The sequence below is a fragment of the Anopheles funestus genome, chromosome 3RL (genome assembly GCF_943734845.2).
Source record: "Anopheles funestus chromosome 3RL, idAnoFuneDA-416_04, whole genome shotgun sequence".
Taxonomy (NCBI): Eukaryota; Metazoa; Arthropoda; class Insecta; order Diptera; family Culicidae; genus Anopheles; species Anopheles funestus.
The window spans coordinates 14,309,492-14,569,049 of record NC_064599.1 but is presented as its reverse complement, the minus strand read 5'-3'; the positions used below and the strand labels follow the sequence as shown (position 1 = coordinate 14,569,049).

At 42.6% G+C, this 259,558-nt stretch overlaps 33 protein-coding genes and 2 long non-coding RNA genes across 48 annotated transcripts; 18 read left to right on the top strand and 17 right to left on the bottom strand.

Moving 5' to 3' along the window:
- Window positions 1-2,986: 2,986 nt before the first annotated feature.
- Window positions 2,987-20,261, bottom strand: LOC125767131 (zinc finger protein 260-like). Its single transcript, XM_049433396.1, has 16 exons — window positions 19,351-20,261; window positions 16,676-16,828; window positions 15,948-16,086; window positions 15,780-15,857; window positions 15,480-15,563; window positions 14,945-15,028; window positions 14,496-14,579; window positions 14,155-14,238; window positions 13,538-13,621; window positions 12,636-12,719; window positions 12,455-12,538; window positions 11,907-11,990; window positions 11,387-11,470; window positions 10,898-10,981; window positions 10,340-10,550; window positions 2,987-10,250 (listed from the first exon to the last, which is right to left on the bottom strand). The coding sequence occupies exons 1-16, from the start codon at window positions 19,363-19,365 to the stop codon at window positions 9,428-9,430; spliced, it is 2,259 nt and encodes a 752-aa protein (XP_049289353.1). The 5' UTR covers window positions 19,366-20,261; the 3' UTR covers window positions 2,987-9,427.
- Window positions 20,262-20,720: 459 nt separating this feature from the next.
- On the top strand, window positions 20,721-21,581 carry LOC125767161 (protein FAM136A). Its single transcript, XM_049433469.1, has 3 exons — window positions 20,721-20,917; window positions 20,998-21,189; window positions 21,265-21,581. The coding sequence occupies exons 1-3, from the start codon at window positions 20,831-20,833 to the stop codon at window positions 21,412-21,414; spliced, it is 429 nt and encodes a 142-aa protein (XP_049289426.1). The 5' UTR covers window positions 20,721-20,830; the 3' UTR covers window positions 21,415-21,581.
- A 290-nt stretch (window positions 21,582-21,871) lies between these two features.
- LOC125767151 (retinol dehydrogenase 13-like) lies at window positions 21,872-23,380 on the top strand. The gene is made up of 3 exons (XM_049433452.1): window positions 21,872-22,060; window positions 22,135-22,398; window positions 22,478-23,380. Exons 1-3 carry the CDS (start codon window positions 21,984-21,986, stop codon window positions 23,127-23,129), a joined length of 993 nt encoding a protein of 330 aa, XP_049289409.1. The 5' UTR covers window positions 21,872-21,983; the 3' UTR covers window positions 23,130-23,380.
- Window positions 23,381-23,698: 318 nt separating this feature from the next.
- Window positions 23,699-26,218, bottom strand: LOC125767147 (dnaJ homolog subfamily A member 1-like). Its single transcript, XM_049433448.1, has one exon. The coding sequence runs from the start codon at window positions 26,011-26,013 to the stop codon at window positions 24,811-24,813; it is 1,203 nt and encodes a 400-aa protein (XP_049289405.1). The 5' UTR covers window positions 26,014-26,218; the 3' UTR covers window positions 23,699-24,810.
- Window positions 26,219-52,041: 25,823 nt separating this feature from the next.
- On the top strand, window positions 52,042-58,504 carry LOC125767149 (rhythmically expressed gene 5 protein). Its single transcript, XM_049433450.1, has 3 exons — window positions 52,042-52,874; window positions 54,448-54,628; window positions 55,676-58,504. The coding sequence occupies exons 1-3, from the start codon at window positions 52,758-52,760 to the stop codon at window positions 56,377-56,379; spliced, it is 1,002 nt and encodes a 333-aa protein (XP_049289407.1). The 5' UTR covers window positions 52,042-52,757; the 3' UTR covers window positions 56,380-58,504.
- Window positions 58,505-58,925: 421 nt separating this feature from the next.
- On the bottom strand, window positions 58,926-86,765 carry LOC125767145 (putative sodium-coupled neutral amino acid transporter 11). The gene is made up of 9 exons (XM_049433444.1): window positions 85,345-86,765; window positions 69,590-69,646; window positions 67,809-68,000; window positions 63,106-63,220; window positions 61,648-61,903; window positions 61,472-61,542; window positions 61,243-61,404; window positions 60,874-61,175; window positions 58,926-60,809 (listed from the first exon to the last, which is right to left on the bottom strand). Exons 1-9 carry the CDS (start codon window positions 85,402-85,404, stop codon window positions 60,525-60,527), a joined length of 1,500 nt encoding a protein of 499 aa, XP_049289401.1. The 5' UTR covers window positions 85,405-86,765; the 3' UTR covers window positions 58,926-60,524.
- Window positions 86,766-91,057: 4,292 nt separating this feature from the next.
- On the top strand, window positions 91,058-97,546 carry LOC125767138 (fatty acyl-CoA reductase wat-like). 2 transcript variants are annotated; one of them, XM_049433426.1, is made up of 8 exons: window positions 91,058-91,198; window positions 92,184-92,399; window positions 95,263-95,864; window positions 95,930-96,122; window positions 96,201-96,337; window positions 96,417-96,597; window positions 96,675-96,782; window positions 96,865-97,546. In XM_049433426.1, exons 2-8 carry the CDS (start codon window positions 92,233-92,235, stop codon window positions 97,112-97,114), a joined length of 1,638 nt encoding a protein of 545 aa, XP_049289383.1. In that variant the 5' UTR covers window positions 91,058-91,198; window positions 92,184-92,232; the 3' UTR covers window positions 97,115-97,546. The 2 variants fall into 2 exon arrangements, with proteins under 2 accessions (XP_049289383.1, XP_049289384.1); XM_049433427.1 differs by having other exon boundaries at window positions 91,059-91,198; window positions 96,222-96,337.
- A 551-nt stretch (window positions 97,547-98,097) lies between these two features.
- On the top strand, window positions 98,098-100,030 carry LOC125767144 (fatty acyl-CoA reductase wat-like). Its single transcript, XM_049433443.1, has 4 exons — window positions 98,098-98,334; window positions 98,404-98,743; window positions 98,807-99,065; window positions 99,145-100,030. Exons 1-4 carry the CDS (start codon window positions 98,213-98,215, stop codon window positions 99,966-99,968), a joined length of 1,545 nt encoding a protein of 514 aa, XP_049289400.1. The 5' UTR covers window positions 98,098-98,212; the 3' UTR covers window positions 99,969-100,030.
- An 827-nt stretch (window positions 100,031-100,857) lies between these two features.
- Window positions 100,858-102,968, top strand: LOC125767143 (fatty acyl-CoA reductase wat-like). The gene is made up of 4 exons (XM_049433442.1): window positions 100,858-101,137; window positions 101,201-101,540; window positions 101,611-101,869; window positions 101,931-102,968. Exons 1-4 carry the CDS (start codon window positions 101,013-101,015, stop codon window positions 102,764-102,766), a joined length of 1,560 nt encoding a protein of 519 aa, XP_049289399.1. The 5' UTR covers window positions 100,858-101,012; the 3' UTR covers window positions 102,767-102,968.
- A 14,212-nt stretch (window positions 102,969-117,180) lies between these two features.
- LOC125767146 (protein anachronism) lies at window positions 117,181-127,737 on the top strand. 2 transcript variants are annotated; one of them, XM_049433446.1, is made up of 6 exons: window positions 117,181-117,937; window positions 122,846-123,073; window positions 123,492-123,616; window positions 123,689-123,913; window positions 125,540-125,615; window positions 125,702-127,737. In XM_049433446.1, exons 1-6 carry the CDS (start codon window positions 117,627-117,629, stop codon window positions 126,147-126,149), a joined length of 1,413 nt encoding a protein of 470 aa, XP_049289403.1. In that variant the 5' UTR covers window positions 117,181-117,626; the 3' UTR covers window positions 126,150-127,737. The 2 variants fall into 2 exon arrangements, with proteins under 2 accessions (XP_049289403.1, XP_049289404.1); XM_049433447.1 differs by having other exon boundaries at window positions 117,182-117,937; window positions 123,689-123,897; window positions 125,702-125,845.
- A 1,935-nt stretch (window positions 127,738-129,672) lies between these two features.
- Window positions 129,673-132,754, top strand: LOC125767163 (solute carrier family 28 member 3-like). Its single transcript, XM_049433471.1, has 7 exons — window positions 129,673-129,860; window positions 129,921-129,974; window positions 130,301-130,517; window positions 130,606-130,783; window positions 130,851-131,630; window positions 131,703-132,030; window positions 132,111-132,754. The coding sequence occupies exons 1-7, from the start codon at window positions 129,819-129,821 to the stop codon at window positions 132,390-132,392; spliced, it is 1,881 nt and encodes a 626-aa protein (XP_049289428.1). The 5' UTR covers window positions 129,673-129,818; the 3' UTR covers window positions 132,393-132,754.
- A 475-nt stretch (window positions 132,755-133,229) lies between these two features.
- Window positions 133,230-135,725, top strand: LOC125767137 (solute carrier family 28 member 3-like). Its single transcript, XM_049433425.1, has 6 exons — window positions 133,230-133,578; window positions 133,657-133,810; window positions 133,890-134,841; window positions 134,908-135,235; window positions 135,302-135,482; window positions 135,560-135,725. Exons 1-6 carry the CDS (start codon window positions 133,504-133,506, stop codon window positions 135,637-135,639), a joined length of 1,770 nt encoding a protein of 589 aa, XP_049289382.1. The 5' UTR covers window positions 133,230-133,503; the 3' UTR covers window positions 135,640-135,725.
- On the bottom strand, window positions 135,711-137,525 carry LOC125767155 (ceramide-1-phosphate transfer protein). The gene is made up of 3 exons (XM_049433463.1): window positions 137,174-137,525; window positions 136,880-137,091; window positions 135,711-136,700 (listed from the first exon to the last, which is right to left on the bottom strand). Exons 1-3 carry the CDS (start codon window positions 137,287-137,289, stop codon window positions 136,405-136,407), a joined length of 624 nt encoding a protein of 207 aa, XP_049289420.1. The 5' UTR covers window positions 137,290-137,525; the 3' UTR covers window positions 135,711-136,404.
- Window positions 137,526-137,607: 82 nt separating this feature from the next.
- LOC125767157 (60S ribosomal protein L14) lies at window positions 137,608-139,317 on the top strand. The gene is made up of 4 exons (XM_049433465.1): window positions 137,608-137,690; window positions 138,043-138,144; window positions 138,441-138,635; window positions 138,915-139,317. Exons 1-4 carry the CDS (start codon window positions 137,688-137,690, stop codon window positions 139,167-139,169), a joined length of 555 nt encoding a protein of 184 aa, XP_049289422.1. The 5' UTR covers window positions 137,608-137,687; the 3' UTR covers window positions 139,170-139,317.
- An 89-nt stretch (window positions 139,318-139,406) lies between these two features.
- Window positions 139,407-141,902, bottom strand: LOC125767141 (cytochrome P450 302a1, mitochondrial). The gene is made up of 7 exons (XM_049433441.1): window positions 141,432-141,902; window positions 141,284-141,366; window positions 140,966-141,209; window positions 140,683-140,897; window positions 140,100-140,615; window positions 139,709-140,031; window positions 139,407-139,646 (listed from the first exon to the last, which is right to left on the bottom strand). Exons 1-7 carry the CDS (start codon window positions 141,503-141,505, stop codon window positions 139,530-139,532), a joined length of 1,572 nt encoding a protein of 523 aa, XP_049289398.1. The 5' UTR covers window positions 141,506-141,902; the 3' UTR covers window positions 139,407-139,529.
- A 2,429-nt stretch (window positions 141,903-144,331) lies between these two features.
- LOC125767136 (YLP motif-containing protein 1) lies at window positions 144,332-165,975 on the bottom strand. Of its 8 annotated transcripts, none has more exons than XM_049433416.1 (5): window positions 165,308-165,975; window positions 163,846-164,062; window positions 147,934-148,087; window positions 147,719-147,840; window positions 144,332-147,644 (listed from the first exon to the last, which is right to left on the bottom strand). In XM_049433416.1, exons 1-5 carry the CDS (start codon window positions 165,550-165,552, stop codon window positions 146,577-146,579), a joined length of 1,806 nt encoding a protein of 601 aa, XP_049289373.1. In that variant the 5' UTR covers window positions 165,553-165,975; the 3' UTR covers window positions 144,332-146,576. The 8 variants fall into 8 exon arrangements, with proteins under 8 accessions (XP_049289373.1, XP_049289374.1, XP_049289377.1 ...); XM_049433417.1 differs by having other exon boundaries at window positions 165,339-165,521; XM_049433420.1 differs by having other exon boundaries at window positions 163,846-164,356; window positions 165,484-165,495.
- Window positions 149,734-151,446, bottom strand: LOC125767153 (uncharacterized). Its single transcript, XM_049433460.1, has 2 exons — window positions 150,116-151,446; window positions 149,734-150,035 (listed from the first exon to the last, which is right to left on the bottom strand). The coding sequence occupies exons 1-2, from the start codon at window positions 150,705-150,707 to the stop codon at window positions 149,788-149,790; spliced, it is 840 nt and encodes a 279-aa protein (XP_049289417.1). The 5' UTR covers window positions 150,708-151,446; the 3' UTR covers window positions 149,734-149,787.
- Window positions 165,976-169,687: 3,712 nt separating the features above from the next.
- Window positions 169,688-178,836, bottom strand: LOC125772100 (protein lethal(3)malignant blood neoplasm 1). The gene is made up of 4 exons (XM_049443461.1): window positions 176,539-178,836; window positions 172,631-172,751; window positions 171,881-172,534; window positions 169,688-171,736 (listed from the first exon to the last, which is right to left on the bottom strand). The coding sequence occupies exons 1-4, from the start codon at window positions 176,554-176,556 to the stop codon at window positions 171,342-171,344; spliced, it is 1,188 nt and encodes a 395-aa protein (XP_049299418.1). The 5' UTR covers window positions 176,557-178,836; the 3' UTR covers window positions 169,688-171,341.
- Window positions 178,837-179,894: 1,058 nt separating this feature from the next.
- LOC125772102 (flexible cuticle protein 12-like) lies at window positions 179,895-181,453 on the bottom strand. Its single transcript, XM_049443463.1, has 2 exons — window positions 181,196-181,453; window positions 179,895-180,693 (listed from the first exon to the last, which is right to left on the bottom strand). The coding sequence occupies exons 1-2, from the start codon at window positions 181,321-181,323 to the stop codon at window positions 180,504-180,506; spliced, it is 318 nt and encodes a 105-aa protein (XP_049299420.1). The 5' UTR covers window positions 181,324-181,453; the 3' UTR covers window positions 179,895-180,503.
- Window positions 181,454-184,838: 3,385 nt separating this feature from the next.
- On the bottom strand, window positions 184,839-185,445 carry LOC125772101 (endocuticle structural glycoprotein SgAbd-5-like). Its single transcript, XM_049443462.1, has 2 exons — window positions 185,247-185,445; window positions 184,839-185,165 (listed from the first exon to the last, which is right to left on the bottom strand). The coding sequence occupies exons 1-2, from the start codon at window positions 185,360-185,362 to the stop codon at window positions 184,961-184,963; spliced, it is 321 nt and encodes a 106-aa protein (XP_049299419.1). The 5' UTR covers window positions 185,363-185,445; the 3' UTR covers window positions 184,839-184,960.
- A 5,845-nt stretch (window positions 185,446-191,290) lies between these two features.
- LOC125771596 (flexible cuticle protein 12-like) lies at window positions 191,291-192,056 on the bottom strand. Its single transcript, XM_049442366.1, has 2 exons — window positions 191,811-192,056; window positions 191,291-191,635 (listed from the first exon to the last, which is right to left on the bottom strand). The coding sequence occupies exons 1-2, from the start codon at window positions 191,933-191,935 to the stop codon at window positions 191,446-191,448; spliced, it is 315 nt and encodes a 104-aa protein (XP_049298323.1). The 5' UTR covers window positions 191,936-192,056; the 3' UTR covers window positions 191,291-191,445.
- A 1,761-nt stretch (window positions 192,057-193,817) lies between these two features.
- LOC125771594 (endocuticle structural glycoprotein ABD-5-like) lies at window positions 193,818-194,452 on the bottom strand. The gene has a single exon (XM_049442363.1). The coding sequence runs from the start codon at window positions 194,225-194,227 to the stop codon at window positions 193,898-193,900; it is 330 nt and encodes a 109-aa protein (XP_049298320.1). The 5' UTR covers window positions 194,228-194,452; the 3' UTR covers window positions 193,818-193,897.
- Window positions 194,453-194,873: 421 nt separating this feature from the next.
- On the bottom strand, window positions 194,874-195,577 carry LOC125771597 (flexible cuticle protein 12-like). The gene has a single exon (XM_049442367.1). The coding sequence runs from the start codon at window positions 195,264-195,266 to the stop codon at window positions 194,952-194,954; it is 315 nt and encodes a 104-aa protein (XP_049298324.1). The 5' UTR covers window positions 195,267-195,577; the 3' UTR covers window positions 194,874-194,951.
- Window positions 195,578-195,705: 128 nt separating this feature from the next.
- On the bottom strand, window positions 195,706-196,483 carry LOC125771595 (endocuticle structural glycoprotein SgAbd-5-like). The gene is made up of 3 exons (XM_049442364.1): window positions 196,372-196,483; window positions 196,177-196,301; window positions 195,706-196,115 (listed from the first exon to the last, which is right to left on the bottom strand). The coding sequence occupies exons 1-3, from the start codon at window positions 196,378-196,380 to the stop codon at window positions 195,929-195,931; spliced, it is 321 nt and encodes a 106-aa protein (XP_049298321.1). The 5' UTR covers window positions 196,381-196,483; the 3' UTR covers window positions 195,706-195,928.
- A 3,931-nt stretch (window positions 196,484-200,414) lies between these two features.
- Window positions 200,415-200,971, top strand: LOC125771598 (uncharacterized). The gene has a single exon (XM_049442368.1). The coding sequence runs from the start codon at window positions 200,553-200,555 to the stop codon at window positions 200,751-200,753; it is 201 nt and encodes a 66-aa protein (XP_049298325.1). The 5' UTR covers window positions 200,415-200,552; the 3' UTR covers window positions 200,754-200,971.
- Window positions 200,972-201,144: 173 nt separating this feature from the next.
- LOC125771592 (larval cuticle protein 65Ag1-like) lies at window positions 201,145-201,871 on the bottom strand. The gene is made up of 3 exons (XM_049442360.1): window positions 201,780-201,871; window positions 201,583-201,707; window positions 201,145-201,505 (listed from the first exon to the last, which is right to left on the bottom strand). Exons 1-3 carry the CDS (start codon window positions 201,786-201,788, stop codon window positions 201,256-201,258), a joined length of 384 nt encoding a protein of 127 aa, XP_049298317.1. The 5' UTR covers window positions 201,789-201,871; the 3' UTR covers window positions 201,145-201,255.
- Window positions 201,872-202,266: 395 nt separating this feature from the next.
- Window positions 202,267-202,809, bottom strand: LOC125772372 (larval cuticle protein 65Ag1-like). Its single transcript, XM_049444019.1, has 3 exons — window positions 202,801-202,809; window positions 202,616-202,743; window positions 202,267-202,545 (listed from the first exon to the last, which is right to left on the bottom strand). The coding sequence occupies exons 1-3, from the start codon at window positions 202,807-202,809 to the stop codon at window positions 202,278-202,280; spliced, it is 405 nt and encodes a 134-aa protein (XP_049299976.1). The 3' UTR covers window positions 202,267-202,277.
- Window positions 202,810-202,986: 177 nt separating this feature from the next.
- On the bottom strand, window positions 202,987-213,448 carry LOC125771591 (endocuticle structural glycoprotein ABD-5-like). Of its 3 annotated transcripts, none has more exons than XM_049442358.1 (3): window positions 213,340-213,448; window positions 213,148-213,272; window positions 202,987-203,420 (listed from the first exon to the last, which is right to left on the bottom strand). In XM_049442358.1, exons 1-3 carry the CDS (start codon window positions 213,349-213,351, stop codon window positions 203,159-203,161), a joined length of 399 nt encoding a protein of 132 aa, XP_049298315.1. In that variant the 5' UTR covers window positions 213,352-213,448; the 3' UTR covers window positions 202,987-203,158. The 3 variants fall into 3 exon arrangements, with proteins under 3 accessions (XP_049298315.1, XP_049298316.1, XP_049298313.1); XM_049442359.1 differs by lacking the exon at window positions 213,148-213,272 and adding an exon at window positions 203,485-203,609 and having other exon boundaries at window positions 213,340-213,447; XM_049442356.1 differs by lacking the exons at window positions 213,148-213,272; window positions 213,340-213,448 and adding exons at window positions 203,485-203,609; window positions 203,677-203,852.
- On the top strand, window positions 203,859-214,731 carry LOC125771593 (endocuticle structural glycoprotein ABD-5-like). Of its 2 annotated transcripts, none has more exons than XM_049442361.1 (2): window positions 203,859-204,220; window positions 213,937-214,731. In XM_049442361.1, exons 1-2 carry the CDS (start codon window positions 204,218-204,220, stop codon window positions 214,294-214,296), a joined length of 363 nt encoding a protein of 120 aa, XP_049298318.1. In that variant the 5' UTR covers window positions 203,859-204,217; the 3' UTR covers window positions 214,297-214,731. The 2 variants fall into 2 exon arrangements, with proteins under 2 accessions (XP_049298318.1, XP_049298319.1); XM_049442362.1 differs by lacking the exon at window positions 203,859-204,220 and adding an exon at window positions 213,596-213,878.
- Window positions 210,705-212,011, top strand: LOC125771590 (acanthoscurrin-2-like). 2 transcript variants are annotated; one of them, XM_049442355.1, is made up of 3 exons: window positions 210,705-210,915; window positions 210,985-211,228; window positions 211,319-212,011. In XM_049442355.1, the coding sequence occupies exons 1-3, from the start codon at window positions 210,913-210,915 to the stop codon at window positions 211,450-211,452; spliced, it is 381 nt and encodes a 126-aa protein (XP_049298312.1). In that variant the 5' UTR covers window positions 210,705-210,912; the 3' UTR covers window positions 211,453-212,011. The 2 variants fall into 2 exon arrangements, with proteins under 2 accessions (XP_049298312.1, XP_049298311.1); XM_049442354.1 differs by having other exon boundaries at window positions 210,706-210,915; window positions 210,985-212,011.
- Window positions 214,732-220,574: 5,843 nt separating the features above from the next.
- LOC125772371 (ctenidin-1-like) lies at window positions 220,575-221,079 on the top strand. The gene is made up of 3 exons (XM_049444018.1): window positions 220,575-220,612; window positions 220,657-221,026; window positions 221,071-221,079. Exons 1-3 carry the CDS (start codon window positions 220,575-220,577, stop codon window positions 221,077-221,079), a joined length of 417 nt encoding a protein of 138 aa, XP_049299975.1.
- Window positions 221,080-221,127: 48 nt separating this feature from the next.
- On the top strand, window positions 221,128-222,056 carry LOC125771599 (uncharacterized). Its single transcript, XR_007419328.1, has 3 exons — window positions 221,128-221,213; window positions 221,489-221,636; window positions 221,733-222,056. It is a non-coding gene; the product is annotated as an uncharacterized LOC125771599 (long non-coding RNA).
- A 3,129-nt stretch (window positions 222,057-225,185) lies between these two features.
- LOC125772370 (ctenidin-1-like) lies at window positions 225,186-230,593 on the top strand. Its single transcript, XM_049444017.1, has 2 exons — window positions 225,186-225,321; window positions 229,923-230,593. The coding sequence occupies exons 1-2, from the start codon at window positions 225,186-225,188 to the stop codon at window positions 230,591-230,593; spliced, it is 807 nt and encodes a 268-aa protein (XP_049299974.1).
- Window positions 229,752-251,246, top strand: LOC125772368 (uncharacterized). Its single transcript, XM_049444016.1, has 6 exons — window positions 229,752-229,784; window positions 238,222-239,269; window positions 248,721-249,137; window positions 249,168-249,707; window positions 249,768-249,917; window positions 249,948-251,246. The coding sequence occupies exons 1-6, from the start codon at window positions 229,782-229,784 to the stop codon at window positions 250,046-250,048; spliced, it is 2,259 nt and encodes a 752-aa protein (XP_049299973.1). The 5' UTR covers window positions 229,752-229,781; the 3' UTR covers window positions 250,049-251,246.
- Window positions 251,247-252,445: 1,199 nt separating this feature from the next.
- LOC125771600 (uncharacterized) lies at window positions 252,446-259,251 on the top strand. Its single transcript, XR_007419329.1, has 3 exons — window positions 252,446-252,665; window positions 258,137-258,391; window positions 258,460-259,251. It is a non-coding gene; the product is annotated as an uncharacterized LOC125771600 (long non-coding RNA).
- Window positions 259,252-259,558: the final 307 nt, after the last annotated feature.

The following is a 259,558-nucleotide window of genomic DNA, read 5'->3' as shown; positions in this document are numbered from 1 at the left end:
CAGAAACTGTCCTGTCAATTGCTTCAACTAAAAATCTTATTTTCGATGTTTGTGATTGAATGTGGTTTACTTACCTTACGGTAAACGGTACTTTGATAACTTTTTGGCTCAAAAAAAAATAACACATGCTTTTTTCTGGGCAAAAAGGCACATACACGTTTCAATGCGCTTTGACATATTTAAAACTACAATTGTGACATTTTTCACGCAATAACTCACTTTTTTACGAAAAAACAACATTTGCTTTTTTATGCAGAAAGGTGCACTACACACTTTAATGAGCTTTGGCATATTTAAAACACCACACTCGCCTACAATGGCCACATTTTTCACGTAATAAGGTTATCACGAACTCACGCCAATAAGCAATAACCTCACTTTTTTCACGAAAAAACATTTGCTTTTTTCTAAACAGAAATGCATATATACACTTCAATGAGCTTTGAAACATTTAAAACACGATACTCGCCTACAATGGCCACATTTTTCACTACACGCAACAAGCACCATTGAGAAATGAACATCACTTTTTGGCACCAAAAAAATCGCCATTTGCATTTTTTATTCACTGCACAAAGGCACAGACACACTTTTCAATGCGCTTAGGCGCTCTTAGGCCCAAAACACTCGCCACATTTTTCTAAACACTAATTCACGCCAATAAGCCATAAACTCATTGAAAAATGGACATCACTTTTTTTCACCAATAAACCAACACTTGCAATTTTTTTCTGTCCACAAAGGATGAGGAGCCACTTTCCGCAACATTTATCGAAAGTTTATTTTTAATTAATTCAAAATGATATTAATTATCCGATGCTAAAAAAACCAACACTACCTGTTTATTGCATGGTTTTATGATAAAACTCGTTGTCAAAATGCACTGCACAACACAAACACAAATAATTTGCAAGCTTAGTACACGCACTGATTTTAAACTTCCTTACACTCACACACGTACCCTGGAGTGAGAACGCTAGAACGTACATTGCCTGCGCATGTAAGCGAAAGATGGAAAAAAGGCTTGTTATCACGATCACCACGAACTACCCGATACCGTTAGATTCCGCATTGTTTCGGGGTGGCTTATTCAATCCCGAAAGAGGTTATAACGAGGCAAACACACACTACCTCAATACACCTGCTTCAATGACGTCTTTCACTTACAAAAGGAAACATCGGATGGAATTAAAATGCAATTAGCGATGAAAATTTTGCATTTTCTTCTGGAAGATAACACTGTTTGCGACTTTTGGGCCAATTTACTTTTACCCAGTGGCATTCTTCTTTCACTTACACTTACTAACAAGTAGCACGGCAGCATACGCTGACACAATCCAAGCCGACGCTGGCCACAATTTTAACACGTGCTAAACAAAAATCTTCACTGTTTAACATTACATCAACACACGAATTGACGTACTTACTATACATCAGGAAAGGATATTACTTTTTGGCAGCGAAAAAAACCAACTCTTGTTAAAACAATTCTTTATACAAAGCAAGGGTGCCGCTGTCCGCACATTACCGAATTACATTCCTAACTTAAATGTATCGCTGTCCGATCACTACTGATCACAATTTCTCCTTATGTCATGAGATAATCTCTCCTGCTTCATTATCACGACACACCTACACAACTATAATTGACGAAGCGGCCGCCCGATCGTATCTTTCGCACACACACTTCGCTTGTCCTTGACAGACGAATGAGGGAAAAGGCCTCGTAAAAAACCAATTCTTCGCTCCTCTTGATCAAATCCGTTCTTACGTTTATGGCATGGAAAATGGAGGCATATAGACGCTTTTTAATAACATAAAACAATATTTATTGTGATTAGTAGGAAAACGCTTTAAAGGGGCATTGGTTCGTTCATGTGGCGAATATTTAATTAGCAAAGGGAGGGGCTCCTTTCCCATACCACCGTGTTGGCGAATGTGACGTGGCTAGAAGAAAGGTTTTCTTCTGCTACCAACATTCATTCATTTTTCCGTTCTTCGAGGACCTCCTCACCGGCGGGGCCCTAGACGGCCACCTACTCCACCTACCGTTGGATCCACCGTTGGCTGCAAAGCACATGGAATTGAAAAGAGTTTGCAGTTGGGCTATTGTTTGTATCCGTTTAATAATAGTGATATTATGCAGCCGGCATGCTTGTAGATTAATGGCGATCAGTCATCGAACATGCCTTGACTTATCACTGAGTTATGGTGAGGTTGTCGGCGCCTGGAAAGTGATCCTCTCTAACTTACATTGTGCAGCGTTACGTTAGATAAAAGCAAATCGGCCCCGTTCAACAAACGTGCTGGCAGCATAATTAACAAGAATAATCAGCAAAAGCAAGTATTGTTTGTAAAAAGTCACTACTCAACAATGTGTCACAAGACCGAGGAGCACAACACATTTCAACATACTATAACAGTACGTGTTTGCGTATTCTTCAGAGGATTGTAATTGTATTGTAGATAGAAACGAACTATTTTAACTAAACATTATAGCGCATATGATAATTGCTGCTACGCATGCATATTTTTCCTCTAATACACTGTTGCCGTTTACATTGGAGGGTGCCGACTGTGGGAAAACTCAAAGCTCTCAGCAATATGAACAAATAGTAAACGAAGGCAAAAATACGGTGTTGCTAAAGCCAGCTGGCATTATGCTGTGGAACTGGGAAATTAAAAGCATATAAAAGAAAATAAATGAGTATTTTCATGTCAATGATGACAACACATTCGTAGCGGCACCGATGATTAGATGATCTTCACATTACTATTGATCGGAAAGGTTAGTGTGTACAAATGAAGTGAAAACCGAGTTCATCCGATACAGTGTGTAACATAAATGTATACCTTGTTATTCTTTTCGTTTGTTAATGTTTTTAAAATTGCATTTTTTTTTGTAAATTCACTTGAAACTACGATTGGACCCATGGTGTTTCTCAATATTTTCGATTTCACGGTTTAGTTGTTACAAAAAGGCATGTTCACTAATAGGTATTGTTTTCATTTTATTATTGATTGGTTGTGTCTATACAAATTATCTCATCTCGTAAATGTAACGTCTAACTCATAATCGTAATAATAGTAGGAAGGCGCGGCGGCACCGGCTCTCATCCCCACACAGCTCTCATAGTAATGAATAAAAGTATTTTTGCATTCTAAAAAAAAATCTACCCACGCGCTCTGCATTAATTGAAAAAATAATTTCACTGAAATCTGCAACTCTGGGATACAATTTTGTTTTTTGTTTGTTTGTTATCAACGTGTGTGAAACAGATCGAAATCATTTTGATTATCGTGGCAGAGAGCAACGCACATATCCATCATTCGTACTGGTTTACCTCCCATCCTGATGGTCGGAATTAATGAAAGCTTAACGGAGGATAACATGTTATGACCGTTTTCGAACTTTACGCTATTCCCTTTGCGCACGCGTAATAAATCAAATGTAGAACAACTCATCATACAATAACGCGAATACGTGAGGGTTATTGGATCCTTTACGTTGTCCAGGTTGCTTATCGCATCTTAATCGCGCAAGCCAATAATAGTAATAAGTCACAAACTTAACCTTAACTAACACACACACATGGAGAGGAACAGGCACAGTGAACGTACACACACAACACACACACTCACATAAGACACGCGTAAAACTATGCAGTGCAGTGTAAGTGGCGTTGTGTTTCGATTCATAGCTTGGGTTTTTACAAAACATTAACGTAAATAGCAAGTTTTAACACTAACAGAATAAGGATGCGAAACATTTGCGCGCAACTCAACCAACTTCTTTTCATTGGCTTCACTTTCCCATTTTTTTCCACCGCGTGTGTATGTGTGGTTGCTTAGTTGTTTGTGTTGTGTGCCATATAACTTCGTTTTTCCTAACATTTAGAGCATGTCCATTTCTCTTCTTTCAACAATCATAACAAACGCACCCCTCGTTCTGTACATCTTTCCACTGCAACCACATTTCCATTTCTTAACACAAACTATCATTGTATCCCTGTCCGTCGTCAGTATCACCACCTAAACTACTTTTACTGCAGCAGCTGTGCAATCTTGTATTCTTATCTTCTTATCTTGGATGTTAACGCATCAAACACTAGAACGCAATGAGAAATCAACCAGCATGTCCTTCGTCTTATCAAAGTGTACCACTGTGCTTTCGCTACCTTGGCGACAGATACTAAGAAGAGTAATAGCACACATATAAACAAAAGCGCATGCATTTCACCTCTCTCCGAGCGCTAGTAGAAGGTCTTTTAGTAATAGCAGTAACAGTTCTCTGTGTTTGAATTTCTTCTTTCCGCGATTGATGTGGCTCTGTCTTTACAGAGGACTTGGCTTGTATTCTACATGTCTCTAATTTTGCTTTGTTTGTTTGTATAATTTTTAATCTTTTTATGCTTTTCAGCATTTTGTTCTCACTACGAACAATGGTTTCTTTATGTCATTCAAACCGTGTTTATGAACAGAAGGACCTTACTAATTGTTGAGCGATTGATTGTATACTAACCATGCAGTAGTAGTACAGTAGTCTGTTTGTATTCGTTGACAGATGTTAGGGATTTGTGGCAAAAATGAAATAACTGTCTTTCTGGAAAATGGAAGCAAAGGGGCTCGAAGTAATCCTGATTTTTATCGACTCCATGAGAAAAACGAAACAAATCAGTACGTTCAATAGAAGGAACAGCCCACGTAATTTACACCCAATTAGTAAGGTCGCATACTGTCGTGTTTTCTCCCTCGCGCGTTTATGTATGATTTATCGTACATAACTATTGTTTTAAAAACGTCCTATCTGTTCTATTTATCTGTTGCACTATTCTCGCACGCACGATATCATACCAATGCTTTCTTATGAATTAGTTTTAAAGTTGGTTTACCGCCTCTGGCATCTGTTTAGAACAGTTAATTTTACTCTTTCATTGTTTATTACACTGTCTGTTACTTTGCTATGTCTTTCCACTATTCATACTTTTTTTTGTATGCTTTTTCAAGTAGTTCATACTCCTGTTTTACTATTTTGAAGCTACTTTACATTGAGTGTAGCTTTTTTATGTCTAAGTATGATTGTTACAATAGCTTGCAAATACAATCTACATAGCAGGGGAACGAACATGGTTGATAAAGTATCGGGAGTGGTGAGGATGTAACGCATAAGGGGGAGACACTTTTAAAAACCTACTCATCATTTTGAAGGTCATATATCGTAATGCTGCTCTGCTTTTGTTTTGCTTTTCTTTGTGATCATTTCTTCATTTGTAGTTAAAAACTAGTTTTGATTAGGGTCCAATTTCCTGCATGCACTCCTTAAATGTTTCCCTTGCTGTTGAATAAACACTAGCAGCTTTTTTTTCTCTTTCAAATGGTGTAGGAATGTGCGTTGCTTCAACGTTCTTCTTCATTTGACTCTACTTTCTTACTATACATACATTTTTTTTCGGCTTCATTTTTACAGCGCGCATGTTATTCCACCATTTGTTATTCTACTTCCAGGAGGTTTGGATCGAAAATATTCTTCTTGTTGATACTTGCGATGGCTAAGAGAACAGAATTTACCCTATGCGATTTAAAAAAATACTTTTTTTACATTCATCATGACCTTTTAAAACATAACCCCATTCATAGCAGTTGTGAGAAAATTATTTCATTTTCATTGATTCACAATAATCATTTTGCCAATTGTTTGTTAATGATTTATGAAAATCAGCTTTACACATTTATTCTTGGTTGTAATTCTTGTAATTGCCTTTTCCGATGACACATGACGAACAAATTAAGCGTCCTAGGTCATTTATTAAAATATTAATGTGCGGGGGAGAATTGATCATTGCAGGTAACAAGCTCAGTCAAGATTGACGTACGAAAAGGATTGCCGCTGCAGTTGTACATGTGAAGACATTAAACTCCAATTGATTATCTTCAACACAATCTGATAGCTTTGATATACCTGGTTGATTTTGGCTAAGTAATATAAAATAGAAGATTTCCAATGGAATATCACAGTCCACGTGCAAATCTCAGCATATAAAACTGAGTTGATGCATCAGAAAATACACACAAAACACAAAAAAAGCTTACAACCAGTTACTTACAAGTTTTTAATAAATTTCCTCATGGTCTCAGACGGGAAAGAAGATCCTAAAACCGCTAGGCAATGATATTTTATTCTTTCGGGAAATTGGTTGATTTGGCAAGTGATTGTACAACACACTCGGTTTGATTTCAAATCTCGGCTGAGGTGCGCACATGTAGCCAGTCGTTAGACTAGGAAGGCCAAGACAAAGGAAGGCCTACAAAGTTAGCTGCAGCGGCCAAAAATAAAATAAAAATGGATGTTCCACAAGCACTAGACCCAAGTAATGTGTCCAAAGAAGAGATCTTGTTTCTTTTGCCCCACACGCACTGTTTTTATAAAACAATAAAAACATAATTTCAAACGACAAGCGATTGTAGGAGTAATAAACACCGCATTAAGGATAAATTCTCCATTTCCATCATCTTGGAAGATACAAATATGCTTGGATTCTATGGAAGACATTAAGCGAAAAGATCATACGATACAACAGAAAACAAATACATCGACGATCTTCTAATGGCTGCGGACCGACTGTTAAAGCAAAGGCATACAACCAAGCAATTTGATCGCTATAGCTGGTCATGTGCGACAGAGGCGTACGTTTCGAGAAACTATCACACTACTGCGTTAAGATATGATCCTATCATTATGTTGCTACATACGTTCTTACAACATGTTTTACAATCTACAATCTACTTGCTATTGCTCTCCTCGTTCACAGACTTAATCTTTGCTTGACAAGTTCCATCGGAAATTGATGTTCTAACTTATGTTGCTCTCCTGAGTGTGTTTTCTCCGCTAATTACACAATACCCTAGTAGTATGTTCGTTTCATGTGTGTATGTGCGCGTGTGCGTGCGTGCCTTGTTCGGTTTCACTGTTTCCTGTACATGCTACACCTACAGGACGTAGCCTTGGCTGAGGAGGTTTTCTTTTCACTAACGACTAACTAGGGCAGCACACTATCTCTCGTATTTCTTCCTACATACGTGCAGTCTCCCCCAAAAGCAAAATCGTGTGTAGCATTGTCTCGGGTGGTGTATTCTTCTCACATATACGATGTGCTTCGCAGTGCTACCAACTAACAACCGAGACTAGCATCATTGAGGAGATGCCAATAATGGCGAAAAGGATGACAAATGTGGAACACCCACAACACCACAAAAGTGTTGACTTTTAATAGGTATTCGTAACACGCAAAGCGACCAATAGATACTCCCAGAAAAAATCACCACAATAAACACGGGAGTAAAACAGATATCAACTGCAAAGGTTTTCCTAATAATTATTGTAAATGTGCATCAGCATTAATCGGCATGTTGCTCCTACTCATCAAGCTGACAATTGGTATTTACGAGGTTCCGTATAATGCAGAATGCATGTCTTGAGAACCGAATTTTTTGCCCTTCGCTGGTTGAGTAGCTAGCTAGCTTTGCACTACAGCAAAATCAGATGCTTATCATTATCAACCCCTAGGCCAACTAATGTTATCACACATATCTTTCTTGTATTAAGTCTTCCTTTGAGCTAGTAGTTAGCTGCTCCTCAACGTATGCACACGTTGCATCACCATAACAATCCATTCTTCTCTCTAATTTGCCATTCAACCAAATACAACGGATATGGATTCGTAAAGCAAGAGAAAATAATTTTGTTAACCAGTTCCAACGAAACGATCGTAAGGTGGCTGATTCTAGGCCGAGGTAAAAATATGTTCACATTTCATATGGTAATATATATCACAACTGTTGTACGACATCCTCTCAGTCGTAGTACATAAAATATTGTATCTTGCTTGAATGTGTTTTCTCCTATTTTTCGAACCTAAATTCGTTTCATAAATTTTACAGCTCCACCCTGAGAGGATGATATAATGATGTTGAGAGTAGAACGAATGAAAAGGGCGAAAAACATTGTTTAAAAACTGTGGCACACCTCACTACTGATCTGCAGATCTTTTTAGCGAACATCCTTCACACACACACACACAACATCAGGTTCTATCACACTTTTTGTTTCATATTTCGTCTCTAATCTCTCTCTCTACCTCTCTTTCTCTGCTTCTTTTCTCCTGTCTATCTGGTCTCTTATTAACGAACGCTTGTGCAGTCTTTCCATCGTATTGAAGACCTCCCATCTACTCGCATCCTTTATATCACTGTTACGCGTCTATGGCGTCAAAACTACTTGCTACTTATTTGTAATTCACGGTTTGGGACCACCGCCACCACAGTCCTTGGTGTGCTCTTACAAAATACAAACACACACACACACATCTACGGGAGCCAGAGAGAAAAGCGTAACATGCAAGTTTAAAAAGCATGTTTTAAAACTATACACACAATTCGACATTCCGGAACCTTAACTGCTGCAATTTTCTGTTGTATGACTATATTACACGATACTACGTTAGCTAATATATATATGTGTGTGTCCATGTGCGCATATGTATACATATCCTTCAAAAGCCGATTTCATTTTGTTGCTCCACAATATTAAGAGTGTTGGATTTAGATTCCATTTCATTCTTTCCAACCCTACGCGTATTGGTACGCGTTCTGATCATACGAGGTTCGTGACTTAGTAAAATAATTTTGCATGCTACGACAGCGCACGGCAAAAGAAACCTATCTCTAAAACATTACCATGAATAATATGGTAAATTACAATTGTTAACTAATAACGATGATGTATAAAATTAAAACAGCACATCATTACCATCAATAATCTGATGGAATGCGGAAAGTGAGAGGGGCCCACGGGTATCCTTCCTCACTAGTTTCCGTTTGTCCCTCCTTGATTTCCTCCTGAGTATTAAAGAACGTCTTCTCTTGGAGTCCCGCTCCTATTGTATCGGCAATTTATGCTTTCCTTACGTGTGTGTGTTTTCCTACGGTAACTCTATCCAGAACAATTAATTCCTCAAAATATTGATTTGTAACGCTGACAAACAAACTGGGCAGAGAAGATATAATACAGCGTGAAATTCGCTTGTACAGTTTCTCAGTGTTACATATCTATGTTATTCTGAAGCGAGTTACCACACTGAGCTGCCAAAAACCCTTCTCTCGAGCAACTATATCGAGGCCATGCTCCGCGAGTGACCTTTTCCCTTACGGATAGTATTGAAAATCGAATGCAGACAGTTTACTTACCGCAAACAGCTTCACCACCAACACCACCGTTCTCTTCGTCCGGCTTTTCCGCTTTCACGACAAATGGTAGCATCATCGACGAGCTCGGTAGAAGGGACACACCGGCCGGCGCAGGGGTGGTTGCCGAATCAACGACAACCGACGCCGACGGCGGCCGTATCGTGGGTCCCTTGCAAGCGTTCCATTATGTGCTGTGATTGTTGTTGAACGGCGGAATGTGAAACAGCGGTGAAAGGATCTTGTGCGATATGTTCGGCAGGTGCGAGATGTGCGGATGGTGGAAGTTCACCTGATGGTGAAGGTCGCCGGACGCACCGTGATCCTGCGGATGAGGCAGGTGTGAACTAATCAGATGGTGCGATAGCTGCTGCTGTAGATGGATCGGAAGGTTGTGCTGCTGCTGCAGTATTAGATGCTGCTGGTGGCTACTGAGTGGTGAAAGTTGCTGCTGTTGTGGATGTCCCTGCTGTTGTTGCTGCTGGTGTGCCTGTTGTTGTTGCTGCTGCTGTTGCTGCTGTTGTTGCTGCTGTTGCTGCTGCTGTTGTTGTGCGTGAGCGGAAGGATGCTGAGGAAGACCGACACTTGGTGGGGAGTGTTGTTGTTGAGCGTGTGGATGGCCGGTCGGAATACCGGATAGTATTCCGTTTGTTGTCACATGCCCGTGATGCGAATGGGCCGTGGGTGCTAGGTTGTGCGGGGTTACGTTAGAACCAACCGACGAAGAGATGACTGAGGTAAGGATGGCTGACGGAATATGCATCGGAGTTGGTGGTTGCGATTGACTAACACTGATACCGTTTCCACCATTTGCTGCACCGCCATTGGTGGTGGAAATATGTTGCTGCATACCCGAATTCGAGCTACCGTCGATGTCTACCTCGCTCTTAATGTTTTCCAATTTGACACTGTGTTGCTGTACGCTGTTAATGCCACAGTGTCTGGTGTGGCGCTCAAACTCGATGATATCCTCAAACTGCATCTTGCACGTCTGGCAGCTGTAGAGAATGCTAAAAATAGCGTACAACAATTAGACTGTGCGAACATAAAACTTCCTACACATCTCCCACGTGACAAAATCGAGGAGGGCAATACTTACGCCATCACCTGACCGTTTTGTTGCTCCTGCTTAATCGCTTGCTTCTGATGGCTCAGCAAATGTTTCTTCAAATTTGAATACTGCGAATAGGACTTCGGACACAGCGGGCAGGTGTGTGGCCGTATGCCGAGATGTACCATTTCGTGCTTTTTCAGATTGGCATTTTGTGAGAAAGCCTTATCACAGCTTTTGCATTTGAATGGTTTTTCCCCTATTGGTGAAATATACAGAAAAAATATGTATTAACGAAAGCAACTAAAGACTATTAATTTAACAAAAATCTACTAAGCCAACTAACTAAAACGGATGAGCATAAAATCGAAAATTACCAAGGTGTGAATATGGAAGGTGGGAAGCTTTTTTAAATCGTATTCAAATTCAGTTAATCGAAACCATCGTTACACTATATAACATTTTTAATTGATGTCCTAACAAATTACGTTGATTGTTGGGTAAATTTGGCTAACTTGTTAATATAAATGAAACTAAAACAAATAAGGAAATTAAAAAAAATTAACGAACTGTCAGCGAATAGATAATAAAAACGTTATTAATTACCCGTATGGAGCATCTGATGCTTAACCATGTTTGCCTGTTGAGCAAATGCTTTATCGCAAGTTGGACATTTGTACGGTTTGATTCCTAACGCGGGTAGATCGTTAAAAGTGACAGATAGAACGGGATCGAGCACCATCAAGCAGCCGGATTCACGCGGTTACATCCAGAGAATGACCAACCAGCCGCGTGTACCAATTTGCAGCAACCGACCGAGAAATAGAAACACAAAATTAAAGCAAATCGTCGATACTTTTTGTTCCTATCGGTATTGTTCCTATCTGTGCCATTTATTTTTGTCCATGCAAAGCATGCTAGGGGGGAGAGGGGGGCTGCATAGACACGCTACAACAACACTACACAACATTAACAATCACGACAAGGAAGGTGTGTGTGTGTGTACACAACCGGATAAAACAAGGAAGGAGATAGCACATGTTGTTGGAGGAAGAGTAAAGAATGAAATAGAACTAAAAACAAAATGTTTATTACCGCTGTGGAGCATCTGATGTTTAACCATGTTGGCCTGCTGGGCAAAGGCTTTATCGCAAACCGAACATTTGTAAGGTTTTATTCCTGGACAGCGCGCAATTCGCAGAGGTTGTGTGGCACGACGGATCGCGTTTTGTTTATTCCATTCCGGAGTAGTACACAGGAAAAAGCGTGCGTATTTTTTATGTGTTTTTGATATCCAGTTGCATTTTGTTTTTGTATTTTTTTTTTTTTCAACAAACGCGATTGATCATAGAATGAAAATGAAAGAAAGGGAAATGAAACAACAATATCGGAAGCGTAGACGGAATTAAACGGCAGTAAAACAAAAAAAACTGCTCCAAGAAATTTGTCGGCTAGCAAGTGTGATACCATCAATGTAAAACGCGTTCATCGTCCTGCCGGAAATGTTCGGGCGGGCACGATGATGAACGGGAGATGCATTGACCATGGCAGGAGCTAGCACAACAATTGAGAGCAAACGAAAGATGGAAAAGAAAAGGAATATAAATGGTATTACCGGTATGAAGCATCTCGTGTTTAACCATGTTGGCCTGCTGTGCGAATGCCTTGCCACAGGTATTGCATTTGTACGGTTTTATACCTAGTAGACGAAAAGGAGCATTGGTTTGTGGTCGCTTTAGTGAACATTCACGTGTAAGCATTGTAAAAAAAATAGTAAATGGACATCATGGTTGCACTACAACATGCCAAAAGGCAAGAGAAGAGATTCATTTTGGAGATTATCTAGTAAAAAGTCTACAGCATTACTCTTAGCTGAACCAAATAGAACAACTTCCTGGCACCTTCGGTAACTGATTTTAGATACTCGTTCGTTTCAGTATGACCTAGCTACGTAAACATCGGCACCATTGTACCGAAGTGGAATTTAGAGAGATGGATGCAAATCTTCAATACGAAAATGCATGAAATAATGTCGTTCATTTCACAATCATTCCATAGCGCCTAATTCATCTTCCCTTCTACCGTATGATAGTTCTAGTGCAGCATGCATGTAAGGAATGGCAGTTGATCGTCTTAAATTTCAATAAAAACTCGATAGTTTACCGGTATGGAGCATCTGATGTTTGACCATATTGGCCTGCTGGGCAAACGCTTTGTCACATGTACCACACTTGTACGGTTTTAGGCCTAGGAAATAAAGATAGTAAAAGATAATGGAGGGTCCACTTAGCACGGCGCTAGACACTTAAACAAACTAACTGCATCAGCAATGCTCAACACTTACCCGTATGCAACATTTGATGTTTCATCATGTTTGCTTGCTGGGCAAATGCTTTGTCACAGGTGGGACACTTGTACGGTTTAATACCTGCAAAACAAATTAAAACCGTAGAGTATATGTTGTAATTTGCAAGCCATTTTGCGGAGCGCGCACTCGCAAAGCTTTGAAACGTTAAGGATAAAGGAATGATGGAGATGATGATGGTGATGAGTGAGATTAAAAACCTAGGAATCTAGTGTTTGCAGATAAAAACAGAACAAATGCATCCACATTTTCCTATGACATGGCCCAGCAGTTTGAAAACAAACAAAAAAAAACGCAAACGCTAACATAAAATCAGCAGTTTTTCTCAACACACACCCACACCTGTGTGGTTTGGCACAATATGTAATGCGATGGAGAAACAAATCGATAAGCTCAATATTTCATTACATCGGGTTTGTTAAACGCTATGTAACTATTTATTATTCTTGGCCCAAAACACAAATCAAGTATTCTCTATGTTATCTGACCGTACAAAGATTACCGTACTTATTATCGCTCACGTGTTCCTACAACATTAGCCTTTCCTGTTAATGCTCCAACTTTGTTTCGGAAAACATCATTTATCTCATTTTATCATTGTGGTCGGACCAAAAACCGAATTTTCTTGCAAAAATTCGATAGGTTGTAAAGATGTCTACTAATTATTTCTCTCTACCTGTTAAATCTATTGCATCTTCACGCAGTTCTTCCGAACTACGTTCACTTACGGTCGAAAGGATATTTATAAAAAAAAATAAAAAAAACTAACTAAATGTGACAGAGATGTTGTTAATGCTTATGTTATTTTGGCGAATCAGGTTCGCGCTCTTGTGTATCATCATCTATTACGGTATCGATGTAATAACACTCTAGGGAATTACCGGTATGAAGCATCTCGTGTTTAACCATGTTGGCCTGCTGAGCAAATGCCTTTCCACAAGTGGAACATTTGTACGGTTTTACGCCTATTGTGTAGTAGATCGCAGTTCGGAACAAAGTTTATATCCCGGCGATCGACGACGAGTAGCGCGCGTGCGATGAGAGGTACGATGAATGATAAATCGTAGATTATTTTTTTGTTTGATTTTTATATATATGCATATTTATCAGTTTGTGGTAGAGGTGTCGTTGCCGATTGTTTTATTTTTTTTGCGATTACACGAGTTTCCGCGATGGCGTAGAAGGCGAAGGGTAAGAGAAGACGCGCGCGCATATATGGCCAAGCGGTCGGAAAAGAGAAAAAAGAGAAAATATCCACCGATCAGTGATATGAAATTTATGTAAAACGAAAAGAAATAAACATAAAAAAACGAACAATAAAGGAAGTAAGTATTTAACATGAGGACAAACTTAAACAAAATAAAAAAAAACAAAACATGTAGAGCAATAGAAAAGGAAAGAACAAATGAAGCATTAAGGGATGTAACTATCAACTGATGGAATGATTTTGAGTATGAAAGGTCAGGGCAACTTAATAAGAAATTACTTTCAAACTTACCGGTGTGCAACATTTGATGTTTCACCATGTTAGCCTGTTGAGTGAAGGCCTTCTCACAAACAGGACATTTGTATGGTTTAAGACCTAGAATATGGATGAAAATAATGCATTAGTTAAAAAGGCATTACATTTAATAACTTAGCTATGACTAATAAAGCCCACATATTGTTCCTTTTGATGCACTAATACTTCAGTATGAACCAAACATGATGTCAGCAATGCATAATTGTGACGAAGCTGTGAAAAGTTCTCATCACGATAGTGCGTACGAGCTATGGATTAAATTGATCCATTGCTTAGGCGGGACATGGGCTAAATGTGTTGCTTATCACATTACTTACCGGTATGTAACATTTGATGCTTGATCATGTTGGCGTGTTGCGTAAATGCTTTTTCGCAAACGGGACACTTGTAAGGCTTCAAACCTGTAGGCCGAGAATCACATGTTGTACAGGCAAATAACATACGAAGGAATTGTAGTTGTTGAGTAGCAGAATATGTAAAAAGCGAGAGCAAATAATTTCAAATTATTAGAAGTGAACTAAAGATCTAGTCTAGCTGTATTTAAAGGATAACATCAAATAAAGAGGTAAAGAACAGGCAAATCATTCTTATAAACACATTGCACTTTTTTTGCAAGGTGATAACATCGGAAAGTTACAGGCTGTATTACTGATAGTGAATTTTTCAATATTAATCTCTACACATCTAACTAGCAAAGTGAACAAAAAAATTAGAACAATAACGTTAGCGAACAAATTACGGTAGGAAAAAAAATACACTGGCTAACCTGTATGAAGCATTTGATGTTTGACCATGTTTGCATGTTGCGAAAATGCTTTCTCGCACACGGGACATTTGTATGGTTTAAGTCCTGCAATTGAAGATGATTAAAGAAAGGATGTAGTACTGTGTAAATGAAAAGAAAAGCAAGCAAACTGTTGAGATCGTTTAAAATAAATTATGGATTGGAATGCGAACGAAATAAACCGTATGTATGCCCCTGTATGTTCGTACACTACGCATCAGAATGAACCAAACATAAAGTCATCAATGTAATTGTGACCAAACTGTGTAAAATAGTCATCATTGTAGTGCACGACCAGGAATCGATTACGTCTTTTCTTTTTCAACATAAAATCAATTGCCTATGCAGTATGCTAAATCCTTTTCTTTTTTTATGGAATAACAAAATAAACAAACCAATCAAACAAAAAGTTCTTAACAATACATCACAAGACTTAATTCGTTGCCATTTTAATCAAGTGAAGCGTTACGTCCTTCCCGATAAATTAATCCCATCCAATTACAATTCTTTTGCTTACCGGTATGTAGGAGTTGATGTTTTAGCATGTTAGCTTGCTGCGTGAAACATTTTTCACAAATTGGACACTTGAACGGCTTTAGTCCTGTGTGAAAGAAATAGAAAGTTTTAAATAAAATTTTTATATTTTTTTATTTTCTTAAATTGGTACAGTTCTATCAATACATTATGCATCAGAATGAACCAAAAATTGTCGTCAAAAAAAGTTTGCGAAAATGCTGTGAAAAGCTGTCATCATGCGTAACGCATTGTGTACAAAAGGTGCCAAAACAGTGTCCGTGTTTTGTATGAATATACTCACCATTGTGGACGAGATCATGTCGCTGAAGGTTGGCCAGCTGAGTGAAGCCTTTGTTGCATATCTGACACACGAAAGGACCTGTACGTGGATGGAGTTGGCGAGAAACATTCCAAACGGCTTGAATGGTGAAAATGTTATGAATAACTTCAAATGTCTAAATATACTTACGTTCACCGGTGTGCGCCTTGGTGTGCTTCCACATGGAACTATGGCTGGGAAATTCTTTACTACAAATCTCGCATTTAAACTTGTTCTCCGTCAAATGTTTGGTCCGGTGCTGTTCCATCTCTTCCATCGTATCAAAACGCTGAAGAAAAAGAATGAAAACTCGAATTTATTTTCATTCAACAGTTGTAAAAGTTTGTTTGTGTTGGTTTTTTGGGCACATCATGTTTAGGATGGAATTCTTTACGGGTATCTAAAGAAATGGAAAGGATTACATTTGTTGTGTTATTTCGATCATGCATCGATCGTGTGTGCTTTCGTTGTACCCAAGAACCAGTACGATACGAAAGTGGAAATGCAAAGAAACGCCGATGGATGAGCGTGTGAAAGAGAAGCGGTGGATCAGGAACAGGTTTTGTTATTTTTAAATCCCTTTCCCTGTATGTTTGCGTTTATCTTTTCCTCCAAAGTCAATACTTTCAGCGAAGGCAAGGAATAAAAGCAGGATGAGTGAATCAGTATACCAAGTTAATTTGCTCGCCAGGCCTAAACGTTTGGCTGAAAGTACAACATACGTATTGCGCCAACCCTCCCCTACTGTGATCATGCTTGTACAAGAAGCAATGCGGTCATCACACAACATGCAATTTTCTTTTGCGCCAATATGTTATAAAAACCCCCTCGCGGAAGTGCAAACAAAGGTCAGAAGGATTTGTTTTAGTTCAACCTACCTTCCGGCATTGTGGACACTTGATTTTGTTGAGATTGATTAGCGTATTGCCCAGGGACAGCGATACCACGAAATGCTTATTGTCTGCTAGCGGATCCTGCTGTAGCATTTCGGAACGAGTTAGCTCGATTACACCATCATCGAATTGGGTTTGCTAGAATAAAAAAAAGGAACGAACAAAATGAAAAAAATGACTTTACGAATCATTCAAAAATAAAAAATTAAAAAAAATATCTGTGCTGTACCATCCGAAGTACTCGCGTTACAAACATAAATGATTCTACTATTTGCGACTAACAAACTGTTCTTTTTTTGTAAATAATTTTGTATTCGAAGTAAACAAAAAAAAAATACATCACTCCCGCAATGAAAGGAGAATCCCGTGGAAGGCCATCCGAAAAGAAGGGAAAAGAATCCAACCAAAGGTAGTGTAGTGGTGACGAAAGCGAAAGCACAAAGCGAAGAGAAGATGAAAAAATGGAGAGAACGACCAATTTAGAACTGTTGGTGAAGAGTCAATACCGGATCACTCGTTTTGGGCAATGCAAAAGATGGAACGGAGAATGTAAAAAAAAACAGGATGACTTTTGGGAAGGCAAGATGCGTCTCGCGCGCGCGCCATTATGTGATGGTTGTCCGCCCGACTTGCTGGTGGTACTGGTGTTGGTGGAGAGGTATGTAGGTAATATTTATGATCGTGGGTAGTGGAATGCAGTGGAACGAAAAAAAAGCCACGACCCACGGGACGATAATAAATTTATCGTCCAAAATTTAACCACACCGGCACCGGCAACTATGGATTGTTGGACCAACTTGTGCGCTAGGCATACGCTTCTTCGAGGTGTCATCCCGTTGGTCCCTGGTTGACAGCGGCGACGATACACATCGAAGCTAGGTATCGTGATTGAATTAAACATGCCAATAGACCATATCACATCATTGTTGTACGTGTTTCTGAGATAGAAAAAAAAACAATCTTCGTTAAACCATCCGTACACATGCACTCGTGAACTTACAGTCAAAATTTGTCGCCCAGGAATCGGATGTAAATATTCAATAGTGGCTCACCTGCACTATGAGATGACATCTTTTGCTGCTGTTGCTATGCAATACTTGTGTTTCATTCGCACATTTTTGCCACACAAAATCGCCAATCGCGAATCAATCTTCAACGCTGTTCAGCATTAATACCCCGTGCGTACATTCATGTTTGTGTGTGTGCGTGTATGTGCGGTTGAGTCAAATCGCAGATTTTGGCGAACGACGAAATCCAGCTCTCTCTCTACCATTTCTCTATCCTCTTTGTTTCCTTTTTCGCAAAAATCTAGCTGGCCACGAAATCGATCACATTGCCAAAATTCGCGAATCGCTTACCCCCTTTTTTTCTCTCCCGCATACGAACTAGAGTGTGAAGGAAACGCGAAAAAAAAGAAATTAAAATGACCCGTAGAAAAGCAAAGAAAATCACTTTAAAAAAACGAATCCATGTCTTCCTTGGACAGAAGGCAGCAGCTCCCCCTTCTTCTCTATACCCACCGTGGGTCAAACCCGACCAGCAGCCGCCGTTAACTTGCAGAGTAGATGAAAGGAAGGAAAAAAAAGTATCCCTACCCGGTTCACCCGGATCGCTGCTGCTCCCGAGTAATGAAGGGCAAACGGGTTGCGATGACGATGGACGGTGGAAAGCGAGGAGAACTTTACAAGATGCACGGCGGCAGCACACAACACCACACACACCAAGCGGAAGCCGCTGGTCCGCAACGAACGGGCCAAATTTTGGCAATGTAAGGGAAGGCTTCGATTTTTTCTTTCCCGTGTTCCTCACCACTATATAGGCTCACTCTCAAAGAGCGTAATATTTGCAAGGGTTTTTTTTGTCTTCCTTTCCGTTCGCTGTTGCGCTACTGCGTTCGCGATTGACAGTAGGTGACACATCATGTGGGACTGAAAGCAACGATGCTCATTTTTTAGGTTACTTTGATTTGCTTATTGTTTACAAAATGCGATAATATCGTTTTGAAGAAAATAAATCGCGCACAATTGCAAAGGAATGATGATTTATCACCAATTTAGCAGGCCGGGGTTCGCAATGCTACGCACACGAAAAATCACATCACGTCCCATTTTCAGTGTGACCCACTACATTTCGCGAAACCACATTTTCTTGCACCCGCACGCTCCGCGTTTTTTTATGCAAGACTGTACGACTTCACGCATACCGGAGCAGCGAATGTGGCAGTGTTGTTCGCCGGCCAACTGACTGTACGAACACACACACACACCCATCCAATAGCGATGATTCTCGCTGTCGTAATCGCGACCGGCAGCCCCAACCGCACACGCACACGCATGGTACGGTGTCTGGTGGGGTTGCCCCGGAGCGAATGAAAACGGGAGCCGCAAAAAGAAAAAAAATCCAAATCGCAAAGCTTCACTGCCATCAAAATCGCGACAAACGCACGGCGGAACCGGATGAATGAATACCGAGAGACACACAGCCAGAGAGGGAGTGACAATTCTATTCGACACCATTGTGCTCATGTCTACACCGCAATGAAATGCATGCTTTTTTAACCTGTATTAGGGTTATGATTCCACAACTACCCGTGTTCAACAGTGGGGAGGCAAACGCATGACATACGCATATGGGGTCATAATTAGCACGAGGATACTCACCAGCGGATAGAACATGGTTTTACACTGCTCCTGCGACTGCTCCAGGTTGCCGCCGTAAGGACAGTAAGGGCAATATCACAGGTGCTGGCCACCGGCCGTAGAGCACTGGAGAGCACGACTGAACGGGACGGCGACGCACAACCCTCCACGTATAACCGACACACTCGCTCTGCAGCAGCACACGCGACACAAGGCTGATCCGGAAGCGCGCTGCTGATGCTGTTCCGCCGTCTCGCCGATCGAGTGTGTGCGTGCGTGCGTGTGTGAAACTATTGCGTCCTTTCTCAACGCACACCTCGCTCATACACCATGAAACATGTAGCTGATTTGACTCCTTGATATTATGACTATACACCTGCTACTCTATGTAAAAGTGGTGGCGGTGGGTCCACTCCGATAATGTCCACCTTATCTACGGGGAAATCGCTCCTTCCGTAATTTCTTGCACTGGTTCCTGCACCGCGTTTGCCACACACTGGCTTTAAGGGAAAGCTGATCGTTTCTTGCTGGTGGTGGTGGTGGTGGTCTCTCGTCTTATGGTCCCGTCACACCCGTCCCGGGGGTAGGTAAAAAGCGTATTCCTGCAAAGCGCCGGGTAGCGACACAGGGAGCTGGATGTAGATGGAACGCGGAGCGCCGCTTCTCTTATCCTGACGCGTAAATGGCAACTCGTTGTGTTTGGATGAAAAGAAGATTTTTTTTACTTCCCGCTGGGAAGTGGTTTTGGAACAGAAAAACTGAAAAACCCAAAAACCGAGACACCAACAAGGAAAAACGAGAGACTCTTGTGCCACTGCCTGTGCGTGTGCTTCTTTTCTTCTTCACGTTTAGCTCTCAACGTCGTGGTCGCCGCTGCTGCCGCTTTCCGAAACTTGTCGCCGACGTCGCTGAACGGTAGCTGTAGTGGTAAACCTCATTGAAAGCTTCCGTTGTGTGCGTGAGATCGTGCGGTTGACAATTGCGGCGAAATTTCGCCGCTGTCAAGCCGATCAAAAATCAACAAATAATTATTTGTTTCACATTCGTTTGATGAAAAATATGCTTTTAATTTTCATGTTGATTGAGCGCAAATATCAATCGCTTCTTTACAGGATTATGATGAGAACGCTCTGATTCGGATAACAATGGAAATAAAGGAAACGCTGCGTGTGACGTCAGAGGCGAAAATTGCTAGCCCACGTGGTGATTCAGAATGACAACCGGCAAAAAAAATTGTTCGGAAGCATCTTAACCAAATAATAAAGGGTTTATTCTTTTTAAAATGTTAAATTATGTTTTTCGTTCCCTATTCTTAAGGTTTTTCATAGATTTCGTTGATAAAAAATTCATCACAGGCTCGCGTGGTTATGTTTTCGCCTGTTTACATCGTGACGCAACATAAACGTCAAACGATAGGCGAGCAAAGAATTTACAACTGCTGCTGCGTAAAGTTTGTTGATAATTCGAAGCAGTACGGCATTTTAGCAAATAATCTAGCAAGATGATCGAACAACAGAAGCAGCGAATTGAGATGGAGATCACCAAACAGCTGGATGATCTTGATCGCAATGTCTTACGCAAAATGCAAGTAAATGTCTCGTTGGTTGCATGGAAAGGTTTCCTTACATTTGCCGAATAGATTTAACAGTGTTTTTTTCTCTCTCCAAGGCTGATATGCACCATTGTGCTAAAACATGTTGCATGGATACGTTGTCCTCAATGGATGCGGTGCAGCAGTGTGTCGAACGTTGCTCTACTCCTGCCCAACAAGCCCAGCAACATGTGGAAAAAGAGATTAACTCGTTCAACAGTCGCCTGCAGCGATGTGTAATGGATTGCAATGATACAATCAAAGACAAGGTACGGACTCCAATCAAGAGCACAATTAACTGAAGATCGTTTTGAAATTGGTGATTTCATATGCATTCTTTTCAGATGGGAGCGAATCCATCGGAAAGCGATATAGCTAAATACACAGCAGAGTTCGAGCGGTGTGCTATCAAATGCGTTGACAAACATGTAGCAATCTTACCAAATATGTTCGCCACCATGCGGAAAGTTCTGCAAAGCAGATCATCATCGTAAGCAGTGCTAATGAGTAGAGGATTATAACTATACCACCTGCATATGACTACGATTGTGCATTTAGATGGTACAGCAGATCAGGTGTAGCTAAAATGATACTAGCATTTGTACAGATTTAGTAAGAACTCAACAGTGTATTAATGGTAAATACATAGTGTTCAAACTGCGCTAGGATTGTTTATTTTATCGCTGTTTCATGATCATTCGCCAAGGCTAACAAAAATGCGTATCAGTCGATGTAGGAGTCGATGAAAGGGTAGTTTCAACGATTTATATGTGCTTTCATATTTTTACATTCGTTTGTTCGATTAACTTTTTTGTTTGTGTATCTTTCAGCTAACGAATATTTTCAAAATATCACCCGCGTGCTTTTTGACACATTCGTTTAGAATTGAACGAACAACCGTGGCTGGCAACACTGCCAACCAGCGAATGAACGAGATGTAAACAAAAATTATCGATTTTCAACCAACCATCGCCGACCATTTCCAGCATTTACGTGCGCTAAAATATGAATTAAAAATTGAACGAATATTTCTCGCAAGCGAGTTACAGCAAAAGCAAGAAAAATGTCGATATTTCGCAACAAATTAATTTTAGGTAGCAGTGCAATCGGCACTCTCTTGGGTGGCATCGTTTTGTTGAAGTAAGTATGACGATGGATAACTCCAACTGAAACTTGTCGCTATAATAAAATGCAACTTCCTAATTTCATCTTAGAGATCGTATGCAGGGTGCAGTATTCGATAAAAATGTACGAGCTGATGGGAAGGTAGTCATCATTACCGGAGCAAATACCGGTATCGGTAAGGAAACGGCCCATTATTTAGCTCGCCGTGGTGCCCATGTGTACATGGCGTGTCGGGATATGCAGAAATGTGAACAAGCACGGGAGGAAATTGTGCTGGATACGCGGAATCCACTCGTTTACTGTCGCGAGTGTGACCTGGCATCGATGCAATCGATCCGGCAGTTTGTGAAGCAGTAAGCTTGAATTTTAATGTGAAACGAAGCATGGTTATGTAACGGTATCTAATTAAATCGAAATTTCCTTCTATTGCAGATTCAAAGCAGAACAGCAACGCCTAGACATTCTCATCAACAATGCGGGAGTGATGCGTTGCCCACGCACGCTTACTAAAGAAGGCATTGAGTTGCAGCTTGGCGTTAATCATATGGGACATTTTTTGCTTACTAACTTGCTGCTGGATACGCTAAAGTTGAGTGCACCCAGTCGTATCGTGGTCGTATCTAGCCTGGCCCACACACGCGGTCAAATAACATTGGACGATTTGAACAGCACCAAGTCGTACGATGAAGCGAAGGCTTACGAGCAAAGCAAACTAGCGAACGTGCTGTTCATGCGCGAGCTGGCCCATCGTCTCGAAGGTACGGGTGTGACGGTGAACGCACTCCATCCGGGCATCGTCGATACGGAGCTGATGCGTCATATGGGCATTTTTAACAGTTGGTTTTCGGGACTGTTTGTACGACCGTTTGTGTGGCCCTTCTTGAAATCGCCGTTATACGGCGCACAGACAACATTATTTGCGGCTCTCGATCCGGATCTGGAAAAGGTTAGCGGACAGTACTTTAGCGACTGTGCACCAAAGGAAGTGGCCGAACAGGCAAAAGACGATCGTGTAGCGAAATGGTTGTGGGCCGTAAGTGAGAAGTGGACCGGCACACTGACGGGAACGGCTGCCGTTTCCTGACAGCGGATCCTTCGTATGAATAACAATAAGGATATTGTTATTTTTACGACAGACCAGCAAGCATCAACAGCTTCGCAAGCTAACCGATCAACCGAAGCGGTATCGGGATAGATCATACGGATAATCGTGGAATCGGATTTATGTAAGCTATATAGTGTAATCTAGTCGTCACTGTTCTGTTGGTACGGTTGCTGCTTCTGTCTTTAATTTACAATAAACAAAAATACACATAAAGTAGTATGCACAATTTAGCCAATATGGAGTGTTTAATCGATAGCATTCACATGTTTTGTGTTGCAAAACATCAAAATACATAATGAAAGTGAGGTTAACTTCCTGACTAAAATGGGCTGCACTTGGTTTGCTTCACATTCCGAAACCAGCATAATGGATGATAAACAAAAAGAGGAGAAAAAAAACCATTCATGACGACAGCAGGTGCAGTGATGCAATGTTATATCACCACAGGGCGAAAAAATGGCTTACCCGTAGCGCTGCGATAGCCCTGTTCCGTCATGCGAGCCAAACCAAACGATGACTAAGCAGTACGCAGAGACGTGTATGTGGGGTTTGTTTTTTTGCTACATGAAATTTTATTTCGTTCCGTTCATATGAAACACGTACAGGGGAATATTCGAATATGTACTATTTTACATACGCGCTCACTATCAGCTGCAAGGTAGAAACGAAAATACACTATTGTGAAACGTAAGTTTAGCCCGGGGTTAAAAAAACCACTTGAGGAAGGGGACAGCCTGTAGCAGGGATGAAGGAAGGTCAAGGTCGGATGGAGTATAAATAATCTCCGGGAATAGTAGTACCACTTTCGTTCCGTATCTTGCCCTACGCATCACATTACCGTTATACCATTTACCATTCGAATATTGTTACATGTCTTCTGTGTTCACATCATAGCCTGCCGAGAGTCGAGGAATGGGGTGTACTGAAAGGTGCAGTCAGTGGAGTAAAGCGAATATAAATGTGTCTATACTTGCGGATAAAAGTTAGTACACGGTACGGTGCATCTTGCTGATACAAAACGGGGCAATGTAGTCTTCCGCACGCGTTTCTTCTAAATATCCTCACGATTTGGCTTAAAGCGAAGCAATTCCCACCTTGACCATCCTTCTTCCCATTCATCTATCGTTGCCGCCATCCTTTCTCTAAATATCACCACTAGCGTTCTCCTCCTTCCGATCAATCCTTCCGCGCCTGGTTTGGTTCTCATTTGTTTGCAGTAAGTTCGCAGTTGGGTTTTTGTTTGGTTGAGTTATGTGTTACCTTTAATCCGGATAGATGTGCTAATAATTTATTGTAATGAATTCCGCGCAAGGAATACGAACACGAACGTGCCGTACACTTTTGCGTAGTTCCGTTGGTTTGGATGTGTGTTGTGACCTTTCTTGTCTCGGTACGTGTTATACAGCTACTGGACAGTAACTGACAATTTGTTCACCTTACTCCCATTATTTCAATTACGCGCTGTCCTGGTCGCCCGCACTCTTCCTTCGATTCGCTTCCGGATGCATCAGGATACACCGCTGGCAGCGTGCTTTGAAAACACACCGCGGGCGTTCGTACGCAGTACGGAAGCGCTGTATATGATGCAACACACCGCCACACTAACAACACCTAGAGCCACGACACGACGTTAAGGGAAGGGAAGTTCGAGGAGAGAAATTTAGCTCGTGGCACACTGCTGAATTCGTACGCCGGGGGTGCCACCGTCGTCCTCGTCCTCTTCATAAGCGTTCTTGTACTGGTTGCGAGACTCCTGTTCTGGATCCAGCTCAACCAGCTCGACCATTTCCACGTCCTGCGGGATCTCCTCGGCGGGTTTCGGGGGTAGGCATTTTTCCAGCAGCTTGGCTGCGTCGCCTGGCAGCGAGTCCGGAAACACGACACGGAACTGGATAATGAGCCGTCCCTTCTCGAACGGATTCTTCCACTGGGGCATACCCTCGTCCATGATGCACTTGTAGGCCGAATGCTTGATGACCTCCCCGGGCATTGAGGTGATGACGAGACTTCGCTTGTCCAGCGTAGTGATCACCTTCTGGAAGCCACACAACGCCTCCGCCAGTTCCAACCGCATCTCCATCAGCAAATCCTTGCCCGAACGCTTGTAGATCGGATGGTTCTTTTCTGCCAGCGTTATCACAATGTCGCCCGGCTGCAGACCAGGCTCCTGGTCACCCTCACCGCTGAATACGATCTTCTGTCCGTTGCGCATACCCTTCTCGATGTGCACGTCCAAGATTTTCTTGTCGCGCACCTTCTTCTGGCCGTCGCACTTTTTGCATTTATGTTTCTCGTCAAACACCTCGCCCTGTCCTTGGCAGGCACGGCACGGTGCTTTGTTATGCTGCATGAACCCGGGCATGATGTGGTGCACCTTGGTCACTATGCCAGTTCCCTGGCACGGCGCACACTTGTGCACGCTGCCCTTCTTACCGCCGATGCCATCGCACCCATCACAGATAACGCTCTTTTGCAGGGACAACTTCCGGGTGGCGCCGCTGTACAGCTCCTCGAGCGTCACGACCAACCGATGCACCAGGTCTTGTCCACGTTGCTCTCTTCGACTGCCCATACCACCGTTGATGAGCACGTCGAAAATGTCCATCGGGCTGTGGAAACCGCCCGCACCACCAGCACCACCCTGCTTGATGGCTGCCTCGCCACCCTCGTCATAGATGGCTTTCTTTTCCGGGTCCGAGAGCACCTCGTACGCCATCGAAATTTGCTTGAAGCGCTCACCCTCGTTCGGGTTTTTGTCCGGATGGTACTTCATCGCCAGCTTTCTGTACGCCTTTTTCAGATCCTCCGGGGAGCAACCAGGCTTCACGCCGAGCACATCGTAAAATCCCGTTTCCTTCACCATTGTTGAGTCACACTGTACTTGTGCTTCCTGTTCTGTTCGATGGCGACGTGCGTTTTTCGCTTTTCTCACTTCCGAGCGATTTTCACAATCGACTTGGTTGAAAACGAGGAACAAATTTCGCTAAAATGGCGGCGCACAAGAGTGATTTTTAGCACTGTGGTCGGAACAGGTCGGAACCGTCCAGAACAATTTGACAATGGATCTCTAGAAAATACGGCTAGAATTGTGACAGTTGATTTGCAGCGAGGCGAACACACTGTTTATAACTGAAGGTTCAGCGCTCGTAATGTTTTTTTGAAATGTCAGAAACTTTGTCCACACGTGTCCGATGGTGAGTGTTTATCTCTTTCTATCAATTTTCCTCTCTCGCTTCTTTTGTGTACCGTATGACTATGAACTAATTGTTGTAACTACAACGGCCAAAATAAACTACGGCATTACAATTTAAAATGAGCATGAAATAAAATTATTTTCCGTAAATAATGTAACTCTAATCGATTTAGATATTTTATTCGTTTAGGTAAACCATAACGTAGGCCGGTGGAGTATGTGGTAAACGGCGCCGGTTCCACGCGGCCTGAAAGGGTATCAAATCCCATCCAAACCTTCGCCCTCTTAGCATGTACTAACTATCCGGCTACGTGGTAAAAAATAAGACTAATCTAGCCAAAAATGGCAGACGTGAACTTAAAGGTCCTTAAGCCACAAAGAAGAATAAACCGTATAAACGATACAAAATACGATGAAAAATCATTTTTGGCGCTTTTTCGATTATCTAGTTTGTTATGAGAAAATCGATTTTAAAACCGACAATTTTTATTGAAATATATTAAGATAAATAAGTGTTCTAGTGCAATCTTAACAAACTGCCCACGTTGTGGTATGTTGAAGTATACCTCCTTGCTTATTCCCTGTTCTCGAATCGCTATTCGCCCCCTTACCACAAACCAGCATTCAGTACAGAACCGGTTTGCGCCTCACCAGCATGGCTTCTGTTTGTGTAGCCATGTGTGTGTGTGTGTATGCGGAGACGAGCGCGAGAAGAAGAATGCGACCTTACCAAGTTCGCGGATGCGACCGTTGAAAAGGTCACCAAGGACGTTCGAAATTCTGGTTTTCTGGCCTAGGCGATTTCAATCGGTCGTTAGATGGGAAACCGGATGATCCGGGTGGGGCAAACATTAGAAGAATATATATTTTTTTGGAATACACTATTAATAAGGAGACAACAGCCCATCGAAAAAAGGCCAGGGGTAGAGGAATATTTCTGATCCCTCCATGCCCCATCCGTAGACAGTTGAAGAGATCGGTAGAATTCGCTGTAGACGATGCCTTCTAATCAGCTATTGATCGACGGTGCTAACCGAGCTGAACTCGGACTGCGGACTGCCTGTAGAACAGGCTACGGAACGATTTTGCACGCTGCGGTTATCAATTTATTGTACTTCATTAGGCACCACATTTGTCATCGCATGTGCGCGTGTATATGGATTAGTCTCATCAATTGGTTTCATCGAAGCTGCCCTGGGTAGACAATATGTTTCCAGACCGCATTGGCAATCCGTTGTACCTTTTTAATTAGTTTAGCATGGCATTAAATACTCCACAAGTTGCGATGAGTAGTATGATGCTCGTGAAGTTAAATCGATGGCACCCTGCTCGTGGTATGGCTTCTCTCGCGATCATAAACAACACGATCCGATCGAATCAAAACGGATCGTCGCCAGCCTAGAAGACGATGATGATGAGCTTTTGGTCGGTGTGCACGGAATCGTACGCACAAACAAAAGCCTGACATTCACGTATCGAAGACCCGCGGCCGGGAAGGAAGAGAATGGTGCGAATGCGGGTGACAGACACAAAAATTTCGATCCGGGTTATGGCGCCAGACCTGATTCGGGTTTTGGCGACAGTCGCTAAAAAATGGAGACAAAAAAAACACACACACACACAACCACCCCACGATGCGATGCTCATGTCTAAGAGATGGAGAGGACACCGGGCGGGACCCGGACTGGAGCAAAACTGTTCTTCGCCACCAGGAGGATGCTGCCCGGTTTAATTGGAGATTCTACAGCGAGAGCTAGAAGCTGCGCAACACATGTGGTTAAGATTGACATTTTCAGCACAAATTAGTGTGATCGTGATGGAGCCTCTTCGATCGTACCAATAACCTATGCGACATGCGAATTGTGGCTCTAAAAATGTTGGTAGCATTTTTGGGTGAATATTATTTTCGATTGGCACGACCTTTTTGGGGGGGAAGGAATTTCTCACCTCGTCAGATCGGGATGCTGAACCGTGTAAGGGTCGGTGAGTGGTTGGGGGTCTATTATCACAAAACGGCTGAACGATCAGTTCGAAGATAGATTTCGAATGTTTATAGCCATGGTTAAGAACAAAACAGAAGCTAAAGGGAGCTGGATGCTAAACAGCTGGCGCCATTTTGCTCTCCTCCCCCCCTTCCGTTGGTGGGAGGGAAGATGGTCTGGGAATTTTTGCAATGTTCCCATAAAAAGCAAACAGCGATCGGAAAGCGCTGTGTTTATGACACGCTTAAGCTTACGTTAAGGTGCAATTAAAAGGAACACTGTGTGTTGAAATGGGAGTGAAAATTGTATACTAAAACACGTCTTGGCTATAATATAGCACACTAAACAGTTTTAAGAGAGAGAGAGAGAGAGAGAGAGAGAGAGAGAAAAAAGGCAAACATTCCTCCTAGTGTTCTTCACTTGCCCGCCGCTTTCTTGGCAATTTTTCGAAGCTTGACAGGGCAAAACAACCTAGGCTATATATTAGTGAACGGCCTTGATCGTTGGAATTTCTTTAGCTCTTCCACTCACGATGGCAAATCTTCGCTTCCACCCGTATCCACCGTTCCTCTTCGCGCGATTCGTGTTCGAACAATGAACCGGCACCAAAATGCTAAAAGTCGCATTTTAGATGTTAGGCTGCCATTTCCCCCCCGGGGGCCTTAGCAAGAGCCGAAACTATCGTGCAGCATCTGCACGATCATCTCTCGCGATTAAGGGGGTGGCTTTCCCTCGCAATGTGCCGATACGGTTTCGTCGCTTGTCTAGTGTCCACAGGACAGTAGAAAGAAGAAGCAACACACACACACACAAAGAATCGGACAACCGCACGTTAATAAAACAGAATGCCGGGCAGCCCCGAAAAAGTCCATGTGCCGTTTGGTTTTCGCCAATCGTGGAGATGTGTTTTTTTTTTTTTGGAGAGTTTTTGATGGAAAGAATTTCAAACTGGGGAGCTGGATGGGTAGACCCGCGTGTTGAATTAGTGATTACCATAAAAATTTTCTTGTTATTCAAATGAGCAGACTTGCATACACACATGCATATGTGTGGAGCCGTAATGGCAACACTGCGGATGATGATAAGCTGAACAGCGTCAGTATGGAGCCAGCGCTCAGTGGCCAGGACGGGATGTCAACATTTTTGGAATTCCTTCCTTCGCTGCCCGGCAACGTTCGAGAAAGGTTGGATGAATTATTCGGATTATACAATACTGCTTCGATAATGAACGATCGTCACAGGTGCGTTTTGTACGATCAGTACGATCTGTTGAATGTACTAAAACGCGCTAGTATATTGTAGGCTATCAGTTGCTGCACGATCCGGATGTTACTAGCAGCTGGAGCTGTAGCATTACGTATCTCTGTGTGAGTGTGTGTGTGTGTGTGTGGGTAGTGGCACGGTAAAATGTACGGGGAGCTTACATGTACCTACCACACTCAACGAGCAGCATTTAAAGTTCTAAGAAGCGCTAGACGTGTTGCCAGACACACCGATGTTTGATTGATTGTTGCATTCGCTGGAACGTGCTTAGCCTACGGTGTGGGAAATTTAGTAGCAGTGTTTGTAACTGTGGAGGTAGAGTACACACACGGTCTACGGTTGACCTATCTCAATTTGCGTAATATACTCCCACCTCCACCTAAAAATCTTTCCAGCTGTACTTAGATTTTAATTAACCACTAGCCGCCAATTTGCCGTGTAAAATGGAACTGGAACTGGTGATGATTCGAGATTTAGCTGTAGTCACCTGTAGGAAACTTCACGATTCCAGAGATGTCTCATGAGCTGCCTTACACGGATAATAATTTTCACGATGAGAAACCAGTCGGGAATATGAATGCTTTTTTTGAATAAAAAAAACATGATGTATTGAGCTTATGAGCAAATTGATCTTAATTGTAGGTTGACTTTCAGTAGTTGATTCTCAGGAGTAACATAAAAAGTTTCTACACCGACTCGTCAAACTCACGTTGCATTGAGCTCGTGCCAAAACCCTCTCCTATGGTGATTACTATTACCACTGAAAGATCACATCGTCCAGCGAGCGAATGGACTGGTTGAATTAGCCGATTTCCTAAAAGCATTACCACCTGACTTGCTAATGTAACGGAAGCAGTAAAACTTTACCATCAGGTAGCATCAATTTTTAGTGAGCAGGAGATATGTTAAAAATTCATTTTATTTAATGTGCTTCCATAACAAAACAACATTAGGCTACAGTTCCGGCACGGGGTCGAGCAGAACACAAGCACATTAGGAGTTGTTCTCCTTCTAGCGGCGGGTTCGATCGGTGAACACGATTAGCCACGATGAGATCGTCATTTTCTGCTGATTGCTGTCAAGTAAAGGGTTTACCTTGGGCAACTAAATCCGTGATGATTGAAGAGCGGTGTTACACGGATCCAGAATATCCGCTTCATTATAGATACTCACATGCTTATCAATGCACCTCGCAGATATATCTATATGTGATATCTATAAGTTTCCAAGAGAAGGTTACTGATATGTACAAGTCTTGTGATTTTTAAGTCCACAATAAAATAAATTAAAACATTTCCTATACATTCGACGTGAGGAACAAGTGAAGATCATTTTTCAAGCACGATCAAACCCTTAAGCCACATTTATTAAATGGCTTAATGTGATTTTAACCGTGGATTAAAGACAAACAATCATCCTGAAAGCTTCACATTAGTGGTAGCTAAACACTAAATTGTATCACAAATGGACCATTTGAAGTTAATGCTTTTTTTGTTGAGAAAAGTTATTTAATGAATGGGTTCCGTTTACTTCGTGTCAGATGAGATGGGATGGGTGTTTTTCGTTCGTAGAATTTTGTTATGATGGTACACTATCGAGCTTTAAATCTCGTAACTTATAGGTTTTATTTTGCGCCGTGTTCAAATTTAGGAAGGCGTGTTCCTTACAGGTAAGATGACGGATTCAAGCGTATCAGGAAGCGGTAGTTGGGGTGACCCTGCGAATACGGAAGTATTTACCAGAGCTGAACCGTGCATAGTAGAATTTTGTCTAATGGTTGTTGAAGAATGGAGAAAAATTGAGATTCGACGTGAGATATATAATCGTAATAAGTAATGGTTTCTTTTTTATTACAGTTCACACTGCAAAAGAAGTTGAATGAAGTTATTTGAAGGAACTCTTTATTAGATAAATATCAGCCCACTGATCTGGAGTTATCGTTCATTAGCATTAAGATTTAAAGCGAGCGTAGGGAAGCATCAATAATGTTGCTCACATTCGAAGATGGCGTCGTTGTTTGAAGAAGACAAGGTTGACCAACTAGATCAAGGTTTTGTATATTGACAACTGAAATGTTGATGGGGTATACATCCACTTTATCAGGTTCTCTTCCGTACAAGAGCTAAACGTGTGGCCTGTTGTGCTTTTGTCTTCTATCGTGCCTAGCTCAGCTCAGCAAACAGCTGTTTGTTAAAGGCAGAGCACCATAACCATATCGATGTCTTTTGAATATGTAGCCAAGCTTCCCCGCAAGGCCATTCCACACCATAGGCGAGATGCTTCGAAGAACAATCTATCGTTACTGTTTTTTGGGTGGAAATTTCCATCCGAAAAGAAACCTTATGTTGTGAGTTATGTTTTTTTGTTGTTGCGTCTTACCACTCCTGAGCATTTGTTTACAACTTTTACCGTTGAGGTTTAGCACGCTTGGAACGGAATCCCCGGAAGTTGTTGTCCTCCATGGTACCTCCATGGTTTCGGGCGTTCTTCCCCCAATCGGCAAAAGAAGGTGTGTAGTGATGGATGAAGATGTTCTTGAACTTCACAGTGACCGCATATATCATGGCTATCGTCTCCCAAAAACGGGGGGGAGTCTTTAATCGTGTCTTAAAGCGCAAACGAGCACACTTAAAGGTAGACAACTATACGCAATAGTGGCCGCATTACAATCGCCACTACGTTTAAGCGTAGTGCGATCGAAGATCACTTCACGCTTCTCGAACGTCCATCTGCACCAAAACAATCCGCCACACTGACGCCGGCGTGCCGGCATGCTTATCGATTGTCGCCATTGGCGTCTTCCTGCCCTCCAGGCGTGGATGTGGATCCGTTGCACGAGCTACTATAAAAATCCTAAACGAATTTATTAGCCAGATTAAGGAAGGAGAAGAACGGGCGAAAATATCTCCTTTCAGTCAACTATTAAAAACTATTCGAAATTTGCATAAATATTTGTACAAGCTCGTTTGCCCAGACGTCGTCGTCTTCGTTGTCGCCGACATCGATTGGACTGTCCTGAATCGTCTTGCACACGCTTCTTACACCGAATGGACCAGCTGCGATCTCTCTTTCGATGCGGGATGTTGTTGTTTTTTTTCCTTTCTTCATTTCGGCTTAGACGATAGCAAATCTTCCGCCCGGATTCTGGCGCACTGAACTGGACGCGTCTGTCGATCTGGTAGTGTGCGATTGATGGCGGATCAGTACCGGATCGGTTGTGACGTAGGCATGCAGACCGACCGGCACCAGGTTGGCATTCTCCTGCCTGTTTTGTGTACGAAAAGGCACGCGCTATCATTTTAACGCCTCGTCCCTTCCAGCTCCATCAGCTGGCCGGCGTTTTCCCAACGAACTGCTTTCCTTACATCGTCTGCAAGCCCCTGATTTGGGGGGGAAAGATTTGTTGTGTTGTTGTTTTTTTTTTACTTCTGTACAATCATCCATATGGCCTCGTTAGGTTGCGGGTGTGCCCGAAGACACCTTTGAAGGCCGCGTCTTTGAAGAGCGTCGATTTAGCGTAAATCAATCCGGCGTCGGGACGTCGTTTGGTGTGTTGCCGGCAATGCGACCAAAAAGCCCGGAGCTTTGCTCAGACACGACCTGGTTAACGGTTGATGTGTCCGCACGGTATTGCTTCTGATTGCTTTTCACCGTATGTTGATATGATATCATCTTAAACCAGGAATAAAACGTTTTGGTGGCGAAGAGGATCATAAAATTGGAATAAAGTTACTTCAAGCAGCACAACAACAAAAAAAAGCTTTTAACCATAGTCGGTAGAGCCGATCGCACGATCAAAGTAAGATTGGAACAGATTTCGTGGCGGTCCTTTTTTTTGAAGTTGTGAAGCTACCATTTTCTGACCAGTGGGCGATACGCTCGAAGGTGCGATCTTTTGCTACCGGGTGTTCCCGATCGATTGTTCGGGATTAAGTTTATTGCAGCATGGCCCGATATAATGCATCGAACCATCCCTCTAGCTGATGGAAGTGTGGTTTATGTTGGACCGGATCTTATAACTCGCAGTGGGAAGCAAGGAACTTCCAAGGTATTTTGAGGTTTACGGGAAACGGTTTTTGGGGATGAGTGTAAGCAATAAGCTGAAACTATTGTGGAACATACACACACACACACGGATTTGAGTATCAATAAAAGTTCGTTTCGTTTCACGGTGCTCCAAAATGCGTGAATTGTTCGCAGGTCTTGGAGTGGTTCGGGATGTTTACATTCAAACATCGACGAATTTTCATCCCACGCGTGAATTGAGCTTTTATTGATATCAGGGACCATTCTGGACGTTTTACGTGGCAAGACATGAAGGAAATGTATATGAGTTGGTAGAACAATGAGAGTGATTTTGAGTCAACGAACTTTAAGAAATTATTATGAGAGAGTATCAGAGTATGAATTAATGCCCTTAAGATTGTTCAGCGTGTAGCAACAATGTAGGGAAAAATGAAGATGTTTTCGTTAAGTAGCAATACCATTAGGAACTTCCTGTGTTGCATTGTCCTTCTGCTTGTCCAACGTCTAATCATCGGAAGGTGACCATCGTCATCAGATTGATTGGTAATTTCCTCCCTAAACTCATTGCGGCCCTTCCCGGTCGAAGGTTGACCAATTATGTTCATTAATGGTGTAATCTCCCAATTCCTTCACTGATTGCGGTTCTCTACTATCCGGCAAACTATCAAGAACACAGGATGTCCATGGCATTTTTTGTTTCTTTTCTGTAAGCTGTTCTGTGTTTCGGAAGGGTTTCAAGTTAACCTTCAAGAAGACAACCCTATGGTGGACTGTGAAACGTAACAATAGCACTGCACATTAAGTATCTTCTAACGTAATCGGTCGATTTCGAGCACAGTTTTGCTCGACCCGCGCGGACCTTGGTGGGGTGGTTTGATCTCGAATAGTTCGGTTGTAAGAAACGAACGGGCAAATTACCCGATATCGTGTCGATGTCAGCATTTTCACTTGCTTATCTCGCTTCGTACATGACGCAGTGAGCTACGCAATGTACCTAAGCATGGAAGCTTAGCGAGAAATCAATTGTGTCGATTGTGTTTGCAGATCTACCAGCAGATAGCCAGCAGTGCATTGCAAGGGAACATCGGCTGTAACATTGCCATTTATGAGTTACCGCTTCCGGGTGGTAGAATCTTGCTCCGAACGGCATTTTGCTGGCTTGGTGCTTGGAACGCTTCGATCCAAGATACGGGCCAGCTGGAGATGATGAGGAATAATTCAAACATTAATTACCAACCCACCAGTGCTAGATGTTTGCCGATTGTTGCTCCGGGCAAACGCCTGTAAGCCGAGAACCAGGAAGACATTATTAGACATCGCCTAGGCAATCTTTGAAGCTTGATCGAAAAAAAACGCGGTGGTTGCAGGAAAGTGGAGTGGATGGAAATCTTCTGCTATGTGGAGGTGTGATGATGCAGTCATTGCCGTTTGGAAAAAGGTTGAGAAAATCCTAACATTGCCCAGTTACTGCGCCACTGCACTGACAAGCACATCTGTTATAATCCGCACGATGTCGTATTTGCTCAACAATGATGGATATTGATTATGTATCAGATAACACCATTTTTTCAAACAAACAATGAAAACCTTTCATTAGAAAACAATTTCAATACGACGCATTTCAGATGCTTAAAACACTCCAAAGTGAAGATGCGAAGTACCAGATTATGGTTGTGTTTTGCTTTTGCGAAAATTGCACACCACACCAAAAGATCAAGCGAAGGAAGAGACAAAATCGCCGAAAATAACAACAACAAAAATGGTTTGCCCTCGAGCAAAGAATGTGCTGGAACACTTGGATGCTTGGGAACACTGGCAAAGTTTGGCTGGGCCCATTAATTTGGGAGTCTATTTTTAGCCAGCCAGATCCTGCTTGCATTCTACCTTTCCAAACGACATTCCACCAAAAATGGAATGGCAACAGCAAAACGGCAACACGCAACGGATGTACCGCACGATTACACAAACAGGGAACAAGTTTCGGGGGAAGTGCAGTTTCAAAAAAAAAAAATGCGCAAAAAGCTTTATGCACGGGTAATGAAATTCTGCCCCTCGGTGCGTTTATTTATCACCCGTGGGTTGGAAACAGGTTTGTTTTTCGGTGCATGGGATGGAGCATAACCGTTCCCGATGGAATGTACCGAAGAAATGGAAGCTGGCAAACGTAAACAAGCACCGAAAGCAGGGGACACAACGCCACAGGAAATGGCGTCGTAGACGATCTATTTTTAGCACAACCATTTTACCTTTGCCTTAACGTTTGCCTCTTCCAGACGGAGAGCACAAACCGCGATCAGGGAAATCTTCCTGTTTGTTATTTTCTTTCTCAATGCCTTAGTGGCTCCTTTTATGGTGTTGTAGGGATTTCTGTATCCGTGAACTGATTTTCCCGCTCAAAAAAAAAATCAAAACGAAACGGACAAAGAAAAAGGAATAAAAGTATTAAAAGTTAGGTTCGTCGCTTGTGGACCGCACAAGTCTTTCTGTACGCACACTAACTGATCATCTCGTTGCAGGCCGATTGTTCGCGCGTTTTTTTTTGGGTTCTTCAATAATCTTAATATCTTTTATACAAGCGATCGTTGAAATTTTTTTAACCCGAGAACGAGTGGGTCAGTCTGTTCTTCTTTACGGTGTAATTCTGACTGTGCTACATAGACGATGCAATTTTCCGTCTGCTCGAGAACGAATTGCCAAACATAAAAACGATACGAACATCCGGGCGAATGAACCGGATGTACGAAATGAACTTTAGAGAGAGAAAAAAGCCATTTCAGCCGAATAATGAAATTCTTTTGAAGAAATAACCTTTGTGAAGGTGCTGAAATAATTAAAAGTTTCTCGATACTCGATCAGTCAGAGTTACGTGTGAAGACAAAACGGAAGCAGAAGATGAATTTATTTAGTTTTTTATTTATTTTTGTTCTTAACACCTCGACAATGATCAGATGTGGATGGAATTAATCGTTTCCTCGGGTGACAATCGTCTGTTGATTGGTGAAACGAAGTGGACATTTGATAGCTAGCAAACGGGGCATGATTTCAGGAAGCGACAAGTTTGCAAAGACTGATGAAAATATTGCACTTTTTTGCACGTAATGATTGTAGTAAATTAAAGACGGGGCGTGGGATTGCGTTGGATTTGGAGGATGCAAAATTGGAATCTTATATTCGTTGGGAAAAAAAAGATGACTATCAAACGGCACTGCCGGAAGAAGGCTATCAGTTACAAAACCGTTCTTGGACGGGTTTCTCATTGAAAAGAAAAAAAAAACAACACCCTGAACGAATTGCAACAATATTAAAAATGACGCTACAATAAAACACCTAATGCTGTTTTGTTTACAAACGTGTGTTGTATTTATTTGCGTGTAAACAAATGCAGAAAAGACGACGATCCGTAAGCACCATCAGCGAACGAGGTGAGACAACATGAAATAAATAAATAAACATGCGAACAAAACAAAAAAAAACGAACTCTTCACTATCCAGAGCACTCACCCCGGGATCCGGTACGACCTTGGTTGGCCGTTGGCTGGAAGCTTCTCGACGCCCGATGGTCGATTTAATTTATGATTTCCCCCCGCCCCGCCCAAATGTGCCACCACATCCGGATCCGTGGCCCCGGGTGTGTCGAAGCATCCAGAAGGGAACCGCGAACTGTTTGGCGCATTCCAATAGCGCCCTGGATTGCACACGGTGAACGGGAGCATAGCAGTCTGAAGAAAGCAGCTGCCACGCTAACGATCAGGCGGAGGTGTAAACAAAAAAAAATACAAAGCCAAAACAAAATCAGCCCTCACCCGTTCAGGTTCAATGACGACGTAAGAAAACCCCAAAATTCCCCGGTTTCGATCGGAAAAGAGGTTCAAATAGCAAAACAGAACAGTTTAAAAAAATATGCTTGAATTTGTAAACGGTGACGGTGTGCTCGTCCTCCCTCGTGGTTCCCGCACAGCACAACGCAGAAGAGTGTGAAGAATGTTTTTCGCTCAAGCCCGTGCGATATTTTCCCGCAACAGGAGGGAAGTATTAAGGTGTGAAAGAAAGCAAGCAAAACGAAAGAACGCACCGGTACGCTGAGGGTTGACAAAAACCAAATAAACATAACCGGTACAAGGACGCCAGGCGAAGCGTCCGGTATGCCGTCGTCTCGGTTGCGTCTCGTTGGCGCCAAGAAATTTATAACATTCCCCAAAATTAACGTTATTAATATAATACGCTCTACAACCCCTCTCGGGGAGGGTGGTTGGTGGTAACGAGACAGGAAGTCGCAAAAATTTTAGCTAGGCGTCGTCGCTCGTCGTCATCATCGCCGTCGGTTGCGGACCAGGCGCGATCATCCTTTTTCCTTTGGCAAGCAACGGGTATCGTTATCGTATGGCCGGCTCGGTCCGGTTTCGGGCGGTTTTCGAAAATTGAACTTTGTTTTCAAATCGTATTAGCGCACCGGGCGTATGTTGCGTATGTTCACGTGTGCGTATTTTGTTTTTTTTCCACGCCGTGTGGTAGATATTGAGGGTGAGGCTTATCAAAGCTATTTTGGTTTCGATTCTGAAGCGAAACCGGTTCATCATCGGGTGAAGAAGTGCTTTTGGGCAATAGTGGCAGAAATGTGCCGAAATCGAGAGGAAAAAACATACCTCCAAAGCTCTTCCTACGGTATGCGTGAGGGAAGCAAGTGCGCCAAGGCATTAGAATTATAGATGTGTGATCGCATTTCGGTTTCCCTTCCGATGCCATTTGTGAGATTGGTTGCCCGCTGCGAAGGTTCGTCGCTTTCAAAACGAAAGACTTCAACGGCGGCCGGTCGGTTGGCGTCGCCTTTGTTTACCGTGATCGTGAAAAACTGGATAAATGAGGTTGGGATTTTTTGGTGGAAGCATGGTCCTCACACCTCTCCCTCCACCCTTCCCCACCGTTGGCATTTCGTGCGCTATGTTTTGATGGTTTGCGGTTTTGTTTACGAAACAAATGGCCAAAGCAGAAGGGAAACGAAACATTTGATAACCTTTTCCATTTCGGCATCCCAACAAAAAGGAAATTGCGTCTTTTATTCGCTTATTATAATTTCGGTACTTTGTGAATGTCAGCTGACAAACAAAACAAAAAAAAACTGCGCAAAAATGTCGGATGTAAACAACAACCTGCATGTTGTTGTGGCGATAATGCATAGCCAAATCAACACCATGATCGGGATGTTATGTAAAATTGTTTTTTTTCCTTCTGTTTCGGGGGTAGTTTCTTTGCTTATGCGAATACAAATTTGGTTGAGGAATGCATCTTTTTGCCACACTAGATGAAGGTGACGAATTTGCTATTAATGACTAGCTTACTATTAATCACGTGACCCACGAGCGCGGGTTAGCGATGCGTTAGATAATGGAAAAGGGGGCTGAAATTTACATGCCATGTAGCATCAATCGGGTAGTAACGTTTTTCTAATTAGTTGCGTCGCTATTGCCAGTGGAGTGTAGTGGTAGTGGAGTGATGTTACGGGTTGAACCTTGCGCTTTTTCCACTTTTTTTTATGAAGCTCCGAAAATTGTTTTAAGTGACTAATAATTTAAAAAAGATTAAACATTTTTTTGCAACGGAAAAAAAATATTTAAACAATAATCAATCGTGTGTTATCTAAGAGGTAAGAGGTTCTTAACCTTCAGCTTCTGAAGGTAATTTTCCTCATTTAAAGCTCGATAAAAATCATCACTTCTTGGTATCTCTGGCAACGCTATCAGCACAGTCCCTCGATCAGTCCAGTAGCAACTGGGTGCGTGTTACCATTGAAGCTCGTGTTACACTAAGCCGGGGAAGAGCACGGGAATACACCACGAGGGGCATTGTGTGCAAATGAAGCATCATCTATCTGCCCAGGCCCCCCTCCCTCCCACTAGTGGCCAGTTATCGAGTCTGCGCCCTGTTTGCAATCGTACCGCGGGAAACATCGCGGCAACCGAGTGGGAAAAACACGGTCGTATGATGTAGCCGTGAAGCGACACGGCTATTCCCAACACGGCACACGGCCGTCTTGATGTGGGCGCTACACACTGGCCACCGTTTCTGTTTGCTTAGAAGCTGTTGCAGCAATGCAGCGCGGCAGCCAGCTTCATCCAATACCAACCCGATGTGTACATAGTTTCATTCGATTCAATTAGCGATCGAGCGGCGTTACGGCGAATCCGTTGGCAATCCGTTGGCCCAAATTCCCGGCCAGCAGGCGCCCGTGCTGTATGCCCTCGTGGGCGCTTGGAAGCATAAACTCTGGCGAGCATCAACACCAACCAACACTAATAAAACGAATGCCCAGTGATCTTAGGGTGGTGGACCACCGTTGATGAGCCCCAAGAGTCCGGAGTGCGAAATCTAACGCTGCCAGCTGCACTCGATAAACTATGGGCGCTCGATGGCCGTATATGAAAGTGCGCCAAAAAAAAAGAACAACAAAAGAGCGCTTGAATGAAAAAAAAAAACATTTTATGGTCGATTTTGTGTAACATTGTACCTTGGGCACTCGAAAGGTGTTTGTTTTACTTGAGATTATTGTTGAGGGGTTTTTGTTGTTGTTGTTGTTTTGCTTTGAAACGTTGTTAATCGTGCGATGCAGCTTGTCTTGGCTGCGGCTTGCAAAATGCTTTGCTGCGTTGGAAGTGTGTTTCATCTGGTACCATTCCATTGTTATTGACCGAGCTGTACGACAAGTTGCAAATGGGCCACCGAATCGTGTTCTGATTGTTCCATGATACACAGTTTACGATACCGGCAATTCAGTGGTTTATCAGCTGAAGATGGTTTTCCCATTAAACCATTAATTGAGCATTTGAAACTGTGTCACTTCTTAGGTTTATTGTCTTATAATTTTTTTTTTGGGAAATATGATCAGTTTTATACAATCGAAACTGGATTAAACTTTGCAAGAGATTTTCATCATTTCAACTTTACTTTTACAACAATGAAACTTTTCACTTGAACACTTTGTGGTTCATATTGAATGAAGTGTTGTTGATTTCACGCCGAGTTTTTACCATAACTTAATCGATATACGGTTATCGTAAATCTAATTTATCATCAGTTTCATCTTCTTAACCTTCAAGCTAGGGGAGTAAAACTTTTTTTCCAATCGATTAGTCGCTGTGTCAGCCACACTGATTGTGGTTTTGCAGACGTTCCAAGCGAACACGGCCAGGGTAAGTCGTACAACCCCGGGTGTCCCGGTCATCTCGCACAGAATCCGGTCGTCCGTGAACTGTTCGTGGCACGGTGCATCGTGGTTGGTGCATGGTTTTCTGTGTCTGCGATCGACACATTTATCATGTGCCTTCATGTGCCAACGTCAGCCCGCACGTCGTTTGTAGAAGAGTTGCGGCGGTGAGCTGAACAAAACCCGTACAACGTGTGGCAAAAGGGGCAACCTTTACACCGGATGCCAAACGTCTGTGTGCGCGAAGGTAAACTTGGTCCATCGCGGGGAGAACCCCAACGAACGGGTGAAGCTTCCGAATGATGATCCTCACGATCGTACCGAACGGTTAGGAAATCGTGTGGAGGAAAGGCTACGGATTATCGATGATTGGTTCAAGTGCGTTTTGCGTTTGCAGGCCGTACTGGAAGAAGCATCTTCGTTTTCCACATCGACCGGCATCGTCTGCCCTGGGTGGAACTCGTTGTCATTGAAAACGGGGTTCGTCGCTATATGCCGCATCCCTTGTCGGGGACTTCCGGAACAAAAGTCTTGAGGGTGAAGGGGGTGGGGGGGGGGGGGGTAATAGTGAAGTTGGGGTTTTTTTTCTATCTTTCAGAAATATAGCTTTTCAATTCCAGGGAGTGTCAGCCCGGGTGAAAAAAAACGAGGGTTTCACCCTCTGCTTCATGTGTGGAAAAGTTAATGAAGATTAATGATGATACTGCAGCATGACTGTACCGAGTGTACAACACTAAGCATTTCGTTAGATCTTACGTGAGCGCTCAATTAGGGATACACGTGCAGATCGTTTCGAACGTCGTGTAACGTGTCTGGTGACGCGTACTACATAATACCGAACCGTGCTGGGTTGTTTCATCGATTCTTGCCTAATAAGGCAGCTTATACGAGGAAGCGATGAAGCGCAACACAGCGGCATTAATTCGGCAAACCGGTGCAGCGGTTGTCGGGATGAAGTTGAAGTTTGACGCAAAACGACCGCAACGAAACCATTTTCGATCGAATCATCGCGTTTTAGATTCGCTGACGTCTTGCGACAGAGAGTGATTGATTTAGAGCCCCAAAACTCTTGTTGCTGGGTCGGTCTTTTGTTCGTGTAACCGCTTTTTTATGCGATGAAGATGGAAACATTCCCCTTGGATGCTTCCTGTTATGACTATGTTAAGCAAGAGATGTGTAGGCATCGCAGAGGATAATGTTTTGACGCCATTCTTCTTGGAAAAAATATCAAAAGGCATATTAAGTGTTTGAGTGACTTTAAAGCTAAGCTTTATGACATTTGTTTGTGCAGCTACTTATGTATAAAGAACCATTAAAAACAAGCTTAAAAGTGTGCCCATTATGGACAAAATTCATTCTTATTAGGGTAGTTTCCGTGACACCCTGTTTGGAACAGTTTGATTAATGGTCGCCTGACATAAACGTTCAACAGCTCCGTCGTGGAGGAATTGTTTCCGCCAGCATTTCAACCAGCCAAGTTCAAGGCAGTCAGAATTGGGGCCAGCTTGTTTATGATCACATTCACACACGGGTGTAAACAACTTCCGAGTGAAATACCGTTCAGTGACTCAAATCAACTTTTACGCGCAGAATTTGGAACACCTCCGTAAAAGTAATCTTTACCAGAGTGTTGCCTCGAACATTGGTGAACGAAAGGCGAACACCAGTAAAATATGTATCATCACGTTCACGAGACAACGGCATTTGAACCAGCGTGTGTGTGTGGAGCGTTCACGGACGGACGGACGGACAGTCCATGGTCAAGGGTAAATATTTTTCCCAAAAACTCAACTGTTAACAGCATGGTGGCGAGTTTTTTTTTGCCATCATTATGAAGCGTGCCTTTCGGGATTCGTTGGCTCAACCTCACTGTCACTCTATCGCCTTTTTTTCTACCTATCCACCTTACAACTTATCACCTTACCTTTTAAGTTGACGTGTTGCTCGACCGATTATTGTGGTGCGGTTTATCAGTTTGAAATCAATTTTTTGCAAATGAAAGAACGTTCGGGATGAGCTGAACCCACTTGATCGGTTTTTTGTTGTTGCTTTTTCTCCGAAAAAAAAATCTCCAAAAACTATCAACTTCCCCCATAAAAAAAACGTAAACAAGCACATTTTCTTTACCCTCAAACTGTTAAAGTTTTTTGTTTTATCTTCCACTGTTTATTCTTCCCGTCTTTTATATTGATTTGTACGAACGATTGATCGAGTGGCCTTTAGAAGGTTATTTGATTCGCTTTTGTGCAAGTGTGTGTGTGCGCGCGTTTTTTTTCTCCACAGTTGCTTATTTTAGTGTTGCTGTTACGCTATTTACCATACCGCATGTTGTACGGGACGCGCTCCAAAAGCACAAATAAACATATTCCTTTTTACGACTAAACCGGCGCCACGAACCGTCGACAGCAATCGGCATCAAATTTTACTTTGTTTTTGTTTGTGTGTGTGTGTGTGTGATTTCTCCCAGTCACAGTCTTCCAGACCGGGAGTGCAGGATCTCCGTCTGTGCGGAATTGCCCATAACAGGCAATTCCCTTTCCATCTGTTCCCATCAATCGATGATCGACCGATTAATGTGCGAATGCTGGTGGATATTTGTGGAAGTGTGGAATCGTTTAAGACGGTATTAGAATGTCCCAGAAAAAGGACGGATTGGCTGTAGATGTTTTCACTCGGCTCTAATCATGCGAGCAGCTACAAAAGACTTGCGCGCTACGCACGCGACGAACCTTGTACCGACGGTCAGTAGCGACTGCTAGATCCGCGTTCCTATCATATAAATACACAGGCATCTTTTTTATGTTTTTTTCCCAATGAAGTGATGCTCGTTTTTGTTCTTGTATGTTTCATGCTTTGCCTGCCTGAATGTTGTTTTTTGCAGCTGCCGGGAGCATAGAATTGTGGGTCGTATTATTAGCAAAACGCATTCGCGACGGTTGATGACGATCGCACGGTGTGTCGGTTTGCTGATGATGATCTGCACGATGATACTGGCGACAGTGTAGACATTTGGTGGCTTGCCGACTGGCTGGCGTCAGTTTTTGCTGATTTGCATAATTTTTATAACATCCAACCCGAGCGCGAAAAACAAAACATAGCTTTTTTGGATCTAACAGCAGATGATAAAAGCACAACCACAAGCGCACATCGAAATCGATCTATCGGGAAACGGAGATCTGAGTGGTGGAAAAAAAAAACAAAACCAAACCGGATCGAAGCACATCCGTCGCCGAGTTGTGTGTGCGCGCGCGCGCCACTTCAGCGGCTCCAGGTTGGCGCCGTCCTCAGTACCGCTATCGTTTCGGCGACGCGTCACAAAAGATAAGAAATGATAATGATGTGCTGCTTTGTATGTGTGTGTGTGTGTACGAGTGTTTTGGTTTTTATTTCACAATTTCCCCACCGAATCCTATTCTGATCGTGTAAAGCTTCTAGCACTATTCGAGCAGATAGTTAGATATCACCTTCGATGCAGTGTGCTGTCTGTTTTGTTGTTTTCAGGTTCGTCAAATGTCAGCCAATGTGTGAACATGTTTTGGGAACTAGAGACATAGTTTTGAGGACGGTTCTTGAAAAAAACAAGCTATTAAAACAAACTCATGGTGGGTAAAGAAATTAAAATGATAGTTTTTACTTTTTTAAATATCATTTATAGAAAAATAATTGGTAAAAAGAAATTGTTGAAATTATCTAGCTAAATTGTCCCTGTTACAACCGGGATAAGGTTCCTTTTCAAGGTTGAGAGAAGGAAATATCTCCCAACCAATGTAATTTTGCATTCTTTGGATTAAGTCACAACTAAGCAATACATCCGTTCTCCGACATAATCCAGCATTTATTCGTATTCGGACTGTTCCCCCGTAAGCTCCAGCTCGAGGGTCAAGTCAAGTTGAGCATAAACTAGTTTCACTTTAGGTGAAAAAAACGTTTACTGTTTATATCATATCAGACTAAGAGAACATAAGGGTTAAGTAATAAGTTAAGTGCACTTATTTTAAATTTTAAAAGGATTTCACCTCCACTAGAACATATCCAATTGAAATATGCTTTTTAGAGCTTTTGATGATTGATAAACTATGAAAAACAAAGTTGTGAATAATCCCGTTTTTTCAGCAACAACAAAAGACTTGTGTGTTACAGACATGACGAACCTTCTGTTCAGTAGCTCAGTGCTAGATCCGTGTTACTATCATATTACATAATATAAATTAGTTCAGTTCGTACGTTCTTTCTGGAATCGGAATTATATTTCATCGGCCAGAAGAAATGACATCATCACCAAAGCCAACCAGTGCATCCAGCAAATGGCGCGATCGGTAGACAAAAAGCATATAGTGTTCCAGAACACTGGAAATGATTTTTGTTTTTGTTTTGGGGCGCATTCAATCTCCTCCTGGTCCGGGGCAGGGGGATATAAATTAAAATCAAACCCCCCCCCGTAACCGTGTACGCGTACGATGAAATGTGAAAACACTACTGCGTCTTCCAGACGGCTGGTCACTTGATCACATCACAGCACTCCGATTCCCGAAAGGTAAATGTTACTCCCGGTCTAGAGTGGACAAAGGAGTAAAAGAGAGTAAAAAAAAAAACGTTCACACTGTTCACCATACCATTTGTTCTGTTTCACTTAATGACCGGTCACGTTTGAGCAGAAGCTTTGAAAAACAGCGTTGAAGGAGAGGCGAATTACTATAATGACCATTCCGAAAATGTATCGGTCGAGTGTTCAACTGAAGATGCTTCTGCTGTTCTTCCGTCTTCCCCTATAGCACACCGCCCGGAAAAAGAGATTGTTAAGAGGTGCTCGAACACTAAAAGCAAGCGCGATGTTCAAATTAAATAGCAAAACGAAAAGCTAATCCTCTTGAATGTTGCGAAGCTAAAAGGCTAATTTTTTGGGGGTGAGTTTGAATGATGTGTGGCGTAGCCCTACGGATGCGCACACACATACATCGGGCGGATCAGATACGAAAAAATGGTAAACACAGTCGACCTTCGGCTCACCTGAAGCAGTTAGGGTCACCTGTGCCCAACCACCAGATTGGACGGTGATAGCAAAAACCATTCCAGCGTGTTGTTGAACAATCGACCAAGAAGAGAAAAAAAATGTTTTTATGCACGCTAAAGCTGAAATCGTCCGCCCGTCATGGCGGATCTAGAGTTCTAGTTCCGGGAGCAAACGTTCCGCTTCTCTTTGAATTCCATCATCGTAGTTTTCTTGTCCGTGAGTTTCATGTTTATTTAATTTGTTTCATTATTTCGCACCAATCTGGACGATGCGGCCAGTATTAGCCAAATTAGCGTGTCGAAGATTGTTTTTATTTATTCTAGAGCATTCGTTAGACAACGGTTCGAAGTGCGTGGCTGCAAGCGCCCAAAAAAAGGGGTACGTCGATTGGCACAAAGCCTCACATTCGCGAAGAAGTTCTTCGCCCAATTGAGTGCCATTCAATAAGCAATTGATGTATCGTTTTTGACACATTAGCTGAGGCGCGAGTTGAAACGCGCGTGAGCCAACGAGTTGCTGCTGAGACGAACCGTTGCCGCCTTCGGTGACCTTTTATGGTGCCGGGATGCAACCCACGTGGATGGTGCTTCCCGCATGTATGGGGAAGTGTATTCAAACCCGTTGAACGATGTATCACTTCGACTGATTGACACACTACCCCATGCGGTGAACATCCACTTAACGAACGTCATCGATGATCGTATAATTTGTTTGTTACGCACGATCGGCATGGTTTGTGGTTTGGTAAAAGCAACAGTTGTTGCTCGCTGCTGATCCCAAATATTTCCGTGACGGATTCGTATGCGCCTGAAGATTGTTTGTTTTTGCGTCACAGCACAACGTCTTGTTAGGGGTTAGGGGGAGAGTTTGCAGTTAGGCACCAAAAAAGGATCATTTGTCGCGAAACACAAGTGCGGATGAATCATCGGAAACTGAAATAGTTGTGATGCGAACGCTTGCCGTATATGGCCGGATGAAGACGTCGGTCGTTTGTTTACAACGACGGTACAATGGATGTGGTCGCTTAATGCTTGGTTTTTACCACGATGTTTAATAGTGCGCTTTGAATCACAGGGAAAAACAACCACAACAGTGACATTATGGATAAGAAATAGAAGGGGTTCGAAGTTGATATTGACCAAGTTCTCAGCCATTATCGAATTGGTAGAAGGCAAAATAGTATGAATCACATTTGTAGAAGCGATTATCGCAAGCTTAATATTGTAGTCCTGAAGATGTATGTTAAAGTTTAATTACTTCTTCCAAAGTACGGGATCGAGTACAATGATAGTGTGTATATTATACAGTTTGTGTGAACTTTAAGTTTTCAGATAGTTTTTTGAGTGCAGACCAAAGGTTTGAGTTTGTATTTGAAAGTCAATTCTATGTCCGTCAATCGATTTTTAATCACTTCTATAACTCCAATATTAACCTTGTGATCAGGTGTAATATAATTGTAGTATTCATCCAACAGATACTAGTGATGGGCGAGTCGATCCGAACCTACAGGGTCGCAGCCATCCATAAGCGACCCGATCCGGTTCGGGTCATCCTGTAGATACAAGTAGGTTCAGTAGGTGCAACGATTCGGGTAGGTGGAGACTCCGACCCGTGGAGTGCAGCGAGTTCGGGTCGGACATGAGTCGAAGTAGGTTCAGTAGGTGCTACAATTCCTGGTAGGTGCAAGCTAGTATAAGTGACTCCGACCCATGGGAGCAACGAGCTTGGATAGGAACTACAGAACCTGCTTATATCGAGTCAGCTCGAACACACTGCACCCACGGATTGGAGTCAATTCTGATTCTGCTGCACCCAATTCCGGTTCCATCACTAACACTAACAGATACCCAACGTTCCAAAGGGTTATATAGCCAAATGTCTCGGATATCTTAATATCTTTGTGATATCAACTGAAAACTAGTGGTGGGAACTCTGGAGTGGATTCATGAACCCACTCTGACTCCGATGTATAAAAACCAGAGTATACTCCGAAATAATTACTCCGTATTAATCCGGAAGTTACTCCGGTTTAATCCGGAGTAACTACAGAGTAATCCGGAGTAATTATTCCGGGGTTGATACCGGAATACTCCGGAGTTAACTCTGGTGCTGCATCCAACGGTAAATCCGGAGTAATGCAAGATTTTAACTACGGATTCAAGTTCGGTTAGTGTTAAGTCACACCTTGTCGTCAATAATGTCGGAGTTCCTCTGGAGTATACTCCGGAATGTCTCGGAGTCGCATTACTGCCACTTCGGTAAAATTGAAGTAAAATTAAAATTTACTACTAGATAGAAGATCACTACTGAAAACCCTTGTCAGCTAATATGATTCAGTAACTATCACTGTACAAAGAGTATGTTAACCCAGTAGAATAAATTAGACCAGTTCAATAAATTGAAGTTTGTTACAAATTATAACCCTTGCGTTAATCGATGATTGTGTGGTTAGTTAAAGATAGAACAAAAAAGTCATCGGTTTGTTACATTGGCGTGAGTTGATGAGTTACGGAATGTCGCTAATAGAGTGAAACACACTAATCGTAGATTCCCAATTGCCATAGGCGTGTCTAGAACAGATTTGTTTTTTCTCAGATCCTGAAGAACGGTCATTCCCATTGACGTGTTTTTTTTCTAGCTTCAAAAGCGTATGATGATCTAATAAAGCAAAAGCGTATTTTTGGTATCGTGTGGCACTAAACGAGAGAAGATAAGTAAAGCAAACCAAAGTACAAAACAATCTACACCAAAAAAACAACCTCGCAAAACAATACAGCACGGACACCTGTTTAGCGTGCTCAGTGTACCATGATAAGAACATTATTTTTAGCAAACCTTTTGTATCTTTTTTTTTTGCTGTAAACTTCATATCAATGCCTTAGTCCCCGATAGTGTAAATAAACGTATCGAATGTATGTATATGACACCGATTCAACGTATTGAAATGAACCTGTGAAAAATGTACAAAATAGCCTCCATGTTTATTTTTACACATACCAAAAAAAAAGAAATCCTATCACCTGGTGTAGTTTGTGCAGTGAGACAAAAAAATTGGTGCATTTAAACGTGAGCATTAAAGCGTGTGCGTGTGTGTGAGGGATAGCTCATTGTGTTAATTAATGCATTGGCTGGGTATGTTTCGACGAGCCGGTGTTTTTTTGTTGTTGCATTTTTATTAATCTGGACGGTTCGTATGGATGCATGCATTACGTGTTAATGGACCGTGTGCAACGGGTAGATTTGGTGCAAACCTTCTATGTCAGCCGTCAGCCTCATATCAAACCATGTTTCGAGGTAGTGCTGCAGACCGAATATCGTTTAGTTTTCATTTAGCTGTTACGCGATGGTGGATGGGTTTCGTTTTTTCGGTGGGGTGCTAGTTTGTACGAGCTCGTTTGCTATTTTAGTTCAATCGATGCCGAAGCAATAACGAAAACAAGAAATGTCTGGTACAAGGTTTTAGCTTTTTCGGTTGTTGAGGTGTTGAAATTTCTTTTATCGTGCCATGAAATAATTGCGTGAGAGGTACGTGATTGGAATGATGAATGAAAATAAACTAGTTAGTCGTTGCAAAATATAAAAAAAATCTGTAAATTTTAAATTTAGAGAATGCTTTTTTAATTATTAGATGTTTATTACAATATAAATTTAATAATAAATAAACTAACGTTTTGATTATTCCTACAAAAAAAAATTGTCGCACCACGATATCCATAATCGATGTGAAATGATTTCTACGATCACTTTTTGCAAATTAATTCCATACCAATTTGGCAAGCTACAACGGTTGGCTTGTTCTTTATGCTTGGACAACAAAAAATAATCTTACAAGCTCTTGTTTTTAAATTATTTTGCGTTTCGTTTCACCACGCTTCTTCAAACCTTTCAAGCGAGCAATGTGTGCGTGGGTAGTCCAATTAACATTCCTAGCCGAAGAAGCAGCCACAGAACGGTCCCAAAACGGCCACAATAAATCTTGACCGGCAGATCATGCCGGTGTGCAAATCTGGCAACCAATCAAAGTAATAAAGTTTGGCTGCCGTGCTGATGAAGCGCGGTGTACCCGGTTGTTTTTACCACGCTCTAGGGGCAAACGATGGTCAAGTTAAGCAGAAACCTGTAAATCTACATACATAACATGCGTGTTGTCACCTGTTTTTTTTCTCGGCAATTAAACATTGTAGCTCCGGTTCGGTAGCTTCCAGACTGAATGCAATGATGAAGAAGATCGTTTGCGTATGAAGCCATAAAGCTTTGTAATCGTTACTCTCAACGGTAAGTGGGCTTATCGTTATGAAAAAGCAAATAAAATTCTTTATTCCCACCAATAGCTGCTGACAGGGATGGGTTCTTCCCTTGTTGCAGCGTTGAGAGCTCTGCGGGCTCTTTTTTTAATGCTGACCTTTAACCCCTGCAACATCACTTTAAGCTGACAAGTGTCTGTCTTTTATTACATCCGCTACCTTCTTTCACGTGTGTTTGAAATCAAATGAACCACACACTTAAATCCACAAAACAAACACCGCTCATAAAATGATTTTACAATGTGAGCAATGAGCAATAGTTTTGGTACCGTCCATCCTGAGGGTGGTCCCAGTTCAGTTGAGTGGGACAGCTGTGTGCAAATGGAACGCTTTTTGAACAGCTAGTACGACAGGAATGCGTGCCGGAATACGTGCAAAGTGGCGCGTACACGAGTGTACTCGAGATGAAATAAAGATCGCACACGATCACTGTGTGTGGGGGATCGCTAAGCGACACGAGGCTACGGTATTTAATGGAGAAACTTTTTTTTTCGATGGGTTTTGAAACGTTTTGATATCATCGTTTCATAATTGAGTCATTTCAGTTGACAAAAGGTAAGTACCAGCACAGCTAGCAGTCATTTGCATTCCTTTGTGAATAATTTTCTTCATTTGAGCGAGTGAGGGGGTGGGGTTGGCTCGAGGAGAAGAGGTAGAAAAAAAACACCGAAAACTCGAAACCAAATAAACATATTCCCGATTCGAGCAAAACAAGTCATCCGTTTTTAGAGAATGTAAACAAAACCCACGCGTTGTTGCTTCTTTTGCAAATCAGGTAAACCACAAAAAATGGGTGTAAAGTAAATTGAGTGTAAAGCATTCTTTGGGGTATGTTGCTGATTTAAAAAACAGGTATTTACTCGTAATCAAATTATTTCGATGCTTTTATCCACCGGAATGCACAACTTGAAGCTGGTTGTAAATAATAATACCAATCGGGATGATTTTTCGCTACGGAAGTGATAAAAAAATGTTTACCATTTTAAAAATAACGTCTGCAATACGGTCCCACCCCGATGGTGTTCCACTTTCCTTGCAGCATCCTCACACACCGGATTCCGATGTTACGGTTGGAATAGTTTCGTAAAATTAGCAAGAAAACGTCAACAGGCAAATATCGCGAGCAGAAGGTCCGTATGGAGCGAATCCACAGAAAAAAAGGCTTTGAATAATTTTGGTTCCACTACGACGGCGTAAAAAAAAACAGAGAACGTAGCAAAAAGCACACGGCAGCACGAAAGAATTTGGCGAGAAGAAATTCAAGATAAAGCCCGTACAAACAAAGCTTTGCGAACAATGCTACGAATAAAAATAACGCACGTAGTTTTTCGATGGCAAATGGTACAAGAAGAAAAAAACAGAGAGACAAACAAATTAAACAAAACAACAGCAACAACAACAAAAAAGCAACAAAATACAGATAAAAATATAAATGAAACGTTTGTGGGGAAGATGAAAAACACGATCACCAAAAACCTTAGAAGACAGATGATAAACAAACGGAAGAGAAATAAATGATAAACAAGCGGGAAAAACGCTTACAACGGCAACGGAGTGAGGGGGTCGGGGGAAGAATTCGAGAAGGATGGGGAACGATATAACTATGCGGCAAGGGAAGGCCCGCGGATGATAGAAAAGAAGACGATCATGATCAGTGAGCGCGAGCTTGTGGATCGCAGTTGTTTACCAAAGAGCACAACAGCGAGATCCGCGACAGAGTGAGACGATGGTGGATTGTTTCGTGCAATGGCAGGAAAAGGATAGCACGACCACAAAACGGCCTGGTACGGTGGTAGTGTAAAAGGGTAAATCTGAGAGATACGCACGAAAGCATTGCGATTCGGCTGGCGTCGGTCTGTCGGTATATGACGTCATGATGTACGAAGCAACGCTCGGTATATAAAGTGAAGGCCGACCGAGGGAGCGCGTTTAATTCGTTTCTAAAACCTCAGCGGTGTAGACCGTGTCGTGTATCTCAACAGCAATATCCAGTGTCTTCAGACAAACGAGACCGATCGAAATAACTAAAGGAAAACAATAAAACAAAAAGTAACATTGGTGAAAAAAAATTAAATCATAAAACTATTACCTGGTGAAGCTAAAGCAAGAAAGTGAAACAGTTTTGAGGAAAAAAGTGCGATTCGCAAAGCGATGAAACAGTAAACCGATTGTCGAGTATTGTAAAGTGAGTGTACAGTGAGAACAAACAGTTCGTGTGTCAGCCGGAAGGAAAGCATTGGTGAATAAAATATATTAAAAAAAACACAGAAACCCAGTACGAAACAATCAAACGGGCGAAAGTGGTTGAGAGGCGAGAAGTAAAATTAGTACACGACGATCGACACGTGAGAAATAGTGGTTGCGGTGTATCGGGAAATAGAGGAAACACGTCCACCGAAACCTTAACCCGGGGCAAAACGTACAGCATAGACCGGAAGCAAACCTGTGACTAGTGGAGTGACTAGTTCCGTGTGGAAACATAACAAAAAAAAACTTCAATGCGCACGTAAGCAACGAACCTCCCACAGTACCGAGTGTGAGGCATCAGTAGGGGTTTCGGATCGAATTGCAGAAATTTTGGTGAAGAAAAAGGGTGACGTTTTGGAAAATAGCAAGCAGCAAAAAAAAAAATGGCACACGGAAGGAAGTTAAGCATTAGTGCGGCCGTAATGGTGGTATCGAGCCTGGTGACGGTTTGTTCCGGTTCGGCCATTCCGATGTGGGAGTTTCTCAGTCGCGGCGAAAAGGTAAGTGCTGCGCAATTAAACTTAAAGGGGAAAATTAGAAGGAAACGGTAGTTTTGAATGAATTTTTCTTTAAAAAAAAATAGTGCTTCTGTCGGTGAAAGTGCACTCGTTCCTTGACATTTAACACAACCCTTAGCTAGGGGTATGTGACCTCAGAAATCAATTTATCCATACCTTCACAATGATATGCTAGATGATCTCGTTGTAGTTCATTATCAAAAAGGTGCTTCTGAAACTTAATTAGCATACCGGTTCTAGGTAGGAAGGACTTCGAAATTGGCCTAGAATATGAATTTACATCACTTTGTTTGTCACACCACACACCCACGGAACCTTGCACTTTGTGTCATTTTTATTGCTGAGAGGTGACAAAATCGTTCATCGATAAAGGTCGGAATTCAGATGTCTACGGATCGTCTTCACGCTGACGAGTATGTGCGTGTGTGTGTGATCACCCCAAAAGCGGTCGTTGGACGGTTGCTTAGGCGTGGGGTGAAAACTCGTCCGACGGGTTCGCCCGCTGGACGTTGGCCAACGTCGGGCCCTAGGTCAGGGAGTGAACGAAACCGGATTCTCCCTCCGGGTTTCTGTTTGTGGTGCTATTCGGTTGGATGTGTGCCAGTGTCAAGGCAAGTCAAGGCCAACATTTTTGATTTTGTGTCGGGTCAGCGAAGGGAACTAGAGCACACTTCGTTTTCTAACTTCGATCCCGGAACACCCAGATTGGGTTTGTTTGATACGTCACTTGAGTTATCCTTTGACGTCAGGTTTTTTTCTGTTTGCACCGTGCGAGCATATTCATCTGAGACGCTTCATAGGAATCGTGTGACGCAGACGTATGGTTGCGTTTGTACTAGTGTACGGATCGTCGTAGCTATTGCAACGCGATTGCAATCAATCACAGGGAAGTTTGTAGCGTGCCGACGCGGACTAAGGCCGAACGTTTGCCTTCGCCGAGCTGGGAATATTCTTCCCCCGTTTGTTTGACGGTCAAAAGGGTGGGGGGACGGACTGAGTGCACACCGGATGGAGGTCGAGCGTAAAATTGCTCTCAATTATATTACATCAATGGAGCATAAATGTTCATTCAATACGTTAATAAGTATTATATTTTGAAGCAAACCACACTTTAATACATTTACGAGTTCAAGCACCTGCATTCATACTTTCTTTCTGTGGTGCTTTCGAAACGTGCTTCTGACCCGCGTAGCGTGCCTTCCTGCGATTCATTAGTGTGCCGCCGTGTTTAACAAAACCCAATTCGTGGCGTGAAGTATGCCATTCCAAACATCGTACCTTTCGTCACGCACCGCGTACAATCTTGCCATTTTTGTTGTTGTTTTTGTTGCTTGTAGCTGTTTTCGTTACTATGTTGATGTGTGCACCGATTGTTGTGCTGCAAGTCAGAAGCTATTTGCTAAACTTGCAAGGGCTACGAATCATCACATTCCACCCGTGCCGTGATTACGGTACTTTCACTTTTCGGGTGGTTAAATTTTCTTTATTTTCATTGTTTTTCTCTCCCTTTTTTTGTTCATTTGCATGGATCACCCAACACCCGACCCCCCGATAGATGTCACATCTGTACACGATGTTCGCCAAGCAGGTGTCGAGCTACTGCAAAAACTCGCAAGACATGCCAACGAACATGTGCAAACGGAATCTGCTGATGTACGGCATCAACAAGCTGCAGGATATGAACGAGTCACATCTCGACTCGATGGACCCGTACCAGCGTGGCGCTACCGATATAAGTAAGTGTTTGTTTCGGAATAGTTAAGCTTTTAAGTGTCGCCGAAGAAAGAAGAATGTTATCGCACCACCCAGGATCTTGGAACGTGTTCGTAAACTTAAACAAAAACGGTTTTTGTCATGAAACCCGGGCATTTTGTTTTGTGGTTTGTGACTTCCGTAAGCTGTAGACGGAAATGTAAATTAACTGTTGTGACTTTTATTGTGATACTAAGACACTTAGTTGTTCAGGTTCAATGTAAGCACGTACCGGTATGTCTAGAAAGTGTATAGAAGGAACATTATCTTGTTTACTATCAGTTAAATGAATCTACTGCACTGAACGCTTAATTTGTCCATTAGAACAAATAACTGATATTATTTACGACGTCGTGACTGCGCCTGAACCGTCCGATGCTGTTGTATCTGAACGCTTTTGATCATGGCCTACGATCTAGCCTTGATCGTGGGCATTGGATTTCTGCCAGCGCGCTACGACAATGTATGAAGATCGTAACAAGTGCCACTTGATTGTGAAGCCATCCCAGTGTGGACGGAAGTGTGTACGTACGGCGAAGTTCAACTCGCACTAGAGGATGCCGTGCCGTTTGATTGACAGACGGGGTAACCTTCGGAGACCTCGAAACGGATGCCTCGATAACCGTACGGCGAACCGTGCGGATGCTTTGCCCAGGAGGAAGCAGGAAGCAAACAATATCCATAAAGGTGACGCAAGCGCGCCTGGGATGCGATCGTGATCTTCGGTGTAGGTGTATCACGTGATCGACGATCGAGAAGATGCTGATTTATGATCGAAAAAAGAGAAAAAAGAATCGGACAGAAACTCGCAAGTTCACTGTAAAGTCCACGGTCTGTTTCTTAAGTTCAGAATAGTGTTGTTGGTGTTGGGGGAAAAAACAGAATCTTGCGGTCAAGGCGATACACAGACGGGCAAAGCGCTTTGCCTTTACACGTTAGAATGTCGTGCGAGTTTTGCAGAAATCTAATCTAATCCATTTTGCTCTGTTTCGTTTCGCTTTCCCCCCCCCTCTCACCTTTGTCCTTTCCAGTCTGGGACGCCATGATGGATGGTCACACGAAGAATGGCAAAAAGAAGACGCAAACGACGGCCGCACCAGCCTACATCATGAGCGAGCAGTTCGAGCACAATCCACTCTTCGACGATCCGGCACCGTCGGATGACGTGCGCAAGAGCGGTGGTAGCATCAGCAAGTATGGTATGGACTACGACTATGCAAATGGACCGACCGGGCAGGAGATGCACTACTCCGAACCGCAAAACCATCTGCCCCAGGAAGCGTCCACCAATGTGGACTACAGCTATCAGTATGAGCCGGCCGCTTCGACACACTTTAACAATCTCGCACCGTACGAGCAGACGAGCAACTACCTGACCGGCCCGATGGTGGTGCGTCTCCGGCCGGACGGTACACCGGTCGAGGAGGACAAGGTACAGTCGACACCGTCCGTACCGAAGGACGACGACATCAAGGAGATGACGCTCGGCAAGGAAAAGATGCCCAGCTTCCAGCAGATCTACGACAGTCTCAAGCAGAATGAGGAACATCATCTGCCGTCCACGGTAGCACCGACCAGCACTACGGCCGGCCCAACGACGGCCCCACCGAAGACGGTGGCCCCGCCAGCATTACCGGTGGTGGCACCCACACAGCAAGTGTTTGCCTACGTTCAGCGTCTGCCCAACTACCTCCGATCGTACCGTACCGCTTACCGGGTGTACAATGCGCACTAAGTCCGGCCGCGGGGGGGTGGGGGATCTTCTTCAAACGGTGTGGAACCGTGCGATCGAAAGCTGAATGTGATTTTAATTAATTAACTCAACCTAAACCGACCGAACCGAGACGTGGACCGAGCAAACAGGACAACCCCAAAAACAGACGCAGACACAAGACCGGACACAGGACGCATTATTCGCAACTAACGCTAACCGGTTCATTATAGTTTTTTTTTCTTCGAGCACAGATAACAAAAAAAAAAAGCTCATACAAACAAAGCAAAACAAAAAAACAAAATTCTTCAAACTAGATAGATCGACCTGCGGATGATTCTCCGAGCATCCCACCGCGTTTGACAATGTTGTTTTGTAGCATTATTTGCACAAAGCGGCTACCACTCTCGTGTGCTCTCGTGTGGGATGTGCCGGTTTGCAGCAGGGTTATATAAATGAGCAGTGAAAAACAGTAAGGCACGTCCGGTTGCTAGACATTCGCAGCAAACCATACCGTGGTACCGGGTCCGGGTGGTTGAAATTCTTTCAACGTATCGAAAAAAGGCGAAAAACTTCGTACCAGGCGAACTGCGATCTGCACACCCAAGGGGTGTATGTTGTTTGATCGAGAGTTTGTGACCAGTTTGGTTCGAAAGCTTTTTCCGTCCCGTTCGTTGCGATAGCATTATGCACGAGTTGTGAGCAAAGACATTGAATCAGCGCACACGGTTTCTGGACAGTAATTGTGTGGTTTTTAATATATTTATACAAAAAACACAAAAATCCCCATCGTCATTCATAGCGCGGGAGCACACTTCATTTCGTTTCGTATTAGTTTCGGTTTTTCATCGGTTAACATTTAAAAAAAAAAAACAAAAGCAGCAAAATAGTATGGCAAATATTGTGTGCTGTGACGAGGGAGAGACCGTAGGAAAAGCAAAAGAATACGATAGGAAAACAGAGACGGTGCGCGGTACGTAAAGCGTTTTTCTTTTTAACTAGCTCAGTCGATAATGGATTAATTTTATTATTATTTTTATTGGATATTTTAAGGGCGCGTCCGTGAGGAGGGTACGTTAAATTATTTCTCAATATATTTATGTGTGTATTGCGCACAGCATAGCCGGGAAGAGGGGGACGGGTGGGGTTTGTTTTCTATGCGAAAGATGGCATGGAAGACAACGAGAGAGACAACGGTGAGAAAGTGTAGTAGTACGGCAAGGAAAAGGGAAAGGAAACGGGGAAAACTACCCGAAGGTGTGTGCTGACGTGGGCAGAGTAAAGGCAAACAAAAAATTCGCAACACAAAAAGAAAATTACCTTTCCATTATAACGTCAAGCAAAGCAAAGGTGGCAAAAAATATGGGCGCAATTATGCACAAAACAAATTTTAATAACGATTTTGGATGAAATAGAACACACACAACTTGCATCCCTCGTGTGGTTGAGTGCCACAGATGCACTTTGGATGCGTTTATTTCACCCCAAAATTGAACGGTATTCCAAATAATTTGGAGCAAATTTTTTTTTTGTTTTTAAAAGTTTAATTTTAGTTATTGGATAGCAGTTAGTAGGATACGTTCGTTACGTGTGTTTCTCGGAGGACGGTTCGGAGGGCGCTTTGTGCAACAAAAAAGAAGTAGGCTGTAATAAGAAGTAGAAGAGGCAGTGAAAAAAAAAACATTTGAAATGATAACAGACATTTTCTCAATCGTTTCAAGATGCGGGTACGCATTAGGCGGCGTACATTCTAGTGGTAAGCTAACTGTGAAGCTACATCGATAGCCTTAATATCTGTCCAGCGATGATTGAATCAAATAATTGTGATGAAATATGGATTAGGGATCTTGTGCCGGGGGGGTTCTATTTTTCTGGTGCGAAAGATGTAAAAAAACCTCAACCTACGTGGGTCGGGGGGGAAGCGGTTTATATCTTTCGGCAGGCAAAAGCAGTTCCCCGGCAAACAGTGCAAGGAGTGAAGCATTATGTAAAGCAAACAGCAGACATGCTTCAGATGGTACATCTGTTTGAAGATACGTGTGATTAATTTTGTTGACGAATGTCGAACTCCAAAGGAATACCACGCATGATGTGTGTTTTGAGATGTATTTCAAAATGCCAAGTGAAATAAAATGAATCAAAACGATAACCCACGGTGAGATGTATGTTTTTTGTTTGCGAGCGAGAGGAAAGAAAATTAGTTACTTAACAGGTTTTGGCAAATTTGATTTCGTTTCATGAAATTTTGGGATAAAAGCCATGCGCTCAATGCTAGTGAAGTAATGCACCGAAAATTGAGCAGCATTACCTTGAGCTACATTCATGACCTATTTATCGTCGTAATGTGTCAAGAAATAGTGGATCAAAGTTTGGAACCATTTGGAGAGAAAGCTATCAGGGTGTGAATGGAGTTTCGGAACGTGCTGTGAATACTTGCCCGTGCGTGAGTTTGTACTTTGCATCACATTTCTCTTCGAGGTGGTGTCAAAAACAAACGTACTGTTAACGTACATTATGTAAAGATTTGTGGAGGTGATATTATAGTTGAATAACAGAATATTTCAAAATGATAGTTACCGATTGATCTATTTAGATTTTATTCAGTACATTTTCTAACACTCATAACATCAGCTCATAATATGGATTTCTAGTTTTGCTTGTGGTTTTTACTCTCTCTTTCTCTTCTAATAGAAAGTCCTTTTGTCCATTTTGATTTCATACTCCTCTAGATTGATTTGATAAATTTAGCTACTTAAAATATATCCTAATTCCTATATACTCTATGGCTGTTTAGTTGCACGTACTTGCGTGTTTGGTTTTTTGCAAATTGTAGCCAATTCTGACCATATTGGAGCGAAACAAAATTTGAATGTTAACGTTATTATAATAAAAATTATATTAAAAAATTGCTTTAAAATAGACTTATTTGTAACTCACAGTAATTTACAATCTAGGTGTAAAGAATTGATTTCAAGAATAAATTTTTGCTAAACTACAACGTTGCAACAATGCGAAAATGCTTTTTACCACAAGGGATAAAAACATGGTGTTGCGCCTAAAGTTATGCAATGACCGTACAGAGTAGTCTCACTTGTCGGTCACCGACGGTTTATATTTCGCTTTGAATAATAAAAATATATTTTAAGCATACGTTTTCTTCCATCTTTCAATTAAACATTTCGTACTTTTGTTTTCCATAACAATAGCTTTTGTGTTCTGCTTCTATTCTGCTAGTTAAATATTGGTACATCATGTTCACCCCTATTCTTCAACACCGCGACATCCAACTGGATCGATGTAAATTGGTTTACCGTCAATTAGCTTTTGGTTCAGTTTTGCACTAACAATTAGATGGTAGAGTTTTCTTATGGTTTATGATTATGTTTTTGATCTGTTCCCTAAAAGTTGCACACGATAGTTAATGACTCTGCTACACATTTGATACAGTATCGTACCGAGAGCCTGTTTGGATTCTATTACATTGGTTTATAGAAGATTCGTTCGAATCACGTCCATCCACCATCTGCATCTATTGGATGTTGCATATCATTGATTGATTCGAGTTGTTCTTTTGTTCAGCTGCTGTTGGGACATTTTTTAAATTGTAGTTTTCAAAGATTGTGTTGTAGCTAAAGTGTGTAAATAGTTGTTAAACTTGTAAACGGTTTACACCATAAAGATAATAGTCAACGTGTTGTGTTTTCTCGCCTTTTTCGTAAAACATTCGGATAGTGCAAGACATTTCTTGAAAATATCAATTTTTTTCTCTCTTTTAGTGGTGTAAATATAAACCAGCAGCATTTCATTCTCTAAACAAAGATAAATTACGCTAGAAAAAGTGTAAGAAAAAGCTTAGAAAAAGTCATCCTTTTTGTTTTGTGTCCTACAGGTACATAATACTGATGGTAGAAAGCACCAAAAGCCGCTGAAATGCTGCTTTAAATGCATCTTAATTTGAAGTGAAAAAAAATACGACAGATTGTAAAATATCTTTAATACAGCAAAACTTCGTATTCAAAAAACAGTCATTCCCTATGCTACTCTTTGGTTTTTGTTTTGTTCGGTATCATTCTTTGATTGTAATGTTTCCTCCTGTTTGTTGTAATGTTTCAAAGTGTGTTTTTTTTTTCTAGATCATTTTCTGTTTAAAAGTGCTCGGCTATGTCATTTTAAATTTTGTCCGTTGCGCAGTTCGGTTCCACGGTGGACGCAATGAAAGACGTTCCGTTCAGTGCGAGCTCATCATCCTTACAGTATCCCATAATGATGCCCGTTCGACAATCGCCGATTAAATTTGGCATCAAGATGGCCGCACCGGAAATTGTAACGATCGTTCCAAACAACACTAAACCGGCGGCGGGAAGTTTCTCCTGGCTAAACAACGAATGTGGGCTCAGCTGAATGTAAGCCAGCCCGGGAAGAATGTATGCTAGCGGGATGGCGGCAAGCAGACCCTAAAGTAGAAGTTGAAAATTGAAAAAAAAGCAATTGATAGTGATCGTTCACAATCATACTAACGTTAAGTTCCAGAACCGGTCCAAGACATTCCGTGTACGGTGATATGATGAATGCGGTAAACACGATCACCAGCGTAGTGATCATCGATTTACGATCATCTTCCTCACCGGTGACGTGACTAGGATCCTTATCCGTATCATACTCAATGACTTCGTGCGAATAGAAACGTTTGATCTGTGTACGAACGATTTCCCGCGATACAAAACATTCGATCGGAAAGGTGAGCAGAATCGAGATGGAAAAGAGCACACGGGCAAAGTTCATCAGATCATCATCCCAACAATAGTTCTCCAGTAGATCGCCTAAAAGAACTCAATGATTAGCAGCGCACTGGAAAAAAAACGACAATTCTGACAGCAACACCCATACCCTGTGAGAGAGCGCGAAAGGTGCAGTAGCCGGCGATACCGAACAGTGCCGCCACCAGCCAGGCAAACCCCACGGAAATGTGTGTCACCTTCTCCCAGCGTTCCATGGTAGCGTTCTGCATCGATTGGTACACAAGGAAGGTATTGTGGTGGCACATGAACGCTAGAAAAAAACATACATTGAAAAGCAGCTTGCAGCTTGGGACTCCCACCCAGGGACCAATACTTACCGAATGCCATTATGCCAACAGCCGGAATCAGATCACTATGTGCAAACCGCCACGATTCGGGTGTGTTCGGGCTTGGGAAGAGAGAGAGAGAGAAAAAACGATGGGCAGATAAAGCATCGGTGCTTATAGCATGGCGGCTGAATAGAAAGATCTTGCCGATGTTGACCACTACTTACACGACACCATAATCACCCGATAGAAGCCTGTAAACGACAGCCATCAGGATGAGCACCACACAGGCAAGGCTGAGAAAGCTTGCCTTCGCCAGACGGGACACGTTCTTGTACAGACAGAGCGGTATGATGACGAAAATGGTAACGACAAGCACCACACCGAACCGTACCATACCCATCGAGCTGCCCCAGGACGGTACGAACCGCACCAGCACCTTTGAAAGTGTATCGCCCACAACGACGTTGTACGATATCATGGCTGGGATGAAGGTCGAGTCGGTTTTTGGTGTCGTTACGATTGCATACACAAAGGCGCCATCGGTTCGGTTCGAGCAACAGATGGTTGAAAGTGGAATAAAATAAACGTTACAAACAAAGGATTTTCTAACGATTGTTATGTTTAGCGAGAGAAGAAGAGAGAGAGAGAGAGAGAGTGGGAAAGCAAGTCACTGCAAAATGGGCGAACGGGGGAAGGCTATTTGCACAAAGTTGCAAATGTCCCCGTTGAACGAACATTTCCATTTAATTTCTCGAGTGACTCTATCCATTTCGGTGCGTAGTATGGGCGACTTTGCTTGCACCAAAGTTACCCATTTGGTTGTTCCTTTGGGTTGTGCTTCTTTTTTTCATTAGCTCCCACTGATGATGTACACCCGGGAAGGTTTCCTATCCGGTAAAGGGAAAGTTTTAATTGAATAAGTCTTCCAATCGTAGAGGTGAGGCTATTTTCTTTTGCTAGAGTTGTAAGATTTTTATTAGATTATGTACACTAATTAGCTGCTTTATGCTGCTTTCTTACGATCGGAGCGTGATTCGCAGGTTAGTGCCAAGTATGCCAAGGTGAGATAAATAAGATGTCGATGCTCTTTTATCTTGCAAGACAAACTAACTGATGGAAATTAATAAAAAAAAAACATTTAGCTCGAGTCTTTCGAGCCGTAATGAAGCATCGGCAGTTAGGTTTTGTTGCATGGAAATAAATCAGCCAATAACTGTGTTGGAATGGTTCCACTAATGTTCTAGAAACGAAATTCACCTGTCTTCGGCTCCTCAGAAGCCAAGTCGAAGTGTTGTTAAGACACCAAAACCAAAACCGAACAAAGAACACATTTTCCTTTTTTGTACATATGCTGTGTTGTGTGGGCAAGGCACGGTGTGTCGGTTTTCTTTATTAGCACCCACGGTGGACGTGTGTACGTGGTTTGGGTTTTGTAGCTGTGATAGAACGCTCATGTGCAGGTATTTTTCCAAAGGGGGGAATGGCAGGCCCTCATGCAGTTTCGAAATAGGTTAAAAACGTGATTGCATTTTGACTCACTCATGTTCCTTTCCTCACTCTCTCTCCCTCTCACACACTCTTTTTCCGCACACCTTTATTTATGTTTTTCTAAAACATGTGCGAATTTTTGCTTTGGTGCTTCCAACACAACAGGTTTTCCCCTGTACGGTCGCTTAGCTCACCTAAAAAAGGATACATAAATTGCAGCAGCGATAGTAGATAGTATCCACCCTTGCCGTATGCCGCCTCCATCACACCAGGGTAGCTGAACCTTCCACTCAAATGACCGCATCGTACCTGGAACGTAGAACAAAGCGAGAGAGAGAGATAGAGAGAGAGAGAAAGAGAGAAAAAACAATATTAGAGTATATGAAGTAAAAAAAAATTGAAATAGAAACTGGAACATTCCAAAAAACGGTGCACGTTGTCGAAGGATCAACGAAAATGGTTCCAGGATGCCGTGCTGGGGTTGCATATTAGTGCGCACAAAACCCTCCGCTCGCAGTAGGACCACTTGGGGTTTATTTAAATTTGATGCCTCATGTAGAAGTGGATTAAGCGGGAATTGCGATGTTTGGTGGTATTTGTTGGAAATAACTGCACCAGGAAGGCAACGAGCAAACTTTTTTTTCGTTTCAATTTGGGATATTTTGTGAGGTTTGAAGAAATGGGATTTTGATAATAAAAAAAAAATAATTAGGTTTGATTTGTAAGTATTGTCAGCCATTTTTTAGTTTGAATAACCAGTCAGAGATATTAAAAGAAAATTATTAAAATGCCCATTACCCTCATTCATATTTAATATTTAATTACTAAAATTATACCTGTCTTTAATAAAGCTTAATTTAAACCGAAAAGCGAATAATGATGTCAAGCGAATCGTAAGCCCATTCCCATTGTGCGGTACAGCTTTATTAAAACAAGCTCGCCCTCGTTACCAATTATAAATAACGTTAAACGACTGAACGTGCATTAATTTTAATACTCGCCAAAAAAAACAATGGCGCGCTGTTCGAGATAATAGAGCAGCAAAAGGTGTACCACTCGGATAGGGCACCCACTTCCCGACCTGAACGATGCTATCGTTTAAACCTATTTCCAGCGAAATCTCGCACCATATCTGAACTATTAATCGTACCGTACCTTGGCAAAAATTCGGGACGAAAATGTGCAACAGGACCATCACCGCTCATACATTCGCTGGGTAAACCCTGGGCTCCGTAATAGTGCATTGTTGGGTGTGATGATTTCTCGTTCTCGAGCGCTGGCGTAAAGATCCTTGCTGCTTTAAGAACCAAACGGAACAGCACTCTGTTGATAGTAATAGTAAGTCTACCGTTCCCCAAAAAAAGACCTGTTCTTCGTCTTCCGTCGTGTGTGCTTTTTCACTTTGTAAACCAATAGCAAACCAAGGCACAAAGTGTGGGACTACGTAGGACGTGAGACGCGTTGGCGAAGAATAGAAACCACACAGACACAAAAAAGGAACACGATGTATGTAGGCAGTGCCACACAGCTGAAAAGCATGTTGAACACAGGGCCACGAAATAGTGATGCATCTTCACAAGCAACAGCAGCTGCAGACTGACACCACGTAGCTGTAGTGGGCTTTTATGAGTTCTGATTCGAAACGCTTCCCGCACACTCACTTCATAGATTATTCATTCAAAAAAGCAAAGCAAAAGGGAGAAAGAGTTTGACAGATGTGGGTGTGGAACGCTTTCTTTTGTGAAAGCCTTCGAAAGGCGTCGGTTTGCTTGTTGTTCTTTTATATTTTAAAGGTACCGGTATACACCGTTTCTTCGTCCGGCAAAACTTGAATTGGTTGCGTGAGTACCTTATAGTGGTTGAGGGCGGAAAAACTGGTTTTGGCACGCGATGCCGTACGCACGATAAACACATCCTTTAGCCGGGAAACGTAACAAATGCTTTCCCACAGGAAGAAGCATAACTGCGTTATGCTGGGTTTTCATTCATAATTGTGCGCCTCAGTCCAAACTTGCCAAACAAATACAATGAAGAAAGGCCTCAATTACAGAAGCCTTTTGTGTCTGGCATGCCTTTACTGGTTGCTGCATCTGGTACGTTCACGTTTGTGAAACATTGTTTCACATTTCTATAGCAGCAACAGCACCATTCACGTACTTGACGAATCGTCACTAATTTCTGCTTCGCACCGTAATGCGATTAAAAAGCAATCTTAACAAATGCAAACCGACGCCCACTTGCTAGCCGTTGCACGCGAAGGGAAAACTGGGCATGGGGTTCTGCCGAATTGTCCGCAAAATTAAACACGTCTCCGTTCGGGCTAGGGTGGCCACTTTGCTAATGGATTGCATAGCTTTCCTTCACGGTGGTTCCCTTTTGATCGTCTGTGCTTTGGTGTGTATGTGTGTGTGTGTGTCTGTTGGCACATACTCTCACGTAAGTGTGGGGGGCGAAGAACACTTCACTTGTATTGTCGTAAATCGGGTTGTCACGGTGTTCGTTCTATGGTTAATCTAGCCTGGTGAAGAAGTACAATCGTCTACTGTTACCATGGCATGTAGAATAAGCCGCTCAAAAACGAGAGAGAGAAGGAGAGAACAAACAAATAAAAGACACTCCCACCTCCCTCAACTTGAAATAAACTCGCAAATTACATTTTAAGCATCTTCAAGTTCATAATAAAATGCAATGTTCTTGGAGTTCTTGGTAAAGGAACAACACCCACTCTTTGTTCTTATCGTCTTAAGTGTACAAAACCGCGAGGGGGTGGGGGGGGCATCTGCAAACGCGGGATGTGTTCAAGGGGTCCACTTCAAACGGGAGCAAACTCACGGCAAAGCTTCGTAATCCCCACCAAAATGGGGTAAGTTTCCCTTGGCAAAAACAGAGGGGGGAAAACAATAGCTATCCATTGTGGCCCTGGCACAAGGATTTGCCATTCATTGTTTTCCCTGTTGTCAGTATCACCGTTTAGTGTTAAGGTTTTTTTTTTGGTTTTGCTTCGTCTTGCTTTTTGATACTGTCTGTAACATTTCTGTGCAAAAATTTGTTTTTTCTGCAAAAAAAAGTGTGAAGAAAAGTTTTTCACCTTACCCCTTTTTCAAACCGTACCGTAACGGGTTTCGATTGAAATTATCTCATTGTGCGGACTAACTTTGTACATCTTGGTCCGGGTTTGGGTTTAAAAATAGATGACTGCAGAAGTAGAAGAGGGAAAAAAACGATTCCTTTCTGCAAACCCATGCAGTCTCTCGGTCAACATGACGCGAAACATGAAGGTATTTTTTTTTTATTTTTTATGTTTTTTTATTCTGCAGATATGTACATCGGAATGGATGTGAATTGTGTCATTAGGAAATGAGATTTTTCAATCTTTTTGTACATTTGCTCAGTCCATCGTTTAGCCGACGGTTTGCAGACATGGTTAGAAACGTTGCAAGTGCGGCAACCATCTGCCAGCAATAGGGATGGAAAAGTGCAACACAGCTATTTATGTATGTGTCAGCTTCGTTCTTTGTATTTACTTGGAACCGTCTGTCGCAACCGTTCCTTTCTCGTTAGCGCCATTCGGTAACATTTTCTTCAATGGTTGGTTTATTTCTTACCACCCGGCACCCGGGTTTCGCTTATTCGCTGCTGAATAAATTATGCTAATATTTGCAGCACTGTTGCCAATTCGTGGTGTCATGGATGGTTTTTTATTTCTCTCTCTCTCTCTTCTTTCGGTTTCAAATTTTCCAGAAACGTATGAAAAAGTTTTTTTTCCGATGCGGGAGAATTAAGAAGGGATGTGGCGAAGTTTTGCACAGGTATAGTTCCGATGTGTTAATACGTGTTATGTGCGCAAGCTGTTGAAATAATGTTTTTGGAGGAGAAAAAAAATCGCATGATGATGAAGTAAATATTAAAGCTGTAAGATGTTCACATATTTATATTACACATTGTGCTGTTCGTGTCGAGAGCGAATCGTCTCTGCATATCGCAAAAAGCTTCTTTTCTTTACAAAAAATCTTAAAAAAAATCGTCTTTAAAAGACTTACATCATTATAATCTCTTCGCAATGGTACGTCTGTACGTTTGCAACGTAAGGCTGTGTTAATACCAATTTATTAAGAAAGCTCAAACGAGCCCAAGTTTTTTTTATTCTTCTACCACCTGAAACAAACCATGTTTAGTGTCGGTGCTAGACGGTTCATTTTCTTGATGTTATCAAAAGCAAAAGCAAAAAAAAACGAATCAGCACCTCGTTTGCACAATCTTTAGGTACGGTGCTGATAGGAAAACTTTCGAACCAAAGCTCGCACCGCGTTTTGTGGAAAACCAAAACGATGGCTTTTGTCCATTGTGTTCTCCGACCTTTCGTGCATCTCCGATGTGGGTTATGAATTTGTAAACATGCGACCCAATAACCATCAGTTTGGTTGAGCCTGATGGATAAGAATTGAATATATTCTCTCAACTTTTCACCGGCCATCACCGGTCGTTGCGGTATCACAGCAGGTGGTAACTGATGGAGAGAGGGAGTTGGCATTAAAATCAGCACCGTTATGAGTGTTTGTGGTGTATTTTATGATTTGGTGTTAGGACGAAGAGCTAAATGGTTGTTGAACAAATAAAAAAATAAGACCACAACGAAAACTAGGAGAATGCGGGTCTGAACGTATATTATTGAATGGTTGAACTCTCAAAGATAACGGATGGTGGTACTATTTCCACTGTTGGAAGGATGGTATATTCACAACATTAAATATGCTGGCGTAACGGTTGAGTTTTGATTATAATGGCTTTTCCCTTTATGCTTAAAAGGACACCGAAAACGATTCCTTCGGGACTTGATTTTTTCTACTACAACCAAAATAACGCACGAAGAAGTATGCATGCCCATTTCAAAACTTACCATTAATATCAACGAATAGTCCGTTATGACGGCTACAATTACAAGCAGGAAAAGTCCTAATCCAAATCCGGCCCGGTGCAATGCGTAGGGGATACCGATGACGCCGCTACCGACGATAGAATTGATGTAGTTGAAGGAAGCCTGCGGTAGCGATGATAAAGTCTCGGTAGCTTTACCTTGGTTTGCATCACGCTGTTACATTAGACCGACAAAACCGACCGGCAAAAAAAGAAAAGCAAAACACCATTAGGTACGCTAAACCGATGGCTAAATGAAAGCTATCCTTCCGGGGGCAGTTAATGAACGGTGAGGCGTAAATGAGATGAAACCGTACATTAATGAGCAATTACTTCAGTTAGCGGATGAGATTAGGAGATGGGAAAAAATACTAGCTGTTGTTGTAGAACGAAGCAAATATTTAATTTTAACAGTAAGATAAATAACCAAAACATGTTTTGCTAAATATTTCCTGTACAGCGATATTAAAATGAATGGTTTGAAAATGAACTGCTAAACGAAATTACTGTCAACTTTAACGAGCAGGCAAAATACGGTTTATTTAAAGAATGTTCAACTGAATACACGAACATGAGTGCAAAAATTGAAAACTAAATTTCATTCCACCTTGCAAGAAAAAAAACACCAACATTATTCTAATGAAGTCTCATGCTTCTCGACCCGTTTCCTGCATGGACAAATTATTTATTCATAACACTTCCGAAACGTTTCACCATCGTTCAAGTCAAGTTCCCCCGGGGGGCAATGAAATGATTGCTTGACATAAAAAAACGAAACCTGTAGCCCGTGCCACAGACCCGCCCAGACTCATTGCCGGTCGAGAAATTGGCTTGAACTCAATTAATGAAACGTCATGTGCATGCGGGAGACCTGCAATTCGTGACCGGGCTTGGTGTATGTATGTGGTACAGTCGGCAGAACAGGGCGAAAATAGCACAACAACAAAAAAATATCTTCAAATCACTGCTGATCTAACAAATGGCTAAAAATCGATCACACTTTCCGGTATACAGCGAATTTTATGGTTTGGCTTCGGCCAGTTAGCTCCGGTGGAAGCTGCAAAAGTGATGATAAGTTGACGATACAACAAATTGATAAACGTATCCTTCATCACCGTTCACTGCAAATGATTGGACCACTGGATGGAGTGGACCTTTAAAAGCCTGAGCTTCAGGCTCGAACAGTTTTGCACCGTACGTAAATAAATGTCCAACCGGAAGGAAATGAAAAAAAAAATAAGTTCAAGAGTTTCTTTTACCTTCGCCGAAGTGAAAAATGAAACATTGACCTTAAACAACCGTACTCCGATTGTCGTGTTCATCAGAAGTGTTTGTTGAGTGATGATTCGTAGGAAAAATGTTACTTTACTTGATATTTATATGGAAATGAACTGTTTAATGTGTAAACTCCGCTTACGGCGAAGCATTGGGAAAATCGGGGACTCGGACCGTTGAAGTTGAAAACTTCAGGAAATGGTTATTTGAGTACCTTGTTCGAAGAAATACCCATCGGAGGTAATAAAACAAAATTAGGGTTGTTGAATCGTTGCGCAACCGAGACATGGGAGATACGAAGAAGCAGGATTGCAAAAGTGAAAAATGGACGGTACGGATGTAACGTGTAATCAATCAACATTCAACTTTAAAATGAAATGCATGTTACTGGATGATGTGATTGAGTGTGAAGGAAAATATGACGAGAAGCACTTGACAAAAATTGTGAACGAAACTGGCGATCAAGAGAGGCACTTGTACCGTATTTACCTTCACCAATGAGTTGATGTCATCGAAAGCGTTCACTTCAGCCGAATCGTCGCTACCCTGGAAAGAGATTTGGATGTTTAAACTTGAGTGTTGAACGCAAAACGCAATGTTGAAAATTAAAGTGACGCAAGACGAGGAAAAGCGTTACAACTATCAACCACACGCTGAGTGCGGTTTTGATACGGATTGTATAATTTACTCGGTCCAGGGTACAAAACGGAACGTGTTGTTTGAAGTGGATCGAAATACAACATCGCAACAAAGTGCATGTATAGTAAGCAGAAAAACCAATTTCACAGCAAGCCGAATGAAAATATTCGCTGTACTCTTGCAGCTGTGTCACGGGGGGGTTTTATGTTTACCCCGATAGGGGTAAGGATCTGTTTTATTTTCCCATTTTCTGTACCTTTGGGGCCTTCAGAGTAAGAGTGTTGTGTTTGTGTGTACTGTTAACCTAGACCAAACACTTCAGCTAAGGATGATATAAACTGCCGCTGGGGTGTGTGTTTGAGAGATCGGGTTAAGAAGCTAGTTTTTCTGTAAATATCCCATACGTAGTACGTGCAACACCATGCGCCTCCATCGGTCGGCGGGTCAAGTACCGGGCGTCTCCATAAGCAGCGCGTGGGCTTTGAACCGCAGGGTAATCTTGGGACTCTCTGCAATCTTCGCACCCCGTAGTCATATTCAAATCCACCATAAACCATGCTACAGCACACTGCTATGAATATCAATGGTTTGACTGGCATAAGATTGGTACGGAAAGATTACCCGATATGGAAGAAGAAATATTGACGCCTGCAAGGCTTTTGTGCGAAAGAAATGGGTACCCATACAGTGATGCTTCTTCATGATGATGTATGTCAAAGTAATAACCTCTTGAAAGCACTTACGAAAAATAAACAAACGAAATGTTTAATTAAAAAAAATAATAGAATAATAAAATAATAATAAATAACATTTTTCATTATAAGCTTTCGTGTTTCTATTTTGTACGATGGTTTTATCACTGAAAATGTTTTTTGAGCGTGCCAAGCGTAACGAAATAAGATATATGTAATTGAAGATAAAATATTTGTAGAAAAAATTGTTCTATGCCTTAGGAAGCAAACCTAACCTTTCAGTCTAACGCTTCTTTCATAGTAGACGTAGTTAATGTCATCTAATCATATCAACTACTACATAAATTCTCAATATCTGGCAAGTACAATTCTTATGCATGTGAATTCCATCAGCTGCCGGAGTCTTTCAATCGGTGTTCATAACCTTTCGGTACAGGAAGAGAATTTCCGGTGTCCTCAAGTCTCAGACCACAGCTGATTGCCAGTTGCCACAAGACGTGCTTTGAATGTAGACGAGACAAAGCGTATCTGAATGTCTGACTACAGAAGCAAGCTTAAAGAAAAGCCTATTGTATGGGTGGCATTCTCTGTGCATGAGAATAACTAAAGATGGTTGAAATTCTTTCACACCCAGATAACGGTTTCTGGCTATGGTATCCGAGTTCATCTAACCCTCGAGCGATGCCAGTTGATCGTGACGTCATGGATAAACGACCCGTAAAAAAACCATTCGGAGTTTTCCTATACATCAACAGTGACACGGGAAGCTTGTTTTATGAGTTTTTTCTTCTTCTATTCTTTATGTTCTCGAATTGAACTCAGTTTAGCATGCAACCTTTTTGGTGAGGTTTAGAAATGATTTGATGAAGGAACGTTTGGCACACGATAAATGGGGAATGGAAGTTTAGAAGAAAAAAAAAACCCAGAGTCTACCAACGAAAGCGTAAAATGACATCCTTCGTTCGAGACGACAGGCCATCGTCATCAACATTAACAACGCCATCACACTGGGACGCTGTTATGTCGTCTGGATTGTGATCTTTTCGATAGCAAAAACAAAAACAGCAAACTTTTCTTCCATTGAAGAATCCAGAAAAATTGCTTTAAGGCTACAAAGTACATCACGATTGTGGCCAAAGCGTGGGTAGTTGTTGATGTCCAGTTGAACAGGAACTTGTACCATCGCTGTGTTTTCTGTTTGCCATAGCAAGAACATCCTTTTCCATTTCCTATCGTTCTCTGTTATGTGACGTGATTACTACGATATTATGATGCGTGAAAACGAAGCAAATGGTGGAGAAAAAAAAACACTCCTCACAAAGTACGGTACGGCACGACACCAAAGCAACGGTCATTTCCGGCGAGGTCGACTACCGGTCGGTACGAAGCAAAGGACTTTCAGAAGAAATACTACGCGGTTCACACAGTTGTCACCGGTACTATGGTTTCGAGTGTTGTGAACCAAAAAAAAAGCGATCATCTCTAAAGCCCCATCAGATAAGAATTGACATTTTAAACCTACCGGATCCGTGTTATTACATGTGTGTGGGTTCAATGTTTTTGTTGAGCCTTAGTCACTCTCTACAACGATAGTTGTTTTTTTTTGCACTGTTTTGGAACCCTTGTGTATCATAATCACGGTATACGGAATCATTTTCCACTTCACGAGAGCTTGTTTTAGGTCGTTTATTTTCAGTCAGTCAGTGCGTCTATTTCCGGGTGAAATGGGCGAAAACATTTGTATTAATAAAACATGCGAGTATATTTTGTGAGCGGCATGTGTATGTACTATCGTATGGCCAATCTTCTTGCCAGCATGAGGTCGTTTCCCTCTGGTTAAGATGAATGATGAAATATGTTTCGTAAGATTTATGGCGTATCTGATGGTGAAGCATTTTGATAGGCTGAAAGGGAATCAGATTAACGTTTCGTTTGGCTTTTAATCGTTTCTCTAGAAGCTGTTGGATTGATCAATGGCTAGCGTTATCAAATGATCGATTTTTATCCATTCAAAATGTAAGACTGGGATCAATAAATTCAGCAACGACCATTTGATATTCTTGAGCTATTGATTATGTATTTATAATTTCGGTAAAAAAAAAATGAACACTATAACTACTAAGCGTTTTAAGCGTTTTCTTCTGTTCCTGGTTACTTTTTAACACTTAAACTATCGAACCAGTCATTTTGACTAGAACGCTTCATTGTCATCACATTATTGTTTCGGGTTCTATACTAAGATCTCCAAAAAACAATAAAACATACTCTTACTCTTCGAAATTGTTGAAAAATTAACCACGAACAAAAAACGCTTAAAACACTTGATAGTTCTAGTGTTAAACAATTTCAAAGAGCTGAAATATATTGTACACTTTATTTACTGAGGGTTTTACTGTGTAATAGATCTTTAAAAATTATGCATTAAATGCTTGTGGATTGCTTAACCCCAAAAAATTATTCGTTGAAAATGAATCGTCAAATTGACTGGTTCGGTAGTTCTAGTGTTAACTACTTTAGCTACCATTCATAGAAATGAGAGGCGAATGCAAATAGGCTCGTAAAAAATAATTCAACTATTTATATAAAAGCTTTCATGAGAAACATAAAGCTAATACACATAACACAGAACCACGAAGAACGAAATGCTGAATGTTGGGTTTTCTGTTCCCGCTTTCCGACAACTTCATTATTTATATGCAAATGTGCGATTTTGCATTTCCTACCTGCTCAGTCAGTTAAAAGAGAAGATATGAAAAGACCAAACACGAAAGACAATGCGTGGTATGAGCACCATTCTGCAAGATGGTTTAAAATACATAAAATGAAGTTTCATACCTTTTTTTTACACTTCGCTTATGACCTTCGTCCAACAGGTCGATATGACAATTTTTCGGGTAGCAAATAGGCTACCTGCAGAACGGCTGATGCTACTATGCATCAGGTTTTCGGTAGCTGTTCGTTTGGTTTTTTTGTGTTCTTTCTGTTGCAAATGGCGTGAGAAAAACCAACATCACACCGTGCCCGTGTACCATATGACACCTTGGACAAATATTTGTATAACTTCTCATAAGTGCACACGAGCACCGAGACGTCGTGTGCATGGTACAGGTATGATGTCTTCTCTATCTCAGGGAAAATTCTTCTTGTGTACACGAACCGAATCGTATATAGTTTGCCGTGCATGTAAATCGTCCCCCAGATGACCTATCTACCAGTGAACCGTGCAAGGTACTCGGGAATGATGGATCAATTGATTGTGCAAAAGATGGAAGTACCTCGCGCAAGGATAAGGCTTCAGTCTGAAAGCAGCAGTTCGAAGCATTCGACAGCTCCGTCGCCGGATGGTGAGCAGTTATAGTTTTTCGGTGAGAAGATAGAAAGCTAGCTCGGGAGGATTCATATAATCCGCACCATGTTTTCCGGCAAGGATTCGCTTCTCAAGGTATTGCAATCAGTCAACTTCCCCACTTACGGGTGTACAATGGTGAAAATTTCCTGTCCGAATTCCCGTTCCCCTTGTGCTTGATTGCACAACCAATGTTTGTGGGAAGCGTTTCAGCCGGTTCCAGGGTCATCAAGTAGTTTATTCACGGCAGAATGAGCATTTCTGCAGGAAAGCATCTTGCACGTAGCGTAGCTGATCGTAAAGAATGGAAGGTCGCGTTTTGGTCGACTTCCGCCCTTCCACACGAGTGAACGATAGCAATAGTGGGGAATTTAATACTTCTTTCCCGGAACAATGTACCGTTTGTGCCGAATGCGAACCGGTTTCAGACGCGGTGCAAATGTCTTTTCGTTTTCTCACCATTTTCTTTTGCAAAAGTTGCACTCACACTGGTGCAGCTATATTGATCGATGTGCCTTTCTTGACGGGAGTCAAAATCGCATCGTTTCTCAATAAGTAGTTCGGGTTTTAGAATTGAATTTTGTATCTCTTCTTTGGAACTGATTCGTTCCCTGCCCAGGCAGGCTAATGGTGTTGGTAGGTGTGAAAATTGCAACCAGTTCGTTGATTGCAAAATCCATCAATCAGAATGGATTTGTTTTTTTTTTGGGTGGTTGAATATAAGAGATCCTATCAGTTTTATTGACTAGTTTCAAGTTTGTTGCTGGCTGTAGATGGATACACTGTGATAAACAGTGGCAGTAGTTGGGTCTGCAGTTGATTGCAACGTTGCATCACTGGACAGATAATGGGTATTTATGTTACATTTAATGAGTCTCGTTAACGTTAAAATCATCATAAACGGTTGGTATGTAATTAAACTAACTCTTTGATTATGATGGTACGTCCTAATGCTTCACACAGCAAAGCACACTGGCCAAACATTCGCATTCCTCGAAGTAGCTTCATTGTGCAGCATGTAATCACGTCCCGGGCCGCGAGCTACCGGCCAATAATGAAAACAGCAAAATAATATTTAAGCCCATGCTCAACCAAGGTACGGTCGGTCGGATGAACGATTATTTTCCCTTCAAACCCTGAAGCAGCCCGCTCCGTGGCGTGCGATTTAATTGCATTTTTGATATCGGCGTAATTAAATCGACTTGTTTATTGACGGACGGGACGATCCTTCGGGACAGCATTGGTTGCGATTTCGTGGAAATGGCGGCGCGGGTACGTAGCTTCGAGGCGGAGACGGAGAGTGAATTTATTGCTTTTAATCACCGGTCATCGTTTACGTTACCGTTGTCGTTGGGTTTGGGATTTATCCTTCACGAACCATTTATGTAGCGTAAACCATTCTGAAGTAGATAATACCTTTGGTTTCTTTTCGAAAAGGTAAAGGAAATCTTTATTCAATTAAATTTTTTTGTTGCGTTTTCGACCTTGTGCTTCTTTAAAAGTTGAAAGTATTGGAGAAATCAGTTAAAGAACTACGGCACTTCACAATCGATTGATTAATTATTTTAAATTTTCAAGCTATTAAGATGGAGGCGCCCGGTTGTGTATGTGGTACACGGTTCTACGCGTCATTACCGCTTATTAAATCCCATTCGGTACGTCTCACCGTAGCAAGGACTGACTATTCGGCTACGTGGTTAAAAAGAAGTCTAGTAAGCCAGAAATTGCCTGCATGATTTTAGTGGTCGTTAAGCCAAGAAAAGAGAAGATGGAGGCGCCTGGTGGTTTACTGATATCGATGAGGATACGATGACTATTGATAAATTCAGTTAAGAAAACCCATAAATTATAGGAAAAAACCTCTTTAAATTATGGTGTCAATGTTGTCAAGGTCTATTATTAAGAATACTTCAATATTAATTCGATTGTAACCGAATGATACCTCATTCAACCGGAGTAACACTTCATAATGCTCGTAATGATTAAAGAATCCTTCAAAGAATATGAGTTTTAACGTAACATCAGGAGCTCAAGAAAACGAATTAATTTGTCTTCCACACCACGTAATCGGGCACGTAATCCTATCGAACCAACTGGTGTTAGTGTAACCGTGTATCATTACCATTTTCACCCGAGACGAGAAGCAATACACCCGTTGACATGGTCAAAAATTAACCGTATACTGTTCAATCAACGACAAGCAGCCAAGAAATTGCCATTTCTTTCCAAAACGGTAACCTTAAGCGGCAACGTTGCGATCGGATTTCTTACCACGGTTTGGTGCTAAATATTTTATGCTTAAAGGCTAATATGGTATATTGGCGCACGGCGCACGAAACCGAACCTGAACATGAAATCGTTTGTTTCGTCGCAAAATGTCTTCCCTCACTCGTACAGGAAGGTATCTAATGAAACCATATCCAATAACATGTTGCTTTCAAGTTTCGTTATCCGGTAAGCTGTGGGCTAGCTAGTTTTCAGCAGCATCAGAATTCTACCAATTCTTCTTGCAACCATTGGGCTTAGCAGTGAGCGAAAGGATTTGCACCGAACACCTTCACGGTGCCAGTGGTAGTATTTCCGCTTCACTTTCCTTTTTGTCATCGGGGTTGGCGCGTATTTTTGTGCCCGAAACTCTGACACAGAGTGTGTTGAATTGGCTCCATCCGAAGTTGAGTTGAGGAGACGGAAGAACACGATACGTGGCCCCGGGTAAAACAGAGGGTGGGGGGAAGAAAATCCGAAAACTCAATTTGTATTCATTAGGCTACCGGTTCGGTTAGCCGGCATTTGCCAACGGAACGTCAGTCGACACGAAAACTGAATGAGTTAATTCATTTTATTTCGCCCCTGAAGCTCTACCGGGGGCTGCTAGGAGGCCGCTTCAAGATTTGAGATGTTGGTTTTACTCCTTTTTAGCAATAAGAAGCAACACTTTGCTGCGTTGATTTGTCTTTTCTTTTTTTTGTTTCATTTTATTTCTCGATCTAGAATCTTTTTTCTGGTTCTCGTCAGTCAGGAAGGCTTTTGTGAAAGATGTCATCTGTTTGGTAGCTTTAGCTCCATCTTTTTGTCCGGCAAACGGAATGTTAAAGGGAAAGGTTCGATTTTATTAGTACACGTTTCCTGCTGAACTGGGTAATATCCAGCAGACGATGCACATTTTCATAGTTCTTCCTGGTTGTGCGTAAAAAGATCAAATAACTGTTCAGAACGATAGTTGATTGGAAACAGTCTACCGAATGGATTAAATCGAATGAAATTGTGCGTGATGTATTGGTTTCATATTGGATAAAAAAGAAAAGGATATTTTCTTTTATGAAAGTGAAAATCCCACACAACCGGACAACCGGTTACGGCTCGGGGTCTGTTTGATTGAAACGTTCATAATTTCATCATCTCAAACACGCCGACATGAGCTTTCGTTTGCGTGTGGCTACTCAGCAAATAACGAAAGACGCTCGGACAGAAAAGCGTGCAAAACCTGCACGTCCCCATCTGTCGTCCCCATCTTCACCCTCCGACGGGGGTTAGAAAATGAAAGCGTGACGTTGCGAATGTGAAAAAGTCAAAGGTGGGTATGGAAAATGTTGAATGAAAACCATCATCACCTCACCTTGATCGCCGTGTTCGAATCGTTCAATGCATGTTGAAGAGCGCTTTATTGCGTTTTGCAGGTATCTTCGCTTCCAGCGTCCAACGCATTAAGCAGACGTTATTGGAATGTAATTTATACCGTACACGTTCGGGGTTGTGAAGAAAATAATACAAAAAAAAGCACACGACATACTCGCATACCGTACGAGAATTGTGCTGAAAACGGTTTCGGGGCTGAAACGGTACTGGAATGTGAAGAATTTTCCCGACTCCAAGTTTATCTTACCTTGTCTACGGGACGTTTCTCTTTCTCACATCCTACAAAAAAAACGCCACCTTGCAAATGGGGGAAAGCAAAAGCCGCCCCACCGGTGGTGGACGATTTTTCCACTCAATTAAATTATTGATTCTTGAACTTCAATTATGTGCCTGCGTCGTTTGCCGTCCGTTCCCGTCCGTTGCTTTTACGATGCTGTTAGATATTTGCTGCCACTGTGGTGTGAGAACTGTTGCCTATCCATTTGGGACATTCTTTTGCATCGTACCGTAGGCTACCAGGCATTATGCGAACGGCTAGTGAAATATTTTGGTGACTCCGTATGAATCGTGCAAAAACGGGGAAAATATGATAGAAATTGTTTCCCGGAATGTTTATTCAGCTTTCGAAACTCAAGGTAATTGTAATTGAAGTTTACCTGACTTTGCGCCGAAATGGTAATTTAACTTCCAAACTGTACGAGCTGGCAGAAAATATGGCACAGTTTATTATTTATTTATTGCAAGTTATTTATTATGCTTATTGATCGAAAATTCCTTGTGACTTTTGAATATTTATACATTAACTTAATGCTAAATGTCAGAAGAGAATTTTCTTGATAAAAAATATGTATTCAATGATTTATAAAACTATTTTTTTTTTCGTGTTAAGTACACGTTTTTAACGTGTTAAGTGCAGGGTTTTTAACACTAAAACAACTGGACCAGCCATTTTGAATGGAACGCTTCATTTTCAGCACATTAATTGTTGGAGTTAAACAATCCTAATTTAGCTGAAACATGAATTTTACATAAACAATAAAATATAATCCAACCGTTTGAAACTGTTTAAAACTTAATCAAGAACGAAAAACGCTTAAAACGCTTGGTAGTTCTAGTGTTAAATGCAGACAATTAGCTAAAGCGTTTTCACAAAATATAAAAAAATTGCTGTTAAGTAAACAACTGTAATGCATATGAATGAAAAATATCAATGATTTAACAATAATTGTAAGTAGTAAAATGTTTATTGATTTATTTAAATCTTAACTGAATATGTTGGATTACGAATTTTGATGTATTTTAATGTAGTTTGGTGTAGTGTTGTAATGGAAGATTGAATAAGAAAACGGTGAAATAATAAGTACTAATAATAATAAGTTCAACAAAAATAGTTTTATGGTTTTAAATTAAACTTCATATTAAAAGCCCCCGTGCTCATCCAATCACGGTGAGTATTCGTATCTTATGGGCAATTTATCACTACGAGAAAATAGCGAGCATCCTCCCACGTACGGCAAGGTTGTCGAATGACAACCTCTGCATCAACACTCGTGCGTATGATTTCGTTAATGTCAAACAAACGATTGCATACGTTCCTTCATCGCAACTCGTAGTCGTAGGTTTGATGTCACCGTTGGAAACGTAGGTAGCCTACCTTTATATTCGGCCCGCCTGTTAGCTAGTTTAACGATTCATTCTACCAAAATGGCAGACAATGGACGGCGGAAAAATCACTCTACCATCACTGTCAAATGGGCGCGAACGTTTCGGGGCCAGTAAAGTTTATTCTCAAAAAAAAAGAGATGAAAAAAAGAAAGCTTAACAGGTGCAAAGTGACGCTGGGAGCACAGGACATCAATTATTTAACGCGTAATCGTATCGGTTTTTCTCGGTAGCAAACTTTTGCCGTCTCGTTTTCAAAATTTGTTTCCAAAATGCTGTACGCTTTTGGTCTGTTCTAATATGCGGCCACTACCAAATCTCTCCAGTCCTGTGCGTTAGCATCGTGTGCGTGTGTGTCGGGAGTTTTCCTTTGTGCGAAGTCCACTTTTGCATTAGGCCACGTATAATTGACGATATGGGTAGCTTTTTCACGGGAAAAACGCACTGAGCGGAACGTTGGGCACACGCGTCCAAGACCACCAGAAATCCACTCCACGTGGAATGGAGATGACCATCGTTAACAACATGTTCCCTTTGTTTTTTTTTCTTCTTCATCACCTTTTCCAAACCACCTAGCACTACTGTTCGTTTATTTGTGCCTAGCAGCAGCAAAACGTGAGTGTTTTTCGCCCGCGGTCCAAACAGTGATTGGGCAAGGTTCAGTTGGGGGAAAAACAGCTCCCAGCCGTCCGGATATTTGGAGAAAGGTACCAGCCGGAACCAGCCGGAACGCAAGGTTTATTTTTATGCTGTTGTTTACAAATCGTTTTATGTGTACCTCGACAAATTGTCGACCACCGTCGATACACTCGAAGCGGACGCTCGCCAAGACTTTTGGGGCGAGATTTGAGAGGAATGGGGCACGTATTATTCGGTGATATAAAGCGTACGAAAGTTCTGTTGTGGGGGTTTTGAAGAGAGTTCTCGCACAGAGAAATGATTACGACTGGGGGTTCTCTTAATTGTAACGTTCAGATGTGAAGGTTCAGAGGGGAGAAGGATTATGTAAGTGGGCGTGTAAATTACCGGTTGCAAAACACGGCGGAACATCATTTCGCACTAAGTTCGACCGGAACCGATTGCTTACGGCAAGCGGAAATGGGGTTGAATAGCGATTTAGGTGCTAATCGGTGTTTAACCCTTCAAGGTACATGGGTCAGTGGTTCAGTGGAAAAATGTGAGCAAATATGGTTGGTTTTAAAAATATTTTATCATCAATTATCGTGCAGTACGGATGCAACAATAATGAGACAAATTTACACATCATCATGTTAAATTTAATCGCAATTATTGGATTTTTATTTTTAAATTTTGTTAACCTGAATTTTTGAACCATTTAGAAAGAAAAGTTCGTGTAAAAATAGAATAAAAAAAGAGACTTGGTTTATCCATATTGTTCTACGGCAATGTCTTACATGTCACATAAGAATCAATCATGTCAGAAAAAAACTCCCACAGCCCTGTGGACGTGTTGAAGGATAATGGTAAGGAAAGTGAAAGCTTCCGAAGAAAATTGAACGCCGGAAATGGTATAAATGCAGGTGTGATCGCAGAGGGTGTTACGCTTTCCATGCCAACTGACTGTTACCGTAGGCGTTGAACAGGACGGCATGGTTGGATATGATAGCAGCATCCGCTTGACAGCAGACAAATGGATGGATCGTATCGATAAAGCTCACCCCTCACGCCTTCAAGTGAGCCAACCGATGGATGAGAATGTCGAATCGGTAACAAAAGCGATGAAGGGATTTATTTCGGCAGGCTAAACTTTTTCTTTACCTTCATTGTGTTGTAGCATTAGAAAAAGCTTTAAGTCACCTTTTGATTTCCCAAGAGATTTAAAGCCGAACGAACCGTTTTATGTTTATAGGAAATGCTTTCTGTGCGTTAGTGCAATGGAAAAAAAATCTTTCACTTTTATGTATTATTTCAAGCGGAATTTTGAAGTTTAAAAAAGGAAGTTTGAGGATTAACTTTTATTAAGAAATCTTTTGTAAAATTTAATAAGCTAAAAAAACAAATCGCAAAACTATCCTTGCGGAAGAGATGTTGAGTATTTTTATGTACCGTATTCAATGAAATGTAAAAAATGAACCTTTTCCCAGCATGCTTCCAATGGCACCATATTACCGTGATCGATAATCGTTCTGCCATTTTGTTCAGCCGATGGTGTGAAATCCCCGAAATTCAATCCCCGACAGTGAAACCGATGAGTGATATCCTTTTCCGATTGCTTTCCAACATCATTTCCTTGGTGTCATTCTGGCAGATGGAAAACAAACCTTTCCACCGAAATGGGAATCAAAAGAAGTGTCCTGGAACATACTTTTGGATCTATCTAAAGTTTTGGAGCTAAAAGAGAAAATATCCGATTGAAAACAGAAAGAAAGTTTATTTTTAAAAAGAATAATCAAGCAAAAGAAATATTACCGTAAAGCGTGCTGCCATTATCGAATGACGAAAAGAAATATATTTTTGAATTTGAGGAAAAATCTCTAAGTGGAAATAAAAAAAAAAATGAATCGCGATAAAAATTTAAACCATGTTGAACCTTTTCCAATTTTAGTACCATTCTTATAGTAATATGTTTCCAAGCTTCACATTGACCTTCACATGGAGTATTTTACGAAAGTTGCGGAAAGAAATGAATGAATGAAAACCTTTTTTTTCTCTCTCTCCCTCGATTTTCGAACCATCTTCAGCATCAGCGACAGATGCGGACACGAGATTAAAGAAGATCTCCCGTGGGAAGCAGGTAAAGTGGCCACCGGTTTTGTTGCGGATGCCAATGATTTCAATTATGGATTATTTACTTTCACTTTGCATAGAAATGGCAGCATTAAGGTCAGGTTGATGTTTGCCTTTGGTTCGTTAGCTTCCTGCACATTTCCTGTTGCCATTTCGTTCGCTTATCGTCTTATCCTCACCGATCACTGTTTCCTTCCCTTGTTCGTGTTTCTCGTTGTTTTATGCTTATGCTTTCGCAACTGCATGCATTGAACGTTCACCGTAACGTCAGGAAAGATGAATAGAAATGGATGATACCCATGGGAAAGATAATGGAAATGGTCAGTGTTTGGTTCAGTGGCTTCATCTGCCCAAAAATGGTCCTTGTTGTCTTTTGAATGAGCGAATATTATCGAAACAATTTGAACCTATGTAAACGTGGCAATATGTTTTGTTTGGGTCGATCAATTATAGAGACAGTGAGTAGCAGTAATTAGCTTCCTTTTCATCTTTTCCTAATTGTGATAGTAATGGAAAAAGAAACGTTTAAAATTTGTTACATTTACATTTGTTTGTTACAACAATACATTTCAATTTAAAAGAAGTGTAAAATTGGTTTCCATTAGATGAAAAAAATAAATGCATATTGAAAACACCAAGTGTAGTACATAAAAAATAAAACACTTTTTCTTGTATGGCATGAAACATTAAAGACTCAAAGTAATTATAAAAAAACGTTTTAAAAAAGGGTTATTAATTACACAGCTTTAAAAGGTCACTCTTGGTCTGTGTTTATAAAATGTTTCACATGGGTTTTCATGCAAGCAAAACCTCATACGAAATGTCTGCGATATTTAACGACCTGTCTTTCACGGTTGCCCGTAATCTTGACGCATGCATCTCACGTGGCGCCGTAAATTGAAACCATTTAATTGAAGCATGTTTAATTTCAAACCCCCGCACGAATCGGAAAATGGTTTCGCATGGATGTTTTATTAATGTTTTTTTTTTGTTGTTACTTTCTTTGGAAGTAAAAGTAAATTCCAACTCAAATTAAAATCAGCACGGGTAAGCCCAGCGCTTTGTTTGAGTGAGTGTTTGGCTTACGTCAGTCAGAAGACTTTGATCTATCCGCTTTGCTTAACAGCTTTTTGTGTTTGTGGTGTTTATTGCGTAACTTGGAGGATTTAATTTCAGAACAGTCGTTAAGGGAAAATATTTATCTCTTTTAATACCTAATACTGTAGAGGTACTGAATGAAATGAAGATTCGATTACTTAAAGCATACGATTTCTAATATCTAAAAGAAACTTCTTGTCATAGTAAGTTGAGGAAATGGATACTGAACTAAAAATTCGATTAGAATTCAATTAAACTGTCATCTAAGTAATGTCTTTCAGCGGTATAACTCATCTTATGGTTTCAAACATCGATCGAACACTGTTCTATCGGTAACAATCAATGGCCATACCGTTAATTACAACTGCCCGTGAAAACTTGTTTCAAATCGATTAACTAGCACAAACTCCCAAATTTAGTAACTTGTCAAAGTTGTGCACAATTCTAATTACACCAACTTGTGGTCCAACAAACAACAGGAATGATGACGTCGTAAACAATTTATTGAAGCAATATCGTTCGTTGAACGCTGAGCAAAAACTTTTTTGTTGGCGGTTCAAACGCCCACAACCCAGTACCGTACCCATCCGGTGGTGGGAGATTGCTTACGTCAGAATTTGGGCACACGTGTGACAAGAGCACGTGTCTGGAAGGGAGATTGTTCCGTTCAGATGTTTTGATGCTTGTGGCAAAAAGCAGCAGTGACGATGCTTTACTACTCATCATACGGGAAGTGAAACCACGAAAGTAGCCTCGGCCATTAGTTTGCATACTTTATGGTGGTGGGTATTAGGCACCTAGCTTGGATGGTAAAGCAAAGCAGGATTAACATTTCTAGGAAATGCTTGCCAAACCGGGCTAAGACATCGTGTTGATAGCTGTTGAGAGGCATCACGGTACCATCATCAACTGCCTCAAATCGTAGCCCGCAATCATCCGGGGAATAAAAGGCGTTAAACTTGCTCCATTAGCGGTTGGTTTTGCGAAAGCACTCGCTCGTGAAACATCTTGGTTTATCGATCTGTAGCGTGCAAAGTTGTTTATTGTTTGATTTATGATCTCTCCGATAGAGATACAGGTAGTCGAGTTATCTAACGACAAGTACGCGGCGACAATAGGCTCGGGAAGTTGAACACTGACCAACACCAACACATCGAACATCGGGTTACAAAGCTTTTGCCACCCGAGGGTGGAAATAATTTAACTAAATTTATGAGATTCACTTTACACCGATGCCGATGCTTTCGTTTGAACTAATAACGGATGTTCTAAGTAAACTTGAAAAGTTCCCCTCTTGAAGTGAACTCTTCCCCGAAAGAGACGTCCACAAGATTCCGGCAAAGTTTAGGTAATGCATAAGATAGCATCATTGCGAGAAAACCAAAAAGATGATAAGATATCGGGTATCCTACAGCAATTTTCCTACACTTTCCCTTTATCTCCCAGACACAGGACGAGCTCCTGTCAAACTGTTTTGCATCGAAAACACGACCTTACTGGAACGCCGGAGTTGAAAGTGAAGTTTTTCGGCAAGCTCATTTTACTTTTCGCCCTAGGCGAAAATGCCAATATTTGTCCCACTCAGTAGTCAGGTTCCGGCCCGAGAAGGTAAAGGTCATGTGCAACTTAAAACGCGCAACGCGCTTCTTCATAATTGGAACAATGTCCCGGGCAATTGGGGTGGCAGTGGGGCCGGGTTTTTTGGTCGTTTTGCCCCCAAAAAGGCAAACGCTGCCACCACCGGGTTTCCACTGATGTGGTTAGTGTAAATTTTTGGCGTCCAGTCTCGCCAGTCAATTCCGGGCCGGCTCGGATGCGCACTTGATTTATCTTCAACTTTAGCTCCCAAATTGCCCTAATGAGCATTCACTGTGTCCAAAGTTGGTGGTGTACGGTAAACCCACAATTGGAAGCCTAGCCAGTCTGGGACGAAAACCCCCAACGCTAGCACCGTAACGGAAGGACTACGATACTTCTTGCGAGAGGGTAATCCATAAATTAGTATTCTATCATCCTTTTTTTTCGAGAGCAGTATGCAATGGGACGAAACGGTTTTGTGGCAAATAGAAGAGACGTCGTGGTGAATCGACTACCTCGGTTACGAGCATCGTACAGCTACGGTACGGTCTGTGTGTCTTTTCCATTTCAGTGGGATATATTGTTCCCGAACTCCTAAACGGTAGGCGCGCCGGTGAGGGTGAGCGTTTCATGGGAGGACCCACGGAAGCATGGCATTCGACCAACCGTAAATCTGAATGAGTATGAATTGGAAGATAAATTGGGAACGGTCGCAGCGATACTGAGGCAAAGTTATGAGCATTCGTTTGCCCGTTGTCGGAACCCGCAACGGAGCAAACACATTTTGCACCTGGCGGAGGTCGAATACTGTGGAGAAATGCTATTGAGACGTGCGTTCTATTTACTTGTCGTTGCAGCATGTAGCTGAACTCGGACACGGTGTTCTTCTTGGTAGGTGGTTCCATTGTTTCGTATGTTGTGAGCTGTTTCCGGAGCAAATAAACACGTCCAACGGGAGCGTTCCAACGGGAGCAGCACGCGGTGATATCCTTTTGCCCAAAAGGTCGATCGATGATGCACACAACACTAGCAGCACTTAATTATGATTGGTTTTAGCGTCCGTTTGGTTTGCTAATCACGCACCGCGCATCGGAAAATCGGACACATTACGGGTACGGTCACAAATAGTGCACGAACGCCCATACACGGATATGCCGCCATACACGCCCGCAACTTGCATTTCACACAGAACGCACTCACTTGCACATCTGGTCTGGTTACCGTCTGACAAAATTCGTCGCGCGGGAGGCAAATTATGGGGATGCTTTAGGTTTGGAGGGAAGCAGAGAGCTTTAAGGCTTATACAAAGCTGTCGCAACTGAAGCTATGAGTCGTTCGTTCGCTAAGAACGGCCCCAAGGGTCACATCAGGGTAGCAATCGTACCGATCCCTTTTGCCAAAGACAACCGAGCATAGCGACGTTAACTGGGGATTCCACGGCGACGTGACACTGACAACATAAATGAAGCAGGTAATGAGATGAACTGCTGTGTTATAATTTGTGATGGAATGTATTTACATTATCTTTTCTAGATCTTGCACGCACTTAGTAAATAGTAGTTGTTTCAATTGCTCATATAGTGTACCACCACTTCCATTCACACACACTGGACACAAACAAGCAAAAGCTGACAAATGGCTAAACCGAAACGCTTGGGTACGATGGATAGGTCAGGACACGACGTAGGTTGATGTCGAACGGCGTATACGTGCAGGACGAAGCGAACGTTCCCGAGAGCACACGTCCGCACGCGACGAGGCTTCACTGTAGTCTATCTGTCGGTATCTGTACGACCAAGTACCGTGAGACTAGCGTTCTACCATGGCGACGAGCGCGTCATCCGCGCTGGTACGCTCATCCTACGCTACAGGATTCACACACTCGCAGGTGTCGATGGATGCTAGTGGGCTTCTTTTTTACCCGGAGATGCAGAGAATGAGAGCCTTTGAGCAAAAGCTCTCAATCGTCGACGAACTATGATTGTTGTTATACTGCACGCTGCTTATGCTTCCACGCTTATGTGTTGCTGTTTCATAACCGTTGCCAATCCGTACCGGGCTTGGCGAGCAACAGGAATCAGAACATCAGCTTCTATTTACGGACGGCTGGACGATGCGATGGAAGGTGGAACTAGATAAACAGAGACAGCAATCGAGCGTGCGCAACAGTGTGCGGCCAGAGGAAGTTGTTTGATCTTGACATTCAAAATACATAGAAAACACATTGCAGCCAAGGGTGTCGAAGCCGTATTGGTTTGATGTCCAAAGAAACTGATTATACAAATTAAAATGTTTTTATATATACATAAGAAAACAAACGACTTTCTTCATTGATAAGTTTTTTAATTTGTTTAGAAACATTTTTGAGAAGTAGTTTGAGAATAAATCAAATAAATTTAAGCAGCATTAGAAGATGGTTTTTACTGATGAATAGTATTAATTAATTTAACAATATAGTAACTCGGCTAAATGCCGTAATAATTAAATATAAATTAATAAATAAACAATATCGTAATGCATTACGGTATTAAAGACACGTTTGTTACATGTCTGTTACATGGTATATAAACACATAGAAAATATGTTCTTTGGGTCGAGCAACAGCTAAAGCTTTTCCAAGCTTAGTGACGATGAGCTTAAAGTGAGCTTTTCTGAGCTTTCAGCCGCTAGCTTTGGTAGAGCTTGTGATTTATGTAGAGAAAAGCTTGATAAAATTGTGCGTATGTCAATGACCTGATTTGTTTATTTTTGTTATGTATTGAACACTTTTATGTGTAACATTAAAATAAATTATTATGTGAAATTTTACATATTTCATATCATTACATAGGACTATCAAAAACGAAAAGAAATACATCATTGTCATGTTTATTTTACAAAATAAAAAAAAAAAACATATAAAGAATAGACATCAATTACGATTCAATGTTACGAAATTAAACTAATTGCACTCTTGACCATTTTGCCGGAAAGCATATCAACGCGACGGCGGCTGAAGGTGCATCGAAGTGAAATTTGATCATAAAACGCACATGTTGGACAGCCTTCGTCTTCGTTTCATAATGTTGATAATTACCGACACCGTGCAGCATCCACATATTGAACCCGTCGCCTCGAACTGATCGAATTGGCCATCGCACAATTAGCCGTCCAGTTGATGGTCATGGTCAACTCTGGCAAACTTGGACGTGCTGCTGGTACGAAAAAGAAACACTTTACAGTGTACCGGTAAAGTGCTCGTATGTTTGTTTTCATCCGTACAAAGTTCACTCGCCACTCGCTTTGTACAGAACCCTTCTATTTGCACGTGGTTGAAGAAGAACGTTAGAACTGAAAGACGTAATTTTTTGTGCATTATTTTGTTTTTTTTTCTTGAGCATGAAGTTATTGACGGAACTTCAAGATGTCTAGGGTCTAACAACATCTGCCCACAACGTTCGGTATATACGCTTTCCAACGTAACACTTCAATTTGCCTGCGAAAACACCTACCTAGACGTATAGCTCAACCTGTACGCCAGAACGCTCCCCACACCTGGTACCAGCGGGGCTAAAAAAAAAAAAAGTTGACGAATTGTGTGCTGCTTATCGCATCGCCAGTCAGTGTATGGCAATGTAATTGCTCACATACATCGACTGCGGTAATTCATTGTCATCTATCGAATCTTGCCACAGCACGCAGACGTCATTGTGGTTTCTTCTATCACCGAGCGCGCTACAAAAAGAGCGTCCAAATAAATCGCAAAGCGTCTGCTTTTTCCCTGCCCGAAATGTTCACCATTTGCGATAAGTTTCGTTCCACCGTACCCCGGGTGCCCCAGAAGTGGTCACGATTTAACACGCGCTATTCAGACTTCAATTGCGTACTGCTGGTGAAGCGAATCCCCAGCGAAGGATTGGAAGTCTTTGCTTAAAGGCACTTTTTTTTTGTTTCTTCTTGAGACCACGGTAACAATTGCGCTCGAGGTACAAATTGTCTGTAAACGAACAAATTGATCGGTGGGTAAATAATAATCTTCAACGGGCGCGTCATCAGACGGTCGCAAACACGCAAAACCGAACGGATTGTTTTTATGGCGACCAGTAACATTAAGCATACATCCTGTGATGTGTTTTTGGTTTAGTCTTCAATATTTAAGAAAAAATTCGTTGAAAAGATTTTTTTTACCTTAATTTTATTCCAATAGTTTCTAGTGAAACTCACGACACTCGTAAGGTAGCACTAAATGGAGTGATTTAGGCGTATTCCGATTGTAAAACACTGTTACAGAAAACAGGAAGCATAACAATAACTATCCATTACAACGGTGTCTGGTTCGTAACGCAACTGTCTATGGTAAAGCAGTGCTACTGCTACTTTCAGGTCCGGTTTGGAACCGTGTCCTTGTCCTCGGTGTCAGATCCGTTGTTCTAGGCGTGCGTGTCCGTTCACAACAAACAGTAGACACTCGTTCTCTTCGACGGGTGATAGATTAACGGCGTTTGTTTGCTAATTAGTGATTAATTGCCTATGATCCTTCACTAACGGGTGGGACAGTATCTATCGAAGTACTAGACGTAGTGGTAGTAGACGTAATCGTACTATCAGCCACCGACTGATTGATGGGTGGATCATGTTTCAGGGTTTTGCTGAAGTAGCTAAGCAATCTTCAACCCCTGGTAAACTTCCTGATTTCTTAGGCAAATTGTTCAGAACCTGTATGCGTGATAGGTCTAACACGAACAGACGATAAGGTTCGACTGAGGATCATGACTTGGAGGTTCCGGCAAAGGTCTTCTAACCTCAATTAGTCGGTGTAAGGAGGTGTTCTAATTGTTTCAAGCTTCACCACCAGTTGCAAGATGCACTAGAGTGAGGTGCAATAATGCATATTATTGCATTCAAACACTAGTAAAGCAATACTAGGGGACGCGTGATGAATGATTCATGCACAGCCAATGCATCTCATTTTCAACCGAATGGGCCGATGGACTGAACGTTCTGGACGACACTCGTATTTGGTTTTTCATTCACCTCACCGTGTGAAATCGCTTACAGACAATTAATCACATCAGCACGAGCTTAACAGTTGTTTTTAATCGCATTTAAACGCCCACATCTTTGCGGCGTAGTCTCGGGATTTTGCGTGTGACTAAAGCCGTATGCGGTGGCATTCCATTACCAAATATGTGACGATGGTCTGTACGCTAAACAATACGCACCGTATAGCAGCATTGGAGGTTTGCAGCAGCACTTGTTTGCCGGTTAATCGTTGAGAGGAAATTTTGCAAACGGGAAACGTAAAATCCGATCCTATTCTTGTTGTCATTCGGCGGCTGAATTGAAAGCTGGAATTGTACGGACGTGCCTGGAAATGGTATTAACCTGCAGTGTGATGAGAATGGCGCTCATTCTCAAAAGAGGGAAACCCCCATATTCATGTACGATTGATTTGAAATATGAGAAGCATCATGCGTGTGGAAAAAACAATTTCTGCGGTAAGGATAAACCCGGATTTAGTATGTCTTTTTGAATTGTGTCACTAAATGTATTTTTAAACTAATGTGCAGTGAGGTGAATTGTATCTCTTGCAATAACAAAATCAACAACACCTTACAATGTTTAACACCGATCCAGATGGAACCGTGCACCGTCCGCGAGAAAATGGCATTTGAAACAGTGACACTTATTTGTTCCGCACATTACAAATCCTACTCGTTTCGTTCGATTTCTTCCGGGGTTGACTTGCCAAAGTAATTGAAGCACCTGTGTACTTACGGGTGTCCGGGCGCAACGTGTCGCGAAATCGCGTACAATCCAACCCCGTCATTTACGTCATTCACCGAGGGTTTGTCGGCGAATGTGTTCGCACTGTAGGGGGCAGGATCAACATGTGTCCGATCGCTTGCCTGGATACTGACGCAGGTATTGGTCAGCAAATTTTCTGGCTCCGTCGTTTGAAAGCCATTTCCTAATGGGCACTTCGGCCATCGGTTGCTGAAGTATGTATGCCGCTACTAGTAACGAATGTAAACACAAATCTGTCTTCATTCGCACTATCTTCTCATGGAAGAGGGAAGAGTGTTCGATCGGTAAAAAAATTAACAAATATTTTCTTGTTGTTATATACACGATCGCCATTACTTCCGGGGCAGGGAAGCGGATGGAGTTGAAGTGCAAAAAAAAAAAAAAAAAAAAAAATCATGGCGCTACATAAAGTGCCTGCCGCGGGCTTCATTGAACAACCGTACAAAAAAGTTCTTACCCATCCCAATAAAGCACCGGTTTCGGCAAATTCGTAAAACTCCAAGCTCAACACGATCGGCGATCATACACAACCGAATGTAATTGTGTGGAGCGATTGTTTGGTACGCACATCCCTCCATTCTAGCGAGTGCGGTATGTAAACATGGTGCGGTACACCGATACAAACGTGCGCGTGTGTGCGAAACTAACCTGCGCGTACCTACGACCATTAGGGGGTAGGTTGCAGGGGTGCGCGACAAAGGATCGGGCACTTGATTTCCGATGGAGTGGAAGTAGGAGCGTACTCAGGGTAGCTGACGGTGAAAAATGAAATTACCTCTCAGCTGTGGCCAGTTCAGTGTATCAGCTTGAGCCGTGCGGACGCAAATTTTCCCAGTGATCCTCACTGCACCGGTACACGCCTGCAGATACTTCTGATCGGTGCGTTAAGTCATCGATCGGCCACTGTAAACGGTAATAGTCTTTAACCGCCGTGGGGGTTGATTAAAGTCATACGCGTGATCGGTGCAATCGTGACTGTTATCGTGAATTATTCGTGCGGTTTGTTACAAAAGGTAGAGAAACAGCTTCAGTATGTGCGTTGAATAATTAAACGAAGCGAATATTATTGTTAGCAAGCAAACAGAGACTATGTTCAAAGTTTGTACTTAGAGCGGGTACATAAGAAAATAATTTTATTTTATTATGAAAAATAAAATTCATCCAATTAAGTGACGCAATCGCTACATCGTTAGGAAGGGTTATAGTGAAAGCCGTAGAGATCCCGTAAAGCTCATCGGGAGTGAGATGTTTATTCTATGATATAATAGTACCTTACGTTTTAAGTAAACGGTGGAACGGTTACCAAGGTATATGACATTCAAGAGCAGCAGCAGCTTCAAAGCAACAATCTGTTGAAATTATTTTACTGTTAATTGATGTACAATATTTTCTGAACCATACACGCCCTTTAACTGTTCCCTGTGTCTTTTGAATAACTTCCGATACAATCCGCGAACCAATAACCGATCCCAATGGGAGAAGAGCTCGTACGTGGCCGCGTGTGGTTTTAAACGGAACGTCGAAGAAAAGCGAAAGCGTCGTCAACAACATCTGGTGCATTTGCTTTTAATTGTCGAAGCTGTTTGCATTTCGAATAAGGCGAAAAAGCGTGGCGACTGTCCGTTAATCTATAATTAGACAGGCACAGTTAAAGAGTGTCTGTAGCTTGTGTGCGTGGGGTTGCTTTTTTGTTGTGTGTTTGCCAACGGACGTTGTGTTTTTGGGGTGAAAAGGGCGGGCATTTTGTCGTGAAGCTAAATAGGAATTGAAAGCGAATTTGAAATGACATTAACATGTTCGGCAGGCGAGCGACCTTTCGAACGAACGAGGCGGTTAGGAATGTTCCCGTTGCTGATAATGATTTTCTATTTCTTTGCTATCTTTCCTTGGTGTTTAGTGTAGTATTTGTACGATAGAGCGTAACAGGACGTACGACAATCGTCAGGATGGATCTCCGAGCAAATGAAGAGACCGGTCATAACAACGAGCTTACGATGACGGAGGAACGTAAGATAACGTCCACGCCAGTGATGGAATTCTACCGCGACAAGTGTGTCCTGATTACTGGAGGTACCGGCTTTATCGGTCGGCTATTGATCGAGAAGCTACTTAGGTAAGCGCAACTAGATCTGGAGCGACAGAGGTATAAATTCTGGATCATTGTAGACCGCCTTCAAGGCTTCCCTTGATGTGCGCAGCATTTCTCTCCCGCACGTTTGTGCTCCGTTAATTATTCACCTGCGTGGCGGAACGCCGAGCAAACGCGTTTGACAAAACGGGAAAGCCGATTTGCAATCGAAATGATCGCGGCTGTTGTTAAGCTTTCGAAGGGTGAGCCAAGGTGGAAGAGTGGCACGGTTTGACGTTTAATGGGCGGCTAGTGGGTTGATGCTAGTGGTTTGAAGCAGAGCAGACGTAATGCAATATCCCACCAGTAGCTGCTACCGGTATGCAGGTGTATGGATGCGATCGACGTCACTACGTTGTTGTTTACTACTTTCCTAGAAAAAGCGAATGTTTGTCGACGAAGGGACAGTCGCATAGAAAGTGAAGGTGGGGAATTGTGCTTCAATGAGTATTGAAATACATTTCTCATGGTAGAGATATATTGGAAAAGTACCAGGAAATACTTAATTTCCGTTGTTCTTAGATCTGAAAAAAGATCGAATTTAGCACAAACAGGTACGCGACATTCTGCCATCTAACGGCAATGCGTTAATTTTAACCAATTGTAAACAACTCTATCTGCATCGTGCGCTGAGAATCGGATGTAATAAGACAGTGCTAAATGGAAATGTAAATAGAGTTCCTGTCTCTATTGCTAACTAGCTTCGTATATGTAGATCCGTATCTCGGTGTGATCTCATGATCAGAAGACCACCTGGCAACTAGAAGGTAATGATTAGAAGCTTAAAATTCTATACCGACGAATATTCGAATAGCGAAAGTAAAAATTTGTGATTGAAAATGAATTCTCTCGAGGTACCCTGAGGTACTCAAGTACTAGATACTTCAATAAGAATATCGGATGTTGTAGTAGTGCTACTTTCGTGTAGATATCTTTTTCGTGAATTATTTTCCATAATTGGAGAATATTTTTGAACAGATTTGCGAGGAAGAAATTAGTTCAGCCTATGACTTTTCGTTCTCATATACGAAACACTTTATTGGACATTAGCTTTGATACATACATTTGCGAAATAAACGATTCTAAGCTTGTAGATATAACGCATTAGTTGCAAAATTAACGGAAAAAGATAATTATTTTCCCCTGTTGAATCCTGCAAAACTAGCGTCATTCAAAGTTTAAAAGTAAGCATAAAAAGAATCGGTCAATTTTGACCGTTCGAACTTGACACAACCTTGGTTAACTTATTTTTTATATCGTAAATCGAATGGATATTCTTTGCGAACCTTTTATAGGAATGATTCCAATTGAACTCCACGTCATCTACCTGTTCAACAGTTTTGGCATTATCACAGTGACACTTAACACGAAGTGTTGTAGACGGGCTTTGTTTGGTCTGTAGACTGGTAAAAGTATTTTTGTATCTCAACTTCTTTTACAATACTGACCTTGTCAGAGTTCATGCACAGTCAATAAAGTACCATCATGAATTGTGCTTCTGATCGGAAGAAGATTGTTGGATAATAAATATTGAGTTTTAACTGATCATGCGAACAATTGAGCTGGATAAGGATTTTGTGAGTCTTAATGGAATGTGTGCGTTCCATGTTGAGACGAAGACGAAGAATTAACAGGATAAATATTTCTGGATCCGAGTGTATATAATACAGCTAAGGCGAGGTTAGCTGTCATGCTGTGCACAGACTATAATGCCGATTAGGATAGAATGCCAATTAGCTAAGGTGTAAACAGGTTTTACTAGACTCGCTCAGCTGTATATTATCCAGAATGTTGCTTTACGCAATGCAAGTTGCGTTTCCTGCGTGTGTTCTTTGGTAACTATCGGGCTACTGTTGACATTTCTTGCACAAGATTGTAGAATCATTTGCACGGTAATGCGCAAATAATGAAGATAGTCTGATGCTACACTCATCGGAACGAGAGTACCGAGATTGGACTGGAAAAAGTAGAATAATTGTTGCTTCATAATCAATGTACAAAGTAATTCCATGAAGACACCGCATATAATGGAGTTGGTAGTTTTTGCTGTATTTCCACCTCATGATGAGCAAGAAATAATGATTATTTTGGTTTTCTTTCATTACCGCTAACCGGTTTATTTGGCAGCATCAACATTTCCTGTCGGCCAACCAAATGAAGGTTACCAATAAGATGATCATACAGTGTTACCTTTTGCTGGCCACATTATTAGGTTGCTATTGTTGTGAAGTTTAGCGAACGAATGACGAAATGTGTTGACGAGTGGAATGGAATGGAGAATAAAAAAAAACTCACTTCTAGACCGCGAAATTGTACGCGAAATAGGGTAAGAACACTAAACCGAACTGCTTACTCACGATATCGGGAAGTGTTGGCCGTGTTTTCTTTGGTCATTTGCACGACCTAGGGATGGCATGTTGGCCCGCACGAAGCTCATCGGTGGGTTAGCGATACGGTTTTCTTTTGGTAGTATGGAGTACGTTACCTGACCGAGAGACGTCGGCGAAGGCGAAGTTCAAGTGCGTAAAAGTCAAGTGGAACCGTAGTAATGACAATGTGTACTGTGCTTCAAGCTCGCCATGGGTTTCTAGAATTTGTCGCTTTGGGTTCTAATTTCGCATTAGAATTGATAATTTGATCTGGATAGTAGGAACCGGCCACGTACACGTCATGCAGGAATTTACATTCGCTGTACAGGGTTCTTTGCCTTAGTTGTGTCTTCAAACAGTTATGGGTGAAATTGAAATCTTCGCGCCGCTTGACGCGGTTTTGTGTTTATTTTTTGCTGCTCTATTGATCCATTGATGCTGATCCATTGATCGTAAAAATATCATCTTTACTTCGATAGAATTAATGTGCGACAGATTATCCTGCTATCGAGGCCTAAGAAAGGTAAAACGGCGCAGCAACGTTGTGACGATCTGTTTAGCAGCATCGTATTTATGAACCTCAAGAAAGACTGCCCAACGTTTATCGATCGCGTCAAGTTGGTCGATGCCGATCTGCAGCATCCTTCACTCGGTCTATCGGACGAATCGATCGAGTATATCGTCAACAATGCACAGATTGTGCTGCATGCCGCATCGGACGTTCGTTTCGACCAGGCCCTCAAGAAGGCGATCGAGGTGAACGTGCGTGGTACGCGCGATCTGCTTCGCATCGCAGAGAAGATCGTCAATCTGGAGCTGTTTGTGTACATCTCCACGGCGTACTCCAACTGTCCGCAGGATATGATCAAGGAACAGTTCTACACGCCACCGTCCGAGCCTGAGAAGATGATCCAGCTGGTGGAAGCGATGGACGAACGGTTCGAGGAGCACATGAACAAAACGGTGAACGATTTCATTCATCCTTGGCCGAACACGTACGTCTATACGAAGGCACTCACGGAGGATGTCGTACGGCAGTATGGTGAGCTATTGCCGATAGCCGTCGTTCGTCCATCAATTGGTAAGTATTCGAGTGTACGGAATATAAGAGGAAAGAATGCAATCGAATGTTTTCTTTTCTCACAGTGATTGCAACCAACGAGGAACCGATCGGTGGATGGACCGATAATATCTACGGCCTTAACGGTGTGATCGCTGGAGTCGCGCTTGGTATTATTCGCATTATGCATGTAGATGACAACAACAAGGCAGACATCATACCGGCGGACATTGTGGTGAACGCGGTGCTCGCTGCCGGATGGCAAACCTACGTAGAACGGTAAATTTTACACTTCCATACCGCAGCAGGCGGCACGGTAAAAGCACTGAAGTTTGTACGCTTTTTTTGACGAGGCAGTTTTATCTATCACCACCTTAGGAAAAGCGATCGGCCATTGCCGGAAGCCAAAACGAACGGTGAGCTCAAGGGTGTGGCTAAGCCGCGGACAAAAATTTACAACTGTGTCACCGGAAATGACAATCCCATCTCGTACCGTAAGTGTTCCGTTTTACCAATGTTCGGTAACGTGGTTCTGTGTATTTCGTTGCTCTAACAAGTATGTTCTACAAATAGAAACAATCTACAAGTACTCGATCGAGGTTGGTAAACATTGTCCGCCGAAGAAATCGCTGTGGATCGTGTGTCATAATACGACGACTAGCAAGTATATGTATGAATTCTACAAACTGTTATATCATCTGCTACCGGCGTTGCTGATTGATACTTACCTGCGAGTGATCAGACGTACACCAAGGTAAATAAACTGAGTGACTATTTTATGTGTTGCCTTATCGATTAATGTTTATCCTTATTTCCTTGACCGTATTTCAGAGTTATGGACCTTTATAAAAAGGTGCACAAATTCGCCACAGTTATCGCTTACTTTGCTAACGGTCGATGGACATTTGAGAATGAAAATATGAGATCTTTGAGAAATAAGTAAGTGTTAAACAATACCTCTTACCATTTGCGTAAAAAACCTGAATATTTAATTTATCAAAAATACTCCTTTTTTCGGCAGGTTATCACCCGATGATCAGATCATGTTTCCGTGCAACATTCAGAAGATCGAATGGGCCGACTACTTCTGGACGTACATTCACGGGCTTCGCAAGCACATCGCCAACGAACCATTGGAGAACCTGGACGAAGCGATCAAACGTCACAAGCAGATGCAAATAGTGCACTACTTCATCCTGGCTGCATACTACTCAGTGATGGCTTTACTCATTTACTACCTCTTCAAAGCAGTTGGCATGTTAGTGTTCTAATGTATCGGCTGCTGGTGGGTAACTTCCCGATACTCCCACACCATCCTACACGACAGAGAGTTCGATGGTTGTCTTAGGGTTTGATTCGTACATGCATACTAAAGTGGTCGACATTTCGAATGGCTTTGCTGGGAGGGTAGGGTATTTAAGTGTTAGATGAGCCATTTTAAAGAGCCGTATGTCTGCCTGTGTGTAACGTTCAATGTCTGTGCTGTACAAATCGAAGCGAACAATACGGTGTATTTGTTAACGTTTTTTCCTCCTTTGGCCATTCACTCATGGAGCAGACTAGGAGTCACTCATCAATGACATAAAATGGCATCTATCAGCGTAGCAATACTGTTGAATGTAATGTGTTTTATACTTATTTTCGTGTAAATAGAAGAGGAGAGTTAGGAAAATAAAGAGATACATCTTACGGTATTCGGAAAATTATGCGTCTTTTTCTTGAGTTTTCACAATACAGAATAATTGAATTGGTGCTGGAGTTTTCCTTAACTTGATAACGGGTGGCACGGGACATTGGAGAAATGATGTACTAATGGGTAGGTCTGCAGCAATAGAAAAGAGTACAATGCATCCGAAATGCTATTGAAAAACATATTTAAAATTTTTTGGCGATCAGTAGACGATCGCCGATATGCAACATCGCGAGTCACCCTGTGCTTCTTGCATGCCATGCGTAGGGTGAATGCGATTTTGCATACATCGAGGCGTTTAAGAAAACGGAATTCGGATTCGAAATAGAGTTTTTGTTAGCGCGCCCTTCTCGACCCATCGTTCGCGCCGGCGTGTGTTCTAGTGCTTGACAGACTTCACAGCCCTTCCTCACGCATGCTTAAGCAGTTTGTTCGGGAGACCTAATTAAAACGAACAAAACAAACACATAGCCGCACACCTTCAACGCGAAATGTACGTCACGGAGCTGTAACCTTTTTACAATTCGGCCGAGGTCTGTAATTAATTACGGTGAAAAACACTTCAAATTGTCCGCGTGCGTCCGAACCTCCATCAGTAATTGTTCGATAAGCGTGGCGACAAGTATCGGAACGTAGAGATCACTTCCGAGGACTTACGCAACTAATCACCGCCATCAGCATGAGCTTGCAAGAGTTCCAAGAAAACCATTCCCCTGTAAAGGAATTTTACGAGGGAAAAACGATTTTCCTCACCGGTGGAAGTGGATTTTTGGGAAAGCTGTTTATTGAAAAATGGATCAAGTATGTGTGGAGTGGTATCAAGTCCGTGTGTGTATCATTTTGCGATATATCATTTTGTCACTCCTGTAGATGTGGTGTGCGAGAGGTGCTTCTACTGATGCGCTCCAAAAAAGGCATTAGCCCAGAGGAACGTCTAAAAGCACTGCTGAAGAAGGAAGCAGTGTTTGTGAGCTACCAGCAGCAGCCAGAGCTCTACCTGTCAAAGTTGAAGGTAATCGATGGAGACATCAGCAAACCAGGGCTAGCGATCAGTAACGACGATATGGAATACGTGATCAAACACACCAACATCATTCTACATTCAGCAGCAGATGTACGTTTGAACGAATCGATGAAAGAATCCGTGGAGACGAACGTTCGCGGTACGGATCATTTGTTAAAGATCGCGGAAAGGTGTACGAATCTTGAGGTGGGTATTGAGTCTAGCTTCCATGGTAAGTGATCACTTAGCTTCGTGTGATTTATTGGGCAGGTTTTCGTGCATGTATCGAGTTCATTCTCGCAGTGCATTTATGAGACGGTGGAAGAAAAATTCTACACCCCCCGCATCGATCCGCTGGAAATGATCAAGTTGGTGGAAAATCAACCACGGCTGGAGGAGTTGGAAGCTATATCGAGAAAGATCGTTGAACCATGGCCGAACACGTACTCGTTCACGAAAGCTCTCGCCGAAGAAGTTGTGCGACGGTCCAGATCCAAGTTACCGGTTGCGATCGTACGTCCTTCAATTGGTAAGAAAAAAAAAATTGGGGAATACAATCTGTTCGTATGCATCCAATGATATTATGAGAAATTGTGTCATCTCACCAGTTACCTCAACGTACGCTGATCCGATACCAGGATGGACGGATAACTTTTACGGCTTCAACGGTGTAGTGAGCGGTGCCGGTACGGGTGTACTAAGAATCTTTCACATTCGCGACGAATATAAAGCCAACATTATTCCGGCGGATATAGTGATTAATGGTACGTTGGTAGCGGCATACTACGCGGCCAAACATCCCCAGGAAGAGAACGTGTTTAACTGCACTATGGATGAGAACCATACGACCTGGGGCGATATTCGGAACGATTGCCTTTCGCAGAAGGGCGTGGTGGCGGTGAAGAAGTCTCTCTGGATACCAACCTACAACACGACGCGATATTACTACGTGGCTAGCTTTTTGCAGATCTTCTATCACCTCATTCCGGCGGTATTTTTCGATCTGATAATGCGTCTCCGTGGAGAAAAGCCACAAGTCTTGCGTCTGTACAGGACGGTGCACCGGTTCGCCGACGTACTGCGGTTCTTCACGAACAATCAGTTCCGATTCGCCACCAGCCGTATGCGGCACGTGCTGGATGGGATGGAGATTGTCGATCGGTACCTTTTTCCGTGCGACATGAAATCGGTGGTTTGGAGCAAGTTCGGTGTAAATCACATCCGCGGGTGTCGGGTGTATTTACTAAATGAGTCCTGGGATACGAATACTGAAGCGCTTAAGATCCATAAACGACGTCAGCTGATACATTGGGCCATGCTGGGTGTGATCTACACGTTCTTTGTACTGGTCGCGCTAAGGTTACTCGAAGCAGCCGGTGTGCCAGATTTAAGAACCTTCTTGGGCTGCACGGAATTCGGTCCCATTTATTAAAATGAGTTGGATTGCCCTTGTGCTTACAAAGTAATAAATTTTCTCTAACTATCTTAATTAAATTGTGTTTTTTTCCCTTCACAATTCATTTCCTTACCGATTAGTTATGCGAATCACAGTGTTGTTAAACATGCTTTGTATTTTAGTTTTACTTTTAATGTTTATATTAAATGCGCAGAACGTTCGATTTGCAATGCACTGTACGGTTTCTTGAACCGGAAGGTTATTCTGCCATTGGACTTGATGCATGCTAATTAACGGGAAGGAACATCGGGTGCGTAAACGGCTGTTAGTGTTTTGACCCCCAAACTTTTGCTTAAAACGTAACAACATACGTACCGTGCTTCGTGTTTAGAATGGCCATGTGAAAGGTAATGTGGAGTATCGATGACATGGGGTTGTTTTGTATTATATAACTAACGTTTGCATCATATGTTTTGAAAAAGTACACACAGCAGCGCTTTACTACACTTGCTTCTGTTCGTGTGATTTTAAAATTACTCTTTGTTATGTAATGCAAGGTGGATTGAGAGATTTCTTTAACTATAACGTTTACAATTCATTTCAGCAAAATATAACTAATATAACTGTAACAGAGATTGCCTTTCAACAAAAAATTTTCTCAACTTTTATTGTAATTTAAAGAAAGTGAACTAAAATATTTATTGAAAATACCAGACGCATGGTAAAGAAGTAGAAAATATTGGTTTTTAATCCATAAATTTGCACGGAATAAATTGAAAGTAGTGCAAAACTACACATTTGTCACCTTACCACCAGCTTTAGCTTCATGGTGTTCGTAAACACACGTTTGTTCACCGTTTAACAATTCCAAATGAAGGAAAAAACAAAGAATGTTAATGAACTAAACTGCGGAAAAACGACGGTGGCTTATAATTAAACTTTAAACATTGGTCACAGTGCACTTTTGGTTGCAGTTGCAGTCTGCTCCAGCAATTCCGGTAGTTGCATTTAGTGCGCCCGAACGCAACAAAGCTTTGTGCGGTTCCGTCTCAAATCCGTGTGCTGTGCTGCCCGTCAACAATGGTGAGTTTGGAAGAGTTTCGTGCGTACCGTTCACCGCTGAAAGATTTCTACGCCGGAAAATATGTACTGCTTACCGGTGGTAGTGGATTTCTAGGGAAGCTTTTGATAGAGAAGCTAATCAAGTGAGTTGCTCGATGCACTAGGCGGTGGGCAATAATTTAACGTCCGCTGTTTGTTAACTTCAGATGCAACGTGGCGGAAATACTGTTAATTCTTCGCCGGAAGAAAGGGCTGAGTCCTGCCGACCGGTTGGAGCAACTGCTCGGCAAGGAACCGGTGTTCGTGAACTACGCGAAGGATCCGGAGCTGTATCTGTCGAAGATACGGCTAATCGAAGGTGACATCAGTGAGGTTGGAGTCGGTATCGGTAATGATGATCTCGAGTATATTTACGAGCGTACAAACATTATCGTTCACGCTGCTGCCGATGTACGGTTTGACGAATCGCTCAAAGAGTCGATTCAAACGAATGTGCGCGGCACGCAAGAGATGCTGATGATTGCCGAAAAGTGTCGAAATCTGGAGGTTAGTGGTAGGACTCCTTCAGCTTTAGACGGAAAAAATAAACCCTTCTGCCGTGTTGGTATCTCCTTAGATATTCACCTACATATCAACGGCCTTTTCGCACTGCGTGTTAGGCGTTATCGAGGAAAAGTTTTACGAACCTCCGCTGGATCCAACCGTTCTAATTAAAGTGGCGGAAAAAGAGGACGATTCCGATAACTTTGAGGTACTTTCTAAGAAGATCATCAAACCATGGCCGAATACGTATGCATTTACCAAATCTCTCTCGGAAGAGATAGTGCGGCGTTACAAAACCAAGCTTCCGGTAGCAATCATTAGGCCCTCTATTAGTAAGAGTTACGAGTTAAGAGGTGCAACCAGAGTTAGTGAAGAGCTGTAATTCTTTTTCAGTTACAACAACCATGGAAGATCCAATTCCCGGCTGGACGGATAACCTGTACGGTTTCAATGGAGTCGTTTGTGGCGCTGCAACCGGTGTGCTGCGAATATTTCACATCCACATGCACTATAAGGCCAGTATAGTGCCGGCAGATACAGTCGTCAACTCAACACTAGCCGTCACCTGGTATTCGGCCAACCACCGCGATGAGGAAAATGTGTTCAATTGTACTACCGACGATAATCCGGTCAGCTGGCATGAAACTCAGCTACAGCTGGAGGAATGGAAAGATCGTATCCCGTTCGATAAATCCCTATGGATTACGACCTACAACACGACACGCTTCAAGCTGGTGGCGGACATTTTGTCCATCTTCTATCACTTGATACCAGCGTTCTTTTTCGATGCCGCGCTGAAACTGCGCGGCCAAAAACCTCAGGTACTGAAACTTTACCGAAAGGTGCATCGATTCTCCGCGGTGTTGCGCTTCTTCACCAACAACGAGTGGTGCTTCCGTACTGGGCGTATGCGTCGCGTCCTGAACGCAATGGCGTCCGAGGATCAGCAGTTTTTTCCCTGCGATGCAAAAGCAATCCAGTGGAACGATTTTCTAGACCACCAGATAAAAGGGCTGCGGCTGTACCTGATGCGTGATCCGTGGAGTACCGTGGAGAAATCGCTAAGGCGCCACCGGCTGCGAATCTTTATACACTGGTGTTTGATTGGAGTTCTGTACGCCGGTTTGTTGTGCGTGGTCGTAAAATTGTTGCATGCATATGGGTTAATTGATTTTGAGGGTTTGCGGGAAAACAGTGTTGAGGAGTGTTTGGCAGAGGAAGTTGTTTGAAGAAACGAATGGTTGAGGTATTGTAGGATGATCAAAGATTTTAGTCATCAGGAGTAAATGATATAGGGTTATGTTTGCTGTAGTTAAGTTAATATCTACATCATCTACATGTGATAATTCGCACATTCGCACATCACTCCTATTATATCTGTGGTAAATGAAACAAAGCCTTTAATAAAACAACTAACTGAATCATTCTGTATTCTTTGGGGTTCATTTAGACCGGAATAATTTATTTACCCAAATTTCCTCGTCAGTAATGGTGCGAACATGGTTTGAAATTTATTTTAATGTATCATTCGTCATGTTATCGGGCCCTGAAAGATAAAACAACAGCTCAAGACGGCATCTGATTGCCGCAACATTTTAACAAGTATTACTTTTCTCGTTGTTTTTTTTTGCTTTTGCTTTTGTTTTGCGCTGACAACAAAATGACCGTAAAATTTGATGCCAGCCAAAGGGACTTTTCATTTCCGACTCCGGCGTGTTGGTCAAAATGCGTGAGTATGTTACTTAACAGTCGTTGCAGCAAGCAAGTAGCAAAAAGAGAGGAAAAGTTTCCCCGTAGCGAAATGCAGCTGAACACGACCGGGAACCGGCCCGTATGTATCAGGCCCAGTGCCCAAAACACAGTTGTCATTATCGCTTCTGTGCTCCGTACGCTTCTGTCTGGAGCACTTTTTTTTGGTTGGGGCAACATAAATGATATGTTTGGGTTTTATTTTTCACGGTCATAAAATGACGAATGACGCTGAGTGGACGGTGTGGGACGAAAATTATCCTTTTGCTGCGATGATATAAAATCTAAATCAACCACAGACAACCACTTCTCGGATTGGCCGAAGAGTACGTTAGTAGGAGTAAAGGAACAAAGGTAGGGGGGGGGGGAGGGGGGATTGGTGGACTTGGGGGGGTGGAACATTGTAAGAGGAAAAGCACGAGGAAGTTAATGATAGCTGTAATTGGCATACGGCGACGATAAACAGGTCGAAATTGTTAAACGTGGATTGAAGCAATTGAAGGTCAAGATCAGAACAGCCAACCATTGGAGGAAAAAAAAGTTGTTTCAAATGAATGATAAATAAAAAAACCGTTTTATAGAACAAACGAACAGAATAGAAAGAAAAAAAAAGCGAGAAAGAGTGGTATGTGTCATAAGGCAACAATTTAATGAGTTTTATTGAAGTATAAAAATTACGTGCAACGTTAGAAAAAAAATATTATTTTGTCGCGACAAGCTACACACTGGGGCAACAGCAAACCGTAGACGAGATGCAAAATCGTCTTCGTCGGTCTGCGCCTCCATTGCAAACCGCACCGGTAGGAAAAAAAGGTGTAACATTTCCGAGCGATGTAAAGAAGGCGAAAGGCGTTAGAAAAAGTTGCCAGACGCACGGACCGTAGTTGCCGTCCCCGAGCCGTGTACCCTGCGCTAGAACACAACCCGACGGTGTGGTGTTGGGTTTTGGGTCTGGGCTTCTGGGGTCTCAATGCGCAGAAGGTTAGATACGATGCGAAACCAGATCGCTGTTCGGTGGGCTCGCCGTCTCGCCGAACCATGTCTGGTTGTGTTCGTTCGGATGGGGGGAATTCTTCGGGGGGGGAGGGGATTGGTTTGTGCCGGCGGCTGACGGTGAGTGCACCGATGTCTGGACAGGTCTGGACAGTCTGGGCCCCGGTTCGAGCGTCGATTAATCAACGACAACCAAACCGTCTGGCTGTCTGGCAGACTTATTGGACTCGGCTGACGAGTTACGCGCGCGCACAACACATAGGCCCGAGCGACTCCAAACCGGGCCCGTAAGGAGTCGCTAAAAAGGGATGCACACGGAGAAGGGTGAGAACCGTGGTTATGCAAGCGAGACACTGTGCGCTGAGACACGCAGTCGCGGATGCACAATGCACACGAGGAAGAACGTGCGCTGGTCCGGAGTAAAGCGCTAATCAATGAGCCGCAAAGCAGCACCCACTGCACGGGCGCGGACGGTTCGGGTGGACGGAGGCGATCATGGCACAGCTTGCAGTAGAAGATGGAGATGCAACACACGACGGTCCGGGCGAAGGTTTTAAGTGATTTCGCACACCTCTCACAGCACAGACACTTGTGCACGTACGTGTCCCGGTATCTTTGCGAACCGCAAGGTTTTGTTTCGTATTTTATGTTATTCGTTATGCTGATGTTATCTGCCGTTGGTAAAATGGTCACTTTTTTTTTGGGGAGCACCTTAAGGGAATCTTATGCCGTAATCGCCACAGCCAGACCAGCCGTAAGTTGCAGACTGGTGGCACACTAAAAAAAAAAGCGTAACAAAACAATAAAATATGATTTTTATGCATCCATTCTAAGGACTCGCACGGATGGGAGTCGTTTTGCTCCCTTCAGGTTTTATGTTTGGTGGTGCGGTGGGCGTTTTTCTTAACCCCCAAAACCACCTTTCGAACGTTTGCGCACATAAAAGGCAACACACGCGAACCTGACTGCAATTGTGGCGAAATGATGATCGGCGAGAGCACACCGCGTACAGCTTCTGGTGCCTATACGCAGCGCAGAACGGCAGCTATCGTCTACCGATTCAGCTGCAACTTGTTCGCCGACGTACAATTCACAGTGTAACCGGAACACGGTCCACCGCAGTGGGCACCGGGAAGAGAATGGAAATTAATTTGTACGCCCAAAGTGGGCGTTCTGCTGCAGTTTTGATTTGTTGCAATTCGTTTTGTTGCGTGTTTTTTTGTTGTTTGTTTGTGGTTTTGTTATGGTCATCCCGGTACAGATATGTGCACACGCTAGTTTGGCTCACTTTTGTCTCTTGCATCTTCACCAGCATTCGTTTCGTTTCGTACATTTTAATGCTTTTCTTAGGGTGCATCTTTTATGCAACATATCGATGGTAGATGTTGCAGTGCAGTAGCTGCTTCGTCTGGCTGATAAATTTGTTTTGACTGGAGCACTACGCAAACGAGACATCAATTGCAATTGTTAATGTTAATGAGATTTTGTTTCTGCGCTGCTTTCGCGCTCGTCTGCCCCTTCCCGGTGTTTCTGGCAGCAGTTTTATTAGGAGCAGGTTTGATTGTCTGTACACGTAAGGTTTTTTTTTGGGATTTTATATACATACCTTCAAGGCTTTCAATTTGAAGCGTATTTAATAATTTAAATTTGAAAGACTAAAAATATTGTGGACTATCATGTGAACTTGTATAAAATGCCAAATATTCAATGAATTTTTATACATATTACTAATGATTTTTATCATTTTTAGCGCAAAGAGAATTATATTCAAATTTTGTTCTCTACTTTGAATGCTCCTATTCGGAGAATGCCAAACTTCGATCGAAATTGTTTAATTTATTTAAAAAATCTTTGATTTTAAACGAATACCGTTAATGTTTGAAAGATCCTTTATTATTTTTTTTGTTATGTTAGTAAAAATGGACTATTTAAATAGTAAAGCAATATTTTGTGAGTCATTTTCTCTCTCTCTCTTCTCGGCATATGGACCTCTAAGGTCATGCCGGCCTTTTCTGGCTTAATAGAATTATTTTTACCACTTAGCCGGATAGTGAGTCCTTGCTACGGAGGAACGGTCCGAATGGGATTTGATCCCCGGTAATGCCGCATGGACTGGCGCCTTTTATCACAAACACGGCCGAACCGCCGGTATTTTATAAGTAGAACAAAGAATAGCAATTTATTCGAAATGGTGCTTAGGAAGTAAAAAAATGGAAGTGAAATATATCTAAAAAAAATTATAGAACTGATTCAAACAAAATAAACCGCTTCAATCTCGATTGTAGAAAAGCTTTATACTACACATAGGAATGTAAGCCGAAGCATTGCAATTTGACGTTATCCTTCTTTTATGTTCGTCTAGTAGATCTTGCGTTCACTTTATTTCACTTGCCCAATGTAGGTCAAACTGATATCAACAATGTCTGTATCCGTTTTCCAGTATTCACGGTTCCGTAGTTATGTCACACGTCAATACGTACGCGCTGGTAGCCATCGCTACATCAGAATAGCATCTTTCCAACAAGAAGCAATCCAACGAAAGCCGCAAGCAAAGCAAGCAAGGGGAACACAAACGCTTTAGAGGACCAAACAGAACAAAACAACAGCAACAACAACAAAAAAACCCAGACCTAACCACTAAATCTCAACGTCGAAAAGACGTGGTTTGTGCTGTGGTTGCATCTCCGAAATTGGAACGATGCATCCACGCGTGCCCGCATGCTTCCCCAGAGTCGCCTATTGCCCTAGTGAGACCGAATTCTGCGGTACCCTCGATTCGCCCTATAAATCGGGTTCTAAGCCAACGGCGACAAACGGCAAACGGACGGTGGCGACAGCGTGGCAAACTTTGTCACAAAAGCAAACAGAGAATCGCGCGGTCGAGACGGTCGCAACAACGTGCCTGGGCGGTAGCGTGGAACTGGGCGGGTGACAACTTTAGAAGCAAAATCATTACCGTCTGTCTGGTGGCTGCATTAAAGATTGTGTGTGGCTGGATGCAGCTCGTGTATGGGAGCGCGAAAAAGGACATCGACGAACGCCGACACGCAAGCAATGAAAAATAAAAAAAAATAAAACTTCACCACCCCGATTGGGGCTGGGTGTAAGCGGGGAATGGAGCAGTAGCGATGAGAAGCTCCCCGAAGTGCGGGGCACTTCTTTTTGCAGCATATGAGCGTCTATGCATTCTAAATAAATTGACGGCTGGTTACGTCGCCGCAAATCGTGCTGTTCGTCGCAAACATTTACAACTTCCCCCCTTCTCCCGCCTGGTATCCCTTCCACCCCCCCCCCTCCGCTCGCACTATTCCCCTCTTATTCCAGTAGCATCGAAATCGCTTAGTCTCATTTCCTTATAAAATTTCAAACTGTGTCACTTTGCAACCTATAAAGCCAGCACCACTCCCGCGTCTTCGCACCGCCTAATGTAACCATCTACCAACGGGTGCAGGAACCGATTCGTTCGTGCGCCACACTATATGCCGGCAAGGAAAGATAATCCTGACACCGGTTGAAGCAGAGGGCGCGGGTTTCGCTTATCGTCTCGGAGGGATACGCTTTTGGTTGTTGTTTTGCATTAGCGAGCCGGCACATATTGCCGTCTACAATGCTACTGGGTCACGTTTGTAAGGCGAGTGGTTTGTTTGTGTGGTTTTCGTTTCACCCCGGCGTTGTTGCCTATCGAAGCCGATTGATGCATTTCAATACGCCAAAGTGTTTTCGATGGATATTCCGATGTATCTTTTGTTGAGGTTTAGAAAACCTTGGATTCTTTGGATTTTTGTTGAACTTATTGAACTATCAGGTTATTATTGAATTTTGAGGAGTAAGAGCATGTACTATTATATTGTAGAGTTTTGTTCTTTTTAAGATAATTTTCTTTGAACTATATGCTACTAAAATGTTGGACGATATAATCTTGAAGTTGTTAGTACTGTTAGAGTAAGTAATTGACCTACTTTTAAGTAGAAACTTCTGCTGATACTAACCAAACATTCTACGATTTTCACAGATTGCCGATCTCCGTAAAATGCAACGACGCTGGACAAAACACCAGGATATACTCCGTTACGGCTTTCATAATATATGGACGAGATCCTGTTACTGATCTCGTTACTGATGCACATTTATGCAATAGAGGTGACACACTGACGATCAGAATGGTCGTTGTCGAGGGTGGACCTTCTGTTTTTACTTCTGCATGTCTGAAAATTTTGCACTTCACTAGGTTGGAATTCTTAACGGAATGCAAATGTACCTTCTTGGGACAACGTTTGGAGCAAGTTGACGTACACACAGCTCCAGGGTGTCCGTAACTAGACGCAGAGTGGCACAGGAAAAGGGCGTCAAATGTTGCAATGGCGATCATACCTATTCTGGCCATTTTCTTCTCCTCAGACTTTCTTCTTCACATCCCACTTTTACACGTAGGGAGTGTCTACCTTACGAGCCCTTTTTTGTGATTCCACCGGCTGAGGAAGAATTTAGCACACACACACAGACACTCGGAGGTCGACCTGTCTGTGACCATCTTCGTAAGGTGAATATTTGCTTGCGGCAGCAGAGATAAGGTGCACTTTCCGGCTACAGACCAGGGCGTTGCGAAGAATGCAACACCCAGGCAGAAAGGAAGTAGTGCTGCACTTCCGAGACACATCGAAGACGATGCCGGGTTTTGTTGTCCAGTGTTACTTTACTGTGTGTGTGTGTGGTGGGTATATGTTTTTTCCATAAATGCTTTATTTGCTTACTCGTGCTGTCTGATCGTTTTCCCACCCCATTTGTTCGAATGCGTCCATTCAGAAGCGCAGCATAGGGCGCAGACGGTCTACGGTTGGATGATGCATTCGTGATTTAAATTTGCATTCAGTCGCTGGTGGATAAAAAGTGTGTTAGTAACATTTAGAAAGATGTCCCCTCGGGATTTTTTTGCCAACCCTTCGTTTGAAGGGGTATTTGTAATGTCGATCTCTTCTTCTGCTTGGTGTTTGATAAATTTAATTCACTTTATGTCAGTTGTTGTGTTGGGCGGTAGATTATGTAATCATATTACGTTTGCAGAGTAATAGGACACGGCTGTTGTGAACTGGAGTGTACCAACATTTGCGCGACGCAATACAATTTAGAACTCACAAATGACGTATCGCATTGCGGAAACGCTCGACTTTAGCGTGAAGGTACGTACGTACGTCTAGCCATTGGGAAGCATAGTCTTGGAAGAAATGGTAGAGTTGGCAGAATTCGGAACTGCACTCATGAACAAGCGCCAACAGGGTGCGGCGCCAGCAAGGAGAGTGTTTTCAAGGACGGTTCGAATGCGTTTGTAAAATGATTCTTTGTTGTTTCCGTTTATATGATCCTCATTCTTTATGATTGCTAAATACAGCATTATTTTTCTATTAATTAATTACTTTATTTAAGGGGCGGCCCGGTGGTGCATGTGAAAAACGGCGCCCGTCCACACGGCAGGGACCGGGTTCAAATCCCATCCGGACCGTCTCCCCGTACCATGGACTGACTATCCTGCTACGTGGTAAAATAAGTCTTGATACGGCCAGGCCGTTCTAACCGAGCAAAAAAAAAAAAAAATTACTTTATTTATTTATTTATTTCTTTTTTAATTCTAGAAGAATTTAAACTGAAAAAAATATGTTAAAAAAAATTTAAAAATTAAGAATTTTCACTAAATGTTCAGAAAACTGACGTCAAAAAAACTGTAATAAAGGCAAAAACGTGTAAAAATAGCCAAGGACTTTTAGTACAACAAATAAATAAGAAGAATAGTTCACGAAAGAATTCATGAAATATGAACTTTCTTTGAAAAGGCAAGGGCATGTAAACCGTTCTTCCAAAGTTACATATGAGATATTCAAAATTTAAGCATTAATTATGCAAAATTAGCCTTTTATAAGGTTTCAAAACAATCTCTTCCATTTGTATTTGTAATTTATGTGCCTTTGCACCATTTTTTTATCCTTTACCCAAATAAAGAAAACCCAACTCATCCTTTATATTAATGGCAGTTGCAAAACAACACATCATCACTTTTTGGCAATCAAAACTGTTCCTGTGTCTGTTTGATTTTTTTGCTTCTTTTCTTATCTTTTTATTTCCTTCTGCTGGTACATCGCCAGCCACAGTTCCGTCACATTACACCATATGTGGAGGAAATTTCCGGTTATTCATTACCTTGCACTTTGGCAATTTCGAATGCAAAGCTGCACCTTCCAGATGGACGGTGCAAAATGAAGCTGTCCAAAATCACTTTTTGGCAGTAAAATATCACCCATTTCCAATTACGCCCGGGCACGATGTGCAACGAAATGAATGAACACGTTTTGGGACGCTGTTACGGATGCAAACATGGGAAAAAAAATCCCTCCTTAAAAGGAAAATCGGACCAGATTGGTTAGCAGCTAACTGGGCAAGGTACGCAAAGTAACGAAAACGAAAAAAAAACACGAAATATGATGCTCAAAAACACTTGTCGTTTCACTTTCCATCTTTTTCCCGAACCGGGGGATCGTACTGGGAATGGGATGGTTCTGACTAATTATGTTAACTTTTGGCGATTTGCTCATCGTTGCTCCGGTTTTTTTTGTTTGTTATTTTCTTTAAGTGGATATGCATCTAGAGAAGGTTGAGTTGATTTTCCGGTTTTTAATGCCCTGACCTGTACGTCATCACATGTGTAATGTTTGCAGCCCGTTTCTGGGGGTTTTTTTTTGGTCATTCATGCACGATGTGCACGCTTTTTTTGGGAATTTGTTTTTGGGGTCTCGGCCACGGCCAGTAGCCGGCCGGATGCCAAAATTGGACACAATACCGGTAGGGCGAGTGCTCGTGCTGCGTATTGGCTACCGAACCAACCTGTTTCGTCATCAGCACGTTTGTTTTTTTTTTCTCTCTCTCTCTCGCTTTTGGCACCACACCAAACCCCATTTCGCCGAAGGTAATGAGCCACAGGGCACAGGTGTTGCGTCGTAGCACAGTTGAAGGACAAACGGTGAACCAGACGGCTGGTTAAAGCTGAACCGATGATCATGATGGTACCGCGTGTCGTAGCACTATATAATTGACTCATCCCATCGGTCGGGAGGGCTTTCTTTCCAGACAGCATACATTTTGCATCAAAACCAAGCACAGAAAACATGCGACGCATAGGTTAGGGTACATTAGCATACACACTACATTCCACCGAATAGCGCTACACGCTGTAATCGAGCTTTGTACCAAAAAGCTAAAACCAAACAAACAACATTATCCTTGCAAATGGTGGATCTACGATGTAGCTCAGGTGATCGCAGGATGAAATTCCACACCAGCAGGATGATTTGAATTACGAGGTCAAGTCACCTTTATCATCGCAGCCAGACAGCAGTTGGAGGTGATGTTTTTCTTTTCGCCTCCGCTTCCTTCAGCATCTCGATTGGAAAGTCAAATCCAAACGCTACGGTTATCCTTCATCCGACAAAAAAAAAACAAAAAATGGCTAGACAATCGTCTAATTTCAATGTTACACTCTAGTCAGACTAGAATGATAGATTGAAAGGTGGAAAATCCGCATGCTACAGACGAAAGTCATTATTCAACTACGGTATGTTGCGATTACCAAGTGACCATCTTTGTATAAAATTCGGTAGCAGAATATTCATCGATCGATCGCCGTCTAGACAGTTGGCAGTTGGTAGTAGAATTTTAATTCCGACAGCAGATCAGTAGTAAATTTTTTTCTCCCCTATCTATTCCTAAGTAGATTGTTGATTCCAAAATGGGAAGTTCAATGTGCAGAACAGCACATGTGTTTGTCTATTTAGAAAGTTTTTTTTTTCTTAGGTTCTGGATGCGACCGATCGATGCGCAGTACTTACATAATGTACGCGCTGTCTGTCAGGTTTACGATTGCGACGTAAAAGCATATTCAAGATGCGGAGGGTTGCATTTATTAAGTTAAAGTATGGTGGAGGTAATATTTTACCTTGAACCACAGATTCAAGACATTAAATGGTTTTAGTTGCATCCCTCGTTAGTGTCAAATTCGATACAAATTCAAACGTAGCCTAAATACTGATGAAGATAACCGACACGATACACCAGGAACCAAAGCTCCACTTACAGAACCGGAACACAAAGCGCCTAAGTTTACTCAAAATCCCTGCTAAGTTTGGAAGCGTGCCACAGACCGTAGAGTGTTCACACTTTCGGACGCAACATTGTAAGTTGCATCGTGTGGCATCCTGCCGCAAACGAGTATGTAATTGGACCGTTTCGCTAAGCGAGACGTACTTGTAACGATGCCTCACCCAGTTCCCATCCCATCCAAAAGCAGAATAGATCGTAGACATTTAATCCAATCAACGTGACCGAGACACACCGGGTCGGGCGGAATTGTTGAATGATTCTTCCAATCCTCCGGCACGGCACCCCGCACCAGCTCTGTTTACATTGATCAAGACATGCATGTCAAAGCTATTAATTGTGCGTGCGGTCCAAATCCGACGGATGTAATGGAGACGCTCGGTACTCCACGGCAACAACTTCGCTACCTGTTTGCGCGCTAGAAAATGTTGAACGCTATGGGCTAAGGGAGACGGAACATGCTGCGGTTATTCACACATTTTCTTCGTCTGCCGTTGTCGTTCCGTTGGGGTCGCGACACAGTGGGAGCTACTTTCTATCAACTGACGCGATTGCTTTGCCTTCTCATAAGCTAATGGAGCACGAAATTATACCAAATAACCCGGCCGGCTGTTTGGGGGGAGGAAGTAAGTCACGGAGCAGGATGAGCTGTTCGTTTGCGTCTGTTCTAAGATGAAATCTGTAAGATGAGGCGACTGGAAAGGCCTAGGTCGTTAGAAACAAATCGGGCAAACACACTAGAGACTGCGGTGCGGTGTAGCGTGCGTCTGAGCGTACCCAGAGCAAGGAACGGTGGCAGACACGGCACAGATCCGACCAGATGCCGATGTCCTATGATGATGGCCGTCTGATGGTAGGATGGTAGCACGTGGAACACGGCGGTGGGCCTTTGCGACGGGTGATAACTATGCAAATCGAGCGGCCAATTTCTATTAGTTCACTTCTCTAGTAGGCAGTGTCAGTGAACTTGTTGAACCGGGACGAGTTCATTGCTATCAACTTATTTTGACTGACTGATTTTATTTGCCTGTTTTGTGGTGTCTGTGTCCGTTTGAGACGCCGAAAATATGGCGTGTATCGTTTTGCTGGAATCTAGGATAAGGTTCAAAATCGTACGAAGATTTTTTGGTTTCGAAAGACTTCTTCTCCTTTGAAAGAAAAGCAATTTTTTATCTTACAAGTTCTTTAGAATTCCTCACAATATTTAACAGACTTGAGGATTTAAAAATTAAAAAATATATATATTTTTTCATAAAAATGCATCGAATAGACATCTGTTGCTTTTTTGTATTTATTGTTTGAGAAATTCAAACTTTAATTATAACATTTTTGTGTTTTGTTATTAAAACATTGATAGCTTTCTAAAGCTTGCCGAAAGTTGCTAGTGCATAACATAGTGCTTGCACTAGCAGCACATTTGTCAGCCATGAAATGATGTTTAATAGAAAAATATGCGCGGTCACTGCCACTTGGAACATACGGCACAACCAATTAGATCTGTTATGCTATGTCGCCGTGCCTATAGCGTGCCGTAGCTATTGTCGGCTAGGTCGGGGCAAACATCATAACATCATCTCCCCCATAGAACCGTCGCTAGACGAAGACGGACATAACTCTGGTGCGCAGCGAAAGCAGCGGAATAGGCGGAATAGAGGCTGAAGTGTGAAACTTCAATCCCAGCGAGTGACAAATGCCGTTGTCTAGGCGTCAGGGAACGTAGACAACCGCGCAGACATTGGTGATCAAATTGGAACTGGTGGTCGGCTCTAGGTTCTTGTCCCGCATTTCCCTGCACCGCTTGCCACTAACCGTTGCCGAACCTTTTGGTAACCTTGAAAAGGAGTCTGGCTGAGTGCTGGAGCAGTGGATCAACCGGGGTTCTTGCGGTACCACCAATACGCGATCTGTGTCCTACGCAACGAGACAGCGTTCGAGACGGATCTAGCCGGTCTAGGTATGGTAGACTAAGCCTGAAGCTGTAGTGTGTCTCGCAGACGCAAATAATAGACCTAGACGATCGCCGTAGACGAGGGTCAGTAAATCTTGTCTATTTTACTATTGGAACGGTTTTGGGGCCTGGGGTCATATTTTGACGCGGAACGATCGCCGCATGTGATCAAGAATGTCGTACGGTGAAATGAATACGTCGAGTCCCGTCCGGCACGCATGTTTCGTGCGCGGAACGAATGGAGTAGTAATCGTGGAGAAATTACTTGCACCGAAAGTGGGGGGATGCGTATCGCACCGTGGCAGACGCATTGGATCCAACCGTTTCTTATTCTTATGATACGGGCTTTTTTGGAGATGATTAAACAAATCAACGTGTGACTGTGCTGATTCGCGTTTTTTCTTTGGGCATCTTTCTAGCCCGGGTGTTTTGATTTGTGGACATTGAAAAATTGTGCGTATCTTGGGCCTGGTTCAATTTTGGTCGGGTTTTTGTGCGTTAAGTGCGCCTTCCGGTTAGTGTGTTAGGGGTATAATACTATCCAACCATCATGCGTTTCGTGCGTGCAAAAAACACCGGCGATCGGTAACGGTCAATTGAAATGGTAACGGGCCAGCCAGTTTGCAGGACGCTAGACGAAAAACATTGTAATCCACTAATCGGCGGCCGTCGAGCCGCCGGGCAGTATCGCAATTGGTTGCGACTAATGATGAAATATTTGCTATTTCCTGTTGTTGTTTGGTTCAGCGCCCACCGGCGGTGCCGGGCTGGGAAATGTTTGCCGCGAATGTCTTATCATTTGCTCCTAGACGTATCGCATAATCAGGGTGAGAATGGGCACCGCTGCCCGTACGGGATATGGACGTTTCGTCTAGGAGCAAGTGATGGTAACTGACCGGTAACCCGGAACGGAAAGGGGCCGCGCAAGTGATCACTAAATATTTTGCAGACGAATTAGGATTGCAAAGTGAGTCGGAACGTTCTCACGGGATGACAACTGTGCTCATGAATATGGCGGACGGGACCGGTGTCGTCGGCTCCTTGTTTATTGCGGCTTGGAATATATTTTCGTCTAAAGGCAGCACTGTAACTGCTTCACCGACTTTTCCGTCTGGGTCGTCTGGAACGGTCTGTCACGTGTCTTAAATCGCTCCAGCCAACGGAACGAGGTCGACGGTTTACTACATCCGATTGTTAATTTTCCTGTAGAACGTAGGAAAAACCATGAATCCAACGCATTATTATTAGAGCGTGCAGAATATTTTTTTCATGTGCGTAAATTTTTTTAATTTTTGATAATACGAAGTATGTTGGTTACACCGAACGATTGGTTGGTCGTTGACGCCTCCGCATAAGACGAAACCGTCCACGCCCCTATTTGTGGTTGCCATATTTTCTTCGCTTCTTTACAGTAGATATCATGACTGTGAGTCTGCTACTGTTTCGTTTTCAAAATATAATCACCGTTCGAAGCATAACGATTTCAACTCCGAATATTCCGAATATTTTATAATAGACGTACCAGGTCGTTATGTTCGCAACTTTAGTTGCAATAATTTTTTGTTACAATTTCTAATCCTTGAGGGTATAAGCTTTTTTTATCACATTGTCAAATCTTAAATTTTAGAAATTTAAAATTTGATCCTAAAGAAATTTAGGTGTTTAGAAATTTAGAAAGTTTTATCAATATAAATATTTTTTCGTGTATTATATCCAAATTTGTGAATATTTTAAAGATGGGTGGTATTATGTATCATTTAAAAACTGACTAGAAATTACAACGATAATCAAATTTTGTTAGCAATATATTATGAGCTGTAATCTATAAAAAAGAATATTAAATTCATAGCTTATACGAGGCCTTGTAAAGTAAATAACAATTACTGGATCACATCTTATATAGTATAAACTGAAACTTTCTGAAACAGGGACTGACTATGTGGCTATGCGATAGCGATAAGCTTGTTAAACTATTATACGACCTAACCAGGCTCATGGAGAGCCGAAAAAAAAACACTCAATGAATTCTTAAGTCAAGGAGAAAATTTTTCATATGTTTTCAGATTAAAAAGGCGGTGGCGAATTGTTTAAAATTGTACAAAAATTTCACCTCCATCGGTAAAAAGATAGTATTGCGCGGGAAGATAAATTTTTGAGCGCGATCTCAGCTGCACCAACTGTCATTTGCATCACTGTGCAACTAGTTTGAAAATTGGTTTTCTCTCCTCCTACCACGTGCACTTTGCAGGTTTTTCTTCGTTTTGCGATGGAGCATATTCTTCATTCCATCCCTGTTGCACTAACAGCTCCAACCGTGTTCATCTCGCTCACATCCCCAAGCGCAACATCTCGGTACAAGCCGCCCGGTATCGGTTTCGTTCTTGCTTGCTCTCACGCATTTTCCCATGCACCGGTTTCGATCGCACGCTCTGCTCCACTGTAACTGTAAGGGAGGCAGTTTTCCCGTGCGCTTTGCTGAGATTTTTTTTCACCTCACCCCCTCCCCTGCAAGAATGGATTTTTTACTTCTTCTTTCGTTCCTGTGGTAGTTCTTCCACATTTGCATATATACTTTGGTTCATTTTTCTGCACGCCGTTCTGCGATTACTTGCCTCGCTTTTCCTTGCTCCGAAACAATTCAGCCGAGCAAACGTATCCACAGACACTGTCCGTGGGCCGCGCGTTCTCGCTCGCTCGTTCGGCAAACGTTCGGCACGGTGAGCCTTCACGCACCGCTCCCAGACGTTCGGTCCTGGGTCTCGTTTGCTCGGATCGGCTCGAGCGAGCGCGGCCGTGCCGTATAAATAAAATACCTCCTTTGGCAGGAATCATTTGATCTTGACGAGCGCAAGTGTCCAGTTCAACGCGATAGAGCAACACCGGACGAAAAATAACCCCCCAAAAGGAACAACCGTCTTGGAAGGAAAAGGGCCAGTTTTTGTGCTGATAGTTTTGCACAAAATAAAGGGAAAATTTTTGCTACAAATTGAGTTTGTGATTTTTAAAAGTACAATTTCGTGCCAGGTAGCAGATTGGTGAAGGAAATAGTGTGCTCGCACGGGAAGTGTAATATTTGAACCGATCGCAAATGATCTTCTCCCGATCACTCCATCATACATTGCTAGGAGTTAGTATCGTTGAAAAGGACGGCTAATCATTGAAACGGCTAAGTGCCTGGTGAACAGAAAAAATTAGACATTTGAAAACAAAAAAAAAACAAAACATTCAAGTTAAAGTGTGTGAACAGCGATCCGCCAACAATGAAGACGGTCATACCCTTAGGTTTGCTGCTAGGTTTGCTGATGGTCCAACCGGCCCAAAGCGCACCCTTCAACCTGCGCGATACGGCAGACGAAGGCATCACCATGCCGGAATCGAAAATAATTGATCTGGAAAATCTGACCGAAAGTGAACGGGAATTCTTACGGGAGAACGTCAACATAACAGCAGTTAAGATACAGCAGCAGGCGCTCCGGGAGCAACAGAACATGAACCGTACCAGCGGTCCGATGGCCATCACCCAGAGCACCATCGACCGGAACGTTCCCGATCGGGTGAAAACCAGAAAAGAGTGAGTATTTGCACTGCACCCATAACGTCCACACATTGCTGCTTACTGTCGGTTGCATGCCACGAGCCGATCGTTTTCAGTGAAAATTAATTGCACGGTCTGTACGGTCTGTGATCGGTAAGCGAAAATTGCAATAGTTCCCGCGAACGTTCACGGCCCTATCTGCATGGGGGAAGAAAGTAAAATGACAAAGTGGGAAATAACTTCTACTATTAATAGGTCGACACGTTTTTCCGTCCCGACCTGCACGGCTTGTAATAATTCCTGTCACTTTTATTTCATCGGCCACCGCTGGCCGGCCGCTGCTTTGCCGGCGTGGCGTGGAAAGGTGGATCATTCACTGTTGCGACAGGACTGGTGTGAGAAGAAAACTGCACCGACACGAATCCAAACTGGGATGAGTTGTGGTGTTAAGGTGTGGTTTTTTTATTTAAAAGATTTTGCTGTTTTCAATAACCATTTCGCGTGAAGAGCATTGTTTGGCGCGTGTGTTTGCTGCTTTCCTCGACCCATCTTACCGGCGCTGCGTATCGGCGGCTTGTCGCATCGCGATAAATCGTTGCAAGGAAGCAAGGAAGTGACATTTTGCGGCATGATGAATTTCCCTTTGCGAACGGTGCAATCGTTGCGACCGTTGTCCGGTTGCGTTTTGGTTAATTTATGATGTGTGGACACTAGTCGCGGCAGAACGATACAGCGCGATTGCATTCTCACTGTCATATTTGTGTTGTGAGCTAATCGATCAAAAGAGAAATGTTTTGTTAGATTTTTGTTTTGTAAAGAAATCGTACGTTTTGTAGTGTAATATTTGTGCTATGATGCTGCATTCATGGTACTTCGGTGTATAATTTTCTTTTTGAAGAACCTTTACTTAGTTCGATTGTTTTTATCACGCCAACGTCATGAAGCAGCAAACAGTTTATAGATGTTACCATACACTGCGCGGCATTACAAGTCTTTTGAACGCTTCAATAAATGACTGCCAAGAATGATTATTTTCACAGGCAACGATACATTCCAACCATCCAAGTGTTTGGAACATTCCACACTGACAACGCAACGCTTCGCCGCGCGAAGAAGCACGGAACTATTCTGCCTTTTTATCGCTCGGTACAGTTCAGGCGCAGAACAAGCCCGTCAATCGTGTCCTCGACAGTAGTTTGAAAGCTACCAGGCGACCGCTCCGTCAATCACCTACGTCAGGACGGGTACCATCATCATCATCATCGTCCCCACAGATGGTGACGGGCTGTACACACGCCCCTATTTAACACAGCTGAACTCACAGCTGATGCGGGGGCCGAAATATTCTTAGAAACTACACAGAAACTGTTTCCCACGGCAACAGATTGAATAACGGTCCGGAAAGGCCGGAAAGGGAAGGAAAGAAGCGCGTCGCGGAGTCTGTAATATTCCGCCAGCACCATTAAAGCAAAGTGGTGAAAGTTGTTGAACGAAACCGAAACGTACGGGATGTATCATAGACATTTCCACGAAGAAACGACATGTATGTTTTTGGGTAGCTTCTTGCTCTTGCTGTCACCATCCATCCCGCCTATCGCCGGTACTAGACTGAATGGCGCACGTGGCGCATTGGCGTGTCGGTGCTGCTGTGTGATGATATATTACGCTTACGTACGTACGCACCTACGCGACGGTACGGTTAGTTTGTGGGAAAAGGTGTCCAGATCCGTACCACTACTACGGCCCGTATGATCCAGAACGGTTTGAGCGCTTCGTGTCTGAACGACACCCTGTCTACTGGGAGTTCACTCTCCCGCCATTGACGTCGGTTGTTTCGAGTGGCCTGGGTAATTCGTGCAGCATGCAACATTCACGGATATATATGGGTGCATCCAATTTCGCTTGCATCACATTTGTCTATGTATGGAGGTAGAGAGATTTTTATTCGACCCCGATGTGGTTCTCATCAAGAGGCCGCAGATTTGCATTTCCAAGCAGTACACTTGGCAACCGGTCAAGTACTGATACTGACCCATAAAAAGTTCATTGATGCCATGGGTCATTAGCATGGGTTGCCGTACCCGGGGACGAGTGGCCCCCGGGACAAGAGGCGCTAAGAAACTTTTCTTCACACGATAATAGAGGAGACTGGATTTTTCTTATATTGCCATTAGCTACTATCACTAGATATCCGCTCGCACCGAAGATCAAAAGAACTCTCTGTTTCATTTGGAGGTTCTGCTGGTGGGAAATATCTCAAAGTTCCAGTTTTATCCATCCAGACTTCTTCTCGTTACTCACCAAGCGAGGTCTGCTACATTCCATCCGTCTGGTATGTAACTTGGAGCACATTTAAAGCGGTTTAAAAAAAGATGGGAACTCCACTTGCATACGACTTTACGCCTGTAACGACCCCGACCTTGGGGGGGTCGTACGTATACGCATGGTGAGCTATGTCTTCTACCGCAACTCTACCCGCGGCTTGGGTAATGAAGAATGCGAGTGACATGTCAAGTGTCTGAAATCAGTGTCGAACTGCGGTAAGAGTGACTATCATCCCTCTCAACCGCTCGCTTGGCATGCTCTCTCTCTCTCTCTCCCTTTCTCTCTTTTTGCCGGGACATCCACAGTACACCAGACGGCATTCCAAAAGTAGTCGGCTTGTTGATTGCTCTCATGAATACCTCCTTCCCCAGACTCGCGACAGTAACCGGACGATCTTGCATAATAGGCCGACATAAAAAGCAGACATAATCGCATCCATATTGGTGTGTAGACATCCCAAGACAGAGTGCTGATGACTCAATGCACTACAATTGCACCGCACATTAAACAGATGCGATGCATTGGATGCTGCATGCGTAAGTTGCAGTTGAAGTGCAATTGTCTCTTTTTTTGTATATAAAATGCATTCGCTACGAAGGCTGATAGGTTGAACGCTGGGAATAGAATAAGAAATATAGCTCTATGAAGAAACGGGACAGAACTTCGCGTTTTTTTTGTGTGTGTGCAAATTCTAACTATGACGACGGCTTGTGTGCCGTATCGTGCTTCAGACTCGAACCATCATTTGACGGTTGGCCTTGTGACTCGTATCCTATTCATGGCAGATGTTGGCAAAAATATGTTTTCTCCGCTTCTTGGCGGAAGGTAAATTATGAAAATATGCCGCCGTCTGGAATGGAACGACGTATTTTCAAGGTTACACCATAATTCTTCACTGGGAGGGGAAAAAAAAACAAAATTCCAGCAGGGTGTGAAAAGCACAAAAATCTGGGTCTCCTTCTTGGGCATAAAGCAGATGCAAGCATTTAGCAACCATGCTACTGGTGTAATGTATTTTTTGTTTTAAATTATCTTTCAATATATTAACCTTATTTAGCAAGGTATGGAAATTGCTTTAAAGTTTTTTTTTTCCCGATTAAAGAAAAATAAATAAATTAGTACTGCGACACTAGACTGTTTTTCGTAAGTGCGCAACGACCTACGTATGCCGGTAGCCCAGTTTAGACCGGAATAAACAGCCACCAACGAAAGGGCCGCGTCCGGCTAAATAGCAGTGCAGGCCGAAGTCACAACAGCAAACCACAGGCCTGCACTAATATTGCAACAAGCGGGAGAAAAAAGAGCAGATTGAGGAGGGAATCAAAAAAAAAAAAATACACACTATCCGTCTAGACAGCCGGCAGACAGACAGGCTACCCCCGGGTTGTGCATGTATGCAAGGCCCCATGTGGCCCGTTTCTTTGCCTCTCTTTACTTTAAGCACGCACGGGAGGGTGGGACAGTCAAAGTGGAAGAGAGAGACGAAGGGAAGGGAAGGGAAGAGGAGAATAAGAAGGAGGTCCATTTCGCGGTCTACGTACGAGAGCCTATGGAATGTGTGTGCGAATGCAACTTCTACTTCTAGCAACCTCGGTTAGCAGCACTTTTGTTCGCACCACATTAAGGGGGTGGGGGGTGCCCCATTGACGGTAACATAATTTAATATGAACACACGTTTTGCAGCACGTTGACTGGCGTCTTCAGTGCCTGCATCACACGGGTCAGCATCCTGCTGCGTTTGCCGCCCGCCTGTAACAATGTTGACAGTGTACGAGCATCTTGCCGCAACTATCTTTTTCCATTTTTCCTTTTAACAAAGCATAAGTAGCATTCAAAAGTGCTTTCGAGTCGCTTTCTTTAGAAGAACGCAGCGGACGTGGTGGATAGAAACGATCGTACGTGTGCGGTGTGAAGGATAGTTTCCAGTAGCAAGATAGTTTTGCAACCTCTTCGCTTCACCGTCTGTCCGTGTTGAAAAGGCGGCACACACGGCTGTAACGTCTTCATCATCAGCACCGGTCGTCGGCATCGCCTTCGAACAGGCTTTCCCGTTCCATCGGAATGCATCACAGTTCCGACCGTAGGGTCCGTTACGCTCGTTTGCCAGATTGGCAGATTGTCGCGCGTGTTTTTCTCGCGTCGCGGATACGGCGCGGTTCGAGTGCACCGGCATCCGGTGGGTGTTCTTGATGCTTGGTGCTAGTGGTTGGATAATGTGGAGAGAGAGAGAGAGAGAGAGAGAAAGGACGGCTAGCCGTCTAGCCACTGTCTGCTAGCCGCAATAGTAACAGCAAACAACGGTGAACCATTGCAATGGCACGAAACGACAAGCAATTATAATAATAAATCTGCAAACGTTTTCACAAACGTGCATGAATGACGCGTGTGGACTGTCGCTAGTGGCAAACGGGATGCGTAAGATGGGGAAGACAATTATGTTCCCAGTTTTGTCGATTTATGTGACGACATGGACGACAAACCCATGTGTGTGTGTGTGTGTGTGTGTGTGTGTGTGTGTGCGACATGACCGATATGCCTAGACGGAGATAATTGATTTGTCAGAATAAATCACATTTCTTTCATTTTTATCTTTTATACACTATTTCTCACATCGTACAGATACGCAGAGCATATAATCGGTAACATCAAGCACAACATCGAAAGCAACCTGATGCGGAACGATACCGTGTCCCATCTGGCCGCCACGCACGAGATGGCCTTTTCCGCCGTCTGCGAGATGCCCAAAAACACCAACTCCAGCCAATGGAACGAAGACAACACCTGGAATCTATTTTTCCGTCTGCCTCACAATAAGCAGTATAATTCTGTCAGCTCGGCTGTTCTAAGGTATTGTACCATGACTTTTTTTTTCAAATATTGGGTGTGCAAATAAGTTTGATGCATTTTTTATTCCATAAAAAATTGAGATTGTATTGCCTAAACGAATTGTACAATTTTCCTTACATTCTGTCAAATTTTGAAGTCCATCTTACAAAACAAAGTTCTCATCACGAATTTCCCATTTCACGATTCTCCACTTTCATGGAGAAAAGAACAGACATCAGGAATACTTCTCTTCGTATTACAGAGTAGACAACAACGATAAAAATGCTCCAATATGACACATATGAGATCTAACTATCCTACCAGTAATATACCAGTGGCGTTAACTTATTTGTACACCTAATAAAATGTGCTCCATCTCTATCAGAACCTTATTTGAGATGCTTCTTCGTTTCCTATTTCCCCATTCCTATTCCCCAAGATTGTACATGAATGGAATCAATTCAACCGGTGCACGCAATCAACGAGAATCGGGCAATTGCAAGAATCCCTCGGAACAGATGATTCGCATAACGGTGTCGGTGTACTTCCGCAAGAATAGAAGAGGTGAGACACCGTCGAAAGATGCCAACGAAATGGTGATATGTGTCTAACAGCCGAATTCTTGCTCTCCTCTAGATAATGGAGCTCCTGAACGTAAGAAGCGTATCTGCAGTTGTACAACGATCACCCAATCGTACCGAGGCTGGATTACGATGGATACGTTGCTGGCGGTGAAGTTGTGGGATAAACCGAACCGTAACCTAGGCATTGCGATCGACGTCGAAGATCAGGAGGATCGACCAATGCGGGCGGCCGATTTCTTTCAGCCAGCCGATTGTTCGGAGGCAAGTAAAACCAACGGTAAGTGTGGCTTGGCTTGGCTTTCGCTTTAAGTACATTCCCATTCTACTGCAAACCACTGATAAAGGGCAGGTTTAGGTGTCTTCAAAGAATACTGAGCAGTGTGTACAGTTGTATGCAACTGAGCGCCAGCGCCATAGAGTCGAATTCCTTTTACGATACGAACAACAAACCTTTTCTACCTTCCTTTTTTTCAACATTGCACACCTTCGGAATGTAACGCAACGCTCGCACATTCCACTGGTGCATAATTCCCACGTTTGTTTACGCGTAGCAGTAGGATAAGAGCGCGCGCGCGCGCGCTCCATTGCTGTGGTTCAGAATCAACCGCAAGCCGGATGACAGACCACGCCATGCGTTGTCTGACCGGTGTAGAATAACGGCTTACGCAGGCAGGAACACTATCCGCTGTACGGTGTTGGCTGCGTAAACTGTCGATTAGGTGAATTTAGTCCGAACGCAACGATCTGATGTAGCGTGGCGGAGTCCGGCAACTGCCGAGTAACGTGGAACCATTCATTCATGACGGGTACAAGCGGTTTGAATTTGAGCCAACTGGGTAGACAGTGAACCTGGCAACATCCGCGTGCGCGTGAAAAATGAAGAACGACCGGAGATGTGTGTGTGTGTGTGGTAGTGTTTTCGCGTATTTTGGACCTTTCTGTCCCTTGGGTCAATGTGTGTTTTTTTTTGTTTTTGGCGCAAACAAGGTGAAATCGATACTATCCAGATGCCGTTCTGTGCGATGGCGAGTGAATTTCTGCAGACTGTACGTCTGTGCGTTCGGTTTACGGCTTTGTGGCGCGTACCGCATCCGATCGCGCTTAAGTTTGCTGTGCTGTGTGGGCAGTTTTTGTCCTTGCCAAATGGCACTGTCCTTATTGGCGAAGGCCACCATTTTTTTTTTCTACCATCAGCATTTACTAGCAAATGTCGAAATCGATTGTTTGTTTAAAAAAATCCGTAAGTCAAGAAGGGAAAAGTTTATGTTTATCATAAAAATTATAATAAAAAATTGTATTACCTTTAAAAAAAACATCAAAAAAGGATATGTCCCGATAAGATAAATGCAACAAAATGGTGTTTGGTATGTATTGGAATGGAAACAATTAATCTTACACCAACAACAACCCAATTTGACAAAAAAAAAAACAGTTTTGCTCAATGGAAAAGCAATGTTGCTGTTTGTGGCTTTGCAATTGTAACGTGCAGTGTGGTTGTAAATTGTTTTTTTTTATTTCCCTTGTTGTATGTTTGGTAAGAGCTTTAAACACGCGCTTGTTGTTTTAATGTTAATAATTTGAGTTTTTTTGTTTTTTGCAAACGAAATCCCTCAGTACTACAGTGCCCTTGCATGTTCTGTTTTTGCTGTGGAAAGCTTAATAAAAAATATATGTTTACATACATTGCAAATCGGTTTGAAAATTCAATTTAAAAAAAAGCAAAGCTTCATGAAACATTGTTTTGTTGCTGTTTGGTTTTATTTCAGAGCTAACGTTTTCGAATGTGTCGTTTGAGTGTGTAGTTTTTTCAATCCTGTTCTGTTTTGCATTTAAGTTACAGAAATAATCATTTGTAAGGTACTTATTTTCTCGCTGCTTTTTCCCCTCGCCTTTTCCACGACAGCTTCATCCATATTTCCATGGAGCTTTTTCGGAAGTTCACTCGCACGGACCGTTAATGAAATGGACGATGTGCCACAGTAAGTAAACGGGGCGCTCGAAGCCGTTTTTTTTTTCTTGTTTTATCCAAATCATCAGCCATCTGATGGGAAACTTTCACTTACAGCTACCCGCGAATAGATATCGTTTTCCAGCGAAATATGCATCACAACCATCGCCTGTACCGCCCGAAGTATCACTACGGGTATGGTGTGCGTCCTCATCTAGTGGCAAACGGTTCCACCAGTGGCAGCAGCAGCAGCACGAGAAATTCGTACGAACACGAGGACGTAGACAGTAGGGGCCACCAGACCGACGCCGGCATCCTTGTTTCGGCTACCAATCACCACAACTACAAGCGGGCGCACCATTTACAGCATATATTCCACAAGCATACCCACCATCAGCCCGTTGTGCAGCAACCGCTGGTTATTGGCCGGGCACAGATAAAGCGTCGCCATCTGAACCATCGCACCGCTGCCAGCAATGACGACAGTGAGGAAAACCAATCCGTCTCCTCGTCTGCAGCGCGCGATTCGACCGGTGTCTCATCGGGCGAGGATCGGCATCTATGATTCGATCATGTTGCATAATTATTTTCGCTAATAATAGTTTGTTCGCACCTCACGCTAGGTGATCGCATCAACCTCAACCTGCTAGCGATATAATGGTAATGTATTCTAACCGCTTAAACATCCTTCCGTTTGCGAACGCTTAGCTGTATGGATATTGATTTTGTAGTGTGTAAAGATACGGAGTACGGATGCTGCATAGGGCACCGTCGTAACATGCGCTTCCTGTTTTTGAGTTCCTTTTTTACATTTTCTTGTTCCTTAGCATTTGGTTGAGTTTGATAATGCATAAGAAAGCACAAATGAGCACAAGGAATCGGTTGATTCAGATCGGGTTCCGGTTAAACCTCACAGTCAAATTGCATCAAATTGCGACAGCGGGTGCTGTAGAGTTCCTGTGCTCCTTAGTACTGTACTTAAGTTGATTCGATGGTCGGTGAAAAACTGTTAAACGAGCCCGTGTTATAAGTAAATGTTATGCCCATCAAACAAGTGTTAGTGAGAGCGCACTTTGCGGGATGGAAGGCGAATTGAGAAGAAGCGAACACGTGTCGCTCAATAATGCGCGTATAGTTATGTAGCGATTAAGGATATATGTACGTTTTTGGGCGTGCCATTTGCACTCTATGTGTGCTAGGAATCGGTTGTTTTTTCCCTCTTTCTCTCTCTCCCTCTCTTTCACGGAACAGGTTCTTTAATAATTTTTCAAATGGTTAAGCTTTATACATAGCGATACGAATAAGTTAACACAACTATAGAGGAAGTGCCGAACTGATCATTACAAACAACCGACAATTACGAGCTGTTCGATGCGTACTGACTTCAAAGGTGCGCGTGTACCCTGGCCGAAAGGGAACAGTGCGCGCAGGACGAACAGGACGAAACATCGTGTACATATTCCTTTTCTTATCCTTTCTGTTTCACGGCTTTCTGTCACACTGTGTGTGAGATGAAGCACCAAACTTACTATCGTTGTATCTAGATGTATTATTTATTGCACTGATCAGCCCCGTTTCTGGGGGGAGGAAGGAAAGATGAAGAATGTTGGTTCCAATATTGCCATGCTGCTGCGTAGGTTGACCCCCTTCGTAAGCTACAATTCAGATCAGATTACTATTATTTACCATTTCGAAACTATTAAGCTATTCTTACGAATTCTTGCGAACTGTAATCACACTAAATAGGTTGAAGCACGCATGGTCACCATGCAAGCTGCCGGTCGAAACATCATACATACACTAGAATAGAATAGAATTGTAAATATCTAGGGAAGAGGATATACGTTTACTTGTCTGCTGTTAGCTTACCAGCAAGAGTGAAAATATTGTTATCGATTGTTTTGCTATCATTTTGCGGTGACACACACACAGTTCGGTACGCTAGTAGTGCATAGTGCAGCAATGCAGTAGACTAGACAAAAATGCCAATGGTGACGCGTAAGCGGTCGTGCTTAATGCGATAATAACACCGGGCAACGATGATTTTGAACTATTGAAAAATAAAACTAAATGTAGAGTAGTATTGTACGGCTAGTTAAGTATACAGGTGAAATAAATGATGAATAAAATGGCTTCATGAAAACACTAGCAAACACGTGGTGCGTGTGCGTTTAAATTGCGCGCTGCGTTTAAAAAATATTCGAGCAGTTTGAACATTTCGAGCAGCTTGTTTCTTGCGTGCAAGTCTACCAGTCAACGAACGAGGTAAAACAGGTTTTGCAGTTGCAGTTTAATTGCTGTTTCATACTATTGAAGCACTTTTTTAACTAACATTATTTATATAAATAGTATAATATTTTAAATAATTAAAAATATGTTAAAAAAATTATGCGTTTACAGGATGTTCATCTGCTCGGAAAAAGACACGTATGATTACGACTCTTTTACTGATTATCTATATCCGCTTTTGCTAATTCAACTTCTTATCATGGGAATGTATTCAAGAAGCGAAATCGGCATCGATAACGCACGATCGAAGGTCCTCCACTTCTAGCGATTGGTCTTTGATAATTGATTCAGACGTTCGTATGCATTCCTAAGCCCTGGGGGAGAGTTACTTGCATGGACGCAGAACAAAAGTAACGATTTCTGAGTGGTCATCGAAGATTACTTTCATGCCCACTAATGTCCCATGCCAGCTTCAGCGATGAAGATGAAGATACCAATGCCCCCAGACACTCTATCGCAGTGCCAGCGAAGATTGACCGAACCGAGATAGTAAACAATCTATATCACCTAACGAGCCCACAAGCACCCACCGCGTAGTAGCTCGCGTATCGAACCGATACGCAACAGGTGAAGTGATAAACGAATATTTGAAGCACCGCTACGATTGATTCGCTGTTCATTCGGATTGGAACAGGTAAGCGAACCGGACTGTCCAGCGCAGACAGTCAAATAAGTGTAGATTCGTGTAAAGCAAAGGAACTCTCACTCCCAGCTGCCCAGGTGAAGTGTGTAGATCAGGTGTTTGTGACCGAAACTTCCGAAACGCCAGAGTAGAAGATAATATAGATATAGCAAGCAAAGTGCGGTGGCAGTTAATTGTAGCTATCGTGCCGTGACGCAAACATCCGGAGAGAAGAAAGGTATGCAGCAAAGCGGCTGAGTGTGACCTTGCTAGCCTCCGCTGGGTGTTTGCTAACCAAACCGGGCTATTGGGTAGTGATTGTGTACAAGTGTTTTCGATAATGAATGAAAACATCTCTACCGGGTGCTGATTAATTGCACGATGAAAATGGACTGTTGTGGCTAGTCGGAACTACGTGAAAATGTTACCAGCGTGCTGAATATTGAACAGGTGGAAAATAGTAACACGTGACTGGGCAGGTTCCAATAACCTTCTCATTATGCGCCTTTCAACAAGGTTTCCATCATAAGGAGACAAACTTTTTTCCGATACATCACTGTCAGTTGCGACCGGTGGATGGCGTGATAATGCACAAGCGTGTGTTTCTAGTGATATGGTGTAAATAATTCCCCGTTTAGTCACGTCGCGGCTGGTGCCCTATCGATATAGTTTTTGGTCATACATATTTGCACGTGAGGCAATTAGTTCGATCACGCGGAGAACGCTAACTCGCGGGCAGCGAAAACAGCATGAATACATTACAGTTTGCACTCCCAGGAACCAGTTCCGATGAGACTCTCCCAAGGGAAGGAAGGCTTGACCGAATGTCACCTGGGTGTCTGGCTAGGTGGTAGCTTAATAAGTGGTAGAACTAGAACTGAAAGGTTGTGCAGCAAGAAAAACGAGTTTTTTTTGTGGTATGCGAAATCAGTGTGGTGAAAGCTGTGAATGGTAAACGTTCGCCACGCCATTTTGATGTATGGCGTCAATAAACAAGGTGGTAAAAAATGACTTTAAACAAAACACAAAAGGGGATGATATCAATGTGGACTTCTAATCAAACACTTAGCCCCCCCCGCAGCAGAACAATCAGTTGATGATTAGTGCAATATTTATTGTTCGCCGATAGCAATCGTAACATCCGGTTTGATAGTGAAACTGTGCTAAACAATTGCAGGATAACTGGACATCCGACACTTCGGAAAAGTTTCAACATGCGACAGCAACACGCACAGTGATGATCATTAAGGTGCACCTGAGGATCGTTTAGTACACAGAGACACATCGCTGAACGGCTGAAGATTGTTACATGCAACAAACAAGATGAGTGGCGTACAGAATGAAGCATTTTTAACCGAAATGCAGGTGAGTAACTTTGGATGTTTGTATCTCTGCATAATTGATTCCATCCTGATTCCTTCGTAGGACGGTACGACGCTTACAAAACGCAAATCGAACGGAGTCATGACAGTGGTGGAGGTATGTACCAACCTTCTGGAGACGCACACATTCCGGTGAAACAGCCGTGCAATCGTAAAGTAATAATTCTTACCCATCAACGTTTGCATTGCTGCTTCTTCTGCCGATGGTTATCTGCCAAACAAACGCACCAAAGGCGTGTGGCTCTAAAGAGATAACCTGCGGTCATTACTATCTGGTCTTTCCACAGGCATCATTAACCGCGTGTTATCTGAATGACATTCACTCCAATTAGTCGCATGTGACAGTATTTACACACCACGTTACGTTTTAGTTTTATGTTTTGTTTTTACCTTTTCTCGCCCCCCTTCCCCCCTCCTCGGCAGGGAGTACCATCAATATCGTACGACCACGATGAGACAGCTCCTGTCGATGGGCAGATGGCAAGAACTGGCCAGGGACAATCGACCGATAAACTTTACGACAGACTTGCCGGGGCCATTGAGCGTCACAGGAAACATATCGAGTTGGGCATCTATATTGTACTTAATGTCGTTGTGATAGTGTTCTTCGGTTTCGCTACCAATTACTACCTCGAGTACGGTACGTCAATACGGAGATGATGCACTCGGAGCGGTAGTATTAGTAATGGGATGGAGATAGATACGCTTTCCTTGTTTATCATTCGCAGAGGAAGATGATTGTGGTATGCAGTGGTGCGATGGTTACGGTATGCTGGTACTACTCGTCGGTTTCGTCTATTTGGGACTGCTGTACTATTACCTGATGAAACCATTGTTGGGACGTCACTTTAAACAGTACCTAGTTGAACCAGCTACTAGAATTATAACCCACATCTCTAAACCCTGGCAAGTTGTGCTGAAAGGCTCCACACCCTGACGACTTACTGATGCACTACTCTTGCGAATCTTCCAGGTATATTCGACTGGCAGCCGTATGTCTGGTGTTGGTTGGTTTTGGTTTGTTCGTGTACTTCGAAACCCGCAACCAAACCGAACGACTCATATCACTATCGGGCATGGCATTCCTGCTAGTGATCTCGTTCTTCCTATCGAAGCACCCGACCAGAATAAACTACCGGCCCGTCGTACTCGGTGTGATCTTTCAATTTCTGCTCGGACTGTTCTGTATCCGGTGGGAGGTGGGTCGTAGCATATTTACCTGCGTCGGCAATAAGGTAGCCACCTTCCTGAACTACACCCGCGCCGGTGCTTCGTTCGTGTACGGGATGGTTCTGGTCGGTGACGGTGAGAACGAGTACGCGATCTTTGCGTTCTCCGTACTGTCTGTGATATACTTCTTCAGCTTCTGCATCTCCATCCTGTACTATCTCGGCGCCATGCAGTGGGTAGTGCTGAAGCTCGGCTGGATACTACAATCGATCCTTGGTACGACCGTGTGCGAAAGTGTGATCGCCGCGGCTAACATTTTCCTGGGCATGAGTGAGTCACCGTTGCTGATTCGACCGTACCTGAAGGATCTAACATACTCGGAGATACACTCGATCATGACGTCCGGCTATGCGACCGTTTCGGGCACGGTACTGGCAGCATACATTTCCTTCGGTGCAAATCCGGCCCATTTAGTTACGGCCAGCGTAATGGCGGCACCGGGTGCACTTTGTTTCGCTAAAATGATCTACCCGGAAACGGAGGAAAGCAAAACGCGTTCGGATAATATACAGATGGAGGAAGCGTAAGTAGTTTGGGGCAGGTGTTTCTTTCTTTCAAAAAGGAATTGATTTTACACTCTTAATTGTTTCTCCAGAACTGATTCTTCCATGCTGGATGCGGCTAGTAATGGTGCCAGTGCAGCGACACCAATCGTCCTGGGCATTATAGCGAATCTGATAGCGTTCGTATCGTTTATTGCGTTCCTGAATGGATTGCTCGCATGGTTTGGATGGCGCGTTGGGTGGGAGGACGTTTCGTTGGAAAACATTTTCGGTGCCATATTTCGTCCACTCGCATTCGTGATGGGTGTTCCATGGGATGATAGCTACTACATCGGTAAGGTGATCGGTATCAAGATGATCGTGAACGAGTTCGTAGCATTTCAACGACTTGGAGATTTTATAACGGAGCAAGTGATTTCGGTAAGAGACCCATTCTTTGAGGAATGGAACAAAAAAGGAACATCGGCCATTAATAGTTTCTTTCTCTATCTCTATTACAGCCCCGATCGGCTGCGATCGCAACGTATGCAGTGTGTGGTTTTGCGAATCCTAGCTCCATGGGGATCATGATCGGTACGCTCAGTGCCATGGTGCCTAACAAGCGCAACGTCATTACATCGGTGGCGTTCCGTGCATTCTTGACAGGATCAATCGTATGTTTCATGACGGCCAGCATCGGTGGGCTGCTGATGGATGATACGATTTTTAACAACTTTGGCAAGATGGGTTCGCTTGACGAATCGATCGTGCTGAACAGGACGGTGCCAATTTTAACTCACTAGTGTCGATTAAGTTAGGTGGATCAGTGGATCACAAATAAAACAAAAATGTTTTGTCATTAATAAACCAAATGTTAGTAGCTGTCTTCAGTATTAAACATAGCTATGTTGTCTTACCTATCTTACTGTTTTAGTTACTTATCGCTTCAAGTTCTGGGCCCGCTACAAGAGTCCTCTAAACCATTCACGGTCGAGCTACAAATCCTTTCCATTCTTGAACATTAATAATTATATTTGCTTATTATTTATTTGTATTAGGAGCAATGTGCAATGATTGTAAGCACTATCAGAATTGCCCTAAACGATGGTACCCAATAACTAGACTTGCAAACAATAAACAAACTGACAAGATACTACCAATACAACGGTATCTGAAGCTCTGTATTTCCCCTATTATTCATATCGCGTGGTGTATATTTGCAGCACGTTTCTACCCTAGTGACGATGCTACTATCGTATTCCCGCCATAAGGGGGTTGCCGTGTCATGGACGTTAGGCGCTTTAAAAGCGCTTACCACCATCCGCGAGGCTTTCATTTGAACGAGAGTAGCTGTCGGTGAACGTTTACCGCACGAAAGGTGACGAAACGACGTTTGAGCAGCGAAACTTGTTTTAGTGATGCGTGATTCCCCAAAACCGTCATCCGGTAGACGGTATGGCAAGGTGAACTGGTAGCCGGTGTTTTTTTACAGCTTTATGCAGGTGAATTGTGGAGGGGAATAAAAGCTGTATTTGGCTGATCGTCATTGCGATCTGTGTTGTTGCCGAATGAAGTACGAAGCGGTGTTTGTTTGTATAAGGTCGGCGTAGCGGTGATCACACAACAAAATTGAAGAAAAATCACAGAAATAATTGTACTGCTAAAAGAAAACTAGAAATGTGTTTGTGTTAATATAATTACTTTAGTGAAAAAATCTAGTTTTGAAAAAAGTTTTTCCGTTCAGCTACCAAAATGAATTTACGTAAGCAGTAAAATTTCTATGAAAAGAAAACAGCAAACGAATCATTAGTTTGTTCAAGTGTTATCACAGTGCACGTGCTCAGACATAACGAATATGTGATGAATTAGATATTAGACACTTCTCAGAACTACCTTATCAGATTGAATTTCCTCATGGCGCTGAATGGAATATACACTTCACATGCGGGTGACGATCAACCGGCCCCAAGATACATTGGTGATTCGAAAGTAAGAACAACATTAAATAGCTTACCTGTTTACATAGAGAGCTTCCTATCTATAGCCTATCTAAACACATCTTCACAGGAAGAAATTGTACTTTCCACCCTTGGTTTGAATGATTCAGAACATCACGAGCAAGCAAAACAATCCAGCATAAAACGATACACTGGAATATGTATCGTAAATGGAAGTGTTGCCGTTTTTTTTGGATTTGCCACAAAACGTTTCATTCAGTATGGTAAGAAAAGTGTTTGAGCAGCTGTTTTTTTTTGCCTGTTGCGCCAAGCAGTCAGTAAAACCATCATTCAACATTCCAGAGCAAAACTGCCAAACAAATTGCGGCCTGCAGTGGTGTGACGGGTACGGTATGCTGTTGCTTCTGCTGGGATTCGTCTACCTGGGGTTGCTGTATTTCCTGCTGTTAAAACCCAGACTAGAACGATCGGTGTACAGGAAATTGGCACCGGTTGGATCGTATTTCCAACGGATGTTTCAAACGCGAACAACGAAACTGGCCGTAGGAGGGATTGTAATACTAGCGATTGCCATTTTTCTATACTTTGATACGCGCGGCGATACTATTCGCTTGATGCCACTGATTGGGATGGTTGCATTCCTGGCACTTTCCGTACTGATGTCTAAACACCCGAGGAAGATCAATTACCGGCCCGTGTGCACCGGTCTGCTGTTACAGGCCATTCTCGGTTTGGTTTGCATCCGTTGGGACGTGGGACGTAGCATATTCGCTTGCATCGGTGCCAAGGTGGACACCTTCCTGGGCTATTCGGCCGTCGGAGCCGCCTTTGTCTACAGTGATGCGCTGATCAAACAGTACGCGGTGTTTGCGTTCTCCGTACTGTCGGTGATATACTTCTTCAGCTTCTTCATCTCCATCCTGTACTATCTCGGCGCCATGCAGTGGATAGTGCTGAAGCTCGGTTGGATATTGCAATCCCTAATGGGTACTACGGTTTGCGAGGGAATTATGGCAGCGGCTAACATTTTCCTGGGCATGAGCGAAACGCCACTCATCATCAAACCGTACGTGAAGGATCTGACCCACTCGGAACTGCACTCCGTGATGGCGTCCGGGTTTGCGACCGTGTCCGGGACGGTACTGGCCGCATACATCTCGTTCGGTGCTAGCCCTGGACATCTGATTACGGCAAGCGTTATATCCGCACCGGCTGTACTTTGCGTGGCGAAGATCATCTATCCGGAGGTGGAAACTAGTAAAACGACGTCCGAAAACATTAGCATCGCAAAATCGTAAGCATCTTGAGAGTAAGCGTTAGAATTTTGACTTTGCAATTAACGTACGATCATCTTTTACAGTACCGATTCGTCTGTGATTGATGCCGCATGTAATGGTGCAAGTTCGGGCACCTCACTGATCCTCGGCATCATCGCCAACTTGATCGCGTTCGTGTCGTTTGTGGCATTTGTAAATGGGGTGCTGGCGTGGCTTGGTATGCTGGTCGGCGTGGACGGTTTATCGCTGGAATGGATTTGCGGACACATTTTCCGACCGCTCGCATTTGTTATGGGAGTGTCCTGGAAGGATAGTGAGCAAGTTGGTCAAGTAATCGGCATTAAAACGGTGATAAACGAGTTCGTCGCTTACCAGCGGCTTGGAGAGTTCATTCGTGAAGATATCATAACGGTACAAACAGCATGGCCGTTGTGGATGTTTATCGATAGTAACTTCCATTCTTTCTTTTGCTTACAGAAACGATCAGCCACGATCGCGACATATGCCATCTGTGGCTTTGCAAATCCCAGTTCGTTGGGTATTATGATAGGGGCGATGAGTGTTATGGCACCGGAACGGCGCGGCTCCATTACTGCCGTATCGTTCCGTTCATTTATTACCGGATCGATAGCATGCTTTATGACTGCGTGCATTGCAGGTAAGGGACTAATGCGCGTGTTTTTTCTTTGTAAATCTATACCTTTTTTGGTACAAAAACATTATTTTCCTTCCCAGGACTTTTGATCGACGATTTTCAAGGAATGGAAAATTCATCGTTGAACAACTCGACGCTATCGAATTCTTCCGCTGGATAAGACTGGCGCGTTGGAGAAAGTATTACATTATCTTAAAATAATTTAATAATATATTAATACAAAAAAACGAGTGTATTGTCACAACATGTTTATTCACGAGAAAGCTAAATCATTCTATTCTTCTCCATTCTGTCCGAAAATACATGAGCTGCATCGGGGTGACTAATACCAGTGGAATGTGTGGCGTGGGGAGGAGGGGTTGTTTGGTTTTTGTTTTGATTTCAATACGTATCACTTCTTGCCTATTTCGTACAGAAAATTGAGCAAGTTGTATTACAATTGTATACAGCTCACAGCGTTTGCAGCTGATCATGTATGCATCATGAGCTCATTGGTTTAAAATGAACCTTGCCAGTAAAACATTGAGCTTATACAGGTATAACACACGTAGCACCTTTCAACGGGAAATGGTTGAGATATGACCGACACTATGCTAAGCGAACACCATCTAACGCATCTCAAGATCAAGCCTGCTTGAACTTAATATCACTACTTGCGCCAAGCTGGTCTAATACTTCGCGTAATTTAAAACAAACTTCTAGGCGAAGTACAACTATAAACTCAAACCCCTATAATAATTAGCTATTTGGTTGTATCCCTTACATATTTCACTCACAATTCGCTCACGTCACGACATGGAACAAATAAAAAAATGTTAAAAAACACAAATTAAAAGCGATAACTCATAAGATACACTCTATAAGCGTAATTTTTAGCCAACGTTCGATCGTCTTTTTGTGTGGTGTGTTAAGCTATATATCCTCCTCACGGTAATCCATGGAGATCATACTTTGTGTAAAGCTCTTGTGTGCGATCGTATACGTTCCGGGTGACGGATAACATTTCTGGCAGCAGCTTCATCGCAATGGCCACATCCGCACAAACTTTGTCGAGCAGTTGGTCCCGCGTTGGAAGTGCATACATGGCTACGGTAGCTCCCTTTCTAATGAGCCACGGGTGAAATTGAGCAAGTGTGTCATTGTATGCGGCTTGGCAAACGCCATTCGTTTTCCCATCACCTTCTAGCTCGCCGAGACGTTTCAAAAACTCTTGTATAAAATCTGCAAATCGAAAGAACACCTGCATTATAGGCCCATTCATTTCGTATCAATCAATCGAACGTGCGCCACGTTGTACCGTTAAAAGATTGTTTGGAAGCGGACATGGTGGCGGAGTACGATAAGATAAAGTACAACATCGATGCACTTTGGCTGACGTATCAAAACAAGTTCCAACTTACCCAAACCTCGGTGAAGCCTTAGCAATGTTCGACTACCGGATACGTAATCTTTCTTATTGAGCAAATTTGACTCCTGCTCGTACTCCATCATGGTGCGGATGGTGAGAAAGCTGTCCGCATTTTCCTTCGACCGTAGCTTCTCTAGAATTTCCACCTTCTCCTTGACGTCACTGCTCACGAATCCGAACACCGTCCCCATCAGCTGGAAAAATCTGTAACCAACCGGGACGTCCCGGGAGATTTTGATAAGGTTCCGATTCAACAGGTACATACGATAAGAATGCTTCTTCTTACTTGTACAGTTCCTTGAATGCTTCCAGATATTGGTCCACGTAGACATCATCTTCTCCAACGAGACTTTCAGTGAACTTTGCGTGCACCTTTTGAAGATCAAATTTATCTACCGACATGATTGTTTAGCTGCACTGGACCACAGAGGCGGGGTATCAAAGGTAAAGTATAAAAAAAACGCGCACTACAAGCGATTCAGTTGGAAGATATGTTGCTTTATCGATAGAGTGCGTCCTATCCGCGCAGCTAGTCGATATTAAACGTAAAATTAAACACTACACAAAGAACAATCACAAGGTGTGTTTGTTGTTCTGTTTTTAAATGACAACACAGCTGTTCGATCTTCGGCAATCTTCGGTAAACATCGGAAACAAAAACATCGCAATCGCAGCGTGACACGCGAACCGGGTGTTATAAACCAGCAGCAAGAAAATTTCAACAGTCAAGATAACGCGATTTCCGGGATGGAGCTGTCATCGGCGTATTTGTCATCTGTCAGCTTTCTTTCCGGTCCAAGATGGTAAGCGGTGTTGTCGAAATTCTTTTACGCTCGTCTTAAAAATGTCGCTAAAATAGGTGAAGCTGTGTGGTGTAGCTAATGATTTTAGTGAAAGAGTGATGAGTACTTTCATTGCCACAATGGACATGCTCCTCGAAGGTTTGCCGATGAGAATTTTCATGAAATTCAGCGAAAGCGCTAGCCGTATGCCACATGTTTATGTGTTCGCGTTTGCGTTGTGGGTTGTGTTCACGGAAGGGCCAAAGTGCCGGATTCATTTCAGCAAACAAGCTTCACCTCGTTTTTGCGATTCCATAGCCGAGTGCAATTATGAAATGTGCCATCATTATAATTCATATCTTTCTTGTTACAGTCGTTCACCAGGTTTGTGGAGACGGGTCGCGTCGCCAAGTGCGCCGTCGGGAAATACAAGGGACGCCTTGTATGCATTGTCAATGTGATTGACCAGAATCGGGTAAGTTGACATCGCGCGCTTAATGTGCAACAGAAATGTGTTTCATTTCAGAGCAGTTTGGAACTCGACAAGAGTGTTTTGTTTACGATTTATTATACACAATCCGCCTCAATGATGAAGTTTTCTACGGAAAACAAGAAGTAAATTAGGAAGAGCCGTCTGAAACACATCTGAAGCTTTCTTCCATATTCTGAAGTCTTGTGCGATGAACTAGTTGCTAAATAGCCGATTGTACCCTACCGTAAGATCGATAATAACCCGAATATGTTGTGTGTGTGTGCACATTGTGATTTTAGGTACTGATTGATGGCCCCACCAGCGGTGTTCCCCGGCAACAGTACGCCGTCAACCATCTGCATCTGACGAAGTTCCGCGTTCGCTTCCCGCATACTGCTCGTACTCGTGTTGTGCGCGATGCCATCGAGAAGTTCGACCTCAAGAAGAAGTTCGAAGAAACCAGATGGAACGAACGTTCCGTTGCCAAGGGCAGGGTAAGTGTGCCTTTTTTCTCACAGTTGTGTCCAAGAAGTTGAGCAAGGTGTGCCTACCGCAAACGAAAAGAAATGGATTTGCTACCATTTCGTACGTGATGATAGATTTTAGTAAACATGTTTACTTGATAGGAAATGCCGGCTGATACAAATATGAAGCCAAACTAGTTCTGATAGGAAATGAAGTAGAAGTAGAAAAGAAGTCGTTTGCCTAAATGGCTCCAGCAAAAATGAATAATTGGTTTAATTATGCTTATGTTCTTTTCTATTTTCTTATAGCGCTACAACATGAACGATTTCGATCGCTTCAAGCTGCGTCTGGCTCGCCGTGAACGTAACCTCATTGTGAGTGCGCAGTACAAGAAGTTAAAGAAGGTTGTCGTTCGTAACGGTATGCTGTTCGGTAAGCCCCGAAAGGGTACGAAACCGCTGCCCCCGAAGCGCGAGAAGAAGCCTGAGGACGTCAAGAAGCCGAAGAAGAAGAAGAAGCTGCCCCCAGGCAAGAAGGCTGCGGCTCCGGCCAAGAAGAAGTGAGCGGTGGCAATAATATCTGCTTTGGGAGTGTATAATTATTAAAAGCCGTTCAGACAAAAAACAAACAATACAAGTCCAATCAATCCATCGTTAACATTCGCATGAAGAAGGAGACGAGGAACAGGAAGTAAAGAAAGATCACACAAAACTTTCGATTCTGTCTTAATTGACGATCGTTGCATGCAGGAAGGATATATGCCGCTTCCGGTCAATCGGTTTCGAACGAGATGGAAGCGAAGGAAGATTTTAGGAAGCTGTTTCTTTCTATAGAAATCAATCAATTTTACCCTTCATTTTGGTTTGCTGTTTGTTGATCATGTATTTGCAAATATTGGAATGGTCGTTCAGCTTGCTGTTATTCTACGTTGGTCTTGGTTTAAATCGTAACCGAATAGGTTGGTCTGGTTGATTGATAAGTTTCGTTTTCACATCCATCGGAATGGTCCCTGCCCACTCGATTTCGAAAGACCGAATAAGCTATAATTTGAAAGAAACAAATAATTAGAATGAGAACGATTAGCTTAGAACTGCAAACTTACCCTCAACAGCAGCACAAGCATACTCTGCTCGGCCAATCGGCGTGCAATACATGATCGCATACCGTGTCCAAACGGCAGTACTAAGTGAGGATGGACCGGCTCCTTTGTCTCGCGCATCCATCGTTCTGGTAGGAATTTTAGAGGCTCCCGGAAATAAGTCTCCTGGCGACAAGAGATCATGTTTTGCGTCACCACCACTGTTCCACGAGGAACTTGATAGCCGCCCAACACGTTGTCCCGATTGAGAATTCGTCCCACACCTATCGAGATGGGATTGAGACGTAGCGCTTCCTTCAATACCGCACGGCAATACGAAGCTTCCGCTGGAAAAATGTATAGTTGAAAAAGTAAATCACAACACATGAGCAAGTTGCACACGGGAAACACTTACATCCTAGCACAGCGGCTCCGATCCGGTTTACACGTGGGTCTGGCAGAATCTTCTTTGCCTCTTGGTACAATCGCTCTTGGGCGGTGTTACCGTGCAGCGCCAAATGGTACAGTGCAAAGGAAGTGGTATAGCTGGTCGTATGCACTCCGGCCAGAAGCAGATCGGACGCCATTCCAATGATGTCGTTCAGCTCCAGGCTAGGATTGCGAAGATATTCCTCCATTAGCGATTTCGAATGTTCTCCGCTTGCCAACCGTTGCTGATCTTCGTTGAAGTAGAGCAACTTCTGCGACACCAGCTCAACGGCGGTCTTTTCCATAAACTCTTGTGCTTTGCGCAACCGTCGGTAGGCGGGAGTTTCAAAGTATCGCCACAGCTGGAAGCCCTGATCGGTGGGCAATATGCAGGAGTTGGTCGTTTCGGCTGATTCCATTAACCGAGACGATAACGAATTGGGAAGCATCTGTTCATCGGAGAAACTGTCCAACCGTACGTCGAAGGCAAGCAAACAGATCACTGAAACAAGTATGTGATGATGTTATTTTGTAAACGCCCCACATAGATCTAATTATAATTTCTATACATTCCAGATTTAGTCGAGAAATCATTGGCATCAGGTCTTCAATAAGGAAGTTTGTAGTACTGGAGCTTTGCGGTTCCGACTCCAAATTCGGTTTCAGACGAGCAACGAACTCTTTCGTAATTTTGTCGGTAGAAGGAAGAAAGTTTCGCACATTTTGCGGAGAGCTGAGTCCTTTCTGAAGCTCTGATCGTATTTTCCACCATTCCAAGCCGTTTCTGCAAGTGAGTAAATGTAGAAATTAAGCGACGGAAAATGTTTACCATCAAAGAACATAGTTCCTTACGTTGGTAACAAACCAGCGGTACGGTAGACATTTGGACGATCTTTGCGATATTTTTCAAGCGCTGTATGGCTACGCCGCGATGGATACATTCCCGGCGTTCGATCGTCCAGTACGGTAGCTATATCATCCGGATCGTAAAGCCACACAATATCTTGCCCGGGAACCATTGTTTCTCGTACGATCCGGCCATATTGTCGATATTTGTCCTCACCGGAACGATGTAACTCATCGAAACTGTAACGCCCTTCGCCGTAAATACGAAAAGACGTGAAAAGGCTTTCGAATATGTGTGTTGAACTGCAAAAGAAATTATCATACCTATTCCTGGAATGTACTGGAAAAGATTTCCCAATCCCAATGGACCCTTTGGTCCGGGCATCTGTTCAAAAGTCTTAACAGTCCTGTGAATTAATTATTTGCGTAAGAAAATAACGAGATAAGCTGATTTTGGCGATGTGGAACATACCCTTTCGAAGTTTCATTGTTATTCGATGAGAAACTACGTAAATGACGGATAGGAACTTTTCTTGGAAAATTCATTGTAACACAAACTTTGTAATGTTTTACAGACTTTAAAACATTTGATTGATTGTTACCGATCTAGTGTAAAACAATCTAGACAGACGACCGGGTCACAGGTCCGTCTTACACGCAAGTTCTGACAACAATGATGCCGGTTACATTGATCAGCTTATGATCGCGAGCAGTGATCGGTTTATTTCACGCACACTTATAAAACTCCAAAATTATCCGCTTGTCACGGTAGATCAATGCTTTCTAATCGGCGAAGTATGTTGTAAGGTTAATGAAGAGCATAAAACAATTTGCATTAAGAAGCATAATAATTCCAAATGAAGTGATGCTTTTTCCTATTGTTGAAGTGCGTCGATGTGTTCCTGTAGTAAAACAAGTACGCGTTTTATTTGGCACTTATCACGCACACAACACTATTGGCTAGCGGTACATAACCGATAGGAATGCATAACAAGCATATGGTTGACCTTGAATAATAACATATGAGTCGAAAAATCTGTGCTGTGAGCGCGAGCAGTGATCGGTGAGCTGCACGAAAGAGAATGGGTAGACGATCGTACAATCATATGGTTGCATCCGCGTGTTATATTTTTTGCCCCGAAACTTTGATTAATTGTGCACAATATTAATATAGTTGAGTTGCTGCAGCATCACTATTCACACACATTTATGATTGTTACGAAGTGTTGCAGTTCAAATGACCGTAAACATATTACAATGATGCACTGTTACTGTTGAGCACATCTACTAAAACATATACACCTTGAAGATCAAAATTGACAAAATGAAATGTGAAAATAGTATGAGTCCATGTGTTTCAGAAAGGTACAAAAATCCGTTTAAAGTATCGTAAGTTCTGGTACTCCCCAACTGCAACTCGTTATAGTGGGAAAATATGCAATTATGTATGCTTGTTTGTTTTCTAAGTCCAATTAGTTTCAGCATTGAAATACGATATAACTGCTGCAATTGAGAGCGGTTTACATTTTTCTTCTTTACCTGTAGGATTTTATTATGTTCTCTCAATTTTAATTTCTTATTTTGTTACGTGGAACATCGTTTCGTGGACAATAATAATGAAAATAGTGTTTGAAACCAACGCTAGCACACAATTACCACAAACGGCCATCACTCGGAATTTCCATGGCAGTTGTTTCCGGTGCATTTACCTTTTCCTCTACCGCGTGACAGTCGACAGTGCAGAGTACTATCTGTGCCACTTCTCCTTGTTGCTCGGCTGATGGTACTACAACCGAATCTTCGTTCGGATTCCAAACCTGATCCTGCTCGAAACGTTTCAAATTGTAGTGCGATTCCTTGCGGCTATGTTTGAATTTGAGCGATCCTCGATTGAGAGGATTGGGTGGTGCGTGACCGGGTTTTGCCTTGAGCACGGGATAGGGTGCCATTGATTGTACCAGTATTACCTGCGAGTGAGTGGAAAGGACGCGGGGCTGTAGTTTGGATGACGATTTCGAGAACCTTAGATCGACAAATTGATCGTTGTTTCCATTTTCCACCCGAACCCGATGTTCTGCTGGAAGACAATCTGAAAGTACACCTGTCGGTTCCTCCGGTACTACCGGAGATAGTGGTGGTGGTGGTGGTGGAGGTGGCAGCGTGTCTGTAGTGCTTGGTACGGAAGGATATACCAGCTCGGGTAATCCTGGTAGTTGTTCGAAGTTACATTCACTACAGCCGGATGTAGCACCGGAAGATGGCTCGGAATCGGTGGACCAAGACTCAGAAGGTACTGGTGCTCCATCAAGCAAGACTCCAACCAGTTCGTTCAAGTTGTACAGCGAGCCTTGCGAAGGTTCAGCCGGAACGCCACCAACCAATGGAACTTGTTCATGATTGCAAAGGACGCCTGAGGGCTGGGGTTCAACTGGTGTTGGAAGGGGAGCTGGCGCAGATGGATACACCAGAGAAGGGAGAGGTGGAAGTTGCGTAAAGACACAATCAACATTTCCGGTCGAACAGGGTAAAACAGTCTGAGGATCTTCTTCGGATGGTGGCACTCCGTAAACTTCATGAGGAACTCCCGGTGTTGGTGGTGGTGGAGGTGGTGGTGGAGGCTCTGTGGTGGTTGTAGTGGTTGGAACAGGTGTCGTCGTGGTGGTGGTAGTAGTAGTTGTTGTTGGAGGAACCGTGGTCGGTGGTTCGTAGTGGGTTGGCGGATATACAGCCGGTGGGTATGGATAATCTGCTTGTCGTTTGACGATAGATTTACCCAGAAACCGTCTCAGCTGTGGATCTTGATTTCGGACGTACTCCAACTTCAGGTGTGCCTGCCGATTGTAATCGTGCTGTTCCTTGTCAGGTCCAAAGAAATGATCTCCTTTAAAGTCGAGCTTATCACCGGCTGCATTCTCGATGTGTGTGGTCACTGTGGCAGGATTCGTGTTCCCATAATTAACGATCGCTAGTTCCTCCACGGGGGAAGATTTCACGGGCGAAGTGTCTTCAGCGGCGACCAAAAACGTAATTAAAAGCGTCCCAAAAAGGAGCAATTCGGAAGTGGCAAGTAGCATCCTCTGGTGAAATGAGAACCAAAAGCTAGCGTATGGTGATATTCTTCCTAAGCTAGTAAATACTTACCATTAAGAGCACCATTTGTGCTTTCCGTCGGTGCTAACGATAGTGTCATAGTTTTATACTCTACCTCTAATCTGTTCGTTCGGGTGGGAGAATAGGGCAAGGTCACACCTGTCCCCTATGAAGGCCCATCCCACAGGAGATCAAACTGGAAATAGGCGCCTTAGGGCTTTCGGACAAAAGATAACCACAAAACATACACGGGTGCCACATGTTCTCATGTGTAGCGTGAAGTATTCGGTCAGACTGGACTTTATTGGAAACATGCTTTCCTGCACGCGCCACGCGGAAGCATTATGATTGCTCGATTGGAAGCATTTCCGCCGTAAATTCCAAACATGCGCTTCGGTTTACTTGCTTCATCTATAAATATATACGCGTATTAAAGCGTCCGTATCGTACTAGTCGGGCATAAAATTGGCTGTGTTTAACCGCTCGTACATTACCGCCCATGTTGTCTAGCGCCGTAACACCTACGACGGAACAGTGCGGCATTCTCCGTAACGGAAGTTCATTTCCCACGGGTTTTTGGTTTTAGGTGGCATGTAATTTTTTTTGCCTGCCCCTTGAAGCACCACTGTTTTGCGAGTAATTTTGCCCAAAACATATCAAACACGGTTGGGATGGGAAATGAATGTGTCCCACGCATCGTATCCACCTTTCATGAAAGCAAATTTGAAAGCGATCAAAAGCGAATGCGGGAAATGAAGATCTATTGACGGAGAAAAAGTGCATACGAGCAAGCGATTTCGATTTACCGATCGATGGTGAGTTTGTTAAAGCAAAGCGTATTGAATCACAGTGCATGGAGCTGCGATCGATTTTTGTTTGTATAAAAACACACACGATTTAATTGTCCCTTTTCGCTATACTACTCTGGAATACCTTACAGTGCTGCTTCCTGCTGATATGGCAATTAGTTTGTATTACTGTGTTTGCATTTTTTTGTGTGTAATTAGTTTAACCTGATGTTTAGCTCGGTTCTTCTACGGAGTCGGGCTAAATCGACGAGGAATTGAGTAGGGTAAGGACTGAGGGAAGTGGGAAGTACACGCGACACAACATAAGGGTATTACTTGGTCATAAGTTAAAGGCAATAGAAACAAAAATAAACCGCAGATTTGTGCTTATTTGCGAAGCTTAATAGTTAAAGCCTAAAACTATTCTTAAAATTATGGCAAATTGCAAAAACGCAGCTAATCAAACGGCTTCAAGAAAAGGAGGTAAGAGCTGCAGAACGGTAGAATCGTGATAAAAGACGACGACAGTACCAAGGTGTCTGTCAAGGAAATCTCCAAAAAAGTCTACTCCGAATGGGAGTTCAAATATATGATCCACTTTCCGTTCCTTTATCTTGTTAATGATACTCCCCATATTGGTTCATCGTTTAGTGTGCATTAAAAGGTTTTGAGGGAGTTTGTTTCCACAAGATGTAATAGAGTCATCAATTGAACATTAATCTTTCACTCGTCCCACACGTAGTTCCGTATGCTCTGGATATTTTGAGCTTATGAGAAGTCCACTTGAAGGACGACTAAATGTGTTTGTAGGTTAGGTTTGAAATTTCCATATTACTCAAATACCTCCAGCTTCATGGTGAATTTGATGACATTAATCAAGAAAAATTGGTTCGTGATACAATCAGCTTCCATTACAGCGGGTGAATATGTCACACATCCGTCACAGTACGTAACGAAACAGTGTACCACAATTCCTTCAAACGTGGTCGCACGTCGTCACGGTCGTTACACTCGCACTGAAACGCCAGTAACGAATCCATTTTAAAATGTACCACACCATTCGCGGTCTATTTCGCGTTTTTTTTTCTCCTATTCCTTAACGAATCGTCACCATCGATCATCGTAGCAGAACTATGATCACATTCTGCTACGAGGTAAGCATCCTCCAACCGAAGTTGATCGAGAGCGGCATGATTCATTTCGTATGGATTTAATTCCTAAATGTGTTCACCCTACGGCTTCGACGTACAACGAAACAGAAAGATAGTTCACATTGATTGAATGCACACGAAATGGTATTGTGTGAGGGGAGAAAGGAACTGTTTGGAACATCTGATTTGAAAAACCAATCAGCTAGCAGTAGCAGATTGAGAAAACACGAGGCCAACGATGTCCAGCTTCGCGGCGAAATGCCCCCTCTGGCTGGGACGGAAATTTAAATCCACTTATCCGTAAGGGAAACTTCGTTTGCATCTCATTACGTAGCGCGTTGTGGTTTGTCGTCGTCAGTTACCTTTTTCGATCAACAGTACTCCTGTTCGAGGAGTTGTGCTCTGCATGACTATGAAATCAATGTTAGGCTGCTCGGTCAATGAAGAGGACATCGGAAGATTCCTATCTTTAGTAGCTATGCAGAAGTCTAACGATCTGGTGAGGTGTTAACATGGGAAATAAATAATTAGGAAGCTGAATTAGCGGGGACGGATGGATGGGTGGATGGATGGGATGCTAACTCTACACTAGACTGGTCTTGGATCGTACGGTGTCGCATCGAATCCTACGAATCGATTGTTCTTCCGATGCACAAATCCCTTGTTCGGTCCGGTGTTGTAGTACACGACGCGCCGAATCCCGAACGGATCGATGTATCCGAACGATCCATCCCGGGTGTCACTGCCCGAGTTACGCTCCTCGTGGTACTGCCGGGGCAGATAGTACCGGAAGCCATCGTTCGTGACGGCAACACCATCGTATGGATGGCTTTCGCCGGCACGCCTGATGGGCAACTCTTGTCCATTCTCATCGTAATACCGTCGGACGTGATCGTACTGTGTTGGTGGATCGATCAGATCCCGGTTGAAGCTGGGATCGATAAGATTGTTTCCGGCATCGAGTGACTGCAGCTGTACCAGCGGTTTAAGATTAACCGACGCCGGTGTAGAACTCTCGACGTACGGACGGGAGGATGTAATCAGGATCGGTTCACTTGAAGGACGACGTCTTCGTTCCGCTGGATTGGGTCTTCTTCGTCGATGTGGTGGAGTGTAGGTTGTGGGTCTAATATATCCGTTAGGGTCCACCGCCACCGAAGGATTACTGTTGTAGATCACGAGCGGTGGTAGATGCGCTTCCGAGCCATCGTGCAATGGAGATGGAGTTGAGGATGGAGCGTATACAGCAATTGGTGTGGAGGAGAGTTCGTTGCCGATCAGAGGAGTGTAGGTAGTAGAGGGAACGTAGATATCTAGCGGTGGTGGTCTTGCCGATACGGACGGATAGTGTCTGTATGGAGGTGAGCTGGAACCTGTCGCTGGTAAGTACTTTTGGTCTGGTACTGATGGGGACGATGGATGATAGCCGGAACCGATCGGTTGTGAGTGGTGCCGGATGAAAACTGCATTCAGGGATGGAGTAGAGTGTACGGAAATTGGAGCTGGAGTGGAAGGAATAATTCCGATTGATTGAATGGAAGGTTGGTTTCGGTGCTGTGGTGGAGAAGATGGTGGCGCAGGTGGCTCGTAGGAAGGATCCGAAGGTACCAAAACACCGGAATCGGCGGGTTTGTTTTTGGCCACCTTAATAGCATCCTGTTACGGAGAGAAGAACGTCGGGAATATTGAAATTATAGTATGAATAATAGAGTACGTTACTCGCTACGCACTTGTATTGGGCGATCTTGTCCAACGTAGACTGTTTTCGACTTTAAGATTCGATAACCCTTGTGATCGGCGATATAGTCGTTCTGTCGCAAATAGCCGGAAGCATCAATCCATGCGTCGGTTCCTTAATTGAGTCAAGTGATCAAGTGGTAAATATTATAATACAACTCGTATATACCTAGTGTTTTGAGAATAAACTTTAAATCGACAAACTTACCGATCACCGTACCATCCTGTAATCGTTTCTCCTTACGAAATTGACCGTTATCTGTCTGGTAGCGGAAGTACCGTTCGGGACCTTCATCCGTCTGTATGTGGTACTGGTTGCTGTCTGGTGTACCCCAGGAGGCATTGGTACCGTCCAGGTAAACCTGCAAATATCAAAATAAAACAAACAAACAAATGATCAAATTTGAAAACAACCCCGTTAGAATGAAATATGTTCTCCAGCGGAAAGTTCCCGAACGGACACGGAACACACCATTGAACTGTTCTCCATTTGGGATAGGTCGTGGGTGTTTTCTTTTCAGGAGAAACCACCCCAACTTCAAGAATGAACGGGTTCAATGAATTGTTGACCGAATTTGGTGCTCTAATGTTGCCACCGGACATGACTATTTGATGGTTACTTTGGAGAAGGATCTCGAGTGATCCGACCTTCCTCCCATTCTTCATGGCGGCATTTCGATCGCAGTCAATCATGTGGCATTTTGGGAGTTCTTCACCCGTACGGCTGAGTAGTTCTTGACACGGCTTGGTAAAGGTGTCCGAGACTTGTTGTAGGTTGCGCCGTAAGCTGTTCACCCGAGCAGCGGGGTTAATTGCGTGGGGAACTCGCTCTAAAGCGATGGTTCTCGATACCTGGTGGGTGTTTCGACTGAATGTGGCGGCAAACACTGTCAGTGCAAAGTGTCGCCAGCAGTACTGAAAGGTTTCCCAGTGCGTACTCAAAACGAGCATGCGCTGGCCCACTCTACCTGGGCCATTCTGTGCCGAAGTGGACCAGATGGTTGGTCATCGTAAATCCCCCAATACACACAAGACAAGGATAGAAACGAACCATGATCTGCTGGAGTTTGTGACGGGTACGGGTTGTGTTAATGTACGATCTCGTTTTAGCGATCATAAAGTGATTGCGTATTTTGCAGGAAAAGAGGTGAGAGAAAAAAAAAGCAACAACCGCGCAAAACTATAACACCGTTGAGCCTCGTACTCGCGTGACCGTTTATGGAAGGTTGGCCCATGGCGTCAAATAAGCCTCCGGTTAAATAGTGCAGGTTTCGACGGAAGGTAGAGTGGCTGGAGTTTCTAGAATCGAAGTCTGGGATGAATATTTACGAATGGATGCAGTGTAGTGATGAAGTAATCACTGTATGTTTGTAGCGCTGGAGAAGCAGTCCATATGCCGTTTGTCATCTAATGGTTTTGCTCATTGCTGCCATCGGTGTTGGTAACATTTTTTGTGGCAATAGTCATCAGCAACTCCTTGGTCTTGACATTGAGAGCGTACAATGAGACGTACGAATTTGAATAAACGATCGCAGAACCGACCAATGGAATATTTTGTTGTTGCAATTTGTTAACATTGAGGTTAATATTTCAAGTTACGTAACATTTCAAATGTATGATCGCGTGTTGGACAATTTATCTGAAACCGTGTACACCTTGTAACAAGATATATCTATCGAATCATGTTAATCGATTACGGTGCGAACGGTCCCTTTTGCAACGATTTTACGGCATAACCATTTTCCAGCGATGGTGAAAGGTTACGCTGATACAGCTACTGGATAAAGCGATCATCAACTTTCCACCTCATTTGAATCGTTTACCACGCTTCGGCCTAGGCATAGAAAGCTCTCACAGTGATCGATCAGCAAAGGTTGGATTAGCCACTTCGAACGAAGTGGTCATGTTATCGGCCCAAGTACGACGCAATAAAAATGCATACATACCGGAATGCCACAAATCTATTAAGAGTTTAAAAAAACAAAAACTCACAGCTACCCCTACGATATCCGTTTCGAAGAGCATAACTTGTTTTTATTTGCGATTAACCCGAGCTTCGGGCTTATTTCCCACCAAACGTTAAATTCACATCGTATTTGCCCGTTTCGAACACATCGTACGGTGTTAGGTCTTTCGGGATGGGCCATACACGGTCCCGGAAGCTGGTCACGTCCGGCAACTTGCCGTAGAACGTTGCATACTCCGGCACAGTGAAAAGACACTTCAGTCCGAGCAGATATTCCAACACCGCAATGTCTGGCGTGTGTTCCTCATAATTTTCGTCCAGATAAAGCGATTTAAAGGCGGATCCTGAAAGGAAAGTGGGCAAAAAAACAAACAACCGATCAAAATCTCTCGCAGTCGCGAAGGTTTGCGGTGCCGAGACTTGCTTTCGTCCAGTTCCTCTTCCCGAACCATCTTGCACAGTTTGTACACCTTCACCAGAAATGCATCGATCGTGTTTTGCGTCAGGTTCGGATCCCGCTGGTCCAGTTCCGTGCGGGGCAGCTCGTTCAGATAGTCCGAAGCGCGCCAAACGAGCTTGCGGAAGAAGCGCTGATTGATGTTGTTGTACACCAGCACGACGCGACTATCCTCGAACAGGTCACACGCTGCCAGTGTGTGCATGTACTCGCCGATCGTCTCCTCGGCACTCTCGACCATATGCACCGTGTAGCCGTCAAAGTTGATCATCAACCCGAACAGCTTGATCTCGTTCGTCGTACACTCCTGCAGGTCTTTGATCAGCTTCAGAAACCGATCGCGCAACGTCATCCCGGTCACTTTCGGGTGCCGTCCAACGTACACGATACGCTGGAAGTAACGCTTCCGCCCAGCACAGAGCATATTGTCCTTCACGTGGTCGGCTAGTGTGCGCCGGTTCTGGAACGAGGGTAGTGCCGCATCTTCCGATTTTTGCATAAAGTATGGCAATGGTTTTTTCTTCTTATCTGGTGTACGGGTTGCGGATGAGGTAGACATGGTGGCGACTCTCTTCACTTTTAACTATTTTTTTATCTGCTTGATTCGGAGCACGAAACTCGTTTACTTTCGATTGTGTGTCCGAGAAGTTGGAAAGCATTTGACAGGAACAGCTCACTATGACAACGCACACACTTTAAAGGGTGCTCGTTGCTATGGTACAGCCTGCTAATAACACGCCGGCGCAAATCGTTCGATCCAAGGTAATGCATACGCATTCTTTAGGGAATGTAGTTATAGTTACCCGCGGTGATGTGACTGTACATTATGGTAGGTAAAGGGATTCGCATCACACGACAGCACTCTCCAGTTCTTCATGGCCTCATCTGCTCTCTCCCCGTTACGTCCCCGTTGACGTAACAACGAATCATTCCCGTCGTGCCAATCCGTCGGAAGGTCTCAATTAAAGCAGAAATTATCCACGCCGTTGTTGGCGAACACCTCGCCACCGGGCCAAGTATGACAAGCACCAGCAGCAAATATTGAAGCATGAGTGAGGCGAGGGAAGAGTAAGTCATGGTAGCATAAAATGCAATGAACTTTTAAATTCATCTGACTCACATCCAACGGACGGGTCAGAAATGGGCAAAGGCACACGAAGAGGTAGTATGCAGAAGACTCCCCCACTGCAACGTCAGCACGTGGTTCTGTTTTTTTGGCGCGTGCGAATGCGAACAAATTACTCGCATGTACGTCTATTGTTTTACTTTTCGTGATGGTTTCTTGTTCCCTCCACCCCCCTCTGTTAGTATGTGACGCATTTGGGGTGTGTTGATTTTCGAAATGAGTTTCATTGGCATTTCTTTTGCCTCCCCCCCAACCTTGGAAGGTGCAACCATCGTGTGTGCGGGTGTGTGAAAGAAGTAATTCGATTAAATTCATCCATCGGGTCGAGTTACAGAGTGTTTTCACTTTTAATTGAACAACCAGATTGTTTGCATTTAATCTGTTTCACCTTCCATTTGCATTAGTTCTGACAGTTTGCGACGAACTTGCGTTAAGTATTCGGGCGAGGACAAGATTGCACCGAACATGTGGTTGATCAATGGTTTTTTTTCTATATAAAGTTGTTTTGCATACAGAATAAGAGACGAATAATTGAGCTACTTAATTTGGGATATTAACTTAGAAGCTCCAGAAAGCTTATTTCAGCACTTTTTTTAAATAGAAAACTATATTACATACATGCATCGAATAGTTCGTTGATTTGTTAAATAATATAGTTTTCTTTATATTACTTTTGTATTTTTTTTTGTAAAAAATGACAAAGATAATATCTAAAAAATTTATCAAGATTAATATTGTATATAGCGCTTTAGTGTTAATGAAAAATTGTTTGAAAAATTCCTAGAATCGATAGGTAGATTAGATTTTTGAGACAATTATTTTTGATTGAATAAATTTAGGTTTTTGGTATGAAGATACAGGGTATCCCGCAATTTTTTGACACGTTCCCAAATATTGTTGATTTCGTCCCACAATCTTTTGAACGCGTCCCAGAAATTTTTGAATCCGTCCTACAATCTTTTGAACGCGTCCCATATATTTTTGAATTCATCCCATAGTTTTTTAACCCTGTATGTTTACACTCTAAAACACATGAATATATTAATTTGTAATTGTTAAAGTTTGAAACCCCAAACTTACATAAAATGTAAATAATTTCTTCTTTTTGTTCACTGCATATTAACCCCAAAAATAAAAAGACACATTTCAATCCTTTCATCCTGTTGGCACTCATCAACTTTTGCGATCATATTTGTATGAAGTGTTGATTGCATATCTACCATCATAATTGCTCTTTACCGTTTCAATCAATCACGCCAACGGAATCCACATGTTTAACGCACCATGTTGCGATATGATGAAGCGATTCGATTGTGCGTGGTGTCTCCTTCCCTGTGCAATGTGCATTGGCCAGGTATGGTGCGGGCAAATGTATGCAAAAACACCATCACCATCATATGCCAAAAAGCACGGCAAAACGTTGCTCATACATATTCAAGAACCTATCCGTTTAAGTGCGGATAGGCTCATTTTGGTTCCGGAACCCGCGTGTTTGTGGCGCACGCTAGCACGAGATGGCTCCGGGGTGTGTGAGCAAGGAATTTTAGTTAGTTCTCGCCCTCGATGCTTCCGAACCGATCTAATGCATGGCGCCCGTCAATGGGACGGCAATTAACCACCCCGACGGGCAGGCACTTCATTCGCATGCCAACAAACAGAAACAATTATTAGGAACGGGTTTGCATAAACGGTTACATGGGGTATATTACATATTGGGCGTTAGTTAGTTCGCCAGTAGGGCCAACAAGGTTGGTTATAGTTGATTGGTTTTTTTTTTTGCTTTTTTGGAGCTGTCTTTTAACATGCGGTGCATGTGCAACGGTAACGCAACACCCAGTACGCAATGCAATTTTCCTTCCTCATGTTTTCAGCGCTGTAAGTCTTTCTCTCCATCCTGCCGCCATCACTTTTCCACCACATTTCGTGTGTGTGTGTGTGTGTGTTTTTTGTTGTTTTGTTGGATCTAATAGTGTTTTGTTTTCACTTTCCACCTGTGGCTGTCACATGAAGTTAGCATTACGACAAAGGCAAAGCCATCACAATGATTATCGCAACCGCAAGGACGGACGATCAAGATAAGCTGAAATGTAGTCATTTTTCTCCATTTGAATAATCTCATGCCTTTTTAAAAACCTACACAGACGGCGAATGTTTCAATACCGGTGGGAAGGAGTGATAGCAATCGAAGCACGGTGAGTGTGAGGTACTCGTATAGGAACCGGAATAGAGATTTTGTGTTTTTTTTTAGATAGGGAGTTTTTTATGAGAGAGCAAAAACAGAAAAGTGTACACATACTGAAATGTTGGCATTAAAAAAAAAATCCCGGAAAAAGACTGGAAGTAAAGAAATGGATGTGCGTCTTCTGCATACCGCACGCCGCGCGGCGAGCGATTGGTGCAGCTCAAGTGCAAGTGCAAGTGCACATTGAGCAAACGCAAACATTTGTGTCGCACATCATATCGCGCACACACACACACACAACAACATCGTCTTGGTGTTGTGCGATGAGTTCAGCATTAGTCGAACCGATTGCTGGAGTTGACAGTGAAAGTTTTTGCGAACGATTTATGCGCAACGTGCTCCGAAATATATGGACAAAAAAAAAGAAGCTGAACCTGCACCTTAGGAACGCCGCGGGGATTATGGTGGGGTTCAGCGGTACACCCCCTTCTCCCCCTCCCCCTCGCCCACCCTCCCTTTCATGGTAATCAGACGTAGAACCGGATTTTCGACGTAAGGCATCCGGTTGTGTTGCATGAGAATATGGCAGTTAGGCTACGGTCCTTTCTCCCATCGATGTCATCAGCTGTGAATGTCAAATTCGTAATGTTTTACTGGCAACTCCCATTTCAGCCAAGCTTTTCCCGTTTTCCAAGGCAAAGGGCAAACAGGCAAACTGAAGCGAAATATTACCCAAAAAAAAAAGTGCAGGAAATCAACTAATACGAACGACACCAAACCGGCCCAAAACCGTGCAATCGTGATCATAAGCTTCGCGAAAGACTATGTAGCGTAAAAACATAAAACTCCACTTCACTGTTATCACTCACACGGTGGATAATTTCTTTTTTGTTTCTGCTTCACCGTATTACAGCATCGATCGCCGATATGCCGATTGCATCCGAAACCGAGCACGGAAGCTGAAGTACCGAAGTGGGAGGGCGTTGTTGGGAGGATGGTTGGATGAAGAGATGATCCGGTTTTGTTGGCAAAACACCACTTTCAGTGGACGGGTCGAGCTTTACTTCCGAATGCCGTTTGCTTCCTATTTTACCGGCAGCGATTCACGATCGGTTAAGCTTTAATGGTGCGCGCTGAGCGATCTGCCTGATGGGTAAGTTTACTCGATCTCTTTGAATGTTTTTGTCGGCAGTGCAGAGAAAATTTTCCAGGTACAAGTAGGTCGTGGTTTGGGAAATTTTTGCTTACAAGCATCATATAATGAAACCTCCGGTCAGGGGAGCCTCTAAGAACGGAAATGTGAATGAATGTTGGTAGCAGAAGAAATCCATTCTTCTAGCCACGACACACTCGTCAACACGGAGGTATGGGGGAAAAGGAACCCTTTTCTAATGAATTAATTTCCACGTGATGGAACGTGATGCCCCTTAAAGCGTTTTCCTACTAATCACAATAAATATTGTTTTATGTCATTAAAAAGCGTCTATATGCCTCCATTTTCCATACCATAAACGTAAGAACGGATTTGATCGAGAGGAGCGAAGAGTTGTTGTTTTTTACGAGGCTTTTTCTCTCATTCGTCTGTCAAGGACGTGCGAAGTGTGTGTGCGAAAGAATAAAATGCGAAAGATACGATCGGGCGACCGCTTCGGTAATTATAGTTGTGTAGGTGTGTCGTGATAATGAAGCAGGATAGATTATCTAATGAGATAACGAGAAATTGTGATCAGTAGTGAGCGGACAGCGATACATTCGAGATATACGTAAATGTAATTCGTTATTGTGCGGACAGCGACGCCCTTGTTTTGTGTATAGAAAATTTAGCAAGAGTTGGTTTTTTTGGCTGCCTAAAACTGATATCCGTTATGGGTATTATATTAATTCGTGTGTTGATGTTATCACACTGTTCACTGTTATAAACAGTGAAGATTTTTGTTTAGCACGTGTTAAAATTGTGGCCAGCGTCGGCTTGGTTTGTGTTAGCGTATGCTCCCGGGTTACTTGTTAGTAAGTGTAAGTGAAAGAAGAATGCCACTGGGTAAAAGTAAATTAGCTCAAAAGTCGCAAACGGTGTTGTCTGCCAGAAGAAAATGCAAAATTTTCATCGCTAATTGCATTTTAATTCCATCCGATGTTTCCTTTTGTAAGTGAAAGACGCCATTGAAGCAGGTGTATCGGGGTAGTGTGTGTTTGCCTCGTAATGAACTCTTTCGGGATTGAATAAGCCACCCGAAACAATGCGGTTTTGAATCTAACGGTATCGGGTAGTTCGTGGTGATCGTGATAACAAGCTTTTTACCATCTTTCGCTTACATGCGCAGGCAATGTACGTTCTACCGTTCTCACTCCAGGGTACGTGTGTGAGTGTAAGGAAGTTTAAAATCAGTGCGTGTACTAAGCTTGCAAATTATTTGTATTTGTGTTGTGCAGTGCATTTTGACAACGAGTTTTATCATAAAACCATGCAATAATCAGGTAGTGTTGGTTTTTTTAGCATCGGATAATTAATAACATTTTGAATTAATTAAAAATAAACTTTCGATAAATGTTGCGAAAAGTGGCTCCTCATCCTTTGTGGACAGAAAAAATTTGCAAGTGTTGGTATATTTGTGAAAAAAGTGATGTCCATTTTTCAATGACTTTATGGCTTATTTGCGTGAATTAGTGTTTAGAAAAATGTGGCGAGTGTTTTGGGCCTAAGAGCGCCTAAGCGCATTGAAAAGTGTGTCTGTGCCTTTGTGCAGTGAAAAAAAAAAAATGCAAATGGCGTTTTTTTTGGTGCCAAAAAGTGATGTTCATTTCCCAATGGTGCTTGTTGCGTGTAGTGAAAAATGTGGCCATTGTAGGCGTGTGTCGTGTTTTAAATGTTCCAAAGCTCATTGAAGTGTATATATGCATTTCTGTTTAGAAAAAAGCAAATGTTTTTTCGTGAAAAAAGTGAGCTTATTGCTTATTGGCGTGAGTTCGTAATACGTGAAAAATGTGGCCATTTTAGGCGAGTGTTCTGTTTTAAATGTGTCAACGCGCTTTGAAGTGTCCATGTGTTTTTGTATACATAAAAAAGGAAGTGTTGGTTGTTTTTTTTTGTGAAAAAAGTAATATCTGGTTCTCAATAAGCTTAATGGCGTGAATTCGTGATTCGCAAATTGCGTTAAAATTGTCCCCATTGTAGGCAATTGCAGTGTTTTAAATGTGCTGAAGTGCATGGAAGTATTTATGTGAAAGAGAAGTGTGTAAAAGCAAAGTGCAGTTTTGTTGTTTGTTTGTTTTGTAAATGCTTTCCTTTGATATATTGAAGTAGAGTGTCCTAAGTACAAACCATCGTTTACCCGGGTAAGTAAACCACATTCAATCACAAATATCGGAAGTAAAATTTTTAGTAGAAGCAATTGATAGCCGCGAGTTTATATCATTCGGCTCAAAGGCTCAAAGGGCCCCCGATAGCTGTTCCGCCTAGAGACTTGATCCACCACACTGGTTACACCACCGGCCATTGCTAAACGTGTAATGATGTCTAGTTTTTCCATTTAACCATGCAAAATTCCTGGTGCTCCAAATATCACCAGCTCAGTTTCAATTACCAGCTTTTTTAGTCCCTTTTTTTGTTTCTCCACTGTTCAGCAATTTATAAAGTGGTCACCAAGGTTTTTTAAATGCTACCCGATTTTTCCCCGAAAGTCCGAGTCTGGTTGTTTCGCAAAAAAATGGTATCGAGCGGTTTCCAAAAAAAAAAATTCCTTCCCAATATCTTTGCGCGCGCGCACCAACGAATCCTTTCTCTTTTTCGTACCACGAAAAAGAATTCGCCCCACAACCATTTGGGCATTTGGTAGAGGGTGTGATGTAGTAATTGTACCGATGATTGATGCATGTTAAGGCAGGTTACGAAGGGGGTTTGAGTCACACTTTTATGGCACTGATTCTAGGGCCCTGATTTGGTGCGTACCGTTGATTGCCCATTTTGGCCATTTTCGTTTGACCGTGATGTATGGAAACGATAGCGATGGTTCGAACGGATCACTCCAATTGGTCGGTTATTTTGCAGACGGGGGAAAAAAGAGGAATGTCGATCAATTTTCGCTATAAGTTTAATTACATATATATGGCCCGGGAACGGATGGTGATCGGTATTGGGAACTTAAATCAGATCAAGGCCACTGTATGGTTCCGGCCGTGTATATCGGTGAGGGTTGTTTTGTTGCCCTGCCTTTTTTTCGTTGGCTCTATGGACAAATTAAACAGCTCAACAAACAAAAATTGCGCGGGTTGGGCTAAGCGATTACACAATTCACGATCACGGATTGAGCTAAGGTCAGCTGGCCAGCTTTTCTAGCGATGACTTTGACTTTGGTGTACGCACGATTAAACGGCCAACAGATTGCGAATGTGAAAGAAATGGGTGAGCCGCTCGATTGGTGGATTAAAAGTGGATCGTTTTTATTTTTTTTAAGCCGAAAATACAAAAGTAATGTGTGACAGGGATTAAAGATTTTCTTCTTACAATTTTTGGAATCATTTCATGGACATATGCAAAATATATTTACTGATCGCTTTAGCATTGGATTATGACAAACACAAGGACTGTGGACTAATTTCAGGCGAAACAAAAACAATTGTTTAAGGCGAATGATTTAAATCGAGTTTCTACTCAAAAGATAATTTTTGAATAACTTTACCAAGAAGAAATGTATTTTTTAAAGCTTTTGGTGAATATTATGTATGAGCTTTGTTTCATGGAAGCTTAGTTTTTGCGGTTGATACAAAGCAATGGAAAGTGCGCTAATAGAATTGTAGCATCATCTGTCTAGACATAAATCACGCTTGCTTATGCTGCTTCTCACGCTGAACCCGTTTCCACCGCCAACAGTGGCTCGTGGCTTCCGTTTTGTAACGACTCGGCATAGGATCTTTGAGGGAAAAACTGCATCACCACCAGCATCAAACTCGTTATGTTTGCTCGTGTTCACACGAACGGAAACGTGTTGTGGCGGTAGAAACACGCGATACCATGGACCAGCAACCAGCGGACGGATTCTTCGTCGGCATGAAGGAAGATGACCGGCGGCACAGTGGGACAGGAAAAGAAATGGATCGCGAAAGCAAAAAAACATAACCGAGCAGCAACGAAAAGCGAACGTCGGAAGAATGGTAAAGCGCAAACCATCATCAGCAGGAATCACCATCGTCATACCTTTTTGGGACATTACGTCATACTGAGAGAGTGCAAGAAGCAGACCTCTGACACGGAGGGAAGATGTTGTGTTTTGGGTGGTTGAAGTAAAAAAAACTGGACCAAACACGCGCATTCGAAACGAATTCTACGAGAGCGAAACGATCGAACTCGTAGCACGAAAAAAAAAAACATAACGCCGGCCATAACGACGATCAAATGAGCGTCGGAAACATAAACAAAAAACGACAACCTTCTGGGTGATCAGATGCAAGTACAGTCAACCTTTGTCAATGAGATTGTCGGTTTTACTGGGGATAATCTTGGCCGCTCGTGATCGCAAATACGTTTGCGTAGGTTTCTTGATTATGATGGTCGTTACCGCACGAAAAAGGTGTCCTGCAGGGCAAGTTGCACCTCGTTCCGTTGCGATTACCATGAACGGGTTCGTAACGAATACGGGCCGGCGTTTTGCAGATCCCTTTCGCAAAAATCGATCCATTTTGCTTGAGCATACGCGGTTCGAGCGCGCGCCGTTCGGGTTCGTCGCTTTGTTTTTTTGCGCGTTGAAGTTTTTCGTCTCGTTCGTAACATTTTGAACGAGAAAGCAAATAAACGCCGCACACGGCAGGGCAAAACGAAGAAGGTTTCAGAAGGGCAACGATGTGCTGTTTTCGTACGAAAGCGAAAGTAACGTGCGTGTGTGTGTGTATGATGTGGTGTTTGAATGATGAATGAACGGCTTTGTTACACCTTTCGCGCACATCATTCTCCGTGGCGGATGGATGGGTTAGAAGAATTTTGCGAGGAAAAATAAATAAACAATAAATCAAAATTCACTCCAGCGGTGCGGAACGCGATCAATCTGCAGACCTTGATTGCAATGCTGTGGCACTGCCTGGGGGGAGGGTTTTGTTTAAATGAAATAATATGAGAATTACTCCGCTGCATACGATGCTACCGAGCGAGAAGGGGACAAAATTTAAACGTTCCCGATTGCCTTCAACTTAGCATCATCTTTGACAGTAATCGTAAGTAGAAAACGATGACGATTGCGTAAGGTTGGGCTGATTTGTCTAATCTTTGGCCTCGCAGCATAATTACCATTCATGCGAAAGGCAAAAACAGCCGGTGACAATGGCAATGTGTCATGGTCTTTCGTTGTTGGTGAAAAACAATGTGTTTGTTGGGTACGGTGTGGAGTGACCCACCCGAAGGTTCGACCAAAGCGAATGGGGACAGCGAAGGGCTTCTAATATGAAGGTATGGGCGAAAAATAATCATACAAAACATTTAATTCACATCGCATTGTTTTCGTTGCGTTAACGAGGGATGAGGGAAGGAAGGTGGTAACGTGAGTTTATAGTAAAAAAAAACAACATAGAAACGATTCATATTAGGTACTGGAAAGTTCAAGGTGAACCTCAAAACAAACTTTTTGCTTCGTTTTTGAAACAGTTTCAAATTCCATTCCAAAAATTCATAATGTGTAGATCAATGTTGTAGTTTGAATGATATTTTACAAAACACAGCAAAACAAAGATCATTTTATGTAATATCCATTTCGGTGTAATGTTTACTTAATGACGATCGATTTGCGGAGAAAAACGCGTTTCCTGGTGGAAGTGAAAATGGGTGAAAAATTGTTCGACCCGAGTTCCGGCGCCAAAAAGCCCTGCATTATTAATTACGATCGATTGTTCGTATTGATGTATGTAAAATCTCTCAGGATGATCACGAGGAAAAAAAACAATCAATTGCATGTATTCAAAATGATTGACTTAAATCGTGCCAAGCGGTAAATGTTGTGTAAAGAAAACTCTAAAGAAATGTAAATGTAGATTTAATGGATGAAATTAATTGTACTAATCAAACATTGAATAATCTCCAGGTTTTGCATTTGAGGTTCGAAATTTTTATGTTTTTTTAACAACGGCTGGAAAATAGAAAATTAAAAAACAAAAGTGAATGATAAAAAAATACTTTTATTAACTCCTTCTTAACACATGCTTAGAAGAAAAAAAACTTCAATATTCCTCTGAAATTAATTTCAAAATAAAGAAAAAAAAAATTTATTTCACAAATTTCGAAAAAAAACCTTCCTGAAAGTGAAAGATCAGTACGGTTTATGCAACGGGAATGCCTGTCCGTATATGGACTAAAGCGTCGTTTCACAAGAATCGAACACTGATTCGTATGGGCAGACAGGATCGGAGTAAGTTTTGGCATTAACCGGGCCGTGGCTTGATTCACGCCGACATTTTGGAAGCCACAAAGGGAAATGGTTTTTGCCTGTATTGGCTACCGGCACTCTACAGGGCCCGGCGCTCTACTTCGCCGGGAACTGAGGAAAATGAACCAGTTCTGTAGCCGTTGTCCGGGGCGTCATGTAAGAAAACGTGACCGAAACGTGCGCGAAATGTTTTTTTCCTACCGTTGTCCGGTGTCGTCGTGTCTTACAGCGCGCTGATCGCCGTCAGAAGGCAGCAAATGGATGAATAAAATTTGGGTCGAAAAGGTTGTGTTTTGTATTTTAGTCGTTTTAAAACATTCCAACAAACACACACACACATTATATCGATCGGCGATGCAGGGAAAAGATAAATAATTTCTATGCGGAGAGCTTACAAGACCGGTAAAGTGCCGTCTTTCATTAGAAGGTTCGATTAATGATGTTAATTATTGTCACGATCATTATCTAGGTTGCAGAATTTAAGTGACGTTATTGTAAGAAAAATGCACCGTTTTCGAAGCAATTTCACTAGGTAAAGGAAGGAAAATCGTTCCAGCTAAAGCCCGTGCTATTGAGCTGCACATTAATTATGATAATCTTTGCGACCGGTCCTTTTCGCCGATGTTCAGCACGAGGTTAGACACAAAGATGAAAAAAGGTAGTTGCAATGTGGGTAATAACCGTCGCTGCTGCACGCTGACGGAAAGCTTTTGTCGTGTGTCAAAAGGAAATTGATCTCGAAGGGAACGGTTCGGAAAGCAATGAATATTACCCTAATTTGAAGTACAATCGATCGTGATTGTACTGCTTGGTGAGTTGCATTTAATCGTCTTATGCTTTGTTGCTATTTTTTATGCTTCTTTGTTGCTGTTGTTGCTGATTCTTGAACAATGGAGATATTGAGGAAAAGTATCTAAAATCTTTAAAAAAAATATTTTCAATAATATTGACTTCATATTGTTTTTAAACTAATTATTGTAGTCTTGAATATTTCAAAACATTTATGAGTATATTCACCGAGTATGCCCGGGATAAGGCGGCTTGGTAGGAGGAAATTCCTACTATAAAAGAATACCATAGAATGTAAAACCCTAGTCGAGATTTATCTCGACAATACGGCATAGCCCGTAATACTCAATAAATAATAATAATTATGAGTATATTCACAAACTTCATTAACTTTGTTCAATTAACGCCTTCTACCTTTGAGAAGTTATTTCTGTTTCATGCGTGGGTTAAACTAATTTTATCCAATAATTCATTTGTAAGGCAGTCACACAAGATCGTACGCCTTTCGTGTAAACTGTCACTAGTGCTCTAAACTAAACTCACTGCCACCCCCCAAAGTCAATCAGCTAGTTGATCGATCACAACCACAAGAAATCATGTTTTCGATCTGGGTTCGATCTAAGCGCCCCTTTCGGTGGGAAAATAATGTGGAATAATTGATGAAGCAATAGAATTTATCGAATCGCTCGAGGACAAGCATAAGCTGCTGTGCATGGTAAGCATTAAAATGAGCATAGATTTAGATCGAATTTAAATTACAAAAATTGAGAGAGAAAAACACCATGCAGCTGCCTCAAAGAATAAAAAAAGTAGCATTTGGGTACAATATTTATCTTGAGCACTTTAATGTTATACATCCGACCAAAAATTTTATATATCCTGCACTCGGCACTTCTCTGTTCGCTGTGTTTGTTGGTTGGTTTTTTTTAATTTGATTTATAGTTTCCTGCCGCGATCGACAATCATTCCATTAGCCTTCCCAGTGCGCCACCAGTGCGAAAGAAAAACAAACAGTTTCACCGGAGGCGCTCGTGCCAATGTGTACTGGGGCGTGAAAATATCGGTTCACGACAACGGACCGGCGATCGTTAGCAAATGTTTTGAGGATGCCCTTGAAGATAGGAAATGTAGCCGTACGGTGGAATTTGTTTTATCATCGTTGCTATCATTATTGAAGTGTATTCATCTCGATTTCTAAGCGAATTCCTTCATCGATCGTAGTGTTCAAGAGCACCGGAACGGACGCCTAGAAATGGGCAGTTCCATGGGTGCTCGGTGAGATACACGGGTGATGAAAGCGTTATAGATTGCATCATAGCGTAACGTTTGTATAGCCAGCGCAGTGACAGCGGTCAAGACGAAGGAATGATTTTTTTCTCTTCTTTTTCGTTTGAATTGACAGATTCAAAGCATTTAAAGCGATCTGCTTGAGGGTACGATATGTGCATTGTACGGTTTCAATGCATATGGACGATGGTTTAATGCCGCTGATGAAAAGGTTAATCGTTGGCATGTAGGCTTTTATTGGTTTGAATTTGATTTCGAAAGGTTCACCCGTACGGTACAATTAATTTGACTTGCATGAAATCAATCCATTCTAAATCTGTCTGTGAATGGTATAGGAATGGCCTGAAGTAAAGCATAAATGATTTACTTTCGTGTGTAAAGTTGGCATCTTGAGGTGCCTTCACTTTTGATTTTTTTTTACGGAAATGGAAAACATTATCCGATCTGCATCATGTCATCGTCTTTCGTGGATAATTTGATCACAACCGCTTTATTGCTTTACTAATGCATTCGCATCAATTTGTTACGAGTAATCTACTACGCGATGACTATCGCAAGAATCATTTCTGAATCATCCACACAAGAAGCTGATTACACTTTAATTGTGCAGTTGTTCATGACATTAATTATAAGCCGAGCTCAAATGAAACGATCAAATGGAAAGGGCCTTTGGGTGGGGGGTTTATAGAACCATTTTCTTCTCAATGCATTTTTTTTGCATTTTATGATATGTAGCAGTAAGGAGGAGGGAAAAAAATGTAAAGTTTGATTTGTAAAAAAATATAATCTCACTAAACTCATAAAACAAACGATTGGAAAATCCATAACAATTTTTTACGAGTTCATTGACGGTGTTCTGCTGGACACGGTCTGTAATCACAAACTGTCCATCTGTGTTTGCTGTACTCACCAAATGCAATCCGAACAGAAGCAGGAAAATGTTGCCCATATTTGTCGGTCGATTTGATTTGATTGTTCCTTCGGTATGCTGTACTGCCGTAGTTTCCGCCCGATGCAGTTCCGGTGCACCGATGCGAAGGATGTGTTTTACGCCGTGTACTACAACTGCTCCCTGTTTCCCTATTTCCCAGCTGCCACTTCCACTGGCACTTACTAGCACGACTTCGCTGATGAGTAATGGGTAATTAAAAGTGTAAATCAATCAACACCGCTGCCTGACACCGGACCGGTGCCTGTGTCGTTAGCTTCAGCCGCGGTGCGATACAAAATTAGTTGGTTTCGGTGTTCGTTTCGGTTTTTGTTTCTTATCCTGCTTTGTCATCGATCACTGTTACACTATTTGCTTTTGTTGTTGTTTTTTTTATTCTCCTATAAGTAAATCGACTTGCGGATGGTTGCACTGGTACGTGGGTTGTCGCGTCGTTTATCGGCTCGTTGGGCACTGACGCCCTCACCAATTGCTAGAGGTTTTTTTTTTTTGGGAAAAATTAAACACATTAAGCATAATAATACTAAAAGCAAAAAGTCACGCAAAAATCCTCCCCCTAAAAGTGGATGACTGCACCCACGGCCCACGGTGTTCGCACGATCGAGCACGATACGTATTTATTCTTCGCTTCGTTCACTTTCGCTTGGACGAAACAGCATAAAATAACAAAAAAAAAACACTCTCCGCGTCTGCAAGAGGTACTTGAAGCGTTGGCTATTTTTCTTGCATTTTCCTACAAACCCCTCCCCGGGTACGTAGTGGCATGTCCGTGCGCTTGTAGCTTTACGACATTTTCATAACCGATGCGACGCTGTCGCTGGCGGTTCTTGTTTGGTCCGTAACACTACGGAATAATTAACTCACATAACGCCGGTTCAATAAAATGTGCCAGCGGGGACGGTGCTCCGGGCGCCGGAAAATAAGAGTTACTCATCAACCCGAACCCGACGATGCCACGGGCCCTGTTTAGTCTGATTAGCTTGGTAGCAGGCTTCAGGCTGGCTTCGGATAATATTCTTACATCATCGATCGTACGATCGTCGCTACAATTTTTCCATAAAACCCACAAACGTCGCACTTGTGATGATGGCACACTATATCACGTCAGTGGTGCCACCGGTCATATCGGAAATCGCCCCTGGTCGTATCAGCGGATGATGGCACAGTGATTGCCATCATCGCACAGATTGCACCGAAAAAGATGCACACACACGCACACTATCTCACACACACACTCGCACTCCTATCACTTCCCGTGCGATGATCCGGTGTGAGCTTCCGTTTGTCGTTCGGTGTGCTGTTACTACTTGTTATCTTCATTAGCGTACGATCGGTGTGATTATTTCCTTTTTTTTCTTCTTCTTTTGCCACTCTCGGAACGAAAAACTGCACTACTTTTGTTACACAAAAAAAAAAAACCTACACACAAAAACACAAAGACACAGCAATTGTACCACAATCTTTCCGGCTTGTCGTTTTCCAATTTTCCTCGTTGGCATGTGGCGCGATTTCCGATCCGCATACGACGATCGGGTGCACTATTGGTTCCCGTGAAACGTTCGCCCTCCACCCCGGGTATGTAGTGAAGTCGAACCGTACCGAGTGCTGGCCAAAGCAACACTGACCCAACGATGGGGTTGTAGCTTTTCCGTTGCGATTCGTTTCCATTCGCCCCGTTTCGCAGCCGGAGAGGGAGGACCCACGTTCGTCGCCTAGTGGATGTTGAAGTCACCACCCTTTCGCACGGTACGATCGAGGCACTCTCGTACCTGCGGAGTTACCTGAAGAGTGCGACTTTCGGTGCGACTGAGAGAATGAGTGTACACGGGGAAGATGTGGAGTTGTGTGGAGTTAGTATAAAGGGTTGCACTAAATTCAATTATTCACCGGTCGGCGTAGGTAACTCACTCAACTATTCGGGAAGCTTGTTTGCTTCGGGACATGAAGGGGACTGTAATAATGCGCTAAAACAATAACGCTACAGATGAAATCACAACCCCCGGAGGGGGGTTTGTGGATTTGGATCAAAGACAAAGAGACGGATTTAATGCGCAAAAGAATGCGCCAGAAATTGTGGTGTGAAATCGGTTGGGCATACGTGGGTGGCACCAAGCCCGTAAAGGAACGTGCTAAAGACAAGGCACTTCAAAAACTATGTTGCCGTACAGGCAATGGCGAAGAAATGGTTTACCGGCATGATTGATTGGCTTTCTGACTGGTCGAACCATTCCATCCGTGCAGATCGCCGGATTCTTGGTCCGGGTTGGTGCGGCTTCTATAAAGTGGTTACCGGACACTAAGGAGGCTGCCGAGCGTTGGTGTAGCGTGTGTCACTGTTTTGTTGTTACAGAATGTAAGATTAAAAGCATACGCTGAGTTGCAAAGATGCAGTACGAGTGGGTTTGATTGTTGGATGTGAAGAGATTAAACTATTTGTGATTTTTATAGTAAACAATTGAAAGTTTTGCAGTGTAAAAGTGCGAAAATTATAGTAAAACTATTTAAAAAAAACCCGATTGAAACGAATAACTTGAAGTAGTCGTTTTTGCTAATGATGTTTCCAATTTGAAGAACAGAAAAAAGTTATTAAAGCAATGTGTACCTCGGTTAGATATGCGTGTCTCGTTAGCGTGATACATATTTCATCCAACGGCTGTAGGTAAGGGGTCCCGATGCAATTAAAATGTACATCCATGGAATTCTTACCTGGTGACGCGATAAGCGATATGCCAAACAATTCCGACGACACCATCCGTTTTCTTTGCTCGCTTGTGTTATTTACGAAGAAAAATAACAAAGAATTGCATTGCGCGGATAAGCGACGAACCTCTTCAACATTACGATTGTTCGACGCTATTCGTTACGTTCGTAAAGTGTTAAGGGTTTTCACTACCAAGAGACATCCTATTTATTTCCCGAGGGTGTTCAACATCACAAACGTGCGATAGAAAATTAATGTAAAAACTCGTTCCCTCTTACTCTCTCGCTGCTCAAACTTTAAAGTGGAACCGCTGATCATTTCCCTGCTGATTGAGTTCACTTTCGTATGGTGGCAGAATGTAAGTGCCTGGACATGGTTTGTTTGTGCGTTAAATTGTTCCACTGCCTCGTTAAACCAGAAGCGGAATCGAACCCGGTGACTCATCGAACGAAGACAAACTTCGCCTAAACAATTTGGTGTCGTGAGACCTCCACAATGGAGTGGAGATGCATTGTTTACTTCGCTTTCAGGTGCGCGGGGTAGCGCGTTTAGCTTGCCAATAGTTAGCATTAGTTGGTCGCAAACGTGACACGATTTTGCGATCGGAATTGGTTCAGCCTTGCGGTATGTTTCGCCCTCTCTGCGGGCAAGAGCAGTGTCGTCTTCGCTTTGTATTGCCCACTCGACACACCCTGGAACGACGTTAGATTTGCAAGAAATTATACATTTTAACGAGCACGATCACCCATCACGGGAAGTTCTGTTTGGTGGTTCCGGAGTACGTGGGCCCAGGAAGCTAAAGGGTTCGGACGACCTTCACGATCGCACGCTTGCCATCTGAGCGGGGTAGGAATGCGTCAAGAACAAAACCGGCCATCATAATAAAGACGGGCGCACTGGTTCTAATTTGCATGCATCATCGCTTAAGGTTGGTTTTGGGATGTAGTGGGCTTTCCAGGGAAGTAACAGAATACCTAATAAAGTGATCGGAATGAAGCAATGGTGTTTAATTTTCCGAATCGGTTTAACAAGAATTGCAGAAGCGGGAATAGTTTTGCAATTTAATCACGTAAATTAAAACCCACTACGTTCACCATCTTCTAAAGCATTGAAATCAATCCAATTTTTGAATGACATCATTCAACATAGGTTTAGATGATACTTTTGAGTAGAGATTTTAAATTAAAAGAAATCGGTTTGTTTTTGCTTAGTGTTCCTGTATTCAGTAACGGTACAAGTTGTAAGAGTCGAAAGTGTTTGCAAGCAATCATAAACTGTCAGCTCGTTCCGGTTTTATGCCGTTTGTCGTGTCGTTCCGATTGCCATCGTCCTCATTGATAGTCGGTTCAGGTGCTCGTTGTGTTGCGAATTAGTACTTTCGCTAGAGTTTTCTGTTCCACCATCTGGCACACTACACACTGGTGGTGCTGGTATTCAAACAGCGAGACATCCTTTGAGACCTCCCATACACGTTTTATCGATAAAGTAAGTTTGCCGAAAACGTGATCGCTAAGACAGATGAAGCTAGAGAGTGAAGACGCGATGACTTCTTATGAGAAAGTAGTAAATGTAAGATTGGAATGTTTTATTTGAATAATTTTCTACTTATTTTTCTTCTGATGACTGTTTGATTTGATCAGCTTTTTATATTTCGACTAACAATGTTCGATAATATCAGCAATTTGTAAACACATGACATTCATCGTAATTTTATACGATTTTAATTCAGTTTAGTGTTTTAGTTATCACACCTTACTTGATCTTTCTTTTCTTCTCATTTTCATCATTACAAACTCCTGCACCGGTTCGGTTCGACAATGACATCGGATGTTATGCATGTACGCGCACATACATAGTTCCATGCCACCGTTTTGTTGCGATAGTTCCGCTGCTCGTATTACATAACCGGAAGCATTCTCCGACCGTTTGTTGCATTGGAGAGTTTGCGGTCGTTTGTGTGACGGTGCTGAACGCTTAGCCTTGGCCATGATATTAAACGTTCGATGCATATTTCATACCGGTACAGCAAATCGGCTGCCCTGCCGTTGATATTACTTCATCGGTTCGTCGTCGCAACAACAACAAAAAACCCTTGTCGTAGTTTTTCTGCTGCTGTGTAATTATTGATCGATCAAACGAGTCGTCGGATCGATTACGAAGCGAAGGGTAGTAAAAAATATGTAATATAAAACAAAATTATCGCATGTCCTCTGCTGAGTGTTAACGAACGCACCAAAGGGTGAACATATGATTGGGTCAGTTGTGACCTCAACAGCTTATTCGGCTTGTAGTAATTAATGTTTATTTCGCATATCTTGCACGTCCTGTGGTAGCTTCTGTTTAGTGCAGCCATTTAACAATAAGCAATTCTCACGGTTCGCTCAAGAGTCGGGACGGAAAGTAGTCATGTTGGTACACAAAACATTAATTATATTAAGAACGCAACCAGTGCTCTGTCGGAATGCAGCAGGAAGCGTTAGTGGAAATGGAAGAACAAACGACTGAAGTGACATGATGATAGATGGGATTTACCGTTGCTGAGTGTGACCTCAAGTGTGCGTGCGTTTAGTGCGCAAATGAGCTAAATGGATAATGGAGACATTAGCGGTGCACGCGTATGGAAAAGCTGAACTCTTCACGATCATACATGAAACCGGCATCGTTCAAAGTCGTCCTATTTGAAAGGTGTAAACCTTGGCGACAAACCACCGAGTGTAGCTGATCTAAATTGTGGCAAATTTTAATTAAATGGTGGATGTTTTGTTAGTGCAAAAAGCGCTGTTCTGTCAAATTAATAATGAAGAAATGGAAAAGAGCATTTTTTTAAATTAATTTGATAATTTAATGTCTGATATAATGGGATATATTTTTATAAATAAGGACCAATAAGGAAAAAGATTATAAACATAATTTGTAACTATCTTACTTTGTTATCAAAGTCAGACTAATATTATGCTATTCATCTTTCAATGGAATTTGATCAAGTCATGAGCTTTCCACATAGATCCGGTACAAGACCTATCTGTCTGACAGTTGAAATTATTGCCGGTGTAGGAGGTTCGGCCGATACGACACTTCCAGGACAAAACACTACTCCAGCTCTTCCGTGCAAAACCTACCTCGCATGTGTCTCGTACTCTCTTGTCTCTAAGACCACTTTTAGGTGTTGTCCATATCTACATACCACATTACCGACCAAAGTCATACTTCAATCGCGATTGAATCCATTCTTTGGCGACTGAGCCCGATTCTACCGGGGGGACCATACCGAAGGGGTGGCAAATAAATGTTTGGTACGACTTTGGTAGTACGGACCAAGTTGTTTGGATAAATTGATTCGACAGCAGCAGTCCTACGCAACTACTACCTTTCAGCCAGTTAGCCCACGTTCAATTGACCCTGGGCAGTGTGCCTCCGGGTGGGATGGCGCAATGAAGTTATGGCCAGTTACGGTTACAATTTCATTGCACTCATGCGTTCCATGTTCCAGAACTTCTCCAGACATTCGCTGTGACTTTGGCAACTGATTTTGTCGATCAACTTTGTGCGCAGATCTTTTTTTTTACCGAAAGACAAAATCCACCAACGGGATTTCGCCGACTGCAAGTTCTCAGTTCCGCGTCCGTGGACATTGAAACCCGTCCGCTGACAGATGCTGACGTAAGTGACGCCATAGTAGAGTTCATCAGCTTGTTCATGAGCCCGGTCGTTTGGCGTTAGCAGCACGAAGGTTGGGAATGATCAAATAAAGTTCAACGAAACTGTCAGCTTGTATTCCCAGAATCCATTCACCGATGACCAATTTCGGCACTCCATTTACCGGCCGGTGTACAATTCCTGGATCAAATCATCCCGGTCCATTCTTCCATTGTAAAGCAGTCTTTCTCTCAAATGCTTATTTGCAACCCCGATCGATCTGTTCTGGAGGTGGCGTGGGTGCCTACGAGCCTCCATTTATGGTAGGTTGGCGCAGTGTCACTGTCATGGTCGTTGAACGAGCAGAATGTGCGCTGTGTGTTTTGTGGTGGATTCACCAAATGGTACTAATTATCAGTTCTACCGTTCGAGAGCAACGTACGAATGGTGCATTCTTTTGCATTTTAGGAGTTTTACCCTGTCCAAAACACGAAGATAAATTGGTCAAATAAAGCGATTTGTCGGTTGCAGATTAGCAGATGGATGGAATATAAGCTTGAGTGAATCAGTAGAGTTTGAAATGCAGTTTTCCTTTCTATGCAGTCTGTGGTTATTTGCACCCAAAATTTTAGCCATCTTTAATCCAAGCTTGAATAACGTTTACATAGCAAAAGAGCTCTACAATCCAATTTATTTTGTGTAAAATGCTTTTTCTTACAACAACCATTCACTTGAATCCGGTTTGAAAGATATTTTCGGACACAACCTTACACCAGTTTTGAAGGAACCAGTTTCTGAAGGCTTTTCTTCCTATCACTTTTATTCGATTTTGTCGCATTAAACATATGAACGTAGGAAATAATTTTACACTCCTTTCGTCCCTTTTAAATACTGTTACCATGTTTCACTTCACACAAACAGCAGTTTTCTTACTTTATTTTTAAAAGAGATAATCACTTGTGGAGCACACTGTTAAAAGGCAGTATTTTGCTGTTATTTGTTGGTGAGTTTTCACCTTCTCAGACCAGTTGAGTATTTTTTTTGTAAGGAAACATATAATCGTTTTCGTCATCCAATCAATGCTGGCTGTATCGGTGACGTTCAGTACGGTTCTCGTCCGTTACGAACCATAGAACCACTTGAAGTCGAATCCTTTCAAACCGGCCTGCTTTTCCGTTTCCTCTCGTGGCGTTTCCTCTGGGCTAACCTTCTCGAACTTAATGTGTGGCTGGAAGCCGAACTCATTCGCCTTATAGCTAACGCCCCGTCGAATACCGTCGCGACCGATCGAATAGTAGCCACCCTCCTTATTTCCTTGCCGATCGCCCTGCTCGTGATGACCGTGATATCCAGCGGTGTAGTTGAACCGATAGAGCAGCCCATTTAGGATGTGCTGGATCATATTGGCAGTGTGTATCTCAATCAACTTCATGGGATCGTCTTTATCTTTCTTAGCAGTGGTTCTATCATCCTTGCTGGGTCTTTCGGATCGTGAATGGGATTGTGTATTTTGTTCTAAAAAATAGTTAATAAAGAAATAAATAGAAAAAAATAGAAAGCAAATTAATATGCATAAAAATAGGTAGAAAGTGGTGAATTTCATATGAAGATCGATTTGGTGAATAATCGATTTCAGATGTAGTAACGCATATTGCATACCTTTAGGCGTTTTCCGTTCTGTGCTTGACTGCTCATTCGATTTGTTGCCCACCCTCGTCGGTTGGTTTCGATCACCTGCTGTTGCATTGCTGGCTGCATTTACGTTCGAACCACCACCTGCTTCTGGACGACCCGGTGCATCCCTGTCCGATTTCTCCACCAACTTCTGGGGCACATCTTGAGGCGGTTCGGTTCCACTCACCGTAGCGGAGGTCGTGGTCATCATCGAACCGCGCATGGCTTTACCACCCACCGTCTCAAGGTCGTTCTTATTGACGATTTTAAATGGTGGCACATACAGTGTACTGGTTTCGGGCAGTGGTGGTTGCGTTGTGGTCATAGGTGGTTCGGGAATTTTGCATCCCGAGCAGGTCGCCACATTGGATGGTTTCGGTGTGGTGAGTGGAACGAACGATTTGGCGGTGGTGATTATGCGAAATGGTTGGGGAGTCGTCGATGTGGTCGTTGGAGCGGACGTAGTAGTGGTGGTCGTCGTCGATGGTGGTGCCGGGGGTGGTGTGGTTGGGCCTAGTTTATAGTTTTTCATGCTGACAATCTTAAAGTTACCGTCCTCGTCGGTGGCATACACCGTGACATGGTAGACATTATCGGCGGTAATGAACCCGAACTCGCCCATAATGATTCCGTTTTTATCTGCCGGGCGGAAAGGAAAAAGGTGGTAGATCAGCAATCATCATGGGAAACGATCGGCTACAGCTGCAGCTAGCGTTCATCAAAGCGACCACAAACCTTTGGATTCCTTCCTGTGCTGATGTCCTTCGATGTTAAATCCAAACTCGTACGGACGTATGGGGCCATCGTAGTATTTGGACGCTGCCCGTACCATCGTTAAGAGCAGCAGAATGATTATCTGAAATAAAAAGCATTGATAGACTGTAGTGCCCGGTTTGGACAATCCGTGTGAAGATGCGCTGCTGGCTGTAGTCATCAGATTCTTGTCCTGCCCATCTAAGGCAGCAGGAATGGCGAATCTTTATCAACATTATCTCTCCCAACACCGGCCAGTCTAGGAGATGATTTGTTGCGAAGATGTTGTTTCTTTCCATTTGGAAACAAGTGCGTCATTTCATTTGTTCTCATGTGACTCATTTCTACGACGTCTAAGTTTTGAGATAGCCATTCTTGTCGGACGATAAAGCTCAAATGTTAACGTTTTGTTTGGAAAATGGCCATTTAATTCGTAAAGCCTGAAGAGCGGGAAAAAATGATGCAAACATCTTCATTCAGCCGTTAAATGCATTTTTGGCACAGAATACCATTCCAGAAAAGATTGATGATTTAGTTCGCTTCGTAACGCAATGGACCTGTTTGATAAAATTATCTTCCAAACGACCGCCAGCCGGTGGTTATTCGATCGGGCTAAGTTTGACCCGAACGGGTGGTCGTATTAATAAAAGTTTATCGATTTACAGCCGTGAGACATTCGACAGCCGGTGAAGAAGTCACTCGAAATTCCAATCGATGAAGAACGGTTTTTGTTTGACGTGGGTTGCAAAGTTCATAAAGAGCTCATCCCTGAACTTGTCTCCCGCCTCAGATGATATGAGATAGCACGATCGCATCGATCGATCGATGGTGACATAAGCAAAAGTGGTATGCTCCTGGCCGGCGCACAGGTGCTACCCCTAACTGGGGGAGAAGCGTGACAGTGAGTCACGCCATTGCTCGGAATGAGGTGCAAAGCGTGGTAATCTTGCGATGAATATGTATTGCACATAAATCTTAAAAGGTAGTTCTGTACAAGGCATGTTAACCCATACCTTACCGGTGGTAATGTTTGTCTGATCTGATGCGATGGCCGCGTTAATGGTTTATGTATATCGATTAGCCGGGAATTATGGTTGGTGATGAATTTTAGTGTCATTAGAACTAAAGCTACTGTTATCGTGTGAGCTGTGTAAATTTTGTCAAATGGTTTATTCATTCAAATTAAAGTTAATCCTATCACATAATTTAATTTGATAGTTTGTTGATTGGTACCTTTGTGAAATAGTTTCCTTTAGTCCATATGTTTGGAGCTAGAGAGATGAGATTTTTATGATCTAGTTTAATTTAATTTTGTTTATAAGGTTTTAATGTCATTATATAACTTTAAAAAAGTTATTAAAAATAAACCGATCCGAATAGGGAATTTTCTCGAATAGGGAATCTTCTTAATAAATTCTTTATGAATAAATTTGATTGCAAATTAAAGAGCTGTGTTATTAAATGGTTTAATAAACCCATCACAATCATAAAACATATGCCATAAATAACGACAGGAATGCTATTCCTAGCGTTTCTACATCCGCCTTCGACCGTTTCGTTCTTCGTCACGCTCCAGTCAGCATGGTGCACAAGTCCTTAAGCGTAAAAAAGTACTTGATCTGGCATGTAGAGAAATCACGAGTTGAACGTTGCGATACGACTGTCCAAACTGAAAGCCCCCGGTGCGATACTGCTCAGCCTCACCCTTGAACGATGGGGGACCCTTGTTGCTGCTGTGAATAATTAACTCTAACGAGTAGCCGCGACACCGATGTCACTGCATCCGAACGCGAAGGTGTCGATGATGGACGCGATCATCGTCTCCATATCGTACCGAGTCGGTTCGATGAAAGGTAAGAACATGACGAACAGATAGACTGGAATGGGTTGGCAAAGGGTTCTCTCTTGTTCCCTCCCGTGGAACATTGTTGTGGAATACAGTGAAACCCCCCGGGCCCGGTTGGTGGTTTGAGAAAAAAAGATGCAACCAGAAAAAAGACACCACAAACGCTCACTAAAACATTGGGCTTTTTATCGATGTTTGAATAGCTCCATACACGTACGGTTTCTGCGAAGGGTGAAAAAAAGGTGTTCGGTGCTGATATTTATGTGCATATGCTAAACACGATCTTGAGCAAGGGAAAAGACGATCGATCGTTTTGATATGATCGAGAATTGATGAATGGAACGGCGCTAGGTCGCGCGTATCAGCACACCGGGGAGTGCATTTCGCGTACCCTGGGGTAAAGATGACATTTCACATCTCCAAGGGTCGTCGGTTTTTTTTTCAATTTTTTTTTTTTGGGCAGAGAATGGGGATGGTAAAGGCCATCTTATGCCACGCGACCTTATGATCGGTGGATTCATCAGCTGCTCGATGTGACACTGCGATATCCTTAGTGCAACGGATTTAGCAAAAGGGGTATTGTTGCAACATTGTCACTTATTCGTGGGTAGTGCATCATATTTATCAAGCGATAAAACTCGTGTAAGGTCATGAAGCCCGAGCAAATTGCTATCAATGGAACAAGGTGTTGAGTGTGAAATACACCAGTGAACATCAAGTGACACTTACGGGATACGTTGTTTGTATGATAATTCGTTGAGCAAACAATTCGGTGATCTGATTTTCACCCTTTTGCTTGTTTGATTTGTACATGTAAATGCATTTTGCCATATTTACTCTTGATTTGATAGCGATATGAGTTGCTAAAAGTAACATTTTCTGTGTACTTTAAGACGCATTAAGTTGCTGAAAAAATAATATTTTGCTTAAAGTTTATTAATTACGTCTAATCCGGTCATTTATTACAGTTGACTTATGACAAGCTAAATAAAATGTTCAGAAGCTCATCATTATCACCGTTGGTTGCAAATTTCTGGTTGTTTTGTCGCAAATCAATACAAATAACACGCGTAGATGGGAAGTCGAAATTCATTAAACATTACCGTATGATGCAATCGCAGAAGTCTACCGGTGAAGCGGTTTGTTTGACAAATATTTGCATAATTCTGACAATCCCTACTTCTTCATGCGATCACAGCAACGTTGAGAAGGTAGTGAAGTTGTAAAGAGTTTCGATTGATTCTGCTAAAATTTTGATTTCACTCTTATCATTGTATTATAAGCGACATTTTTCCATTATCAACAATTGAAAGAAAATATAATTTTCAATAAATTTGCTACACACTGTAGATACTCTATTCGATATGTCTATTTGTACGATGAAACGTTCTCTAGGCTCTAACCCGGATGTGTATGTGGCATATATTGTTGTCGCCCAGAAGCAAACGGTTTCGTTTTCATTGCAACCGATCGGATATGGTTTGACGAACGAAGATAATCTCATCATGTACCGAACGGCGGAGAGAGGAATGGCAGATGGAGAATAATGTTATTTACAGGTGCAAATTGTAGTTTATGTAAATTTGTTTACTACCACCTTGCAATCAGCCCCAAAAACCGAGGGTGTCAAAATGGACCATTGAGATGTTGGAATCGTGCACTAGGGTGAAGAATTGTGGGCGCGTTTGATTCGCGTTTTTATGAACGCCAACGTGTGTGTTGGCGTCGTCGTATGGAACAGTAAAGTCGAGTGCCGTTTGAAGTGTTTTGGAATGAAAACAAATTCATTGTGCCCCGCCATCGAAGGGATCATAAAAATTATGCGTGATTCCCTAATTTGAATATGTGTTATATTTTGAGCTTCATGATACCACTGATTATTTTTTTTTTCTTTTCCTTATTTCTAATCTTATCATAGGCAGTTCATCATATAAAAGTTTGAGTTTATGATCAGCAATTATTTTTGAATGCCTAAACTTTTTACTTAAAAACGTATTTAGGCTCCAAAATCTTGTCCATTCCAACATCATTATAATTTTCTTACCAAAACCCTGGTTTCCATTGTCAAAACACTTGTAAATAATCTCAACTGTTGTTTAGTATCACTTTCGCTTTCCGTATCAGATCACGTATGTTTTTCCCCCTAAACCGTTTCACCTGCACTTGATCACGAGTAAAGGTAACAAATCATAATCAACTATCACAGCACTGATGATGTATGCCACACTTGCTCACTTATGAAACCTCCATGCAGTTGCAAGATGGATCGCTTAATGTTCAACGACGATTGCTGTACGATAAGAGCCAATCGATCCACTGTTTCGATAGTCGCACAGGTGACCTGTTACCCTGACGGCGGTCCAGAACGTATTAGTCGGATGCAATGTTCGGCAGTTCTCGACAACTCGTGTCGCATCTTTTTTGGCTTGCGATTGGCGATGAAAAGCCACAACCCCACGACCCAATCCAACCCGTTCGTCGAACGAATGTTGGGCTCATCTTTGCCGCACCTCGCCATATACTTTTCCGAGCACGATTGTAAGATGTGTTGTTTTTTTTTTTTCTTCTGCAAGCTTGATGACGTCTGATGGTAGTGTGAAGTGAGTGAAGACCGGTGACGATAGCAAACGCTGCTAGAGAAGGGATGTTCTCGTATCGAGTAATCAGGAAGAGATCACTCAGTTGAAGATGGTTATAATGTATCGATTATTGAAATTAATAAAACATTTTTATTTATTATAATTAGTTTAGTGGTACGGGATGAAAATTGATGTAGTTTCAGTAAGCTCTTTCTATAATTAATTGATGTAAAAAAAGGTATTGATGTAAAAAAGGTCAATAAATTTACTCTGCCTTTTTCTCCAATGATTGCTACACTTCTATGTATGTTGTTAGGTAAGGTCACTGGTATGGCAAGTGTGATGAAACCAATTAAATGTTTCTCAGCCATAACTTTTCGCTGTGTTGCTCTCTTCCTAGAAGTAAATGCTACTCATTTCCAACCAGAGGTGTTAAAATGCACCTTTTCCACGTTTGTTCCGAGGTGCAATCGTGACAAATGGCGCTAAATCGATCGTAAAGATGTACCTCCCTTACGGCGCAGCCAGTCCGATTTCGGAAGTTGTTCTATTGCAGATATGCAACCGCTCCCAGTAAACGGTAGGCGAGATTTCACAGCAATGGTGATTAATTGTCATCGGAATGGTTGAAGCCAGCAGCAGCAACAGCGATATGCTTGTATCTATCCTTACAGGCGATATGCTTCGATTGTTTTTACACGCTACGTTTTGGCGATGATGGCTCTCACACGCTAGCCGATGCGTTGAAATCCGTTAGGCTCGAGAGGTTTCCCTTGGCTGGACACCTTTTGTGCCCCACTCTGAAGGCTCTTTCGCCATTTACCGCCTGCAGTTTTTGGTGAATAACGCGATGGAGGCGCGTAACGCACAACGTCCCAGCTACTAGCCGAATGTCCGAAATGTTGCCAAACAAATCAAGGGTGTTAGTGGTTTTCGCACACCGCTATTCTTGACACTTGAACCGACCCGCTGAACCCGGTAGAACAGTTGCGGAAGAAAGAATGCTGCATGTAGTGTGGTCGTTCGCGCTTTTGCTGTTTGAGGGAAGAATGTAGTTTTCAATCTGTTTTGTAGTTTTTTTTAAGCATGTTTAACATGTTGTTAACTCATAAATTTGGTGGAAAAAACAGCGCCAAGATATTATTAATTTAAAATCAGCCAAACAGGTTGATGCATCTCCGGAGATTGGTGGCACATCTATTGCTTTCACGGTGATTGTATGTCGAGCTGAACCATTATATAGCATGTTAGAAGTCGTTCTAGCTATTTGGAAGCAATGATCCTGTTAAAAAAACCAAGAATATTTATTAAAAAAAACCTATCTTAAACAATTCATAGCAATATTATCAACGATAAATATTACCAATGATTTTTTTAAACAGATGGCTACAAATAAATATGATTGATAGCGTACAGATCAATAGCCATCACCCTACAAAGCGCTGTAGTTCAACAATTCAACTAGCCCATCGATCACGGGCCACGTGCTACGACGAGCGGATAATCATTTGAAGCAATATTTATGCACTAATATGGTACCGCAAGGTGAACGGCACTGTAGCTTCATCGGTGTTGTGATTTAATCGATTACAGTATCGATTTGTATTAATGTCTTCATAAACCATTGCTGTATCATCTGTCCGCTGACTGAGTACTTTGTGCTTTTCTCTTGAATGATGCGTTACGGTGCGTTATGCAGCTCGCATTTCGAATCAAAGCATGAAAGCTTCATTCGAATACATGTTCGAAAAAGCTTATGTAAAGTGAAAGCTCTGCACGTGTTAAAATTCCCGGGTTTTTTTTTATTTTGTCAAAGCTCCATGTCTCAATTTTTTTTTGGATATTGTTTCAAATCAATTTATTCACAGAAAAACGAAGTTAGAGCTTGAATACTGTAGTGATTTCCATATGAAAACGTGTTTGTTCTTTGTTCAAAATACTGTCAATTCCATGTTTGTGGTAGTTTCTCCCGCGAAAGAAAACGAATAATTTTGAAAAAAATAAAAAAAACTTTGATTAAAATAATCGTGCAAACAAGTTTGATAAAACATTACTTCAGTTTGCGTAAACTAATCACTACACACACTTTATAAACATTTCATGAAATTTTATGATTTATGCTTCATCACCTGTCATTGAATTCACAAAGAGGCATCCATATACATCTTGCCGTAATATCCTTAGCAATATTTCTTCTCCCAAGCTGACACTAAATATGGCCGAAAACGATTAAACTGCATATCATTAACAGCTGGTGGAGTCGACCAAACGGTTCATTAAATCTTTAAACCATCAAGGCACATCATTTGATGGCCTTGGATTACCTTGAACTAAAAAAAAATGGCTGCAACCCGCTTCAGCATTCGAACCGATTTCATTTCGAACCACAACACACTGTTTTGTTCCCGGGTATCATCATTCGATCTTGCTCATAAAGTTATTATGATAACGATTTATGTAAATCACGATGCTATTCCATTCACCCGCCAACTGCTTTAAAGTGTGAAGGAAGGATTGGTGGGTTTGGTTAAATTTTGATGTGAAAAAGAATTAATTATTCGTTCCTAGTGGGCAAGGGTTAGGACATAGACAATTTAAAATTCAAGATCGGTTGAGCAATTAATTTGGGTGCTTTTTTCTTTCACTTGGGATGCTCGGATGTGGCAAAAAAAAAGAAAAAAAAATCGTTTAAGGGCTGTTTTATACAAACTATGGTTTCAAAGTATTTATGAAAACAGAGTTGAGAGTTTATAAAATTGAGAAATGGACCGCTTTTGTTTCGGATTTCGGATGATACAAGACAGTGAAACATTGGTAATAGTTTTGTTTCTCCCCAACAGCTGTATTTGAATAGGTGTAATTACAACGTCTATGTATGGCATCTGTTTGTTACGAGCGAATGTTTCTGCGAGTGTGAGTATTTTTCTGTACGTACTGATTTTTTTATTACGACCGTAAGGTTATGGTTTCGTCTGCAGTTTTCGCTCTGTTTGAAAAAGAAATCTTTTAAACGAAGAAAAGAATGGTACAAAACAAAGGTTTAACTTATGTTTTTTTTTCATTCCTCCAGGGTAACTATGTTTGACGTGACGATTCACGCTGCTTGATACTTCGAAAAACGGAGAATAAAACAACGATATTTTTAATACGAAATTATACACTGGACAATAGAACGAACTAAGATGCGTTGGAGGTTGAGTGTGTTCGATAGCGTGCAGAAAATTAGTTAAAGTTTCGTGAACCATTTCGCTTGTACCGGATGTTCTGTGTGCGGATGATGTTGGTTCCGTCCGGTTCACGAGCATTGTGTGGTGTTCTTCCCAGTGCCCACCCACCATTATAGCGTCACAACGGTAGTGGGTCCGTTTAGTTTAAAATGTGTTTGGTGTTTGTGTAGAGTGGCGTTTAACCCATGGTAAAGTGGAACCGCTTAAACCGTGGGCAGATGGGCACCTTCCGGCTGGAATCCGTTCTCGTCAGCAACATAGTTGACGGTGTACACCTGACCATCGTCACCGGTGAACGAGTACGATCCACGGACGACCAGTGCTTCCACATCATCGCCCAGCTTCTTCAGCTCGGCCTGCTCCTGACGCTGGTGTCCATCGCTGGTTTCGAAGCTGTGGTAAGGAGAATGGAAACGATGGAAGAACGGTTTCAAAATTTTGTCTTCAAAAATCAATATTGATGAGCCGAAAAGGGCATCCGCTGGGATGGCCGCTAATGGGGTGAAGAGCCATTGCTCAACGTACACCGAATACGGTTGAACGGCGGCAAAATGATAAAACAAATAAAGCCCCCCGTCGCCTCCGCCTTTTAGTAGCGAGCATGCAATCGATCACATAATGAACAAACAAACGTGATCGTGAGCCGTACAATTGGTCTAGATTTTAGCCCAACATCCCATCCAGGCAGTTCGCGTTGTTGCTCACAATCATTGATGTCGCAAGTAATTAACGTATTCACACAACAAAAAAAGACACTGCCCGCACAACTGCATTCCAACCCGACGAGACGAGGGGGTTCGTCGCTTGAACTTTACACTGAATAGAAGTCGTTCATTTTCACTGCTACAACCACTCGTGCATTAAGGGCGTGAACAAGAAAACACTGAACACTTACGCGAACTTGTATCCATCGACGCCGATGTTGTCGTTCTCGTACTTCAGGATCTGGGCGTTCTTGGAGTCATCCAGGGGAGCAGCCAGGGCCAGGGCGACGACGAAAGCGAAAGCAATGATGGTTTTCATTGTGAGTTTTGTGTGTGAGCGTGTGTTGTTGTAGATCGTTCGAGAACGGTACGGTAACTCGGTCGGACTGGGGCTGATAACTGATTAGATGGACAAGCGACAACTGATGCCGATAACCGATCTGCAAAGCTCTTTTATACACGTTCGACCATCGTTCGTACGAAACTGGCGACGGTACTGGTGGCGTATCCTGGTGGAGGCGCTCGGTAACATCATCCCACCGTATCATCTACCGGGTAGGGATGAGCAGCAAAAAAACATCCGAGTGTGTGTGATCTACCGTAATCGCACGTGTGTCTCTGTATCTGTGCGTAAGCTACTCCGTTTTGGGCGGGTACAAGCTGAGCAGCAAAAATTTAAATACAATTCTCCATACGCGTAATCCGCCATCTGTGCAGCTTTGGGGGAGAATCTTCATACGGTTTGATTTTGTCATCCCCACACGTACACCAGATTTCCTATCTATCTCACTCTCTGGCACTACGTTTCCTGCTTCTTAACGTGCCACAATGAAGTATTGTTTTTTTCTTCTTTAAATTCAAGAAATGATCTTCCTCTGAAAAACAGAAAAAAAACTGTCGTAAAACTATCGATTTTTGGAAGATATGTTTTTATGCTCCGGGAGACGAGCAGTGGGATGATCTAGGTTGTGTGTGAATAACATCGCATGGTGTCAATGAAATGGTGTGATCTTCCTAGAGCTGATCCGGCTAACGCGTTACCCTCCGAGCTGATACTAGATTGCGTGAGATTTTTATTGTATTTGTACGAGCGTAGAAAATTTTGAAATGTCACTAACGCTCATTAATTTTCGGCAATATTTGCAAATAGCAAACATCATCAACGAAAGTTCATGATCAAGTGGCTTCTTTCGGTTTTCACAGTAATATAAAGTGATAAAACTGAAGTTGTCAACCATTTGTTGGCGACGATAGAGAAGTTAATTGAACGCCGCTGTAAATTCAGCATTGAAAAAGCAATAAATTGAGCATTGAAATTAAATGATGTGAATTATTAAACAGTTAATTTTGCTTTGAATTCAAATTCATTCTTTAAATAAAATCACAAATTTGCATTCGTTGGTTTGAATTTTAAATTATTAATTCTGATTTTGAAGTTTTTATATATGTTTTTATAATGTAACATAAATGAAAGCGAATGAAGAATTGTTACGTCATGAAATTATTTATTCTTAATATTTAACTTATCGCAAAAATATAAGCTTCTTAGAACAACTATACAAACATGCATCCTCTAGAAGGCACATAAAAAAGCACAACATTAAGCGCTGCTTTTCGCAAAACATTCGCAAATGTTCTAATACGCTGGTGTAAAAATTGTCTTGCTAAGCTACTTTAAGCCGATATTTGTTAACTAGCGTTTGAAGATTATCTGCCGCCGCTAAGATGGCGATATTTTATGCTTGCTGGTTTATAGCTCCTTTGCGGCACACTAGCCGTCCACTCCTTCTTCCTTGATGCGCCGTTGCGCTAGTACGCTAGTCTCAAACATCAAAATGTACTCCCGAGTCCACCTGTCCCGTTCAAAGCTGACCACCCCGGCTTTGAATCGCTTAATCCGATTAGCATAAATTGACGCATCGCCACACACGGCTATATCCATTCCTGCACCCATACTCACACACGGTACGGGCCAGACTCCGTTGCATATGGTTGGTTATCACCCAGCACTGGTGGCACTAAACTTTCCAAGACGGACCAATTTTTTTCGTCCGCGACCTTGAATCAACGCAGCTAACCTCGCTTATCAACCGCATCTATCATCCAACACGAGTATTATCTCACTGTTGGTTCTGAACAAATCCAGATGCAGAGGTCCGTTTTAGCCCTTTTTAAAACCTGCGACCTTTAAATGGCACGACATCTTCACATGATCAGCGCGTCTCGAGCAAACGAAAAATGTGGTTCAGCTAGTTGATGGCCTTTTCCGAAAAGCATCCATCTCGGTCTTCTATTGCACGATGAACCACACGACAAAGGGTTTCATCTTAACAGCCCCCCTGTACGTGTATGGAACCGGAAACCAACGAAAGGGAAAACTGGTCCTAATGTTCAAAAATTTAGCTTGACACGGTCGTTTTGAATCATCTCAGTTTCTGCACAACCGCGCCCTCCTTCGAACCGGTTGGGCAGACCGATAATGGTTTGCGCGCTAGAACTTATGGAGATTTTTTGGATGGAAAGATCATCCGTTTTTTTGAGTGAATATAATGTTTGCTGCAGGTAGTTCTACCGGTTCCATCATCTTTCCCATGGGTGGACATGGATGTTTGTGTTTAATTTTAGACGATATTCAAATGTTAAAATTAACATCACATCTATGTTTGGCACGTTTGCGACCGATGATCGACGCACACGCCGATTGGCAAACTGTCCGTGCGGTGAAGAAAAATGGACGACTTCACTGTGGGGAAACCAGTTTTTCCAAGGAAGAAAGAATCGGGGAAATAATCAAGATCCTAGTAGCCGTCCACACTGCGCGGGGATACCAACTGACGGAGAACACACTCACCCCGGCACCATGGGATACTTCAAAAAACCTAGACCGCGTTCAAGGTCCGCCAAATTTGTGATTCAAATTTGCCAGTGAGAGAAACCCCTTTCCAATCATGTACCCTTTTCACCGTCGTACCGTGGTAGGTTGACGACGAATCAAGCCAAATTTGCTCTCATCATCTTTTTTTTGTTTGTTACCGCCTTTTTTGGTATAGTTTGGGTAAGGTAGCAACACTAACATTCAGTAAGGTATTCTTAATATACGCCTCAAAGCCTGTGATTACCGATCACTAAACGGAAGTATTAAGGAATGGGTGGATGTAGAGTAATTTTGTTTGTGTTATTTACGACGAATATTTTAGAAACATCGGAAATATACAAAAAAAAGATTCAAACAGGATGCTTTTACCTTCAAAATAAATTATTACCTTCTAATTGGAATTACCTGAATTATTCTTACCCAAATACAAAGGATGGAATGGAACGAAAATCAAACATCAAAACTTGTCGATCTTGACGCACTCGTAACACAAAGCAATATCAAATATTGAGTTCACAATCTTTCAGCATTTAATTAGGCATATGTGCTCATAAAGCGTTTTGCATCGTGTGTAAAAGTGTGCAAAAATTCTTCACAATGTTGATTGTCGTCAGTAATGCGAAGATCTGGCAAGCAAACAAACAGAATACTACCGCATATGGCGGAAGTTTGTCAGGAACTTGTCAGGTTGTAGCGTGTACATTCGTAGAGTTTACGGTTGTCTTTTCAAGAATGACAATCATCCAATGAATGTAGCATACGACATTTCCTGTTGCTAATGTCTTCGGTGATCGTGTTAAATTATTCTAATGTTTGTTGATGTTTCCAGATGATGCAGGTTTTTAAGATTACTTAAGAGGTTATAATGTGTATTAAAATATTTGATTAGTTTATCGAATTCAAGATCTTATGCTGAATCTTCTTTCATTATCGTTAACAGATATGCGAAAAGAAAAACAACAAAACTAACTTGAGTTTCCGTTGCCCTCGAAAACAGAACAACAAAACATCTGTATTTGTGGTCGAAACAGATTTTATCACGATAAACTCTTACTCGGCTTGTAGCCACTCATTACGTCTCTTACAGGCTGGGCACATTCTCCACGTACTCCCTCGGGATGTGATCACCCTCCGGATGGAAGCCCTGGCTGTCGGCCACATATTGCACCACATACTCCTTACCATCATCAGCAACAAACTTGAAGTTACCCTGCACGTTCATGCCCTCCTCTTCGGTCTTAAGCTCACCCTGCTCCTGGCGGGAGATGCCATCATCCGATTCGAACCTAAGGATGCAATCAAACCAGAATAAATGATTAATGACGTTCTCGCAGATTTCGCAACTACGATGGTTGTGAAATACTAACGCAAATTTGTAGCTTGAATCACCGTCCTGTACGTTGTCGTATCGGAGAAGCTTGGCGTTCTGGTTGGCAGCAACGGCCACGATGGCGATCAGGGCAAACACGATCAGAGTCTTCATAGTGTGGTTGATATTGCAGGATATTCGCAGGATGTTGCTGGTCGAAGGTTAGGAACACAACTCGTTGGCCCAGCCCGTGCATCAGGTTGCTTTATATACGTTACCGGTCTAACCGCACCGTGCTACGAGGTCCATATCTTATGCAAATTTTCTGCCAGAATCTTGTGTCAAATTTTATTTCCCCAAGAACGACATCATTCGACTTCGAGCGTAGCACCGCAGAACAACTCCCGAGCGCAACAGCACACGGGGTGTCTTATGTCGCTTTTGGTAGGTTTGGTTTTTTTTATGTTGTGTTTGTTGTTTCTTTATTTTTATTTTTCAACGGACGATATTTTTGGTCGTCCTGGGCGGCGGTTTCAATACAGGACACACCGGTTTCCTTCCTGCAAAATCGGTGTTTCAATGTTTCGCGTTTTTTTTGGGTGTATTTTTGCAAATTTTCTCAATATTTCTCCTGTGGAATGGCGTGCTCGTCCGTCCATTTCACAAAGCAACAAGATTTGGCAACACGGCTACGATGCGTTACTGGGGCCACAATGTCTACAGCACGAACCGATATCAATCCATTGCAAATTTGGTGGCAGCTCGCAGAGACACACTGTGCTTGTTTTACTGCTCCACCGTCCCCTTTGGTTTGACACGTTCCGTTTCATTGATAAAATCGCTTCTCATTAGCATAAGCATTAGCCGAAATTAAAGTTATGACCCCACAATACCCCTACAGACGACATGGGTACACAATCGTTGGCCGGCTTTATATATCAGTTGTTGTGGGTTTCTTTTTTTAAGTTTTCCCTATTTACGGGATCGTTCTAGACGGGCTGCACAGGTGGCCTGTTGGAACGATCGGACTGTCCAATGTTCCATAAGTGGTTTCCCAAGAAGGTGTCCGTTCCTTTGCTTTTTTGTTTTTTTTTTTGGACGGTTGATCTGAGAACACTTTCGTTAGGTTGAAATGTGGCGCGGTGAGAATTAGCATCGCTTATTAATACATCATGTGGTAGATTAAGTGACAATCAGCGAAAGGTCATCATATTAATGGTGGTGCGTGATACGACTGGGACAATACCCAGTATTGGCACAATCTTTTAAATGTGATTGTTTTTTTGTTTTTCCTTTTCATGATTAAATGTGATGATATATTAAATAATTGCACAATCTTTTCTTTAAAACATTTGAAAACTATATGAATTATAAAAGTTACAAGCAAACGGATTTTTTCCTCTCAAGCATTTTTTCTAAAAAAATGAAAACTAATTTCTTGGAAGTTGTAGATTAGATGAAGCATTAATAAAATCTGAAATCGTTGGTAAAATTTGTAAAATTTAAAATAATACAACAATATGACATTTTCGATGTACTCATATACACTCTTGTAAATATTAGAAGGATACTTTCTAGTGGACTGTAGATGGGCAGACTCATTTATTAGATCTGATTCGTCTTTAGCTGCGATTTGGATGGCACAGGAAACAAATAACCACTATCGAAATGGTTGATCGTTGGTTATTGATACGTGTTTTGATTCGATATCTGTGACGGAAGATGGCAAACCTGTTTAGGTTCTAAATGTTTCCATTTTGCATGTGTTTTATATGCTATCGTATAGGCCTATCGTTGGCTAATCAATAAAACTAGTTCTAGACGACAGGACGATAGGATTTAATCTGAATTTTGAAGTACAAGTTGGAAGATTTGTGTTTTTTGGGCTTAAAATTCAAACCTCTATGTGTGATGTGTTTTCATCATATTAGGCAATCTGAAACATTCATATGCTGTGTGTTGTAATTTACTCAACACCTTCCACTTAATTGCAGATGTTTGAGAACACGTTGCGATATTACCGATAGCAGGTAACACTATCAGGCACGTTTATCATATATTCTCGTTTGCTGAACGTTTCCATCCTCGCACATACGTTTATGCAAAGCATACAGGGAGAAAGATATCAAATCGCCACGGGGAACCGGACGGGTGGTTGGGCATTCGGTTGATTATAAATCTAAACCAGTTTGCCCGTCTACCGGACATGGCACCTTTCGGAACCACACCTGCATAGCCATGCCGGTTTGAGCACCGAAAAAAAAAAAACAAAACGTCCCGGTTATCGCGATGGTTGGCTCGGTTTTCCTAGAGGTGATGACTTTTGGAGCCGTTTTAGATAAGTGGTTGATTATGGTAAATAGCCGACGTTTGGATGTCAGTGTCAAGTATGTTTGATGTTTGATGGGAAGGGGAAAAACAGTGATTACGTATTGTTCATGTCGTGTTCGATGAGAACAAATTTCGTCGCCAATTCGTTAGGATTTTTCTTCGATCGATCGATCTCCTAACCTTCGTTTGATGTGGCGACAGATCGTAGTGCACTTCAAGAGCCGGCCGTACACGCGAGTGTACATCTTCACCTTCACTTTCATCGAACCACCGATGGGAAGTTGCCAAAAAAACCACCCTCAAAGAAACCGGTTATAATCATGGATATAGGTGCGCTTAAGCCGAACCAACGTGCCGACCAAGCGCACAGCCACCCGAACGCTTTGCTGGGCTAATATTGTGATTGCCATGTACTCATCAAAGCACGTTCGGCACGGCCCAAGAATCTCGTCCTATTGCGCATTCACGCACTGGAGGATATTTGTTCAGTGTGTCGACCTTCGCTAGCGGCGACGAATATTCAAGATTCGGTTGACAAATCGAGCTTCAATGCAATTCCTGCTCGAGATGGAGAGTGGGGATCTTCATATGAGAAACGCGTCGACATCGTGAACTGCCGCTCGCTTGAAGTTTGTCTGGTGTTGTTTGCTTTCTTATTTTTAACCCACCAACAGCAATTCTCGGACAATGGCGGAAAGTACGGGTCACATCATTACGCCGTACGTCAAAGTAACACCGCAGTATGCATTCAGCTTCCGGCCGTACGATCGTTGAGGTGTGCAGCATGCAAACGTGTCAGGTGGATCAGAGCGAAAGAGAATGTGAATTACATTTCACCTCCTTCAATTCATACGCACAATCCACCGCATACGCAAACGGTCGACAAACTCAATGGGGAATAGTCGTCGTGATCGTCGCTATCCAGTGGATGCTGATTCACCGTGTGTAGGATGCATGGTTAAGTAATTTATGGCTCACAATTGGCACGTAATCGTGGTTCACATCCTTTTCTTTTTCTTGGCCAATTTGTCTAAGCTGTTTTGCTGTAAAGATGTTAAGGCAACGACTAACGTTTCTATCCGGTTTGAATCGAAAGAAATCGCCGCATGATACTGCTAAGCCAATTGCATAGTTTTAGGCGTTTTCACGCAATATCGGTTATGTGGTTAGGGATTATTGAACTATTGCGTAACGCTGATAGAATGTGGATGGGTGCTATTGCCACAGTTATGACTTTTCTCATAGGAGGATACATTTTTTGTGTTATGTTACATAAATAAGATGCTTCTAATTATTCTTTATATTTTAACCATGAAAATAGCTAGCTTTCCAGTTATACACAGATTATCAGTAAAAATGTAAGAGGCATCATAAAAAAGACAAATAACTGCTGTCTATACTTTGTTCGAAGTATGCACTCCACATCCGAGCAAGGTTTTAAAACAATCAAATCGAATGGCAGATAGATGTGTCCCGAAAGCTGCCATGCGTCTCTATCAATGGTAACTAGGAGACCACTTTAAGGGAAACTAGGGAGCTGGGGTTTAGAAATTTCAATGTTGGAAATGTAGGAAATACGTAGGGTACCGTAAAGTGCTCCTTGATGCCACCAATTATCGACTAGTTTTGTTTTTTCTACTATGGATATTCAAGCCAAGATATACGCCGTCCCTATGCTAATAAAAAAAATTGAAATTCAATTCATGTATTAGAGTTTAAATATTTTATAGATACTTTCGTCTTTCTCAAACCTATTTTTGGGGTTTGAGGTGAAACTTATCATCATTATCATCAATAGATATTTATAATTTTATTAAATGAATGTGACTCAAATGATACGACTAGATCACATTGAGCTATTTGCAAAGTTATTTCAGATAGATAGAAAGACAGTCAGGATTTGAACCTACAGTTCAAAATCGATGAGTCGAGTGATATTGATATTGGGCTTTGAAAACAAGACACCAGGAAATGATAGAGGCCAGATGTAAGTCAAAATAAAAAAATGTGGATTGATGATTTTCGTTTGTTTTTTTATCGATATGTTTATATGTTGTGTGGCTTATATTGCAAAATTATCTTATAAGCAAAATTTCTATTGTTGCGTTACGTAATAGTTGAATACTCCCTTAGAGAGGTCATAAGAGAAAAATGCAAAATGAACAACACAAATTGAATTTAACGTGACAGTAAGTAACTGCCTGATTAACAATTCATAAAATATTTCATTAATGTATGAGTAGACCATATTTTCCATATTTTCCATATTAAATAAAAAAAGCTAATTATTGTTGCCTTAATGTCCAAACACGCTCCAAAATGTCTTCTTGTGAGATGAATGATTAAATCTGTACCAGAAGCAACAACGTTTAAGTGGTCGACATCGTCACCGATAGCATTTTAAACGATGCAGTCTCGTTTTTTGTGAGAAACCCTCCAACAACCTTTGAATGAGCATTTTAATATTTGACCGAAAAAGAAGCATCACGGCCTGTTCCGTGAGCCACTTGTCCAGTGGAGATTTTTCGGTGTGACAATAAAAATGTTTGACCTTCAGCCTAGTTAATAACGGGTGCGTTGGATGCTTTCGGTGAGTTGATTTTAAAATAGCTTTCAATGGTAAAATTCGCCGACCGATTCCTAAAGAAAGAAGCGATCGTTTCAGGAGAGCGTTTTATATATAGTTTCATGTGCAAGATGGAATTTTTATAACCGTCAGCCAAAGGTGGCAAAATGGTTCCTGCGTTATGGTAGTTTCAAGTCCGAGCCTAACGATCGCTGATGACCTTCCACAGGCTTGACGGTGTGATGTGACATCTGCCAAAGAAGTGTTTGCGCTTGCAGTGCACCATGTACCCTATCCCGGTTTACCATTTACTCTAGTTTACGATTGAATTAATGCAATAAGACGGACCAAATTTAGTCAGATGTCGGCATTAACGTAATCGTTAAACGAGAGCTATTATACGGTGCCATCTTCTTTCAAGCGTAGCGCTGACGAGTGTCATGCTGTCTACATCGAAACGGTGTGGTGTCACTAAACGCTACTACAAAGTGGGTATTTCCTTTTGCAGTGAAAAATTTACGAGCAAACGAAGGCTGTGCCGATCGTATTATGCATCGAAATGAAGTCTGATTATATCCTGAAGCAAGACATCCCCCCCCCCCCATGCTTGAAATGTGAGCATCGAACATTGGGGATAATTATTGGAAACTTTGCATGCTATCCAAGTGATCTTCTCTCTGGTTCGGTACCCACCCTGGGTGGGTATCAACAGCAAACCACAGCAAAATGGGTACGAATGTTTAAACAATTATCAGCAGGAATTGAATGTCGTGTAAGCATAAGTTCGGGCTTGCGACAAGCATCTTTGGGACAGCTTTATTCGGCAGGTTCAGAGCGTAAGGTCAGCTGATCCGGTTTAGAGGGCTTGCTTGGTTGATGTCCCTGAAGGATGCGTCGTGAAAAACATGATCAGCAATAATTTGAGGTGTAATAATCGAGCAAATTAGGGTCGTATAATATCGTTGACGGTTTCACAGGATAAAAATTGATTAAAACCGTTTGCGGTAGATGATGCGCCAATGGTCACCTTGTGCGCCAACGAGGTGCTTAATAAAAGAAATTACTGTAATTTAAAAATACTTTCAACACATCAGGTTTACAATCGATAATTGGCAGGAATGACAGAAGTTAACATGGTGCAGGTAAAATATTGAGCAGTAAAACAACGGATGAGGTTTCATTACTGGAACTCGTGAACAATAGAGTTTTGTTTTGGATTAAAAAAACATAATCAGGTCACAGCTTTTATTGGTGAAGTGGTAGAATTGGTTGAAGAATGTTTCATTAACCTAACAACCTAACAGGGACGGGTTGAAGAAGGAAACTAGGGATGGGTACAAGTCCTATTCACCAGCCTTCTTTACAGACGCGGGATATGAGGAGCCTCCGGCTGGAATCCGTTCTCGTCGGCGACATAGTTCACGGTGTAGACCTGTCCGTCCGGACCGGTGTACGAGTACGATCCACGGACGACGAGGGCCGCAACGTCATCTCCGAAGTTCTTCAGCTGGGCGGTCTCGGCACGGTTAATGTTGTTGCTGGTTTCGTACCTGCGGGCGGGTTCAAGAACACAAGAACACATCATAAGCACATCACCGTCACAAGCAAGTTAAGCGATCACTTTAAGCACAAATCTTGCACCATCTAGGAGGGATACGTGCACATCACACAGATTTCAAAGGCGGAGTGCGTAATACGGTCGTTGAAGATCACAACGATACTCACTGGAAGTTGTATCCATCGACTCCCAGGTTATCGTTCTCGTACTTCAACACCTGAGCGTCCCGTTCGTCGGCGGGAGCAGCAAGGGCAACGGCCAAAACGGTGGCAAACACAATGGCGAACTTCATGGTGGCGAGTGTTGGTGGAGATTCTCACTTTGGAGGGTAACGAGCACAACAAAAAAAATACGAAGGCTTGTTGGCGCTACGATGCAGAGCTACGTTAGACAACTGACAGCAGTGTGGAGGTTTGCGTTTCTATTTATACTAATCACATTCGCCGGGAGAGCACCTCGCACGCGCTTTCGGTGCGCGTTGACGATCTGTGGCTGCCCTACCATTTCGAACACCATCCTCACGCTTCTCATCCACGGTACCATCACGAACCACACTGACCGCAACCGCTGGAGGATGCTCGCGGGATGGTTTTGCAATCCCGCGATGCGAGGGTGAACGCCTTCCCGTGTCTCCGGATCAGCGTCGTACGTCGTCGAAATCGCGCATCCCACCCAGTTTATCTTGAAGCAAGTCCTGCCAGTCGTCCCTCATCTCCTCCCTGGTACGCCCGAGTACCGTCGTCATTCGAGTTGCCGGGAGTGGGAAAACAAAACGGTTCAAAGCATCTTGCTAGGACCAAGATAACGATGGGGATAACGAGTTGGGGCAGCCGTACCGTGTCTAATTCGATCACCGATCGTCGGTTCCCAACAGCGCGTGGCAAGATCGGTCGTCATGCACAAGCGGGCCCGGGCGAATTCAAATTTTTATGTGACCCACACCCGAAATCAAATGTTTGAACCGGTTCCGATGATGAGTGAACCACCGCAGATGTCACCATCTTAGGCTCCGTGTGTTGGTGTGCGCGTTGTATTGAGCATACGTCGCGGCTTAGGCCCTTCCGTTGCTTCAGGCCGCGGAAGATCGGATGGCTGGGACGTTGGGATCATAAGCGGCAAACTGCAAAACTGTAGCACGGCCACACAATTGGCGGAAAAATTCAATGCCAGGATGCATGCATGCGCACGCAAACATTTCGTACACCGGATGGAATCGGGGCCGGATAAATTAATATGCGTTCGACACCGGTACAGACGACGCGCAACGGAAATGTCAGCGTGTTTTGTTTCAGTTTGAACTGCAATAGGTACCGGCCGTGAGCAAAATCGCTTTTTTCGATCAAGGAACAAACGTACATGCTGAGACAGGTTGGTGAATCAGTGGACGGAAAATGTCGAGGCCTGGTTCTGTTGCGCTCAGGAGTTATGAATTAGGGTACGAAAACCTCTGGATAATATTCTTGTTTTTTTGTTTATTAGAAAAAAACGAAAGCGCATTCAATTCCGGTGCATTGAAGGTTGGTTGCTTCCGAAAAGAATGTTTTTGTCTCACTTATCCATCATTTTGGTCTAATTCGACCGCTTAATTATTGATATTAATGGTTTCATTTTCTCTAAATGGCCAAAGGTTATAGATTAGCTTAGTAACTGCCGTAAAAGTTGCCTAAAACTGGTTAATATACTAGGTATATGAATTCTTCGACAAAGAGCATATTCACACGAAAGAGATACAATGCACAAGAAGTAAAGTTCTTCAACTTTGTGCCAGAATCTGATGTCACGTAGCAGTGGAATAATCTCCTCATCGCGGTAAAAAATCTTTTTGATGATTATGTGTGTGTTCTGTTCATCATTCGTGTCATGTCAACATCGGCCAAAAGTCGCATAGCACCAAGCCAAGTGATCGTTAGGCGATGAGATTCTGTTCCTCTTTGAACTTTTGTTTTGCGAATAAATGTCTGCAAAGTTGTTATGTGCAATTTATTGAGCAAACAACATTGCGGCTTTTCCTTAGTAAATTGAATTAATTAACATTTTGCTAGCGATCTTTTGTACGTGAGCATGATTTTAATATTGAGTGCCTAAAATATATTAAATTTCTGAAAACATTTTTTGAAGATATGTAACACCTTTAAGTTCTCAATATGTTTTCCAACAAGCATCAAACACAATCATTTTAGACATTTGTAATTAACATCCTTTAATCAACGAATAAAAACAGGATCATCTCCGTTAGGATTAACCACAGCTTCGCTTACTTTGGCAGATGTGGTGCTTCCGGCTGGAATCCGTTCTCATCGGCAATATAGTTGACCGTATACACCTGCCCATCATCGGCAGTGAATGAGTAGGACCCACGGACGACAAGGGCCGAATTTTCATCGTCAAACTGTTTCAGCTCGGCCTGCTCCTGCCGCTGAATGCCGTTGCTCGTGTCGAACTGGAAGTTGTAGCCATCGATTCCGTTGTGGTCGTTGTCGTACTTCAGCACTTGGGCGTCCTTTTCTTCCGCACCGGGCCGGGGTGCTGCGAAACCAATTGCCAACAGGCTGGCGAAAAGCAGGATAACGATCGTGGTCTGCATTTTGTGCTGCCGGGAGTTGGGACGAGCGTATGCCTCTGGGGTTTGGATGGGTAACGCTGCAACTGATGCGGTCCGAGTGTACTGATGCAGCTTTTTATACCGAAAGCAAAAACCCTGCAAATATGATGGCCTTCAGTTGGCGATGGTTCCTCCCTTAGCCGATGGTTGTGCGTACCCTGGAGGTGGGAATGTACTGCCGGTAGCATCAAACACTGCCATAAGCGTCGACTAAGAAGGAAAGAACTACTCCGCCAGGTGAATGTCAAGTTTACACTCGTACGACATCCGATCGTGTGCCAAAAATCGTATGAATTAAACTGTTGTTTCTGAATGAAAGCGTCGTCAATCTGGCACACATCAGCAATTGACAGACCATTGAGAGGGTCAACAGTTTGGTAAAGGGTTATAAATCATGGCAATAAATTAGCGTTGCTAAAATGCGCTATCAAACCATGCCACAGAAGACAGCGGAGACACGATGAGGAAGAATTCAAAATTTACATCTTACGTAACAAGGGTGGAAAAATACTGCAATACTGTATAACATTTTTACAACTATTGGAAATTGTGAACCATCGAAACGTAGTAAAGCAAACCAGCTTAACGTCCTTGTTAAAGTGATATTTCTGATAAACTTGTTAACTCAATTTTCGTACATTTTTTTTTTACTATTTATTTACACATCTTTATCAATGGACAACAACTCATCACCGGGATGAATAATCTATTCCTTCGGGATGTGTTTTCCTTCCGGCTGGAATCCGTTCTCGTCCGCAATGTAGTTGACGGTGTACACCTGTCCGTCGGCAGCAGTGTAGGTGAACGATCCTCGTACGGCCAGGGCCGATGCCTCACCGAAGTTCTTCAGCTCACCGGCTTCCTGGGCCGATATGCCGTTGCTTGTTTCATACTGATAGCTGTACCCGTCCACACCGTTAATGCTGCTGTCGAACTTGAGCGTTTGGGCATTGCGATCCGGAACCGGAACGGCCACAGCCATCGCCAAACACAGAGCCACCAAAACCAATGCACACTTCATCTTTACAGTTGGTTATATTTCCTCGAAATTGCAACGGTTCAATCTTGGTTCGATTAGTTCGATTGTAGCACGAGAACGTTACTATAGAAAGATGGTTCTGGAGCGATCGCTTTTATACCGTCCGATTTGTTGATGCCACGGCGGCTGTTTGTCAAACAGTCAAAGTTCATTCGCCAAGTAACCGAATCCATTTGGTCGAAACCTGTTGCACTTTCATAGCGTTTCTTCAACACCCCTAAAAAAAAAAACTACATCAAACGGCTATTTTATGTGTATAAGAATTTTCCAATCCCGCTTTAATGGTGCATACTATTAGGAACCGGTCCGTAAAATGCTTTGTAGTGCGAAAGGTGAATGCGGCAGATATAAAAGAAATAGATTAAAATATAGAACTAAAGTAAAGGAAATTGAATGTAGAACAAACATGCTGCACCGATCGTCACTGATAAACATGAATTTATTGGTTTGTTCTTTAACGTGTTGGCAACAGAGCACGGGATGGATAACTGGTGAGTGTTGAGGTTTTAAAAGTGTTAGTTACCACCTCAAAAGAAAAAAGGAACAGCTGCGCTAAACAGTTGTATAGATCCTTAATTTTGAGAACGTTTTTTTTGTTGTTGTTGCTCCGTTGTGGTTATGCTCTGTTTCTTACGCATGCTGACCTACTTAGGAATGTGTTCTCCTTCCGGTTGGAAACCGTTCTCATCCGCAACATAATTTATCGTATAGATTCTTCCATCAGAACCGGTGTAGGTATAGGATCCTCGGACCACAATCGCCTCATTGTCCGTGCCAGGATTACGCAGTTCTGCCTCTTCCGTGCGACTGGTACCATCACTCGTGGCAAATCTGTAGCGTCAAAAATTGTGATCAGTTTCCAATTTGGCTAATGAGTATGTGCTAGCCTTACTCGAACCGATATCCATCGATACCGATATTTTCACTGCTGTATCGCAAAATCTCCGCATTTCTGGCATCATCCAAGGGAGCTGCAAGCACACTCACCACCAGGGTTAAACCAAGAATTCCAATTAGCTGCAAACATAGGGTACACACAGAATTAGCCAAACCACACTAAACACAATTGCTTTGATAGAAATACTACCATCTTCATACTGTCGGGATGTTGCAGAAGTTTTAATCCGTCCGTGATCACTGTGCTACCGTGACTAACAACGGACAATGCAAGTAATATCCTCTTTTATACGTTATCAACATCGAACGAGTACCGATAGTGTACCGAGGCTTCCTACTCAGACTTCATGGGAGGCATGGTTATTAGGACGCGCACCATGATAACGGACTTGCGGTTAGCGGGAAGATTCTACACCATTCATTAAAGGTATAACGCACAACTGCGTTACTCTCGTAGAGCATGATTGTTTGAAGAGAACGAGGTATCACCTCGTCGGTAAGGTGTATCGATCATTCGTTCAATTACATCGATCATTCGTTCCGCGTAAATATACGCGGCAACCAGTTTGTGGCGAGTGTTTCCTCAGCCCCTAAACTTGACTTTGATCGTTGTCTCCATTCAAATGTCTTCGCCTCAAAGCGATAAGCGCATAAATTCGATCATTTTATTCTCGTGCATCGTTTGCTGGTGGAGTTCCAGGAGTGTGAAATGTGATGCTCAACAGAATGACCTCGCGTGCGTCTGTTGTCCGTTAGAACCGCAGATTCGTTGGGGGGAAAAAAACTGGTCCGAGGGCGTATGGATCACTTTTGCTTTCAATGTCTCGTCTCGTTGGTAGGCAGGTTGCAAAGAGAATTGTATCTGTTTTTATTTTTTCTTAGTTGGAAGTTGTAGCTGACGGGTGATGTGCAACTCAACGCAAGCTTCAACACTTGAGATGCGCCTTTTGCTCGACAAAGGCAGCACAGGCGGAGGAAGTGTTTCGTCTCCCGTACAGCCCGGTGTCAGTCTTTTGTTGGAACAAAATAACATGCGATCGCACCGTTTGCACATATCACTTACCTTTCGCGTGATTGAGAAGAAGCGTAAACCACAACGGCAACAGAGATGAAACGTAGCAAGTAGCGCACCGGCATCGCATGTCGGTAGTAAATATGTAATGATTTATGACCATCTTTGATGTTCCGTTAAGTGATGCACCATTTCAAGTTGTTTTTGGGATGTTTGCCCTTTTTGCGCTGGGCACATCGCGACGACTTCTGGTAAGATCTCGTCCAGCAAGACAAGAAATGTCAACGCAAAGCAATTGGACAACCCGTGGACAAACAAAGCAATTTATGGTCCGTAATGAAGGTACGATAAATTGGTGAGTTGTGGAGCAGAAACATAAAGCCTGTTGAAGGGATTCGGTGATATTCAACTGCATTGCGTTTTGTTGGAACAATCGTTGATTTTGCAGTAAATTGTTTTCTTTTTTTCGGTAAAGTTCGTCTATTGTACAAACCATCAACGTCTGGGAATCTTTCTAGAGTCATCTGTAACGGACGAATCTCACGTCCGCATGCTTACACCAGCGAGATTGTTCATAGAAATATGATGCAAAATGATCGAAATAACAAAACGCGAGAAAAAAGAACACTTTGATATGCTAATGAAAGCCACACAATGTGAGCATCGAACCAAAAGCACACCAGGAGAAAGAAGAAGAGACTGTGCGTGTGTGTCGGAGCGCGTGTGGCGTTAGTGATAGTGAAAACCCCCGAAGGCTACTACCACCCTGGCGATGTTCCAACCACGACGCTTCCATGTCCTCCCGTACCGCGCAAGAGACATGTTGATGGCGATCGAAAAGTGGTCCAATCACGACCCTGCTGCCATTCACAAAGCCGCAGCTTTCTGGTTAACCTTGAAAGTATCTTCTTCATCTTTCTCCGATAGTGTTACGCACAAACAGGCGGATCATCGTCGAAGCACACCAGCTCACAGCAGAACAGTATGGTGGAGTCTACTTTGGTGCGCTTACACATAAGTCACATTTTAGTAGTAATTTATGCACGAGCTCCACAGTGCTCCCCACGGATCGGTAGGCGAGGGATGATCGAAGCCGCCGATTCCTTTTATGCTTCGGAATCGGTTCTTACAGACAGACGTGAAAGCGATCGGGTGTTTTTTGGTGGAAGTTGTTGTCTTTAAAAACCCCCATCGTGTTGGGCCGATCGTGGAAGATGCTGAACTACCATGAAAGGAGACGGGTCGGTTTTGTTTGAGGGCGAACGATTTGCTATTTGATATTTAACGACATTTAAAGTGTTGGCGAAACGGAAGTAAGATTGGAGATTCTTTTTCTATCCAATCTTCAGAGATACACTTCTAAACTTATGCATAATAATTTCTTGAAGTTTATAACGGCAGCTAAGAAAAGATATATACTACAAAAAGCTGGCTGCCAAAGGTTTAAATCGAACAGTTAACACAAACTAGCAGCCTGTTGACATTGGTTCGATTCGTTGAGGGAAGGACTTGCAGTGCGTCCGTTAGTGTTCATCGCGATCAAGATAATCTATTCGAACGTCACCATCATCATTATCATCACCAGCATGCTCTTCGTGTTGTACGGTTAGCTGTTGCCGATGCATCATCGATTATGTCAGCGTGCATCGTGGGGGCCGTCTGGACCGTGGAGACGTTCGTCGTTACCCCGAAGAGTTGACCTCCTGGCATCGTACAATTTCGTGAAGACGATATTTTGGGGCCGAGTTTTTTTTTCTCCTATTATTATTTTGCCTTCGACCTACATCATCCCCTATCCAAGCGCGATGCGTGCATTTGTGGTGTTGTTTTTCTTTTTGTCACCTTTCTTTCACGTTTTGCTTTTTTTTGTGGCGGGGAGATACTCTGCGAGTCGGCTAGGCGCGTCAAAATGGATTGAACCAGACCCTTGCGAGTAGGCAAGTGGGTGAGGCACGGTTTTACGGTTCAATTTTTATTAGTGATGTCCCGTGTTGGCGCTTGCAGGGTGCAGCTCATCTTGCTGCCCGTTTGTCCGGATCGGCTGGCCTCCGAAACCCTCGGGGGAATGAAACTGGCGTTCTGCATCCTCCGTCAGGTTGTGAAGCGTATCTTATCGAAAGTAGTGCAAGCAAATGCGTGGGAGGAGATGGTGTAAATTCGGTGTTTAGCGAGTCGAATCTCAGGCGTACCGGAGACTTGGAAGGAATTTTGTTTACGGGTGTATGTTAATCGGTCAGCTGTAATCGAAATGTTGCTCCTGATTTCAGCTGGTCTCATCAACCGCTGTTTGGCAACGGAAACGGCAAAGGGATCCAAACAGGGTGACGAGACTTAACTGGACGAAACGGGGTCAGCTGCATGCAAGCGAATGAACTTGTTTGTACCATTGCATAAGAGTTAGGACGCTATCTAGGGAATGTTCTACTCGTCAACCTGCAAACCGTGTTGATCTCGCTTCGCGATATTATATTTTCTGTTTATACTAGCTTCCATTTCAGCTTTGTCTGCGTGGGTCTATTTGAGTTTTTGCTAACTGTGGTGCCTCTTGGCATCACGCCAGACAGAAGCAATGATTATGTAATGGAATTCATGATCGCTCATTCCCACTCTTATCAAACAAGCGGTAAAATTAACAACGAATCATCAACCATTAGCATATTATCGTACACCGAATGGTTCGAGGTTGAACAAAACAGTAAGTTTAAACCAGTTAGCTTAGAAAAACAGTTGTGTGACATCGCGAAGATAAGCTTATATTTCCCTCCGCTATGAATATAAATAAAATTGTTCAGCAAACGTATAGAGTGAATCTATTATTTACTTTAATGTAGTAAATATTCTTATAATTTTTGATAAAACATATTTACTTAATGTATTGAACATTTGAATACATGTAACCACACCTTCTGCAGATAGAGCCATCAAAGCTTGATGGGTTTTCATCACCATTGATAGAAGCACATCTTTGAAACTATGCTACCCCAATGTACATAATCCCATGTATTCCTTGAGCTGTCACTTCCACCATGTTCAACATGTTCAACTTATTCAAAATCATCCCCTCGATGATATGTTGGATAAAATATGTTTAAAAACGGATTTTATAAAGCTGTACCTTACAGTTTTGTGGTCAGTTTCCATCATGAAAGTTATTAGTGTGGTTGTTTCGTTTGTCGCTCTGGTCGCACTATCGGGCTGTGTTCCGATAGAGCCAACGGGAAATGTATCGATTTAGGTGAGTAAATAGTAAGTAAGAAAATACAGAACACGGAGTTTTACCCTTAAATGGATTTTTGTTTTCTGCTTGGTTTTGTTGAAGATATGAAACAAACGATGGACAGTTTCGTGAAGAGGTAGGAATGCTGGTGAATGTTGGAACACCGGAGCAAGAGCTGATGGTGATGGGACAGTACGGCTTCAAAAGCAAGGACGGTAGTACGATGGTGATGGTGAAGTACACGAGTGACAAAAAGGGCTATCGAGCGCGCACAGTGACAAGAAGTGCACGAGAGGCTGATCTAAGGAATAATAAAGCATTCCTGTCACTCCTGAAGGGATGATCTTGAACATCTGATGGGTGATCTTGAAACAATTAATTAGTAATTTTAAGTTATCAAAATATCAAACTACTCCATTGGTTGTTGTAGTAACCACGAAGAAGCACTTCAACTTCAACAGAGTAAAGACAAATACAATGCTATTGCAATATAAATTATCCATTGCATCTGTAACACAGCTGTCATCGTAGAGTAAAATGTATCTGTGAGACATCCCTGTTGAGAAACGTAAAGGACCTACAAATAATGCAACCAAAACTCATCAACAACTGATGTACAGCCGAATGATATTATTTGTAACCTCAAATATTTACTATTTCAAATGGACTTTATTTATTACAAAGTTTTTATAGGAACAACTGATGAAGAAACTCATACCTATACCGATTTTTTCTCTGAAGTATTTGTGCTGTTTGAAGTTCAAAATGATTACAAACATGTATTCGTTTAGCTTGTTGTAGAAAACTGTACGGCAATTAACGAAATACTTCTATATACCCTAGACTTAGCCAACGAGCGACAGCAATAAAGCATTATTAATAGGTGCTGCAGCGACAACTGCCGTCTCGACTTCTGGAACGGCAAAACCAGGTTCCTCCACGGTTCGATAGCCATTTTCATCCGCAATGAAATCCACACGGTGCGTAGCGCCATCTGGTGTACGGTAGCTATACCACCCGGTTACAGTCATTACGCCCGTACTGGGATCGATTGTACCAACTTCTTCACGTGCTTGGCCATCCTTAGTTTCGTAGCTAGAAATAAAAAAAAGGTTAATGACAGTTAGCGAAGAAACTTTTTAAAGAAAAGGAAAGAATCAATTAATACTTACGAAAACCGATATCCATTCTCGGTTTGCACATTTTCATAGCTTAGCAGGTCGCTGTTTTCTTCTCCGGTTGGAGCACCGGTAATTAATGAAGCACACACCATAAATACCACAAGAAACGCTGAAAACTGAGTGAGACAAGAGATGATATGTTATAAACATATTGCCATTCAAATTTTGGAAGCCATTTTAAACCTTACCACGCGCATTTTGGTTTTCTATCGTTGGCGTAAAATTACCTTACGCAGAGTGTAAATGTAGGAAACAAAGCAAAGCACTGTGCACATCTACGCGGTAGCAAAGCATCTGCGAAATGCTAGCAGAAAGATGATCATCGACGAACAGATCGTGTGATTAGTGCGTCGCTCCGTCAAGGGATGCGAAGAGGGAGTAACATTCAGCAAGGTCGTTGTTCTTCATCCGTTCGTCCGTAGATGTTAATCGGGTACGTTCAATGAATGCGACCGCTGAACGCACAAATCAACGCTCTCTACAACGATTAACGAAGGTACCCGATTGAGGTTCACTTCTTGACGGTGCTATCTTCTTTGTTAACCGTTCTAAAACACCATCACCGTACTAATCATATTACTAATAGGATTTACATAATTTTGAAACAAAATAGCACACACGCAGAATAGTTTTGCCTATGATCAGTGAAAAATTAAAAGGAACACGAAAAAAACAACAACAAAACTTCACCCAACCAATGATAACAACACTGTTCGTGAAATGCCACTGTCGACGAGCGGCGTTAAAACATTGAACGCGTTCGGATCGGACAAATCGGCACCGGGAAGATGTGTACCGAGCGGTCGAAAACCGTTCTCATCTGCCACGTACTTGACCTGATAGATGATGCCATCCGGTCCGGTATATCTGTACCAACCGGATATAACAAGCGCTCCGGTTTTGGGATTTATCTCCACCGTTTCATCGCGCCATTGGTTGTCCAATGTTTTGTAGCTACAAATAAGGAAGAGAATATTAGCCGTTTTGATAGAGTTTGCGTTGTAAGCCAAAACATACTACTTACGAAAATGTTTGTCCATTTGGGTCGCTGCTGATCTCGTAATGATCGATATTATAATCAGCCTTGAGTGTAGGCCTAGTTTCTGCCAATAAACCGAACGACAGTAGATACGTCAGTAGGCAAACAATGATCTGTAATAGAAGGAAGTATTATTTTTTGCTTGTTATTTTGGAGTGTGTTACGCTTACCCTGAACATGGTGAGCCACGTTTTGGTAATGCTAAAAAACACGTCCAACCTGTTTCTGCTGACATGAAGCTTTGATCATGGAAGACTGGCGTTGTCTATATTTTTGTTTCGTAGCCATTTGACCAACAGCCTAGAGATAATTCATATCGATTACCATTGACCTATGGAAACGTTTTGTTTCGCGGCAAGTGGGGATAACCATATATGTAATACAACAAACGAAAGGAAAAAAAAAGATTTTCGTTTTTGACAAATATATGTATATATTTTTGATTTAAAAGAAAAAGTTTTAGTGTCTATCTCTATCCTATCTCATACACACATTGATGAGCAAAACGACAGAGATTACTAACGCTTTCTATCCGACCAACGATAGGAGCACACTTTTGGAGATTCCGCCCGAAAACGGTGTGGAAATGGTGTACAAATCCGGATTGGGATCGGCACCGGGTAGATGGGCACCCAATGGTTGAAACCCGTTTTCATCTGCCACGTACTGCACCGTGTAGAAGACTCCATCCGGACCAACGTATCGATACCATCCCGAGATGACGAGTTTACCGGTTTGCGGATCCCAGGATGTCGTTTCTTCCCGTGCCTGACCATCGTTTGTTCGATAGCTAGTGGAAAGTGAAAAGGTTAATCACATATTTTGTGCAAATGTTTTATCTTAATAACACGTACGAAAACATTTGCTCGGTATCGTCTGCATCGTGGTAAAAACTTTTCAAATTTGGATCCACTCCTTGAGCTGGTGCACCGTGCGCGCTGTAGACGACAAATGTTACAAGTAAAACTTTCAAACAAATCTAGAGAAAGAAAAAAACGAGAAACTTATTAGATGAAAAACTATTTTAACCGTGTTCCAGAGTGCACCTTATGGTTCATATTGTGGGAGATTGAAGATTTATCTCAAAATCTAGAGAGCGAACACAACCTTAAACCTGCTTGTGAGGAAGATGCAGCCATACTGACAAGCGATACTGAAGTAGGATTATATTTTTGGCACCATTTGAGAGGTTTTTTCTTGCTAATAAAACATATCGAATGGCCTTGCAGCAGCATCTTCGCTGTCTGAAGATGTGTGTCATTTCAGTCACATTTATAAATGCACCGAAATGCGCTTTCACCGCCAGACTAGCAGTGTGGATGATAGTTTGTGTATTTACGAATGAAATACGTACGGAAACAAACTCTATTTCGGCACGAACATGTTATCGTGCATGTATTTGTCTGTTTTGTGTCCCGTTGACAATCATAACCTTGATCTATCCCAGTGTGTAGCATTTTTGGCACCCGTTCAGCGCAGCGCAACTCAAGTCGCTGACCGTCGATCTAGCAGAAGCTGTTTGGTTGAATATTTCAGTATTGAATTTACACTCCTGCGAACTGGACTGATAAAACCGCTCAGGAAGTGATGGTAAGATGGTATCGCTGCTTCTTACAGGCGAGTTTACTGATTCATTTTATCATTAAAGGGCTTTACATCTCGTAACTGGATTGTAGCAACGGCCATGGTGCTGGCCGTAACGTCTGTCTTTGCGGCGCCGGTGCGAAATTTAGATTCTGATCTAATTTTCTACGATAATGCGCGGGATGACAGTGGATATAGCTTTGCGTACAAAACTAAGGACGGGCAGTATCGCGAGGAACAAGGATACATCGATCCGGAAACGGGCATCTTAAGAGTGACGGGCTTGTATCGCTTTGAGAGCAACGATGGTAAGACGTACGAGTACAACTATGAAGCAGATGAGAATGGATATCGTATCGTGCCGAAGCCTCCTCCTGCTGCATCTCCTATTTCCAACACGGTGCTACTATCTCTCGTTGGTTGAAGAGTGCATCGGTGAATACTACGGCAGATGTTTGATGTGTACGAAGGAAAAAATAATTTTGATTGATTGAGCAACATCAAAGAGCTGAATGTTTTTCGTAAATAAAGTGCAAAACTGAGAGAAAAAAGTTGTAATTTTTTGTTTGCAATTGTATTAAACAAAAAACATTCAATTTTCTGAGGTCTATTCTAACATCATGGAAGGTCAGGTTCACATTTGATCGCCTTAATCGCTTATTGATGTACAGTTTTTATACCAAAACCTGCCTTAAAAGCGTGCGCCTTAGTATGTGCGAATTACAGGGTTTCTCGATAAATACGAAACACGAAAACAGAATACAAAATATAATAGAGCATACAAAATATAAGATCAGATACGCCTTAAATCCTCAAATATAGCATCTTACCTTGCCAAGATAGTGATCGTTATTGTTCGGTAAATTGATACGTTTCGAACCTTTTCATACCTTTAACGCCCAATATTGTTCAACATTACTTTTACGTTTCTATTGCTTTTTTCATAATCTCAAAAAGCAGTTACAAATTATGTCTTTACTCTTTAACCCAGGTGTGTAACATAAGCAACTTCAAAATCGTTTGAATATAGAACGTTTGAATAATTTTATATAATTCAGTTGCCGTGAATATCAAAGTCATCGGCATGATATTCAGTAGTATGTTTTCTTTGTGTTTTGGAGTACCCTATGTTTCGTAAACAAATGTGTACTGTACCTAATTTGAAAGCTTTTAGGTATGTAATGCTGTTAGCGCCATCTCGCGTTGGGGATATTAAGCTAAACCGAAAGATTTTAGTTGGCATATAGCGACGAACTTCAGTCGAGGTGTGTTAAATGAATATTGTACTGCATATATATGCACATTAAGATCATGCTTAGTTATTGCCCTATTGCCCTAATGCTGTAAGTGTATTTGTGTAACTACTTGCAGACTCCAATAACAATAACGAATAAGTTGATAAGATATTGCTGAGAATGTTTTTCGAAATATCTTTTACTAACACCGAGCAAATTATTTCGCAGCTGCTTTATGTGTATGAACTGTGTGAAGACAGAATGTTTAAGGTCCAAAAGAACTGATGTTAAGCACAAGAGTCAATTTTATATGTCAATTGAAAAATTTAATTCCAATTTTAGTTTTCCTCTTTCTATTGTTACTATTCATATTCGTTTTTCTTAATAACATATAATTGATTGGTAGTTTGCGTGTATGCGAATGAAATTTACGTGGAAACAAACACATTTGGAGCTTGTCTCGCTGACGAAAATGAATGATATATAAAGTTGCAGACCAACGTTTGGTTTTAGTCTTAAGTCATCGTTCTTGTGTAGCGGACGGAGAAACCCTTGGAAAACAATGGTAAGAATCATTTCTGCTTATCACAGGAGAGTTTACATACGTGTGATTTCTTTCTTTTATAACTTAAGCACTTGAGATCGCTTTACTGGATTTTAGCTGCAGCGTCGTTGCTGATTGTAACGACTGTCCTTTCAGTGCCGGTACCAAATGGTGATTTCTACTACGAAAATACGCTTTTGGAAAATGGGCGTTTCTTTGCCAATCAAACTGAATATGGCCAATATCGCGAGGAGCACGGATTCATTGATCCGGAAACGGGCATCATCACTGTGACGGGATTTACTCATTACGACGGCGGTTTATTTAGAAATGAGTATGAGTACCAGCTTGTCCAAGATGCATATGGATATCACATCGTGGGGAAACCTTCAGGACCAAGTGCTGGAGCAAGTGCTGGAGCAGCTGGTGGAGCAGGTGCTGGATTTGGCGCTCCAGCAGCTGGATTTGGTGGCACTGGATTCGCACCGACATTTCCCCCAGCGGAAGCAATTGAACCAAAGCTTATACTTTCCCTCCTGGGTGGTGGTAGACTTTGACATTAGTGAACGGCAAAGAAGTAAATGTTTTGTATGAAAATTGAAAAACATAATGCTGCATCAAAAGTTGTATGTGTTAATTATTAACAAACACACTAGAAGCGCACAAAACTAGAAGCGTATGTTTGAATTATTTTATTTCTCAATCGTTTATTTTAAGCATTCTCTCAATAGTAGTTTATATTGCTAAAAGTATGGAATTTTAAAGTTGTATGTAGAGTAGAAGAGGAGTCACAAGATGAGCAGAACAAGTTTCGGAATGGAAAGGAATAAAATCTAGTCTGCTCACCACTGCTTTATCGCGTTCAATCCTGATTTATTCTAGAGTTCACGCTTTTATACACCTCGAAGTTCATTCGCTCTCTCACACTTTTTGTACCGTGGTACGAGTACCGCAGTATCCCTGGAGAAAAAAATCACTCTTACATGTATGTTGAGTACAACATTGTAACTGCTTTTTTAACCCTCTTCCAGTCACAGTGACAGGAAATGAACCATTAGTGCCATCTAGCATGGGAACCAAAAGTCTTTTGTTGGCATATAGCGACGAACTCGACAAGAGGCAAAAAAACAATTAAAACGGTATTAGCTATTTACAAAGTTTAAGAAGAAGAAAGTAGAAAAATATGATTTTAATATTTAAAAATTAATGAATTGAATAGACAGTGGAAACATCAAGCTAAATTTCCCGTGAAACAATCACATTTCTATATAATCTTAAGTAAACGGTGTTGCTTTGTTGAGATAAAAAAAGCTTCGTTTTGTTAGTTACTATTTTCATAATATTTTTATAAATTTAAGTTTCTGGCAACTAATTCCTGTCCTGTCTCATGCAGATATTGATGCAAAACAACAGAGATTTTTTTCAAGTTTTTAATTTTGGATATTTTGCCCGCAAACGGCTTGGAGCCGCTTATAGTTATTAACGCGAATTGCGATCGGCACCTGATGGATGAGCATCCAGTGGTGACAACTTGCAACCTGTTTTCGTCTACCACCTACTGTACCTTATAGTAAATTCCATCCAGAGCAAAGTATCGATACTAACTCGAGATGACGACTTTACCGGTTTGCGAATCCATTGATGTTCCGGTTTTATGTGTATGAACTGAGTGAAGACGGAATGTTTAAGGTCAAGAGAACCGGCGTTCGGCACGTGAATCAGTTTTATATGCGAATTCTCAACTTTAGTTTTCCTCTTTCTATTGTTACTTTTCATATTCGTTTTTCCTAATAACATATCATTGATTGGTAGTTTGTGTGTTTACGAATGAAATTTTTGGGGAAACAAACACTTTATCGATATAAACCAGTTATCGTGGATGTATTTGTTTCAGCTTTGATTCACTGACGAAAATCCCTGGCCGTTGAATGGTGTCAGTCTTAAATCGTCGTTCTTGTGTAGCGGACGGAGAAACTTCTGCAGAAAAATGGTAAGAACCATTTCTGCTTATCAAAGGAGAGTTTACATACGAGTGATTTCTTTCTTGTATCATTTAAGCACTTGAGATCGCTTTACTGGATTTTCGCTGCGGCAGTATTGCTGGTTGTAACGAGTGTCCTTACAGCGTCGGTACCAAATGGTGATGTCTACCACGAAAACACGCTTTCGGAAAATGGGCGTTTCTTTGCGAATCAAACTAAAGATGGAATCTACCAAGAGGAGGAAGGATCAATTGATCCGAAATCGTCTATTATAAGCGTGAAGGGATTGATTCGTTCAGAGGGCACACGTGATAAAACATATGTGTACCGCCTGCGGCCGGATGGAGATGGATATCGTCTCTTGGAACTTTCTCATACTTATATACCAGGAGCGGAACCACCTGCACGAATTGAACCGAAACTTATACTTTCCCTTCTTGGTGGTGGTAAATTTTGATTTTGATCGGTGAACGCCAACATGTTTATTATAAACGTTGAGATACTTGATGAGCTGTCCTGAAAGTAATGTGTTTCTCTTTGACTGGGGATGATGATGACATAAAATTGAAGTTTTCTGTAGTTTTAAGCATCGTGCATGTATTCCGTGAATGCAGTGTGAAAATAAGCAAAAATCTCACGTATACATTTTTTTTCTTCACTAGCGTACAAGCAGGATACTTAACAGCACTACTTAACAAGCAGGATAGTCGGCCCGTTATCAAAAAATATGTTCAAAAACATACTAAACGGCCTTGAAGTGGCATCTTCGGTGTTTGAAGATGCATGGCATATCGGAATCTTTATTAGTTAGATACATATAATTTTTAATAGTTTGTGTATTTGCAAATAAGTAGCAATGTAGGATTTGAAAGATGAAAACGAGTTTAAAACGAAGACCACTTTGTCGGCGCTAATCGCCTAATGTTGACAAACAAGCTGCTCTGTAAGGTTACGTAACGTAACGTACGTTACGTAACGTACGTTACGTAACGCAAAATTTTTAAACTTAAACTAACATATCTCTCCTTCGTTCTTTCATAACATTTGCATAATGAAGATTGGTCCTAATGCTTTTGATGACATATCTTCAGGAGCCTTTTTGCTCTAAACACCTTTCTGCTAAACATTATTATTCTAAACACCGTTTTACGATGATTGATAACTAGAGGATTCTTGTTTCATTAAGTAGAATATCTGTATAAGTTTTCTTCTCCTTAGCTACTTAGTCATATAGAAAAAAGAAAAAATAATTGTTGTCATCACACTCCACTCATCAAAGAGATATTTTTACACTGTCAACATTTTTATGCGGCAAAGTACAATTTGGAACTTTGTCATACATTCTGTTACAATAGCAATGACATACAAACTGATCATGAGTCTTTGCATTACACAATGCAATATGTAATGCAAAATACTACGAACTTTGTTTTGACCACCAGACAGTCACAGACTTTAAGGATAAAAAGTGAAATTGAAAGACTTGTGTTGACATAAAGCGACGAACGTAACAAGAAGAAAGCAAAGAGATTATTCTTGTATTGGATACTTTCAGGGTGTTTCAGGAAGAAAACGTGTTCAAAAACCTCAACTTAGCTATATCGTAATCCACCGCAATTGTTTTAAAAATGCTTTCTGCTGGAATACATACATATTTTTCCCCTTTTTTTTGTAGAACTTTAGTTTTTCGACTAAAGTGTCAATTTTACTTTTCCACCATTTACCGTTAACCATGCCGTGATGTTTCCGGTCACGAGACCGAAAGAAGTTACGCAAATATCGACGAACTCAACACGAAATTGTAGATATTCACAAGGTGTTAGAAGAAACCAAACTTTTCTAACGGTCAAACCCGTTATCATCCGGTTCGAATCAACCAGAATATTGTGTGAATATTACGCTTAGCTGTTTCAACGGCCTCATTATGGAGTTTCGTACGAAAATTATTGACCATTTTGGTCAATTTTCAATTTTCAATCAATTTTGGACCAAGGCAATAGAAACCTACAGCAAAATTTTGTGTAAAGCATGCTTCTTTTTTTCCACCTCTAAGGTCATGCCGGCCATTTTTGGCTTACTAGCCTTATACTTACTACGTAACCGGGAAGTCAGGAAGGACATAATATTTGTTACTTTGTGCGGATGAAAAAAATGTATATACAAACAAAAAATATACTTCGGTAATTGAAAGAGAAGATGTGAAATGTGTTCATTATTCCTAAAAACGACTTCCTATTCTATCTCATGCACACATTCATGCAATACGGCAGAGATTACTAACGTTTCCTATACATCCAACGATAGGAGCACAGTTTTGTAGATTCTGCCCGAAAACGGTGTGGAAAGGTGTATAAACCTTCACGAAACCCGTTTTCATTCGCCACATACTACACCGTGTGGGAGACTCCATTCGGCCCAACGTATCGATCGGACTCGAGATAACGAGTTGGCCGAAATCTCTATTATACGGTCATTCTAAAGCAACCTACGATCGTTATCGAAACGAACGAAATCAACCACATCATTGAATATAACTTTGAATTATAAAGTAGTTAAACTAAGATCATGGGTCATATTGAAGTCGTGCAAATCGTTAAACTAGAAAGTGAAACCGGTTTGTTAGGAGGATGCAATCAAACTAACAAGGAATTTATTTTTGAAACCATTACTAGAATCTTTTTTTTGATAACATAGTGGACGGCCTTGAAGCAGCATCTGCCCTCTCTGCAGATGTGTAGCATATCAGTATCGCTGACAAACTAGTAGTGTGGACGATAGCTCGTGTATTTACAGAAACGAACTCGATATCGATACATTCTTGTAATCGCGAATGTATTTGTTTGGGGTTTGGAGATATATAAAAGTCGCTGACCGTTGAAGGATTTAGTCTTGAATCGTCATCCTTGTGAAGTGGACGGAGAAATCCCTCAACAAGCAATGGTAAGAAGCATCGTTGCGTATCTTAGCGAAGTTTTTTTTTACATGTGTGATTTCTTTATTTTAACGTAGAAGCAGTTGAGGTCACCCTACTGGATTTTAGCTGCGACAGTGTTGCTGCTTGTAACGGCTGTCTTTGCAGTACCAGTCCCACAGGATTATGGCAACATGGATTATGGAGGAGGTGATGAAGGAGGCAACGACTATGGAGGCGGTGGTCAAGGAGGCAATGATTATGGAGGCGGTAGTCAAGGAGGCAATGATTATGGAGGCGGTGGTCAAGGAGGCAATGATTATGGAGACGGTGGTCAAGGAGGCAATGATTATGGAGGAGGTGATGAAGGAGGCAACGACTATGGAGGTGGTGGTCAAGGAGGCAATGATTATGGAGGCGGTAGTCAAGGAGGCAATGATTATGGAGGCGGTGGTCAAGGAGGCAATGATTATGGAGGCGGTGGTGAAGGAGGCAATGGTGAAGGAGGCAATGACTATGGAGGCGGTGGCGAAGGAGGCGGCGATGAAGGAGGCGCTGATTATTAAGGCAATGATTATGGAGGCTGTGGTGATGGAGGTAGTGTACTAATTTGTGACAGATGAAAAAAAGAACATCACTTCGTCGAGAATCCTGCAGTTACCAGTACTACGAAAGACAGGAAGAAATCCAACCAATTCTTTTCCCTGCTCCTTCCGGTCATCAAGATACTGACTGCAATTCGAACACTAGAGGCCCAGAACGAACGTTTTCAAAGAAATCATATGGATAGCTGGGCCCCAAGATTACGACAATGCGTTTTTTTACTCTGCTATCCATATGCACAGGTTCGGCAATGGTTTATCGAGGGTGACGAGGTTGTGACTTTGCAGACCCTCTCGCTTTATCGTACAGCGCTGCTGAAGGTACCAGGGGCCCCTTTAAATCGAACGTTTCCAAGGAAAAACGAACGAATGATATGGACAGCCGGGGTCTCTGCATTGCCAATGAGTTTTTTTTTTCCAGCAAACCATATGGGCAAGTTTGTGAGTGTGTGGCTAACGGTTTCTCATTACAGCGTAGCTTTAGGGGGCCCAGAGCAGTGCCACTCAGGGACTCAAAAATCACTCCCCCTCTCGGTCAGCACTTTTGAAATCAGTCAACCTCTGATCACTTTCTTCAAAATTTGACTTCCTGTGAACCAAAGCAAAATAAACCTTCTTGATTTAAGTTTATCGACAGTGCGACCATCTAGTTTAGGGGCCCCAATTACCATTCCGCGTAGGGCCTCCGAGAAGCTTGATCCGCCACTGCATCGTGGTACGTACTATCGTACAGTAAAAAAGATAATGTTTACTATAAATGTTGAAATAAATTATAACCTGTATTAAAACTAGTATCTGTTACTTTTATAGACTGAAGTTGACAATGAAACAAAAGTTTTACGTAGTTTGTAAACTAATAAGAACATCATTTGCATTTTCATGTGAAACCATCTGTTCCGTGTCGTCTGTTTTAGGATGATTTATATCAAATGTAAATCAGGCCAGTAACTGACCAAAATATTGTAAAACTGCTGATCGCGATCGATCAGCAGAAAATTAGTATATAAGTTATGTTAAGTTAAGAATAAAGTAACATTTCAAACGAGAACTCACTAAAGAACAGTGTTTGTTTTGTTCACCAGCCAAGTCGGACGGTTAATCCTCCTGTCTTGGCTCTTCCCAACGGATTTAGATTCGTTGCGGAAATTTTATGGTTTCGCTGGAGCTCCGTATATGTGTAGTTTGGGTAGCTTTAAACTAGTTTTCGTGGATGTATTTGTTTCAGCTTTGATTCACTGACGAAAATCCCTGGCCGTTGGATGGTGTCAGTCTTAAATCGTCTTTCTTGTGCAATGGACGGAGAAACCCCTTGAAAAAGCAATAGTGAGAACCATTCTAAAAGAAAGTTTTCATATGTGTGATTTCTTTTTTTTATTATTGAAGCGTTTGGGTTTTGCCTTACTGGATTTTGCTGGTTGCTGGTTGTAATGAAAGAATTTTTATGTAGTTTGTAACCACGATCGCGATTTTATGAAAACTAGATAAATAATATGCAAGATAATTTGTACTGGTCTTTATCGCTTTTAAAAATTATGTTTGTTCGTGCTAAGAGTATATGTACATACAAATAGAAACTGCCATACTCTGATTTCGCCCGAAAACGGTGTGAAAAGGTTAATCACATATTTTGTGCAAATGTTTTATCTTAATAACACGTACGAAAACATTTGCTCGGTATCGTCTGCATCGTGGTAAAAACTTTTCAAATTTGGATCCACTCCTTGAGCTGGTGCACCGTGCGCGCTGTAGACGACAAATGTTACAAGTAAAACTTTCAAACAAATCTAGAGAGAGAAAAAAATAAGCCACGTATTAGATGAAAAACTATTTTAACTGTGTTCCAGAGTGCACCTTATGGTTCATATTGTGGTAGATTGAAGATTCAAAATCTAGAGAGCGAACACAACCTTAAACCTGCTTGTGAGGAAGATGCAGCCATACTGACAAGCGATACTGAAGTAAGATTATATTTTTGGAACCATTTGAGAGGTTTTTTCTTGCTAATAAAACATATCGAATGGCCTTGCAGCAGCATCTTCGCTGTCTGAAGAAGTGTGTCATTTCAGTCACATTTATAAATGCACCGAAATGCGCTTTCACCGCCAGACTAGCAGTGTGGATGATAGTTTGTGTATTTACGAATGAAATACGTACGGAAACAAACTCTATTTCGGCAGGAACATGTTATCGTGCATGTATTTGTCTGTTTCATGCCCCGTTGACAATCATAACCTTGATCTATCCCAGTGTGAAGCATTTTTGGCACCCGTTCAGCGCAACGCAACTGAAGTCGCTGACCGTCGATCTAGCAGAGGCTGTTTGGTTGAATATTTCAGTATTGAATTTACACTCCTGCGAACTGGACTGATAAAACCGGTCAGGAAGTGATGGTAAGATGGTATCGCTGCTTCTTACATGCGAGTTTACTGATTCATTTTATCATTAAAGGGCTTTACATCTCGTAACTGGATTGTAGCAACGGCCATGGTGCTGGCCGTAACGTCTGTCTTTGCGGCGCCGGTGCGAAATTTAGATTCTGATCTAATTTTCTACGATAATGCGCGGGATGACAGTGGATACAGCTTTGCGTACAAAACTAAGGACGGGCAGTATCGCGAGGAACAAGGATACATCGATCCGGAAACGGGCATCTTAAGAGTGACGGGCTTGTATCGCTTTGAGAGCAACGATGGTAAGACGTACGAGTACAACTATGAAGCAGATGAGAATGGATATCGTATCGTGCCGAAGCCTCCTCCTGCTGCATCTCCTATTTCCAACACGGTGCTACTATCTCTCGTTGGTTGAAGAGTGCATCGGTGAATACTACGGCAGATGTTTGCTGTGTACGAGGGAAAAAATAATTTTGATTGATTGAGCAACATCAAAGAGCTGAATGTTTTTCGTAAATAAAGTGCAAAACTGAGAGAAAAAAGTCGTATTTTTTTGTTTGCAATTGTATTAAACAAAAAACATTCAATTTTCTGAGGTCTATTCTAACATCATGGAAGGTCAGGTTCACACTTGATCGCCTTAATCGCTTATTGATGTACAGTTTTTATACCAAAACCTGCCTTAAAAGCGTGCGCCTTCATATGTGCGAATTACAGGGTTTCTCGATAAATACGAAACACGAAATCAGAAAACAAAATATAATAGAGAATACAAAATATAAGATCAGATACGCTTAAAATCCTCAAATATAGCATCTCACCTTTCCAAGATAGTGATCGTTATTGTTCGGTGAATTGATACGTTTCGAACCTTTTCATACTTTTAACGCGCAACATTGTTCAACATTATTTTTACGTTTCTATTGCTTTTTTCATAATCTCAAAAAGCAGTTACAAATTATGTCTTTACTCTTTAACCCAGGTGTGTAACATAAGCAACTTCAAAATCGTTTGAATATAGAACGTTTGAATAATTTTATATAATTCAGTTGCCGTGAATATCAAAGTCATCGGCATGATATTCAGTAGTATGTTTTCTTTGTGTTTTGGAGTACCCTATGTTTCGTAAACAAATGTGTACTGTACCTAATTTGAAAGCTTTTAGGTATGTAATGCTGTTAGCGCCATCTCGCGTTGGGGATATTAAGCTAAACCGAAAGACTTTAGTTGGCGTATAGCGATGAACTTCAGTCGAGGTGTGTTAAATGAATATTGTATTGCATATATATGCACATCAAGATCATGATTAGTTATTGCCCTATTGCCCTAATGCTGTAAATGTTTTTGTGTAACTACTTACAGACTCCAATAACAATAACGAATAAGTTGATAAAATATTGCTGAGAATGTTTTTCGAAATATCTTTTACTAACACCGAGCAAACTATTTCGCAGCTACTTTATGTGTATGAACTGTGTGAAGACAGAATGTTTAAGGTCCAAAAGAACTGATGTTAAGCACAAGAGTCAATTTTATATGTCAATTGAAAAATTGAATTCTCAATTTTAGTTTTCCTCTTTTATTGTTACTATTCATATTCGTTTTTCCTAATAACATATAATTGATTGGTAGTTTGCGTGTATGCGAATGAAATTTACGTGGAAACAAACACATTTGGAGCTTGTCTCGCTGACGAAAATGAGTGATATATAAAGTTGTAGACCAACGTTTGGTTTTAGTCTTAAGTCATCGTTCTTGTGTAGCGGACGGAGAAACCCCTGGAAAACAATGGTAAGAACAATTTCTGCTTATCAAATGAGAGTTTAAATACGTGTGATTTCTTTACTTTTCCGTAGAAACACTTGAGATCGCTTTACTGGATTTTAGCTGTGGCAGTATTGCTGGTTGTAACGAGTGTCCTTACAGCGTCGGTACCAAATGGTGATGTCTACCACGAAAACACGCTTTCGGAAAATGGGCGTTTCTTTGCGAATCAAACTAAAGATGGGCAATATCGCGAAGAGCAAGGATTATTCGATCCGGAAACGGGCATCTTAACTGTGAAGGGATTGTCTCATTATGATGGCATGTTTTTAAGAAGGTATTCATACTACCTTATGGAAAATGAATACGGATATTGGATCAAGGTGTCACCTCCAGGAGCAAGTGCAGCTGCAGCTGCATTTGCACCTGCATCATCACCGCAAAAAATTGAACCGAAACTTATACTTTCCCTTCTTGGTGGTGGTAAATTTTGATTTTGATCGGTGAACGACAACAAGTTTATTATAAACGCTGAGATACTTGATGAGCTGTCCTGAAAGTAATGTGTTCCTCTTTGACTGGAGATTATGATGACATAAGATTAAAGTTTTCTGTAGTTTTAAGCATCGTGCATATATTCCGTGAATGCAATGTGAAAAGAAGCGAGAATCTCACGTATACATTTTTTTTTCTTCACTAGCGTACATATTAACAAGCAGGATAGTCGGCCCGTTATCAAAAAATATGTTAAAAAACATACTAAACGGCCTTGAAGTGGCAACTACGGTGTTTGAAGATGTTCGGCATATCGGAATGTTTATTAGTTAGATACATAGAATTGTTTATTAGTTTGCGTATTTGCAAATAAGTAGCAATGTAGGATTTGAAAGATGAAAACGAGTTTAAAACGAAGACCACTTTGTCAGCGCTAATCACCGAATGTTGACAAAAAAGTGCCTCTACAAGGGATGATTCAACAATTGCGAAACGCAAAATTTTTAAATTTGTGCCTTCTTTTCTCATAAAAAAGAAGAATCTATCGAATTTAATTTACACCTTCAATAATCCCTCTTGTAACAAGATTAACAAAATTAAAGAATACTGCTAAGAATATTTTTACGAGCTGAGAAGGTTAGCGATCTACGAAAAAAAGTTTAATTTATACTAACAAATCTCTTCTGATAGTAACCCTCTTTCTCTCTCTCTCTCTCTCTCTCTCTCTCTCTCTCTCCTACCAGCGTTACGTAATAGTTGAATGATCCCTTTGAAGCTGATTTCCTCGCAACACCTTTCTTTAGCTTATTTTAACTACTGTTTTACGATGATTGATTACTAGAAGATTCTTGTTTCGTTAAATAGAGTATCTTATCAATCTATTTCTTCTTAGATACTTAGTCATATAGAAAAAAAAAAGAAAATAATTGTTGCTATCACACTACATTCTTGAAAGAGATATTTTTTACGCTGTCAACATTTTTATGCGTCGGAACTTTGTCATAAATTCTGTTCCAATAGCAGTAACAAACAATCTGATGATGAGTCTTTGCATTACACAATGCAATATGTAATGCAAAATACCACGAAATTTGTTTTAACCACCAGACATTCACAGACGAAATTAAAAGACTTGTGTTGACATAAAGCGACGAACTTAACAAGGGTAAAGCAAAGAGATGATTCTTGTATTGCATACTTTCAGGGTGTTTCAGGAGTAAAGTTATCTTTCTTTTTTACTCTTTCTATTATTACTTTTCATATACGTTATTCCTAATAACATATCATTGATTGGTAGTTTGTGTGTTTACGAATGAAATTTTTGGGGAAACAAACACTTTATCGATATAAACCAGTTATCGTGGATGTATTTGTTTCAGCTTTGATTCACTGACGAAAATCCCTGGCCGTTGAATGGTGTCAGTCTTAAACCGTCGTTCTTGTGTAGTGGACGGATAACCCCTGGAAAAAGCAATGGTAAGAACTATGACCGCTTATTTAAAAGAGAGTTTTCATATGTGTGATTTCTTTCTTTTATGATTGAAGCACCCAAGATCGTCTTACTGGTTTTTAGCTGCGGCAGTGTTGCTGGTCGTAACGACTGTCCTTTCAGTGCCGGTACCAAACGGTGATTTCTACTACAAAGATACGCTTCCGGAAAATGGGCGTTTCTTTGTAAATCAAACTGAATATGGCCAATATCGCGAGGAGCAAGGATTCATCGATCCAGTAACGGGCTTCTTAACTGTTAGGGGATGGGTTTATTTTGAAGGGATTTTATTGAGAAAATATGTGTACCAGCTTGTGGCAGATGAGTATGGATATCACATCGTACCAGAACCTACATTTTCTGGAGCAGGTGCATTTGCTGGAGCTGCAGCTGGTGCTTCAGCTAGTGCTTCAGCTGGTGCTTCAGCTAGTGCATCAGCAGCTGCTATTGAACCAAAACTTATACTTTCCCTCCTTGGTGGTGGAAAATTTTGAATTACTCCTCGGTGAACTGTAAAGAGGCCAATGTGTACAATGTTTGAACAATATTTCGAGGTTTGAAATAAATCATATACTGCATTAAAATTATGACATATTTTACTATGACATTATGGCAATGAAAGTATTTTTATGCAGTTTGTAACCTCGATCGCAATTTTATGAAAACTAGATATTTAATATGCAAGATAAAATTCTTACTGCTTGATCGTCTACATCGCTTTTAAAAAACATGTTTGTTCGGGTTAAGAGTATACATAAAAATAGAATCAAGCACACTGCATTTAGTAACGCTTCAATTTAAGTTTAAAGCGAGTAGTAATTTAGAAAGAATAAAATTAGAAAATGTAATATTATGTATTCTTTCTCCATCCTAACTCTTGTTTCAATCTCCAGTAAATAACAACAGCACAAAATCAACCATCGACGCCATTTAGCGTTGAGAATGTTAGCCAATGGAATATTAACAATGTTGTGATGCTTCCGGTCGCGAGACCAAAAGACGTTATGCAAATATCGACGTACTCGACACGAAATTTTAGATTCTCACAAGGTGTTTGAATAAAATCAAACTTTTTTGGCGGTCAAACCCGTTATCATCCGGTTCGAATCAACCAGATTCTATCAGCGCTAGCTGGTGTGGAGATTTAGCTTAGCTGTTTCATCGGCCTCATTGGTTATCTATCGTTTTGTAGTTATTAACAATGTTAAGTATGTACTGCAGTATATACTTGTTTGCATATGGAGTTTCGTACGATAATTATTGACCGATTTGTTTGCCGCTGAGGATCATTTTGACGGATATTGAATTCTTCTTGTGCGTAGGTGTTTGTAAAATAAGCAATGGAAACCTACATCAAAATTTTCTGTAAAGCATGCTTCTTCTTCTTGGATTGACGACCTGCAAGGTCATGCCGGCCATTTTAGGTTCAAGAGATTTATACTTACCACGTAGCCGTGAAGTCAGTCTTTGCTATGGGAGGATATAATCGGTGTTACTTTGTGTGAATGAAAAGAATACAATGTATATACAAACAAAAATTATACTTAGATAATTGAAAGAGAAGATGCAAAACGACAAAGATTACTAACGCTGCCTATCTGACCAACGATAGGAGCACAGTTTTGGATATTCCACCCGGACAACAGCGTGGAAATGGTGTACAAATCCGGATCCAGCACCGGATAGATGGGCACCTAGAGGCTGAAACCCGTTTTCATCCACCACATACCGTGCCGTGTAGGAGACTCCTTCCGTATCAACGTATCGATAAGACACAAGATAACGAGTTTACAGAGTTTTAAAATCTCTGTTATATGGTCATTCTAATGAAAGCGATATCAAAACGAACGAAATCAACCATAACATCGAATATAACACGGAATTATAAACTAGTTAAACTGAGATCATGGTTCATATTGAAGCAGATTCAAGATAAATCGTTAAACTAGAAAGCGAACACAAACTTAAACCGGTCTGTTAGGAGGATGCAACCAAACTAACAAGGAATTTATTTTAGGAACCATTACTAGAATATTTTTTTTGATAACATAGTGGACGGCCTTGAAACAGCATCTTCCCTGTCTGCAGATGTGTAGCATATCAGTATCACTGACAAACTAGTAGTGTGGACGATAGCTCGTGTATTTACAGAAACGAACTCGATATCGATACATTCTTGTAATCGCGGATGTATTTGTTTGGGGTTTGTTTCGCTGACAAAAATGGGCGATATATAAAAGTCGCTGACCGTTGAAGGATTTAGTCTTGAATCATCAGCCATGTGAAGTGGACGGAGAAATCCCTCAACAAGCAATGGTAAGAAGCATTGTTGTGTATCTTAGCGGAGTTTTTTTACATGTGTGATTTCTTTATTTTAACGTAGAAGCAGTTGAGGTCGCCCTACTGGATTTTAGCTGCGGCAGTGTTGCTGCTTGTAACGGCTGTCCTAGCAGCGCCGGCCCCACAGAGGCGCAAAGGTGTTGGAGACAGCGTCAATGGAAGCGGTCGTGTTGAAGGCAACGTCACTGCAAGCGGTCCTGTTGGAGGCATCGTCAATGGACACGGACGTGTTGGAATCATCGACAATGGAGGCGGTGGTGTTGGAGGCAACGTCAATGGACGCGGTCGTGTTAGAAGCAAAGAAAACGGACGCGGTCGTGTTAGAGGCAACGTTTATAGATGCGTTCGTTTTAAGAGCAAAAAATATGCAGGGGGTGGTTTTGGACGCAAAAACAATGGACGCGGTCGAGTTTTAGGTAACGTTAATGGTGGCGGTGGTGTTGGAGGCAACGTCAATGGACGCGGTCGTGTTAGAAGCAAAAAAAACGGACGCAGTCGTGTTAGAGGCAACGTTTATGGATGCGTTCGTTTTAAGAGCAAAAAATATGCAGGGGGTGGTTTGGGAGGCAAAAACAATGGACGCGGTCGTGTTTTAGGTGACGTCAATGGAGGCGGTGGTGAAGGAGGCAACGTCACTGGAGGCGTTGATTATACAAACATCAATGCAGACGGTGGTGTATGAGGCAGTGATTATGGAGGTGATGGTGAAGGAGGCAATGATTATGTAGGCGTTGGTGATAGAGGCAATGATTATGGAGGCGTTGGTGAAGGAGGCAATGATTATGGAGACGGTGGTCAAGGAGGCAATGATTATGGAGGCGGTGGTCAAGGAGGCAATGATTATGGAGACGGTGGTCAAGGAGGCAATGATTATGGAGGCGGTGGTCAAGGAGGCAATGATTATGGCGGCGTTGATTACGGAGGCGGTGAATATGAAGGAGGTGACTATGGGGGCGGTGATGAAGGTGGCGGTGATAATGGAGGCGGTGGTGAAGGAGGCGGTGACTATGGCGGCGGTGATTATGGAGGCGGTGATTATGGCGGCGGTGATGATGGTGTCAGTGATTATGGAGGCGGTGATTATGGCGACGGTGGTGATAGTGGCGGTGATTATGGAGGTGGTGATGATGGTGGCGGTGATTATTGGGGCGGTGATGAATGTATTCCGTTTCAACTGATGCGTATCGACATGCTTACACTCGGCTTACACATGCTTACAAACGGCGACATGCTTACACTCGTGGGTGAGTAAAATGACGAAACCTTTACTTATTCGTTTATGCCGGGTTTTTTATGACTCCGAAATTAGTCGTTAACCGATCTCCGGAACAAGACTCCAAATAACGACTCATTCACTCTGAGTTAACTCACTGCAAAGATTTGTTATTATTGTAGTATATGTAATGCGTAATAATTTTAATGTTAATGTTAGTAATAGTGTAAGAGATGAGAGCGAATAAAGGAGTCGAGCGCTCAATACGTCGCGTTGATTAACAGCATTATCATCTCTGACCGATAGATTCATTTCGTCGCAGAAACTTGAAGATGTTCCAGAGAAGGGAAAGTTTAAGTTCACCACTAAACATCGCACTGGAGTTATGGTTTTCGGAGCAGATGCCTCCAATGGATTGAAAATGCCTCCGGTTTTCATCAAAGCTGGGATGAAGGTGAATACGGATATCTATTTGGGCATTTTGAAGGAGAAGGTCTTTCCTTGGATCAAAGATAACTTTGATGGGCACCAACTGATCATTTTTCAAAAGGATAAACTGCCGTGTCATACCTCTGAAAAGTCTCAAGAGTGGTTGAAGAATAACATGGCTTTTTGGACAAAAGATGTTTGGCCTCCTAGCAGCCCAGACTTGAACCTCATCGATTATTCCGTATGGGTGAATGTTCAGGCAAAAGCCTGTGTTAAATCTCACCCCCGGGTGGACGCCCTGAAAGCCTCCATTACAAAAGCATGGAACTCGATGTCTGATTCATCCATTTAAAAGGCATGTTCCGATCACGCCTGGAGAAAGTGATAGAAAACATCGGTGGCCACATCGAATAATGTGAACTATGAAGGTTGAATAAACATATCTATAAACTACATTTTTCATGTTCCTCAATCATTAATCCTCATTAATCCTTTCGATTTTCGTATTTTTTATGGGCCATACTGTATTAAAACTATTACAATACAAGTTTTTTATAGACGAAGGATGACGATGAAATAAAAAGTTTTACGTAGTTTGTAAACTAACAAGCAGATCATTTGTATATGCCACGGTAGGCATACGAGTATTCCACCTGCATTACAGTTTAGTATATAACTACGTGGGCCGTTGGACTGATCATGATGTTGGGGGATATTTGCAGTTGGTACGAATGTCTCTGGATTCCACAACGGTTACTTTCTTTCGGGTGATCGCGATGTTGAAGGGGATTCGTTATTACCACGGATGTAGCTTCCGATGGAAGAGGGGTTCGCATCCAAACATCATCCCTTTCGACGTACGAAGGTATTTCCAAGGAGGGGCTCGCGGTGTTGGGGTTCATCACTAGTGTTGGTGACTCATGATACCCAATCATGTAACACCCAAACTATATGTAATACTCCTTTCCTTACATTTTATGGAGTTATAAGTCCGTCCACATGAGTGTTGCATTCTGTTCTGGGAGCTCTGTTCACCTTACCACCTTCCCCCTCTCTCTCACAGCATCCACGACCTCAAGTTGTGGCGTGCGTTATCGAGGCCTCTTCAGCTGGGGACAGCGTCCGCCCGTTTGGCCTCTAGTGCACACCACCGCGATGCCCCGTCTCCTTACCCAGCGTGCGTTTCTATTCATTCTGGACCGGAAGAGATCGGCCTCCGACGGTGGCGCTCGGTGTCGACGACTCCTTCCGGGATTAACAGGCGGTAAAGTTCCCTCATGGACCCTCGCCCTCCACACTCGCTACATAAACAGCCGTCTCTCATGCCGCAGACGCAGCACCTCAGGAGATCACGGTCCCACGCCTACCTCTAGCATGGCGAACCGGGCGCTCCGATCTCAGCTTTTTGACACGTCTCGCGATGTCAGCCAGTACCTCCTTCTCGGTGTCCGACGTCCTCATCCCCAGCGAGATCTGTGTTTGTTCTACCACTCTGACGCGCTTCCTCCTCTCGCAAAATACGCTGCTGCACCAACGTGATTCGTGATCACCAGATTGCTTGTACCTATGCTCAGCTGCTCACGCCTAATGTCCTCGAACGTCGGACACTTGAACATGTCATTGATCACTGACTCAAACCTGTCATCGCACCGCCGACAGTCGGATGACGAAGCGAAACCGCAGACATGCAGGTACGCACGGAAGAAACCGTGTCCCGTGAGCACCTGCAAGAGATAAAAATCGACCTCCCCGTAGCTCCGTCCCGTCCACTGGTGCAGGTCGTCCTGTGGGCCCATGTCAGATATCTATGAAAAGTCATCTATCGCACGATCCCACTGGTGCTGCCACATTTGAATGGTAGAGACTACGGTTTCTCATCACCAAGGTGACTACCGCCACCACACGGAGGGCCACACGCCGTCGTACATGTAGTTATACAGCGTTGGGCCATGGATTGATCCCTGTTGAACGCCTGTAGTCACTTGGCGTGCTACGGGCCCTTCGCTGGTGCCGTACGTGAGCTCCCTGTCGGTGAAGTAATCCCCCAGGATGCGCTGCAACTGCACAGGAATGGCGTTCTTGATAAGGGCCACCGCGATCTCCTGCCAGCTGGCGGTGTTGAATGCATTGCGCACATCCAACGCGGCGACGAGAAGACAGCGCTTGTCTTGCCGATTTGTTCGACCGAACGACATAGCCCGCCTTCCCGCATCCACCACCAGTTGGGTCGTCTGGAAGATACTCGGACCCCTCCGGAAGCCGAACTGGTTTTCGGCCAGTCGGGGCGATCCCGGATCCTCGAGGTGTTCGTTGAGGCGATTAAGCACCACTCTTTCGTACACCTTGCCTGGATTGTCGATGAGACTCACCGGGCGAAAGGATGACGGATCCCTCGGAGGCTTCCCCGGCTCATCTATGATCATCAACTTCTGCCTTTTCTATTCGCTTGGCATACTGGCCGCATCCAGGCACCGTTGGTACACCCCTACAAAGGTCTCCGCATGACTCTGGATGTCCGCCGTCAAGGCAACGTTCGACAAGCCTTCCAGTCCAAGAGCCTTCCGGGGATGCAAAGTGCCAGCGATGACCCTCAGCTCCTCGGTGTTAGTCGGACGAATCGGTGGCTCGTACGCTCCGCCCATCTCCGGCCAGTCCGCCGGGGTGTGTTCCGGAAAGAACTCCTCCACTATTCACCACAACACCCCCGGATCCCGCTCACGCGCCGATCTTCTATCCCACAGCCGACACAGAACCTGCCGGAACCACTGACCACTCTCGTCATCGGCCAGGGCCTGCATCATGCCTTGGAACTGTTTCTTCTTACTTTCATGGATTGCCCTCCGTAGTATCACTCCCGAGCAAGTGATTTTTCGGCCTCGTGTGCAGTACTGTCCATTCGCTTTCTGGCCACTCGACATTACCGCCATCGCGTCCCGGCCTCCCGCACCGACGACAGCTCTTGATGTCCTCGTATCCTCCTAGACCTTTGGCTGGAGACCCCCACCGCGTAGCGCTGGAACGCGTGGTCGCTGTAGGAGTAGCGTCCAAGCACACCCCATTCCCGTTCCTGACCAACTACTAGGCCGACAGACGGACGGCCTGGCGAACGCTATGTCCACCCTACTGGGGCTGGCCACACCACACCCGAGGAAGATCAGCTCGTTTCCTCGGTTGAGGACCTAAAATCCCTTTCGCATCCTCACCTTTCGCGTTGACCCGCTCGCTCCCCCAGGCTTCGTGCCACGCGTTTAAGTCTTTCGCCAACAGCACTCGCGGGTGACCTCTAGCCAGCAACTCCACGCGGTCCATCTGCTGCTCAAACTCCATCAGGCCAACAGATGATAGCAGCAGACCACAACGATTGCCCATCTCAAAGCATTTGAGATCCGCTGACGTCCTTTCAGTGCCGGTACCAAATGATGAATTTTACTCCGAAAATACGCTTTTGGTAAATGAGTATTTCTCTGGGAATCAAACTAAACATGGAATCTATCGGGAGGAGCATGCATATTACGATCCGATGGGCTTCTTAGTAGTGACGGGCTTGTATCGTTTTGAGGGCACTGACAGTAAAATGTACGAGTATTTTCTTATGAAAGATGAAAAAGGATATCGTATCGTTAAGGTTGGCCATTATTATGCACCAGATGCTGAGTCTGAGGAAGAGGAAGAAATTGAACCAATACTGATACTTTCCCACCTTGGTGGCGGTAGGCTTTGACATTAGTGAACGGTAAATAAATGAATGTTTCGTATGGATGTTGAAATAAACAATAGGCATGTGGCATCGAAACTTTTATGTGTTAATGATTAGCTAAATAGTATTAAAGAATAATTTAATTTGTAAGAAGCTTCCATAAAACAAGTGTAACAGGTTTCGACCTTACCTGCGTTTGCCACTTTACTTATCATCGGACTGTCTTTCCTTGTGTTCCATCACTTGGTGAAAATTAGCGAAGCGCGGATATATCTTTAGGACTTAATAAAGGTTGGACACATTGAGGCCTTACCAGTGCATACTCAATGGTCTGGAAGTAAACGGACACAGATTTGGTTACGTTCTATGCCAAGTCCAGATTAAGTCTGTCTTACTTTGGCCCGGTACTCACGCGTTCGCACCTGTAAACTCGTCCGACGAAAAACGTTAAATAAAGGTAGTGAAAAATTTAAAAAAGCGCATTGATTTATTTCGAATGAAACGTAATTTTGTAACAGTATGTTTGAATTATTTGATATCGCAATTGTTTATTTTAAGTATAATTTCAGTAGCAATTTATATAGATAAAAGTAAGGAATTTTATAGTTATACGTTGAATACAACATTGTAACTACTATTTCAACGTCCAACCAGCCACAGTGATAAGAATTTGACTATTAGTGCCATCTAGCGTTGGAAATGTTAACCGTTAACATTAACATTAACAATGTTCGGATGTTGACCGAAACCAAAAGACTTTTGTTGGCATATAGCGACGAACTCGGTATGAGGCAAAACAGAATTAAACCTGTATTAGATATTTACAAAGTGTTAGAAGATGGAAAATTATTTTAAATCTAAGAAATTAATAAATTGAATACACAGTGGAAACTTTAAGCAAAATTTCTTTTAAAACAATCACATTTTAACATAATCTTAAGGGATCGGTGTTGCTTTTTTCAGATATAAATAGTTCAGTTCGTTTTATTATTTGTTATTATTTTTATACATTTATGTGTCTATCAGTTCCTTCCTGTCCTGTCTCATGCAGATGTTGATGCAAAACAACAGAGATTTTTTTGAAGTTTTTAATTTTGGTTATATGGCCCGCAAACGGCATGGAGCCGCTTGTAGTTATTAACGCGAAATGCGATTGTCACCGAATGGATGAGCACCCAGTTTTTGCCACTTGGAATTTGTTTCCGTTCACCAAATACTGTACCTTATAGTAAATTCCATCCAGAGCAACGTATCGATATTATCTCGAGATGACGACTTTACCGGTTTGCGGATCCAAGGATGTTCCGGTTTTATATGTATGAACCGAGTGAAGACGGAATGTTTAAGGTCAAAAGAACCGGCGTTCGGCACGTGAGCCAGTTTTATAGGTGAATTCTCAATTTTGGTTTTACTCTTTCTATTATTACTTTTCACATCCGTTTTTCCTAATTTTTGTCAAAAAATTATCATTCTTTGGTAGTCTGTGTGTTTACGAATGAAATTTGGGTGGAAACAAACACTTTATCGATATAAACCAGTTTTCGTAGATGTATTTATTTCAGTTTTGATGCACTGCCGAATGCGAGGAAAAATAAAGTCGCTGACCGTTGAATGGTGTTAGTCTTAAAACGTCGTTCTTGTGCAGTGAACGCATAACCCCTTGAAAAGTAATGGTAAGAATCATTGCTGCGTTTCAAAGGAGAGTTTACGTACGTGTGATTTCTTTATTTTATCATTTAAGTAACTGAGATCGCTTTACTGGGTTTTGATGGGTGTCAGATGCTTGTGGATATCACATCGTGCAGAAACCTGCAGGAGCAGCTGCATTTGGTGGAGCTGCAACAAGTGATTCTATACCGGGAGAATACGTTGATGCACCAGGGCAAAAAAATGAACCAAAACCTATATTTTCTCTCGTTGGTGGTGATAAATTTTGAATTACTCCTCGGTGAACTTTAAAGAGGACACTGTGAACAATGAGCTTTGCAATAAATTATTTTCTGCATTAAAACTAAGACAAGTTTTACAGAGACTAACGATGAGAAACACAATAAATGAAAATGTATGTACTTTGTAACCTCGTTGGCGATTTTATGAAAAATAGACAAATAACATGCAATATAAAATTTGTACTGCTTGATCGTCTATATTCTTCAACAAATAATGTTTGTTCGTGCTAGGAGTACACATAAAAATAAAAACAGGCATATTCCATTTGGGAAGGCTTCAATTTAAGTTTAATTCGAGTAGTAATTTAGAAACTATAAAATTTGAAAATGTAATTGTGTGTTGTTTTCTCCATTGCAACTCCTGTTTCAAACTCCAACCAAAGCAACAGCATAAAATCAACCATCGACGCCATTTAGCGTTGAGAATGTTAGCCAATGGAATATTAACAATGTTGCGATGTTTCCGGTCACGAGAACAAAAGACGTTATGCAAATAGCGACAAACTCGACACAAGATTTTAGATTCTCACAAGTTGTATGAAGAAATGCAAACTTTTTTGGCGGTCAAACCCGTTATCATCCGGTTCGAATCAACCAGATTCTATCAGCGCTAGCTGGTGTGAAGAGCTTAGCTGTTTCATCGGCCTCATTGGTTATCTATCGTTTTGTAGCTATTAACAATGTTAAGTATGTACTGCAGTATATACTTGTTTGCATATGGAGTTTCGTACGATAATTATTGACCAATTTGTTTGCCGCTGAGGATCATTTTGACGGATATTGAATTCTTCTTGTGCGTAGGTGTTTGTAAAATAAGCAATGGAAACCTACATCAAAATTTTACGTAAAGCATGCTTCTTCTTCTTGGATTGACGACCTCTAAGGTAAAGTCGGCCATTTTTGGCTCAAGAGATTTATACTTACCACGTAGCCGGGAAGTCAGTCCTTGCTACGGGAGGATATAATATTTGTTACTTTGAGCGGATGAAAAGAGCTCAATGTATCGACAAACAAAAAATATACTTAGATAATTGAAAGAGAAGCTGTGAAATATGTTCATTATTCCTAAAAACGACTTCCTATTCTATCTCATGCCCACATTGATGCAATACGGCAGAGATTACTAACGCTTCCTATACATCCAACGATAAGCTGCGGGGCCACGACAGTTGAGGATTCCCTCAGAACTCAAAACCTCAAGAACTCATTAATGTTTTTGAGGGATTTGCGTTTTGCAGAAAACCTGGCTGATCAACAAAAACCTCAAAAACTTTTTGAGACTTTTTTTGAGGAATCGTTTTGACAGTTCCGATGCCTCAGCTGTTCAGAATGTAAACAAAAAATATTTTTGTTTGCGGTGTTTTCAATGAAAGCACACTTTTCGTGTGCCGTTGTTAATGCAAATACCTACTGAAGAACTAAAAGTAACATTCATTATAATTTAACACCGTATTTGTGTGTGTGTTTTTTTTTTGTTTTTTTGCGACGGTAAATTGTTCATTTGTTGCACAGTGTGTGACACAATTTAAGTATATGTTATAATTTAAAAACTAAACTTTTTATGCGAAAGACTATCCTTGAACCTCGTTCTTTTGATTGATAAAATGTTTAAATACATTCTTTTCCTTAAAACACCTTTTTATTGACCATATTTTCCATTGAATTGATCAAAAAACACCTTCGTACAAAGATTACAATTACATGAAATACGTAGCATTTGTCAAACACTGTTTGTTGTCGCTGACGAAAAGAGAGGCAGCATGAGTGATTGTTAGTGTGACCAAATTTGAGGAATACCTCAAACGGCCACGAGAACATTGGTTTTGAGACGCTTTTTGAGGGAATTGAGTGACCGAAGAAGTTTGAGGGAAAGTCTCAACTGTCGTGGCCCCGCAGCTATAGGAGCACAGTTTTGTAGATTCTGCCCGAAAACGGTATGAAAAAGGTGTATAAATCTTCACGAAACTTGCACCGCGAAACTGCACCGTGTAGGAGACTCCATCCGGACCAACGTATCGATCGGACTTGAGATAACAAGTTTACCGAGTTTGAAAATCTCTCTTATACGGTCATTCTAAAGCAACCTATGATCGTTATCGAAACAAACGAAATCAACCATATCATTGAATATAACTTTGAATTATAAACTAGTTAAACTGAGATCATGGTTCATATTGAAGTCGTGCAAATCGTTAAACTAGAAAGTGAAACCGGTCTGTTAGGAGGATGCAACCAAACTAACAAGGAATTTATTTTTGGAACCATCACTAGAATCCTTTTTTTTGATAACATACTGGGCGGCCTTGAAGCAGCAACTTTCCTGTCTGTATCAGTATCACTGACAAACAAGTAGTATGGATGATAGGTTGTGTATTTACAGAAAAGAACATAATACCGATACATTCTTGTAATCGCGGATGTATTTGTTTGGGGTTTGGGGATATATAAAAGTCGCTGACCGTTGAAGGATTTAATCTTGAATCATCAGCCATGTGAAGTGGACGGAGAAATCCCTCAACAAGCAATGGTAAGAAGCATCGTTGCGTACCTTAGCGGAGTTTTTTTTACATGTGTGATTTATTTATTTTAACGTAGAAGCAGTTGAGGTCGCCCTACTGGATTTTAGCTGCGACTGTGTTGGTGTTTGTAACGGCTGTCCTTTCAGCGCCGGCCCCACAGAGGCGCACAGGTGTTGGAGGCATTTTCAATAGACTCGGTCGTGTTGGAGGCATCTTCAATAGACGCGGTCGTGTTGGAGGCGGTCGTCGTGGAGGCGGTCGTCGTGCAGGCGGTCGCGGTGGAGGTGGTCGTGGTGGAGGCGGTCGTGGTGGAGGCGGTCGTGGTGGAGGCGGTCGTGGTGGAGGCGGTCGTGGAGGCGGTCGTGGAGGCGGTCGTGGAAGCAAAGAAAATGAAGGCGGTGGTGTTGGAGGCAACGACTTTGGAGGCGGTGATTACGGAGGAGGTGATTATGGAGGTGGTGATTATGGAGGTGGTGATTATGGAGGTGGTGATTATGGAGGCGGTGATTATGGAGGCGGTGATTATGGCGACGGCGGTGATTATGGAGGCGGTGATTATGGAGGCGGTGATTATGGAGGTGGTGATTATGGAGGTGGTGATTATGGAGGTGGTGATTATGGAGGCGGTGATTATGGAGGTGGTGATTATGGAGGCGGTGATTATGGAGATGGTGATTATGGAGGCGGTGATTATGGAGGCGGTGACTATGGCGGCGGTGATTATGGCGGCGGTGACTATGGCGGCGGTGATTATGGCGGCGGTGATTATGGCGGCGGTGATTATGGAGGCGGTGATTATGGCGGCGGTGATTATTGAGGTGGTGATGAATGAGGCAATGATTATGGGGGTGGTGGTAATGGAGGCGATGATGGTGGTGGTGATTATGGGGGCAATAATGAGTACTAATTTGCGGCAGATAAAAAAAGGACATCGCATCGTTGAGAGTGCTGGAGTTACCAGTACTAGTGAAGGATCAGCCCCTGCCCATCAAACTAGCGCACTTGTTCGCTTGTGCAAGTTTGATAGCTAGGCAGAGCGAGAAGTATATTAATGTGACTAGTTTGAGTATTGCACACATGTATTCCGTTTCAACTGATGCGTATCGACATGCTTACACTCGGCTTACACATGCTTACAAACGGCGACATGCTTACACTCGTGGGTGAGTAAAATGACGAAACCTTAACTTATACGTTTATGCCGGGTTTTTTATGACTCCGAAATGAGTCGTGAACCGATATCCGAAACAAGACTCATTCACTCTGAGTTAACTCACTACAAATTTTTGTTATTATCATCTCTGACCGATAGGTTCATTTCGTCGCAGAAACTTGAAGATGTTCCAGTGAAGGGAAAGTTTAAGTTCACCACTAAACATCGCACTGGAGTTATGGTTTTCGGAGCAGATGCCTCCAATGGATTGAAAATGCCTCCGGTTTTCATCAAAGCTGGGATGAAGGTGAATACGGATATCTATTTGGGCATTTTGAAGGAGAAGGTCTTTCCTTGGATCAAAGATAACTTTGATGGGCACCAACTGGTCTTTTTTCAACAGGATAAACTGTCGTGTCATACCTCTGAAAAGTCTCAAGAGTGCTTGAAGAATAACATGGTTTTTGGACAAAAGATGTTTGGCCTCCTAGCAGCCCAGACTTGAACCTCATCGATTATTCCGTATGGGTGAATGTTCATGCAAAAGCCTGTGTTAAATCTCACCCCCGGGTGGACGCCCTGAAAGCCTCCATTACAAAAGCATGGAACTCGATGTCTGATTCATCCATTTAAAAGGCATGTTCCGATCACGCCTGGAGAAAGTGATAGAAAACATCGGTGGCCACATCGAATAATGTGAACTATGAAGGTTGAATAAACATATCTATAAACTACATTTTTCATGTTCCTCAATCATTAATCCTCATTAATCCTTTCGATTTTCGTATTTTTTATGGGCCATACTGTATTAAAACTATTACAATACAAGTTTTTTATAGACGAAGGATGACGATAAAATCAAAAGTTTTCCGTAGTTTGTAAACTAACAAATAGATCATTTGTATATGCCACAGTAGGCATACGAATATTCCACCTGCATTACAGTTTAGTATATAACTACGTGGGCCGTTGGACTGATCATGATGTTGGGGGATATTTGCAGTTGGTACGAATGTCTCTGGATTCCACAACGGTTACTTTCTTTCGGGTGATCGCGATGTTGAAGGGGATTCGTTATTACCACGGATGTAGCTTCCGATGGAAGAGGGGTTCGCATCCAAACATCATCCCTTTCGACGTACGAAGGTATTTCCAAGGAGGGGCTCGCGGTGTTGGGGTTCATCACTAGTGTTGGTGACTCATGATACCCAATCATGTAACACCCAAACTATATGTAATACTCCTTTCCTTACATTTTATGGAGTTATAAGTCCGTCCACATGAGTGTTGCATTCTGTTCTGGGAGCTCTGTTCACCTTACCACCTTCCCCCTCTCTCTCACAGCATCCACGACCTCAAGTTGTGGCGTGCGTTATCGAGGCCTCTTCAGCTGGGGACAGCGTCCGCCCGTTTGGCCTCTAGTGCACATCACCGCGATGCCCCGTCTCCTTCTCCAGCGTGCGTTTCTATTCATTCTGGACCGGAAGAGATCGGCCTCTGACGATGGCGCTCGGTGTCGACGACTCCTTCCGGGATTAACATTCGGTAAAGTTCCCTCCCGGACCCTCGCCCTCCACTCTCGCTACATAAACAGCCGTATCTCATGCCGCAGACGCAGCACCTCAGCTCCGATCTCAGCTTTTTGACACGTCTCGCGATGTCAGCCAGTACCTCCTTCTCGGTGTCCGACGTCCTCATCCCCAGCGAGATCTGTGTTTGTTCTACCACTCTGACGCGCTTCCTCCTCTCGCAAAATACGCTGCTGCACCAACGTGATTCGTGATCACCAGATTGCTTGTACCTATGCTCAGCTGCTCACGCCTAATGTCCTCGAACGTCGGACACTTGAACATGTCATTGATCACTGACTCAAACCTGTCATCGCACCGCCGACAGTCGGATGACGAAGCGAAACCGCAGACATGCAGGTACGCACGGAAGAAACCGTGTCCCGTGAGCACCTGCAAGAGATAAAAATCGACCTCCCCGTAGCTCCGTCCCGTCCACTGGTGCAGGTCGTCCTGTGGGCCCATGTCAGATATCTATGAAAAGTCATCTATCGCACGATCCCACTGGTGCTGCCACATTTGAATGGTAGAGACTACGGTTTCTCATCACCAAGGTGACTACCGCCACCACACGGAGGGCCACACGCCGTCGTACATGTAGTTATACAGCGTTGGGCCATGGATTGATCCCTGTTGAACGCCTGTAGTCACTTGGCGTGCTACGGGCCCTTCGCTGGTGCCGTACGTGAGCTCCCTGTCGGTGAAGTAATCCCCCAGGATGCGCTGCAACTGCACAGGAATGGCGTTCTTGATAAGGGCCACCGCGATCTCCTGCCAGCTGGCGGTGTTGAATGCATTGCGCACATCCAACGCGGCGACGAGAAGACAGCGCTTGTCTTGCCGATTTGTTCGACCGAACGACATAGCCCGCCTTCCCGCATCCACCACCAGTTGGGTCGTCTGGAAGATACTCGGACCCCTCCGGAAACCGAACAGGTTTTCGGCCAGTCGGGGCGATCCCGGATCGTCGAGGTGTTCGTTGAGGCGATTAAGCACCACTCTTTCGTACACCTTGCCTGGATTGTCGATGAGACACACCGGGCGAAAGGATGACGGATCCCTCGGAGGCTTCCCCGGCTTCTACTCGCGTGGCATACTGGCCGCATCCAGGCACCGTTGGTACACCCCTACAAAGGTCTCCGCATGACTCTCGATGGCCGCCGTCAAGGCAACGTTCGACAAGCCTTCCAGTCCAAGAGCCTTCCGGGGATGCAAAGTTCCCGCACCGACGACAGCTCTTGATGTCCTCGTATCCTCCTAGACCTTTGGCTGGACACCCCCACCGCGTAGCGCTGGAACGCGTGGTCGCTGTAGGAGTAGCGTCCAAGCACACCCCATTCCCGTTCCTGACCAACTACTAGGCCGACATACGGACGGCCTGGCGAACGCTATGTCCACCTTACTGGGGCTGGCCACACCACACCCGAGGAAGATCAGCTCGTTTCCTCGGTTGAGGACCTAAAATCCCTTTCGCATCCTCACCTTTCGCGTTGACCCGCTCGCTCCCCCAGGCTTCGTGCCACGCGTTTAAGTCTTTCGCCAACAGCACTCGCGGGTGACCTCTAGCCAGCAACTCCACGCGGTCCATCTGCTGCTCAAACTCCATCAGGCCAACAGATGATAGCAGCAGACCACAACGATTGCCCATCTCAAAGCATTTGAGATCCGCTGACGTCCTTTCAGTGCCGGTACCAAATGATGAATTTTACTCCGAAAATACGCTTTTGGTAAATGAGTATTTCTCTGGGAATCAAACTAAACATGGAATCTATCGGGAGGAGCATGCATATTACGAACCGATGGGCTTCTTAGTAGTGACGGGCTTGTATCGTTTTGAGTGCACTGACAGTAAAATGTACGAGTACTTTCTTATGAAAGATGAAAAAGGATATCGCATTGCGAAGGTTGGTCATTATTATGCACCAGATGCTGAGTCTGAGGAAGAGGAAGAAATTGAACCAATACTGATACTTTCCCACCTTGGTGGCGGTAGGCTTTGACATTAGTGAACGGTAAATAAATGAATGTTTCGTATGGATGTTGAAATAAACAATAGGTATGTGGCATCGAAACTTTTATATGTTAATGATTAGCTAAATAATATTAAAGAATAATTTAATTTGTAAGAAGCTTCCATAAAACAAGTGTAACAGGTTTCGACCTTACCTGCGTTTGCCACTTTACTTATCATCGGACTGTCTTTCCTTGTGTTCCATCACTTGGTGAAAATTAGCGAAGCGCGGATATATCTTTAGGACTTAATAAAGGTTGGACACATTGAGGCCTTACCAGTGCATACTCAATGGTCTGGAAGTAAACGGACACAGATTTGGTTACGTTCTATGCCAAGTCCAGATTAAGTCTGTCTTACTTTGGCCCGGTACTCACGCGTTCGCACCTGTAAACTCGTCCGACGAAAAACGTTAAATAAAGGTAGTGAAAAATTTAAAAAAGCGCATTGATTTATTTCGAATGAAACGTAATTTTGTAACAGTATGTTTGAATTATTTGATATCGCAATTGTTTATTTTAAGTATAATTTCAGTAGCAATTTATATAGATAAAAGTAAGGAATTTTATAGTTATACGTTGAATACAACATTCTAACTACTATTTCAACGTCCAACCAGCCACAGTGATAAGAATTTGACTATTAGTGCCATCTAGCGTTGGAAATGTTAACCGTTAACATTAACATTAACAATGTTCGGATGTTGACCGAAACCAAAAGACTTTTGTTGGCATATAGCGACGAACTCGGTATGAGGCAAAACAGAATTAAACCTGTATTAGATATTTACAAAGTGTTAGAAGATGGAAAATTATTTTAAATCTAAGAAATTAATAAATTGAATACACAGTGGAAACTTTAAGCAAAATTTCTTTTAAAACAATCACATTTTAACATAATCTTAAGGGATCGATGTTGCTTTTTTCAGATATAAATAGTTAAGTTCGTTTTATTATTTGTTATTATTTTTATACATTTATGTGTCTATCAATTCCTTCCTGTCCTGTCTCATGCAGATGTTGATGCAAAACAACAGAGATTTTTTTGAAGTTTTAAATTTTGGTTATATGGCCCGCAAACGGCATGGAGCCGCTTGTAGTTATTAACGCGAAATGTGATTGTCACCGAATGGATGAGCACCTAGTGGTTGCCACTTGGAACTTGTTTCCGTCCACCAAATACTGTACCTTATAGTAAATTCCATCCAGAGCAACGTATCGATATTATCTCGAGATGACGACTTTACCGGTTTGCGGATCCAAGGATGTTCCGGTTTTATATGTATGAACCGAGTGAAGACGGAATGTTTAAGGTCAAAAGAACCGGCGTTAGGCACGTGAGCCAGTTTTATAGGTGAATTGTCATCTTTAGTTTTCCTCTTTCTATTATTACTTTTCACATCCGTTTTTCCTAATTTTTGTCAAAAAATTATCATTCTTTGGTAGTCTGTGTGTTTACGAATGAAATTTGGGTGGAAACAAACACTTTATCGATATAAACCAGTTTTCGTAGATGTATTTATTTCAGTTTTGATGCACTGCCGAATGCGAGGAAAAATAAAGTCGCTGACCGTTGAATGGTGTTAGTCTTAAATCGTCGTTCTTGTGCAGTGGACGCATAACCCCTTGAAAAGTAATGGTAAGAATAATTGCTGCGTTTCAAAGGAGAGTTTACGTACGTGTGATTTCTTTATTTTATCATTTAAGTAACTGAGATCGCTTTACTGGGTTTTGATGGGTGTCAGATGCTTGTGGATATCACATCGTGCAGAAACCTGCAGGAGCAGCTGCATTTGGTGGAGCTGCAACAAGTGATTCTATACCGGGAGAATACGTTGATGCACCAGGGCAAAAAAATGAACCAAAACCTATATTTTCTCTCGTTGGTGGTGATAAATTTTGAATTACTCCTCGGTGAACTTTAAAGAGGACACTGTGAACAATGAGCTTTGCAATAAATTATTTTCTGCATTAAAACTAAGACAAGTTTTACAGAGACTAACGATGAGGAACACAATAATTGAAAATGTATGTACTTTGTAACCTCGTTGGCGATTTTATGAAAAATAGACAAATAACATGCAATATAAAATTTGTACTGCTTGATCGTCTATATTCTTCAACAAATAATGTTTGTTCGTGCTAGGAGTACACATAAAAATAAAAACAGGCATATTCCATTTGGGAAGGCTTCAATTTAAGTTTAATTCAAGTAGTAATTTAGAAACTATAAAATTTGAAAATGTAATTGTGAGTTGTTTTCTCCATTGCAACTCCTGTTTCAAACTCCAACCAAAGCAACAGCACAAAATCAAGCGCTCAATCAGCGTTGAGAATGTTAGCCAATGGAATATTAACAATGTTGTGATGTTTCCGGTCGCGAGACCAAACGACGTTATGCAAATATCGACGTACTCGACACGAAATTTTAGATTCTCACAAGGTGTTTGAATAAAATCAAACTTTTTTGGCGGTCAAACCCGTTATCATCCGGTTCGAATCAACGAGATTCTATCAGCGCTAGCTGGTGTGGAGATTTAGCTTAGCTGTTTCATCGGCCTCGTTGGTTATCTATCGTTTTGTAGCTATTAACAATGTTAAGTATGTACTGAGGATAACTTTGACTGATATTGTAATCTTCTGGTGTGTAGCCGTTTGTAAAATAAGCAATGGAAAGCTACAGCAAAATTTTACGTAAAGCATGCTTCTTCTTCTTGGATTGACGACCTGCAAGGTCATGCCGGCCATTTTAGGTTCAAGAGATTTATACTTACCACGTAGCCGTGAAGTCAGTCCTTGCTACGGGAGGATATAATCTTTGTTACTTTGTGCGAATGAAAAGGAAAACAATGTATATACAAACAAAAATTATACTTAGATAATTGAAAGAGAAGATGCAAAACGACAAAGATTACTAACGCTGCCTATCTGACCAACGATAGGAGCACAGTTTTGGATATTCCACCCGGACAACAGCGTGGAAATGGTGTACAAATCCGGATCCAGCACCGGATAGATGGGCACCTAGAGGCTGAAACCCGTTTTCATCCACCACATACCGTGCCGTGTAGGAGACTCCTTCCGTATCAACGTATCGATAAGACACAAGATAACGAGTTTACAGAGTTTTAAAATCTCTGTTATATGGTCATTCTAATGAAAGCGATATCAAAACGAACGAAATCAACCATAACATCGAATATAACACGGAATTATAAACTAGTTAAACTGAGATCATGGTTCATATTGAAGCAGATTCAAGATAAATCGTTAAACTAGAAAGCGAACACAAACTTAAACCGGTCTGTTAGGAGGATGCAACCAAACTAACAAGGAATTTATTTTAGGAACCATTACTAGAATATTTTTTTTGATAACATAGTGGACGGCCTTGAAACAGCATCTTCCCTGTCTGCAGATGTGTAGCATATCAGTATCGCTGACAAACTAGTAGTGTGGACGATAGCTCGTGTATTTACAGAAACGAACTCGATATCGATACATTCTTGTAATCGCGAATGTATTTGTTTGGGGTTTGTTTCGCTGACAAAAATGGGCGATATATAAAAGTCGCTGACCGTTGAAGGATTTAGTCTTGAATCATCATCCTTGTGAAGTGGACGGAGAAATCCCTCAACAAGCAATGGTATGAAGCATCGTTGCGTATCTTTACACATTTTTTGTTACATGTGTGATTTCTTTATTTTATCGTAGAAGCAGTTGAGGTCGCCCTACTGGATTTTAGCTGCGGCAGTGTTGCTGCTTGTAACGGCTGTCCTTTCAGCGCCGGCCCCACAGAGGCGCAAAGGAGTTGGAGACAGCGTCAATGGACGCGGTCGTGTTGGAGGCAACGTCACTGCACGCGGTCGTGTTAGAGGCAACGTCACTGGACGCGGTCGTGTAGGAGGAAACGTCAATGGAGGCGGTGGTGTTGCAGTCATCGTCTATGAAGGCGGTGGTGTTGGAGGCAACGTCAAGGGACGCGGTCGTGTTGGAGGCAAAGTCATTGGAGGCAACGTCAATGGCCGCGGTCGTGTTGGAAGCAAACAAAATGGAAGCGATCGTGTTGGACTCATCGTCTATGGAGGCGGTGGTGTTGGAGGCACCGTCACTGGAGGCGGTGGTGTTGGAGGCAACGTCAATGGCCGCGGTCGTGTTAGAAGCAAACAAAATGGACGCGATCGTGTAGGACTCATCGTCTATGAAGGCGGTGGTGTTGGAGGCACCGTCACTGGAGGCGGTGGTGTTGGAGGCAAAGTCATTGGAGGCGGTCGCGGTGGAGGCGGTCGTGTTGGCGGCGGTCTTGGTGGAGGCGGTCGTGGTGGAGGCGGTCGTGTTGGCGGCGGTCTTGGTGGAGGCGGTCGTGGTGGAGGCAAAGTCATTGGTGGCGGTCGCGGTGGAGGCGGTCGTGTTGGCGGCGGTCTTGGTGGAGGCGGTCGTGGCGGAGGCGGTCGTGTTGGAGGCGGTCGTGTTGGAGGCGGTGGTGGTGGAGGTGGTCGTGTTGGAGGCGGTCTTGGTGGAGGCGGTCGTGGTGGAGACGGTGGTGTTGGAGGCACCGTCACTGGAGGCGGTGGTGTTGGAGGCAAAGTCATTGGAGGCGGTCGCGGTGGAGGCGGTCGTGTTGCCGGCGGTCTTGGTGGAGGCGGTCGTGGTGGAGGCGGTCGTGTTGGAGGCGGTCGTGTTGGAGGCGGTGGTGGTGGAGGCGGTCGTGTTGGAGGCGGTCTTGGTGGAGGCGGTCGTGTTGGAGGCAACGTCAATGAAGGTGGTGGTGAAGGAGGCAACGTCAATGAAGGCGGTGGTGAAGGAGGCAACGTCAATGAAGGCATTGATTATATCAACGTCAATGATGGCGTTGGTGAAGGAGGCAATGATTATGTAGGCGGTGGTGAAGGAGGCAAGGACTATGATGGCGACGGTGAAGGAGGCAACGAAATTGGAGGCTTTGGTGAAGGAGACAATGATTATGGAGGCTTTGGTGAAGGAGGCAATGATTATGGAGGCGTTGGTGAAGGAGGTAATGAAATTATAGGCGGTGATGAAGGAGGCGGTGGTAATGAAGGTGGCGTTGATTATGAAGGTGGTGGTGAAGGAGGCAATGATTATGAAAGCGGTGGTGAAGGAGGCAATGATTACGGAGCCGGTGGTGAAGGAGGCAATGATTATGAAAGCGGTGGTGAAGGAGGCAATGATTACGGAGCCGGTGGTGAAGGAGGCAATGACTATGGAGGCGGTGATGATGGAGGCAATGATTATGGAGGCGGTGATTATGGAGGCGGTGATGATGCAGGCAATGATTATGGTGGCGGTGAAGGAGGTGGTGAAGAAGGCGGTGGTGATGAAGGAGGCGGTGATTATGGAGGCGGTGGTGAAGGAGGCAACGACTATGGAGGCGGTGGTCAAGGAGGCAATGATTATGGAGCCGGTGGTGAAGGAGGCAATGATTATGAAAGCGGTGGTGAAGGAGGCAATGATTACGGAGCCGGTGGTGAAGGAGGCAATGACTATGGAGGCGGTGATGATGGAGGCAATGATTATGGAGGCGGTGATTATGGAGGCGGTGATGATGCAGGCAATGATTATGGTGGCGGTGAAGGAGGTGGTGAAGAAGGCGGTGGTGAAGAAGGCGGTGGTGATGAAGGAGGCGGTGATTATGGAGGCGGTGGTGAAGGAGGCGGTGACTATGGCGGCGGTGACTATGGCGGCAGTGATTATGGCGACGGTGGTGATGGTGGCGGTGATTATGGAGGTGGTGATTATGGAGGTGATGATGAAGGAGGCGGTGATTATGGAGGCGGTGATAATGGAGGCGGTGATTTTGGCGGTGGTGATTATGGTGGTGGTGATGATGGTGGCGGTGATTATTGAGGTGGTGATGAATGAGGCAATGATTATGGGGGCGGTGGTAATGGAGGCAATGATTGTGGTGGTGATTCTGGGGGCAATAATGAATACTAATTTGCGGCAGATAAAAAAAGGACATCGTATCATTGAGAATGCTGAAGTTACCAGTAGTAGTGAAGGATCAGCCCCTGCCCATCAAACTAGCGCACTTTTTCGCTTGTGCAAGTTTGATAGCTAGGCAGAGCGAGAAGTATATTACTGTGACTAGTTTGAGTATTGCACACATGTATTCCGTTTCAACTGATGCGTATCCACATGCTTACACTCGGCTTACACATGCTTACAAACGGCGACATGCTTACACTCGTGGGTGAGTAAAATGACGAAACCTTAACTTATACGTTTATGCCGGGTTTTTTATGACTCCGAAATGAGTCGTGAACCGATATCCGAAACAAGACTCATTCACTCTGAGTTAACTCACTACAAATTTTTGTTATTATCATCTCTGACCGATAGGTTCATTTCGTCGCAGAAACTTGAAGATGTTCCAGAGAAGGGAAAGTTTAAGTTCACCACTAAACATCGCACTGGAGTTATGGTTTTCGGAGCAGATGCCTCCAATGGATTGAAAATGCCTCCGGTTTTCATCAAAGCTGGGATGAAGGTGAATACGGATATCTATTTGGGCATTTTGAAGGAGAAGGTCTTTCCTTGGATCAAAGATAACTTTGATGGGCACCAACTGATCATTTTTCAACAGGATAAATTGTCGTGTCATACCTCTGAAAAGTCTCAAGAGTGGTTGAAGAATAACATGGCTTTTTGGACAAAAGATGTTTGGCCTCCTAGCAGCCCAGACTTGAACCTCATCGATTATTCCGTATGGGTGAATGTTCAGGCAAAAGCCTGTGTGAAATCTCACCCCCGTGTGGACGACCTGAAAACCTCCATTACAAAAGCATGGAACTTGATGTCTGATTCATCCATTTAAAAGGCATGTTCCGATCACGCCTGGAGAAAGTGATAGAAAACATCGGTGGCCACATCGAATAATGTGAACTATGAAGGTTGAATAAACATATCTATAAACTACATTTTTCATGCTCCTGACTAATCCTTTCGATTTTCGTATTTTTTATGGGCCATACTGTATTAAAACTATGACATGTTTTTTATAGACGAAGGATGAGGATAAAATCAAAAATTTTCCGTAGTTTGTAAACTAACAAATAGATCATTTGTATATGCCACGGTAGGCATACGAGTATTCCACCTGCATTACAGTTTAGTATATAACTACGTGGGCCGTTGGACTGATCATGATGTTGGCGGATATTTGCAGTTGGTACGAATGTCTCTGGATTCCACAACGGTTACTTTCTTTCGGGTGATCGCGATGTTGAAGGGGATTTGTTATTACCACGGAAGTAGCTTCCGATGGAAGAGGGGTTCGCATCCAAACATCATCCCTTTCGACGTACGAAGGTATTTCCAAGGGGGGGTCGCGGTGTTGGGGTTCATCACTAGTGTTGGTGACTCATGATACCCAATCATGTAACACCCAAACTATATGTAATACTCCTTTCCTTACATTTTATGGAGTTATAAGTCCGTCCACATGAGTGTTGCATTCTGTTCTGGGAGCTCTGTTCACCTTACCACCTTCCCCCTCTCTCTCACAGCATCCACGACCTCAAGTTGTGGCGTGCGTTATCGAGGCCTCTTCAGCTGGGGACAGCGTCCGCCCGTTTGGCCTCTAGTGCACACCACCGCGATGTCCCGTCTCCTTCTCCAGCGTGCGTTTCTATTCATTCTGGACCGGAAGAGATCGGCCTCTGACGATGGCGCTCGGTGTCGACGACTCCTTCCGGGATTAACAGGCGGTAAAGTTTCCTCCCGGACCCTCGCCCTCCACACTCGCTACATAAACAGCCGTCTCTCATGCCGCAGACGCAGCACCTCAGCTCCGATCTCAGCTTTTTGACACGTCTCGCGATGTCAGCCAGTACCTCCTTCTCGGTGTCCGACGTCCTCATCCCCAGCGAGATCTGTGTTTGTTCTACCACTCTGACGCGCTTCCTCCTCTCGCAAAATACGCTGCTGCACCAACGTGATTCGTGATCACCAGGTTGCTTGTACCTATGCTCAGCTGCTCACGCCTAATGTCTCCGAACGTCGGACACTTGAACATGACATGGACCACTGACTCAAACCTGTCATCGCACCACAGACAGTCGGATGACGAAGCGAAACCGCAGACATGCAGGTACGCACGGAAGAAACCGTGTCCCGTGAGCACCTGCAAGAGATAAAAATCGACCTCCCCGTGGCTCCGTCCCGTCCATTGGTGCAGGTCGGGAATCATCCTGTGGGCCCATGTCAGATATCGATGAAAAGTCATCTATCGCACGATCCCACTGGTGCTGCCACATTTGAATGGTAGAGACTCCGGATTCTCATCACCGAGGTGACTACCGCCACCACACGGAGGGCCACACGCCGTCGTTCATGAAGTTATACACAGTTGGGCCAAGGATTGATCCCTGTTGAACGCCTGCAGTCACTTGGCGTGCTACAGGCCCTTCGCTGGTGCCGTACGTGAGCTCCCTGTCGGTGAAGTAATCACCCAGGATCCGCTGCAACTGCACAGTAACGGCGTTCTTGATAAGGGCCACCGCGATCTCCTGCCAGCTGGCGGTGTTGAATGCATTGCGCACATCCAACGCGGCGACGAGAAGACAGCGCATGTCTCGCCGATTTGTTCGACCGAACGACATAGCCCGCCTTCCCGCATCCACCACCAGTTGGGTCGTCTGGAAGATACTCGGACCCCTCCGGAAGCCGAACTGGTTTTCGGCCAGTCGGGGCGAACCCGGATCCTCGAGGTGTTCGTTGAGGGGATTAAGCACCACTCTTTCGTACACCTTGCCTGGATTGTCGATGAGGCACACCGGGCGAAAGGATGACGGATCCCTCGGAGGCTTCCCCGGCTCAGCTATGATCATCAACTTCTGCCTTTTCTATTCGCTTGGCATACTGGCCGCATCCAGGCACCGTTGGTACACCCCTACAAAGGTCTCCGCATGACTCTCGATGGCCGCCGTCAAGACAACGTTCGACAAGCCTTCCAGGCCAAGAGCCTTCCCGGCATGCAAACTGCCAGCGATGACCCTCAGCTCCTCGGTGTTAGTCGGACGAATCGGTGGCTCGTACGCTCCGCCCATCTCCGGCCAGTCCGCCGGGGTGTGTTCCGGAAAGAACTCCTCCACTATTCACCATAACACCCCCGGATCCCGCTCACGCGCCGTTCTTCTATCCCACAGCCGACACAGAACCTGCCGGAACCACTGACCACTCTCGTCATCGGCCAGGGCCTGCATCATGTATTGGAACTGTTTCTTCTTGCTTTCATGGATTGCTCTCCGTAGTATCACTCCCGAGCAAGTGATTTTTCGGCCTCGTGTGCAGTACTGTCCATTCGCGTTCTGGCCACTCGACATTACCGCCATCGCGCCCCGGCCTCCCGCACCGACGACAGCTCTTGATGTCCTCGTATCCTCCTAGACCTTTGGCTGGACACCCCCACCGCGTAGCGCTGGAACGCGTGGTTGCTGTAGGAGTAGCGTCCAAGCACACCCCATTCCCGTTCCTGACCAACTACTAGGCCGACAGACGGACGGCCTGGCGAACGCTATGTCCACCCTACTGGGGCTGGCCACACCACACCCGAGGAAGATCAGCTCGTTTCCTCGGTTGAGGACCTAAAATCCCTTTCGCATCCTCACCTTTCGCGTTGACCCGCTCGCTCCCCCAGGCTTCGTGCCACGCGTTTAAGTCTTTCGCCAACAGCACTCGCGGGTGACCTCTAGCCAGCAACTCCACGCGGTCCATCTGCTGCTCAAACTCCATCAGGCCAACAGATGATAGCAGCAGACCACAACGATTGCCCATCTCAAAGCATTTGAGATCCGCTGACGTCCTTTCAGTGCCGGTACCAAATGATGAATTTTACTCCGAAAATACGCTTTTGGTAAATGAGTATTTCTCTGGGAATCAAACTAAACATGGAATCTATCGGGAGGAGCATGCATATTACGATCCGATGGGCTTCTTAGTAGTGACGGGCTTGTATCGTTTTGAGGGCACTGACAGTAAAATGTACGAGTACTTTCTTATGAAAGATGAAAAAGGATATCGCATTGCGAAGGTTGGTCATTATCATGCACCAGATGCTGAGTCTGAGGAAGAGGAAGAAATTGAACCAATACTGATACTTTCCCACCTTGGTGGCGGTAGGCTTTGACATTAGTGAACGGTAAATAAATGAATGTTTCGTATGGATGTTGAAATAAACAATAGGTATGTGGCATCGAAACTTTTATATGTTAATGATTAGCTAAATAATATTAAAGAATAATTTAATTTGTAAGAAGCTTCCATAAAACAAGTGTAACAGGTTTCGACCTTACCTGCGTTTGCCACTTTACTTATCATCGGACTGTCTTCCCTTGTGTTCCATCACTTGGTGAAAATTAGCGAAGCGCGGATATATCTTTAGGACTTAATAAAGGTTGGACACATTGAGGCCTTACCAGTGCATACTCAATGGTCTGGAAGTAAACGGACACAGATTTGGTTACGTTCTATGCCAAGTCCAGATTAAGTCTGTCTTACTTTGGCCCGGTACTCACGCGTTCGCACCTGTAAACTCGTCCGACGAAAAACGTTAAATAAAGGTAGTGAAAAATTTAAAAAAGCGCATTGATTTATTTCGAATGAAACGTAATTTTGTAACAGTATGTTTGAATTATTTGATATCGCAATTGTTTATTTTAAGTATAATTTCAGTAGCAATTTAAATAGATAAAAGTAAGGAATTTTATAGTTATACGTTGAATACAACATTCTAACTACTATTTCAACGTCCAACCAGCCACAGTGATAAGAATTTGACTATTAGTGCCATCTAGCGTTGGAAATGTTAACCGTTAACATTAACATTAACAATGTTCGGATGTTGACCGAAACCAAAAGACTTTTGTTGGCATATAGCGACGAACTCGGTATGAGGCAAAACAGAATTAAACCTGTATTAGATATTTACAAAGTGTTAGAAGATGGAAAATTATTTTAAATCTAAGAAATTAATAAATTGAATACACAGTGGAAACTTTAAGCAAAATTTCTTTTAAAACAATCACATTTTAACATAATCTTAAGGGATCGATGTTGCTTTTTTCAGATATAAATAGTTAAGTTCGTTTTATTATTTGTTATTATTTTTATACATTTATGTGTCTATCAATTCCTTCCTGTCCTGTCTCATGCAGATGTTGATGCAAAACAACAGAGATTTTTTTGAAATTTTTAATTTTGGTTATATGGCCCGCAAACGGCATGGAGCCGCTTGTAGTTTTTAACGCGAAATGTGATTGTCACCGAATGGATGAGCACCTAGTGGTTGCCACTTGGAACTTGTTTCCGTCCACCAAATACTGTACCTTATAGTAAATTCCATCCAGAGCAACGTATCGATATTATCTCGAGATGACGACTTTACCGGTTTGCGGATCCAAGGATGTTCCGGTTTTATATGTATGAACCGAGTGAAGACGAAATGTTTAAGGTCAAAAGAACCGGCGTTAGGCACGTGAGCCAGTTTTATAGGTGAATTCTCATCTTTAGTTTTCCTCTTTCTATTATTACTTTTCACATCCGTTTTTCCTAATTTTTGTCAAAAAATTATCATTCTTTGGTAGTCTGTGTGTTTACGAATGAAATTTGGGTGGAAACAAACACTTTATCGATATAAACCAGTTTTCGTAGATGTATTTATTTCAGCTTTGATGCACTGCCGAATGCGAGGAAAAATAAAGTCGCTGACCGTTGAATGGTGTTAGTCTTAAAACGTCGTTCTTGTGCAGTGAACGCATAACCCCTTGAAAAGTAATGGTAAGAATCATTGCTGCGTTTCAAAGGAGAGTTTACATACGTGTGATTTCTTTATTTTATCATTTAAGTAACTGAGATCGCTTTACTGGGTTTTGATGGGTGTCAGATGCTTGTGGATATCACATCGTGCAGAAACCTGCAGGAGCAGCTGCATTTGGTGGAGCTGCAACAAGTGATTCTATACCGGGAGAATACGTTGATGCACCAGGGCAAAAAAATGAACCAAAACCTATATTTTCTCTCGTTGGTGGTGATAAATTTTGAATTACTCCTCGGTGAACTGTAAAGAGGACACTGTGAACAATGAGCTTTGCAATAAATTATTTTCTGCATTAAAACTAAGACAAGTTTTACAGAGACTAACGATGAGAAACACAATAAATGAAAATGTATGTATTTTGTAACCTCGTTGGCGATTTTATGAAAAATAGACAAATAACATGCAATATAAAATTTGTACTGCTTGATCGTCTATATTCTTCAACAAATAATGTTTGTTCGTGCTAGGAGTACACATAAAAATAAAAACAGGCATATTCCATTTGGGAAGGCTTCAATTTAAGTTTAATTCAAGTAGTAATTTAGAAACTATAAAATTTGAAAATGTAATTGTGAGTTGTTTTCTCCATTGCAACTCCTGTTTCAAACTCCAACCAAAGCAACAGCACAAAATCAAGCGCTCAATCAGCGTTGAGAATGTTAGCCAATGGAATATTAACAATGTTGTGATGTTTCCGGTCGCGAGACCAAACGACGTTATGCAAATATCGACGTACTCGACACGAAATTTTAGATTCTCACAAGGTGTTTGAATAAAATCAAACTTTTTTGGCGGTCAAACCCGTTATCATCCGGTTCGAATCAACGAGATTCTATCAGCGCTAGCTGGTGTGGAGATTTAGCTTAGCTGTTTCATCGGCCTCGTTGGTTATCTATCGTTTTGTAGCTATTAACAATGTTAAGTATGTACTGAGGATAACTTTGACTGATATTGTAATCTTCTGGTGTGTAGCCGTTTGTAAAATAAGCAATGGAAAGCTACAGCAAAATTTTACGTAAAGCATGCTTCTTCTTCTTGGATTGACGACCTGCAAGGTCATGCCGGCCATTTTAGGTTCAAGAGATTTATACTTACCACGTAGCCGTGAAGTCAGTCCTTGCTACGGGAGGATATAATCTTTGTTACTTTGTGCGAATGAAAAGGAAAACAATGTATATACAAACAAAAATTATACTTAGATAATTGAAAGAGAAGATGCAAAACGACAAAGATTACTAACGCTGCCTATCTGACCAACGATAGGAGCACAGTTTTGGATATTCCACCCGGACAACAGCGTGGAAATGGTGTACAAATCCGGATCCAGCACCGGATAGATGGGCACCTAGAGGCTGAAACCCGTTTTCATCCACCACATACCGTGCCGTGTAGGAGACTCCTTCCGTATCAACGTATCGATAAGACACAAGATAACGAGTTTACAGAGTTTTAAAATCTCTGTTATATGGTCATTCTAATGAAAGCGATATCAAAACGAACGAAATCAACCATAACATCGAATATAACACGGAATTATAAACTAGTTAAACTGAGATCATGGTTCATATTGAAGCAGATTCAAGATAAATCGTTAAACTAGAAAGCGAACACAAACTTAAACCGGTCTGTTAGGAGGATGCAACCAAACTAACAAGGAATTTATTTTAGGAACCATTACTAGAATATTTTTTTTGATAACATAGTGGACGGCCTTGAAGCAGCATCTTCCCTGTCTGCAGATGTGTAGCATATCAGTATCACTGACAAACTAGTAGTGTGGACGATAGCTCGTGTATTTACAGAAACGAACTCGATATCGATACATTCTTGTAATCGCGAATGTATTTGTTTGGGGTTTGTTTCGCTGACAAAAATGGGCGATATATAAAAGTCGCTGACCGTTGAAGGATTTAGTCTTGAATCATCATCCTTGTGAAGTGGACGGAGAAATCCCTCAACAAGCAATGGTAAGAAGCATCGTTGCGTATCTTAGCGGAGTTTTTTTACATGTGTGATTTCTTTATTTTATCGTAGAAGCAGTTGAGGTCGCCCTACTGGATTTTAGCTGTGGCAGTGTTGCTGCTTGCAACGGCTGTCCTTTCAGCGCCGGCCCCACAGAGGCGCAAAGGTGTTGGAGACAGCGTCAATGGAAGCGGTCGTGTTGGAGGCAACGTCACTGCACGCGGTCGTGTTAGAGGCAACGTCACTGGAGGCGGTCGTGTTGGAGGAAACGTCAATGGAGGCGGTGGTGTTGGAGGCACCGTCACTGGAGGCGGCGGTGGTGGAGGCACCGTCACTGGAGGCGGTAGTGTTGGAGGCAAAGTCATTGGAGGCGGTCGCGGTGGAGGCGGTCGTGTTGGCGGCGGTCTTGGTGGAGGCGGTGGTGTTGGAGGCAAAGTCATTGGAGGCGGTCGCGGTGGAGGCGGTCGTGTTGGCGGCGGTCTTGGTGGAGGCGGTCGTGGTGGAGGCGGTGGTGTTGGAGGCACCGTCACTGGAGGCGGTGGTGTTGGAGGCAAAGTCATTGGAGGCGGTCGCGGTGGAGGCGGTCGTGTTGGCGGCGGTCTTGGTGGAGGCGGTCGTGGTGGAGGCGGTCGTGTTGGAGGCGGTCGTGTTGGAGGCGGTGGTGGTGGAGGCGGTCGTGTTGAAGGCGGTCTTGGTGGAGGCGGTCGTGTTGGAGGCAACGTCAATGAAGGTGGTGGTGAAGGAGGCAACGTCAATGAAGGCGGTGGTGAAGGAGGCAACGTCAATGAAGGCATTGATTATATCAACGTCAATGATGGCGTTGGTGAAGGAGGCAATGATTATGTAGGCGGTGGTGAAGGAGGCAAGGACTATGATGGCGACGGTGAAGGAGGCAACGAAATTGGAGGCTTTGTTGAAGGAGACAATGATTATGGAGGCGTTGGTGAAGGAGGCAATGATTATGGAGGCGTTGGTGAAGGAGGCAATGATTATGGAGGCGTTGGTGAAGTAGGCGATGATTATGGAGGCGTTGGTGAAGGAGACAATGATTATGGTGGCGTTGGTGAAGGAGACAATGATTATGGTGGCGTTGTTGAAGGAGGCAATGATTATGGAGGCGGTGGTGAAGTAGGCGATGATTATGGAGGGGTTGGTGAAGGAGGCAATGATTATGGTGGCGTTGGTGAAGGAGACAATGATTATGGTGGCGTTGTTGAAGGAGGCAATGATTATGGAGGCGGTGGTGAACTGGGCAATGATTATGGAGGCGGTGGTGAAGGAGGCAATGATTATGTAGGCGTTGGTGAAGGAGGCAATGATTATGGCGGCGGTGGTGAAGGAGTCAATGACTATGGTGGCGGTGATTTTGGAGGCGGTGATTATGGAGGTGGTGATTTTGGAGGTGGTGATTATGGAGATGGTGATTTTGGAGGTGGTGACTATGGAGGCGGTGATTTCGCAGGTGGTGATTATGGAGGTGGTGATTTTGGAGGTGGTGATTTTGGAGGTGGTGATTTTGGAGGTGGTGATTTTGGAGGTGGTGATTTTGGAGGTGGTGATTTTGGAGGTGGTGGTTTTGGAGGTGGTGATTTTGGAGGTGGTGATTTTGGAGGTGGTGATTTTGGTGGTGGTGGTTTTGGAGGTGGTGATTTTGGAGGTGGTGATTTTGGAGGTGGTGGTTTTGGAGGTGGTGATTTTGGAGGTGGTGATTTTGGAGGTGGTGGTTTTGGAGGTTTTGATTGAGGCAATGAATATGCGAACGGTGGTAATGCAGGCAATGATTATGGAGATGGTGATGAAGGAGCAATAATTATGGAGGTGGTGTTGAAGGAGGCGGTGATTATAACGGCGGTGATTAAGAAGGCGGTGATTATGGAGGCGATGATTGTGGTGGCGGAGATTATGGAGGTGGTGATGAAGGAGGCGGTGATGAATAAGGCAATGGTTATGGGGGCGATGGTAATGAAGGCAATATGGTGGTGATGAGGGGGGCAATTATGAGTATTAATTTGTGGCTAATAAAGTAAGGGCATCGCATCGTTGAGAATACTGCAGTTACCACTAGTAATAAAGGATCTGTAGAGGTTCAGGTTTTGAACCAGCAAATACATTTAAAAATAGGAAGAAATCCAATCAATTATTTTTTCTGCTCTCCTTCGTGGTGAATAGCGCATACAGTGAAAAAGATAATGTGTACTATTAATGTTGAAATAAAGTATATGCTAAATTAAAACTACTACTTGTTTTTTGCAGACTGAAGATGACAATGATAAAAAAGTTTTACGTAGTTTGTAAGCTAACAAGAAGCTCATTTGCATTTTTATGTGAAACCATCTGATCAATGTCATATGTTTTAGGATGATTAATATCAAATGTAAATCCTTTCGTTTCGCTGGAGCTCCGTATATGTTTAGTTTGGGTTTTTACGAATGCAAACCGTGTAGAAACAAACACTTTGGCAATATAAACCAGTTATTATGGATGTAGTTGTATCAGTTTTAATTCACTATCGAAAGCGACATACAATAAAGTCCCTGGCCGTTGCATGGTTTTAGTTTTAAATCGTCGTTTCAGTGGAGTGGACGTAGAAACTCCTCATAAAGCAATGGTAAAAACCATTTCTGTTTTTAAAGAAGAGTTTACATACGTGTAACTTCTTTCTTTTAACATTGAAGCAGTTGAGATCGCCTTACTGGATTTTGACTATGGCAGTGTTGCTGATTGTAACGACTGTCCATTCAGTGCCGGTACCAAATGATGAATATTACTCCGAAAATACGCTTTTGGTAAATGAGTGTTACTCTGGGAATCAAACTAAACATGGAATCTACCGGGAGGAGCATGCATATTACGATCCGATGGGCTTCTTAGTAGTGACGGGCTTCTATCGTTTTGAGTGCACTGACAGTAAAATGTACGAGTTCTTTCTTATGAAAGATGAAAAAGGATATCGTATCGTTAAGGTTGGCCATTATTATGCACCAGATGCTGAGTCTGAGGAAGAGGAAGAAATTGAACCAAAATTGATACTTACCCTCCTTGGTGGCGGTAGGCTTTGACATTAGTGAACGGTAAATAAATGAATGTTTCGTATGGATGTTGAAATAAACAATAGGCATGTGGCATCGAAACGTTTCTGTGTTCATGACAAGCTAAATAATGTTAAAGATTAATTTAATTTGTAAGAAGCTTCCACTAAACAAGAAGTGTATGAGTTATGTGATAACAACGGAGTCGGTAGTTGTTCACCCTTGACGTAACGTAACTGACAGTAGATAAGCGTGACGTTACCAAAAGGGCGGACGAAGCACTCGCCGCGCGAAGAAACGGCCTTCGCGGAGGTACCATTTTTTGGGCACCAGAACAGACGCCGAAACGATACTGAACGGAAAGCAAAAAGACGTGAATTTTTTTATCCGCCCATCCCCGCGTTCGCACTTGTAAACTCGTCTGACGAAAAACGTTGAATAAAGGTAGTGAAAAATTTAAAAAAGCGCATTGATTTATTTCGAATGAAACGTAATTTTGTATCAGTATGTTTGAATTATTTGATTTCGCAATTGTTTATTTTAAGTATAATTTCAGTAGCAATTTATATAGATAAAAGTAAGGAATTTTATAGTTATACGTTGAATACAACATTGTAACTACTATTTCAACGTCCAACCAGCCACAGTGATAAGAATTTGACTATTAGTGCCATCTAGCGTTGGAAATGTTAACCGTTAACATTAACATTAACAATGTTCTAATGTTGACCGAAACCAAAAGACTTTTGTTGGCATATAGCGACGAACTCGGTATGAGGCAAAACAGAATTAAACCTGTATTAGATATTTACAAAGTGTTAGAAGATGGAAAATTATTTTAAATCTAAGAAATTAATAAATTGAATACACAGTGGAAACTTTAAGCAAAATTTCTTTTAAAACAATCACATTTTAACATAATCTTAAGGGATCGGTGTTGCTTTTTTCAGATATAAATAGTTCAGTTCGTTTTATTATTTGTTATTTTTCTAAATCTTTTATAAATTTAAGTATCTATCATCTCCTTCCTGTCCTGTCTAATAATTCAAAACCGCAGATATTATCAAGTTTTTAATTTCGAAAATTTTGGCCGACAAACATCGTGGAGCCGCTTGTAGTTATTAACGCGAAATGTGATTGTCACCGAATGGATGAGCACCTAGTGGTTGCCACTTGGAACTTGTTTCCGTCCACCAAATACTGTACCTTATAGTAAATTCCATCCAGAGCAACGTATCGATATTATCTCGAGATGACGACTTTACCGGTTTGCGGATCCAAGGATGTTCCGGTTTTATATGTATGAACCGAGTGAAGACGGAATGTTTAAGGTCAAAAGAACCGGCGTTAGGCACGTGAGCCAGTTTTATAGGTGAATTGTCATCTTTAGTTTTCCTCTTTCTATTATTACTTTTCACATCCGTTTTTCCTAATTTTTGTCAAAAAATTATCATTCTTTGGTAGTCTGTGTGTTTACGAATGAAATTTGGGTGGAAACAAACACTTTATCGATATAAACCAGTTTTCGTAGATGTATTTATTTCAGTTTTGATGCACTGTCGAATGCAAGGAAAAATAAAGTCGCTGACCGTTGAATGATGTCAGTCTTAAATCGTCGTTCTTGTGTAGTGGACGGATAACCCCTGGAAAAAGCAATGGTAAGAACTATGGCCGCTTATTTAAAAGAGAGTTTACATACGTGTGATTTCGTTATTTTTCCGTAGAATCACTTGAGATCGTTTTACTGGATTTTCGCTGCGGCAGTTTTGTTGATTGTAACGACTGTCTTTTCAGCGCCGGTTCAGCGCCATAATGGGGATTCCAATCTTGTTTACTACGAAAATGATCGTAATGAAACCTGGTACGAATTTGCGTACCAAACCAAAGATGGCCAATACCGCGAGGAGCAAGGATTCATTGATCCGGTAACGGGCATCTTGACTGTGAAAGGCTCGTATAGTTTTGAGGGCACGAATGGAGAAACATACGCATACAACTATGTGGCAGATGAGAATGGATATCAGATTGTGGAGAAGCCTTCAACAGCAGATTTGTCTGGTCTTATAGAACCACTCACAACACCTGAAAAACCGGCTATATTTGACAAAAATGTTATAATTTCCCTCCTTGGTGGTGGTAAACTTTGATGAGTGTATCGTTGAATAGCGACGAAGAAATTATTTGCTGTGAACGTAAGAAATAAATGATGCACTGGTTCTCATAGAATGAGGACGATTGCAAGAAAAAAAACACCCTTGTTTATATAAATATCGCAATTTTATGAAGACGACCGACAGTGCTTGATCGCCGAGATTGCTATTCAATTAGGAGTTTTTGCAAACTAAAGGCCCGAGAAAGTGTAATTTCTTTTGCTGTACGTGGCAAAAACGTGTATGTGTATATGTAAGAAAGGTAAGATCAGGGGGCCTGGGAGGATGAATGAGACAGGACTGAGAGAAGAAGTGTAGATAGAGAAGAATAGAAAAACAGTTACCGGTTGCGATTCGAAGGCGAAACCAAAGCCATTTCAATAACGGTATTTATGTATATCAATAAGAACAGTTTATTTCGATTCCCAAGTATGTTGTTGAATAAACAAACGATCATATTTGTAAATTTTTTAATCAGTACAATAACAATAAACGGGACGAAAAAACAAATAAAAATCATGTTATAAATAAAAATTAAAAAAATAAAATAAATATGCTAAACAACAATAAAAAATTCGGATACCATATTTAAAAGACGATAGATGAAAGACATATTCTAACGATCGTTCCGAGCGATCGAAACCCGTACTTGAGTCGTGAGATAATGCCTTTCGGTCTGGTCGTCTTTACTTTACCATCCTGATATCGGCTGCTTTCCGGGGGTGAGGTTTAGATGACGATGTACAATTCCGTATGGGGATCGAACCATACTCAGTGGTGGAAACCCGTTTTAGTTCACCACATTCCAGTAGACTTCACGCAATACATGTAGAGTCCATGCGGAGATGAAAATATTCAAATTTTCATCCATTCTTTATGTTGGCGCATCTTTTCCGATCAAGCTTAGGTGGCTAGCATTGAAGGCAATAAAGGATAGTAGTAAAACATAGCAGGAGATTAGCAAACACGTTAACAATATTAAGCAGACTAAAAGAAACATGATGAAAAATTCTACATTTGGTACAATTGTGTAGTTGAACAAAAACCTGTCGCAAGACTAGATTTATTCAAATTTTAGCCGGCTGGTGAGGAAGATCTAGTCATACTGACATGACAAACAAGAATTTTTATTTTTAGAACCATTTCCAGTGATATATAAAATCGCTGATCGTCAAAAATTTTAGTCTTGATTCATCGTCCTTCTGAAGTGAACGGATTAAACACCTCCAGAAGCAATGGTAAGAACCATTCTTGCCTAACTTAATGGAGTAACTTGGTAGTAGAGTTTTCATATGTTTTTTTTCTTCCTTTATTGTAGAAGCACTTGAGATCTCCTTGCTGGGTTTTAGCTGCGGCATCATTACTGATTGTAGCGGCTAACCTTGCAACTTCTTCGATGCCCAGTGAAGATTTCTACTACGAAGACACGCTTTTTGAAAATGGGCTTTTCTTTGTAAATCAAACTGAAGATGGTCTTTATCGTGAGGAGCAAGGGTTCGTTGATCCAGAAACGGGCATCATAGATGTGATAGGTTTCTATCGGTTTGAAGGTACAGTTGTTAAAATGTACCGGTACTCCCTTCAGGATGATGGATACGGATTACGCATCGTGCCGCAGCCAAATGAACAATTCACCCGTACGGCACCACAACCGGTAGACATTGAATCAAAACTTATACTTTCCCTCCTTGGTGGTGGTAAATTTCGATGAGTTGATAAAACATAAAGTATTTGCTGTGTACGTGTAAGATAATTAATAAATGCACCAAAAGCTATGTGTTTTCTAAACACTCAAGTGAATAAGGAGAAACGAATATTTGCTGTTGTTGTGAAACTAACTTTTGTATTGTTTACAATGATTTATTTACTACAATTAAAAACGTTACAATTAGTTAACAGAACAATTACATAAAAAGGGACTACAATGATACGTCCGTCGATCGTGCCGATCGAGAGCGAAGAGAGCGAACTAAGCCACTCTTCCCTTGACAGCTACTGTGAAGGGGAGTGCTTGACGTCTCCGCTAGTCGATGGGTTATCACAGGGTGCATCCTAACACTAACAAACAGAAACATTGGGCGGACCGGTGGTGTATGTGACTCACAAGACAAGACTGGGTATTATGTCCCATTCGGACCGTCTTCCCCTTGTAAGACTAACTATCCTGCTACGTGGTAAAATAAGTCTTGATACGGCCTGGGCGTTCTTAACCGTAATGTCTACGACCGCATACCCGGGTATGTTTTTGATTTTCAAACTTCAATAACTTTTTCCAGAAAAAAGTTATCCTGCTGATTTTTTTAGTATCTGTAGCAAATTTAATCCTCTTTTAGAATGCATTTTTAGTTTATTTTTATGTTAATCGCAAATATTATTTTTTCGTGATTTTCTTTTCATACCCCTCAAGTCTACGACCGGCATACCCGGGTATGCCATACATTTTGTATGGCGAGTGGAACTTTTTCGTCTTAAACCTGTAATTACTCTGGATGTATTGAATATTAAAATTTTTAATTTCGCACACAGCTACATACATTAGTTTTCTTTGTTTTTGCGAATAATTGGATTTTTCTGACTTGTTTATTATTGCTTTTTTCGACTTTTTCTAAATGGCAACAACGCGTTTTCATAGCTAAATAATATAAGCGATTAAATAAATTTGTAAGAAACTGCCATAATACTAGAATCCTACGTTTGAAATATTTCATTTCTCAAGTGTTAATTTTATGGTTAATTTCAGTAGCAATTAATATTGTTAAAAGTTAAGAATTTTCTAGTTGTACGTTGAATACAACATTGTAACTACTATTTCAACGTCCAACCAGCCACAGTGATAAGAATTTGACTATTAGTGCCATCTAGCGTTGGAAATGTTAACCGTTAACATTAACATTAATAATGTTCTAATGTTGACCGAAACGAAAAGACTTTTGTTGGCATATAGCGACGAACTCGAAACGAGGCAAAACAGAATTAAACCTGTATTAGATATTTACAAAGTGTTAGAAGATGGAAAATTATTTTAAATCTAAGAAATTATTAAATTGAATACACAGTGGAAACTTCAAGCAAAATTTCTTTTAAAACAATCACATTTTAACATAATCTTAATGGATCGGTGTTGCTTTCTTCAGATATAAATAGTTAAGTTCGTTTCATTATTTGTTATTATTTTTATACATTTATGTGTCTATCAATTCCTTCCTGTCCTGTCTCATGCAGATGTTGATGCAAAACAACAGAGATTTTTTTGAAGTTTTAAATTTTGGTTATATTGCCCGCAAACGGCATGGAGCCGCTTGTAGTTATTAACGCGAAATGCGATTGTCTCCGAATGGATGAGCACCTTTTTTTTTTTTTTTTTTTTTTTTGTTAACGGGGAGGGAACCTTCAAAAGGTACCCACCTCGAAGGGCGGCTTGCGGCTACAAACCAATCCCTCCGAGATGGGTTATGTGGGATTCATCGTGACGCTGGGCCCGTGAAGCGGACCCGGCAGCCGATGGGACCCTAACTAAACCACTCCTCGACCTGATCCGAACCCTGCCGATGCGCTTGATGTGCGTAGTACTCCATGCAGGAACGTTTGTGCGATGCACCCATCCTGTTGACGCGCTGCTGCTTTCCAATGCTGCCACTGCGTCATCCGTCCTAGTTGTTTCAGCTGCTGCTGCTGCTTCGTGCCTTCCTTCCGCTGCTGCTGCTTAATTCCGCCCGTCCGTAGCCGCTACTTCCGGTGGGGTCTAGCTCCTGCTGCTGCTCTGGTTACTCGTTGCTGCTGCTGCTGCTTCCGTTGTCGTCATCCTTTGGTGCGGTCCCGTTTGTTCCGTGTTCCGCCGTCGTTGTTGTCGTCTCCGTCTGGCCGTAGGTGGACTTTCCTCATTCCATCTCACTTGGAGGTTTCTGAAGATGGTCCTTGCGGCGGTCCGGACTGCTTCCCATGTGTTGCTGTTTGCACACATTTCCGCTGCAAGATTTTCTATCGTCAAGCGGGTGTGACTCTGCTGCTGCATCTCGTGTTGGGTTCGAGCAAACCGTGGACAGTGGAACATTACATGGTCGACATCTTCCACTTGGTGTTCACACACCGGGCAGTTTGGCGAGCCGTCGAGGATGCCTTTTTCGACGAAGTAGCTCCGGAGAAACCCATGCCCTGTAAAGAGTTGAGAGAGATAGAAATCAATTTCTCCGTGCTTGCGATTTACCCAGGACATAATGTCCGGGATAATTCTCCTCGTCTTCATCCCCGGCGATCTCGGCTGCCCCGCTCCGGCTGTCCATTGTTGTTGCCAGCGTCCCATGGTCTCTTCCCTTTGCCGCTTTCGTATGTCTGGTCCTGGACTTCCCTTTGCTACCTTTTCGTCGTGGCAGCGGATGTCCTCCTCTAGGAGAAGGACTAACGGGATAGTGCTTGCGACCACGCAAGCGGCATCGTAGGAGACCGTTTGGAAGGCACTGGCCACTCGAAAATGGATGAGCACCTAGTGGTTGCCACTTGGAACTTGTTTCCGTCCACCAAATACTGTACCTTATAGTAAATTCCATCCAGAGCAACGTATCGATATTATCTCGAGATGACGACTTTACCGGTTTGCGGATCCAAGGATGTTTCGGTTTTATATGTATGAACCGAGTGAAGACGGAATGTTCAAGGTCAAAAGAACCGGCGTTAGGCACGTGAGTCAGTTTTATATGCGAATTCTCATCTTTAGTTTTCCTCTTTCTATTATTACTTTTCACATGGATGCAAACATTTTATCGATATAAACCAGTTATTGCGGATGTATTTATTTGGGGCTTGGCTCGCTGACGAAAAGGAGTGATATATAAAGTTGCAGACCAACGTTTGGTTTCAGTCTTCAATCGTCATTCTTGTGTAGCGAACGGAGAAACTTCTGGAAAACAATGGTAAGAACCATTGCTGCTTATCAAAGGAGAGTTTACATACGTGTGATTTCTTTATTTTATCGTTTAAGTATTTCAGATCGCTTTACTGGATTTTCGCTGCGGCAGTGTTGCTGGTTGTAACGAGTGTCCTCACAGCGTCGGTACCAAATGGTGATGTCTACCACGAAAACACGCTTTCGGAAAATGGGCGTTTCTTTGCGAATCAAACTAAAGATGGCATATATTACGAGGAACACGGAATCTTACGTCCGTCATCAGGTTCTATAAAAGTGACGGGATTGATTCGTTCAGAGGGCACACCTGATAGAACATATGAGTACCTCCTGATGCAGGATGAAGATGAATATCTTATCGTAGAACCTTATATACCAGGAGCGATATACACACAAATTGAACCGAGACTCATACTTTCCCTTCTTGGTGGTGGTAAATTTTGAATTACTCTTCGATGAACTGTAAAGAGGAACAATGAGCTTTGAAATAAATGTTATGCTGCATTGAAACTATGACATGTTTTACACAGACTGACGATGAGACACATAATACATGAAAATTTATGTAATTTGTAACCTCGTTGGCGAGTTTATGAAAAATGGACAAATAACATGGAAGATAAAATTTGTACTGATTGATCGTCTATATCCCTTCTACAAATTATGTTTGTTCGTGCATAAGAGTATACATAAAAACTAAAATTTGAAAATGTAATTGTGTGTTGTATTCTCCATTGCAACACCTGTTTCAAACTCCAACCAAAGCAACTGCACAAAGTCAACCATCGACGCCATTTAGCGTTGAGAATGTTAGCCAATGGAATATTAACAATGTTGTGATGTTTCCGGTCGCGAGACCAAAAGACGTTATGCAAATATCGACGTACTCGACACGAAATTTTGGCTTTTCACAAGGTGTTTGAATAAAATCAAACTTTTTCAGCGGTCAAACTCATTATCATTCGGTCCGAATCAATCAGATTTTATCAGCGCTAGCTGGTGTGGAGATTTAGCTTAGCTGTTTCATCGGCCTCATTGGTTATCAATCGTTTTGTAGCTATTAACAATGTTAAGTATGTACTGCAGTATATACTTGTTTGCATATGGAGTTTCGTACGATAATTATTGACCGATTTGTTTGCCGCTGAGGATCATTTTGACGGATATTGAATTC

What these genes read in the sequence shown, in the direction of transcription:
- LOC125767157 (XM_049433465.1), top strand. An exon ending in ATGTGATTGACCAGAATCGG is followed by an intron (nt 138,145 to 138,440) that starts GTAAGTTGACAT and finishes TTGTGATTTTAG; the next exon opens with GTACTGATTGATGGCCCCAC. An exon ending in GTTCCGTTGCCAAGGGCAGG is followed by an intron (nt 138,636 to 138,914) that starts GTAAGTGTGCCT and finishes ATTTTCTTATAG; the next exon opens with CGCTACAACATGAACGATTT.
- LOC125767155 (XM_049433463.1), bottom strand. Translation starts at nt 137,289, where the DNA reads ATGTCGGTAGATAAATTTGATCTTCAAAAGGTGCACGCAAAGTTCACT. An exon ending in GCATTCAAGGAACTGTACAA is followed by an intron (nt 137,092 to 137,173) that starts GTAAGAAGAAGC and finishes GGTTGGTTACAG; the next exon opens with ATTTTTCCAGCTGATGGGGA. An exon ending in AAGGCTTCACCGAGGTTTGG is followed by an intron (nt 136,701 to 136,879) that starts GTAAGTTGGAAC and finishes TTCGATTTGCAG; the next exon opens with ATTTTATACAAGAGTTTTTG.
- LOC125767137 (XM_049433425.1), top strand. Translation starts at nt 133,504, where the DNA reads ATGGCGCTGAATGGAATATACACTTCACATGCGGGTGACGATCAACCG. An exon ending in TTCGTGAAGATATCATAACG is followed by an intron (nt 135,236 to 135,301) that starts GTACAAACAGCA and finishes TTTTGCTTACAG; the next exon opens with AAACGATCAGCCACGATCGC. An exon ending in TATGACTGCGTGCATTGCAG is followed by an intron (nt 135,483 to 135,559) that starts GTAAGGGACTAA and finishes TTTCCTTCCCAG; the next exon opens with GACTTTTGATCGACGATTTT.
- LOC125772102 (XM_049443463.1), bottom strand. Translation starts at nt 181,323, where the DNA reads ATGAAAACCATCATTGCTTTCGCTTTCGTCGTCGCCCTGGCCCTGGCT. An exon ending in GTCGATGGATACAAGTTCGC is followed by an intron (nt 180,694 to 181,195) that starts GTAAGTGTTCAG and finishes TCCTTACCACAG; the next exon opens with CTTCGAAACCAGCGATGGAC.
- LOC125767153 (XM_049433460.1), bottom strand. Translation starts at nt 150,707, where the DNA reads ATGTCTACCTCATCCGCAACCCGTACACCAGATAAGAAGAAAAAACCA. An exon ending in GGAAGAGGAACTGGACGAAA is followed by an intron (nt 150,036 to 150,115) that starts GCAAGTCTCGGC and finishes CTTTCCTTTCAG; the next exon opens with GATCCGCCTTTAAATCGCTT.
- LOC125771596 (XM_049442366.1), bottom strand. Translation starts at nt 191,935, where the DNA reads ATGAAGTTCGCCATTGTGTTTGCCACCGTTTTGGCCGTTGCCCTTGCT. An exon ending in GTCGATGGATACAACTTCCA is followed by an intron (nt 191,636 to 191,810) that starts GTGAGTATCGTT and finishes ACCCGCCCGCAG; the next exon opens with GTACGAAACCAGCAACAACA.
- LOC125772371 (XM_049444018.1), top strand. Translation starts at nt 220,575, where the DNA reads ATGGAGGCGGTGGTGAAGGAGGCAACGTCACTGGAGGC. An exon ending in GAGGCAACGTCACTGGAGGC is followed by an intron (nt 220,613 to 220,656) that starts GTTGATTATACA and finishes TGTATGAGGCAG; the next exon opens with TGATTATGGAGGTGATGGTG.
- LOC125767146 (XM_049433446.1), top strand. Translation starts at nt 117,627, where the DNA reads ATGAAGACGGTCATACCCTTAGGTTTGCTGCTAGGTTTGCTGATGGTC. An exon ending in CTTCCGCAAGAATAGAAGAG is followed by an intron (nt 123,617 to 123,688) that starts GTGAGACACCGT and finishes GCTCTCCTCTAG; the next exon opens with ATAATGGAGCTCCTGAACGT. An exon ending in GGAGGCAAGTAAAACCAACG is followed by an intron (nt 123,914 to 125,539) that starts GTAAGTGTGGCT and finishes TTTCCACGACAG; the next exon opens with CTTCATCCATATTTCCATGG.
- LOC125772370 (XM_049444017.1), top strand. Translation starts at nt 225,186, where the DNA reads ATGTACGAGTATTTTCTTATGAAAGATGAAAAAGGATATCGTATCGTT. An exon ending in ACTTTCCCACCTTGGTGGCG is followed by an intron (nt 225,322 to 229,922) that starts GTAGGCTTTGAC and finishes CTGTCCTTTCAG; the next exon opens with CGCCGGCCCCACAGAGGCGC.
- LOC125767136 (XM_049433416.1), bottom strand. Translation starts at nt 165,552, where the DNA reads ATGGAAACGAATCGCAACGGAAAAGCTACAACCCCATCGTTGGGTCAG. An exon ending in TTCTGTTCGGATTGCATTTG is followed by an intron (nt 148,088 to 163,845) that starts GTGAGTACAGCA and finishes TGATATTTGCAG; the next exon opens with GTTTACCTGGACGGTACCAA. An exon ending in GACAAGATCGCCCAATACAA is followed by an intron (nt 147,645 to 147,718) that starts GTGCGTAGCGAG and finishes TCTCCGTAACAG; the next exon opens with GATGCTATTAAGGTGGCCAA.
- LOC125767161 (XM_049433469.1), top strand. Translation starts at nt 20,831, where the DNA reads ATGATCGAACAACAGAAGCAGCGAATTGAGATGGAGATCACCAAACAG. An exon ending in ATGTCTTACGCAAAATGCAA is followed by an intron (nt 20,918 to 20,997) that starts GTAAATGTCTCG and finishes TCTCTCTCCAAG; the next exon opens with GCTGATATGCACCATTGTGC. An exon ending in ATGATACAATCAAAGACAAG is followed by an intron (nt 21,190 to 21,264) that starts GTACGGACTCCA and finishes CATTCTTTTCAG; the next exon opens with ATGGGAGCGAATCCATCGGA.
- LOC125772100 (XM_049443461.1), bottom strand. An exon ending in GCACAGGAAGGAATCCAAAG is followed by an intron (nt 172,535 to 172,630) that starts GTTTGTGGTCGC and finishes TCCGCCCGGCAG; the next exon opens with ATAAAAACGGAATCATTATG. An exon ending in AGAACGGAAAACGCCTAAAG is followed by an intron (nt 171,737 to 171,880) that starts GTATGCAATATG and finishes ACTATTTTTTAG; the next exon opens with AACAAAATACACAATCCCAT.
- LOC125767149 (XM_049433450.1), top strand. Translation starts at nt 52,758, where the DNA reads ATGGCACACGGAAGGAAGTTAAGCATTAGTGCGGCCGTAATGGTGGTA. An exon ending in TTCTCAGTCGCGGCGAAAAG is followed by an intron (nt 52,875 to 54,447) that starts GTAAGTGCTGCG and finishes ACCCCCCGATAG; the next exon opens with ATGTCACATCTGTACACGAT. An exon ending in GCGTGGCGCTACCGATATAA is followed by an intron (nt 54,629 to 55,675) that starts GTAAGTGTTTGT and finishes TGTCCTTTCCAG; the next exon opens with TCTGGGACGCCATGATGGAT.
- LOC125772101 (XM_049443462.1), bottom strand. Translation starts at nt 185,362, where the DNA reads ATGAAGACTCTGATCGTGTTTGCCCTGATCGCCATCGTGGCCGTTGCT. An exon ending in GATTCAAGCTACAAATTTGC is followed by an intron (nt 185,166 to 185,246) that starts GTTAGTATTTCA and finishes TTGCATCCTTAG; the next exon opens with GTTCGAATCGGATGATGGCA.
- LOC125767143 (XM_049433442.1), top strand. Translation starts at nt 101,013, where the DNA reads ATGGTGAGTTTGGAAGAGTTTCGTGCGTACCGTTCACCGCTGAAAGAT. An exon ending in TTGATAGAGAAGCTAATCAA is followed by an intron (nt 101,138 to 101,200) that starts GTGAGTTGCTCG and finishes TGTTAACTTCAG; the next exon opens with ATGCAACGTGGCGGAAATAC. An exon ending in AAAAGTGTCGAAATCTGGAG is followed by an intron (nt 101,541 to 101,610) that starts GTTAGTGGTAGG and finishes GTATCTCCTTAG; the next exon opens with ATATTCACCTACATATCAAC.
- LOC125767144 (XM_049433443.1), top strand. Translation starts at nt 98,213, where the DNA reads ATGAGCTTGCAAGAGTTCCAAGAAAACCATTCCCCTGTAAAGGAATTT. An exon ending in TTTATTGAAAAATGGATCAA is followed by an intron (nt 98,335 to 98,403) that starts GTATGTGTGGAG and finishes TCACTCCTGTAG; the next exon opens with ATGTGGTGTGCGAGAGGTGC. An exon ending in GATCGTACGTCCTTCAATTG is followed by an intron (nt 99,066 to 99,144) that starts GTAAGAAAAAAA and finishes TCATCTCACCAG; the next exon opens with TTACCTCAACGTACGCTGAT.
- LOC125767163 (XM_049433471.1), top strand. Translation starts at nt 129,819, where the DNA reads ATGAGTGGCGTACAGAATGAAGCATTTTTAACCGAAATGCAG. An exon ending in CAATTACTACCTCGAGTACG is followed by an intron (nt 130,518 to 130,605) that starts GTACGTCAATAC and finishes TATCATTCGCAG; the next exon opens with AGGAAGATGATTGTGGTATG. An exon ending in ACCCACATCTCTAAACCCTG is followed by an intron (nt 130,784 to 130,850) that starts GCAAGTTGTGCT and finishes CGAATCTTCCAG; the next exon opens with GTATATTCGACTGGCAGCCG.
- LOC125767131 (XM_049433396.1), bottom strand. An exon ending in ACACGAGATGCTTCATACCG is followed by an intron (nt 12,720 to 13,537) that starts GTAATTCCCTAG and finishes TTTGTTTTGCAG; the next exon opens with GTATTAAACCGTACAAGTGT. An exon ending in ACATCAGATGCTCCACAGCG is followed by an intron (nt 10,982 to 11,386) that starts GTAATAAACATT and finishes TACCCGCGTTAG; the next exon opens with GAATCAAACCGTACAAATGT.
- LOC125771597 (XM_049442367.1), bottom strand. Translation starts at nt 195,266, where the DNA reads ATGAAGTGTGCATTGGTTTTGGTGGCTCTGTGTTTGGCGATGGCTGTG.
- LOC125771594 (XM_049442363.1), bottom strand. Translation starts at nt 194,227, where the DNA reads ATGCAGACCACGATCGTTATCCTGCTTTTCGCCAGCCTGTTGGCAATT.
- LOC125771598 (XM_049442368.1), top strand. Translation starts at nt 200,553, where the DNA reads ATGCTGGTGAATGTTGGAACACCGGAGCAAGAGCTGATGGTGATGGGA.
- LOC125771591 (XM_049442358.1), bottom strand. An exon ending in GATACCGAGCAAATGTTTTC is followed by an intron (nt 203,421 to 213,147) that starts GTACGTGTTATT and finishes ACTTTCCACTAG; the next exon opens with CTATCGAACAAACGATGGTC.
- LOC125767151 (XM_049433452.1), top strand. Translation starts at nt 21,984, where the DNA reads ATGTCGATATTTCGCAACAAATTAATTTTAGGTAGCAGTGCAATCGGC. An exon ending in GGTGGCATCGTTTTGTTGAA is followed by an intron (nt 22,061 to 22,134) that starts GTAAGTATGACG and finishes ATTTCATCTTAG; the next exon opens with AGATCGTATGCAGGGTGCAG. An exon ending in ATCCGGCAGTTTGTGAAGCA is followed by an intron (nt 22,399 to 22,477) that starts GTAAGCTTGAAT and finishes CTTCTATTGCAG; the next exon opens with ATTCAAAGCAGAACAGCAAC.
- LOC125767138 (XM_049433426.1), top strand. Translation starts at nt 92,233, where the DNA reads ATGGATCTCCGAGCAAATGAAGAGACCGGTCATAACAACGAGCTTACG. An exon ending in TGACAATCCCATCTCGTACC is followed by an intron (nt 96,338 to 96,416) that starts GTAAGTGTTCCG and finishes TTCTACAAATAG; the next exon opens with AAACAATCTACAAGTACTCG. An exon ending in GTGATCAGACGTACACCAAG is followed by an intron (nt 96,598 to 96,674) that starts GTAAATAAACTG and finishes ACCGTATTTCAG; the next exon opens with AGTTATGGACCTTTATAAAA.
- LOC125772368 (XM_049444016.1), top strand. An exon ending in TGGAGGCAACGTCAATGAAG is followed by an intron (nt 239,270 to 248,720) that starts GTGGTGGTGAAG and finishes GTCTTGGTGGAG; the next exon opens with GCGGTGGTGTTGGAGGCAAA. An exon ending in TGATGGCGTTGGTGAAGGAG is followed by an intron (nt 249,138 to 249,167) that starts GCAATGATTATG and finishes GTGGTGAAGGAG; the next exon opens with GCAAGGACTATGATGGCGAC.
- LOC125767147 (XM_049433448.1), bottom strand. Translation starts at nt 26,013, where the DNA reads ATGGTGAAGGAAACGGGATTTTACGATGTGCTCGGCGTGAAGCCTGGT.
- LOC125771595 (XM_049442364.1), bottom strand. An exon ending in ATCGATGGATATCGGTTCGA is followed by an intron (nt 196,116 to 196,176) that starts GTAAGGCTAGCA and finishes TTGACGCTACAG; the next exon opens with ATTTGCCACGAGTGATGGTA.
- LOC125772372 (XM_049444019.1), bottom strand. An exon ending in CCAAATGGACAAACATTTTC is followed by an intron (nt 202,546 to 202,615) that starts GTAAGTAGTATG and finishes CCTTATTTGTAG; the next exon opens with CTACAAAACATTGGACAACC.
- LOC125767145 (XM_049433444.1), bottom strand. Translation starts at nt 85,404, where the DNA reads ATGGAACCACCTACCAAGAAGAACACCGTGTCCGAGTTCAGCTACATG. An exon ending in ATTTATGTATCCTTTTTTAG is followed by an intron (nt 61,904 to 63,105) that starts GTGAGCTAAGCG and finishes CCTTCATCCCAG; the next exon opens with CCATGATATCGTACAACGTC. An exon ending in CTTTCGCGCTCTCTCACAGG is followed by an intron (nt 61,176 to 61,242) that starts GTATGGGTGTTG and finishes GAGTTCTTTTAG; the next exon opens with GCGATCTACTGGAGAACTAT.
- LOC125767141 (XM_049433441.1), bottom strand. Translation starts at nt 141,505, where the DNA reads ATGAATTTTCCAAGAAAAGTTCCTATCCGTCATTTACGTAGTTTCTCA. An exon ending in CCAGTACATTCCAGGAATAG is followed by an intron (nt 141,210 to 141,283) that starts GTATGATAATTT and finishes TTTACGGCGAAG; the next exon opens with GGCGTTACAGTTTCGATGAG. An exon ending in CGGAGCCGCTGTGCTAGGAT is followed by an intron (nt 140,032 to 140,099) that starts GTAAGTGTTTCC and finishes ACATTTTTCCAG; the next exon opens with CGGAAGCTTCGTATTGCCGT.
- LOC125771592 (XM_049442360.1), bottom strand. An exon ending in GAGAATGGATATCGGTTTTC is followed by an intron (nt 201,506 to 201,582) that starts GTAAGTATTAAT and finishes TTTTATTTCTAG; the next exon opens with CTACGAAACTAAGGATGGCC.